Source organism: Tamandua tetradactyla, chromosome 3, assembly GCF_023851605.1.
Source record: "Tamandua tetradactyla isolate mTamTet1 chromosome 3, mTamTet1.pri, whole genome shotgun sequence".
In the NCBI taxonomy this organism is placed as follows: Eukaryota; Metazoa; Chordata; class Mammalia; order Pilosa; family Myrmecophagidae; genus Tamandua; species Tamandua tetradactyla.
This window is the reverse complement of record NC_135329.1, coordinates 195179778-195457614: the sequence shown is the minus strand read 5'-3', so window position 1 is coordinate 195457614 and position 277837 is coordinate 195179778. Positions and strand designations below refer to the sequence as shown.

Here is a 277837-nt window from a genome sequence, read left to right as displayed (position 1 = left end):
AACAACCAGTGGGTCAAGGAAGAAATTACAAGAGAAATCAGTACATATCTTGAGGCAAATGAAAATGAGAACACAATGTATCAAAACTTATGGAATACAGGAAAGGTGGTACTGAGAGGGAAATTTATTATCCTAAATGCCTAAATTATAAAAGAAGAAAGAGCAGAAATTGAGGAATTAACTGTTCACCTGAAGGAACTAGAGAAACAGCAAACAAACAGAAGGAAAGGAATAATGATGATTAGACTAGAAATAAATGAAATTGAGAATATGAACACAGTAGTGGGAATCAACAAAATGAGAGGATGGTTCTTTGAGAAACTTCATAAAATCAATGGACTTTTAGCTATGCTGACAAAAAAAAAGAGAGAGGGGGTCTGCAAATAAAGTCAGAAATGGGAGAGGGGTTATAACTACTGAAATAAAGGAGATATTGAGAGGTTATCATGAGCCAGCTATATTCTAGAAAATTAGACAGCTGAGACGAAATGCACAACTTCTTAGAAAAGCATCAGGAAACAACATTGACTTGAGAAGAAATAGGTTACCTCAAGAACCAATCACAAGTTAAGAGATCAAATCAGTCATCAAAAACCTCCCAAAAAGAGAAAGATCAAAGGTGATGGTGGAGTTATACAGAGAAGGAAGGGTTTAACATATGAATATGATTGCTGAATCATTATATTGATATTTCTTTTAGTCTTCAGTATCTCAGAGCAGCTATTAGGAAAAACCTAAAACTGTGGAATTGTAACCCATACCAACCTTTGAAATCTGTTGCAATGTGCTTTGAAATTTACTGCTTTTTTTGTATATGTTATTTTTCACAAAAAGGAAAAAAAAGTCAATTGTGATGATACATGCACAGCTGTATTATGATATTGTGAATTATTGACTGTACATGGTGGATAATTACATGTATGTGAATATATAATATATGTCATTAAATAATTTTTTTAAAGATCAAAGGAGAAGGTGGAGTTATATAAGAGAAGATAGGATTTAACAAATGAATATGACTCCTGAATAATTGTATTGATATTTCTTTCAGTCTCCAGTGTTTTGGAGCAGCCAGAAGGAAAAACTTAAAATTGTGAACTGTATAACCCACACCAAACTCTGAAATCTGTTCTATAACTAATTTCTGGGGTGTGCTTTGAAATTTATCACTTTTTTGTATATATATATATATATATATATATATATATATATATATATATATGTTGTTCTTTATAATAAGAAAAGAAAGAGAACTGAAAAAAAACAGTTTCACCTTACAATATTGAATCAGGATTGAAAGAATATGGCTTTTTTGCAAAAAAAAAAAATTTCAAACCAGCACGAGTCAGTTTTCTTGCATGCAGAGCTGACCACATTGTTCTGCTAAAACTTCTCCACACTGTCTTGGGCATGAATGCCTCAGCACAGCACTGAAGTCCCAGTCGCGCTCTAGCACAGCAGCCCTCTCCTCTGTCCCCAGCTCTAACCAGCAGAATGACTCGAACCCTTCTCAGAGACTTAAAGCAGCACCTTGAGCCGCAGGAAGCCTACGGGAGGATTCTCCCGAGACAGGAAGCATCCACAGCCTCTCAGGAGGCAGACCCAGATGGAGGCATTGGGCAGTGTGATGTTTGACGTTTCTCCAGCCACCAGCTCTGTGGCAGCCATGGGAAGGCACCTCACAGACCGCCAAGCCCATGGAGTATAACTCACCAAGGGCCCAGAGGCTGCACTCTGAAATCCAGCACCATCGTTACAACAAAACCACCCTTCCCACGAGCTAGACCCAGCCCATGACTGAGAATGGCAGGGGAGCTAAGGCAGGTCCACTCCCAGGCTGGCAGCCAGCTTTGGCTCTAAAGTTCTCCAACAACCTTGCCAAACCTTCCTGCGCCTGCACAGCAGCCTTGGACACTTCCAGCCAACCTTCCTTCCCGCTCTCCTTCACTCAGGGGCAGACGTGCCTCACACTGGGACAGCCCTCCCAGACCTTCCCACCTCTCTCCCCATGTTCTGTCATGCAGGCATTTACCCCAATAAAATCCTTGTGTGTTGGGGGATGTGAGGGTAGTTCAGTGGTAGAATTCTCACTTGCCATGAGAGAGATCTGGGTTCGATTTCCAGCCCATGCACTTCCTAAACAAACAAACAAAAAATTCAACAAATGGTGCTACAATAGCAGAATACTCACATGGAATAAGAATGAAATGTGACCTCACCATACAGCATACGAAAAAAAAAAAGCCTTTCGTGTTTTAATCTGCCTTGGTGTCTGCTTCTCCAAAGATCCAGATTAGCATAGCTCTCAAGAAACGAGAGACAATAGTTGTGTATGTGAAATCTGGGACATCACTGGGCCTGCCTCAGTCTTTTGCTCCTCAAACATTCCTGGAGAGCTGCCTGCACACCTAGCACTATGTTGGGTGTGGGGAGTCCCGTGGCAGTGCTCCCTGGAGGGGCAACTGGGAGAAAGGAGCTGTGAGTCAGGTCAGAGTCCGTCAGTGCAACCAGCACCTTGGATACTGCCCAGAACTCTACACGGCTCTGCCTCAAACTCGCAAGAGGGAAGAAAGAGGACCATCCCATACACCGCATCCCTACTTCAAACGACTGAACCCGGGGAACATCTAGCTAATTTGATTGGCGGGACTCAATATGGGTAAGGCAGAAGGATTAAAACCGTAACTTCCAGTGTAACCCAAATGTAAAATCAAGCTTCATGATTGAAGCAGTTGATTTGTAACCAGACTTCATTGCAAAAACCTATGACGTCACTGAAAATCAGGCACGCTTGTCAAAATTTTAAAAATTAAAAAAAAAAAGTCAACTTAGACTTTTAATGAAAATGAATCCTGTGGGATGAGAAAATTTTGTTAACCATCAAAGTCACCTAGCCGTGGCCCTAGCGAGGATTCTCGTGCTTCTACTTGACTGAGGATTAAGATGCTGACGGCGTGCTTATTAAATGAAGGCACTGAAATAGCGCACCGAGCTCACGCTGCAAAGCTCGGCTCTGCGGTTCGCTTTGAGTATCGTCTCACGAAGACCCTGGAGCCGATGGGCTTCGGTAATCAGGCTAATCTGCCTTTTCATTATGATCTGTGGGATGTGACAAAAAGGAATTTCAACATGAAAATAACTTGGGTCAGGTGAGTGACAGCAGAAGAGCTTCTTTATCCCCCCAAGAAAACCAAGGGGTCTGAAAGTTGTTAAATCTCCAGATCTGTCACCAGGTGGTTGAACACCCACAAAGATCTTTTACAAAATCAGACCTGTAGGAAAACTAAAAGAGAAAAATGTGGGGTTTAGGCCAACCGCATCAAGCAGGCTTGTGTTGCAGCGCAGTTGGCTTAACCAGATGTCTGGAAACAGAAGGAATTTTTAAAGGTCCTCATCTAGCTGGGGGATTATAGCTAACAGAGCCAGCTCCAGGCAAACTGCGAACAGGGCAGCGCTGCTCTCTGCAGCAACCTTGCCTTCCCTTTCCATGTCCTGAAATGCCCTGCACTGCCCCCTCTCTCACAACATTTCCATTCCAGGACCTCATAGGAGAGGGGAAGAGAGGCAGCTTGTTAAATGCTCCATTTGGCCACGCCCACCCCCACCACCACACACTCACCGCAGGGGGAATTTGCTGATAAAGCTCTAAGAATAGAGATGTTTGACCTTGAGCTTGTTCCCCGTCCTGCACCATCATCGCTCTCTAATACCTCCAAACGTTTAATATAGGTCTGCTCAGTCTGTGCTTTGTCACTGGTGCATTGGGAGGATGAAGTAAGAGTGGTGGTTTCCAGCAGAGAGGAAGGCAGGTGAGTTAGAGGTGGAGGCAGTTCCAGGAGATAGCATGAAGATGAGAACAGTGAAGACAAAGGCACAGGCAGATGGAGGCTGTAGGCAAGAACTGATCTATTAGAAGGTGACTCTTGCCAAGGGAGAAGGCAGATGCCTTGGTAACACACACACCTAGTTCTGCACGTGCATTTAATCTTGGATGCGATAGTGGAAACCACTCAGGCGAGGGCTGGCTTAAGGTAATGTAGGCTTGCTGGAGGATGCAACTTCCTCACCTTTTGGATTGTACATTCCAAAATTGCCTGGCTTTCCCTGATAACCCCGATATAGTTAAATCCAAAACTCAAAAATTAAGACAACCTGCTGTCAGAGAAAGGTCTTCAAAGAATTTTCATCTTGAAATAGAAAGTGCCCTGAAAACAATCACAGCCTTGAACAGGGAGCCAAGGTTCAGAGAGGTTAATGGCCTCGTCCAAGGTCACACAGGACAGAAGAGGCTCCAGAAGCCATGTCTCTACCCACAGAGTACTAGGTTCTTTCCACTAGACGCTCACTTGAGGATGTGACCTTGACTGTCTTCTGAAAAGAAACGAAATGCCTCACTTTTCACATTTGCAATATTCCAAGGGTAGAACTTCTGTAGGGCAAGAAAATCTTGCTTAATATTTTTTTTAACCAAATTTCCCACAGGCGTTTGTTCTGGCCCTTTCTCTCGTTCTCCCACCTCCATACTTGATTGAAGCCTCTGGATTTATTTAGTCGTGGTTGGAGTGAAGAGAGAGGGGAGGGGACGGTGTGAAAGCATCTCTGATCAGCATAAGATGGCTGGCTGCTAAATCCTTACCAAGAATTGAAGCTTCTGCTGCCGCACTGCTTTTCAGTCAAATTACAGGGGGTGAGGCTTTGGATGATTAGGTCTGTGATGAAACTGGTTATAGAGGCTATTTCAGAACCACAGTGGTTCCCACTTAAATCTGAACACGATGCCCTGCCAAAAATACTCTATCTAAAACTATCTCAACTTGTTACGGTCTCCTGCACATGTCAATACACTCTCCTTCGCAAAGGTAATCAATAACTAAAAGGGGGAGGGGGAGCAAATCTTGGTGAGAAAATATATTTGTTGTATAAAATACTGCTTCTGTTCTGCAACCTTCAGTTGTATTTGTTTGGTCTTAATTAGCCAGGCTTCTTTACATGTAGAAGTTGTCCTCTGAGCTATTTTTGTTCTCTGTGTTTTACTTTTGAAATAGGATTTTTTTTTCATTTCAAAACATGCCCACGATGCTATCGTAAACAATCCGAGCTCATACCACATAAAATTGGAGTTGAGATTTGATGATAATCTGATTTAGCTTGACTCATCGGAGAAAATCAAACCAGTTCTTTGAGTTCTAAATGCTCATTTGCGGGTTTAAGAGATCCCGAGTAACCCGGAAATTGGTCATTTTGACCGTACAGCAGCCACCCAAAGCCATGTATGGTGGCTGTAGGCACCCCGCCCACATTATTAGTTAATGGACACTAACTATTACTAACGAGAGTCTATGCAGAATTTTTCAGAACAAACCTCCCTTGTTGATCACAACAACCAAAACAAAAGAAAATAGCTGGAAAAGTATTTGCAAGCCCCCTTCAGGGAATGGTGAGAGTAGGGAGAAATCAAACTTCCCCAAGTTGAATTCTTGATATTCTCACAAGCAGTGTGGACAACCAAAGCTATAGGCTGAGCCCCCAGTCTTGGGGTTTGTTCACATGAAACTTAACCCCACAAAGGATAGGTCAAGTCTACTTAAAATTTAGGCCTAAGAGTCACCCCCAAGAGAACCTCGTATGTTGCTCAGATGTGGCCACTCTCTCCAGCCAACATGATGAGCAGTCTCACCACCCTCCCCCTCTCTGCATGGGACATGACTCCCAGGGGTGTGGACCTTCCTGGCAACGTGGGACAAAGATCCTGGAATGTGCTGAGACTCAGCATCAAAGGACTGAGAAAAACCCTAGAATGAGCTGAGAATTAACATCAAGGGATTGAGAGAACCTTCTTGACCAAAGGGGGAAGAGTGAAATGAGACTAAGTGTCAATGGCTGAGAGATTCCAAACAGAGTCAAGAAGTTATCCTGGAGGTTATTCTTACGCATTAAGTAGATATCACCTTGTTGTTCAAGATGTAGTGGTTGAGGCTGGAGGGAATTGCCTGAAAATGTAGAGCTGTGTTCCAGTAGCCACGTTTCTTGATGATGATTGAACAATGATATAGCTTTCACAATGAGACTCTATGAATGTGAAAACCTTATGTCTGATGCTACTTTTAGCTACTATATCAACAGAAGAGTAGAACATATGGAATAAAAATAAATAATAGGGGGAACAAATGTTAAAATAAATTCAGTTTGAAATAGTGGTAAATGAAAGCGAGGGGTAAGGGGTATGGTACATATAGTTTTTTTTTTTCTAGTATCATTTTATTTCTTTTTCTGTTGTTTTTTTATTTCTTTTTCTAAATCGATGCAAATGTACTAAGAAATGATGAATATGCAATTATGTGATGATATTAAGAATTACTGATTGTATATATAGAATGGAATGATATCTAAATGTTTTGTGTAACTTTTTATTAATAAAAATTAATAAATAATTAATAAAAAAGTTAAAGAAAAAAGTAATCATTTGCTATGTCAAAAAAAAAAAAAGAAAGGAAATAGCTGGATTGAGTGGTGTTTCCCTCCATTGTAATATCAATATGTTTTTTAAAATTTACCATATAAGGAAAACCAAGAGAGATATCTAGAAAGCAGACCGGAACTCTTTCTATAAGATTTGGAACAATGGTTTTCTCCCCCTGTGGATTCCCCTGCCCCTTCACCACCATTACCCACGGAGAGAGGAATAGATTCAAAGACAACCGCGTAGGTACTTACTTTTGGCAAGTGGGATTACTCTTTCCACATTACCTGTTAATAACCCCTTAATGAGCTCTATTTCCTGCCAAGAATTCACTGCAGGTTGAGTCTAATAGGGAGTGTAAGAAATCACAAGTTCATGTCTTTAATGCCATGTCAACCCCATCCTGTGGGGGATGTATTGGCATCTAAGGGAGGGGCTGTGATAACTATTTCCCTCTCCAACGGCAACATGAATTGCTGGAAACAGCAAAAGCTCTACAAGTATGAAATAAGCTAATAAATGCGGACATGCTGGTAAATGATAAGGTAGGATATAATGTTAGGTGTCATTGCTACTATGGTAAATGTCAGTGCAAAAATTCTAAATATTCCTTTATGATGAACAAGACATTCACTTACAAGAGAACTAAAAAGAGATCCAAGGACTTTTGCTAACTCCATCCTCTACTTGCTTGCAGTTCTTTCTGGGAAAGGCTTTGGGTTGCAGAAAACCCGTTTTTTTCCTTTGGACTTTCCCAGTGGGCTGAATGTGATCATTTGCAGGGCTCTTCCTCGCACTGAAGGGAGCCCAGGAGTAGAGGTACGGTTGCATTGTCAGCCATTTAGATTAAAGAGGAAAATCCCCCGACTTCTTATATGTCATCAGCAAGGTGTGAACGTGCCAGTGAGTTGCTGGTAAATGTTTAAAAACAAACAGTTTGCTCGGAAAATACGCATACATACATTTATTATCAATTTTACAGACAGCATTCAATTTACAAATAATAATAAATTATACAATACCCTTCGTTATAAATCCCACACAGCCAGTGGATTCTCACAGAATGCTTTTGTTGATTTTTGCCAAATTTTTGTATCTGTAGTTCACCTACGGTTGCCATTGATAAGCCATTTGACATTAATGCCAGTTGACGTTTTTCTCTACATTAACAAGTAAAAAGAAAATAAAATTACAAAGATGGATATCAGAACTTCACTTGTTCATCAGTGACATGACTGGCTTCCTGCTGAGCCTGATCATCTCTTCAGATGCTGAAAGAATAGCCTCAGTAGTTTATGCAATTCACAACGTGATGCCTACAGATGCAAGGTACTTTGCTTTATATATATTATTAACATTTTCCCCATCACTTTCTTAAATCTAGACAATCAACAAAATAACAGATCAAGCCCTTATTCATAGTATTTGCAGATTTTCATTGTATAAATACTTCCACTGTGGTCAATTCCAAGCTACCAGTGTGACATTATGGAACGCAGAGCTGGCACGAAATCTCCAGGAGCATGCTATGATGTAGTATTTTCACCATACCAATAAAATAGCAGATACAATAGTAGAAGGTAGCCAAGTAATTAGGGAGTAATGAGCTTTGAGTATTCCCTTTTTAATATAACTCATTTAATTGTAAGTTTACATCATTTAATTTTTAATAATGGCTGTAATTAATAACTGGCTTGCAAAATTCCTGAAAATTTGGCCATGAGCTCTCACAAGCTGATACAACCAGTTCCAGCACACCACTGAGTGTGCCCCAAAACACATGTGTGGGAGCAGGGTATTTTTGACGGTCTGAGCACGTGAGATGCTCAGGCACATGGGTTTTAGGTCCCAGAGAAGTTGCCTTCCCTTGGCATTTCAATTACTTGAAATAACCACTCCATGAAAGTGGTTATTTCATAGAGAAACCCATCTGAGCTCCTGGCCACACTTACGGGACATTTTTGAAGGTTCCTCCTAAAAGTTGATGTTAATCCTCATGTGTGATCTTTCTAGCCCAACAATGATACCTAAACGTCCATTTTATCTTGTTTTGAATAACTTCCATTTGAGGGGTGGGATTCCTGAGCTTGCCACAGCCTTCTCCAAAGCATACTCTGAGCCTGTCATCTGATCACCTTGGTTTCACCCCAGGAGGTGGCCGTCAGGTAGCTGCCCAGAGAGAGGCTGGAGGAGCCTGAATAATTCCATGATAATCTTATGGGGGAGACCTGATCTATGAAAAGAAGGGAAGACAATGAAGATTCCTAGACCACATTTGAGTGCTGAGTGTGGACTCATTACAAGAGCTTTCCTGCCTGAAACAGGGGCAAAGATGTCACATGGAATGGTGCCCAGTTCCTGAACTTAGAGTTTGACAGACTCTCACTACAACCCCTTTGTCTCCATGGTTTAGGAGAAAAGCAAACATCGAAATTGCTAAAAAGTCAGGTGTTTTTGTGGTGGATTTAGAAAATGGCACAACTTTTTCCTAATGCCCAAGTCAGCTTTTGGGTCAGGTTCATGCACAAATTGGAGGCATCTTCCTGTTGGTATTTTCTACAACTTCAAAATCTTTGCAACACTTTAACACCCAATGAGAAGGAAGCAGTAATCATCATGGGAAGTTTACTAAGCGTAAGTTTCTGGACCTGGAGAAATCAGGGTTAAAATCACTGTTTCCCTGCTTATTAGCTGTGTAACCTTGGGCAAGTTGCTTAACATCTCTGAGCCTCAGTTTCCTCACTAGTAACAAGGGGACAAAAATTTTACTTACATTTAAAGATTATCTGAGAATTAACTGATTTACGTATATAAAGCAATTTAGCATGTAATAAATATCCAATATATTAGCTTTTAAAAGCCATATACTAAGAGTAGAAAAGAAAAAGGCAAAAACATCATTTTACTTCTGTTTCTGAGGCACATTGGAAAAAATGAACATGATATATCTCTGCTTCTCCCATCAAGAGAGAGTCCATTTCTCCATCTCTCGAATATGCACTCGACATGTGTGCTGGTTTGAAAGGATGTGTGTCCCCTAGAAAAGCCATGTTTTAATTTAAATCCCATTTCATAAAGGTAGAATAATCCCTATTCAATACTGTATGTTTGAAACTGTAAGCAGATCATCTCCCTGGAGATGTGATTCATTCAAGAGTGGTTGTTAACCATTTGGGTGGGTCTTGAGAAGTTTCTGGAGTCCTATAAAAGAGGAAACATTTTGGAGGAAAGGAGATTCTGAGAGAGCAGAGAATGGCATAGCCACAAGAAGCAGAGAGTCCACCAGCCAGCGACCTTTGGAGATGAAGAAGGAAAATGGCTCCCGGGGAGCTTCATGAAACAGGAAGCCAGGAGAAGCTAGCAGATGACGCTGTGTCTGCCATGTGCCCTTCCAGAAGAGAGAGGAACTCTGACCATGTTTACCATGTGCCTTTCCAGATGAGAGAGAAACTGTGACTGTGTTTGCCATGTGCCTTCTCACTTGAGAGAGAAACCGTGAACTTCATCAGCCTTCTTGAACCAAGGTATCTTTCCCTGGATGCCTTTGATTGGACATTTCTATAGACTTGTTGTAATTGGGGCATTTTCTCAGCCTTAGAACTTTTAACTAGTAACTTATTAAATTCCCCTTCTTAAAAGCTATTCTGTGGTATATTGCATTCCAGCAGCTCGCAAACTAGAACAGCATGTAACTGGTTTTGGCCAATGGGTATTAGCACTGCTGAGTCCTTACACGAGTACTTGATAAGTACTGCTCCTCGTACAGGTGGGGACCCTTCTGCCATCGTGGGAACTGCCCATGGATAATGAGACAGGTCATCGCTGTCCCGTTGCCATTACTCTGACTGCCAAAGTGTGAGTGAGACCACCCGAGCCCCGGAGCTGACCCACAGAATCATAAACAAATAAAACAGTGGTTAAGCCACTAAATCTGAAGATTGCTTGTTATGTAGCAAGCTCCAACTGATGTAGCTCTGATTACATTTATGTGAAAATACTCAGGAATTTAAACAAGATCTAGGGGTTATGGAGATAAAATACTCCTGGACTCAATTGCTCCCAATCTTTTAAATGAGAAGCATAAGTCACAGAAAAAGATATCACATTCAGTTCAGTACAACAGTTGTCAATATGTCAAGATAGTGTCAATAATGAACAATTTTTTTAATGTTCCTTTAATATCGTTACCAGGTTGTTCATACCATTTCTTAAAATTAAATTTAAAAGGAGTGATTTAAAACTGTTAAGCCAGCATCTGCCTGAGTAGAAACTCCAGGAGACAGGAACAAAAGGTAAGTGTCCTCCCGAATCTGAGAGAGAGAGCCAGCCTGGCCAGATCCCTTCTGTTACCTTGAACAACCCCCATATCAAAGTCAGGATGCGTGGGTTTACCCAGAGTTATCAACATTATCATTTCAATTAAACATATGGCTGAGGAATCTAATGAAGAACGCTTGAGTGATGGCCACGGAATCAATAGTCTTTCTGGACTTATCGATTTAGCGTTCTCTGTGCAGCAGAATTGATTTATGTCCTCAGATTTATTTTGATAACTCAATGATAACTCCACTATCCCTAAATTAATGTCATCTTTTCTTCAGCCAAAATTTCTTCCAGGCAAGGGAAAAAACTCCTACATCAAGCCAAACTGATTTTGCTAAGTAATTCCGTAGCTAACAGGATGTCATAAATCAAAGAGAGCGGTGTACTACGATAATTGTAAATCATTCGTGGCATGGAGAAGTACAACGGCATTTATTTGTCAGTACCGTGGTTGCAACGTGCAGGGCCTCTTCCCTGTCAAAATGAATAGCTTCCACTATAAACCCTATTGTCTAACGTGCAATTTCCTAAGTGCGGTACGTTTATTTTAATGACATTAATTTCCCTCTCCCACATCTTGAGTTTCCAGGATAGGTGAGATGGGTAGGTCCCATTTCCTAATGAGCATGAATTTATTAAATGAGATAAACCACTGCCTTTATGCAAGGAATATTCCTCTCATGAATACCCGTGTGAGATGATTAGTTAATGCCATGTAAATGGATATATTTGCAAATGCTTTGTGGGAAGAAAAAGAGTATTTTCCACCAGACTGATAACTACAAAAGTAAAACAGAAAATTTTCAAATAAAGGGGATCAGAATAGGGTAGGCCAGTCAGTCACCAAGCCTGCTTGTCTCCGAAATCCACCCCATCCTCTCTCCACCCAGCCACCGCCCCATCTTGGAAAGCAGGGAGCTTTGGGGTTTGCTTGTTTTTATTTTTATCAGAATCCACCCTCTGCACAGGCCTCACTCCAGTCTAGAGGTGGCCCCCAAAACCTGCCCCTCTTCATGACCACACTAACCCTTGCATCCCTTCCTAGGTCCTCAGCTCCCACCCTGGTGCTCAGTGTGAGGGTAGGAGAATTTGCTCCCAAGTTACAGGTCCAGGGATTTGTCTGCCTGTGGCTTCACTTGCCTGGAGTTGGCTCATTGGTCTGCTGGGACCGCCTCCTCGCTTCCCCTACCCCCATTTTAGCTCTTTCCAATTCATTTCCTATATTACAGCTAGAGGGATTTTTTTTTCAAAAATGCAAACTCAGTCCTGAGATCCTTGCTTAACGCCCTTCCCATGGTTCTCAGATTAAGAAGAATAAATTACTAACGTGGCCCACAAGGCCCAGCGCACTCAGGTCCCCGGCAGCCTCTCCCACCCACCCCTCCCTTCCCCTGCCCCCCTCTTGCTGCAGGCCCAAGCCCCACCCATTCTCTGGTCCCTCTGTCTCCAGCAGGCCTTCCCCCTCTCTCTGCCAAGCTAACCCCCACCCCTCTAGGGGTCTGGGTTCAGCTACGATTTCCCTCTGGAGCTGTTCCCGGAGCTCCCAAACAGGTGAGGTCCTAGACAAACTTCCTTCAACCACCTGCACTTCTTCTTTGCAGCCCTTTGTGATTTGTCTGACTGCTTAGTTTCTGTCGTGGCTGGCCAAGCTGCTATGATAAATATCACACAGTCGCTTGACTCACACTTTGGAGGTTAGAAATCCTGAATCCAGGCATGGGTAAAGCTGTGCTTTCTCCCAGAGTCGGTAGTGTCCTGGTGATGAGGTCCTCCACCGTGTCGAGCTGTCCTTAGTCTCCTCCATGTGGTTTTTTCTGAACCTGGCTTTTTTTTTAACATGGGCAGGCACCAGGAATCGAACCCGGGTCTCCAGCATGGCAGGCAAGAACTCTGCCTGCTGAGCCACCATGGCCCGCCGAGAAGCCTGCCTTTTTATAGGTCCTCTGGTAACATGGATTAAGGCCAATCCCAATTCCTTTGACCGTAATTAAGAGTTCCTATTCACCACTGTTGAGCTGGGTTGCAGTAGCCTTGATTCTTGAAGACAATTGTATAGCGATATAGCTTTTACAATGTGACTGTGTGGTTGTGAAAACCTTGTGTCTGATGCTCCCTATATCCGGGTAGGGACAGATGAGTAAAAAATATGGATAAAAAACAAATAAATAATAGGAGGGATAAGGGCTAAAAAATTGTGTAATTGAAATACTAGTGGTCAATGAGAGAGAGGGGGTTGGGATATGGGATGTATGGGTTTTTCTTTTTTCTTTTTATTTCTTTTTCTGGAGTGATGCAAATGTTCTAAAAGTGATCATGGTGATGAATATCCAACTCTGTGATGGTATTGATGATATCCTACTCATCAGTGGACCACACTAACTGATGCTACATCCTTCAAAGTCCTAGCTATAAATAAGTTCATACCCAGAAGAACATGGATTGTGATTGAGGTTGGGGCACAGGATTAAGATTCAGAACGTGTTTTTGTAGGGGTTTTGAAGGCAGAAACGACCACAGTCTCTGCCTTCGTTAGACTGCAGCTCATTGAGGATGGAGACAAGATTCACTTGCCACTCACACTCTGGTGCTCAGTCCACCTTGACTGAGATGGGACAGACCAGCAGGGGGTGGGAACAGGCCCTAGGACACGGTGGGTGCAAAGGGGCTGAGCAGTTACACGCCTTGGTGAGCTCCAACCTCACCAGAGACCCTGCCTGAGCCCTGAAACCCACCTCCAGGCGCTGAGAGGGAGGTGGGGCCAGACCAACAGTCCTGCAAATGGCTTAGAGCTGGTACCGCCGGCCCACTCACCTGGTCAATTAAACCTTTTATTTTAAAAGAATTTCAGACCAACAGACAAGTTGAAGAGCTTACAAATGAACTCCTCCAAGCTTTCGCCTGGATTCACCATTATCATTTAGCCACGTTTGTCTTCTCTCTCAATGTGTGTGTGTGCTCGTGTGTACAATATCATACACATTCTTTTCCTCTTTTACTGAACCAACCGAGACAAGGTGCAGACATTGTGACCTTCATCCCCAAACCCTTCAGCACGCAGCTCCCACCTACAAGGACATCTTCTTCCATAACCACCGCACAATGATCAAATACAGGAAAATCGATCATTGATGCAAGGCTGTTATCTAACATACGATCCATATTCAAATTTCACCAAATTAACTAGTGTTTTTAAATATCTGAAACAATTTCCAATTTTGGAATGGCTAAAAAATAGTCCAGCCAACTGGACAGAAGCTTGTCTCAAAAGTCTTCTAGAGGTGGTGAATTATTAAAGTCCGTAAACCCCCAAACTGGAAAAGCTTTCACGTACAGTAAAATCCCTGGGCTTTCTCTGACCAGAAGCAAACAAAATCCAAACATAATGCCAGGATCAATTCGGCCTCTCGAGAATCCTCCAGAGACCACTCCCTTGGACTTTAAGAACTTTAAATCAGATCAAATCCATCTCTGAGGCATGGCCAGGTAGGGTCCACGGCACGACACCAGCTCATTCCCAAACGTAGGGCCACCCCTCCTGACCCCACGAAACTGGGATACGAAAGTCAGGTTAATAAGGGCAGGGACAGGGGCTGACCGTGGGGCAGACACAGCCAGGGGGCACCTGGCTAATTAAATGGCCCACGGGAGGCAGTTCATGCACAAAAGAGCCATTTACACAATTTATGATCACCGAGGGGTCCTGAATTAGTTATAACTTCCTAAGGAAAAGATCTTGAAATTCTCACAAACAGTACAGTGAAGATGGCTGCTCAGCGCTCACCAGAGGTCGCGGGGGACAAGAAGCTATTAGTCTGTATTAAGGACGAGCGGACGCCATGATAATGGGGTGCTAGGATATAATACAAATGCGGACAGCCTGACCTTGACGGCTATTCACTTCTGGGCACTTCATCTCAAAAGGAAATAGAGGAGGCCACAGGAGGGCCAGGGGATGACTAGAGCGGTCGGTGAGGGCTCAGAACCTCTAAATGAGAAAACGTTTAATTATATAGTCAGCTAATTAGAAAGGAGAAAATGCACAGAGGTGTGTGCATGGAAAGAAAAGGATTTGGAGGCAATTGAGTGAGGTCCCAAAGGTTCTGAATTAGACAGTTTAAAAGCATCCCAGAGTTTGCTTTTGTAAGAGAATTTTCAATCAATCATCAAATTTTTTTTTGAGGAAATAAAAGGCTGGACCAGGCTGAGTAGTTCACCTCACCTAAATAAACATGGGCTTGTGTGGAACTGAGAAAAGTTATTAGCTGGTATGAGCTGGGTTTTATCCAGTCAATGGGATAGAGGTAGAATCCTGACTCAGGTTATTTAGGAGTGTGTGAGAAATCACCACCTGCAAGCAAGGGGTGATAAAATCCAATGCAAGGTTCGGCAAACTATGGCCCACAGGCCAAATCGGCCCATCGCCTGATTTTCTACTGCCTCAAAGTAACAATGGTTTTCACATTTTTAAATGGTTGGGGGGAAAAAAATCAAAAGAAGATAATATTTCATGAATTTCATTGAAATTTCATTCAAATTTCGGTATCTGTGATGTTTGATTGGCACGAGGCCACACCCTTCATTTCTGTGTTGCTTGTGGTTGCTTTCGCACAACAGCAGAACTGAGCCATTGCAACAGAAAAGTCTAAAATATTTATTCCCTGGCCCTCTGCAGAGAAAGTTTGCCGACCTAGGCTCAAATGTGTCTGAGGGTTCAACATTCTCAGTGTGACAAAGGCCACAGGATGCTGTGATGCCCAGAGTCTGGTCTGCAGCTGAGAATCACTGGAGCCTCTTGCCAGGTTCAAAGAGTGAAAGTAAAGAGACCAAAGGGAATCAGAGCTCTAGCCAAGAGGCTCACACAGCACTGCAGACCCAAACCTGAGCTGAACAACCCACGCTGGACTCCTTTAGAGAGCCCCTAACAGTGTAGAATCAGCATGCTCAAAATGCTTGGTTTGCAGAGGCATTTGGTCAGCACTCCACGTCAATGGCTGGCTGTGTAGCAGTCAGTGGTTTCCATATTTGCCAGCAAGTAAAATGCCAGGGGTATAAGAATCATTTCGATTTTACTCATTTCAATTTTGGGGGGAAAAATACATGTGAATTGTAAGGAAAAACATTATTTTATCCATATAAATACATTATACATCATCATGAATCCATTTAAAAAGAGCAGGTTTTTAGTATGTATTACTAGCAAACAGAAGTTAAAAAAAAAACTGGTGTCTGTGAATAAGGGTTGCAGTGACAACACATTTAAATCTGTAACAGAAAGGAGATTACCCAAACTCTCTGTTCATCTATGCAGTTTCTACTTTTTTATTTTTGAAAGGAGGATATAAAACTTTCACTTTTGTTAAGATGTGTGTTGCCATGATCTGCCACTAGGGGGTAGCATGACCCATTATTTTACCTCTCAGCTTTCCACGTACCCTTAATACCAATGTTTTGGACTCAAAGGGAAAGTTTCCAATATACAATTTGGGAGAAAGTGGAAAAGATATCCCACGAGCAGACAAAGAAAGTAAGTCTCTCTAATTAAGCACAAATAATTCAATCGGAGTTTATCAGTTCCAACCGGAAGAATGTAAAGCATCGAGGTGATTTGATGTCTGACAGCCTTCCCCCCAGAAAAGCTTGGACCACTTACAAGGCTGAGAGGCCACAGATGGGCTCGTGGAGGGAGGGGCAGGAAAGAAATCAGGGATATACAGTGCCAGCAGCCAAAGATCTGAGAGATGCCCAATCTAAGTCAGAAACCAAAAGACATAAAACCACAGAGCCAAGAGGATTCAGGGGAGTCCTGGGGTCTCTGGGGTCAGTCAGAGCTGTAGGCAAAGCCAGGTCAAGATTCCAGGATTATAAACAGCAGCAAGCAGACACCCCAAATAGCTCAGTGGGTCACATATGCAGAATCTCAAAAATGTGACTTTGTCCCATTCCAAAATAAGACTAGGAGTGGCAGAAGGGGGATTAAAGTTCCATCCTGTTCAAACTTTCCAAATCATAAAACCTTGAATGCCTTGGGGCAATTAATCCAGAAATCATTTCAGTTGGCTTCTGATATCTGCCTCTGGTGTGAGGCTGGGAAACACTGGAAATCCAGGGCTTTCCCAAATCTTGTAATTGGGCATGAAGGACAGTTTCTCATGTGCATGAGTCCCTGACCATCGCTTTACTGCAGTTGTGACTAAAATCATCTCTGCACAGCACCCACAAAAAAGTCTGCACTGTGCTTTGGGCATAACACAATTTTTTTCAATGAATTGCTTCATTTAATTCCCATAAAAGACCTAAAGGGTAGATATCATGCCCATTTCACAGATGATGAAACAGATTCAGAGAGTTTAGGCAGCCTACCCACTATCACAACAGTGAATGGTGGTGCCAAGACTTCAAACTGGAAACTCTTCTAACTCTTAAATTACCTGTTTTCGCTATTATTTTCTGCCTCCAACTAGGAGCATTTCTACAACGGCCAGGAGGTGTGAAAGAAGGCAAGCTATAAAGGGGAGCCAGAAGCCTGCTGAGAAAATGATCTGGAATAAAGGGAGGGGAAGGAAAAGTGCAGATTGGCAAGAATTCAGAGGGCAGAAGGAAAGGAGAAGATGGGCAATGAACTCAAGGTGAGGGGTGCCTGCTGCATTTAGTGGCCAAAAAGGTCTGAGAGAGGCTGTGCTTGGCCAAAGAATGAAACCAAGGAAAGCTCTTGGTACCTAGTGGGAGCTCAATAAACAGTTAGGGAAGAAGTGCAGGAAGAAGGCAGATTTCTCAATGGACCTGATGGCAAAGGACTGTAGTGGGGGGTAGAGGCTGAGCAGAAACAAAGAAACCGAGAGCATCCAAACTAGATTCTTCTCCCGAGCTGCACAAAGCAGTTCTTTGTCTAATTACCCGAGTGAGCGTGAGTCGTTGCCCTGAAAAGTTTCCAGCTGGAGGAGAAGAGCAGTTTTGTTTCTGCTGTTGGGTTGAAGGAGGGGCTCCGGGCAATGCTAGAGGACAGGCCCCGAAACGCCTGTAATATGAGGATGGACAGAGCCCTCTGTCCTGCATGCCGGGAGGGAGCAGAGACGTGAGATGCTGGCTGCCTGCGGTTCCATGTCAGCCCAGAGATGACGAGAACAGCCTGGGATTTACTGCTTTTCCCATCCTCCTGACACAGTATTTACTACAGTGAGAGAGAGAGAAGGAGACACACTTCTGTGGCAGGAAGAAGATCCAACTGAAAGACAGATGAAAAAAGAAAGGAATAAATGTGAGAGAAGTTTCCGCTGGAGAGCTAGCCTGGTGAGAAATCTTGCAGTGTCCTCTGGAGAGGATCCTGCCTGCACAGTACGCCATGCCCTGCTGGTCCACAGTCTTCAAATTTCAGCCAAGAGGGGAGCAGTCCCAGGGGATGTGGTGACCCTGCGACAAGTGCTCAGGGGGAGATCTTCACCATCTAATCGTAGCTGGGGGACCTGGTCCTGAGGACCGTGGGTTTTGTCTACCCGGGATGCTTTACACACCATCTCCTTCTGAATCTTAAGGAACTCATCTCTGACCCCATGTGGCCTCCTTGACCTGTCAAACATGGGACACTGCAGGTGAGGGCCCTGGCTCAGAGCCCCCTTTTAGAGGCCCCCATATCCCACCATCTGCAGGGAAGGGACCAGGAATGACCTGAGCAGGGCCGGTTGCGGTCTTGCCGAGGCCTGATATGTGGATATTGAGTCCAAAGTTTCCCTTCTATGGAGGCTTCTAGACTGAAAGGATGGGAAACTGGCACTGCTGCTAATTGTCTTGTTGGCTGTCCAAGAATGAAGCCAGAGAGAAGATGAGCTAAAAACACAGGAGACAAACTCCTGAAAAAATCATTTATGTTCCTGGATCCAGACCTACCTGAAGCCAGATCAATTCTCAGGCTTCCCAGTCAGATATGTGAGTCAGTAAATGCCCCTTTATTTCAACCTAATTTGGATTTGGTGTCAGCAGTCAAAACCAATCTGCACTAACTTACTGCCCTCCCCCAGCCATGTCCCACTTCCCACTTCTGTCCTTGCTGACACTACTGCTCACCCTTCTCCCATTTCTACAGAGCTAATCCTATAGGCCTCTATGTCCTACCTCAAATGCACCCTCCTCCAGGAAGCCTTTCCTGATGTCCCCCTGTGCCAATCCACCTCTCCCATTCCAACAGCCCCTGATACTTTATCTGTAGTATTCTGTGGCCACCAGGCTCACATTCAGTCATGAGGAACAGAAAACCGGCTTACAGCAGCTTAGACAAATAGGGATTTCTTTTTCTCACATAACCAGAAGTCCCAATGAAGGCAGCTTCCAGATTCGATTTGAAGGCCTGACTATATCAGAAACAGCATCTCTATAGAGCCTTTGCCTCAAGCTTGTTGCCTCGTGGTTGCAAGATGGCTGCCACACATCCAGGCATCATACTTGCTTTCCTGGCAAGAAGAAGGGGAAAAGAAACAGGGCCAGTTGCTTCTGCTCTTTTGTTAGCCAATCAAAAACTTTCCAGCAGTCTTCTACTTCTAATTCAACCACTTCTAGTTGCAATGGAGGCTTGGAAATGAATATTTAACTCTCCCAGCCTCTATGCTGAATAGGAAGGGAGGAAAGGTTGAGAATGTCTGTTAGGTCAACCTAGAAACAGTGCCTGGCCCTGCTCTCTTAAAGCCCTGGTCACAGAAGTATTTTTTTGTATATCTGTTTTTACCTCACAGAAATATTTTTATTAGATTTTACATGCTAAACCCCGAATTCCATCTGGGAAGGGACTGAGTCCCCCAGTCACTGTCCCATTCATGGGGCCTGGCACATAACACTTAGATAAATATGTGCTCAATGACTGTGTGTTCGGCTGCTTGTCAGGCTCCTGGGGCCTCCTAGCAGGCTGAGCAGATGCTTGGCTACAGTCTTTTAATTAAATGTGCATCGTTCTTTGATCTCTGATGGCTCTTGTTTGAAATTCATTTGGATGGAGTGGAAAGATACCAGGTATGTGTATTCATGTGCCTTGTCTAATCATCAGAAAAGGTTAAACCATTTCTACTCCAGGTCTCCTGTGATTAAGAAAGGTTTCACTGGCAAGTGTGTGTATTTGGCACCTCAAAGGCAAGCCATTGTGAGAAATAAGAATAAGCTTTCTCCCTAACTATCCCCTTGATATAGTTAGAATGAAAGTGACAGTGACATTGCCAATGACCCAGATGTTGGAGAAACCTTGGATTAAACCACAGAGGCTCTTGCCTCCAAATCCTATAATATTGCATTAGCACAGGCTCAACCTGCAGAACTGGATTTAAATCCAGCACTTGAACGCTCACCCTACCTCAGCCCCTAATGGCACTTTGTCCTCAGAGTGTTGAAAATAATGATAATTCAGCTGCCGTGGAAAGTGGCTCTGTGAGCATTTTTTTGCATTAGAAAAGCTCTTAATAAAGCAAAAGTGCTTTGAGTGCAGAAGTCCCTTCCTTGACATTCCTCCTGCCTAGGTAATGAATGGCATGTTACAGTTTGAAACTTCAGGGGCCCACTGGGATAAAAGAACTGGAGACAGCCAAGCTGCCTCCTTCTGAGCACAGCACAGCACGGGGATGTTGACAAATGTTTAGATATGAGACCCAGAACATCGTACAAGGAATGAGTCAAGGCAGGGAGTGAGTGGCCACATCTTTATGGCCCAAGCCCTCTCCCCCACCTTCACTCACACACATCAATAAAATAACAATGAAGATGATGGTGGCACTTGGGATCTATTGAGCACCCACTGTGTGCTAGGAGCATTGCACATATTATCTCATTCAGTCCTCTCAACCCCCCCACCAAGGGGCGTGGTACTATTAAAACCTCCATTTTACAGATGAGAGAACTGAGGCTCAAAGAATTGAAGTCTTTCACCCAGACCACAGAGCTTGTGAGGGGAGAGCCCGGACTCAAATCCATGTCTCTTGGCATTGAAATCTAGACTCTGAACCACCCATAAAGCCCACCTGCTGCTTGGACCACCTAAACGTTAGTGTAGGGTGGTGGGTCTCAGCCAGAGGCTGTAGGACAAAACCACCTGCGGCGCTTTGGGGACCCCACCCCAAACCAATTAAACCTGAATCTCGGGCTGGGGCCAGTGTATCTGGATTTTTGTTTTGTTTTTAAGCTCCCAGCTACACTTCAGGGAATGTGGTGAATGCATCCTTCTTTTTTGTTGTTGTTGTTGTTGTTTGCACGGGCAGGCACAGGAAATCGAACCCAGGTCTCCGGCACAACAGGTGAGAACTCTGCTACTGAGCCACCGCGGTCTACCCTTTTTTTCTTTTTTGAATGCATCCTTCTTTGAGTCAGACCACCCCAAGTCGAGTCCCAGCTCCATGCCTCACTAGCTGTTTGACCTGAGGATGTAGAGTCCATCTGCCCTGCCAACCCCACAAAGCAAACAAGCCAATGGATGCAAACACACTAGGTAAATACTAAAGGACCCTGTACTGCATGGCAGTGAAACGTTCCGAGGCTCTGGGCAGCAAGGCCCAATGCTGGCTGCTCACAGAAGTGAGTCATGATCCTGAGATTGGTCACTTGAGCCACTGATTTGTCTATTCATTCCACAAGCATTTACTAAGCCCTTAGTGTCTGCAGGGCTGCCGGCCTGAGGGGGAGTAAGATACAGAGCTAACGGTGCCCTTGCAGACACCCTCCATTCAGAGGGATTATCTTGCACTTCCCTGTCCTCAATCCACCTATGATCTAACAGAGGAGAGAGGCTGACATGAAAAAAATAATCACCATGTCTATATCGAATGCCAAAGGAATGGTACAGACCAGAGAGGACTTCAAGAGTTCAAAGAAGGGAGAGATCCCCAAGGTCAAGAGGTTTCGTGCAAAAAAGAGGAACTTGATCACTTCTAGGCATATACCCCAAAGAATTAAAAGCAAGGACTCAAGCAGATACTTGCACACCACATCCATAGCAGCATTATTGACAATGGCCAAAAGATGGAAGCAGCCCAACTGTCTATTGACAGAAAACTAGTTAAACAAAATATGATATGTACATACAGTGGAATATTATTTGGCCATAAGAAAGAATGCAGTTCTGCAACAGGCTCCCACAAAGAGGAACCTAGAAAACATTATGCTAAGTGAAATCAGCCAGACACAAGGGGACAGATATTGTATGGTTCCACTTGTATGAAATTTCTAGAATAAGCAAATCCATAGAGAGAGAGAAAGTAGATTAGGGGTTACCAGGGCCTGGGATGTGGGCAGGGGAAGGAGTCATTGTGTGGTGGGTAGGGAGTTTCTGTTGGCATGATGAAAACGTGTTGGAAATGGATGGTGGTAATGGTAGCACCACGCTGCAAATGTAATGAACACCGCTCAACTGTCCACTTAAAAATGGTTTACATGGCCAAAATAAAATAATCCCCCACATCTGTGGCCTCTAATAAAAAGCACACAGTACCCTGAAGTCAGGGCAGCCCTCCCACTGGCCGATGGGACCAATACACAGCAGCCCACCCAGCACATAGCCGGGCCTGGGGTCTGTGGCCCAGCACCCAAGGGCAGAAGGGTGCTGGTGGTGGAGAGGAAGAGCCAGTCCAAAGGCTAAGCATCCTTGGTGGGTGGGGGCAGCCATGCAGCACGCGTCCTCGTCCTATCCAAACATCCTCGCAGACATCAAGAGCCCTTTCCTCACCTGGAAAACCAGGAAATGGCACCTTTCTCACACCATCACTGGTAGAACAACTGTCACAACAAGCACGGGCTCCAATGCCATCAATGACGCTGTCCCCATGGACCAGACACGATGCTCCACGCTCCACCCCATCATCACCTCAGGAAGCCTCCAAGCAGGATGGACGTGCCCTGTGGCTACCGTAACAAAGTGCCACAAACTGGGTGGCACTTAAGGCAACAGGAATATATCCTCTCACCATCTGGTGGACTTGAGGTCCAAGGGTTTCTGCAGGGCTGTGTCCCCTCTGAAGGCTAGAGGAGAGGATCGTTCCTCGCATTTTCCAGCTCCTGGTGGCCCCTTGGCTTGGGCTGCCTTGCTCCAGCCCCTGCCTCCATCTCTATGTGTCCTTCTCCTCTTCTCTGTGTCCCCTTCTCTTCTATCTCTTATGAAGACACTTGGCATTGGATTTAGGGCCCACCCCAATCACCCAAGCTGATCTCATCTTGAGATCCTTAACTTAATTACATCTGAAAATACTCTTTTTCTAAATAAGGTCATACAGCTCCTGGGGATTGAGACATGAACATATCTTTTTGCGGGGGGGAGGCCAGCATCTGACCCATGACAGGCATCGTTATTATAACCCATTTTCCAGAGAAGGAAACTGATTCTCAGAGAGTTTGAGACATTTCTCAAAGCCACAATTGATAGTACAGATGACTCAAGCCCAGATGTGTCTGATTCCAAAGTCCATGCACTAAACCAGGACACCATCTGACAAGTTTGTGACCTGGAGTCTACAGACCTCCAAAGGGTCAGGAGATAGAATTCAGGGGTCTGTGATCTTAGACGGAAAAATAAAATTACATCTTTACTCAGTGGCATGCCAGAGGCAGGGGTGGAGGACAGTAGGAAACTTCCATCTCTACAGGGATATATTTTATTGCTGACACTTTTAAATATAGTTGGTGCACGGTAATAATAAAAGCAAGATCAACTTCAATTTTTTTTTTATTGTTTTAATATCGGCTACAATGTATCCCTTTTTGCTTGCACTAACCTCTAACTAAAATGTAGCATTTCCTTCAACTGTGGATGTAGGCACACCCCACAAAGCATTAACCATACCTGTGACATTGTCACCAATAGAAACCTCCGATATTTCATCTCACATCACAACTGTTGCAGATATCTCAGGATGTAATTTATAGTCATTGCTGCTTCAGAATTATGGTGATTATAAGACTGATCCTAGAACTTGTTATTTAATGGGCCAATATAGAAGATTAGCTATTACTCTGTTCGCAGATTTGCATGTTTTGTTTTGTTGGGGTTTTTTTTAGTGTTTAGATAGCCATATTTCAATATGATTGATTTCCTCTGTAATCCTATGAATTATGTAAGACCCAGGCTCCACCACTGATAAACAAAGAAGATGAAGAACCACCTGCTGCAGCTGTCATAGGTGAAAGTGCTGTATAAGTGCTGGAAATAGAATAATCTCTGAGCTATTTTCCTTTACATGCTTGTGCCTTCTTTCCCCAAATAAATTATCAGCTCCTGGAGAGCCTGGACGGACTCATATAGTTCTTTGTTTCTTCTACAGGCCCTTAGAGTAGTTACTCAACCACTGTTTGTTGATTGGCTGACTGATAAAAATCTTTTGAGCTTCAGGGGTCAAAGCCCAGTATCACACTCAGTGAGGAACAATGTAGCAGGAGGGGGAAAGGTATTGAGATCAAACCTCACATAGAATTGACAAACCCTGGGGATATGGTGCTTGAACTTGCTTCTTTGAAACTAAATATAGCTGTAGGAAAAAAGGTCCATTGGAATTTTCCATTAAGGCTGATAGGGTCAGGCAAAATGCCCAAGTGTCATGGGAACTGAAGCTGCCTCCAAGCTCGGAAAATACTCCCAGACAAGATGGCATCATTTTTGTATGCACTGGAAGGCTTGTGAGATGTCAGATAGCTGGGCTACTAGCATCTTGCAAAGAGCCCCATTCTACACAGAACATTGTACATCTATCAGTTCTGGCACTAGGGAGCTTATGTGGGTTCTGGGACCCTCAGCTGTACTTGATATCAAGAGACCTTGGTGGTTTCAACTATCTTTGCTGTATAATAAACACTCAGAACTTATGGCATAAAACAACCACATTTAGTTGTGCTCACAGATTCCTTGGGAGGGGTGGTGGGGAGGGGGCATTCAGTAGGAAGGCACAGGGGAGTAGCTCTTCCGTGTTCCACCATGTCTGGAGCCTTCTGTGGAAAGATGCAAATGGCTTCCATGTTGGCTTCCCCACCCCATGTCTGAGACGGGCTGGGAGGGCTGAAGGACCACCTCAGGTAGGGCTGGCCACCACAGCACCTGCACATGGCCCCTCCATACGGCTTGGGTTTCTCACAGCATGGAGGTTGGGTTCTGACGGGGGGCTTTCCAAGAAGGGGTCTTGAAGGGCCAGCATTGTGAGAGAACCAGGCAGAAGCTGCATAGCCTCAAAGTAGTCACACACGTGCCTCGATTCAGCAGGAAAGGACACAGATCCCACCCTTGACAGGAGGAGGGCCTCATTTTACAAGGGCCATGCTGACCAATATGCAGGGTTGCTCCCAAGCTTAGAAATAATATGTAAATCTGAAAGTGGCCCTGACATGAGCTGGTCTCTGATCTGGATGGGAGAAGAGGGGGTAGTGAGTAGCTCCAGAAAACCCATCACAGTCATCTGACAGGAGTTGTCCCATCCTGCCCTGAGAGGGACACCAACAACCTGCCTCCAGAAATCCCTTCTCAAATGAAAAGATCCCTCTCGTCGTCGTCGTGGTCCCTGACAACCCCTTCTTACTTGCCATTCCTTCCACACATCCCTTCACTTCCAAATTACCCTCCGGCAGAAAACCTCTCCCACAAAGCGAGCTCTGCGTGCTGGTGTGTCTTGTTGTTCCTCTATTAAGACCCCTCATCCACAAGCACTCTGTTTCTTAAAACTTACCCTCAGCTGTCATGACATAAGAGAACTTGGCAAAACAGATGGAGCACTGAGGTTTCTGCCTGGGGCAGTATATGCTATCATCTTGGCACAGGCATCTTGAACTGTTTTATTTCCCAGCCAAGTTCTAGCAGCTGAAAAGTTTGAAGGAGTGAGCAAGATCATGGGAGAGTAGAGAAAGCTTTCCCTTCCCCACCCCCCACTCCACCCACCCTACCCACCCCCCCTCCACCAGCGAATGGAACCACTGTCTCCTCAGTCAAGTGATTGGAGAAAGCTAGAGAGCTAGTCCACAAAATCAGCAGGAAAGGAGGAAGCTCAATGCTTTCTAAAGAAAGTGAACATAGAAAGAAAGAAGGGATGTGCTACCCAGGACTTAGAAAAGGGCATTTCAGAGAGGGAATGGCATGCACGGATGGGGAGACAGGAGTAGGACAGGCTTGTGTAATAGAGGGTCTGGGTTTGAGAGTTGTAAGGGACATTTACTATTTCTTCTAACCAGAAAGCACCCCACACTCTTTGGAGAAAGAGCTCCTCCCTCATTCCAACCACACTGTGGTTCTTTTGTCTCTCCAGGATGGTGTGTGACCTATCAAAGCCCAAATGACTGATCCCTTTGACATCAATGTTTGGTCCAGGGATCGGCCAATGATTTGGGCCAGGCCAGTCAGAGCCTTGGCTCAGGAATATTTCCAGCTGGGTCCACTTTTCCCTCTGCTCTCCAGGGGAGAGGCAGGAGAGAGGGCATCAGGGGTTAAGAGCCCAAGCTCTTAAGACAGAATGACACCAAATCCCAGCCCTCCGTCCTCACTGGCATTGTGAACTTGGGAAGTCTCCATTTCCTCATCTCTAAAATGGGGCTAATGTTACCCACCTAGTAGGTTTGTGCTGAGAACTGAATGAGATAATCCATATCACATGCTTAGAATTGTGTCCAGCACTTACTAAGAGCTCAATAAGATGGGTGTGATTTCAAAGACAACAACCCCATGCTGCTTATTCCATGCCACCAATCAGTGTCAAACAGTCCTCAAAAGAGGCAGGGATGAGAGTGAATTGAGGACCAATAGCTCAAACTACAACCCAGCCTTCCCACGGCTTGGTTAGGTGAGTCAATAAACTCTCCCATTTTCAATTAAAGCTAGTTTAGTGGGTTCAATAGTGTCCTCCCAAAATGCATGTCCCCTGAAACCTCCTATTTCGAAATAGGGTCTTTGACGATATCATTAAGATAAGGACTGAGATGAGATCACACCGGATTAGAGTGGGCCCTAAATCCAGTGAGAATGTCTTTATAAGAGATAATGACCCACAGAGCAATGTCAGGATGGAGGCCAAGATGGGAGTGATGTGCCTAGAAGCCAAGGAGTGCCATGGATTGACAGCAGCCACCAGAAGTGAGGAGAGCAGTGTGGGACTGCTTCTCTCTCAGAGCTTCCAGAAGAAACCACTCTTATTTGCACCTTGATTTCGAACTTGTGGCTTCCCAAGGAAGCTTGTGACTTCCTTGATTTCGAACTTGTGGCTTCCCAAGTGAGATCATTCATTTCTCTTGTTTTAAGTCACCCCGTGTGCAGTACTTGGTTACAGCAGACTTAGGAAACTAAAACTGGTAGTTTGAGTTTGATTTCTGTCACTGGAACCAGAAAAATGCTTCAGTTGTTATAAAAAAGGGAGATGGGGTTGCAAAATATTTCAAAATACATTTGTGGCGTTGACATTTCCTTAATTACATAATCACTTCATCGAAACTATGCTAAAGTTTTGTGACCATTTCTTTTCTGTTGTTCCTTTCCCCTTGGGTCACTTTCTAAACCCCTGAGAATGAAAATCAAGCCATTCTCACCTGCCATGCTGGAATCCCAGGTTCAATTCCCAGTGCCTGCCCATGCAAAAAAAAAAAAAAAAGTCAAGCCAGACAGAGGGCCCAGCCTCTCCAGAACAGCAACTAGTTCTATCCCTCTAACACATATTATCGACAGTCCTTTCCAACATGAGGAAGTTAGACTGGGCATAGCCCAAACTCCCCTAAAGACTGGGAGAAAGATTAAAGGTGATAGTAGAGTTATACAGAGAAGGTAGGTTTAACAAATGAGTGTGAATGCCGAATCATGATATTTCTTTTGGTCTCCAGTATCTTAGAGCTGCTAGAAGTAAAAACCTAAAATTGAGGAATCATAACCCATACCAAACAACTGAAATCTGTTCTACAGCTAATTCTGATGTGCTTTGAAATTTATTGTTTTTCTGTATATATATTTTTCACAAAAAAATAAAAATAAAAATAAATAATTGTGTTTTGTAGGATATTGGCTTAAAGATTGATTACAGGACCTTTTTTGGTAATCTAAATATGTAAACTACACAGGAAGTGTTTCTGTTAAGGAAAAAGAGAGTACTTTTTCCCCTAAAGTAAAATAACTGATTGTAGCAGAATGAGAAACAGGAATGTGTAGGACAAAAATGGATGGATATAGAAAGTTGCAAAAGTCTTATTAGTTGTGGTTAACATTGGCTAAGATTTTATAGTTTTCGAAGATTTTTAATAGTTTTCTTATCAGATGTACCTTCATGCAAAACAAGAATTTGTTTTACATTCTTTAAAATGACAATGTTTTCTTGGATTATTTGTTTGCTCTTAGTGAGAAGCTATAAAAGGCTTTAACCACCTGAGTAACCTGCCTAGATGACAGAGATTCCATGTCTTATCAGATCAATATCCTTATTGATATGTATGTTGGCCATCTCCTTGTTTTAGACAATGCCTTCTCACTTTCAAAAAAAAATTATGTCTTTTTAAAAATCATGTTAACTCCTCTACTTACTTTCAGAACAACAACAACAAAAAAAATGTCAAGCCAGAGACTCCAAGAAGGAGGAGGGGTCTGTGTCACAGATACAGAGAAGAGGATGAAGCAGCCCATCTGCTTCAGGGGCCCAAACCCTAAGACCTTTCGGCACCTCCTGATCCCCACTCCCCAAATCCACGAGAGCCCGGGGTGCTGGGCCAGAACCCAGGTTTGGTATCCCAAATGGTAAGTGCAATCAGAGAGGCAGGATTCTGGGGAGAGACCAAAGTGAAAAGTCAGCAAAAATGGGAGAAGAATGCCCATGCTCATCAGTAACCAATAACTTACCACTCTGAGAGAATAAAAGTCATAAACAAAAATGAGAAGGAAAGGTTGTAATCATCTCTGGCTGATTGTGATTCTATACCTGGAAAATCAAACAGAATTGAGTTAAAAAAAAATTTTTTTTAACATTCAGATCAATCGGAGAATTCAATAAGGTGGCTATCTATAAAAATTTATATATGAAAATCAATAGCTTCCTACCTACACACAACAAATCTAAAAATACAATGAAAGAAAGAAATCCCATTTGAAAAGCAGCAACCAAAAATTAAAAAAAAAAAAAGAAAGCAGAAAACAAAACACTAAGGATAAACCTAATAAGACATGCTGAAACTTTATGAAGATAACTTTAAAATTCTACTGAGGGTCTTACATAACGGTTTAGAAAGCCAGGCAAATGATAAGGCAGAGTAGGAAAATACACATATGGAGCCAGAGGATGGAGATCAGAGAAACTGGATAAAAGAGAACTGTGACGTCAGAGATGGGAAGGTAGAGCCTGGAAATCTTCTTGGGCCAATAAAGTGGGGCTGCAGGTGCTTTCCCACGGTGCCCGAGGCTCTGGGAGGGGTGAGGAGTTGCTGAGAGGCTGACCTGGACACCCGTCACCCAGCTGCCTCTCCTCCCCGGGACATGGTGCGCTCCGGGCCCCCAAGGTTTAGGGGCTGACCTGGAGCCCAAGCAAGCCAGCAAACGTGGGCACTGGGCCGCGAAGGCGTTGCTCTTATCACAACCAGCACCCTATCTCAGGGAAGGAAAATAAGACCATCCCAGCTCACAGAGCATCTTCACTTTCGCATGTCCATACCCTTCTGATGACCTCCTGAGAGGGAGGGAAAATGAGGCCTATATCCCTGTGCCCAGTTCCCTGAAGTTCAATTTGGATAAACTAATGCCCAGGTCACACGTGGCTCATTCGGGGGCAGATGCTTTCATGACTTTTTTTTTTTATGACTTTCAACCACATGCACACTGCTTGAATATCAAATCGTTTTAAAAGACAATAGTGTGTATCTTTTTTTCTCCACAACTTGATAAATAACATATCTGCTTGATTTTCAATATGAACGATACTGAGATAAACAGGAGTAGGGAATGATTGCGGGTGGGGTGGAGGGGTAGTGGCAGATCTCCCAACCTGATTCTATCCAGTTGCCTGAAAATCCCTGCTTTAGCTCATTTCTTTGGGTTAAAGGTATTGAAGACCCCCTTTAAGATGCAAATATTATCTAGGAAGGTTGACACCAAAACCATGTCTTTCATTCACCCCACAGCCCAGAGCAACTTATCAGTCATGACTCTGTCTTTGTGCTACTCATTGAGCACTAACTCGGGACATGTCTGGAGGAGACACTGAACCGGGTGGCATTAAGGGGGCCTATGTTTTGGCCTCAGTATTTCCACCAGCAAAACGAGGAGGGTTAGATTGGATTGTCCATAAAACCCTGAGGTCCAATGCCCTCCTCCCACCCACCCCCCTTCTCTCCATGGGTGAACCATCTAATAAACACATTGTGGGAATTCTGCACAATCCTTCCCCTGCCCCATCAAGGTTTGGCATTTTAATCCAAATTTCTTTGTTGCATTAGGCAGCTGTTTAAGGCCTTTTACTCATTTGACAGTTGGATCTTTTTGAAGTTCTCATTTAAAATAATTTGATATTCAAGCAGTATGTGTGTGGCTGAAAGTCATAAAATCATTCATTTGAAAGACTTCTCCTTTTCTCTGGGATACCAATTGAAGTATGCAGCAGTTCCCCAGAGTAAAGCTCACCGCCCGGAAAGGCCTTTTTCAGCAATGCTTTGCTACCATCACTAAATTGAGTTATTCCGACAGCCTTTGATGCTCTGTCATTTTTTTTCCCCTAAGTGTGCTTATGAAAGCTGAACAGCAACATAATTTAATTCTTCCAGATTTCCTTTTTAATCACCAGGGTGGGTCTGGTGGGGTTCAGAGAGTTGACCCCATTTTCTCAAGTTGAAGTTGATTTAGGTCAAATAATTCTTGGAATTTGAATTAGGTACTTTTCTCTTTAGCATGAACTTCAAGCCTCATTTTCCCACAACTGGGAACATCTGTGTTACTCTGAATCAGAGCTGATTTGTGGCAACCAAATGTGAGCAAAGAAAGTATTCAGGACTCACTGAACCCTATCAAGCAGAATTCTTCATGACAATCGGAATCAGTGTTGAGGTACAATTGTGTTAGGTGTCTGAATCCCTTTTACAAAAGGAAAATGAGACAATTACCAAGGACTAAGACTGTAATCAAAATAACACAACCATTTTACTGTTGAATAAGAACTCTTTCTGTAATCACCACAGCATATTATTATGGAATAAAAAATATTACCATGAGGGGATTCTACTGAAAATTGTGTCATGGAAGGTCGAGGGCCTCCTTCCCTGCCCGTCTTCTCAGAGTCTGACTATTTTTTTCAATAACTAGAGAACAAATATATCTATTAAACCATAACAAAGCATCCCATTTACATCAACAAGGTTATTTCTCCATACGGGTATTGAGTTTGATTATATAAATGGTTTGCCAATTACCTTTAGTAATAAAAAAGAGCTAACTTAGGCTCCCTTGATGGAAAAGGATTCCTGAAAAGTCAACTGAAAGGAGAAAGCATGGAGGTAAGACCTAGGACCTAGAGCAAAGCATTTTTTGGTGATATCTACCTGCAGTTCCACCCTCAGCGGCCTGCAAATGCATAACTTCATTTATTTGGCCGTCTGGGTGCCCAGTGAATTAAACTTCATGCCTGTGTAGCTCTCCTCTCCTAGGTACTCCCTCTTATCCTCCCAGCTTAGAACACAGGGAGGCAGGGAAGGGCTGAGGGTGTGTCTTAGTTTGCCAAGCTGTGATAACAAATGCCACCCAATGGGTTGGCTTAACAGCAGGAATTTATTGGCTCATGCTTTGGAAGGCTAGAAGTCCAAAACCAAGGCATTAGAAAGGCCATGGCTTCTCCCCAAAGTCTGTAGTGTTTTGGTGCTGCCTGGCCACAATCCATGGGGCTCCCTGGCTTGCATCTCTGCCTCCTGTTCCGTGGCAATGTCCTTGATCTCCCCCTGTGGCTTTCTCTGACTCATTACACCCGAATTTCTGCTATTTAAAGAAGGACTCCAGTAACGCAGATTAAGACCCACCATGATTCTATTGGGCCACACCTTTGACTGATAATATATCTTCAAATGGTTCTTTTTACAAATGAGTTCACACCTACAGTAATGCAAGTCAGGATTAAGAACACATATTTGTTAGGGTTCATAATTCAGTCTACCACAGGGTGGATCCCCAGATCTGATACCAATGAGGGTGTTAGTTTCAAGGAAATTTCAGGATTCACGCTGAATCAGGATGTTTTGAGAGCTTCTCTCTCCTGGTCAAATCAACAGGAACATCCCCAGGAGGAGAGAGAGAGAGAGAAGACAGAGAAACCCTTATATCAATTCAGTGTATGCTTCTCAGAGCCAACTGTGTGTCCAGCACTGCGTCTGGCTTTTTGGGAATTCCCAGCCAAGGATTAAGGCATGAAATGGCACAGGTCACAGTCAGGACAAGTTAGGCCCTCGATATTTATTGAATGAAGAATTGGGTGAAGAAAATGGCTGTGTGAATGGAAAGAATGAACAGTGAGACACTGAGCTCATAGTAATTGCAAGCACAAAAAATGTTTAAGTTGATAACTGGTTGAGTAGAGAAATGAAGAAAAGAAATCGAACTATGGCCCCAAAGGTTTTGAACCTTGGGACCAGTATACTGGTGTTTCTGTTTTGCTAATGCTGCCAGAATGCTATATACCGGAAATAGGTTGACTTTTTCAATGGGGATTTATTAAGTTACAAATGTGCAGTTCTAAGGCCATAAAAATTCCAGACTACAGTGTCAGCAAGAGAATACCTTCACCGAAGAAAGGCCAAAGGCAAAAGGCACATGGTAACATCTATTGGTCCTTTTCTCCCAGCTTCTGGTTTCAATGGCTGTCTCTAAAATGTCTCTGGGTGTTTCTTTCTCTCTTAACTTCTCCAAGGGCATTTTCTATCTCTGTCTCCAATCATCTCAGGCTCTGAGTTCTGTGTCCTCTCATAAAGGACTCCAGTAAAGGATTAAGACCCACCTTGAATTGGGTAGGTCACAACTCCATAAAAAATACCTAATCAAAAGGTCCCACCCACAATGTATCTGCACCCTCAACAATGGATTAAAAGAATGTCTTTTTGGGGGTCCATAACAGATGCAAATGAGCACAAATGGGAATATCACAGATGCAATGAGGGATTTGGGGGAAAGAAGTCAACGCTGATTTAATTTAAAGTAACAGCAGGCCGTTCTAGAGAGATATGTAGCCTACCTTTCCAACATCAGGAACAGTCCAGAGCTGGCCCGAACTGCCTTAGGATGGTATGGGGATTGAATTATTTACCCCAACATAGACATGTTCTTAATCTTAATCTGCATTCCTGTGGGTGTGAACCCATCTTAAATAGGATCTCTTAAAAATGTTCTTTTTAGTTAAGGTGTGATCCAACTCCATATTAGTGGAGTTCTTATAAAGAGGAAAAAAACAGAGTCAGAAGGAAAAGGCCACACAGAAGGAAGCCAGAAGTCAGGGGAAACCAGAAGAGTCATTGAAAGGAGAGGACATCGTCATGTGATGGGGGTGGGGGTAGGGGTAGACAGAGATACAAGCCAAAAAACCCTAAGGATTGCCAGCAGCTAGCATCAGAAGACTAGACCTCCAGAAGAAAGCAACCTTACTGGTATCTTGACTTTGGACTTCTTCTAGCCTCAGAACCATGAGCCAATATATGCTTGCTATTTAGGCCAACTATGGTGTGGTATTTGACATAGCAGCCTGGCAAACTAAGACAGATGGATCCCCAAGGCAGCTGCAAGGGGAGGATTCTGGAAGTCTAAGGCATAGAATTACCTATATGATCCATTAATTGATGGCTTATGATATTCATATCTTCCTTACACAGACCCCAAATTCACCTCTCTACCTGGTCATTTCTAGAACTTTACATTTCAAACTTTTTCAATCCATTTGCCCAGGTTCCTAAAAAACCCTGTTCTTCAGGTCTTTCAGCCTTCAACCAATATTTGACCAGTCTCCCCCTTCTGTGCGAATAACTGACAGTCATTCTCTTGCTGTCCTGAGACTTGGCAGATGCACTTTCTTTCTCATTTAAGAGGCATGCAGGAAAGTCATCTGGCATTCAGAAAAGGAAGCCATGTGTTCAGGCTTAACAAACTGTATCTGAAATGATCAATTTTTCACAATTTCACTTTCCAGTGTGGTGTGACTCCTCTGATGCCCTGTACTGATAATCAGAGCCTGTCTGCTTCCTGTGGGAACCTTCTCCCCAGCAGTAGATAGGACAGGATAGGAGGGAGGGACCTTCAGTCTCCCACTGCCCCACTGGCTCATCTCCACCCACCAGCAGAAGGGCTACTGAAGCCCCCTCACCTGAACATAAATGCACCCAAACCTATCATCAGTCTGGAGAGATCTGTGCTGCCAGTTCTTTTAGACAAGATACCTGGTCTACTGCTTCCCAGACTCTATCATTCATGTCCCACCTTCACCATCTTTGCCTACTTCTTTGTCCACTTATATATGCCATTTTCTTAAAGTTTTTGTTTAAATCAACTCACTATTTTACTTGTTTTTTTTTCAACTGTCACTACTTTAAAAAGAAAACCAGCCTTATTGCCACGTAAATATAAGGTAATCACAAAATAAGTACATAAAATAAATAATTATACAGTGTAAAACACTATGATTACATTCTTGCTAGCTCTGAAACGAAGCCCTACATGCTGTTGGAACAGCAAGTGCTAAGAGAGCTTGTTAAAGACATATTAGCACCAAGCTACCATCACCCTAATAGCCCTAAACACTTCGATCCCACTATGTGTCAGACACATTTCTCATGACAGCCCCAAGAGGCAGGTATGAATATCATCCCCTTGAGAAAAATGGAAACTGGGGCACAGAGAGATGAAGTAACTTGGCCAAAGTCGCTTAGCGGAGAAATGGTGAAGCCAGGATTCAAACCCATGCAATTTGACTTAAAAGAGAATCCTTCTCATAATATTAACTAATGATGCTCACACAACACCTAAAATCCCCGGGTTTTAGAAAGCAGCCTGAGCCAGCTGGGGTTCACACATTCACAGTCAGGATTAGTATTCACTAGATCGTGACCTTGGTAAAAATAAACCCTGCTCTCAAGGTCAAGTTGAAATATTAATTTGTTACTTACCTTCAACATGTATTTCTCTAACAAAACGCTCTTCATTTAAGTTTCCAGGTGAACTGTGCCTGTTGCTTCTTTTTCAAATATTGTGGTCATCTTAGAAGGAATGGGCACATTTCAGGAAATTTGAACTTTGAACACTCAGTTTTCAGCTTTACCACCTTCAGCTTTAACACCTCAATTTTCAGCTTTATCACCTTCAGTTTCAGACCTGGGCCTCAAATTCCCTTGAAGAAGGACAGCCCAGCTTGGCCCCTGTAATTCCATCAGCTAAAACATGAGATGAGGAAGGTAGAAAAAAAAAGGAGAATCTCGGCCTCCCCACGCCTGAGACCCGATTAAAGAGAAAGCAGCAAGTCCAATCATTTTGGAATTATCGACTGAAGTGGTGCGTTCGGTAATTGCTAAAGCCGGGGTTGGCGACTTAATACACTTGTGTTTGGATTAGTTAATAGTTCAATTCCAAGCGGTTATGATTGCAATTCCCAGGACCGCTGGTTTCGCTCTAATTTGCAGCTCAGGACTGTCTGTGAAGTTGCCATTTACAGTCAATTTCCTCAAAGAGAGAGGGAGAAGAAAATGAGAAGAGGGGATATTTGAATAGCAAGTGCTTACAATGGCCTGTGCTAGTCCCAGACAATCCCGGTGAAGTTGACAATAGACCTTGAGGCGACTCGGTGAAGGACACGGTGGGCATGCGAGACCACGTGCACCCCTTTGGAGTGGCACTTTTGTTCTTTAGAAGCTAGAAGGTCATGCTGGGGGGAAACGCATATATATCCTTCATCCCTCTGTTCCCACCGCCGCCCCTGCCTTCCTCCCTCATTCCCTGGAGCTCAGGGTCCTGCCCACCATCTGGCTTGTCTCTCTGCCTCTCCTGTCCAAACCCCTCAAATAATTCTCCTTGATCAGGTCCCTCTGTAAGGGACGGGCCAGCATTGGTTTCTGGCAGAGCCTTGCCGGTCCAAAGTAGAGCTGTTTATAGGAGCTGTGTATTTAGCTTCTGTGCGATCTGCTTATAAAAGGGCAAAGTCCTTGCTGAGGCCAAAGCCAGGCCACTCCCTGATTGGGCCGTATTTACAAAATGTGACCAGAAACAGGCTAAAATAAGAAAGAAGTCAGCCAAAGAGGAGGATTTGGGATCATCTAGTGGCGGCCATGGAGCTCAGAGGGGAGAAAGCTCCTTTTTCCTAACTTTGGTGTCCAGCACTGCAGAGCCAGCCCTCTACCTACCACCTTGCCCGTTAGTAAACCATAACTGTCTTAAATGAGATAGGGTGGCATTCTCTTGCCCTTTCCCTAGCTAAAATGATCGAAGGCTTTGGCGAAGTGGGAAAGAGACTGCAGGAGCTTGTAAGGGAGCAGGAGTGTTGCTCTAAGAAAGGCTCAGTATTAGATGGAGAAAGAAGCTTGTCTTGTAGATGTTTCACTCTGGGATAGCTGGAGAGGACCAGCCCAGTCGCAGAGGCAGGTTTTTTGAGAAGTTAATGGGGCTTCAGGTTCAGGGTCCCTACAAGCCCTGGGGTGGGATGGGTGCCTGGTAAGGGACTCACATGGTGGGTGGTTTTGTAGAATTTGCAAATGTAAAAGGTTATTGTATTATTTTTCCTAAAGAAGGATCTCAAGATAGTATAAACTTCAGATCCCACAAAATCCGGATCTTCTCCTGCCCAAGCCCAGGACCATGTCCATCAGCCCCTCCTCCTACCTGCACAACCGGAAGCCATCTAAGCCAACCAAGCCCTCCTGTCCTTCCCTCTTGCAGCAGCTGACACTGGTTGGCCAGCGCACTTTCACAGAAACCAGAAGGTGGTGGAGGGAGGAGTGGAGCTTAGGGAGAGGAGAGAGCCAGAGAGGAGGAGGAAGGAGCTGGAAAGAAGGGGCTTCTTGAAACGCTTCTCCCAGCCCTACCCTCTTCCTGGGAACTGGTGAGGAACAAGGTAGAGAACTCCTTCCCATATCCACTGGATTCTGAATGTAGCTGAGACAGCATAGGGTAATGGTTACAGGAGTGGAACCAGTGCCTGGGGTCATTATGGGCTCCACCACTTTCTGGCTGGGTGATTTGGGGCAAGTTACTCCATCTCTCTCTGTGCCACAGTCCCCTCTTTGGTCAAATAATACAAATGGCTACCTCATTGGATTCTGAGGAGTAAATGAATTCACGCATGTAAAATTCTTAGAACAGTATTGGGCACATAGAAAATGCTAGGTAGTGAATTTCCTACTCTTGCAAATATTGAACACGCACATGAAGTTACTATAAGTAACACCAAGACCACTGTATTCATTGTCACTCCATGCACCTTGCAAATGGTGGCACTACCTTCCTAAACTATCCAGAGACCAGTTCCCCTTGCCTACTGTGTACTTACTACACCAACAATAGACACTCAGCCCAGACAGGCCCAGACTCCCTTCCAGCAGCTTCCCCACTTCCTCTCACACAAACTGTCCTGTCCAGCTGGTGACTCCTTCTCCCTCCCCTAATCAAGCCATGCTCCTCTCAGCCTCCCTCAGATGCCTTTCTCCCTCCTCTCTAAATTCAGGTCTCTGAGTTCTTATGACACTTTGGGTTATTTCCTTCTCTGTTCATACTTCCATTTAATGACCGTGCCCTGGCTCAGTAAATAAAGAAAGCATCCCTTTGTATTCTGTGCTAATTATCATCTGAGTTTCTGCCAAAGAATGAGAAGATAATAAGGGAACTGGCACAGTGGGGTTTGTTGCACATGTCCTCTCATTCATTCATTCAAACAATTGTCATCAGACACCACCATGTGCTTAGATTCCATGAGGGATACAGAGCTACAGAGCAGTGAGCATCACAGTCACCTGGGGGTCTTGTTAACATGCAGGTTACTGGCCCCAGTTCCAAGAGATCCTGATTCACTAGGTCACGGAGGTGGGGGAGGGAGGGTGGAAAAGACCCCAGATAGGCAGATGTTGCCGGTTGAAGACCACATCTTGAGTAACACTACCACAGGAGACAGCTCCCACCCAGTGACTCATTCTCAGTGATTAATTAATGCTTAGGTCATCTCCCAAGTACCATTCACTCACTCATCCTGCATTCCTGCCTGCTCAGGGCCTTTGCACAAGCTGTTTCCTCTGAGTTACTCCTCAATCCCACCCCATAGCTCCACCCCTGATGAGGACATCCTCATCAGAAAGTACCCCGCACATACACAGCAGGTACTCAATAAATAAGCTAATCCATTAACTAAATCCTTCAGCAAATATTTAGTGAGGACCTCTATCCCAGACAGTGTTCTGGGCTTTGGGGTTGCAACAGTAGACAAAAGTGACAAATGCCCCTGTTCTTAAACATACATGCTCACGGGGGGCAGCTGACAATAAACACCTGCATACAATAAATAGTTTAAAATGTGGTAAGGTGTGAAGTGCCATGGAAAGAAGAGAGCAGAGTAAGGTGAGCAGGAAGCTTGGAGGGGGTAGCTGGGTTCTGGGTTGCAAATTGAAAGAGAATGGTCAGGACAGGCCTCATGGGGAAGGTGACATTTGAGACTCAGGAGTTGAGGAAGTTCCCTATAGATATCCTTGGAAGGAGCTTTCGGGTCAGGGAAGCTGCCAGCATCGAGCCCCTAAAGCAGCGCTGCAACTACTGGCTATGAACGAGGTGGTGCAGCCCTCCAGGATGACATGTGAGCCAGGTGGAGTGCAGGTGTGGTGGGCAGCGGAGGAGAGCAGGAGATGAGCTCAGTGAGGCACCGTGGGGGCCATCAGGTAGTACCTCCTTGGCCATTGCAGAGACCCCAGCTTTCATCTCGAGTGAAAGGGGAGTCATTAGAGAGTTCTGTGAAAACAAGTGATTGTGAGATGATCTGCATTTTAAAAGGATTCTTCTAGCTACTATGTTAAGAATAAACTGCAGGGGCCCAGGGTAGAAGCAGGGAAAGCAAGTGGAAGGCCGTGGCAGGTGGCAAGGTCAAAGATAATGTGGGGCAGACCAGGAAAGTAGCAGTAACAGAGAGAGAAAGAGAGAGAGAGAGAGAGAGAGAGAGAGAGAGAGAGAGAGAGAGAGAGAGAGAGAGTGTGTGTGTGTTTGTGAGCAAAGTGTCAGATTCTGGGTCTATTTTGAAGTCTGAGCCCACAGGACTTTCCAATGGATGTTGATTCAATCATGTATTAAACTCCTACTATATGCCAGGCATTAACTATGAACTACTCCTGAGCTGGCTTTGCCAGAAAAATGTCAGCCTGCCTTTGAAGGGTGCCAGCTATTCCTAAGACAGATTGCACCACTGGGCTTTTCTCCCCCTCAGCGTCCTACAATTTAGTTTTCAAACATCGCCTCTTCAGATCAGCGCCAATATAGTCTGCTGGCACCTGGGAAATTTGTTGTTATTTTTATTATTATCCGCCCAGCATCACTGCATGGTATCTACATTAAGAAAATAGATGATCCAAGTCCCCCATAAATCCTTCATTCTCCTGCTTTATTTCCCTGTCCATCACCTCCTCATTTATTCTTAATATTCAGATCCATGCATTCAAGGCCAGGTCAACCCTCTGGAGTGTTTCCGCTTTCCGACTCGCGCATCTGCCCCTCCTCCTGGGGCTCGCACAGCCCGAGGATGGGAAATTGAGTCATCTGTCTTCTGTAACCATACGGATAAGATGTAGTCGTTACCCATCGCCGCATTGTTGTGCTCTGAAAGCTAATTAAGACAATTAGCTATTAAATACCAAAAACAATTACACTAATTGAAATAAAGCATATGCAGTTTACACCCTTGCAGAGACGCAAAAGAAAATTAACACGTGGCTAGATGGTGGTACTACAGACGTTCTGGTTCCAAAATAAATCAGGATATATGGAAGCTGAAGACAGCAGTGTCTTAACACCCAAACCATTTACCACCACGAAGCGTTTCTCAAAAGCATTTGGCTGGATTTTCAAAGGTTTTGTCTATACTGAAAAAAAAAGTGTATTCCTGCCCAAATGTTTCTTTCAGGCTATAAAACAGCAGAATCGTGCTGTTATCCTGCCTCTGACTCAACTCCGTGGAGGGATGCAACATCCAAAGGCACTTGGGGGAAAAAAAACAGCCTTCTCGGGGAACGGCTGAAGAATATCACGTCAACCAGATGCTCTGTAGGGTGGAAAGGAGGTTTCGGATGGTTGTAGGTTGTGGCAGGCAGTCTCAGACTGCAGGTATAAATTCCAAACACGTGCGGATTCCAAATACGGAGACCTGGTGGAGGGAGACCAGGGGAAGCTTTATAAGGAGTATGTGTTTATCTGGAAATTTTTGGAATTTTAAGTCTCATTTGCTTAATCCAAAAATGGAATTTAGCAGAGAAGGTTACCAATTAAAGAACGAACTGTGGGGAACAGGGCCTCAGGGGCTCTGAGGGACTTAGCCCACAAAAGGGTCTTTCTCTGTCTGTCTCTTGCCTCTGTCCAGCTCTGTGTTGGCCACACTGTGGCTGCAGCCAGCCCCTCTCCGTGTGACAGGGAGCATGGATGCCAGCAGGGCTAATTAAACAACCCTCGTGGAGGAAGAAAATTCCTTCTTTCCAAGGTCCATGGATCTTCTTGTCTGTACATGCCTGCCCTGGGGACCAGTCCCCCGAGCAGGGAAGATGAAACAGGGTGAGGGACCCGCTCTGTACCCCCCTGGCTCATCTCTCCCCACTCATGTCAACCCACAGTCAACAGAGAAGAACGGTTAGGGAAGCCTGGCTCAAGAGCTAAACCAGCAGCTGCACTCGAGGCGCCAAAGAAAGAACCCGAATTTGACAGAGAGAGAGTGGGGAAGACGTTTATGCATAAAGAGGCGTAAACATTCAAAAGGCTTCCCGTCTATTGTAGAGTCACCAACTTGCCCTTTTTCTACTGAATATTCAAAAACTGGTTATAATCAGCCAAGATACCATTCCCCCAGATCTGCCTCACTCACAGCCTGAAATTGGCTCATGTAAAACTGGGTAGCAAGGAGTTATAGAGCAGAAATATCCTTAGAAAGAGCTCCTTCCTCCCCTTATAACTGGTCTGAAACATTATCCATCTTTTGACCGACATTTATTTTCTGGGCAAGGGAGGGGATAGGGAGGGCAGGGAAGGGTGAGGGTCACCCAGTATCTAAACCCACTTCTAATGATTGGGAAATTCCCCAGCTCACAAGCATAACAGCTTGCTGGGGAGGTGGAGGGAAGAAGTTCTAATTGCCAACATTTGCTGATGTCTGTGGTGTAAATTCTCCCACTGTGGTTGATCTCAAGCTATCAATGTAACATCTCTAGACGTGGAATTGGGAACAGAATGTTTCCACCGTACAGGTGCCACACGCATAAATACCCTCGAGAGCACAGATAAAATAACAAAGGTAAAAGAATTAGGAAGTCACGAATTTTGAGTAATATTTAATACCTTTGTTTTTTTGTATTTCATTGTGAGTTTATAAAATTTATTTTTAATTAAGCTTTTTGTTTTGAGATACCTGTAGATTCACACAGAGAGATCCACATACCCTTTGCCAAGTTTCCCCAAGGGTAACATCTTGCAAAACTATAGGACAATTTCACAACAAAGATATTGATATTGAACAGTCAAGATATAGAACATTTCCATGACAACAATGAAATGTTGCCCTTTTATAGCCACACCCACTTCTCTTCCACCCCTTAACCCCTGAAACCACTAAACTGTCCTCCATTTCTATGATTTTGTCATATCAAGAATGTGATATAAATGAAATCAGATAATGTGTAAATTTTGGAATTGGCTTTTTCACTCAACATAATTCTCTGGAGATTTACCCAGGTTGTGTGCATCAAAAGTTCCTTCCTTCTTATTGCTCAGGGATATTCCAGTTTGTTTTACCATTCACCCATTGAAGGATATCTGGGATCTTTCCAGTTTGGGGCTATTATGAATAAAGCTATTATAAACATTTGTGTACAGATTGTTACATGAGCATAAATCTTCATTTCTCTGGAATAAATGCCCAGGGGTCCACTTGCTAGGTCATGTGATAGCTGCATGCTCAGGCTTTTAAGAAACTGCCAAACTATTTTCCAGAGTGTCTGTAGATGGTATTGTATTTTTAATTTGTGCCCACATATTTATTTCTAATATATAAAAATGTGATTGAATTTTGCATGCTTATCTTGTATGCTGTGATCTTTTTGAACTCACTTATTTTAGAAGTTTGTCTAATATAGATTTCTTGGAGTTTTCTGCATAAACAGTCATGTCATCAGCAAAGGGAAAAGTTTATTTCTTCATTTCTGATCTGTATGCCTTTTATTTCCTTCCCTTGCCCCATCGCACTTGTTAGAACTTCCAGCAGTGTGTTGAATAAGAGTGATGAGAGAGGACATCTTTGCCTTGTTCCCAGTCTTACAGGGAAATACTCAGTCTTTCACCATTTAATTATAATGTTAGCTGTAGATATTTTGAAGATGGTATTCTTCAAGTTAAGGAAATTTCCCTCTATTTCTATTTTTCTGAGAGTTTTGAATCGTGGATTGATGTTGAATTTTGTTATGTGTTTTTTCCGTATTGATTGATATGACCATGTGATTTTTTTTTTCTTTTTACACTATTAATATCATGAACTACACTGATTGATTTTCAAATCTTGAATCAACTTCACATCTCTGGAACAAAACCAACTTGGTCATGATATACAAGTCTTTTTATATGTCGTTGAATTATACTTTCTAATATTTTGCCAAATGTTTTTGCGTCTATATTCATGAGGGATATTGATCTGCAGCTTTCATATGTATGTATGTATTTATTTAGTGTTTTCTTTGTCTGGTCTTAGTATCAGGATAATACAAAACTTCAAGCAGGGTAATAATAGCATCACTAAGGAAATTAGGAAGTGTTTCCTCCTTTTCTAGTTTCTGAAAGAGATTGTGTAGAATTGGTGTTAATTCTTCTTAAATTGTTTAGAATTCTCCAGTGAAACCATCTGGACCCAGAAATTTCTTGTTTGGGAGTTTTTAAATTAAGAATTCCGTTTCCTTATAGAGCTATTCAAATGATCTATTTATATTGAGAGAGTTGTGATAGTTTGATTTTTGAGAAATAGTTCATTTCATCCAAGTTGTCAAATTTATGTGCATAGACTCCTTCATAGTATTCCCTTATTATCTTTTTGATGTCTGCAGTGTCTGTCCTATTACTAATATTGATAATTTGTGTCTTCTTTTTTTTTCTTTCAGCCTTGCTAGAGAGAGGTCTGTCAATTTTATTGATATTTTCATAGTGCCAAATATTTCATTAATTTTTCTCCACTTTTTATGTTTTGAATTTTATTGATTTTGGCTCTTTATTATTTCCTTCCTTCCGCTTGCTTCGGATTTATTTTGCTCGTCCTTTTCTAGGTCCTTAGGTGGGAGCTTCAACTATTGATTTGAGACTTTTCCTCTTTTCTAATGTATGCATTTAGTGCTATAAATTTCTCTCTCATCACTGCTTTAGCTGTATCCCCAAAATTTTGATATGCTGCATTTTCATTTTCATTCAGTTCAACATATATATTTTCTCCCTGGGACTTCCTTTTTTTTTATTAATTAAAAAAAAATAACTAATAACATTTAGAAATCATTCCATTCTACATATACAATCAGTAATTCTTAATATCATCACATAGATGTATGATCATCATTTCTTAGTACATTTGCATCGATTTAGAAAAAGAAATAGCAAGACAACAGAAAAAGAAATAAAATGATAATATAGAGAAAAAATAAAAATACAAAATACAAAAAATATATATATAAAAAAACAGAACAAACAAACAAAAAAAAAACTATAGCTCAGATGGAGCTTCATTCAGTGTTTTAACATAATTACATTGCAATTAGGTAGTATTGTGCTGTCCATTTTTGAGTTTTTGTATCTAGTCCTGTTGCACAGTCTGTATCCCTTCAGCTCCAATTACCCGTTATCTTACCCTATTTCTAACTCCTGATGGTCTCTGTTACCAATGACATATTCCAAGATTATTCTCGAATGTCGGTTCACATCAGTGGGACCATACAGTATTTGTCCTTTAGTTTTTGGCTAGTCTCACTCAGCATAATGTTCTCTAGGTCCATCCATGTTATTACATGCTGCATAAGTTTATTCTGTCTTAAAGCTGCATAATATTCCATCATATGTATATACCACAGTTTGTTTAGCCACTCGTCTGTTGATGGACATTTTGGCTGTTTCCATCTCTTTGCAATTGTAAATAATGCTGCTATAAACATTGGTGTGTAAATGTCCGTTTGTGTCTTTGCCCTTAAGTCCTTTGAGTAGATACCTAGCAATGGTATTGCTGGGTCATATGGCAATTCTATATTCAGCTTTTTGAGGAACCGCCAAACTGCCTTCCACAGTGGTTGCACCATTTGACATTCCCACCAACAGTGGATAAGTGTGCCTCTTTCTCCACATCCTCTCCAGCACTTGTCATTTTTTGTTTTGTTGATAATGGCCATTCTGGTGGATGTGAGATGATATCTCATTGTGGTTTTGATTTGCATTTCTCTAATGGCCAGGGACATTGAGCATCTCTTCATGTGCCTTTTGGCCATTTGTATTTCCTCTTCTGATAGATGTCTGTTCAAGTCTTTTTCCCATTTTGTAATTGGGTTGGCTGCCTTTTTGTTGTTGAGTTGAACAATCTCTTTATAAATTCTGGATACTAGACCTTTATCTGATATGTCGTTTCCAAATATTGTCTCCCACTGTGTAGGCTGTCTTTCTACTTTCTTGATGAAGTTCTTTGATGCACAAAAGTGTTTAATTTTGAGGAGCTCCCATTTTTTTATTTCTTTCTTCAGTGCTCTTGCTTTAGGTTTAAGGTCCATAAAACCGCCTCCGATTGTAAGATTCATAAGATATCTCCCTACATTTTCCTCTAACTGTTTTATGGTCTTAGACCTAATGTTTAGATCTTTGATCCATTTTGAGTTAACTTTTGTATAGGGTGTGAGATACTGGTCCTCTTTCATTCTTTTGCATATGGATATCCAGTTCTCTAGGCACCATTTATTGAAGAGACTGTGCTGTCCCAGGTGAATTGGCTTGACTGCCTTATCAAAGATCAAATGTCCATAGATGAAAGGGCCTATATCTAAGCACTTTATTCGATTCCATTGGTTGATATATCTATCTTTATGCCAATACCATGCTGTTTTGACCACTGTGGCTTCATAATATGCCTTAAAGTCTGGCAGCGTGAGACCTCCAGCTTCGTTTTCTTTCCTCAAGATACTTTTAGCAATTCGGGGCACCCTGCCCTTCCAGATAAATTTGCTTATTGGTTTTTCTATTTCTGAAAAATAAGTTGTTGGGATTTTGATTGGTATTGCATTGAATCTGTAAATCAATTTAGGTAGGATTGACATCTTAACTATATTTAGTCTTCCAATCCATGAACACGGTATGCCCTTCCATCTATTTAGGTCTTCTGTGATTTCTTTTAACAGTTTCTTGTAGTTTTCTTTGTATACGTCTTTTGTCTCTTAAGTTAAATTTATTCCTAAGTATTTTATTCTTTTAGTTGCAATTGTAAATGGAATTCGTTTCTTGATTTCCCCCTCAGCTTGTTCATTGCTAGTGTATAGAAACACTACCGATTTTTGAACGTTGATCTTGTAACCTGCTACTTTGCTGTACTCATTTATTAGCTCTAGTAGTTTTGTTGTGGATTTTTCCGGGTTTTCGACATACAGTATCATATCGTCTGCAAACAGTGATAGTTTTACTTCTTCCTTTCCAATTTTGATGCCTTGTATTTCTTTTTCTTGTCTAATTGCTCTGGCTAGGACCTCCAACATGATGTTGAATAATAGTGGTGATAATGGACATCCTTGTCTTGTTCCTGATCTTAGGGGAAAAGTTTTCAATTTTTCCCCATTGAGGATAATATTAGCTGTGGGTTTTTCATATATTCCCTCTATCATTTTAAGGAAGTTCCCTTGTATTCCTATCCTTTGAAGTGTTTTCAACAGGAAAGGATGTTGAATTTTGTCAAATGCCTTCTCTGCATCAATTGAGATGATCATGTGATTTTTCTGCTTTGATCCGTTGATATGGTGTATTACATTAATTGATTTTCTTATGTTGAACCATCCTTGCATACCTGGGATGAATCCTACTTGGTCATGATGTATAATTCTTTTAATGTGTTGCTGGATTCGATTTGCTAGAATTTTGTTGAAGATTTTTGCATCTATATTCATTAGAGAGATTGGTCTGTAGTTTTCTTTTTTTGTAATATCTTTGCCTGGTTTTGATATGAGGGTGATGTTGGCTTCATAGAATGAGTTAGGTAGCTTTCCCTCCACTTTGATTTTTTTGAAGAGTTTGAGCAGAGTTGGTACTAATTCTTTCTAGAATGTTTGGTAGAATTCACATGTGAAGCCGTCTGGTCCTGGACTTTTCTTTTTGGGAAGCTTTTGAATGACTGATTCAATTTCTTTACTTGTGATTGGTTTGTTGAGGTCATCTATTTCATCTTGAGTCAAAGTTGGTTGTTCATGCCTTTCTAGGAACTTGTCCATTTCATCCACATTGTTGTATTTATTAGCATAGAGTTGTTCATAGTATCCTGTTATTACCTCCTTTATTTCTGTGAGGTCAGTGGTTATGTCTCCTCTTCCATTTCTGATCTTATTTATTTGCGTCCTCTCTCTTCTTCTTTTTGTCAATCTTGCTAAGGGCCCATCAATCTTGTTGATTTTCTCATAGAACCAACTTCTGGTCTTATTGATTTTCTCTATTGTTTTCATGTTCTCAATTTCATTTATTTCTGCTCTAATCTTTGTTATTTCTTTCCTTTTGCTTGCTTTGGGGTTAGTTTGCTGTTCTTTCTCCAGTTCTTCCAAGTGGACAGTTAATTCCCAAATTTTTGCCCTTTCTTCTTTTCTGATATAGGCATTTAGGGCAATAAATTTCCCTCTTAGCACTGCCTTTGCTGCGTCCCATAGGTTTTGATATGTTGTGTTTTCATTTTCATTCACCTCAAGATATTTACTAATTTCTCTTATAATTTCTTCCTTGACCCACTGGTTGTTTAAGAGTGTGTTGTTGAGCCTCCACATATTTGTGAGTTTTCTGGCACTCTACCTATTATTGATTTCCAACTTCATTCCTTTATGATCTGAGAAAGTGTTGTGTATGATTTCAATCTTTTTAAATTTGTTGAGACTTGCTTTGTGACCCAGCATATGGTCTATCTTTGAGAATGATCCATGAGCACTTGAGAAAAAGGTGTATCCTGCTATTGTGGGGTGTAATGTCCTATAAATGTCTGTTAAGTCTAGCTCATTTATTGTAATATTCAAATTCTCTGTTTCTTTATTGATCCTCTGTCTAGATGTTCTGTCCATTGATGAGAGTGGGGAATTGAAGTCTCCAACTATTATGGTAGATGTGTCTATTTCCCTTTTCAGTAATTGCAGTGTATTCCTCACGTATTTCGGGGCATTCTGATTTGGTGCGTAAATATTTACGATTGTTATGTCTTCTTGTTTAATTGTTCCTTTTATTAGTAGATAGTATCCTTCTTTGTCTCTTTTAACTGTTTTACATTTGAAATCTAATTTGTTGGATATTAGTATAGCTACTCCTGCTCTTTTCTGTTTGTTATTTGCATGAAATAACTTTTCCCAACCTTTCACTTTCAACCTATGTTTATCTTTGGGTCTAAGATGTGTTTCCTGTAGACAGCATATAGAAGGATCCTGTTTTTTAATCCATTCTGCCAGTCTATGTCTTTTGATTGGGGGATTCAGTCCATTAACATTTAGTGTTATTATTGTTTGGGTAATACTTTCCTCTACCATTTTGCCTTTTGTATTATATATATCATATCTGATTTTCCTTCTTTCTACACTCTTCTCCATACCTCTCTCTTCTGTCTTTCGTATCTGACTCTAGTGCTCCCTTTAGTATTTCTTGCAGAGCTGGTCTCTTGGTCACAAATTCTCTCAGTGACTTTTTATCTGAGAATGTTTTAATTTCTCCCTCATTTTTGAAGGACAATTTTGCTGGATATAGGAGTCTTGGTTGGCAGTTTTTCTCTTTTAGTAATTTAAATATATCATCCCACTGTCTTCTAGCTTCCATGGTTTCTGCTGAGAAATCTACACATAGTCTTATTGGGTTTCCCTTGTATGTGATGGATTGTTTTTCTCTTGCTGCTTTCAAGATCCTCTCTTTCTCTTTGACCTCTGACATTCTAACTTAAGTATCTTGGAGAACGCCTATTTGGATCTATTCTCTTTATATCCAAGGGGTGTGCTGCACTTCTTGGATCTGTAATTTTAGGTCTTTCATAAGAGTTGGAAAATTTTCAGGAATAATTTCTTCCATTAGTTTTTCTCCTCCTTTTCCCTTCTCTTCTCCTTCTGGGACACCCACAACATGTATATTTGTGCGCTTCATATTATCATTCAATTCCCTGAGCCCCTACTCAAATTTTTCCATTCTTTTCCCTATAATTTCTGTTTCTTTTTGGATTTCAGATGTTCCATCCTCCAGTTCACTAATTCTAACCTCTGTCTCTTGAAATCTGCCATTGTAGGTTTCCACTGTTTTTTTCATCTCTTCTACTGTATCTTTCATTCCCATAAGTTCTGTGATTTGTTTTTTCAGACTTTCGATTTCTTCCTTTTTTTTCATCCCATGCCTTCTTCATGTCCTCCCTCAATTTATTGATTTGGTTTTTTTTTTTTTGAGAGAGGGAGGAAAGGAAGGAAAGACAGAGAAGGAAGGAAGGATGGAAGGAAGGAAGGGAGGAAGAAAGGGAAACATTTTTAAACATTTTCTTGTTTTATTATATTTTGTTTGTTTGTTTGTTTTTTACATGGGCTGGGGCCGGGAATCGAACCGGGGTCCTCCGGCACGGCAGGCAAGCACTCTTGCCCGCTGAGCCACCGCGGCCCGCCTATTGATTTGGTTTTTGAAGAGGTTTTCCATTTCTGTTCATATATTCAGAATTAGTTGTCTCAGCTCCTGTATCTCATTTGAGCTATTGGTTTGTTCCTTTGACTGGGCCATATCTTCAATTTTCCTGGTGTGATTTGTTATTTTTTGCTGGCGTCTGGGCATTTAATCAGATTTCCCTAAGTGTGGGACCCAGCAGGTTGAAAGACTTTCCTGTGAAGTCTCTGGGCTCTGTTTTTCTTATCCTGCCCAGTATGTGGTGCTTGTCTGTCTGCAGGTCCCACCAGCAAAAGATGTTGTGGCTCCTTTAACTTTGGAAGACTCTCACTGCTGGGTGTGTGATGGAGACAGAGGAAAGGTTGTAGGTTGGTTTTAATGGCTTCAAATTGTGAAGTCCTTGGATCTGAATTCCTTGAGAGAGGGATTTCACCTGAGTTGTGTTTCACCCCTCCCGCGGGGAAGGTTCAGGTGATAGAGAGCCCTGAAAGCAGCCTGTTTCTGCATTCGGGGCAGTTGCAACCTGTGTAATCCCAGCGCTGAGCCCAGAGGCAACCAAGCCTCCGTAGAAACAGCCGCAGAAGGCTCTGTTTTGCCCCCTTTCCTCTTTTTCAGTTAGCCCAATAGGCAACTTCCACCTTGATCAGTTTCGCCTGAGCTGAGGGCCTATTTTTAGTAGTCAGAAGTTGTTCATTAATGCCACTATTGGTGTTAGGTTGGACTCAGTCTCTACTACTGTTGGAGACTCTTTCCTTTCCCTCCAGGAAGCTGCCTGTGGGGGAGGGGCGCCGGCCGCCACGGCTTGGGGAACTGCTGATCCGAGGCTCCCAGCCGACCCGGGAAGCCGTGTGTGTGGGAGGGGCACCGGTCGCCGGCCGCCGTGGCTTGGGGAACCGCTGATCTGAGGCTCCCAGCCGGCCCGGGAAGCCGCGTGTGTGGGAGGGGTGCTGGTCGCTGGCCGCCGCAGCTTGGGGAACCGCCGATCTGAGGCTCCCAGCCCGCCTGGGAAGCCGCGTGTGTGGAAGGGGCTCCGGTCGCCGGCTGCCGTGGCTTGGGGAACTCGCCTCTCTGAGTCTCTTAGCCGGACCAGGAAGGAGGGAGGGAGGGGCGCCGGCCGCCAGCCGCCGCGGCCCTGGGAAGCGCACGCCACTCGGGGACCTCACCGCAGTGGACTCTCGTAGCCTGTCCAGCCATTCCAGACTGGGGTACACTGTGTGTCTGGTCTCTGTCGTGGCTCCGGGAGCTGTTCTGTACTGTTTCTAGTTATTTAGTAGTTGTTCTGGAGGAGGAACTAAGACGCGCGCACCTTACTAAGCTGCCATCTTCTCCGGAAGTCCAAAATAATCTCGGGACTTCCTTTTTGACTCATGGACTAGTTAGAAGGGTATCAATTAGTTTCCAAGTATTTGGAGATCTTCCTGTTATCTGGCTGCTGTTGATTTATAGTTTGATTCCATTGTGTTTGGAGAAGACACTCTGTGTGATTTCAATTATTTTTAGTTTTTTGAAGTTTGTTTCATAGCCCAGGATATGGTGTATCTATATGTTTCAGGGGTTCTTGAAAAGATTGTGTATTCTGTTGTTGTTGTGTTAGTGATTTATTAATGTCAGTCAGATCTTATGGGTTGAAGTTGTTGAGTTCTTACCGATTTTCTATCAGTTGCTGGGAGAGAACATATTGTAAGTTCTTAAATTAAGATGCCACATTAAAGTGCTGCCTTGATATGTTTATCGGAGCTTCAAAATGCCCCAAAGTTGGAGCCTCAAAGGGCCCCAAAGGTCTGTGTGTTGCGCTTCTCTCATTAGATATGATGCCACCCAGAGGGAAAGACACCCCACCCCTGACAGTTTTCCAGCAAGACCAGCTGTACTCCACCTGGTCCTAAACCTAATGGGTTTTGTTCCCTGCCAGCCTACAAAATTACTCAAACAAGTCAATCACATCTTTCCACAGGAACCAAGGAATACTCCACCCGCTTGTCCTTACAAAGCCTGCCTCCCCACAGTCTCTGCTGGTCCACCCTGCTCCTAAGTGCAACCCCCATGCAGATCCTGCAATGGTGTGCACCATCCTCCTTCCCTGGGCCATGAACGTACGAGACTGTTAAACCACTGCCATCTCATCTGTTCAGTGTCATGTGTCACATGTTCAGTTCTCTCATACTATTTAGGCAGGGATCTCTCTTTCACTAATGGGGTGAATAGGAGGTGATCAGAACAGAGAGGTATTGAAGTCTCTAGCTATAATTGTGGTTCTTCTTTTTCCTCTTTCAATTCTATTAGTTTTTGCTTTACCTATTTTGAAGCTCTGTTGTTTGGTGCATACACATTTATGATTGTTATGTCTTCTTCATGGAGAGCCATGAGTCTCCATTAGGCCTCCTCTGATACTACAGGGGGGAGAAGGAGAAGTGCCTCATGACTACTAGTGGGGGTGGGAGTCCGAGCACCCCACATGGGCTCCAGTGACACCACAAGGAAGGAGGTAGAGCTTGTAACCAGCCATGGGGTGGAAGTACAGGCTCTCTCCTTGGCCTTTCATGACACCACCCAGCAGGGGTGTTGGGGCAACTCATTAAACTCTTGCAAGGTTAGAAGTGGAGGCTCCCTGCTCAGCCTTTGTCAGCCTCAGTGAGGGTGGAGTCACAGTTTTTTTCTGTGGGGTTTAGCTGAAATAGAGCAATTTTTGTCAGAAAGTTTGCTATCTTTCCTATTGTGCTTTTCCTAGTGTTTCAGCTAGAGAGAGAAAGCCCGTAGGGGGCTTTTTTTGCCTGTATCCACTGGCATTTCCAGATAGTCCTCTTCTTCAGCTGCAAATATAGGAAACATGAGGCAAAAAGAAAAGCCAGGTAACACATCACTGTGCTGTTCCTCAGGCCCCAAGTTCCCTAGCCAGTTGGCCTTCTTCTCTTTTCCTTTCAGAATCTTCTTCTGATTCTTTTATATATAATGTCCAGGGGTTTTAGCTGTACTTCAGGGAGAAGAAAGAATAGTGGTCTACTACAACTTACTTTTTAGTAATGGCCATGTTTAACAACCAGCTCACAAAGTTCCTGAAATTTTTACAGTTGGCTCTCACAAGCTGACTCCAGCATACCACTGTTGTGGGACTCTGAGAGAGTCAGAGGCTGCTCCCACCACAGAAGCTAAAGGTGCCACCTGCAGTCTTTCCAGACTTCCCTGCATTTCCAGCACAGGTATACGACCTAAGTTCAGCCCAGGCCCATGCACCCGAGACCTTCAAGCAGGCATTAGGGATGCTGGGGAGGACAGCAGAGGATCCTTTGGGGCCATTCCAGGGACAACAGCAGTAGCAATACCGGGGTAGCAATACCAGGGGCCCAAGTGGAGGCAGCGTCCCCCCAGACTTTTTTCTACAGCATGTTCTTGACCATGGTTCTGGCCACATCTCTCCCGAGTTGGGTTCTCTTCTCATTCCAGCGATTCTGTGGGTGGCCTTTCAACAGCTCTGTTTCTACTTAACTGAGCCAGAGCTGGTAGCTTCTGTTGGATGCAAAGCACTCTGGTATACGTTCCCGCTGGCTCTCAGCCACAAAACCTTCTAGGTCAGCCTTGAACACAGCCTGTCCTTACTCTTCCTCGGGGGAACTGATTTGAGGAGTAGCTTAACAGCAAACAGAATGGTAGAACTCAATAGAGAAGGACTTGCTGAGGGGCTGCTAGGAGCCCAAAGCCCTTGCCACTTAACCTACTTTCTTAGCTGCCAAATACCCTGCTCAGCAGTTCTGATCCCCAGTGCAGTGAATGTGCTGTTGATCATAGTTTCTCCTGCGAGAGAAGCCATTGGCACTAGGTGGAATATACTAACCAGCCTGACTATCTCAATGATGCTAAAATGTTACTTTCCCTTCTCCACTTCCCACTCAACCCTCCTCTCTCCTGAATCACTAGAGTCACTAGATAGAGGAAAGTTTTTCATGTCCTTGAGGGTGGATTTGTGCACAGAAAAGCCACTCGGACGTTATGCTTGGGTTTTGAAAATTAGTACATGATCTGTCAAATTTATAGATTTAGAAATGTATGGCTTTTCTTTAAGCTCTTAAAATCGGCTTATAAGCCTTTTTATCCTATTTCTGAGTTAAGCAAATATTAAGTCACATTGAGAGGGATTTTGATTACTGTTCGATCCCATTGATACACTTAATTAATTAACATTTTAAACTATAGTTGTAATTTTAACGTAAACTATATTTATAAATATAAATGGTATTCAATTCTTTTAAAGTGCTTCATTTGACTGCCAAACTGTCCCACATCATAAAGTGATTCTTATAGCTTTAATAAATTAAGCATACAAAAAAAGTGAACTTTAAATTCTCTTAAATGTCCAATACTAAATGTAAATGTTAAATGATTTCAACTTAAAATCACAAATCTCAATGAATTATTCAAGAGCAAACATTATTCTAGACAGCCCAAATTCTCTGTAAAATTACATGTACATAAATGATCATATATGCACAAATTCCTCAATTTGAAAATATTAAAACTACAGTTGCGAATCCCTTAAATACTTGTGTGCTTCATGTAAAATTTCCTTGGGGCTATAAAATGTCTACCAATATGAGAGATAATTTCCTTATTCACTAAGTGAGGTTGCCAATCAACCAGAGATTTTGGATGAATGCTGACTGGATCCTAGCTGGTAATTCCATGGGACTGCCAAGCCCTATTTTCCCCTCTAACTTATTGTTTTAAAGATATAAGAGGCCAAGCAGCCCAGTCCCTTAAATAAGACTGATTGAAGGACAGATTTTCAAGTCAGTCAACTCTGTAACCCCCTACAAGGGGCTACACCTGATTTTGCATTTATTTGATCCTTAAGGTATATAGTTATGTTCTAGTTTGCCAGCTGCCAGAATGCAACACACCTGAGATGGACTGGCTTTTAATAAAAGGGGCTTTGTTTCGTTAGTTCTTCAGAGGAAAGGCACTAACTTTTAACTGAGGTTCTTTCTTATGTGGGAAGGCACAGGGTGATCTCTGCTGGCCTTCTCTCCAGGCCTCTGGGTTCCAACAACTTGCCCCAGGGTGACTTCTTTCTGCATCTCCAAAGGCCTGGGCTGAGCTACGAGTGCTGAGATAAGGTATGCCGAGCTGTGCTATGTTGCGCTCTCTCATTTAAGCACCAGCCAATAAAGTCAAACATCATTCATTGCAGCAGGCACGCCTCCTAGCCGACTGCAGATGTAATCAGCAACAGATGAGGTTCACATACCATTGACTCATGTCCACAGCAACAGAACTAGGTGCCTTCACCTGGCCAAATTGACAACTGAATCTAACTACCACAAGCTACATTTCTGCATATAACTCTAAAGAATCCTGTATTCTTTTAATATGCTTCTTCTCTCCTAGGACCACATAATTCATGTGGATATAAAATTATATCTGATTAGTAAATATACACAGTGGAATATTATTCAGCCATAAAAGAGAATAAAGTGCCAATACATGCTACAACATGAATGAAACTTGAAAACATTTTGCTAAGTGAAAGAAGCCAAACACAAAAGAGTTATAGTATGATTCCACTTATATAAAATACCCAGAATAAGCAAATTCATAGATAGAAAATAGACTAGAGGTCACCAGGGGTTATGGGAATGAAGAATGGGAAGTAAATTGTTATGGGTACAGAGGATCTGTTTGGGGCGATGAAAAAGTTTTGAAAATGGATAGTGATGATGTTAGCACAACACTGCAAACGTCACGAATGCCCTGCATTGTACACTTTAAAATAGTTACCATGATACATATTATTATTATACACAATAAAATTTTAAAAACAACCTCATTGGAGACTAGATAGTAATGGGGTTGACAGCTCTGTGAATGTAACAGTTGTCACTGAACTGTTAACTTTAAAATGGCTAATTTTTATGTTGCATGAATTTCACCTCGATAAAATAAAATAAAAAAAAAAAAACCGGGAGAGGAAAAAATACATGACCAATTGAATCCTGGTGATCTCGCCCAGCTTTGTCTGAGAATTCAGTCAGGACTCCCAAAGTCATCCTCCAAGGTCATGTCTCAGCCCCACCCCCTCACCCTACCACACTCCTTACTGTCCCCGAGTTCCTGACTCCCCAGGGAAGGGAAACTTCCCCAGGATCTGTCAAATGAAACAGTTCCTAGGTCTAAAGTTTGTTTGGGGGTTACCATGGAACCATGGCCCCCAGCTTCCCACCTGCCCCCAACCCCTGGGCAGGCACCATAGCCTTCTGGTCACCTAAAGAGCAAGGTTCCTGCAGGAGGCTCTGGAGCCAAACTCCCAGTGATCTCACAGAAGGTTGAGATGACCTAGCCAAAGCCACCAGCCAGTGCCTGAGCTGAGGTGAGAACCCAAGATCCCAATATCCCAACTCCCCATTCCATGCTCTGGCCATAAAGCTGTCCACGATAGCGAAATCAGCAGGGCAAGGAATGAGCTCACACATCGTGGACCCAACCAGCAAGCCCCAATGTTAGAATGTGCTGAACTAGTAAGCAGAATAGAAGAAGGCGTAGTCCCTACCCTCAGGCTTCTTTCTAACAAATATGCCTAATGTGTGTTCCTATTTCCATAGTTAAAGAGAAGCAATAGTTAGAAATAACTTTCAACTCTAGTGGGAATGGGGAAAAATAATCATCCATGGAAAAGAGCGCATTGGTATGGGACAATGGTCTTAAACCCCGACTTCATATCAGAATCTCCTGGGGTCAAGTTAGGAATCCCTGGCTTAAAACAATTACTTCCAAAATTTCATTCCTTTCCATATCATTGCCACCCTTTTCACCACATACACCTCCTAACCATATAGTTATGAAGTTAATGTTTTTTTCTCCAGATCAACTCAAGTATTTTTAAGTTTTATATTTACTCTAGCCATATCCTCTACAACATTATCTGTGAAATCGTGAGGCTGATGCATTATTATGTTTTTCCTACTGCACATAAAATACATAACTGGGGACAGTTAAGATATGCAAAGGCCATCAAGAATCATCTGACACCCCACCACTCTGGGAATCACTGCCTGTGCCGTGATATCAGAGACACTTTCCCCAGTTCTGGGCTCTTTCCGGTAGCTTTGAAGATTGTCTTTGTACTTGTTGACATGACCTGGTTATTAAAAGATGTTTGCAGTATCTGCCACTCGCCTGGGAAAATTCCACTTATGTCCAAAGGCTGATAACCTAACCTTACAGTCTTGGCCACACAGTCTGGGCCGAATGTCCCTGAAGGAGAAACCCTTGCCTGAAAGTGTCCTTCCTAACCCCCGGCCATCCACCTCCTCTTCTCCCAAACCCGTGAAAATCACCGGATTGCCCTTTTACCCTAGAGGATTAGAGCTACCACTTTCCCTTGTATGATAACCTGTTCTAATTCAGAGAACACACAGTTCAGCAGCTCATTGTTCTCCTCGGGAGGGAGAAAGGGAGCCCCAGACCAGCATACAGCACGCACCCCTAACCACGGTGCCACTGGCAACTGGGCTCCAAGCGGGTATGACCTGAAGCTCACTCCACAGCAACCCAAAAATTCTCCTGCCCAAGGATAGAAGAATTCCAGTTAGGGAGGAGAAGTAAAACCACACTTTGACTTACACTGACACTAATCAAACATTGAAAGAAGAGCCATTATGAGAGCAGCTTAGGAGGCATAAAAATCTCCTGAGAGTTTCTGAAAGTATGATCCAGAGACCACCACATCAGAGCTTGTTCAAAAGCAGATTCCTTCCTTCCTACGTGGGACATGACATCCAGGGGTGAAAGTCTCCCTGGCGGCATGGAAGATGACTCCCAGGGATGAGCCTGGCCCTAGCACCATGGGATCAACAAGTCTTCCTGAGCAAAAGCGGGAAAAGAATTGTAAGAAATAAGGTATCAGTGGTTGAGAGTTCAAATAGAGAAGAGAGGCTACTCTAGAAGCTGCTCTTATGCAAGCTTCAGCTAGACGTTGCTATTTACCATGGTTTGCCAAACCCCAACCAAAACCATTCCTGCCAACGCTTAAGAACACTTAGGGCTCTATCTGAGATTCTGCAAAGGTTCCATGCACTATAATTACCTTCCAGAAACCAAAAATGGGTTCCTAGCCAGATAAGTCTTGAAACCTAGAGGGGCCAGCATCTCCAGAACATCAATTAGTTCCATTCCCCTATCCCATGTTATTGACAGCCCTTTCCAACATGAAAAAGTTAGAATGGGCATAGAGTCAAATACCCCTAAAAATCGTAAGAAGGATCAAAGAAGAAAGAGGAGTTATAACAGAGAAAATGGGGTTTAACAAATGAGTATGACTGCTGAATCATTATATTGATGTTTCTTTTAGCAGTGTCTTGGAGCAGCTAGAAGGAAAAACCTAAAATTGTGGAACTGTAACCCATACCAAACTCTGAAATCTGTTCTATTACTAATTGTTGCTATGTGCTTTGAAATTCATTGCTTTTTTGTATATATGTTATATTTCACATTTTTTTTTAAAAAAAAGCAGATTCCTCAGCCCCAGCAAAGACCAACTAAATCAGAAGCTCGGAGTGAAATTCGGAAATTGGCAAGTTTATCAAGATCCTCAGGTAACTCTGATATAGAGTGTCCCCAGAACACATTCCGATGTATTTCATTGTGATTTAAACGACCTCCTGGGCTATTGGGTCTTTGGAAACGCTCTTGCAAGTGCCCAGTATTTGATCGGTCCTCCAAAAATCAGAATGAAAAAGATGCTTCTCCCTCCATCATTAGCAGTTGAAAGAGTCCCTGAATGAGCAATTGGGTCCCAGGACAGCTGAGATGGAACACAGGGCCTGCCTGCTGGCTGGAGCCCCAGAGCCATCTCTCAGCCAGGGCTGGATCCCCACCCCACCAACCCCACCCCACCACCCACCACCCCACCACCCACCACCACACCCCATCATCCCCCATCCCAGGCTTGTCTTGTCTCCCACAGCCCTGGAACCTCTGCCAGCCCTTTCATGCTCCCACCTGCCAGCATCGATCCCTCCAGCTAATTAAGAAAGAAGCCCACGTGCCCCTTTGGGTTTGATAGACAAAGAAAGTGACACCTGTAATTAGAACTAACATGAGCACCAAAACATTATCAGAATTCTGTACATCCTTTAAAAGATCTACCAGTGTCATCCTTGGTCTTCTCTGGATCCTAAAAGGGCTTCTTTCGGTTTCCTAGGACTGCCAAAACCAGGCCACCACAAACTAGGGTGGCTTAAACAAAAGGAATTTATTCTCTCATAGATCTGGAAACCAGAGGTCTGAAATTCAGGTGTCAGCAGGGTTGGTTCCTTTTAGAGTCTCCAAAGGAGAGTCTGTTTCATCTGATCAGACAATCCTTGGCCTTCCTTGGCTTGTAAACACATCGCTACAATCTCCGTCTCTGGCTTCACATGGGACTCTCCGTGCTGCGTGTGTCTGTGTCCCCGTACACTTTTCAGGACACCAGTGATTGGATTTAGGGCCCTCCCTAAACCAACAGGATCTTGTCTTAACTTGATTACATCTGCAAAATGGGATCTATTCCCAAAGAAGATCCCATTCCCAGGTACCGGGAGTTAGGAGTTGAAAATACCTCTTTGGGGGACACAATTTAATACACACCACTGGCTTTTGGTCCTTCCTTACCTTGTCACCTGTTCTTGCACCCCTGTGACCGGGTACTGTGGGGGGCATTAGGGATACATACAAGGCTCAGGCTGGGTTCTGGCTCACTTGCAGCTTCAAGCAGAGACTGGTAAGTACAAGGTACAGGTGTGCAGTGGGAGAGGCATGGCAGGTATGCCGAAGCATGCCAAAGAACCTACAATTGATACACACCCTCCTCAGTGCTTCATCTCCCCAGTTATATCATTCCAAGAACTCTGACCCTTTGCTCATGGCCCCTGCTCTCGGTCCCTCACCTCCTGTGGTCCTAGCAGCCCTGTCCATGGGACAATGTGCACCAAGGGGTCCCCTGCCCTTCCTACATCCCCAGATCCAGGTGTGGCTCGTCCACACCCAGAGAACATCCCATGGCTGTCTGCTAAGTCAGCACTTGATAAAGCATTGTTCAATAAAAAACACTTCCAACTAAATTAAAAATAATCCCAGCAGAGGTCTCAAATATTAAATCTTCTTTCCAGAACATAAATCATACAAATATTGACGTTTGCTCTTTGCACAAGTGGTGAGTCATGCAACTGATCAAGTTCTCTCCCAGACAATTATATAATCTATTTATCTAGAAACCAAATTCCTCACTTCGGGTTTCCTTAGTTGCCACATTTGGATTCAATTAACCGTTTGTTGCTTGCCCAGAGCCTGTCGTATTGCTGTTTTCAGCTATAGCTTCACCGCCAAGCGTATGGGCAGTGGCTGAAAGTGCCCTTGAATTCTGTCTGGCCTTTCCTTTGCCACCTGGAATTCCCTTTGAGAGATCTAAGTAACACCAGGCCTGATCATTATTTAACAGTCACCTGATACGATACAAGATGTCACACAGGCTTCCAAGCTGGACACATGACTCCCAGGTCCTGTGCCCTAAGGAAAGGGCACAGGGAGTCCACATGGGCCATCTAAGAGTTTTGACAGCAAGAAGCTTTCACAAGTAGAGTAAGCTGAGCCCTCAGCTTGGAACAAGGAAATGACAGCCACTTTCTTTACTCAAAGTAAAAGAAGGAGCCAGGACACATCTTGGACTTGACCAAGGATAATGCAAGCTTTGGGCAGCTGCCACAATCTAACTCAGAAAGCCATGCCAGGGGGAGGAGGACGGCGAGGGGAGAGCGGTGGTGATCCCACTGGCCTCCTTATCGGGACAGTCTGCACCTCCATGTCCGTGCCAACTCCCGGAGCTGTTTCTGGTCTAACGAGGATGCCAACAGGGACTGGTGCTCAAAATACCGTGGCTTTTATCCCCTTTTTTGTCACCTGTCCAGTCATCCTCCTGAGCCGTGCCACCAGGGATAGGCAGGGGTCCTCTCCCTTGACCCCCCCTGCACCTGGGAGAAGCCCTCAGTCAAGCTGCCCAGGCCTCAGGATAAGATTGGAAAGTCAGAGGAAACCCAGGACTCAGAGCGCTTCAGGACCAGCTCCCAGTGCCCCCAAAAGACACGATCCCTGATGGACCTTCTACAGGTTTGCCACCTGTCTCGCCATCCCTTGTCTCGTCTCCTGCATAACTGACCTGGCCTCCAACATCACTCTTTCCCCTCCTGTTACCCATCTCGGGTAACTTTTGGGTTGCTGTAGCCTCTGTGGCCCTCCCAGACCCTCCACGGACTTCCACCGTGGATGAGGAAGAGTCTCCTGTAACTAAGGCCCCGCTCTGAGGGTGTCCGCCAAACTTGCCTCCGGTAGCTGGTAAACTGCAGCTGCTCTTCCCTGGGGGTGAAGGAGGAAGGAGAGGTGGGGCACAGAGGCCTTTATATCTCTAAGGCTCCTTCCACATGGGGTACCACTTTCACTAGCCAGAGGTGACCCATGGTTCTGCCTTTCACCGAAGCTTTATCACGTATTGTTCTAATGAAGGCCTGGCCTCAAAGGCCTAGTTTTACCAGAGGCCACCCTGACCCACCAACCAGGACCAGGGCTCGCCCAAAGTCCCCACCCTCTTGTTTTCCATTTTCCAGCAGAGGAACACCCAGAGATCTCGGCTACTTGCCAAGCAGAGATGACCGGCACAACGTGTGGCCCCTGAGAATGAGGCCCGCCTGGCTCAGGCTGCTGTTCCCCTTCAGGGGCTCTCTGGGAAGTGCCGGCTGGAAGCAAACCTGAGCAGTTTCCTGTGGGGTCCGAGGACCCCCAGACCAAACAGAGGTGCCTGCCCACATGGACCCGAACGGGGAGGGGTAGACAAGCAACCTGATCTAGGGCTCTGGAAGGGGTGGGGCGGGGGGGGCTCTGGTTCAACACGTGCAAAGCCACTCAGCCAAGCGGCCTGTAGGCCCCGCCATCTCCATGTTTGGAACCTGCTCTGCACACGCCTGTTATAGGGTTTTGCATTTTGACCTTCTTATATGTTCCTTGGCAAGGTTTTATTGAAATTCCACCTACTCTTGGCCAGTGTAAGGGAAAAGGGATTTTGTCCTCACACAGGCCTGAGGAGGGGTCAGAAGCCCCTGTGGCACCAGAGACCAAGGGAGCCGAGGCTGATGGGAACAAAATGTTTGAAGCTGGATAATCCGGGACAGCTGGAAGGGCTCATCTCTACCTTACGCGCGCAACGAGCAGCCTCACGCTGGTCTGCCCTTCCCTCCCGACCAGGGTCAGAACACCTCGGAGGAAAAGGGGAAAGAGAAGGAAGGAACAGGGCCAGCTCCGAGGACATGGCTAGCACGGAGCCACAGGTATCCCCGGGGCTGGGTGCTTGTTGCCCAGGGCTGCAGAACTCACAGACCCAGCCTCACCCCACAAGCAGGAACTAAGGCGCTTGAAGGGGTCTCTGACCACAGCCGGTCCACCAGGTGGCAGTGCTACCCCTGCCCAGTAGGGACACAGCCTGCAGTGTGTCACAGCCGTCACCAGGGGGCACCACAGAGGCAACCAGCACCATCAAGCAGTAGGTTACCTAGCAACCGTGACGCAAGGAGCTCCTGTTTCCACCCTCCTCAAGGCCTCCCAGGTTATTTCTAGCAAAACAGAGGCTGTGGCACAAGGAGTGGCCTCAGGAATCCCAGAGCTGCCTCTCTTAAGCCAGGAGGATCTAAAATGGTCCAGGCACCCCAAACCCAGCACCACCCTGGCGTCTAGAGGATTGGGCTGTGATCCCTGCTCCTCTGATGAGGGAAAGGAGAGCAGTATTTTCCATGCCTCTCTGTACCCCACCCTCCCCCACCCACCCACCCACCACCCCCGCCCCAGCCAGTGGAGATGTTCCTGTTTTCCCCAGTGGCCAAAGCAAAGCAACCTCCTCCCTCTCCCCTCCCCAGTCTTCCACTCTTCTAATCGGGGCTGAAATAACAGGCAGTGACCTTGAGCAAGACCTTGAGTCTCCTGCTCATCTCTCCTTGAGGGGATGATGATAAGGCCCAGCTCTGACCTTCTGTCTCTGAGTCTCTCCCCCTCCCCCAAGGACGCTGCCCTTGCCTCGAACCTCTCCCTGGTTGTGATGACCCTGAAAATGGAATTCTTCCAATTCCAAATGGATAAGGGTGGCCAGAGAAACCAGAGACCAACCAAGAAAGTGAGGCAGACACAAGACAAGAAGTGTGGCTGTAATGAGCTCGAAGCCTGCGCTGTCTGGTCCGGGAGGGGGCTGGGGTGAGACGCGCTCAGCGTCCAGCTGCGAGTCAGGGAGGCCGCGCCAGCTGAGGCGTCCATAGTGGTTCCAGGCACATCTCTGGGTCGTGAGGAGCCACTGGCCCTGGACTGGGCTCTGACTGGGGCCCAAGTGTCAGAGGACTACGGGGTCAGGGTCTGTAAGGGGTGGTGTCGTGAGGATCACACAGGCATGTGCAGCTCATTGTACTCATCCTGGCCATCCTCGTCAAAGTTTGGTTCAGCATCTTCCGAATCCAGCTGCCGGAGGGAGCGGACGTTGGGAGGGGAAGAGAAGGGAGCTGGGCCCCCCCATGCTCCAACTTCCTTGCTGCTCCCAGGCCTCTCCAGGCCTCACTGCAGGGACCGTGGCCCCAGGTTTAATTTCCCTCTGGCCCAAACCCCCAAGTCTCCCCATAAGCCCCTGAGAACGACGATAGCAGCTACCAGGTGTGAAATGCTTTCCCAGGGGCACTTCTAGTGCTCACGGTACCTTTGGGCACCACGTTTAAGTGAATAAACTGCAAAAAGATGTCCCTTCATTAGCTGACGAAAGCGCTGCTCAAGAAGGACTTCAATACCACCCCACCCCCTTCTGTCTCAGGGCTGGGTGTCTGCAGCAGCCCTGAGTTCATTTTATACCAAACCACCATGCTGAGCACTTCCCTGGGTGAGGAATTAGTCCTCACCAAAATCCTACAGGGAGGAATCTATCCACTCCATTAGACAGATGAGAAAAAGATTCCAGAAGGTTAGGGAAATCGCCCAAGGTCATGCAACTAGCAGAGATGCAAACTCAGGCCTCTGTCATTCCAACACCCGCCCACCCACCCTAATGGGGCTGTCCCAAACCTCACCGCCTGCAGCTCCCTGTCCTGGAAGAGCCGGGGCAGAAGGCAACGCCGCAGAGGCACCGTGAGCAGCAGCAGGAAGGGAAAGGCCAGTGAGGCTGCCGTGGACTTGACCACCCAGAGCAGGGCGATGCAGCCCAGCTGGATGCAGGTGAACAGGTGCATCCGCCAAGTCTTCACCTGGGGGAATGAGCATCGGGCTTAGCACAGCCCTGGCCTGCTCCCACCCCACATCTCTGGGGATTTGGCTCCCCATGCTCCAATCCAAACTTCATCTTCATCCTGTCCTTCTCTGGTCCAGGGAGCCCCCTCATCCATCTCCCTCTCTCCCCACCTCCCACCCCCTGGCGCACCTTGGTCACATAGGGCTGCTCAGGGTGGTGCTTCGCCGGCATGAGGATGAGGAGGAGGCGCTGGGACAGCTGGATCCCAGACAGTGACGTGACCCCCATGTACAGGAAGATCCCAAAGAGCACAGCTAGTGGGATCCGGCGCAGCACTGCGCCCATGACGATGGACAGGCCTGGAAGAGGGCAGCTCGTGACGACGGACAGGTCTCACGTGGAGGGCCCAGTGACCCCTCAGCGTGACCCCAGCTTAGGCCTCACCCCCATCAACACAACAAGACAGAGCAGGGTAGAGACCCAGGAAGGAGCTGGGGAAAGAAGGGCTCATGGAGGGTCAGAAAGTAAGTTTGGGGTTCAGGGCAGAGACCGTACAGGACACCCCTGGAGGTTCAAAAGCACCTGGCTCAAGCCTGGGATATGGGGGGGTGGGGAGGGCCATCCGGGGGAGAAGGCAGGTCTGCGGGGCCTCCAAAGGGGGGCTCACCCACGAGGCTGGCTATGAGCACCCCGGTGACCCGCTGCTCCCGCACCTCCTGGATCTGGGGCTTGTCGCCCGGGGCAATGGCCGTGCGCATGACGGTCAGCGCATTGACGTGGGTGACCGAGCGGACAGTGGCCGCCGTGAGCCAGGGCAGCCCGAACAGCCCGCACAGCCCACCCAGGGAGCCGATGAGAAGCAGGTCGAGGTGGAAGCCGGAGCCCTTGAGCAGCCGCCGCGCCTTCTGGCTGACGATGAGCCTGGGGTGGGGGGGAGGCCGCGGGTGGGGGAGGGGCCGTGGGGCCAGGCCGGAGGCGGGCATGGGCACGCGACTCAGGGACAGGGACGGCGGGTGGAAGGCATGCAGAGAGCTTTCCCTGGGTCCCGCCAGCTTCCTCTTCCATCTTCTCAAATGTGAGATACAAGTTCTCACATTGAAGCAAATCTGAGCCAAATTCGCCTAAGTAGTGAATGTTTAAAACACCATGAAAGCTAGATGCCAGAGAGCACCGGGTTGGAGTGACTTAAGCCAAACGAGACACGTGTGCGCGTCGCTGGATGACAGAAGTGGCTGTTGCGGAGTTTGGGCTGCGAAGTGCCGCCGTGCAAATGGTGGCGGCGGCATCCGACGAGGTGCCACAGGCTCACCGCGCCCCACGCCCGCGCTGCTCCCACCCCTCCCTGTCCCTCGCGGCTTCCAGGTACTCACCCCCTTCCTCAAGGTCTGCCCCGAACCCACCCCCCCCACCCCGGCCCCCCGGAAACCAAGCCTAGCAGCGCGCCCGCGCCCCGCCCTCTCACGCGGTGATCTGCGTCTCCATGAAGATGAGGATGAGAACCAGAAGGGCGGGGGCAGCCGCTGCCACCATCATCCAGGGCGGGAAGGGACGCGCACTGCCGAGCGGCGGGACGAACCACGTGCGCTTGTGGGGGGACGTCACGGAGAGCCCCGTGGGCACTGTCAGCTTCTGCACGAGGGAGGGACGGCGGGGCTCAGGGCACGGCCTGCCCAGGTCAGGGGCCCCAAAGACACCAGCCAGCTGCTGCTCCCACCAAGCCGGGTGGCTGGGGCATTTGGGTATGAACTGGTTTGGGGGAAATGAGTTTTGCATCCAGCATAGTGTGAACTGGAACAGCTTCCCCTTGAGCCCCGGGGGGGCCAGGAGACCTGCTGTGGGGGGACTTGCCCTGCGCACTCAGCCCTCCACCTTCTCCACAGGATCCTTTACAGGCCGATGGACTACTGGAGCAGCCCCCTCGATGGGACCACCTGCAAACTCCCAGGACACAGGAGTCCCGACCACACAGCGTGGCCAGGTCCCGATGGTGACCCAGCAGCACTGGAGACGTGTTGGGACCTCCGCCTTGAGGCCCCAGGGTGAGAGCCAGTGGCAGGGGCTGGGGGGCCGGGGCCTCCGCACCTGAGTGTAGGTGTCTGTGATAGAGTAATCCACCAGGACCATCACCAGAATGGAGATGGGGATGCCAAAATCCCCAATGACCCGGCGAGCCTGGAGAGGGGCCAATCAGGGCAGAAAGGAGGAGAGGAGGGTGAGGAAGCCAAAGGGCCAAAGGCCCCCAACCCACCCCTGCACACCCCACCGGGCGCCAGCCCCACCTGGGAGGGCCCTCCCCTCTGGAGAAAGCTTCCTTAAGAGAAGACATCCTGGGGGGGAGGCCACGAGGGGGTACAGGGGCTGGGACCCTGGATGAAGTAGGGAGGGGGGCAGCCCTCTTGGAAGCAGAGCCTGGCGGTGACCGAGAGCATCGCGGGGGACACGGAGAGGGGCCCGCAGGCGCCCGGCCGCGGTCACGCACCTTCCCGCCCAGGAAGCGGCTGTTCCTGAACTTGCGCAGGAAGAAGGCGATGAGGAAGGTGCCGAGCATGAGGATGACGGAGAGCAGCGCCGTGTTGGGCTGGTTCCTCGGGCTGGGGGGACCCTCGGTGGGGGGCAGGGTGCTCCCATTCAGGTCCAGACCAGCCTCCGACGCCCCTTCCAGGGCCCCCCCAGGGGGGTAGAAGGGCAGCAGCGGATGCTCAGTGAACACCTGTGCAGGTAACACTGATTTCACCACCACCCATGCACCTGTGAGGGAGAGGGCTGTCCCCTCCCACACCTGGACAGGCAGCAGTGATGCACACGCACACCCAGCTCCTTCATACATACGCATGCACACAGCCCTGACAAAAGGTGACCCGAGGCCCCCTGGCATGGGCAGTGCCTCTGCTCCGTCACTCACCTGTGCAGGGGCATCCTAACTCCTACACCTCCAGCCAGATGCCTGACCCCTCCACCCTGGGTTTGACTTCCCTCCCTTCAGTTCAGTACTAGCCTCAGGGTGCCCAGAAGCTGACACCCAACAGACCTCTCTGTCCCCCCCCATGCTATCCAGCCCACCCCCAGCCCACTGCCCAGCGCCCCATCTCTGCCCATCCCCAAGACCCCTCGGGACCTCACCTGGTAGAGCTTGTGGAAAGTCTCGTAGATGAAAATGAGAGAGATGAGGAAGGCGAAGATCTCCTGGGTGAACGGCGTGATGTAGCGGACAAGGAAGCTGCCTTCAGCGGCCACCAGGGCAATTACAAAGGCCACCAGCCAGAGGCCGACCCACACCCGGCCAGTGAGGTACTCCAGGTCCTGGGCTCGGCAGAACTGGAAGCAGGGAGGGCGGCTCACCCATGGCGCTCTGCCCTGGCACCCATGCCCCCTCGGGACTGGCAGGGGGTGAAGGCCAAGGGACGGAAAGGAGAGGCTGCAAGGACCCATGGCCTGGGCCAGCGCAGGGTCAGCAGGGCAGGTCCAGCGGGGCAGGGCTGTCACCTTGAAGAAGGCTTCTTCAAAGACGAGCAGGGGCCCTGAGAAGCCGACGACCAGCAGCGGCTGGGCTCCCAGCAGCGAGAAGAGGACGCCCAGCACGGCCGTGGACACGATGAGCTCAGACACACCCATCAGCCCCTCAGTCTTCTCTCCTGAGCAGGAAGCAGTCAGCAGGTGCCCCTCCCCGGCTGTCCCCACCTGCTCCCTCTTCCTCATCTACTGTCTCCTAAGGGGGGACCCCCAGAGTGATGGATAGCCCCCCTTACCACGTCCATCCCTCCCACCCCCTTCCACCCTCCCACTCCCTGCTTTATATAAAACCCCCCAGATGTGGGCTCTGGAACCCCCTCTCCCTGCAGCACCTTCAGGCCACCACTGTCGCCCAGCATTCCCTGAAGGTGATCACTGGGTCGCCAGGTGACACTGGGCCCTCTCCTCTCCCCTACTTTCCTTCCCCTCCCCCTCACCTAACAGCCCCTACACCTCCAAAGGTGATCACAGGTGTCCCCAGAGTGACCTGGGACCCCTCCCTCACCTAGCAGCCCCCCGAAGGTGATGGCAGGGCTGAGGGCGGCGAAGTAGATGAAGAGCACGGCTGCCACGCACTGGGAGTGCAGGGCGTCCCTCAGGTCGCTGGGGTAGTGGGGGTACCGGCGCTTCACGTCCCGGACAAGCCCCCCAAACACCGAGCCGGTCCGCAGCAGGGGATCATCTTCTGGGGCCACCTCGGAGCCCCCCAACTCTACAGACAGCTCTGCGGAAAGAAAGAGCTGCTGGAACACAGGCCACCCTGGAGTCCCAGACGGACAGCCTGGGACACAGCGGAGAGACTCAGGGTGGGAGGTTCAAACACCAGGACGAAGGACTCGGGGTGCGAGTCAGGACGGAGAGGGGCTTACAGCCTCAGAGGTGAGTGGAGACCCCGGGGGGAGGGGTCTGACCTTTCCCAGGGGCCACGTAGCCCCCCTGAGTGGCCATCTCCACTTTGGTCTGCTCCCGCTCCCGCCGCTTCCGCAGCAGCTCGCGCTGGAAGGCAGCCACGGAGCGCAGCAGGTCGCGGCCCTCCACCTCGGACGGCGGGATCACGATGCTGCCATCCAGAAACTCGCTGATGGCGCTCAGCAGGTCCTGCCGGTCGTCGGCCTGGTAGGCGGCCTCATGAAACAGCTGGGGCAAGGGGAGGACGAGAGGCTGAGGGCTGGGCAGGGGTGGCCGGGGCCTCGGGGAGGAGGACTTCAGGGAGGAGGTGTTGGGCCATTTCAGAGCTAGAAGCAGGGTGGACACTGGTCTGGTCCAGGGACACTGATTGTCAAAATAGGGACATGCATCCCTGCTGGCTGGGAGTCTCCCAGGAGCCCCCAGGTCTCTTACAATACAGCAGCTAAAGGGGCAACACATGGCATAGCTGAGGTCCCCAGAACACTCGGGTTGGACAGTGCTCACACCCTACTGGCTGATAAAGATTTTCAACATCACTCCCAGCCGGAGGGTCCTCCTGCCCGAGCCCAGGAGCCACAGAACGCCCGGCCCATCCAGGCCTCCCTTGCGGGTCTCACGTCAGAGCCCACGCGTCATGGCCTGGGCTTCTCCCCCTGCCTCCTCCGCAACCCCCACCCAGGGCTCCCTTTACTCCCCCAGCCACAGCTCCCCACACACATCCCCAAAGAGCACTGGTTCCACCCAGGAGGGGCCTCTATCACCCCTGATTCCGGGGACACCACTGTGGGCAGCCAGAGGGGAGAGAGCAAGCAGGGGCCAGGGGATAGGCCCAGAGGCTTGAGGGCACCTTGTCAGACATAAGGGTAGCGATGGAGCGCCCGAGCTCATGATAGTCGCTGCTCGTGTGGCTGGGCCCCAGCATCACGAAGAGGAAGCGGACGGGTACGGGGACTTCCAGCACAGATTCCAACAGCACAGCCTCACTCAGCCGCACAAAGGCTGCAGCCGGCTGCTCCAAGAAGGGCACACAGCCTGGGAAGAGAGCAAGGCACAGGGTGCTGGGCAAAGGGGAGCGGTCAAGGTGCGCCCTGGAGGGAATGTCTGGGGCCATCAGGTATGGTTGAGCAGGTTGCACACTGCAAAATAAAAACCCTAATCTAAAGGGCCCCTGTTTGCTTAGAGATTTGTATATTTCTTACGACTTACCAACAGATGGAAATTAAGAGTCTTAAGGAAGAGGTGCCTTTTTCTAATTCTCACAAGGGTGCTCTGAGGATCAGGAAATTGGGCAGAAAGCAGACAGGGGATTGGGGAAGAAAGGACTGGGGTCAAAACGGGTGGTGATAAAGAGCAGGTGTGAGCTGAGGGCCTTGTTGAGGAGGGAAGAGGCAGCCTCTGAGCCACCTGGGGAGACACATGGCCCACAGGCCTTCCCGCCCAACCCCCCCACCCTCCTCACCCACAAGCACAACAGTGGCCTCGGCATCTTCAGGGATCTTCTCCAGCAGCTTCAGGCTTTTCCCCCGGTGACCATCTCCCCCAGGCATGTGGAGGGGCTTCTGAGGACGCAGAACTGGAATAGGGCTGGGACCCAGACCGGAGGCCATGGCAGGCCCTCCCGTCTCTTGTTCCAGCCCTGGACTCAGCCCTCCAACCCCTGGATCTAGGCCAGGCTGTCTCCCTCCCCAGCCAGGGCAGGGACCATGGAGGAGGCAGCCTAGCATCAGGGGAGGGGGCCGGCCCAAGATCTGGGCCCCTCCTCTCAGCGCCCTCCAACCCCCTGCTGCGACCAGCCTCAGCCTCGCCTGCTGGGTCAGTGGCTCCCCTGGGTCAGTGGGAACCCACGGCACCCCACCAAAACCGCTGCTCCTCCAGGACAGGGACCCCTCATGCAGGTCTCCTCTCCCCTGCCCATGTGCCCAGCCCAGTGCTGGGCTTCCAGCCTTCCTGACCCACTCAACAAAGTGGTCAGCAACCTCCACTGAAACCAGAAGCTCTGGTGTCCCCCAGCCCAGGTCAGAGCAAGGCGACTGACCTCCTTGGCATCAGGGTCATGAGGCCAGAGTGGGGCTGGCTCCCCAAGGTCATCGGCCATGGGAGGGACCGCACCGTCAGGGCCGTGGCTGGGGGTAGGGTGATGATTCCCCAGGACAGAGTTCACACTGGAGCTTGACGGGTTTCGGGGGAAGAAACCACTGTCCTTGTCATCATTGGGGTGGCTGGAGAGGCGGGGGGAAAGGTGGGTCAGGAGGCAAGTCCCGTAGTGGGCTAAGATCAGGAGGAGGTGAGAGATGAAGACTCATGCATGGACGAGCTTGTTGGTAGTTGGTGCCGGGCAAAGACAAGAGGGGGGCGGGCTCTCCATCACTTGATGGGCTGCCTGGGCTCCTGGAATAACAGCTGGGCCAGACGAACGGCTCCTGGCTGCAGCCAATACCTGTGTTTCAGCAGCAGGGTGCGCAGGACGCTGGCCCTGTCCTCGGGCCGGATCTGGTCAGACACGATCATGGTCTCCACCACAAGGTGTGCAATGCCTGGCAGGGTGGTTTGCTCCAGGTCCAGGAGGGCAGCTCCTGGGGGCACACGGCCAGGGCAGGGGCGCCCCATCAGGGGAGGAGCACGCTCGCGTCAGAGAGAAAGAACCACCCCCATGCTGCCTTGCTCCGCATGGGGTGGGCAAATTCACTGGGTGGGCAGAGGGCCCAGTGCCCCAGGCGGCTGCCCCCTCCCCCACCACTGCCACCCAGCCAGAGAGAGGACAAGGGCGAGGAGCATGGGCCCCTCATCAGCCAGAAAGGGGGTGGGGGCGTCTATTCATCCGCTGCCCGTGGACCGAACCCCAACTCTGCGCCAACTACAGCGCCAGGCACCAGCGGCCCGGCCCGGCCCCTCAGAGCTGATGCACCACACAAAGGACACAACATCCCCAAAAGGGCGGCCTGTGGGGACCCCTACCGTGGGCAATGGTCCTCCTAAGCTCCAGAAGGCTCCGGAAGGACAGCGAGGCCACATGGGGCTTCCCCCAGCGCTCTGTCTCTTCCTCCACATCCTCCTCGAACTTGATCCAGCGGGCCGTCTCCCGCCAGTGGGGCTCCTGGCTGCGGTCCAGCATCAGCTCGTTGAGCTCCACAAACACCTGGGGAGGGCGCCGAGTGGGAGGGCATGGGGACCGGCGCCGCAGGGCCCGGGGAGGGGGAGGGCAAAGAAAGGCTCCAGGCAGAGAGGTGAGAGGAAGCCCCCGGCCCAGCCCCTCAGCCCCGGCACCTCGTGAGGCCGCCGATCCGGCGTCTTCTTTTTCTTCTTCCTGCGCAGGATGGGGGCCAGGCCTCCGGGGCTGCCCCTCCCGCCCTGGGTCCGAGACGGCTTCTTTACCAGGTGCCGCCGCACCCCAGGGTTGTCCTCCAGCCGGTGACCTATGGACAAGGTCGGCTTGGCGGTCCCAGGGGCCGGAGCCCAGTCCACCTGGCTGGTAGGGCCATGTAGCCCGATGTGGCCATTTCACAGATAAGGACACTCAGGCCCAGAGAGGGAAAAGGACCAGCCCAGAGTCACAGAGGGACTCGCTGGCCCAGCCTCAATAAAAAGGCAGGACCCCCACCTCCACCCCCACCCCAACTCTGTCCACAGCCCCAGCGGGACCTCCAGTTCCTGCCGTGGCCACTGCCCTCCACACTGGGACCCAGGCCTGACCCCAGGTCCCCAGTCCCTGAGCACCCCTTATCCCCCACCCTGAGCCTCATTCCCTCTCTGCACCCACGTCTCTACCCCATCAGTACACAACTGGGCACGCTTAGGTAGAGCTCCTCTCCCCACTCCCCACCTGCCCCCACCCAGCTGACAGCTGGGGGACAGGCCAGCAGCCCAGCTACTCACAAGCTGGTCCCCGTGCCAGGGGGCTCAGCTGGCCCCGGATGGACTCCCACAGGTCATAATCCTCAAAGTCCAGCACAAACATCTCTAAGTCCTCTGAGGCTACCAAGTCGTGAGGGCTGGGGACGGGCGGCCTCCTGGGACCCTGGCCCGTGGTGTCCCTGGGCCTGGGTCTCAGTGCCCCGTTGGGCTCTGTCACCTCCTCCAGTGGGCTCGTCATTCCCCCAATGGCCAAGGCCTCAGCCTCTGCTCCTTCCTAAGAGCCCTGGCTTTCAGGGGGGTGGGAGCCTGATGCAAATGGCCAAGTGGGCCCTGTCCACCCACAGCTGGAAGTGGCAAGGCCTCCTGACCCCAACTCCCCACATCCCCAAGCCTGGCTCCTGCTGCTTCCAGCCCCCACCCTGGCTCTGTAAACACGCCCTCCTCCTGGCTCCCCCACCCTGACACCACCACTGCCATCGGATTGTCCCTGTCCCTGTCCTCAGGCCCTGGCAACTTTCCATGACATATTGAGCTCAAAGCTCCCTCACCCGCACCCCTCCCCCTGCCCGTCCCCACCACCTACACACTGTGGTTCCGATGGGGGTGGAGGGCGGGGTCTGTGATGCCCCTGGCCTGGGCACTGAGCCCCGTGGGTGATGACAGGTGGGACAGAAGCCAGGGCACTGATAAGATGGAAGGAATGTGCCGAGATCACAGCCAGCCCCAGTCGAGGGTGGTGGGACTGGGTAAGGGGGACTCTGAAGCAGGCCAGGGGGGCCTCCAAGAAGCAGGGGCCTGGCAGAGGGGCTCAGACCCAGGAGGCTGCTTTGAAAGGGATGTAGAGAGCTGGGGCATTTGTCCTGAGAAGTATAGGGGATGTGGGCATTATAAAGATGTCTTCAAACATCACATGGGAAAAGGGGCAGCCTGAATCAGGAGGTGACTCAGAGGACAGATTCAGGACCAAAGAGCAGAGGTGTCACAACGGGAAATTTCAGCTCTGGCAACCAGACAGGTGGCTTGGGAAGTGGTGACCTCCCTGTCACTGGCCACATTCCAGCAGACAGAGATGCTACAGAGGGGACTTGGCACTGGGCAGGGGAGAATACACAGACCCTCTCTGAGGTTCCTCGCTAACTGGGAGCCGGCCCCAGGCTCTCACTCACTCTTCATGTCATCCAGGTCCGCAGAACCCAGCATCTGGGCCTCTGCCTCGTCGGTGGGCACCTGCTGCTCTGGGCCCCCAGGGTTGCCCAGGGCACTGCCCGGGCACAGCCGCTCCCGCAGGTCATAACTGGCTGAAGGGCTCCAGGGCCGGCTCTTCTCCCCGGTGACTCGGGAGACCCGAGCTCGGGGGCTGGGGGAGCTGAGGAGGCAACAGGGCAGCCTTGAACTTCACAGGGCAACATGGCAGAGAAAGGCCAGCTTAGCGCAGTGGGCAAGACCTGGAGCCTCCTTGAGCTTCCTTTCCCCACCCCCAGCTTAGGGTAAGAGACAGAGGACCCTCCTGGGCAGAAAGAGGCTTACCTCCACCCTTCTCTCCCCACCCTGCTGGCACCTTCCTCCACCGTCATCCCCACCCTCCTCTCCACTCTCACACCTTCTCTCCTGAGAACTCTATCCCTCTTGCCTCTGCTTCTCTCTTTTTCTTCCTTCTCATTCTCTCCTCCTTAAAATCATTTGCACAGAGAAGTCTCCTTGTCTCCTCCGCCCCCCTCTCCTCCTCTCTTCTTCTCCGGGGTCAGAGCTGGGGGTGGCGATGTGGCCAGTACCTGGCGGAGCGCTGGGGGCTCTTGTCGGAGCACAGGTCCCCCACGGGCAGGGGCTTGGTGGGGGCAGCCCTGCCCCTGAGGCCTGGACTGTCATCCTCATCACTTCCAATGGAGAACTGTGGACACACAGGATGCCCCCTGCACCCCTGCCCCGACTTAACCACCCAGGCCCCAGCACCCCCATTCAGCTTCTCCCATCTCCTCCACACACCCCACCCCGCTACTGCTTCCTCCTCCCTGTACCCCTCCCTAGCCAGCTGCCCCTCCTCCAAAGTGCAGATCACTACCTTTGCTTTCTGGGGAGACCCTGAGGGCAGGGGCTCCATGGATTCTGTTTCAGATTCTCCTTCCTCCTCCTCATCTTCTTCTTCCTCCTCCTCCTCCATTCCAGCTCCCCCCTCCTCCTGGATGGGAGGGGTCCCCTCCGAGGGGGGAGCAGAGGTTTTCTCCTTCTTCCTCTTCCTCCGGGCGTGGCGGGCGGAGGTGGGGGGCAGTCGCCGCAGCTTGTGGGGTGGAGGCAGGCGCGCCGAGAGCGGGTGGTGGGTGTGATGGGAGGTGTGCCGGTGAACTGGGGTGCAGGAGAGCCCATTGAGGCCCCACAGCACCATAGGCCCTCACCGCCCTGGGGCACCTTCTTCTAGCTCAAGGCCTCATACAAGGGCACCCTAGGTCTGAGCCAGGTCCCCCCCACCTGTATCCATGCTACTGTCAGTGGTGAGGCCTGGTAGAGTGGGGGGCTAGGGGTTATGGGGAGGAAATGTCATAGACGGGTGCACTGGGGGGGAAAGGGAGACATGATACAGCAAGGAAGGGAGAGGCCAAGGAGGAAAGAGAAGAGGGCAGGGCCAGAGGTGGGACAGAGCCAAGAGGGGACAATGAAGGTCACTGAGGGAGGCCTCAGGCCCATCTCCCTACGTCTCCCCTGCATATGGGGCCCCAGCTCCCCCAGCAGGTGGACAGGTGATGGGAGAGACAGGATGGCTTAACACAACATGGTGGCCCCGCACAGAGTTCAGCACAGTGTCCAGCACGGGATGGCACCGGGTGACCCAGCCGGGTGACGAGCACGGTGATGGTGGTGATGAAGGTGATGGTGGTGAGGGCCGGCCACACCAAGGGTCCCCAGGCTACCCACACTCAAAGTCCCGCTCGCTGTAGCTGCGGCTGGGCTTCTCAGGGTCCCAGGCCGGGGGCTTGCTGATGAGGTCCCCAAACCTGCTCACTGCCAAGGTCTTGCCCAAGTCATCGTCCTCCTCCTCCATGTCTGGACCTAGAGGGGGCTCCACCAAGGGCACCCGGACCTGCAGGCCCAGGTAGCCTCTCCTCAGGACCCCTGCCCGGGAATGCCCCACACCTGCCCCAACTGGAGGCCCTGGTTGGGGGGTGGGGGAGGCTGGCAGCCTCCATCCTCAAGAGTGCCCCAGGCCTGGGTCAAGGTCCCAGAAACCACCCTCTCCAGGACCCCAGTGCTTAGAAGGAGTGGGGGTAACAGATCTGAAAAATACCAAAGGCCCCCTCTTTCTCCATATCCCCTAGCCCCGGTCTCCCTCTCTGGATCGGGGCTCCCAGGGTGGGCAAGAGGATGCCCCTTCCCTCCTTGGGGTTCCTCCCCCTCCACTTCCTCCTCCCCCGCGCGTCAGTCACCTGGGGTAGGGGGGAGGCGCCCCCGGGCGGCGGGATCACTCCGTTGGCCATGGCCGGGGAGGCGGCTGGGGAAGGCTCTCTCGCGCTCACCAGGGGACCCGTGACCCGGGTGAGAAGAAGGGGGCGCTGCGGGGGCCTAGTGGGGAGCCCTGGGGGGGAGGGCGGGGTCAGGAGCCTCGCGCTGCCCCTCCTCCTCCGCCTCCCCACGCCCGAGATCCCCCACCCAACCCGCCCGAGCGCCCCACCCCGCTGCGTCCGGGGTACCTCCGGGCTCCTGAGCCTGCGGGGCCCCAGCCGGCCGCCGCACCCCATCTCCCTCCCGCGCTCGCTCCGGGGCGCGGCCACCGGGGCCCCTGTTCGCCCTGACGCCGCGCGAGCCGGGCTGGTCGGGCGGACGCAGGCGCCGGAGCCCGCAACCCGCGGCTCCACCTCCTCGCGCTCGGCTCCTCTGCTCCGCCGCCGCCGGGCCGCACAATGGGAGCGGGCGGGCGGTGACTCACCCCGCCCCGGCCAGCGCGGCCCCCACGCGCGGGCCCCCGCAGGACCCCACCTGCCCCCTCTCCGCGTGCCCCATGCGTGGCTGGGCCAGGTGCACGGCCCCAAGCTCCTACAATCCCCCAGATTCACCCCTCACCTTGCTTTTAGCCTCCCCACCCCTCAAGAGCCCTGAAAACTCCTTTGCAGACTCAAGTTCCCCCCACCCTCCCCTCCCCAAACCGTGGGAACTGAGCTCACCCACAGACTTAGCAGCACCCTCTCAAATCCCTGTCAGTCCCAGTGTAGCCCGATGTCCCTCAAAGATCTGGCTTCCACCCAGCCCCACCCAGCATTTGACCTTGACAAATCACCTTCTCTCGTTAGCCTCAGTTTCCCCATCCATAGCCAGAGGGGCCTGGAATAGGTGTGTTCTAAAGTTCGATACAGCTCTAGGATTCCATGTTTCCTTTTCCACATTTCCTCTCTCCCATCCCCACCCTCTGAGGTCCTATCCTCTTTTCCAAGGGCAAAAGTCTTTTGATGAAGCAGCTGAACCCCAATTTAACCTTCAGGAGTTTCCCCAAAACTAGGCACCTAGCACGATGCCATACCCAAAACAGTTCCTAGATAAACGTCTGTTGAAATCACAGGCAGTCCTTGGATCCTTAAGACAAATATGAGAGGATGTGGAGAGAGAACTGGGCATGGAGCTGATGGCCAGCAGAAGGTGGAACTAGCCAGACTCAGGAGGGGAAACAAAGACCAGGGAATCAGCAAGGACATCGAGATTCAGGGAGGCTTGTTAACCCACCATGGTCACAGCGCAAGCAGGCTGCTGGCAGATTTGGACATGGAGGGTCACCTTCAGAGCCACGGCCATTCAACTGCTTTTCCACGGAAAGAAATGGGCTCAGCTTTCCAGTCTCATAGGGCTGGAGAGGGTGAGATGAAATAACAGCAAGGGGTCTTACTCTGCTGTGGTATATGTGGCACCTGTGAAGTGGGCTCTCCAATTTGGAATGTGGGAGCCATCCCATCTTGGTGGGTCCTTCACTTGCTTAGAGATGCCCCAAGGCCTTGGAACCTTTCCCTGCTGGGCACATTCTGATGTTCTCTGGTCTGCAGTCTACCCCCTTGGTCCTGCTCATGGACCCAGCCCCTCTCTTATAGCCTGGAAAGTCGCAAAGCAGCCACTTAAAGACTAACCTCAAATTAGATGGCTATATTGGGATGCCATAAAGGAAAAATGGGGCTCATCCATCTGAGGCCCCTCCCCGCCCCACAGAAGATGCTGGGCACACAGGCCCCATCTTCCTGGACTTTCATCCTCCTCCCAGTCTTGGCGAATCCCCCCAACTTCTGTCCCCTACCCCTCTAGGATGATGGAATAAAATCTCCCCTAAAAGAGCCTTTAGCAACCCATGATCATCTCTCATTTCAGGGTGGGGAGAAGAGGCTGCTGACACCCACCAGTTGTTTCGTACCAACTCATCCTATTCAACGTAATGTATGATTTCATTATTCCCACTCAACTCTCCTGGCATCCTGGAGACTTTTCTATTGTGTTCTCCTCCCTCCAGCACACGTGTACTTATCAGGGCCCTGCAATGTGTTTCCGGATGGAGTCTTCATTCCTGTGATGAAATAATGCTCATTTCATGCACACGCACCCAGGGCGTGAGTATAAGAGAAAGTGCATGTGTGTGTTCAGCTGTCCTGTCAGCTCCCAGCTCAGAGCCTTTAAGATGTTCAGATAGTGACAGGAAAGGTGATGGCAAAGGCAAAGGCCAGTGACAGACAAGCTCAAAGCAGTATCCACCTCCTCACTCTCCTCCACAGTCCAGTCGAACTTACTCACCTACCCTGCATGCTGAGGCCCCAGGAAGGGCTACCCAAATTTAGGGTAATGTAGTTATCGTTCATCATCATAATGATCACACCTCCAAGCCCGATCTTTTAAGTCCAGGGAAGCTGGAGTCATCACACCACAACACCTAGATTTGGAGGAATCTCTGGATTCTTCATGAATGGGTCAGGAACCCTGTGGGTGGGTTTCTCTCACAACCATTTACTGGAAACATTGTCTCAGGGTCAAACATCTTGGGAACTGTGACTAATGTAGCAGATATTTGTCATCTGTGGCCACACAGGCCTTTGAAAACCCCGTCTAAGTTCTGGTAAGGTCCCCCATTATGAGTCCTGTCTTTCCAGGGTAGAAGCCAGAAAACATATGCCCAGATTCCCTTGCAGCTAGGGACATGTGCCCTGGGTTCCACCAGTCAGAACCCTGCACAAGACCTCAGTTCAGAATTCTCACCTTCTGTGAGCATGGTGGGGGAGGCCTGTGCCCCTTCTAGGTGTGGTGGGAGCAGAGTGTTCATGTCCAGTGATGGCCGTGTTTCTGCAAAAAGCTCCCATCATGTGGCTGGTCATTATTCCTAGCTTTCATCATCCCCCAAAGACTACCCAGTAGTCATTGTTTACTTTTATAACTTCTTTTCCGACTTAAAGCAGCTGTCTTTTGCAACTAGAAATTCTGACCGATAGAATCATGGAAGTGGGCTCGGAGTCCCATCATGGTCAGGGTGGCGATGTCAGGAGCTGGCAGAAAGGATGTGAGAAAATGACCCTCTTGCGAACAGGCCTGGGTGGCCCCTATGTCTCTTATTATCACTATGTCATTCCTCACCATCTCCATCCTTTAATCGTAATGATAACAAACAATGATAACTTCATTACCCTAAATTTGGGTAGCCCTTTTCAATTTATAGACCACTTTCATATGCATATTCCCATTGGCTCCTCACAACAGTTCTCTGAGCTACAGCATCTTAATCCCATTGAGAGGTGTGCTGGGGGGAAAGGATGTATGCACCCTAGAAAAGCCATGTTTCAATCAAAATCCCATTTTGTAGAGGCAGAATAATCCCTATTCAGTACTGTATGTAATTAGATCATCTCCCTGGAGATGTAACCCAATCAAGAGTGGTTGTTAAACTGGATTAGGGGAGATGTATCTCCACCCATTTGGGTGGGTCTTGATTGGTTGACTGGAGTCCTATAAAACAGGAAACATTTTGGAGAATGAAGGAGATTCAGAGAGGGCAGAGGAGAACGACATAGCCACGAGGAGCAGAGAGCCCACAAGCCAGCGACCTTTGGAGATGAAGAAGGAAAACGCCTCCCGGGGAGTTTCATGAAACCAGAAGCTAGGAGAGAAAGCTAGCAGATGACACCGTATTCGCCATGTGCCCTTCCAGATGAGAGAGAAGCCCTGACTGTGTTCATCATGTGCCCTTCCACTTGAGAGAGAGAAACCCTGAACTTCATCGGCCTTCTTGAACCAAGGTATCTTTCCCTGGATGCCTTTGATTGGACATCTCTATAGACTCGTTGTAATTGGGACATTTTCTCGGCCTTAGAACTGTAAACTAGCAACTTATTAAATCCCCCTTTTTAAAAGTCATTCTGTTTCTGGTATATTGCATTTCGACAGCTAGCAAACTAGAACAACAGGTAAGAAAAAAATGAGGCTCTGAAAGTTTAACTGACTCACCCAAGGTCCACAACTCATAGGCAGCAGAGCAAAGACTTAAACCTATGGGCGTGTGGCTTCGTGTCTAATCTTTGTCCCTCTCCCTGAGGTCTCTATGTCCTCCCACAGCTGGTGAACCTTCCACGCCATGCACACAAACTGAAATATGCCACTAAGCGCCCAGTTGGGTATTTTGAGAAGGCTTCATCTTTGCTGTTAGAGGCATTACAGAGAAGCAGTGAACACGAGACTTCTAGAGCAGAGCAGCCTGAGGTTTCAGCTGAACTTTGCAACTTGATAATTGCATGACCTTTGAGCAAGTGATTTACACTCACTGGGTCTCAGAACCCCCTTCTGAGGTTGTTGAGGGGATGTGCTAAGTCATCTGTGTAAAGCACAACAACGTCTGGCACATCGGAAGTGCTCAATAAATATTAACTATTTCAATACTATGACAAATCATCTCAGAGACACAAGGCTCCAAAGCCCTCAGACAGCTTACAATACAGGAAAAAAAAAAAAAAAGATAAAATGAATGCATGAAATAGATGTAAGCTGATTTTACATTTACGAAGTTAATAAGTGTAAGAGCCAAATTGAATTGGGTCAATTGAAAGAATTGGGCCTTCTTTCAAACTCAAAAGAAGACAGAGACATCCAGAATGACTTTTATCTCTACCAGGATAAGTTCTGACATTCCTTGGCCAATGGACCAGTCTTTATATTTATAACCCTAACTTTGCAGGATGGAGAGTTTTTGGAAGATGATAGGGTATGGATTCAGGTAACTCCAGGTGGTCGCTTAGACTGGTCTACAACTTCCTATTGCCAAGGGTACCTCCTCCCTGTGCCCCGTGAACAAAGCACCCAATGTCATTTGTTGTTGACTGGCCTTGTGATAAGACCTTACTTCTTATGAGACGTAACAAGGCATTGAGAAAGAGTCCAGGCATTGGAGTTAGAAATGCTATATATAAAATAGCCATTCCATTCTCGGTACAGAATGGGCGCTCAATAAATGTCATTCTTATTTACTGTCATTATTCTGAGGTGGTTTATCCCATTATAATCCACATGTCCCTTGGTAAATTTGGACTTGGCTTTGAAGCAAATCCAGTCTCAGGACTGCACCACCCATTCCTAAAAGTTCTCTCACCCCTGCAGAGTCCACATTTCAGCCCCAAACTTACTGATTTTATTTGTGATTAGGGTATCATTTTGAGATATGAATCTATGTCCTTTCACCCTCCTCCCCCGTCCCCACTGGAGCAAATAGCCTGCTTTGAATTTTGTTGTTTGGGGGCTACTGGTAGGAGAGAAAGCAGAAATAGCCTGCAAGTCTTTTTGCCTGTTGCTCACGCAGAGCCAAAGCCTTAGGAAACCTCAGGAGGCATGTGAAGGAGGAAAAAGAAAGAGCTAACAGGAGTAGACACTGTGTCTTGGCCAGAAACCCAGTAGGAGGCAAAGGAACAGACTCTTTGCCCACCCCAATCAGCAAAGTGGAAGGAAGGGGCCCAGGCTGGAGTAGAGGGAAAAGGGTAAGTTCAGTGAGTCCTGATGACCCATGGGATGGGGGCTTGAAATAAAAGTTAGGTTGTTTTGAAAATGTAAACTTATATTTGATGCATACCCAAGGGTATAAACTGAGACTCACGCATTTACCCTATATTTTATGCCAGGTGCTGGATATACATTGTTTAAAAAAAAAAAATGGGCCCTGCCCTTGGACAGCATACAGTCTACAATGAACAAGCAATCACATAAAAATATAATTACACCAAGTGGCAAGTGTCATAAGGAGAAAGCACTGTTGCAGAAAATATTTGGGTGGCAGGGTTAGGGACATCCTCTGTTAAGGAGGTGACCATAAAACAAAGACCTGAAGGATATGGAAGAATCAACGAAGCAATGAAGGGTGGACTGGGGAAGTGGGGAAGTGAGCCTTCAGGGCAGGAGAGCACACAAAGGCCCCATGGTAGAGAAGAATGAACTCTGTATATGTATTTGAGTGATGAGCATCTGGATGGTTTTTACTGCTAGGATGTGGTATCCCTGGAAGTTGGTGCTGGAAAAGGACAGCTATAAAAAACACACTGGAGGGTGTGATGTTAGGCATCATTGAAGATCTAAGATGCCCTACAGTTTAGGGAAGGGTGATGCATTCTGTAGTCAGAGGGCCTGAGTTCGAGATCCAGCATCCACTTGGTAAGAATTAGTCGCCTTACTTAACCTGAGCATCAGATTCCTATCCTGTAAAATGGAGATTACAACTTTTCCTTCAGAGTTGTTGTCTTAAGTTTATTAAGTTTTTGTCTTATGATTAGTACAAAAACTGGTTTGAAGTACGTGTCCAAAAATGGTAATTGTGATGGTCTTCTCCCATTGTTCTTACCCACCCTTCATGATCCAGCTCCGATGAGCCTTTCTTCACTCTCCTTCTGGACTGTAAGCTCCTGGAAAGCAGGGAGTATGCCTGACTCAGCCTTCTCACATAGGACCTAGCACTTTTTAAGAGCTCAGTAAATGTCTGTGGAATGGGAGGCAAGTGCACAAGTAATTATAGTAACTAATATTCTGAAGAATGTTTTTGTGGAGGACAGAGAAGTCACTGAGTCCAAAATGATCAGATGACAAAAGATGGGCCAAGAAACAACATGCCTTGGCTTGCTTGGGTCCCCAGCAGTCTCTGAGGTTTCCTTTAGTGCAGCTGGGAAAACATCCACTCATAAACACCTGAGCTGAGCAGGGAAGTCATGTTTCTGTGAATGCCATCTGACGCGGGCTCTACCTCTTCGGACTGCGAAGAGCATTCAGAGGCAGCAAAGGCAGGCAACATTTAACCAGTACTTATTTAATGTCTTGTTGCTCGCAGAGCATTTCCATATCCATTATTGCCCTGAGTCTCTTAACAATTTTGTGAACGAGGTAAGTTATTAATTAGTCTCATCCCTATGCTGTTGCTGAGGGAGCCAGGGATTGGCAGGGAATGTTACTTGCCCATGGTTAAATAGTGAGCCGCAAATATGAAGGCATGCTCCTAGGTCTTTGGAATCTAAATCCATGTGCCTTCTCCTATACCACACTCACACTACACTGACTCCTAAGTAGACAGATGCAAAATATTGCAGGCACTTGGAGACAGGCAGAGCAGGACAGAACCGTGGATGAATTCCCAACTGGAGCTAACCAATTGGTCCAGGTCTTCTCATAAGTGACAGTAACATCTTGACCAAGGCCAGAAGAATATCAACCCTCTCTCCACGGGAAAAGACACATCAGCAGAGATGAACCCGTTCCAATCGAGAAAGAGAGGCAAGTCCTCCATACTGGCCTTCTCTGCTTCCAAAGTCTTAGGAATCAATATTCATAATACTCAGTTTGGCCATTAAGCCCCAAGGCTTGATATCATTTTTAAAATATAATGTTTGAATAGATAATGCATTCACAGGGCTCACAAAAATTGTTTAATAAAGAGTAAAGAAACTTCAATACCTTCCCTGTCCCCCTCCTGCCTTGTTCTACTGCTATCAACCAATTTGTTTATCCCACTAGATTTAAACAATTATATTTTATATAAATTTAAAAATATATGTTTTTATATACATATTTTTTACAGAAATTGAAGCATAATTGTGCTGGTTTGAAAGGATGTATGTACCCTAGAAAAGCCATGTTTTAATCAAAATCCCATTTCATAAAAGTAGTATAATCCCTATTCAATACCGTATGTTTAAAACTGTAATCAGATCATCTCCTTGGAGATATGATTTAATCAAGAGTGGTTGTTAAACTGGATTAGATGGCATGTCTCCACCCATTTGGGTGGGTCTTGATAAGTTTCTGGAGTCCTATAAAAGAGGAAACATTTTGGAGAATGAAGGAGATTAAGAGAGAGCAGAGACTGCTGCAGCACCACGAAGCAGAGTCCATTAGCCAGCAACCTTTGGAAATGAAGAAGGAAAACGCCTCCCAGGGAGCTTCATGAAACAGAAGACAGGAAGAGAAAACTAGCAGATGACACCATGTTTGCCATGTGCCCTTCCAGCTGAGAGAGAAACTGTGACTGTATTCGCCATGTGCCTTCTCACTTCAGAAGGAAACCCTGAACTTCAACAGCCTTCTTGAACAAAGGTATCTTTCCCCGGATGCCTTTGATTGGACAGTTCTATAGACTTGTTTTAATTGAGATATTTTCTCAGCCTTAGAACTGTAAACTAGCAACTTATTAAATTCCCCTTTTTAAAAGCCATTGTTTCTGGTATATTGCATTCTGGCAGCTAGCAAACTAGAACAATAATGTTGTCATGTAGTTTTGAGAGGGAGGAACCCTTTCTCCCTGCTACTCTCTGGTAAACGAGGCTGTGCCTTGGGTCTCTATGTCCTTCAGGCCAGCAAGCCCCAGACTGGACAGACACCAGTCAATCAATATGCACTTGTTGAAGGGGAAAGGCTACTGTGGGTGGGCAAATCCATCCCTGGGAATTGTCCAAGGTGTGTGCAGGGCAAGTTCCTGGATGACTGACAAGTGCGCACAAGGACCAGCGTGAAAAGCAGTCACGTTGGCTCAAAGTCAGGCAGGGTCTGAGAAGAAGGTGCATCCTAGGCCTCATCTGAGGAGATGCAAAGCTAAAGGGTCACACAGCTCCAGGAAAAGAAATGGCCTGATGCTCAACCATGTCCTCAGCAGGCAATACCAGCACTGTCTTCAAGGGCACTGAAGCACAAGGGTACAGAGGCCTTCGTTGCCTCTGCAACATCTGCATGCATGTAAAGTGGCTTTGGGCCAGAAGCTGGAAAGGCCTTTCTCAGGACCAGGGCTGGCTCTTGTTTGTGGATGTTGCAAAATAAGATACAGGGTCTTTTTTTTCTTTTTAGAGTGTATGCACTTTGCCAAGAAAGTGGACTGATATTTGGGAGAATTTTTAATTTTCTTCATTAAAAATTCAGGCCAGCTCTGAGCACAACAGAAGGAGGTGAACTTACTTTTCTGAGCATCTGCAGTCCTTTCTGGGCCTCTCTACTCTTCTGCAGGTGGGTCACCAAGAGACCACCACACCAGCCAGCATTTCCCACCCGGCAAGTTCCAAGATACACATCATTTCCTCCCCCTTTTCCCACCAGACCAAAAACTGATCTTTGGCATAAACCTATTAAAAAAATTTTTTTTTAGTATTTTTATTGACAAAACAACATACAAACACAAACATTCTTAACATACAAACATTTCATACATGGTGTACAATCAATGGCTCACAAAATCATCACACAGTAGTATATTCATCATCACAATCATTTTTTAGAACATTTGCATCACTCCAGAAAAGGAAAAAGAAAAAAGAAAAACTCATACATACCATATCCCTTACCCCTCCCTCTCATTGACCACTAGTATTTCCATCTACCCAATATATTTCAGCTTTTGTTCCCCCTATTATTTGACATCAACCTATTTTTATGGAGTTGTATGGTTTAAATAATTAACCCCTTCTGGGGGACATGTATACGTATGATTGTACATGCACTGAAATCTCTCAAAGGGTACACAAAAAGTGGGGTAACAATGTTTGACTCTAATGAAGGAACTACAGAGTATATCCTTCAATAAGGCTGGAATTTTTTTTAGTGTGTTATTAATTTTCAAATGAATTTTAAAACAAAGGATTTTAAATTACCCTTTTAAATGTTTAATATATTAACCCCAAGAATTTAGCGATGTAGTAGGCTGGTGAGCCCAGAGCAACTCTGCCCAAAATTTTTCTAGGCAAAACACACCAACCCGTGACACAGCCCCATCCCTGCAGTCCTAAGGGCAGTTAATCCATAAACAGGTCGATTTTAGGCCTGGTGGCCTGACACAAAAAGTACGCTGAATTCATCTCACCGCCTAGCTCAGGAATAGATCCAAGAAGAGAATGTCTGGGCTGGCTGGCCATGATGCTGCAGAAGCTGGGAGGCTGATGGGGTACAAACCCCAGTGAGGAGGAAGTAGGAGGATATATCTAGAGGCAAATAAGGAAGACAAGGGGCAAAGGAGGGGACAGGATCTATTATGCACAAAAGGGCGGAGACCTCAGAGAGGGGAGGAGGAAAGAGAGAAATCACCTTTGGACCTAAGAGAGAGGAGAAACCCTGTCCCTGGGGCATCAGCACCAGTTTCCAGGTCTGGGTCATGTCATCATACTTAAATCTCCTTTCTTGAGCTAATTGGCTCTGTATTTTGTGATTAAAGGAGTGTGGAAAACACTTGTGAAGTGTGATGAGATAAGATAAAACAAGCAATGCACAGAAAATAGTAAGTACACAATAAGTCAAAGCTATATTATTAGTGTTTTAATTCCTTTTTCAAGGCACCAACTTCCCCAGCCTCACACATCTTTTGCAAAATCACCTTACAATCTGGGAACTGTTCTGCCATATGTGGACCATGACTTGGCCTGGCCTCTCATCATTATTAAGAGGTGTTCCTCTACAAATCTTTGAGAGATCTTTAAACCTGGACACAACCACCCCCTACCCCAACCCTGGTCCAAAGATGGTAACTGCCTTCATGAGGGTAGTTTTGAGTGTCCTCCCCTGATAAACCCTCCAAAGGACTCTGTGGTCCCCACACATTCATGTGATGCTTTGGGGTATGTTCTGTGCCCTATTAACCTCTGTCAAGTGAAGGAATAAATAAATGGATTCATTCAATATACATATGAACAAATGAATATGCAAAGAACTCCTTTCAGGATAGGAACATTGTTAATCCACATGGAGGTCAGAAAATGTAGACGGCAAGATAAGAGGGGACCCTAACTAACCTCACAGAGTTCTGCCACTGAGCCTAGCAGGTTATCTCCCTCCTTGGCATCAGATGGCCTTCAGGCTGCAGACTGAGCTTTTGGTCCTCCACGAGTAGGGCCTGAGGTCGAGTGACTCCTCCAGTGGTGCCGGCTGAGCACTGATTCTTCCCCACACTATTTCATCCATCTTCTTGGGCCCAAGGTTTACAGAAGGGCTGACTGAGCCAGGGTGGAACTGGGCCTCAGGAGAATTGAAGTCTTCCCCTCCTCCCACAATCCCCTGATGACCCACCTTGGATGTTCCTCAAATAAAACTTTACAGTGAGGCCTAACCAGATGTTCTAGTTTGCTAGCTGCCGGAATGCAATATACTAGAAACGGAATGGCTTTTAAAAAGGGGAATTTAATAAGTTGCTAGTTTACATACTAAGGCTGGAACACTGTCCAAATTAAAGCAAGGATATAGAAATATCCAATCTAAGGCATCCAGGGAAAGATACCTTGGTTCAAGAGGCCGATGATGTTCAGCATTTCTCTCTCAGCTGGTAAGCATGGAGGGTCTGCAAGCTTTCTCTCCAGGCCTCTTGTTTCAGGAAGCTCCCCAGGAGGCATTTTCCTTCTTCATTTCCAAAGGTCACTGGCTGGTGGATTCTGTGGTTCTCTCGTCATTCTCAAAAGGAAATCTCTCCAAAATGTCTCCTCTTTTATAGGATTTCAGTAAATTAAGCAAGACCCATATAAAATGGGTGTAGATACATCCCCATCTAATCAAGTTTAATACCCACAATCAATTGAGTCACATCTCTGTAGAGATAACCTAATCAAATCTCCAATCTATACTGTTGAATAGGGATGAGAAGAAATCATTGCTCCCACAAGATTGATTACAATTAAAACATGGCTTTTCTAGGGCACATAAATCCTTTCAAACCAGCACACCCGAGTTATCAGAAACTGTCTCTCCCCTAAGAACCATAGGGGAGTAACCCACAGACCACAGTAAAAGAGCAACCCCTCTGATTCTCAGTCCATACCTTCCTTTCCCCCCATGTTAACCTTTCCATTAGTAAAAGATGGGAATTCCAGAGTCACGGCAGGTATGCAAAAATGCACCCTTTACATTTTTGGTTTCTCTATAATTCAAACTGATCCTTGTAATGAGCCCCCTTTTCTGACCAACAGAATAGTTAACCTTGTAACATTCAAGTAAACTTGGCCCAGTTCAGTGCTTTTAAATTGTATCACCTCAAGTTACATTTGGCCACATCCCCATCCAGGAGCCTGGGCACATCCCACTCTGCTGTGTGGAGTGCTGGGCCTCTTATAGTGTTACCCTCCGACCCCACCATCCCACCCCCGGGGTACACTCACCAGCATGCTCCCAGCTAACTTCTGTGCCCCACGAGGGGCCCACAGGATCCTCTGGACACCACCCTCCTCCAGTCGAGGGAAACCAGAGGGACTGTCACCAGCCCTGTCCTGCCTGATCCTTCCAAATTGTCATTCTGAGGCCCTCCATCTACCCTTGGGGCATAGGGTACATCTGACAGGTCACTGTCCTCAGTAATTCCAAACAGGGAGCAAGGCACAGGTCTCTTCCACCCTGAAAGCCCTCCAATATCAAGAGGAATTGCTCCTACACTGCTAACACTCTACTCTAAAAACCCTCTTCCCTCTCCCCAGTCAGGGTTCTTTATCTATTCATGGCCTCTTTCAAATCTCTTCTTAAAGCTTAGCCTATGCACTCAAAACTCAAGATTTGGTGTTTATGTTTTCTACCCTGGACTATCTTAAAGCAATGGAAACTCTCCAAGTCAGCTGGGAGTATTGAAAATTAATACTTCAACTAATATCTCACTACACCCTGGGTAAAAGAGAAACTTCAAATATAGTCCATCTGGGCCTGCCTGTTCTGGACAAGTCTAAGAGCACACAGAGCAGGTGCCCCGACCTGGGCAAGGTGAGCAATTACAGGGAGACCCACCCACCAAAGGGAAGAGGGAGGCATGCCCAATGTTTTGTTCAGAGCCCAAGTTTTAAGGTTCCACCAGCCTGAATTCAAATCCAGTCTCTTCCATTTACTAGCTCTCTGACCTTGAGCAGGTCATTTAGCTAACGCCTTTCAGCCTCATTTTCCTCACCTGTAAGGAAATTCCCCCTCACCAGACTCCTGTGAGAGATTTCAGAGTCGAGAGGTCATCCTGGAGGTTATTCTTACACATTAAACAGATACCACATTTTTAGTTAAGGCATAACAGAGAGGCTGGAGGGAACTGCCTGAAGGTGCAGAGCTGTGTTCCAGTAGCCATGTTTCTTGAAGAAGATTGCATGATGATATAGCTTTCGGGTGTGACTGTGTGATTGTGAAAACCTTGTGTCTGATGCTTCTTTTATCTACCTTATGGACAGATGAGTAAAACATATGGATTAAAAATAAGTAATAGGGGGAACAAATGTTAAAAGAAATTTAGATTGAAATGCTAGTGATCAAAGGAAGGGAGGGGTAAGGGGTATGGTATGTATGAATTTTTTTCTGTTTTCTTATTTCTTCTTCTGAATTGATGCAAATGTTCTAAGAAATGATCATGATGATCAATGTTTATATAACTATGTGATAAAAAAAAGAATGTTCATATTGTATGTTGATTGGTTTTATTAATAAAAATTAAAAAAAAGAAAAGAAAAGGAGAGGAGTATCCTTTAGATCCCTTAACCTCAAACTCCAGGGGTATCTGCCTTCTGCCTTCAGGCACAACTGGCTCTAAGAGCTCCGAAGACATGACCAGGACTTGGTCCTACTCTCTCTGCCTTCCGCTCTCCAAATATCTTCACTCGTAGGAAGATTCGCTCACAACTAGTAACCCCAGTGGCGGAAAACTGCCTTTCTTGGTTTCCTCCATAGTCCAGCTCCACCTCAATCCTCTCCCCTCTCGGATTCAGCTCCCACTGCCAATGGCTTGAGATCCACATTATTTCCCAACTGAAACTCAAGAGAGTGAGAATCTGACTGGTTAAGTTGTCTGGCAGCGATTTTCATGGTAGGCCACACCATGGGCCGGCACTTAAGGACTGAATCATCCTACTCTGATCCATCAGCTGTGGCCAGAGTGGGGTGGAGATGAAGTCTCAAAGTATAAAACAAGGCTGTGTGAGACTGCCCATTAGGGAAAATCTATGGGCAGGTGATTTCTGTTGGAAGAGGTTACGGGACTAGCAGGCCCCACTGATTAACACCTGTGCCATCTGAAACAGAAACAACTTTATTGACACCTGAGAAAAAGTGCAGGCCCATTCCACTGAGCACATAGCCCTCTGCCTCAAGCTAGAGTATCTGGAGGCCAGACCATTTCTCTCCTCCTTCCCTTGAACTGTTGGGCATCTGAGGCCTCAGTGGCCAGGGCCCAAAGGTCAAAGCAGTCTGCATCCAGCATCTTCAAGCCAGACCCAGAGACAAGGAGAGAGAAGCTCTACGGCCAGGCAGGCAGTGCCTAAAGCCAGTCGGGGTTGAGGGTAGAAGCCTCACCGGACAGGATCTGGAGCCTCATGCATCACAGTTCGGAGTCTGATGGAAAACATTTCCTCCCAGGGCTCTCGGATCCAGGCCAGCAGTGCTGTCAGCTGCTCTGGACACACCACACGGAGTATCCAAAAACTCTCCAGCCGAGACACCTGCCAGGCCAAACAGTTAGTGAGGTGAGACTCACACGAGGGCCCCAGTGTAGGGACATGGGAGATCTCACAGGAGGAAACATCGCCCTTCTTGGCTCATCTCCTCAACCCTGCCCCAAGCCTGTTTTGCTTCTAGTAAAAGATCCCAACTCTGAGCTTAGCACACAAAATCCCATCAACATTGACCGAAGGCCTCCAAGGGCTTTTGCATTTACTATCTTGTTTGTTTCCTCTTCCCTGTCTTATAGAATGTAAGTTCTGGAGTCAAACTGCTTGGGTTCAGTTCCTAGCTCTACCACTTCTGACCTGGGCGAGCTGGTTCATGTCCCACTTTCTCATCTGTAAAATGGGACTATTAACAGTACCTACCTCATGTGGTGATTGTGAAGATCAAATATCTGACACACAGTGAGGACTCAATCAGACTCAAACTTAAAGGAGCTCAGACAGCTGGTAAAGGGCTGGGCTCAAAGTCCAGGGCTTATATACTATCTACAGCCCCCTTTCTTCAATGTGCTGCAGGTCAAACCCAGGGAGGCCTGTATCCCTTAGTTCCCTTCACTCCAATTTTCTTGGTGTTCCCTACACCATGACAGTTCATCTCTAAGCTCCACACTGGCCCCAATGTCCAGCCTTCCTAGACTTGCCATGCTGACCACCATCTCCGCCCCATCCCTATCCCTATCCCCCATCCAGATCTCACACACAGACACATGCGTGTGCACACGTACCTCATCATAGAAGACCAGCTGCAAGGCCTCCGGAACTGTGCGGTACAGCAGCACCAAGCTCAGGCTGCTGAGAGGCTGCTGTCGCCGAACACACACAGAAGGGCCTGGACCCGTGGGAGGGGCCGTCTCAGAGGTTTCACCAGGTGTTGATGAAAGAGAGGGCTCAACCTGGGACCCTACAAGGTCCTCATCTAACAGGTACAGGGTGGAAAGAGTCAGCAGCAGGGACACAGGGCAAGTAGAGGAACCTGGAGGGAAGGAGGCAGGGTGAGGCCCAGAAAAGAAGGCCATAGAGGACCCCTGGGGACCAGCATCCCAGTGCTGCTCAGAAGAAGAGGGAACCAAACCGAGATGAGTAACAAAGTAGTCTGTGTCCCCTGGGAGCCATAGCCCACCTTTCCCCCAAATCCAGGGATGTCCAAAACCTCTGAGCTCTAAAACAAAGGGATCCTGCCCCACCAACAACCCCTCTTAGAAAGAAGGATCCAAGCTCGTCTTCTCTGGTGGGATGAGGTAGAGCAGACCCAGCTATTTCCAAGAAAGCCTGAACCTCAAAGCAAAGATCTTTGGGCAACTGAGGATCCAGGGCACCTCTTGGCATTTGGGTCTGTCTGTGAGCAGGAGAATGTCCAAGGGCTACTGAAAACTGCTATGACCACACTGTAGAGGCACTGGGGGGCTGGGCTGGGGACTGGGACAAGATGGTGCACAGGGAACAAGGGGCACTTCTGTAACTCAAAGGCCTCACCTTCAACCAGGAATACCTGAAGGTAGAAGAACTGGGGAGCCTCCAAGGAAGAATCTTTTTCCAACAATGGCCTGGGAGAAAGTGGCAGATGCAAAAAGGCATGGTTAGCAAGGAGTAGGAAATACTGCAGGGTGGGAAGAAGGGGGGCAGGAGAGACAGCCCCAGGGCTGAGGTGGGAGGAGATACCAGGGCCTATGGGAAGGTCTGAGCTTGAGGACAGGGGGCAGGGCCTGCTCAGTGGAAGGCCACAACCAGCACTCTGCAGACAGAGGACCTGAGCTCTTTTGACCTTTATCCACTCACCAGAGCCGGTGCTGTGGGGTCACCTCCTCCTCTGTGGCACTGATACAGCTCCTCCAGGTAGGGGGCAGAGACTGCAAGACCTCTAGACAGAGCCAGCCAGGAAGGGGGAACCCTCAGAAGACGGACCTCCTCTATCCCAACCTCCCTAACCCCAATATGTTCCCATTTTCCAAATTTCCAGTTGTCAGGTATTATCCAAGGAATACAAATCCCATTACCTGCTGGGCACCACCAGACACAGGGAGCTCAGCCCTATGGCCCCACTGCCCTCACCCTGCCCTCCTCTCTCACCAAGGAGCTCCTCTAAGAAGGCCCGGCAGTGCTTGGCATCTCGGGGCAGTAGAACACAGCTGCCCCCTGCAGCTGCCCACTCCAGCCACAGGCTTTGTCCTGCCAGGCCCAGCTCAATGCCACTCAGATCCTGCAGGGGAATGACCAGGGTCAGCTGAAGCCAGCTAGCCGGAGGTCCACTGTGGAGAGAGCAAGGGGGCAGAGGGAAGAAAAAGAGTGAGGATGGAGGGAGGCAGGGAGACCCTGACTCTGGCCTGACCATGCCCCCGGCTCACTTACCAGATCTCCCCGGTCACCTTCAACAAATAAAGCCTGTGGTCAGACAGAACCACGAGAGACTGAAATTCCCCAGAGTGGCCTGCCAGCACCAGTGGTACCTAAGGGGAAGAGAAAAGTGATGAAAAACAAGAAACCAGAATGAGGGAGGCACTGCTGGACTGAAAGCCAAGTGACCTGTGACAGCACCTTTAGCCTGACCCTCCTGCTACTAACTCATCACAGTCTGCCAAGTTTGCTGCAAGCCCCACATTCTCCCCCTCTGCCACCACTCTTCATCACACAGTCCCTACCTTTGCTCAGACACTGAGGTTTCTCATCTGCATCAACCATCAGCCTCTTAGCTGTTTTTCCCTACCTATCATCTTACCCCTTCCAGACCACTCTCCACACTGCCAGACTGTTCTAAAACACAAAACCAATTGCGAGTTTCCTGCTTCAAATCCTTCAATGGCTCCCCACTGCACCTAAACAAAATCCAAACCCCTTAGGAGATACATGAGGTTATTCCTGAATGGGCCACTGCCTGCCTCGTTATACTTCTCTCTGGACACGTGCTTCCCCCTCCACCCCCCAATATTCTGGCCTTCCCTATTCACAACTTCTGCCCACCAGCCTCACCTGCTCGTGCCTCCATCACTTGCTACTTCCTTTACCTACCTCCTTTTCCTCCCTACTTTTTAACTCATCTTTTCATGACTTGGCTCAAACATCCCCTTCCCAAGAAGGCTTCCGAGGCCCACTTGGGCTGAATAAAAGGCCCCTCTTGGATGTCAGTTTTATCACAGCACTTTGCAGAATCATTGTCAGTTCCTTACACCAGAGCATGAGCTCAAGGGCCAGACTGATTTACACTAGAACCCTAGTGTCTAGTACATAACAGATGTTCAACAAAGAGGGTCTCATAGCATCTTCTACTTATACCAACAATAGGAAGTCCCAGTTACTGACTGCCAGGTGCCACATTAGGCAGTTTATAGATAATAGCATTCACCCCTACCACACTTTGTAAGGTAGATGCCATCATCTCCACTGTAGAAGGGCTACAACTGAGATTCAAATATGAAAGAAGACATCCACAGCACACATTAGGTAACTGCTGGAGTTGAAATCTAAAGCCAGCTCTGGGGGTACCAGGGCACTAACTATGACTCGATTTCCTGCAGTGGAAATAAGTGAGCATCCCGGTTGGTGGGGCAAAGGGCAGGGCTAGGGGGCACAGACCTTGATACAGCACTGGAACTCTTCCTGGGCATCAGCGAACACTTCGACATCCAAGAAGAGCCGCAGTCGGTGGTCTACAGAGCGCAGGCCATGGCGATCCGGGGCTAGGGGCAAGTAGAGGCCAGCAGCCTGTCCCCTGTAGGCCTTACCTCCATCTCCACCCACAGTAGGGCCCTGCCCTCCCCAAACGCTGCCCCTTCTCATCTGGCCTATATATACTCACGGGGACTAAGGCTCCAACTGCTGTGGTCTTGGGAGAGTAGTATCTGAGATGGGGCCTTGTCAGCCCTGCTGTGGAGGTCAGTGCAGCCAGGAGAGTCATGGACAGGGCTGGGGGACTGAGATGGAGCTTGGGGTTGCTCTCCCTGTCTCTGCTCCCCACTGGAAGGTCCCCCACGCAAAACCACGAGAACCACGTGATCACTACCACAGTTTGGGCACACAGCAGGAGATTCTGGAGGGGGAAATGGATACAGTCTTTGTGAGATCCCAAACACAGCACAACTCCTCACCATGCTTACAACATTACCCACCCACTCTCAGAGCTCACCTGGGCCCACATCTCCAGCTTCATATGCTGCCCAACTCACCAAGTACTGCTGCTGACCCTACCCCACCCACCCACCAGTGAAGGATAACAAACCTGGACCCAGGACCCACAGCCTCCTCCAAATATACCCCATCTCCTAATTTCATGCCCTGTCAAAGACAGCAAACTCAACCAGGCCTGCTCTGCTCCCCTCCCACAGCCTTGCACTGAACAAGTACTTCAGTATTCTATCAGCTATATCTAAAAGACCAGAAATTAACAGATTAGGAAAGGCAGGGAAGACTCTGGTGCCAGATTTGGGTCCATTTCCAGGCTCCATTATTTAACAGCTGAATAACCTTGGATAAGTCACCTAAGCCTTCTGTGCCTGGTTCCTCATCTGTAAAATGGGGATGGTAGCAGTGCCAACTCATGGGGTTGTCGGAAGGAATGCATGGAATTGGGTCAAGAGTCTAGGGCATGGAAACAGGAATGAAAGGGGAAGCATTCTTTGAACAGCTATACTTGGCTGGGCCTGGGCTAGATTGCCAGTGTTATCTCACAACATCCCCATCAAAATACTCTACATCCCATTTGGCAAATAAGGAAGGCAAAGATCAAGTAAACTTACTACACTCTGCCCAAGATCATGTCGCTGGGGGTAATGAGAGTAGCTACCAGTTAGGGACGGCTTTTGCCTTAGGCCAGGCACCATGCCTGGGGTCTCACTGTCACATTTAAATCCCCAAACAGCACCATAAGTAAAGTTCATTCTCTTCTTTGTTTTGATTAGGAAACCGAGGCTCAAATAAAAGCAGAAGGTACCACACAGTGATGGTAATTAATAATGAAAACAAAAGGGACTCCAGGGGGCCACAGTAATGCCAAGGACCACAGACAGCATCCAGAACAGGGGGTGGGGGCTGCTGCAATTGCATAAGTTGTTCCGCTGGGACAGGTTCGGGGTGGGGGATGGAGCAGGGCTCCAATTTCTGAATAAAATGTAAACCCCTGCTCCAGTTGCTGCCAAGCAAAGTGGCTCATAAAAAGCATGCATTTCAACACAGATGCTATCTAGGAAATGTCTTTGTACTTAAGACTTAAAAACATTGCTTTCTGATTCATCTACAATGGAAAAATCTCTTGCTTTAAAGAATAGAATTTGAAGAGATGCCACAAGACACTATTCAATATCAAGCAGCTTACAAGGTCAGTTAAGGAAGGACAAACCAATCTAACTTCCAAAACAGATTACTCCACAGCCAAACATGCTCAGAGAGGCAAATATTACAGTCAGATACTGCTGGGAGGGCTCAATCGATTTTGTGTAGTTTCTGAAATATTAGCACAAAAAAAGGTTTCAAGTTATGAAAAAACAATGTGTTTGTTTAAGTAGGGTTACAGAGATTGTATCTCCTGCCTTTTAAAGTGGGGGGGAACCCACACAGGAGATAATTCATTGCCTGTTTTTTCTTTCTCTTTTTCTTCCTTTTCTTCCTCCCTTCCTCCCTTCTGTCTTTTTTTGGTAACTGTAGCAAGCATTTTATTTTTCCTAAAGTGGCCTTCAGGGAGATAAGGTGCTCCCCACTACTTTAAACCTTTCCTTCCTGGAGTTCCTCCTCAAAACTGCTTTCTCTGAAACGGCAGAATTGTGGATTCTATGTAGAAAGGTCAAGGTCCAGGCTTGTACCTGTCTTTTGGAACAGAGGCCTCCAGCTGTCCTCGCTGTCCAGTCCCAATCTGGGCTCCTCAGGCTTGAACTCATGGCCACAACGTAAACACTGGAGTCTGCTCCCCAGCAGGACCCCCACTTCCCCAAGCTGACGCTGGGCTGTGGCAATGGCTGGAGTCAACACAGCAAGCAATTCCTGAACCAAGGTGGCCGGAAGGCAGCTTTTGAGTAGCTGGGTCCCAGACGGATCCCCCTCGCAGGCTCCCCAGCCCTCAGGTTCTCAGCTCATAGGTCTGGGCACCACTCCCTCTGGCTCTTCCAATCCTCCCAAACAGCCTCCTGGGCCCCCACCTGGATAGCTGTGTGGGCATCAGGCTCCAGCACCACATAGCGACGCAACTTCCGGTCAGGGCAAATGTAGGAGAAGCGCAGAACAAGGACAGGGGCCCAGGGAGGTGGATCTGAGCCCTGCACAAGAGAGAGAGCATGGGAGAAAGAGGGGAAGTGGTAGGAACCAGAGGTATGAGGATAATACTAAGAGCATGGGGGAAAACAACAGCTCTGGACCCCATTAAAATGTTTTTGCTGACATTCAAGCAAGCACAGAACATCCTCTGCTTACCCAGGCCTCCCAAGCAGACCTGGGACCACACCTTCATACCTCATAGTCCCCCTCCTCAACCCCAAGAGAAATACCCAATCCACTGCCTGGTCCACAAGAGGCTCCAACAAACGGCCCAGCCCCTCTCCCAGAACCCCCACTTACACTGGGCACTGTTTCTCTCTGGGTTTGGGTTTCAGACTCTATCTCAGCTGCCTCCAAACTCTGAAGCTCAAGACGTTCCAGGGTTTGAGCTGCCTGGAGTTCCACCTCACACAGATGGCTAGCAGTGACTCTGAGAAAACGTTCTCTGCCCCGCACACCCTCTGGCCCCTCCAGGGGGCACACCAACATGGGGCGGCAGAGCTCCGCTGTGGAGAGACCAAGAGAGGAACCGTGCAGAAGGAAAGGCATCCAGAGACTCTGCTCCTCCATGGGGTGGTCCTCCACCCCAGGCCCCTAAGTTTGGGCTTGCTTACCTCTTCCAAGGCAAGCTAATATCACTTGCCCCACACACCCCCATCAATCCCATAGCTTCTCCATGGTCAGAAAGAAGGCCACAGAACACTCACCTTCCACTCTGTTCTGCTCTCCTTTCTCCTCTTCCCCTATTTCTTCCTTCTCTTTGTCCTGTTCCCCCCTCTCCTCTTTCTCCTGTGGCTCTGGCTCCACGCTGACTTCCTCTGACATTTCCTGGGGTGACTCTTCAGGGTCACGGGCTTCCTTCTTTGGGGATGGAGAATCAGGCAGAGTCTCTGGGCCTAGGGAGTGGTGGGGCTGTGTTCTAAGGTCAGAGGTCTTGGAAGTGGCCAGAAGGGGGCTCCCAGAGGTCTCCAAGTGACTCCTGTACTGCAGCCAGTCACAGCCAAACCGTTCACGGAAACTGTTCATGAGCTCAAGTTCCTGATGCTGCTGCACAAACTGTTCTGTGTGGAAGGAGGAGTGCACAGCTTGGTAAGCCTGCACTCCCTACACACACACACCCAGAAGACCCCAGTCTCCTGCGATGGGTGCTCCTTGGCAGGAAGTAAAGGGGTGTGTATGGAGGGACTCAAGAGAAGCTAAAGGTTTCCTCCCAGCAGCACGTCCCCAAAAGTACAATCTATGTAACACATGCAATTCAGAACTATGCACTATCATACAATGTTCTGGGAGATTCAAAATGCACAGTAGCATATTTAAGGTCCTGAGCAGCCCTGTTAAAGAAACCTGTTTAACCTTGTTTTACCCAGTATTTCCTAAACTTATCTGGCCATGAAATCCTTTTATTATATGATCTTTTGACACTCCCCAAATTAATATTCCTTGAAATACACTTTGGAAAATTCTTCCCAGGGGTAGTTTCTTCCCCTTTCCTTCAACTAAAAAGAAAAACTAAGAGACTCCCCTCTACCACTCTCTGCCTCACCAAAAAAAAAAAAAATCATCCTAACATACCTTCACAGAAACCAAGAGATGAGAGAGAGTGCTGGGGTTGGGGGAAGGAGGTAAGTGGAACAGGGGCTGACTTACCAGCTGGGGATGGGTCCAGAGTTCGGGGCTCTGGGTCAGTATCACTGGGTTCAGAGATGCTTGCCCGCCTCACACGGATTCGGCTGTGAGGCTAGGTAGAAGGATAAAACTCGACAAAAGCCAGAGTCCCTGACCCTCCTTCTATGGCCACCCATCCAACCTAACAAAAAATCCCAGCCACAAGCAGGAATTCTATTGCCAGTTCAGCAAGAACCCAGAGGAAGGAGACCCAAGGCCAGGCATAAGATGGCCTGGGGCACCACTCACCTTAATCCTGCGAAGTGGGGGCTGGGCCACAATGCCCCCCGAAGAGTGGCTATCACTGAAGTCAGGGCCACCTGAGGTTTCTGTGGTACTCCCAACTGGCCAGGACAGAGGTGGGGTGAAGGGACCAGGTCCTGAGGATGTGGAGGTCTAGACGGAACAACGGGAAGAATGAGTTTAGACCCAGGGAAGTGCCTCCACCCTGTCCATGCTAGTGAAGAGATGGTACCCTACCTTCCAACTAACCAGACACCCAACAACCCCCATTTCCTCAGTGAGCATCGTCCCTTCAGGTCTTCCCAAAGCAGTCTTTGCCATCCCAACCCCATCATCCCTACCACACTAACCTGAAAATCAGTAAGTGACAAGAGCTCTCCATCAAGAAGGAACTGAGCAAATATAAAAGAGCAGCAGGAAAGTGTTAGTGGTGGAGACCCATCTCCTGGGTGCGTTCCAAGATGGGGGTGGTGGAGGCCCCCAAGTACTCTAAGGGCCACCATGCAGCATGGGGTATTTACAATGAATAGCAGGGATCCAGATCCTTGACCCCCTCATTGAGGGATGAGGAAGGGTGAGAAGCAAGAGGGTGCAGGGGTGGGGGTGGGACTGGGCAAAACAGGGGGCAGCAGAGTGGACACACTAAAAAGACCACTCACCCCGGGAACAGCCTCCCTGGCACGGGGTGACAAGTATTGGGCGGTGGCTGCTCGGTGTGCCGGGTGGAACCACAAAGGGTTTCCCTCCAGGTAGAGCTAAGGGACAGGAAGGAGAGAATGAGGTGAGCCCCAGGCCCTCCCTGTGTGAAGAGGGGCCACTAACCAAGTGGGTGTGGGAAGAACACAGGAGAGAGCACAAAGATGGCTCCCAGGTCCTTGAAGTTCCCAGATGTCACCTTGTGGAGCTCAGCCAGCAGCCAGAGAGGTGACAACTCCCTGTGTCCTTCCAGCAGGTTATAGGCCACATCCAGGTGCCTTAGTTTCCTCAGCTGCTCCACGCCTGGAGTGGTGGTGACAAGGAAGGAAGACATGTGTGAGTGTGAGGATGCTAGTGGGTGCAGCGTGATGCGCCTGCTAGGGAAGTATGCAGTAGACAGACGTGCCTGAGCACCTTATCTCTCCCTTTTAGCCCCAAGAGGCTCCAGGGGCACACGATACCCCCAGGGCCACCTCTTCTAATCATGGCTCTCGCACGGCCGACTTTCCCCCAAGCCCGCCCCATGCCTCTCACCATGGAGGCTCCGGAGCTCATTGCCTCGCAGAATCAGGGTCCCCAGAGCCACGCCTGAGGGTTCCATTCTCGGCACCAAACGCAGGCGGTTATAGGAGATGTCCAGATGGCAGAGCTCAGACAAGTCCTGGGGGGTCCAGGAGGAAGAAGAGGGAGAGGGCAACAGCAGATGTGGGGATGGGGAAAGGGTTCATTCATCATCACAGAAGCTACTGAGCCAGGCACTGAGCTGAAGCATCTGACCTGAGTGACACTAGGTACTCTTCACAATCTTTTCACTACTCCACAAGTGGGTACTCCTATGACTTGTACCTTTCAGATGAGGAAACTAAGAGGTTAAGTAATTTGGCCCAGGTCACACAGGTATTAGAAGTTGAGATCTGAACTTTAGTCTGTCTTGTATTCAAACCTGAGCACCCAGACAGTATTACCCACAGGGTGAGGCTCCACCAGGTGGCAAGAGTTAGGGAGAGAGGAAACTGGGCTCCAGAAGAGAGTTTAGACCCTTGCTCAAGGGCCCAGGCTGGGCCAGCCCAAGCCACACTGCTCCGACTCACAGTGAGGAAGGCCTCGCAGTCCTGCACTCGATTGTGGCTCAGGTTCAAGAAGCGCAGCACTGACAAGAGATGCTGAGGAAGTGAGAGGAGGAGGCAGAGAGTTGGTCTTGGCTGTGATGATACTCCCAGTCAGTCAGCCAGTTCTCCTCACTGAAAGCCCATTCCTATCCTCCCTCATCCCTCCAGGAACCCCCAAACCCACATTCACCAGGGAATTGTCCAAGGCAGTCAAGGAGTTGTAGCTAAAGTTGGCAGAATGAAGAGCCAGCCAGGGGAGGGCAGAGCAGAGATCACCACCACAGGCTGAGAGGAGCTCCTGAATGGACAGACAGTGCTTCATTACCTCCATCCTCACCTCCTTCCCAGGTCAGGGCTAAGTTCTACCACCAATAGATGGCAGAGCTCATTTTTTATTTCCTGGGTGACGGCTGGAGATGCAGATGTAAAGGAAGCCCAGGTCTCTGTCCTGAAGGTGTTCAGTGCAGAGGAGTAGGAAGGAACACTGGAATATTTAATACAAAGGGGTAGGTGTGGCCCTAAATATAGGGATGGTGCAGAGTGCAGTGGGAACACAACAGAGGGAGAGAGAACATCATCTATAGTGAGGCAGGGAAGTCTGCAAAGAAGGGGGACATCAGATCTTTGTTCTCTGTATCTCTCGGGACAAGACATCTGAGCCCACCCCTTACCCTCCTCACCTCTAATGCCTGGATGCTCCTGCTGCAAATCAGGGTCTCTAGCTGGGAGTAGATGCCACGGAGGCCATGCAGACAGTGGAGGGGAACACCTCGGAGCTGGGGCAAGGGAGAGAAGGGAGGAAGAAGGCAGAACTTCACAGAAAACAAAGGCCTCATCCCCATCTCCAGATGGTGGGGAAGAGGGAGAAAACAACAAAGCCCAACTGTAGTTCAGGGAAGCGTTAAGGGGAAAGAAAGTAGATACCCCATTATAGCAGAGTCATCCCCAAATGGCTGCCTCAAGCTGGATTTTCTGCACCAACATCTCAAATCCCCCATACCTCCAGCTGTCGAAGGGACTTGAAGGGGAAAATCTTGATGGGTCCTGGGAGACCAGTACCAGGGACATGTACAAGCTAAAAGAAAAAGCACTCAAATCACTGAGACACAGCAGATCTCTCCTTCCTGTGCATCCCTTACTTAGAACAACCACCCATAGCTCTGACATTATCTAATCTTGCCCCTGCAGACTTCTTGTACCTAAACCCTACCTCCAGCCCCTGCTTCCACCATTTCTTGGGTCCTTCTGTACATCCTGCCCAAACCCAACCCCAGAACCTTGAGTGAAAGTGTTTTCTGCAGCACATCGAAGAGAAACTGAAGCTGGAGGATGACTGGGGAGTCAGCGGGGTGGGAGGGCAGAGCCACGAAGCCTGTCTGGCCAGGGGCCCATGGCCCCAAGTACAACTCAAACACATGGTTCAGCTGCTGCAGTGTGGCAGTCCACAGGCTCAGAGTGCTACAGCCAGACAAGATCACGTCCCCTAGGGGAAGTGGGGCAGAAAGGAAGGAGGACATAGTGATTCTTGATCATGGGATATGATCTGGGGCCATGAACTCATCCTAGCCCCAGCCAGCTTTTCCAACACCTTGTGACTCCAAGATAAACCCACTCCAATACATACCATAGATCTTCCGCTAGAGAATCAATCACCTCCCCTGCTCAAAAATTTTCAATGGCTACCCCCATTTTCAAAAAAAAGTTCTAACTCATCTGCCTGATAAATGAGACTGCTTCACAACTGCTTCAGACTGACTTTTCCAAACTTTCTTTCAACTCCTCCCCAACATGAACTTTCTGCTAAAGAGAGCCAGGTCTACTCACAGTGCTGGAAATACAATCAACTTGTTCACAACTCCCCCATCTTCTGATATATACCTTTCATCTCTGCCCAGCTCAAGACCCACCTCCTCCCAGGAAGCCTTCTGAATACCTGATAATGCTGACCTTTTGGACTACAATCACTTATTTTACACAAAAGTTGATAGGGTATTGTATATTTCTTTTTCTGATTACAAAAGTAATCATGACATGGTGGATTATTTTTTAACATTAAAAAAAAAGACTAGACGTCAAAGATATTGCAAAATAGCAGAGAAGTCCCATATACCCTTCATCCAGTTTCCCCCAATAGTTACATCTTACATAACCATATCACAATATCAAAACCAGGAAATTGACATTGGTACAATGTGTGTATGTGCACAATTCTATGCCATTTTATCACCACAATCAAGATGCAGATCTATGTCGCCACAAAGATCTCTCCTGCTATCTACTCATAGTCACACACTTTCCCCACTATCATCCCTAAGCCTTGGAGCCATGTCAGATTTTTTGCTAAATAAAATAAAAAATCCTAAACCTCACAAGAAGGATTTTTTTACATACTAGAGACTCAGAATAGATACAGACATGGAACAAGTGCTCTTCCAACTCTCAAAGAGCTTCCCACTTTAGAAGAGGAGATAAGATGTGCATAGTTATATAATACAAACCAGAAAGTAACACTGCCTCAAAGAGGGGTTCCACAGAGACGATCATCTATGGAGTGCAGCCTGATGGAAGGCAGTTTACATTAAGTGAATACTATATACTAGAAATCTTGAGACATTACCTCATTTAAACCTCACCAGAATCTCTGAAAGAGAAGCATGATTACCCTGTCTTATAGATAGGAAAACTGAGGCTCAAAAAACTTAGAGGAATCTTAAGATTACATAACTGGTAGGAACTTGATACTTCTGTCTAACCTCAAAGCCCAGGCTTGTTCTACCCTAACTAATGCCAATCACGCGCTGAACAACTACCCTGGGGCCACTGTGTTCAGGCTTTGAGAGCAGAAATTGTAATAACTAACACTTTGGAGTACCTATCATATATGCAAACACTGTAGTAAATATACTAAAATCCATTCCCACAACCATCTTTGAGGTAAGTACAATCATTATGCTATTTTGCTAACGAGGAAAACTGAGGCACAGAAACACAACAAGACCAAGTTGAAAGAGTCGGGATTCCAACCCAAATGGATGTGATTCCAAATTTTGTACTCTTAACTCTACTAGACTTAATAGCTAGTCACACAGGAATGATTATGACCAGTCCCCAGTCCCTAACGGCTTAAGGTCAATAATGATCACTTCTTACTGAACGTATCAAAGAAAGAACGAAGAAAGCCTTGGAGTTTGGCCTCGAAGGATGGCTAAGTTTACACTTCAAAGACAAAGGACACCGTAGGCAACGGAAACCAGAGCAAACAAACTCCAGCGAAATAATTAATTCTGACACTCAGATCTTCGCGACCTTTATGGGGGCGTGCCTCCGTAAGACAAGGTACACGCCATCTCACCCCAGCCCCGGCTGAACCGGAAGTCCACTCACCGGACTCCCGCAACAACCCGGCGAGTTTCCACACTAGGGAGTCCCGCGGGGCCGTCGTCATGGCCACGAGATGCTGGGGGTGGAGCCTGGAGAAAGAGGAAGCGGAAGGGCCTCAGGTGGGTAGTATTGCCAAAAACCCCGAGGGTCCGGGCAAAACTGAGAACTCGTGACGAGAAAAAGGAAAGAAAGGGAGAGGAAGGGCGTCCTCCCGGGTGCCGGTTCTAGGACATAAGACCTATCCAGCCAGACTGACCCTCCCATACAGCCCTCCTACCAGTTCTGCAACCCGGCGCCTTTCTATGACTGACAGGAAGTCCCGCCCCGGAAGAAGGCGTACCACCACAGCCGGAAGCCACGCCCTAAGCCGTGTAAACGTGACAGACGTGGACGGTGACGGTGGGGTGCGTCTGTAAAGTAGGTTGTTGTGGGCTGGAGTCCTGTTTCGGTGCTTGGCCTCCGCCGCTCTCGGCCGGCCTTTGGAATCCCTCCTTCTTCGGGATACCATCTCCTTTCGCCCCTCTGGGCCTCTAAGGAAAACCTGACACCGCATCCTAGGCGGTGAAGCGAAGTTAAAAGAAATAGAATTTGCGGTTAATGAGGAAGAGAAACCTCCTAAGCCAGTATTCGTTTCTCAGAGGAGAGCGTGTCCGCCATAGGAAGTTTTTCAGTTTCTGTGTGAAAGAGTTGAGGCGAGTGGGGGTGCCATTTCTGGGGCCCATTTGCCTCTTCCTTAGTCTCCCTCCAAACCAGTTTTTCCCTCAGCAATATCAGATTCTCATACTAGTGGTTGGTAACACACCATGGGTACATAGTCCTTTATTTCTACAGTTAACGTCTCATAAGACCCGCATCACAAGTTGTTATTATCCTGGGTTTGAAAATGAGAAAACAGGTTCATACAGTTCAGGTTACTTGGGAAGGTCGTTCAACTGGTAACCGATACAGACGAGACTGCCCGTTTTTGGTCCCTAGTACCTTTTGTTGCTTTCACCATGCTTCCCGTCAAATACTGCCGTGAACTACCAACTAGGTTGAGTTAAAAAAAAAATGCCTTTTAACAGAATTTCTGATTTTCAAAAAAGGTGCTTTTCTACAGAGGAAAATCAAAGCAATCGTCAGCCACTGGAGAGTAAAAGTAGGGTCATATTCCCAAATCTGGAGGATCTTATTTTCTAAAAAAAAAAATGTGAAACAGTAATGAATGCTCTGAAATCACACAATTTAGCATTTACAGCATATTATATGTGATCTGGCCAAAGTCCTAAATGGTGATTCAATGAAATAAGTGGAAGCACTTCATGTACAGCAAAGCAGTATACAAATGCAAAGTAGGGGCTTAATATGTTTTTGTGGAATTACTAAATTCAAAATCCTGATGATTGCCTGACCCTGAATATCAATCATCTGAAATTAAAGAGGGAGCTTCTTCTATACCATAACTGCCAACTCGGCAGCTGTTGGGCAAGAGCCAAGTTCTGAAGTTCCTGACGTTGCAGTGCTTTGAAATCTGTTTCAAGAGTGTCTGCCCAGCCGCAGAGTTTTCCTGAAACTAACTCCACTCATATAGGTGTGCCCCTGTAGCGAGGTTTGTTCAACATCCCTTAGCTTCCCAGGAGTGTGGAAGTGTGACAAAGGGAGAAGAAAAGAAAGCTGAACTAAGTTGGGAAAGAACTGATCAGCTGAGAAACAACAGACTAAGCAACTCTCCTTTCCTGCCCCCTTGTGAGGCCCACTAGCCTTTACAACACAGAGGCCTTGGCAGCCTTCCAAGGAATACCACAGGCCCCACCCCTCCGGCCCTCCACAGAAGCACACAAGTATCTGGCCTAAATCAGTTTCAGTATATTTCTGTAAATTGCTACCATAAGAACCTTAACTAGAATGCAAACTTTAAAAATTAGTCTGAAAGGAAATAATATATTCCAGTCACAATAGCAGGGCAAAAAAGAAGGATTTAACAAGAACATTCCTAGAACATTTATAGAAATATGCAAAATCTAGGTGAGGAAAACCAGAGAACTTAAAGGATATAAAAATGGCATAAATAAATGAGAAGATGTCATGTCTTGAATGGGAAGATTCAATATTGTAATGATGTTAATTTCATACATTTCAATCAAAATCTCAATGGGAAGATTTTTGGAGCTCAACAAGTTGATTCTAAAATTCATCTGTAAGATTAGACACCCCACACTAGATCAAAGGTGATGGTGGAGTTATACAAACAAGATAGGATTTAACAAATGAATATGAATGCTGAAGCATTAAATTGATATCTCTTTTAGTCTCCAGTATTTTAGAGCAACTGGAAGTAAAAACCTAAAATTGTGAAATTGTGACCCATGTCAAACTCTGAAATATATTCTATAACTAATTGTGGTGCTGTGCTTTGAAATTTATAGCTATTTTGTATATATGTTATTTTTCACAAAAAAAAAGGAAAAGGGATACAGACTGTGCAACAGGACTGGATACAAAAACTCAGAAATGGACAGCACAATACTACCTAACTATAATACAATTATGTTAAAACACTGAATGAAGCTGCATGTGAGAATGATAGAGGGAGGAGGGCTGGGGACATAAATGAAATCAGAAAGAAAGACAGATGTTAAAGATTGAGACGGTATAATCTAGGAATGCCTAAAGTGTATAATAATAGTGAAATGTACAATGTACAAATTTTAAAAATGGTTTTGCATGAGGAAGAACAAAGGAATGTCATTATTACAGGGTGCTGAAAATAGATGGTAATTAATATTTTAAAATGTCACCTTATGTGTAAAAAAACAAAGAAGGAAAAAAAGTCAATTGTGATGATTAAAAAAAGCATTTAAGCCCTCTAGCCTCCTGTATTCTGGAGTAGCTAGAAGGAAATGTATGAGAGGATTGTATGGTTGCCCATGACAAACTTTGGAATCTGTCCTATTAACTACTTGTTGAAAAGTGCTTTGAAAACTATTGCTTTTTTATTTCTTTGCTTTGTATATATGTTATACTATACAATGAAAAAGTTAAAAATCAAAAAAGAAGGAAAAAATGTCTAGACACATAAACACAACCAAGAAATCGTGAGCGAAAAAAAAAGAGAACAAGAGATGCTGATAGGAACCTACTTTCCCATATAGCAAATGTTCCGTTGAGCCAGATTAACCAAAACAGCACAATACTGGCAAAGAAATAGACAGATATTAATAAGTCGATGAAACACAATACAGAAACACCACAACTACCTGAGATTATTTTTTTTTTACTATGATAAAACTGGCTTGAAATGAATGAGGTAAATAGTGAGTTATTCAATAGTTTTGGGCAACTGGCTGCTTATTTGGAAAAAAACTTTCTTCCCTCAGACCATGCACCTTAAATTCTAGTAACTAAGCTTTTTTTTTTTACTAAATATAGTAATATAAATATATATATTTATATAAATATAAACATATTTTTATATATTTATGTAAATATGAACACTGACATTTGAAGTTCAAATTCACTTATCAAATAATAATTATTATTAAAAGAGCATACTGTAACTGAACAACAAACATAGTGGATTCTTTTGCTGTATATGTGCAACTGACCAATTCTTGAGACACTGGAGTTTCTAAGTGAGAAACTGAGTTTCTTTTTCTCAGGGAGCAAGAGAAGAGGTGGCCTATGGGCCCAAAATCTATCTCCAGGAGTTTAGAGGGTTCAATGGATTCTAACAAGGGGAGTTGAGGTTATTATAATTTCAAATAGCAAGTTCTAAGCAGAAGATAACAGCAGACTGTTATCATTTCAATAGGATAATGTTAGGGGAAAGGAGAGGAAGCAGAGTTATTTCAGTACTAAAGGTATAAGCCTTTAGAAGGGAGACAGGTATCTTTTCAACAGCAGAGTCTAGTCAGTACAATTTACAAATGTAAGGGGCTGGAACAAGTTAATGGCTGACTTCAAATTCTTCACTAGCATTAGTGCCTTTGCCCTCCAAGTTACTTGAAGAAAATGACCAGGTAAAGGGAGTAACAGCTCTTACAATCACAAAGGCACAAGGTAAGGGCTTTTACTATCATTTCAGATATTAGGGCAGCTGAATTATGGTTTAGGGATTTCAGGTATTCCCCTCTATCTATTCCAATGTACCAGAAAGCAAAAAGGAATATTTATATAGTAATTCAATTATCAAAATCATCCCTTAAATCCTAATTTCTTAGTTACAATGCTATGTCATTTCAAAATTTATCTTTAGAAAGTAACAATGTATATGACCTGCTACTGCATAATTTTGTATTACGATGAATGAAATTGTTTTTCTCAAAGAAATAGTGTTTTGTTACTGGGCAAAAGCCATGGATTCTTTTGCCTGATGTGCTCTATAATCAATTCCTGAGATGGTGGGTTTCAAAGAGAGAAAGTTTATTACCAGGCGTGTAGTAGGAGAGCAGATGGCCTATCAGCTCAAAAATCTGTCTAAACAAACTGCAGTAATTCTGATAGTTTTATTAGAGAAAAAGATGGGCAGGGTTTAGGGTAATGAGCACAGTGGCCCCAGATGATGCAGTTATGATTAATTAGAGGTGATATATACCTGATTTCTTGGTTACGATATCATGCTCTTAATTTACAAACCTTTTTTTGAGTTTTATTCCCCAGGAATAACATTCTATATACAATCAGAAATAATGTGCAGCTTGCTATCCAAGCACATGACTAAGACTTCCCAATCCAGTAGTAGATCTAATACTGGAAAAATACAACTCATCTTCCTTGGGCTTCACTCCCACATTATGGTGTGAAGAGAGATGTGGGTTGCAAGCCTCTCCACTAGAAGCTTCCCTGCTACCCCTAAGTTCTCTGGGGCAGCCTCTGCAGAATGGTTATGATAAAAGGAGGCAGGAAAGGTATGTTGGTTGCTAGCTATAATGAGTTGAATGGTGACCTCAAAAAAAAGATAAATGCAGGCCGATGTATTTAAATTAAGGATCTCAAAATGAGATCATCCTGGATTACCCAGGTGAGCCCCAAATAAACATCCTTATAAGAGACAGAAGAGGAGACTTGAGACATGCATAGAGGAAAAGACCATGTGAAGACTGAGGCAGAGGTTGGAGGGCAGACACAAGCTAAGGAATGCCTAGGATTACCAGCAGCCATCAGAAGCTAGGAGAGAGATATGAAATTGAGTCTCCCTCAGAGGCCCTAGAAGGAACCAACACAGAATACCTTGATTTTGGACTCTGGCCTCCAAAACTGAGAGAATAAATTTCTTCTTGGCGGCAGAAGCCACTAAGATTGTGGTAATTTGTTATGGGAGCCCTGGGAAATTACCATACTAGTTTAGACAGCAGGGATAGAAAAAAGGGAGAAAGAGGTATCTTCATGCAAGATAACAAAGTCATCTACAGAAAAAAACAGATTTCAGAGTTTTCTTCCAAAGCCCTGGAGCATGTGAGCCTCCAGGCTGCTGCCCATGAGTGAACAGGACATGAGCCATTGTGTTGGGTCTGGATCTCTGCTCTGATGCTGCAATATGCTGCAGCAGGTCAGATGAGTGCGACCTAAGGATCCAACAGAATGAAAATTTCACACTTGAAGTTGAGTTAGAAGGGATGAAATTAAATACTTTACTTGTTTCATAAACTAGGTGTCTGGCAGCACGGAGCTGGCAAGCAGACAGGTGGAAGAGGAATGAAGAAATATGAATTACCTCCAAAAATAGAATTTTTGTCCAAAAGTTTGTCCTAGAGAACAGTCAGTCGTGTGCCTGACCCAGGATTGAGTGGCCAGCGGCAGTTCGTTCTACATGTGCTACCATACATTATGTCTCGGCTCTGCTGCTAGACCTGCCAAAATATTGACCCAGGAACTGGCCCAGTCACCAGAGTCAAACAGATGGGACATATCAACAGCATTGGAGGCGGTCTGGCTTGAGAGCTCTGTGTTAGGCTGTGACCAAGCAAGCCTCTCAGAGTCTGGCTCCCAGTTCAGACTGGGGAGTCTGAACATGAGGCACAGGATGCCGGCAGTCGGGTGGGGGGCAATGGTTAGTAAGCAGAAGAGAGAGAAGCCAAGCGCAAAGGGAAATCAGAGCACCTGAGACCTGAAAATGGTCAACTGGAAAGGAAGCAACAAAATGACCATATTCCAGTCACCCAGCAGCAGCCTTGGTTGCCTAGCCTGAGAGGACTTTACTGTGCAAAATAAACTGAGCGGTTCCCTGAGGGAACCTGAGAGTACCTTTAATTACTTTCATTGTCTATTGGGAATCCCATGGAATCACCTGAGAAGGGGCCAATCAAGAAGGGGCTATAAGAAAGACCGGAACAATGTGCTTAATTCAGCACGTAGAGAGGAAAAGAAAGAAAGATGTAGACTACATTCTCCATTTAAGTTGGTCTGAAAAGAAAGGAAACTTTGATAGGAAGAGTGGATGGAGGCAGCCATGGAGAAAAGAAGCAAACAGACAGAATCTGGGAGAGGAAGGGAAAAGACACCATTTCTGGCCAGAAAACACGGAAGACCTGTTGGCAAAGTCACTTAGGTGATGTGTCTTCCATCTCAATCCTCTCTGCACGGAGAGCTGGAGACAAGAGGGAGATGGTCCACAGCAAGGGAAAAGCTGCAAATGCAACAGCAATCAAACCTGCAAAGGGAAACATGGATCAATGAGAAAAGGAAACAATAGAAAACTGAGATCACAAGGGTCAGGGTAACCAGGACTGGGAAAAGGGGAGTCTAGAGGCTGTTTTGGAATCTCAGAACCTCTGTAGACTCCCCAAGTCTTTAATTCTTCTGTTCACTCAACGAGTACTTAGTGAGCCCTGACTATGTGTCAGATCCTGGAACCTGTGCCAGAATCTGGGTAAATAAAGGGGAACAAGGCGGGTCTCTTATTCTCAAGAATTTCACAGTGTTCTGGGAGAGACAGACACCAACAATCACATTGCAACATTGCATGCATTTCCTATTGCTGCCATAAAAAATTACAAGGGGCTTAAAACAACACATACACTTACTAGCTTACGGTTCCAGAGGTCAGAAGTCCAATATAAGTTTTACGGGTGTCAAAAGGCAAATTGGAGTCAAATCATCATTTATGGCATTTTGTTTGGGACACAAAAAATTGCTGCAATGAGGGAGCCAAATCACTGCCAAAAGTGAAAACAGCTTTGGGCTTTAACAGTTGGCAAGAGGTTTTTGAATATAAACCTAAAACATAAAGAAGGATATAGTTTATAAAACTATAAGCATAAAGAAGGATATTAGCTTGAGTCCAATTGATTGGATGAGGTTTGTCCATCTTATAGGGGCAGGTTTCGGACAAGTGGGGCTTATCCTAAAGGACAAGGACAATTGGTACGTAAGAAAACAGTGGAAAATAGAATGTAAGCTTTATGTCAATGTCAAATTTCTTGAATTTGATAATTACATTTAAGGTAAATATGTAAGTGAATATCCTTACTCATGGGAATCTATATGGAAATATTAAGTGTTCAAGGAGTATGATGTGTGCAATCTGCTATTATCAAATAGATAAGTAGGCAGACAGATAGGTAGTTAGATAGATAGACAGATATGACAAAAGTGGCAAAATGTTAAAATTGGTGAATTTGGGTATCTAGAGGATTAAAGGTATGTTGGCTTTCTCTGTATGGGGATTATATTATTTCTGCAACGGTCTTGTAAATGTGAAATTATTTCAAAATAAAAAGTTTACAAATTCTCAGATACAAAAGGATTTCATATTAATCTAAAAAAAATTCTACTAAAGAACATGGAAATTAAAATCATGACCATGAAATAACAAAACCCCTCAACAGATGAGCTGATAAGCAGAAGGGACACAGTTAAAGTGCATATGTGTGACCCAGAGGATTTCGGCAAATATATTTTCCAGCACACAGCATGAAACAAGATAGGGAAAGTATTTTTTAAAAAAGCCGAACATACAGGGAATTGATCTAAAAGTTTCAGTATCACCTACTATTAGTTCTGAAGGAGGAAATAGAAAGAACATGAGCGCATATATAAATTCAAATAAACAACAACAGCAAAATTTCCCAGAATGGAAGAAAACCATGAATCTTCAGTTCAAAAGGGCCCAACAAATGCCAAGTAGCATCTGATTTTAAGACTAACATGTAAGCCTATTCCCAATGCCCTTTTTGGGAGAAGATCCTGGAAACTTCCAATGAGGAAGAGAAAGTAGATGAACTACAAAAGTAGGAGACATACTGACATTAAATCTCCCATTGGAAAACAGTGCAAGAAGAGAAGGGAAACATTTTTTCAAAGTTCAAAGGAAAAACCTCCTTGAATCTAGAACTATATAAAAGTTCAACTATCATTCAAGTGTGAGATTGAAAAGACTTTTTCAGGTTTCAGAAAATGTTATCACCTACAAATCTCCTCTGAAATAAATAATAAAGAGAATACACCAGCACAAAGAAAAATTAGCCCAAAAGAAAGGTGAAAGAATCAAAAAGGAATGGCAAGCAAAGACTTCAGTAAATTTGTTCAAAGAAAGAATGAGATGAAATAGGAAAAAAAAAGGAAATATTAAAATTACAAGAAATCTCAGAGATTAATAGTAAGATTTCCACCTCTAGAACTGTCCAAGGGATAGGGTGCCTCCTCATCATGGATTTGAATAGGTTCATCTCCTCAGCAGGCATATCTGAATGCGGTAGAGGTGATGTGGCATAGTGGTGTGTACCCAGACTCTGGAACCAGATTCCCAGAATCCAAAAGTCCTGACTCCACCACTTACTAGAAATGTGCCTTTAGGTAACTTACTTAATCTCTCTGTGCCCTCATGCGTGCAATAGGTATAATATTAGTGTGTACCTCACAGAGTTGGTATGAGGATTACATGTAGTAAGTGCTATCTAAATGTTTGTTATATAATAACAAAATTAATTTTAAAACCATGTTTCCTGGGGGAAAAAAGTGTGATTGCTAAAAAAAAATGAATAACTGGAAAATAAAGCCAAAGAAAGTTCTTAGAATATAAAGAAGAAGTTGTAGAACAATATATGCAGTAGGATACCATAAGTGGAAGAGAAAGACAATTTCTACAAGAAATATATACGTATGTAAACTCATAGAAATCTGTCTGGAATGATACATACCATTGAGGAGGGGACTGAAATTGAGAGTTATGGTCAAAGGGAGCCTCAGCTTATCTTTAATGTTTGAATCTTTTCTGTGAGAATGTATTTGCTGCTTATGAAGTTAAAAACAAATAGCACTTTTGAAAATCGAAATTTAAAAAACCAAGTGCCTAGGAAGCAGTGAGGAAGGAGCCGCTAACTTTGCGTTCTGGGAGTCAAGAAAAGAGTCACAGAAGAGAAGCCGTCAGAAGTGGATCTTAAAGAAGGTGTTGTCCAGGAAAAGAAAGAGAAAGAAGGCATAGCAGCTTATATTTTGAGGAATGACCAGACTTTCTGTCAACAGTGGCGGTGGGGAGTGGGTGGTGGGTAGAGAAAGAAAGGGAGGAAGGGGTATCAGGTAAAGCTGCAAGGATAGATTTAGGGTTGATTATAAGGGGTTTTGATACCACATGATGGAGGTTGAACTTCATGTACATGAAATTTCAAACACCTGAGGGACATGAGCCTATCAGAGGATCCCTTTTGCAGTCAAATGGAGGATGGACCCAAGGTGGTTATGGAGGCTGCTGAATTGACCAATTGAGAATGAGTCCTCAAATGACCAAGTAGTGTCTGTGGAGATACAGAGAAAGGGCCAGTTGCTTGTTCAGGCTGAGAGCTGCCTTTCAGTATCCACCCAACTTGTGTGTGATTACTGATCCCGGCTTTAGGGGTACCTTCTTCTTTTGTCTTTGGCCCTTGTGCTTGCAGGCTCTGACCTCTGGGGTAGAACATATTCTGGGCTAAGTCAGCAACTCATTCTGTTCCCCAGGTCACCTTTCTGGGAGGGGCGCATGACCTAATGGGGCCAGTCAGTCTGTCCAAACCTATTCTGGAGGGCGGGCCACAGTGGCTCAGCAGGCAGAGTTCTTGCCTGCCATGCTGAAAACCCGGGTTTGTTTCCAGGCGCCTCCCCATGCAAACAAACAAACAAAAAAAACTATTCTGGAACTTTCATAAGCTTACTCCCTCCTGCTGGATCAAGTGGTGTGATGATGGGTGCCTGGAGCTGCCCACGACCACCATGCGCCCCAGTTGAAGTCGACCCAGGCGAAGCAGAGCCTGTAGATAAATCCCAGCAGAATCTTTTGAGCCCAGACTCAAGTTATAGCTTAGCTAGCTGTGTCCATGGACCGGTCAGGAGCCAGTGATTTTTTTTTTGGTGGTGTTGGTGATGGGGTGGGGGTGGGGTTCTAAGCCAATTTGACTGGCTTAATTCGGCTCCAAATAAAGAGCATTCACAGAGTGCCCTTAACGAATAGCAGTGCGGACAGGGGCAGTCTCCGAAATCCACTGCACCGGGTCTCCTGGCAAGTACTGAGAATAAAGAGAAAGACATCCTTAGTCACTGTCCGTCCCCCTCTTGGTCCTAGGATAGGGTCCGGATGAAGGTGTTGGGAAAGACTCGGGACTGGGAGCAGGCAGGATCCCCCCTGCAGCTCAGTGACAGCCTTCCTGTAGCAGTGACTCCTACTCCTGTAGGAGTATGTATGGGAGCTGCTCTGGTGGGTTCCAGTGGGCTCCGGTGGGGCAGGATTAGCTCAGGCAGGGGATGGGTGTTCTTGTACGTGTGATAGAATGGTGTTCTCTCCCCTCCCACATCCCCTTCCTAAGGCAAGCGCTTCCCCATCCACCACCTAGTCACGCTGGGCCCCCGGAAGGGAGCCATCGACAAGTCAGCAAGTCTGTTAGCATATACACACTGGATTTGGGCAGCCAACACCACAAAATGGGCTCAAAGTTTCAGTCTGAGAGACTCAAACATCCCCAATGCCCCGCCCCTGCCACACACACGCCCATAACCCACCACCCTCTGTCCTTAAGAGACCAGCTGGAACCAGTTGGCTGAGAGCCAGGGCCCGGGGTTGGAGCAGAAGGATAAAAACTGAAGGGATAATTAGGAGAATGTAAAAGGAAGGGAGGAAGACCAGAGAAAAGGGGTTCCCTGGTGCCCAGTGAGAGTAGAGAGAGGATGGACAGAGAGGAAATACAATGGGAAAATAAAATAACAGTTTTGCACCCGCTCCTGGACTGTTAGCATAAACATAATCATGAAGAAGTAAATTTTATTTTCTGGCAGTAGGCTCTGCCTTTCCATCCTTCCAACAATGAGGACTGAGTTAAGGGGTCACATAAGGATACACATGAAGCATCAAGGGGCCAAATATCCCGAGAATGAGAATCCCAAATGAGGCCTCACAGAGGCTACATCAAGGGTCAGTTATGAGTTCGAAGGCCTTGGCTCCAGTAATCTGATTTTAATACAATGCCACCTCTCTGCCCTTTTCGATATCTTTCTGCTCCTGCCCACTCATCCATCTTTTCCTTACTTCCCACCCAAGTTCCCAAGAGATCCTAAAATCTGAACAGCTCTGAACATTTTCCTCAGTGGGGCACCAAAAGCCTCAATCTCTGGCCAGTCTACAAATCAACCAACCTTGAGCAAAGCACCTATGAGCTTGGCAGAGAACAGCAAGAATGGAGGACTGTGGCCACCTCTGATGGAGGCACTGTAAGCGCAGTAGTCTCGTGTGAAAGGGGCAGGCAATCTCCCAGGCATATTGGGTTCGGCTTGCATGAGGGCCAGTTTCTGTCTCATGAGTGGCCGTCCAGGGAGCCTGGAGCACCTTTGTGTAGATTCAAACACTGCAGTGTCCCCACGGATATGCATCCATTCACAGCTCTTGAACACCTGATCTCTGAGGTCAAGTGAGGCCAAGTGACCTAAGAGCCCACAAAGCCAGGCTCCTGGGGCCCAGACCTCCCCCACACCATATCAGAGAGGCTAGAGAATGCAAGCCAAGTCATATGCACTATGCTGTTTATTGTCACATGTTACTCATGGGATGGGGATGGGGAAGCCCTCAGGTGGAGAAGTGGAAGGCGGGGAAAACTGGGAACCATCCATTCTCTGAGCTCTGCCGTTTTTCTGGAGTGGCCTCCCAGCTGATGGTGAGAATGTGGCCACCAGCCATAAAAGGAAATGGGACTCCCTTAGATACAAGCACAGTGTTGGGTGAGAAGATTGGGCACCATCTCATACTTGAATGAGTAACCTCCATCAGAGGTGGTACGGACATGTAGGGGCCTCATGGTCCCTGGGAGGGCAGCACAGCAGGGCTGAGCCCCTGGCACCAAAGAAAGGGGCTGAGCAGGGGTGGTGGTGGCCAAAGGGGCTGGCAAGGGCAGGTCTGATGCAGTGGGCAACCCACAGCCGCCATGACAGTAGTGGAAGACGAAGCTCGGCGGGTGCACGATCCACCGGTCCCAGCCTAGCTCTTGGAAGGAGATGTTGAGTGCTGCTCTGTGGCAGTTGGCGTGGGCAGCAGGTTCCTCTGGTGGCCTCTGCAGCAGGCGCAGTGCAGCAGGAGACCAAGGCCAGGGCAGCGGGGGAGTCGAGCGCCGAGCCCTCTCTCCCGCACTGGGTGGTTTGGCCCTTGTGTGGGCCACAAGGAAGGGCGTGGCCTCGGGCCGTGCCGAGCAGGAGCAGAGAGGACAGCGTAGCAGTAGTACCAGGACGGGGTGGGTTAGCAAAGAGAGAGCCGAGGAGGCCATGTGCAGCACGGCCCAGCGAGACGGGGCTGGGCCCAATGACATGGGCACGGCCATGGGCCCCTCAGATGACAGTGCCAGCAGGCCAAGCAGGGGCCCTGAGCTATTGGAGGCTGCTAGGCCCTGCCTGTCCAGCCCCGTGTGGAACCACAGCTGGGCTGAAGTCACCTGACGGCTGCGGGTGTGCTGGGATGGCCGGAACACGTATGTGAAGAGGCCCTCTTCAGCCTGCTGGGCCAGTTCTCCTGCCGCCGGCTCGTGCTCACAGGTGGCACCTAAGAGAAACGGAAAGAGAGGGAGACGGCAGCGTGACTGGCGGGGCCTGGGACCCCCTCCTCAACAGACATGGGGACTCTAAAAAGCCTTGAGGGAAATTTCATAGGCTACCCATTTTTCATTTCATCATTAAAGGATTTACAAAACATGAGATATCACCAACCTTCTTTTTGACGTGGATTTACCAATTAATATTCCCATCAGCAAAGTGTAAGACGCCCTGCTACTGTCTATTTCCACCAGCGCTTAGAATTGTTAGACTTAAATTTTTGTCTAGCTGATAGTGTGAAATGGTACCCCAAACAGTATGTACATGGGCATTTATTATATTACTCTTTATGTCTTTTTGCATGTCAGAAACATTGCACGATGCATTCTTTTAAAATAATCTCATTTTTAAAAAAGGCATGTTAACACCAAAAACAGGAGAAAGGATGTAACTCAGATAGAGGGCAGTCCTTTCCCAGGAAGATGGGCTGCCATCTTTACCCTGACATGTTTGTAGATTATATCAGACACTTAGTCAGTCGAATGGGCTGGCATGCAGGGCTATACTGTTACCTGGATTTTCTCATTTAAACCTCCCAATAATCTGTCCATTTTGCAGAGAAGGAAACTGGGGCTTAGAGAGATGAACTGACATTCAACTGCTAAATGACCAGGCTGGGATTCTTCTGCCTGAATCCAAAGTCACACTTTCAACCACTTGGCTGCAAGGTGGCTGACATGCAGGGAGGCAGAGAAGTCCTCTCCAAGAGAAAGGTGGGCCAGCTTATAAGAAAGCCCACCAGAGAAGGACTTCTTAAGGATAATCAGTGGAACATGGAGAAGTACATAAGGAGGTGAGATGGAAATTTCAGGGAAAGTAGGCTTGTTTCTTTCCCCTGCATCCCTGACATCTTTTCAAGTCTCAGCTATCTGGGGCTGAAGAAACAGAGTTGGGGGCAGGCAGCAGAAGCACAGGTAGGAGGGAAAGGTGGCATGAGGGAGCCCAACCTCAAAATCTGTCTCTGGAGATCTTTGGTCTCCCACACACACATCTCTTAAATGCCTCATTTATGCCAGACTCTCTAGATAAATCACCTATCTCATTTAATTTGAGAAGTAGGCTCTTGGTCATTTTATAGACGAGGCAAACACCCATGGGGGCCCATGCTGTACCACACCGCTTCTCAAAGTCACCCTGCCAGATGCCCACCCTGGTTACCTGTGGCCGGGAAAAGGATGGCCCGGGAGACATCCTCATCCTCTTGCTCCAAGCCCCTGCGCATGAAGCCCCCTGGGGCATGTCTTCGGGGCAGCCGCCTGACTCCAGGATCCCTACTTTCCCCGGTCACCGCTGGGGGACCCAGGGCATCCAGGAATAAGGCCCTCACCTTGGCCAGGATCAGCTCCCGGTCGGCCTCCAGCCCATGGCAGCCGTGGCTGCCCTGTGGGGCCAGTAGCAAGAGGAGTAGCAGTGGCAGCGGGGGCACCATGGCTCGCCTGGCCCCTGCCAGCCACAAACCCACACCGTGCCCTGTGCCCCTTCTGTCAGGGTCTGCCCAGAGCCTCCCCACTCTCCCTTCCCCATCCCACCACCCGCCCTCTTCTACCCTTCTCACCCATCTTCCCTAGCCCTTCCCACGCCCAGCAGTCCAGCCGAGTTGCCCCTGCCCATGGCATTGAGACCTCCTATCTCTGACGTAGACGTCTGTGGCCCTGAGCCTTATCTCCCACTCCCGCCAGGAATGTGGGGGAGGGGTGGGGAGGGTTTTCACCCCAAGTGACCTGATCCACACATACAACCCCTTTCCCCTGTGTGTGTGTGCGCCACACACACACACACACACACACACACACACACACACACTGTCAGTGTCACATCCCAGCATCCAGCACAGAGGTGACACCAGGTGGAACAGGAGCAGGAAGAAACAGGGATCCGCTGGTGTTATTTGTCCTGAAAGTGTAATTTGTCAGGGATACAGAACGCCAGGCCCTCACACCTTCTGGGGCCCCTTTCCACCAAGCAGCTGCTAGTCAGCCATGGGGGGAAGGGCTGGGGCCAGGGCTAGAGCTGGGGCTGGGGCAGGGGGCAGGTGGTCCTGCCTGCTCTATACTTAGCCTGGAGGAGCCAGCCTGGGCTCTTGTCCTCCAGCTGTGTCATCAGAGAATATTTTTGGGATTGGCAGCTGCAGGCGTCTCTGCCACTCAGGCCCCAAGCCAGGCTGGCGGTTGGGGACCTGGCGGCTGGAGGTGGGAGGGAGGAGGGGGGATAGGCCCAGGCTGTGGGAGGGGGCTGGGAAGAGAGGCTCCAGGGAGCGGGAAGCCAGGCCGCGGGGCAGAGGAGGCTGTGAGGGCCCCTCTCTGGAAAGGCAAACAGAAACGATTGCCCCCCACCACCCTCGAGCTCTGGGCTCAGGCCTGGGAATCTCCGCAGCAAGGTTGCAACTCCGGCCGAGGGTAAGGAGGCGAGCCGGGAGCGGGCGGCCAGGGGAGAGCGCCGCTCCGGTCCCCGAGCCCCGGGCCCAGGCGCGCCCCGCCTCCCAGGCTCCCGCTGCCACTCCTGGGCCTGGTACGTCCGCAGGCCGCGCTCGCCGCCCGCCGGTGCCCCTGCGCCGTCGCGATGAAGGCGGGCTCCGGGGATCAGGGAAGCCCCCCGTGCTTCCTGCGCTTCCCGCGGCCCGTGCGGGTGGTAAGTGGCGCCGAAGCCGAGCTCAAGTGCGTGGTCCTGGGGGAGCCGCCGCCCGTGGTCGTGTGGGAGAAGGGTGGGCAGCAGCTGGAGGCCTCGGAGCGCCTGAGCTTCCCGGCGGACGGCGCCGAGCACTGGCTGCTGCTGAGCGCCGCGCTGCCCACCGACGCGGGGGTCTACGTGTGCCGCGCCCGCAACGCGTTGGGTGAGGCCTACGCGGCGGCCGCCGTCACCGTGCTGGAGCCGCCGGCCCCGGAGCCCGAGCCCCAGCACGCCGAGTGCCCGCTGCCGCCGCCCGGAACCGGCGAGGGCGCCCCGGTGTTCCTGACCGGGCCCGGGTCCCAGTGGGTGCTGCGGGGGGCGGAGGTGGTGTTGACGTGCCAGGTGGGGGGCCTTCCCGAGCCCACGTTGTACTGGGAGAAGGACGGGATGCCCCTGGACGAAGTGTGGGACAGCAGCCACTTCGCGCTCGTGCCGGGCCGCGCCGAGGGTGGCCCGGGTGTGAGTCTGGCGCTGCGCATCCTGGCGGCGCGGCTGCCCGACTCGGGCGTCTACGTGTGCCACGCCCGCAACCCGCACGGCCACGCGCAGGCCGGCGCGCTGCTGCAGGTGCACCAGCCCCCCGAGAGCCCTCCCGAGGACCCCGACGAGGCCCCGGAGCCCGTGGTCGAGCCGCTCAAGTGCGCGCCCAAGACCTTCTGGGTAAACGAGGGCAAGCACGCCAAGTTCCGCTGCTACGTGATGGGCAAGCCCGAGCCCGAGATCGAGTGGCACTGGGAGGGCCGCCCGCTGCTCCCCGACCGCCGCCGCCTCATGTACCGAGACCGCGACGGCGGCTTCGTGCTCAAGGTGCTGTACTGCCAGGCCAAGGACCGCGGGCTCTACGTCTGCGCCGCACGGAACTCGGCGGGCCAGACTCTCAGCGCGGTGCAGCTGCACGTCAAAGGTACAGGTGGCGCCCCCCGGGCCGTTTCCGGGCGCACGGGAGGGGCCTCTCGTGTCCTCCGAGGCGGTCCTTACTCGAGTCCGGCTCTGTGCCCAGAGCAGTCCCCAAAAGCTCAGTCCTGAGTGGGACGGAGAGGGAGGGAATATTAGGATACCACGCTCCACACCCCCCACCCCAGGAGATTGGGGGGTTACTAGGTATGGAAGGAACCCAGGAACTTCTTAGCAAACTCCCCAAGGGATTCTGAGGGACGTGGTGAAAAATCACCCTTTGATAAATGGCTCTAAGTGGTTGAAGTACAAACCTAGAGGACCCGACCAACTCTTCTACCTTCTTTCTAATCCAGTGGTTTTCAACCTTTGACTTTTTTACTCCCCTTCTTCCAATTGAAATGCAATATGGAGCCCAGTATATAAAATAGATAAAAGGACCACCTTCCGGGTGTAAATTTGTAAGTCCAAACTTATAACATACTTAGAAAACTAATCTGTGAGGACAAGGGTGATGTTTTATCCAATACAAACATTTTAAATGGAGGCGGCTCTCCTAATGCCTCTAATCTCTGCTTCCTGCGGGGAAGGGCTGGCTGCAAAGCATCATGTAGACAAGCTCCTGATACCCGCTAAAAGGTAAACTTGAGGGAGGAAAAATGCCCTGCAATTTTTTTACTATTCTTTAAACCGTTCCCCAGGTTTAAAACAAGAGGAAATCGACGGAGAGTAAAGTTATATTTCAATATTTAATCACCAACAATATCTAACAAATGCTTACTCTGCTTATAAACAGAAAATTCAGAAAAGAAACACCCAACACTCACATTGGGAGCTAAAGCTCTCCATATAGGATTTTATCGTTACTCACCAGATTATGCCTTCACTAGTTAGAGCCCACATTTTACCTCCCTGGCACAGCCTTAATTGCACAGACTTCCCAGGCCAGGGGCTGAACCATAACTCTGTCCAGAGAGAAAAGCCCAGCAGGGAAGCACAAGGGGCTTCCTGCTTTCTGGAGTTGCACAAGAATGTGCTTCTCCAGCAGCCCAGGTTAACCCATTGTCTCCCTGGCCATGTTTTCTTTCTTTTTTAAAATAGTTTTGAAAACGGTCGAAATACTTTTAAAAATGAAATTTAACTCAGGCCCTTAATGGAATTTGTGAGATACCTTGGAGCAGCCCTAGGGGACAGTTTGAAAACCACCGATCTGACCCCACCCCTTCCCTCCCTTTCTCCATTTTACAAACAAGGCAACTGAGGTCCGGGGACTATCAAACTGGACTTGCCCAAAGTGGTGTGCCAGGGTCAGACGAGAATATCAGCCTTCTGACTTCCTGTCTGGTGGTTTCTCTGTGATCCCTAAGGCCTCCCGGTTCTGGGAAAAGAGCCAACGGCAGGAGCTAAGGCGCGTCTGGGCAGCCGGTGAGGCGGGAGGCCGCCTCTTCGCGGTCCCACCTCGCCAAAGCCCTCTCTTGTCTGGCCCCTCTCCGCAGAGCCCCGCCTCCGCTTCACGAGACCCCTGCAGGATGTGGAGGGCCGGGAGCGTGGGATTGTCGTGCTGGAGTGTAAAGTACCCAACTCCCGCATCCCCACGGCCTGGTTCCGCGAGGACCAGCGCCTGCTGCCCTGCCGCAAGTATGAGCAGATCGAGGAGGGGGCCGTCCGGCGCCTCATCATCCACCGGCTCAAGGCGGATGACGACGGCGTCTACCTGTGCGAGATGCGCGGCCGGGTGCGCACCGTGGCCAACGTGACGGTCAAAGGTCGGCTGGCCGGCACGCGGAGGCCCAGGCGGAGGCCGGTGGGTGCCGGGGTCCCGGGCTGATGGGTTCCCGTCCGCATCTCAGGGCCCATCCTGAAGCGGCTGCCCCGGAAGCTCGACGTCCTGGAGGGAGAGAACGCTGTGCTGCTGGTGGAGACGCGAGAGGCCGGGGTCCAGGGGCACTGGAGCCGCGATGGAGAGGACCTGCCCGCCATCTGCCAGAGCAGCTCCGGCCACATGCACGCCCTGGTCCTTCCAGGGGTCACCCGAGAGGATGCTGGCGAGGTCACCTTTAGTCTGGGCAACTCCCGTACCACCACTGTGCTCCGAGTCAAATGTGAGGCCCCCGGGAGGGAAGGTGACCAGATGCCTGAGCCTGGGTCAGGACAGTGGATGAAGGTGGAAGGCTGTGGGAGGCCCAAGCAGGGCTCGAAATGTCAACCCTACCTTTGTCCCAGGCGTCAAGCACAATCCCCCAGGGCCCCCCGTATTGGTGGAGATGTTCAAGGGCCACAAGAATACAGTTCTACTGACCTGGAAGCCTCCGGAGCCAGTTCCCGAGACCCCCTTCATCTACCGGCTGGAGCGGCAGGAGGTGGGCTCAGAAGACTGGATCCAGTGCTTCAGCATCGAGAAAGCAGGGGCCGTGGAGGTGCCAGGCGACTGCGTGCCGTCCGAGGGAGACTACCGCTTCCGTGTCTGCACTGTCAGCGAGCACGGCCGGAGCCCCCACGTGGTCTTCCACGGTTCTGCCCACCTCGGTGAGGCGGTCCCACCAGACCCTGCCCATCAGCACCCCCCTCATCACCTCCTCTCCCCTCCCCGACCTCAGCTCTTGCCTTCTGCTGCCTCTTCTGGGGCTGACGGCTGCACTGTACCTCCATCCAGTGCCCACAGCTCGCCTGGTGGCTGGTCTGGAGGACGTGCAGGTGTACGATGGGGAAGATGCCATCTTCTCCCTGGACCTCTCCACCATCATCCAGGGCACCTGGTTTCTCAATGGCGAGGAACTCAAGAGTGATAAACCAGAGGGCCAGGTGGAACCCGGAGCCCTGAGCTATCGGATCCAGCAGAAGGGCCTACAGCACAGGCTGGTCCTCCAAGCAGTCAGGCATCAGGATAGTGGGGCCCTGGTCGGCTTCAGCTGCCCTGGCGTGCAGGACTCGGCTGCCCTCACCATCCAAGGTCAGTGCAGGTGGGGGACAGGGTGGGCAGAGAGATGCGAGACCCAGGTCCTGGTGGCAAATTGAGGCAGGTGCTGTCCCCATTTCTTGCATCCAGGGTAGGAGAGTAAGGGGCATCCATTGTGGGCACAGACTGTGGGCCCAGCAGTCCAAAAGGCCTGTTTCAGCCCAAGAGAAACAGACTAGGAAGCTTATTATGATCTTCATCAGCATCATCTCCAAATTCTCTGGAGCACTTCATGGTTTTCAGAACGCAGTCACCTCTGTCATCTCTTGTGAGAACCACGGGCCCTGCCACTTGTCCCTGATTGCTTCCCACCCCACTGTTTAAAGGTAACACTGACATAGCCACTTCCTAGGGACCACGCACAGTTCTGATCACTTTACATATATTAATTAGCATGATTCTCTCAACAGCCCTGTAAGATAGCTTCTGTTGTCATCCGCACTTTACAGATGGAGAAACCAAGGCACAGGGAGGTTAAGTGACTTATTGCCTGTCAGTATGGGGAGAAGAGGGAATGAGGCATCCCTGAGGGAGAGGGTTGGGGTAGGGGACTGAAAGTTCAGGGGACCCGCTCCTGTCTGCCTCCTTCCCATCACTGGAATTTGTAAGAAGCCACGGTCTCCAGGTGGTTAGCTTCCGGCATCACAGATAGAGAGCCAGGTGGGAAATAACCAGAGACCCGAGCAGCACTCCCTAAGTGTGACCTGGGACCACCAACATCAGAATCACCAGGGCAGGGTGGGGTGGGGTGGGGAGAGGGTTGGGGAGTGCTTTTAATGCCAATTCCCTGGCCCCTCCAAGTTTGAGAGCCTAGGACTATATTCTTAGCAGGCTCCCTGGGAATTCTTATGCACACTAAAACTACTGCTTCCGATAATTGGTTTGTGCACCCAAATCCAATTTTAAAAACCCCAACAGTGCAACAGGACTGATTGTAAAAATACAGAAATGGATAGCACAATACTACCTAATTGTAGCAAACAATGTTAGTATACTGAATGAAGCTGCATGTGAGAATGATAGAGGGAGGAGGGCTGGGGACACAAATGAAGCCAGAAGAAAAGATAGACGATAAAGACTGAGATGGTATGATCTAGGAATGCCTAGAGTGTATAATGATAGTGACTAAATGTACAAATTTAAAAATATTTTTGCATGAGGAAGAACAAATGAATGTCAATACTGCAGGGTTTTGAAAATAGATGGGCATTCATATTTTAAAACTTTAACGTATGTGTGAAACTAAAGCAAAAAAATGTTCATTTGGTACAAAAAATAATAATAAAAAGTAAAAATCCCAACAATGATCCCTGTGCTGACAGCAGCTGTCTGGCCTGAGAACACACATTGGAGGAAGTCGGGGGGGTGGGGGTGATGCTTCTCCGAGGTGGTCACGCTGAGGGTGCTAAAGGTGACTGCGCTTCTCCCCAATGCAGAGAGCCCGGTGCACATCCTAAGCCCCCAGGACAAGGTGTCAGCAACCTTCACGACCTCGGAGCGGGTGGTGCTGACCTGTGAGCTCTCGCGGAGGCATTTCCCAGCAAGCTGGTACAAGGACGGGCAGAAGGTGACAGAGAGTAAGTCTCTGGTGGTGACCGCGGATGGGTGCAAACACCACCTGATCCTGCCTGCGGCCGAAGTCCAGGACAGCGGCGAGTTCGAGTGCAGATTGGAAGGGATCTCAGCCTTCTTCGGCATCACTGTCCGAGGTCAGGAGCCATGCCAGCCCAGGCTCCTTCAGCTGAGGCTGACAGGCCCTGCAAGCAGGCCACGCAGACCTGCCCCTGGCCGGCCTCTTGGGTGGGGCTGGAGGCATGCCTTACAAAGAAGTGGGCCAGGGATATGCTTGTGGGTCCCTCTGTTCTTGCTTCTTAACTCTCCCATCACCAGCACCCTCCAGCTCACTTGCCCCATGCTTCCCCTCTGCTCAGGGTGGGGCAGGGGAGGGGAGAGGGAGTTCACATTGACTGAGCACCCACTCTCAGCCAAGGATCCTGCTGGGCACTTGGAACATATACTGTTTCATTTGATCCTCACAATTAGATGAGGGGCAGTATCTCCAGTTCCCAGGTGAAGAAGCTGAGGCTCGAGAAGGCCACGTGGCTTCCCCATTTGTACACACTCTGTTAACACTATAGCTGGGATTCACACCCAGGACTGCTTATCCTACTACCCCATGCAGTTTTTCACCCAAGACAGAGTTGAACAGAAGCGTCAAGCGCAGTGGTCCAGTGGTTCATTGAAGCCACTTTGTGGTCTCGTTGTTTCAGAAGTACTATGGAAGCTTGTTACAAATGCATATGCCCAGGCCCCCAGACCTACAGGTCCAGAATATCCAGGGTGGAGCCTATAGGGCCACTCTTAACAAATGCTGACTCTCTGGGTGAGCAGCTTTGGGAACTGCCAATCCAACTCATCTTCTCACTTTAAGTGGAAATCCCGTTTGAGCACCATTGCCTGGAGGTCTGCTAGCCCCTGCCTTGACTGGGAACTGACCATGTAGGGATCAACTGCCTCACGTTGCCCTAAGTCATTGTCTTCCACCTCCTGCCCACCCTCACACTGGTGTGTGAGGCTAGCTTTAAAAGAAGCAGCAAGCATGGCCTGGATGTGGCTGGTGAGAGTGACTTTAGCCTAGACAAATGACGGTGGCTTCTACTGTGCAAACTCCCTCCCCTCCTTCCCTGATCCCACCCAGTCACCTCTGATCCTCTGGGGTCCCACTGAGCACTCACCATATGACCTCCTGTCATGCCTCAGTATTCCATGGGGGCTGCAGAGGGAGAGGCCATTGCCCCTAAGCCCCACACGGAATGGCTTTAACACACACACACACGCACGCAAACACACACAGTGTCCTCCCATGAGGAGACATGTGTATCTGGGCAAGCAGCCAGCTTGGATTCATGTCTCCCATGTAGAGTGTCTGTGTGACCCCATTTCTGGCCCCTTCCAGATCCTCCAGTACACATCCTGGCCCCCCAGGAGCATGTGTTTGTTCATGCCATAACCTCCGAGTGTGTCATGCTGTCTTGCAAGTTGGACCGAGAGGAAGCCCCTGTGCACTGGTACAAGGATAGCCAGGAAGTGGAGGAGGGTGGCTCCGTGTTGCTGGAGAGTGACGGGCCCCATCGCCGCCTGGTGCTGCCCGCAGCCCAGCCCCTAGACGGGGGTGAATTCCAGTGTGTCGCTGGAGAGGAGCGTGCCTGCTTCACCGTCACCATCACAGGTGGGGTCCGGACAGGCCCACAGCAGCTGGACCAGGGAAGGTGCCCCTACCCCAGCAGCTGCTATACTCTCTCCTGGGATGCATTACCCAGCCCCTTCTCCCCTCCTTCTTGCCAACTGGAGCCCTGCCTCCTCCCTAACCCATGGCCTGCACCCTGAGGCTCAGTCACCCTCAGGAGATATATTGTCATAAAATCCACTGGTCCCAGCTGTCATAGGGGAAGCTCTGCCTTCTCTGTTCTCCTGAATGCCCTGCCAAGGGGTAGTTCTACCACAGGCAGGGTCCTGGCAGGGGCCCCAGGTACTCAGGGGGACAGAAGATCTCAGAGGGCCTGAGTGCCTGGGTGTGCCCTGAAAGGACCCTAGCTCCATCTGGGGAGCCAGCCCTCTCTCCCAGTTCCACCCTTCACACCAGCCCTGCCCCAACCCAGAGAACGTGGAGTGTTTCCCACCAAGGCTCCGACCGTGGTCCCCACCGTGCCGCCGCATGGCTAGTGTGCCTTGGTGATCGTGGTTGTATCCCTCTGGCCTTGGCAGCCTGGGATGCTGGGGTTGGGGTCACTAGCTATGAGGGACTGTCTGAGCTGCTCTCAGGGCAGTACGTCTTCCCTGGCATGTGGCCCAGTTTCCAGGAGCAGGGGACAGGCCCAGATCCACAAGGGGAGGGCAGGAGGGCACATCGGCCCAGCCTTTCAGTGGTAGGGGAACCAGCGTGGAGGCCCAGCCCCTCAGGCCCAACGGCAGTTCTTCCCGTCCCCCAGACGTCTCTTCGTGGATCGTGTACCCCAGTGACAAGGTATACGTGGGAGCTGTGCGCCTGGAGCGCGTGGTGCTGACCTGCGAGCTCTGCCGGCCCTGGGCCGAGGTGCGCTGGACCAAGGACGGCAAAGAAGTGGCAGAGAGCCCAGCGCTGCTGCTACAGAAGGAGGACACCGTCCGCCGCCTGGTGCTGCCTGCCGTCCAGCTGGAGGACTCGGGCGAGTACTTGTGTGAGATCGATGATGAGTCGGCCTCCTTCACCGTCACCGTCACAGGTGGGGGCCCACCCCAGCTCCCCAGCACTGCCACAGCTCAGTCCTGAGCCCTGGGGGAGCTGGCCACGTGCCCCTGAGCTGGCACACTGGTGAGAAGGGAGGTGGGGCGGAGGGTGCATGCACCTGGGACCCCTGCCCAAAAGAGCTGGGGGCCCTACCCAAGTCTGCAGGCTCCTCCCCAACACCCAAAGCCAGGGACAGCTACCCTCCACCGGCTCACTGACCAGCACTTGTTCTGGGCCAGGGGCTGGGGACAAGTGGTGACTAAAGCAGACCTGGTCCCTGCCCTCATAGAGCTTACAGTCTAGCTGGGGAGGCAGCTGTCAACCAGGGGTCGCAAACAGGCAGTCCCAAGGGCCCCAGCCAGCCCCCAGATGTGTTTTGTTTGGCCCACAGAATCTTATCAAAGTCAGGAAAGTTCAAATAACAATCCGGATCTATCCATCCTCTTGAAAAAGCCGAAGACCCGGCGACTCTGGTCTCGTTTTCCCCCATGGCGACGAACAGCTGGTGCTGAGTAGCAGCCGCCCCCAGAGCCCGGGGCCCACAATTCCTCTATCCCTGCCCCACAACCCACCACCCCTTTCCACCTCGTCCCAGCCCACTTCAGCCACTGACCTTACTTACCTGGCCCTGGCGGGCATTTAAGTTTGCGACCCCTGTGTTAAACCAATAAACACACAAATCAGTGTTTGACAACACCTCGTGATAAGTGCTGTGGAGCAAGAGAGCAGAGGGCTTGAGAGGACAGGGGGACTTGAGACGGCAGAACAAGAGAGGATGGGGGGACCTCAGAGAAAGTCACCACTGCACGCACAACAGCTGGCCCTGGCCGCAGCAGCTGGGCCCCTTCCCTCCTGGCGCACGGGCCTGGCAGGAAAGTAAGACAAATTAAGGGTCTCAGAGGGGGGATGTTGAGAATTGTGGTAGGGTGTATGGGAACCCAAAGCTGGGGGCTGCTGACTCTGTTGGGCTGCAGGAAGAGCCTTCAAAGCAGATACTTGGAATACTGGCATGAGCTGGCCAAGTTGGGGTTTGGGGTTGGGCAGAAAGTGGGGTGAAAATGTTCAAGGCAGGCAAAGCGCAGGATGACCTGTGGAAGTGAAAGTGGTTCGGCTCTGGAAACTTGAGGGCTGCGGCCAGCGGCAACAATCCCAGCATGGGTTTGTGTGTGTGTTGGGTGTTGGGGGTGAAGGGGTGTCATAGGGCCAGACAGCTCTGGGTGGCCAAGAAGAACCTGCTGCTGGCCAGGTCCTGTTGCCCTCTCCCCTACCCTGCCCTAAAAGGGATGCCCCCACACCAGGCAGAGCTGCTTAGGGACTTCCCACTGCCTGCACCCCAGACCTGCAACCTATCCCACGCAAGCTCCCTCCAAAAAGGTCTCTGCACATGTTCTTGCCTCTACTCAGGCGCCTTGGCCCTCTCCTGCTCCCGGCCCCGGCCAGACACAATGGCCAAAGCCGCACTTATGCCAGCCACAGTCAGGCTCCTATTTGCAGACTCTTCACGGGGCAATTAACACCCTGGCGGTGGGGAAGAAACACCACCACTGGCTCTGGGCCAGGGAGGATCAAGTCGGACGTCCAGCTGAGGTCCTGGGGCGGTGCGGAGTACCCCAGCCCAAACGCTGCACCTGCCCTCATCCTCCGGCCCCCGGTACCTCCACTCACCCCTGAGGCAGCTACGCTGTGCAATCTCAGCATTGCTGGGCCCCAGAAAACCAGCCTGGATCCTCCAGACTCTTCAAACTAACTCCAGTAGGGGAGACAGGTTGCGCGCGCGCGGGCGCGGGGCGAGAGGCCCCTGGAGGCGGAGGGCTGAAGGCTGAGCATGCGCCCGCGTGCACGTCTATGCGCGCGCCTGCGAACACCGGGACCCGGCACCTCGCAGTTCCACGGCCCGGCCACAAGGGGGCCGCACGCTAACGGAGCAGTAAATCTCCGAGACTGAAGTCTGGGAAATTCCCTGGTGCGTGGGAACGTGGGCAGGCGCAGGCTCGGCGCCTTGTCACTCCAATGTTGCCACGCCTTCCTTTCTGAAGAGGGCGGGGCCCCGGAGTCAGAGTGTAGCTGTCCTGGGGAACTCTCGGACATCTCTCAAGCGCAGATGCAGAAAGCATGACTGAGCCCTTAGCACCTGAAAAATCTACCCCTCCCCTTAACAGACGGGATTTCTCCCTCCTTCCCTAGAGGAAGTGTAACCCGCTCTAATCTTAAGGAAGTTGATCAATCACCCTGAGTCTCAATTTCCTCAACTGGAAAATAGGGATAAACAGCACCTACCGTCTATGACTGCTGTGAGGATTAAATGAGTTAGTATATGCAAGGTGCTTAGGATGGTGCCTGGAACTCCAAGGAGCTGTGTTCAAGTGTCTGCCCTTAAAGTTCTGCAATTCCACATCCCCCAAAATCTCTCAAAATCAAAAGGTTTGTTGTAAGTTTCATATTCAAAATCATTCCAGTAAAATTTGAGCTTAGCTGCTTGAAGCAATTTCTACTCTTTAACTATCCTGCTTAGGAGGAATATATATATATGTTACACTGTCCAAATGTTAATGTGATTGACTCTAGTAGGGGCTAAGGGTGGATAAATACACCACTTCCAGAATCGGAAACATTATGCATTGTGGAATACATCTGGCCCTGAGATTTCAGACAATGATAGGGGCCTCATTACTCTATTATTATTATAACTATCACAGGAACTCGGTGCTGCCAAATGGCCCTGAGGACGTGGAGGGTAAGTTTGTGACAGCCTGTGGTTGTGGTTGCACCCTCCCTGCAGAGCCCCCGGTGCGGATCATATACCCCCGGGACGAGGTGACCTTGATCGCGGTGAGCTTGGAGTGCGTAGTCCTGATGTGTGAGCTGTCGCGGGAGGATGCCCCTGTGTGCTGGTACAAGGATGGGCTGGAGGTGGAGGAGAGTGAGGCCCTGGTGCTGGAGAGTGAGGGGTCATGTCGCCGCCTGGTGCTGCCCGCTGCCCAGCCCGAGGACGGGGGCGAGTTCGTGTGCGATGCGGGAGATGACTCGGCCTTCTTCACCGTCACCATCACAAGTGAGTTGTACCTCTGCAGAGATAGAAAGGTAGGACTTATAGGGACAGACCCTCAGATCCCACCCCCACCCCCACTTCCCCATCAACTCTGCCAGCTACTTGTTCCCCAGAGTCTCCCCCTTTTCTAGCTTCCTCCCACACACAGCCGTCCCTATCTCTAGCTCCCACCACCCCTAATCCTCAGCCATCAGGGAGCTTTGGCTTGTCCAGATCAGGGTGGGATAGTGACCAGAAGCCTAGTGGGAGGGAGCCCAGCAATTAGGAGCATTCATTCATTCTTATGGTATAAAAATATTTATTGAGCAACTACTAGGTGCTAGGCACTTGTCTAGATGATGAGAACACAGCAGTGCACCAATAAGACAAAACCTCCTGTCTTTTTTAAAAAATATTTTTATTGATAAATTTTCACACACATACATACATACATGGTGTACAATCAATGGCTCACAATATAATCACGTGTGTTCATGATCATTTCTTTAAACATTTGCATCACTCCAGAAAAAACTCATACATACCATACCCCTTGATCGTGATGAGCTTGATAAATTTTTTTGAAAAAGAAAAAAGCTTCGTTGGAGTACCTTGCACCTGATAAGCCCCCGTGGACTGTGCTGGTACCCCTTTCATTGACCACTAGTGTTTCCATCTACGCAATTTATTTTATCCTTTCTCCCCCCTATTATTTATTTATTTTTATCCATATTTTTTTACTCATCTATCCATACCCTGGATAAGAGGACAGACACAAAGTTTTCACAATCCCGCAGTCACATCGTAAAAGTTATATCTTTATACAATCGTCGTCAAGAATCTAGGCTACTGGTACACAGTGCAACAATTTCAGGTACTTCCCTCCAGACACTCCAATATACCATAAACTAAAAAGGGATATCTATATAATGCATAAGAATAACCTCCATAATAACCTCTCAACTCTGTTTGAAATCTCTCAGCCACTGAAACTTTATTTTGCCTCATTTCTCTCTTTCCCATTTTGGTCAAGAAGGCTTTTCTCAATCCCTTGATGCCGGCCCGGGATTTCTGTCCCATGTTGCCGGGGAGATTTAGACCCCTGGGAGTCATGTCCCATGCAGTGGAGAGGGCAGTGAGTTCACCTGCGGAGTTGGCTTAGATAGACAGCAACAAAAGAAGTTCTCTGGGAGTGACTCTTGAGCCTAATTTTAAGTAGGCTTAGCCTTTGCAAAAACCTCCTGCCTTGATGGAGAGTACCTTATGACAAAAAAAAAAAAAAACTAGACAGACAAAAAAAAAGTAAAGTAAGTGGCTGGTTAGATGGTGACAGGCATCGGAGGAAAAGCAGGGAAAGGGGGGTGGAGGGTGGGAGGGATGTGCATTGGGGTCAAACCGATCAGGGCATGAGTCTGTGTGACCTTGGGCAAGTCACTCCCTTCTAAAGAGGGGTCAGGGTCCTCACCTGTAAAGTGAAGCCAACAGCCCCACGTGTCTGAGGAGGGGCCAGGGGCAACCAGAAAAGGGGCTGCAGAGTGCTTCGGTGGAGTACCTTGCACTTGATAGGCCCCCATGGACTGTGCTGGTATCACTCTCAAGGGCGAGTGGGTGCAGAACTGAGCATCGGGTGGGCAATGCAGGGAGAGGCCTGCAGGCCGAGCTCATGTGCCCCTCCTTCTGCCGCCTGCCAGCCCCGCCAGAGAGGATTGTCCACCCCGCAGCCCGCTCCCTGGACCTGCAGTTCCGGGCCCCAGAGCGTGTGGAACTGCGCTGCGAGGTGGCCCCGGCTGGGACTCGGGTGCGCTGGTTCAAAGACGGGCTGGAAGTGGAGGCATCGGACACCCTGCAGCTGGGTGCTGAAGGGCCCACCCGCACCCTGACCTTACCCCATGCCCTCCCCGAGGACACCGGGGAGTACATGTGCGAGACTCGTGACGAGGCCGTTACCTTCAATGTCAGCGTGGCCGGTGGGTGCTCCCAGTTAGCCCAGGTCAGGGAGGCAGGGCCCAGCCTGGGCTGACACCCTCCTCTCTTTGTCCAGAGCCCCCAGTGCGGTTCCTTGCCCCAGAAGCAGTCCCCAGCCCGCTCTGTGTGGCCCCTGGGGAGCCGGTGGTGCTGTGCTGTGAACTGTCCCGGGCAGGTGCCCCCGTGCTCTGGAGCCACAACGGGAGGCCCGTGCGGGAGGGCGAAGGCCTGGAGCTCCAGGCTGAAGGCCCCCGCCGCGTCCTCTGCATCTGGGCAGCAAATGCAGCCCACGCAGGCCTCTACACCTGCCAGTCCGGGGCGGCCCCAGGAGCCCCCAGCCTCAGCTTCACCGTCCAGGTGGCTGGTGAGTATAGTCTGGGCAGAAAGCCTGAGAATAGCGCCCTAAGCCCGTGGGTTTTCCCCGCTTTTCTAGCCCCCTTGGCCATCCCCTGTCCCACCTCTCTCAGTATCTTTCAGCATCTTGCCTCCCTCTGCCTTCCTCGAAACCCTATATCCTGTCCCCATGCAGTGACCCCAGCTCTGACCCCACAGAACCCCCTGTGCGAGTGGTGGCCCCCGAGGCAGCCCAGACGAGGGTCCGCAGCACCCCAGGCGGGGACCTGGAGCTGGTGGTGCACCTCTCCGGGCCAGGGGGCCCTGTGCGCTGGTACAAGGATGGGGAGCGACTGGCGAGCCAGGGGCGGGTGCAGCTGGAGCAGGCGGGGGAAAGGCAGGTACTGCGGGTTCGGGGCACCCGGAGCAGGGACGCTGGGGAGTACCTATGCGACGCACCCCAGGACAGCCGCATCTTCCTCGTCAACATAGAAGGTAACAGTGCACCCCTCACAGCCTTTGGGCCCTGGTACCCGTGAGGACCACCTCTCCCCCCACCATTCTGGTCTAAGCTACCCCCCTCCACTTCCTACTTCTGACTGCACCCAATATGTTGCTCAGATAAAGGCCAAGGGCTCCCTACTTAGGACCCCTCAAATAGATGTCATATGCCGGGGGTTAAAAGTAGGGGCTCTGGAGTGTGCCCACCCAGGTTCAAATCTGGCTTCTGCTACCCGGTAGATGTGTGACATTGGGCAATTGCTTAACCTCTCTGAGCCCCACCTCTGAAACGGGGAAATGGTCTTAAGGGCTGCTGTGACAATTAAGTGCTATAAATGGGGCCCACGGTAAATGATCTGTTATTATTAGGGAGTCAGAGAGGTAGGGCACCAGGATGGAGAGGAATTGGCTAGGAGTGGTAGAGAGCTGGCACCTTGTCCTTTATCCCCATGGCACACAGTAGGTCCTTGGGAAATTTTAAGTGACTGAGAAGTGAGGGCATGTGCCCAGTGAGGGGATGAAGAGGACAGAGGCAGATAGACCGAGCCCAGCTCAAGGCCTGACCCCGTCCCCCAGAACCACCACCAGCAAAGCTGGTCTCAGAGCTGACTCCGCTAACCGTCCACGAGGGTGATGATGCCACGTTCCGGTGTGAGGTCTCCCCACCAGGCGCCGACGTCACCTGGCTGCGCAACGGGGCCGTTGTCACTCCGGGGTCCCAGGTGGAGATTGTCCAGAATGGTTCAAGCCACTCGCTGACCGTGCGCGGCTGCCAGCTCCAGGATGCAGGGACCGTGACTGCACGGGCAGGGGGCACGGCCACAAGTGCCCGGCTCCATGTTCGAGGTTTGGTTCTGATGAGGATGCAATGCTCTGTTCCCCCTACCTGTCCTTGCAGCCCTGGCCCCGGCAACCCTGCCCTTCGACTCAGGGACAGACCAGTGAGATGGGGAGAGGGACAGCCTCCAGTCCCCACTGAGCCCCATTGCCTCCTCCCCTCTTCCTCCCCAGAGGCTGAGCTCTTGTTCCTGCGGCGACTGCAGGATGTACGGGTAGAGGAAGGCCAGCACGTGTGCCTGGAAGTGGAGACAGGCCGAGTGGGCACAGCCGGGGCTGTGCACTGGGTGCGAGGTGGGGAGCCCCTACCCCAAGACTCTCGTCTGTCCATGGCCCAAGATGGCCACATCTACCGCCTCTTCATCCACGGCGTCATCCTGGCTGACCAGGGCACCTACGGCTGTGAGAGCCGCCATGACCGCACCTTGGCCAGGCTCAGCGTGAGGCGTGAGTGCCCCGTCACCTCCTAACACTACGCCTGCTCAGGGCCCCTCAGACTCCCGCCAAAGTGCCCCTACCAAGGAAAGTCAGCCCTGGCAGTCCTGGCCCATGAGTGTAGCCTAAAACAGCCTGCCCAAAGCAAAACTTTTCTAATGTTTTCTACTTTACTTTAAGAGTCCATTTGGATTGTGTATTCCATTTCATATTTCTAGGTTGGCTTTGTTAACAACAGAAATATTATACCCTAGAAAGGCTTGCCATGTTTATTCTATGCCTTCAGGCATGCATGCCCATTTGAAACACAGGGATAGCCTGCAAATAGCAACTCCCACCTCCCAAGCTGGAACCCCCTATTAGCTGTGTGACCTCATGCAAGTTACTTAGCTTCTCTGAGCCAACTCTTCGTACCTGAAACCTGGGGCTAGTCCCTACCTCAAGGGTCTTTGGGAACATTAAATGAGATAACAGATGAAAAATGCCCACATTGAGCCTGGTAAATGGCTGTGGTTGGTGATATGTATGTGCCCTTTATTTCATTCATTTAATCCCCAGAATAAACTCAAGTTTCAATACCACTCACCTCGTACAGTGGGGAAGCTAAGGCCCAGAGAGGTCAAGCAGTTTACCAGAGGTCACACAGCAATAGAATATGTGGCAGAGCTAAGGTCCAATCCTGCTGTATCTGACTGCAAATTCTGCGCTCTTCCCAGTGCCCCTCTTCCCAGATTCCCTAATCCCTAACCACACTTTACCCCATCCCTGCGTCCTCTCCTAACCCTAATATGCTCCTGCCCCCATATCCAAATCTAGTCTGCTGTGCTTCCTTCTTCCTGCATTCTGGTTCTGAACTTCTTCTGGCAGGGCCTTATGTTGGGTGTTGGAGGGAGGCAGGTAGGGCCAAGGGGTGAGTGAAACCCCACAGCCCCCCACCTGGAACTGGAGTCTTCACCTCCCTCTCTCCCCTCCTCTCCCCACCTCCCTGCACCAGCGAGGCAGCTGCGGGCACTGCGGCCTCTGGAGGATGTGACCGTCAATGAGGGGGGCAGCGCCACCTTCCAGCTGGAGCTATCCCAGGACAGCGTGGTTGGGGAGTGGGCCCGGGGTGGAGTCCGGCTGCAGCCAGGGCCCAAATGCCACATTCAGACAGAGGGCCACACCCACCGCCTGGTACTCAGTGGCCTGGGCAGGGCCGACGCCGGCTGTGTCTCCTTCACTGCTGATTCCCTGCGCTGTGCAGCCAGACTCACTGTGAGAGGTGCGGCCTCTGGGATCACCACTTGCCTGCTGATGCACAGGGTTCTGCAAACCATCCTGGGTGTGACCCTACTGATCCCACTGACCATGCCTGTCTTAGTGTGGCCCTCACTGACCTGCATGCCAGAGTGTGTCACACCCATGCCCCTTTGGCCCATAGGGTCTCCTGTGACGGCCCTGCCTGCAGGTGGGGCCTCTGACCACTTGGGTCACTGTGAGCCACTGGCTGTACCTGCCTAAGGGTGACTCCACTAGCAACTCTGCTTCTGTGTCCTCCATTTTTGCTTTCAGCCCCAGCGTGTTCCTTACTGACCCTGCCTGCCCTAGGGGCCCCCCCTCCCCAATCACCGCTTGCTCTCTGAACCCACTGTGTCTCCCTCCCCCAGGCCAGTATTTCCTAATGACCACTACAGCCAAGTATGTTTCCCACTGACCCTGCCTGCCAGGTGACACTGTCTTCCTATAGGTGACCCAACTGGCATCCCTAACCCCAGTATATCCCCCACTGACCACATTAAAGTGTGACCCCCTCAGCCGGCCACTCCTGCCCATTAACCCCTCTGGCCCCACTGTGTCCCATACTGACAGCCTCCCCTAGACCAGCTGGCCCAGCATATCCTTCATGGGCCAGTGTCTCCACTGCTCACCTTGTCTAAATGCGTCCACCGATGACCTCATGTGCCCAAGTATGTCCTCCTTGTCTCTGTGAGTTGAGTCCCATCCTGCCCTCACCTCTGCCTCCTGTGTTCTGCCCCCTCTCTCCCATTCCCAGAGGCCCCAGTGACCATTGTGCGGGGGCCACAGGACCTAGAGGTGACAGAGGGAGACACAGCTACGTTTGACTGTGAGCTTTCCCAGGCCTTGGCTGATGTCACCTGGGAGAAGGTCAGAATCCAGCCCCAGCCCAGCCCACCTTGTTTAACAGCACTGAAATCCCCCAATAGAAAGAACATTCCATTCTCACTGAGCCCGTGTGTCTAGGGCTGTGCTCAGACTCACCTCACATTTACTCCTCCGATCCTTACAACACCCCTATGAGGTAGGTCTTGTTATCACCATGCTATCTGTGAGGAAACTGAGGCTCAGTGAGATGAAGTTACTCTCCCAGATGCACAGAAAAGGGGCGGCGCCTATATTTGATGGTACATGGCTCTGGGCTTCCCATGCCCGTGGCACCTCTTTTGGGCCCCAATGTCCCCAAAAGAGTAACATGCCCAGCGCCTCCTGGCGCTGCCCCAGCCTGGGCCACAAGACCAGGGAGGCCAGCATAAACGCGCCTCGAGCCCGCTTAGCACCAACAGAGGACGCCTCTCAGGGCCGCGTCCGCGTCGCATAGCCGAGCTCGCCCTCTACCCTCAATTCCCGCCCCTAGGACGGGCGCGCACTCGCCCCCGGCCCCCACGTCCGGCTCCAGGCACTCGGCACGCGTCGCCTTCTCCAGCTTCGGCACTGCGACCCATCGGACGCCGGGACCTACAGCTGCGTGGTGAGGACGGCCCGCGCGGGACCCGTCCGCCTGACCGTGCGCGGTGGGTCTGGTACTGCGTGAGGGCGTGAGGGTTGCGGAGCGGATACTGCCCCGCCGGGACCCCGAGTGCTTCTAGGGCGAGGGGCGGGGACGGGGCGTGGTCGAGCTCCGCCCCTCCCCACCCCGGCTCCGCCCCAGAGCGCGCAGTGGCAGTCCTCTCCGAGCTCCGGTCGGTTAGCGTGCGGGAAGGCGAAGGCGCCACATTCCAGTGCACGGTGTCGGAGGCCGAGACCACGGGGAGCTGGCAGCTCGGAGGCCGTCCGCTGAGGCCGGGAGGCCGCATCCGCATCCGACAGGAAGGTCTGGCCGCCTCTCTATCCTCTCCAGCTCCCGGCTGTCCCGCCCGCCTCAGGCAGATCCCGCCCTACTGGGAATAGCCCCGCCTCCGGCTCGAAAGGGTCCCGCCCCTCAACCCAAGGAGACTAACCTCCGGGTCTTTCCCTGCCCCCCTGCTCTGAGCCCTGGGTGCCGGGCAGCTCCTCTCCCCTCTCGCCATTTCTGTTCCGCCCATCCCAGTGACACTCGACGCGTCTGAACAGACCCTTGGACCAGCTCCGGCCCCGCCCTCTTCCCCCAGCCCTCCCCCGAGGCGGCTCCGGCTTCGCTAGCATCCACCTCCGCTTCACTCCCAGGGAAGAAACACGTTCTGGTGCTGAGCGAGCTGCGCGCCGAGGACGCGGGTGAAGTCCGCTTCCAGGCGGGACCCGCCCAGTCCGTGGCTCAGCTGGAGGTGGAGGGTAAGCAACTGGGGCGGAGGCGGCCGGGGGGTGGGCATCGTCTTCCGCTCGGGACTGGCGGCCTGGTGACTGCTCCTAAGAGCTCTGTCTCCCTCCCCTCCCCTCGAGGGGCTCTCCTGGGGCAGGTCGCCAAGGGCCACGCGTTTCCAGGAGCGGAGGTGCGAAGGGGGAGACTTTGCTGGTGTTATAGATTTACGAGGCGTGGCCTAGAGGGCTGAGACCGGGAATGGAGGATGCAGGAAGGGAAGATGTGCCTCTCCTCCCGGGGGTCCTGCGAGTCCCCATTAACTTAATCCCCGCCCTCTACCCCCAGCCCTGCCTCTCCAGATGTGCCGCCGGCCCCCTCGCGAGAAGACAGTTCTGGTGGGTCGCCGGGCGGTGCTGGAGGTGACTGTGTCCCGCTCGGGGGGCCACGTGTGCTGGCTGCGGGAGGGGGTCGAGCTGTGCCCGGGAGACAAGTATGAGCTGCGCAGCCACGGCCCCACCCACAGCCTGGTTATCCATGACGTGCGACCCGAGGACCAGGGCACCTACTGTTGCCAGGCCGGCCAGGACTGCGCCCACACACGGCTGCTGGTGGAGGGTGAGTCAAGATGACTGGGCAGAGGTCAGAGGGGCCTACCGGCTGGGCAAGAAAGAGGGGACGCCAGTGGGCTAAGGCACACCTAGGGGAGGTTGCCAGAACTTGGAATTGCAGGTCTGTAATGGGATGTGTTCGGGGGAGGATAGAGAGAAGGGAGCCCCGTGTATAGATCAGCCATACCCACCTTTCTATGCCCTTTCCTGTCCTGGCTTTTCTCATCCTCTCCTGCTGCAACCATGTTTCTTCCTCTTGAAACCCCATTTGTACTGTGGTTCCTCTGCTTCCCACCTATCGCCTTGGTCTGTGCCCCCTGCCAGCCCCTCAGTTCCTTCCTGCTCTCTGCCCTGCTAGATCCCATTTATCTTCAGTGAGTTCAACACAAGCAGAGGGCTCCTGAGCTAGTCCCACTTCTTTCCTCTTCCCCGCAGAAAATGCCCTACCCTCCACCCCACACCCTTGTATTCCCTTCAGATGCTGTGCCTTGCCTACTGCTAACCTGACCCCCACTTTGCAGCCCCCCACAGACAGTCCTCACAGAAGCCCAGAAAGGGTGGGGCAGAGGGTGAGGATCCAGCTCTCCCTATATGGGTGCCCGGATTCAGCCAGGGGAGAGAAAGGTGGTACCCATTCTCTCCCCAGCCCCACGTGGAGTTATTCCTCTGCAGGTAGCTAGGAAGACCGAACCAGGCCAGGCGGGTGTCCTCGGACAGCTTGGAAGGCACATGCTCTTACCCAGGTGGGGGTGGGAGGGTAGGGAAACCAGAGGTGTCAGGAGATAATAAACATGGTACAGCTCCTTTCCCTGCCTGTGTGATTTGAAAAACAGACCTTTCCCAGTGTGTCACCAAGGATCAAGGGCTGCCATGGAAGTGCCAGCCATGGGAGACCACTATTGTCAGAGGCCATGCAGTTTGGCACATTTATAAAAGATGTAAAAGAGGGTGGGGTGGAGGGGAACAGAAGCATGAGGTGTCCAGGGTGACATGACAGACACCAGACATGCATCGTGCACTTAAAACCCCCTCCCTCCAACCCTCCTCCCCAACCCAGTCCAGAGCAGCACCCCCCACCCCTACCCCTACCTCCTGCCACTGCCCTCTGGAGCTGGTGGCTTTGCAGAAGACAAGGGACCTAGGTGAGAGGTGCTGTAGGTTGCCCCGTGGATGAGAACAAGAACCCTTAAATGGAGAGTCTACTTGAGAGAGGGAGAGATGGAGGGGAAGGCAGGCCCCCTCCACTTAGTCATGCAGGAGAGTGAGCCATGGACCCCAGCAGTGGGAGAGGAGGCAGGTCAACCTTGGAGAATCAGAAATCTAAGGCAAGGGTCCCAGTGGATCCTCCAAGCCCAAGCCACCCCTCCACAGGCAACACACTCACAACCCTGAGCACACCCCAATGGGGTTCATACCCCGTGTCCCTTGGGAGCTTATGAGGGGGCTTTCCCCTCAGGTCAGGCTTAGCCTGGGCCTCTCCAGAGTGGGGAGAGGGACAGCCAAGGACCACAGGGCCAGGAGAGCCAGGCAGTGGCCCAGGAGGCCTCTCCAAGCTGGCAGAGCTGGTGACCACAGAGTCTAGGCAGGTGGGGAGCAGCTATACTGCTTATACACGCACTGGGGGGCCTGAGCAGGCTGTCAGTGGTCCCCGGGACCCATACTCATAGTCCGTGTCTGTGGGCGAGGTCATGAAGGAGCTTAGTGAGCTCCCTGTCTGCCGGTCCCGGAAACTCTGGATGTAGCTCTGTGGAGGAACAAACAGGTGTGAGAGTCCCAGTACACACTACTGCCTTTTTGAAAGCCTCTTTGGACAGAACTCCTCTCCTTGTACCTCCACTAACCTGAGACTCACCCCTGATAGCCATAGACCCAGGGCCTCACCACCCAGTAGTCCACAGCCCTGGGACCCTACCCCATACCATTGCCCACTTATAATTCATACACAGAAACCCCTTCGCTAATCCCAGAGCTGGACCTATCAGGTTCCTGGTACAGGGTTATGATGGGTGGACAAACACTAGGCCTGACCAGTCCTAGTCTGACTGACCAGTCCCTGGGGAAGACCCCATCTTGCTTGGACAGAGTCCCCACATGCCATCTTTCCCTTTCCAGCTGGAAGGGTTCGGGGCACTCACTGGGGAGAGGATGTCTCCGTCGAAGCGTTTGATGGGCACTGGCCTGCGCCGATAAGCAGGGTCGGGGGGACCAGGCCTTGCAGGAGCCCTAGAGCCTCGAGAGGGAGCCCGAGGGGGTCTCTTCTTCCGCCGCTTTTCTTTGCGCTCTTCTTGCTGCCGAATTCTCATCAGCTGCACACGGCGTCGCTGCCGGCTGATGACCACTGTGAGCAGAGGGGCAGAGAAAGGGTCTCATAGGCCCGTGTGCCTCATCTCCCCTAAGCCTCGCTCTCACCCCACTGTAGGGGCTCCAGCCTTCTAGATTCCCCATTGACTGTGGCTCCTCCTCATCTCTACTTCTTTTCCTGATCTCCCACCTCCTAGTTGAGACTCCCATGGTTCCTTAGGTAACCTTCTAAGGGAGTTACCCCCACCCGCAACAACAGTCACTTCTCAACTGGACAACTACACCTTCAGCAGCCCAAAATGAGCATCCAAAGCACTAAATTAGATTGTATCCTTCCCTGCTTTGAGCCCTCCAATGAGGTCTCATTGTCTTTCTAATAAAATCCAGAGGCCTCATTGTGGCCCAGACTATTGCCCACCTCTTGTCCCTCATGCTCCACACTCCAGTCGCACTCCTTCACCAGCAAAGCTCATTCCTTTCTTGGGGTCCTGACTCATCCTGTTCCTTCCTTTCTAGCTCTGCATGGCCAGTCCTCAGCCTTCAGGTCTCTGCTTAAATGTCACCTCTTTCAAGTGGCCTTTCCCTACCACTCTATCAATAATAGCCTCCATAGGATCACTCTTTTATATTTCATAGTATCTCTTCCAAAGGATTCCACTAACTGGAACTGCCATGTTTGTCCACATGTCAGTTGTCTGTCCCTCCCCAGCCCTCCCTCCTGCCCTAAATGTAAATGTATAAGGGCCGGGGGCTTGTCTCTGCTATAGCCTTAGTACCTGGAATGGAGTTGGCACACAGCCGATGTTCCATACGTCATTGTGGAATAAATGACATTTTGGTGTTATCCTCCCAGACCCTGAGCAAGTCAGTTCTTGAGCCCCACTGAGGCCTCTGTGACTGCTGGGAGGCCTCTGTCCCCCAACCCCAATAGCTTAGGGCCCCCCACCCATCCCTGCCCACCCTGGCCTTTGTCCTCTCACCTTCTGTGTGGGAGTCCCCCTCGGCTGTCACCCGCCACTGCACCAGAACACCCATCAGGCTGAGTAGGGGCCAGAGTGCCAGCAGGGCCCAGCTTCGCCAGCAGAGGGGAGGTACGGGGGCAGCCCGGAGCCGCTCCACTGCATAGCGTCCCAACAGCAGCAGCTCAGCAAAGTAATCGGCGGCAGTGGCGATGAGTGCAGCACCAGTCACAGCAGTGGCCAGGGTGGTGAGTGGGCGGGGCCAGCGCAGCGTGAGCAGGGCACAGAGCAGGCCGCCCCCCAACAGCAGCCCCAGGGGGCCCCACACGGAGCCTGGCTGGTAGTAGGGTGCAGAGGCCAGGAGGGCAGCGGCGGCCAGCAGCAGACCGAGCAGCAGCCCCACCAGGAAGAGGCCCACACTGCGCACCAGCATGGCCACTAGCCCGCAGAGCAGCCCGATGCCCAGTGCGATGCCCGCGCTCGCCCCAGCACTCAGCTGTGTCTCCAGCACCCGTTCCCGGTAGCACAGCAGGAAGATGACCACCGAGCCAAACAGCAACCCAGTGAGGAAGAGCACTGCCTTGAAGCAGCGATAACCTGCAGGGGAACAGGGCCAGTGAGGGACAGAGTGAGGTCACCCACTGGAGGGGGGAGGTCAGAGGGGTGAGGAAAGTGGGATCACAGGAAAACCAGAGACAAGGACATGAAGATCAGAGAATCAGGGGTCATTGAAGTCACATGGGCATCAGGGATGGGGCCAGTGAGTCATTGTAGGTCAGAGAGATAGTCACAGAGTCACTGGGAAAACAGGGAGAGTCACTGAGATAAGACTGTTGGGGTTTTTAGGGTCAGAATTGTCAGCAATACATGACTAGAATCAACAGTGAATCACTGATAGGATCTTTGGGATCCCAGGGGCCAGAGAAGTAAGTCGTGGGGTCATGAGAGGATCAACAACAGTCACTGGGATTTGGGGTGAGGGAGTGTTTAGAGAGATGAAATATTTGAAAATCAGAAGGAAAAAACCCCAGAGATACGGGCATCATAGGGGGTCTTTGAGGAGTTACAGAGGGTTTTGTAGATGATGACATCAATGGAAAGTTACAAAGAGAGCAAGAAGCAGGGTTACGGGAGGGAGAGGTATTCTAGAAGATCAGGTCTTTGCAGGTTGGGAGGTTGATAGAGGTGGAGTTATGGGAGTATTAAAGGGAAGAACACTGGGGAGAGGGTAAAATGGGATTGCTGGAGATCAGGGTGGGGGAGGAGTGGTCAGAAATGGGGTCGTAGGGATCAGAGATTTATGAATAACCAGGGATTAGAGATAGGAGGAAAAAAGAGAGTCATAAGGATGGAGGGTAATGAATAATTGGAGGCAGGCAGTTGGAGGTCACTAGCGCTCACAAGGGGTTATAGGGAGTAAAAGAGGACTATTGGGGGCATGGTTGTGGAGTTTCAGGAAAATAGAAGTTATAGGGCTAATGGGATACCTGGAAGGGTGAGAGATATAGATCCTGAGCAGTTAGGAAGATGAAAGTCAGAGATGGGGTGTTGAAGGGGTCAGGTAGAACCAAGGAGAAAGGTCATAAAGAGGAGATCTGGTTCCAGAAATGAGGGGAAGCATCAAAATCTAAGGTCAGAGAGGAATAGGGAATAGATGAAGGTTCAGAGTCCTTCATCTGAAGGACCAGAGTCTAGAAATGAGGGCATCCGAGGTGGGTGGGAATATGAGGCTGCACTGAGCACCAAACAGGAAGTGCATATGAACAATGGAGTGAGTGAAGTGGATGCCCAGGACATGTCCTAGAACCTTGGATGGTGGGCACATTCTTCTGCTCACTCTGCAGTTGTTCAGCTGCAGGGTTTGGGGATAGAAGGGGAAGGACCATCTGGCTCCCATCCCTGCCTGCCCAGCCATTCAGGGTGATGGTGTGCAGGCTGCAGAGTGCAAATCTAGTTACCTTTTGCCTAGCCTGAAACACAAAGCTCCGCTTCCTTTGTCCTCACTACTTCCAGCCCCCAGCCCATCAAGCTGACTCCTCTCTCTAAAGTCCTGTAACTCTTGCTGTAGAGCCATTAGAGACTTAATCCCAGGCTGCCATTAGTCCATAAGGCACTTCTGTGCAAAATAGAAAGAGGTGTGCCTTCCTCTAAGCCAAACAGCCCTATACCAAGGCCCAAAGTTTGGCAAGTGGAGCATGGGCTGGATTTCATCTCCACTTGTCTATTCAACTGAACTTCCTTGTGCTATACACATCCTGTACAACTCTTCATAATAGCACCGATTACTGGAGCCTGCCTTATAGGCAGTCTCCATGTGTATGACTACCATCCAGCCCCCATCCAGCCCACTCTAATATTTATCACAGGTGTAAATGTTTCAGGGGTCTCCTCCCCATTAGATAAAAAGCGCTGTGGTAAGTGGCCATATTTATTCACCCCACAAAAGTGTTTTTAGTGCCTACCTCTCACAGTGACCACAACACTACCATCTTCACTACAATAGCTACTCTTTCTTGATTAGCCTCTGAATTTTCACAAAAACCTTATGTGAAAGAAATATTATTATTCCCACTGTAAAGATGAGAAAGTGGGTTCCGACAGATTATAATGTGCCCAAGACATCACAATTAGGAAGGTGCAGGAGGGCCAGGTTCAGACTCAATGCCTAATTTAAAAACCTATGTTATTTAGAATTTAGAAACAAGTGGGGGGGGGTGTGAAAGAGAGACATAGTTATTCATTGGGGGAAGGGGTTCTGAAGAACATTTGGGTTGTCCCATAAAAAGAACTCAGGGAAGCAGTGAGGAGCCAAGGTGAGGAATGAGATGGGGATCTCACCAAAGAAGCAGTAGACGACTCCAAACAGACAGCACATGATGCAGATGAGGGCCGGCAGCGCCTGATACCTGCGCTCCAGGGGCTGCTCACAGGGTGCACCCCAGAAAGCCTCATCTGGCTCGGGGGGCAGCAGCTGGAATTGCAGCGTCGCCACAGTGCCCGGCATAGTGCTGGAAAGGGAAGGGAGTCACTCCCCCAGGTCAGCCTGACAGAGAGGAAGTTGGGGTCAAGGAGGAGTCGTGGGTCCCCACGGGGATGGGGGTGGGTGGGTGTGGGAGTGGAAGAACTAGGCAAGGACAGTAAACAAAGGAGGGGCGTCCATATCATGCAGCTCTGGAAGCATCCCTGGAGACAAAGGGGAGAAGAAGTGCCTGGCTAGAGGTGGCTGGGATGAAGAAGTTAAAAGGGGGACGGGGTGTGGGAGAGATGAGGGCAGTGTGCTGCTGGCCAGGCAGAGGCAGCGGGAGACTCGTATGTGGGCGGCCAAGTCTGGGACTGTTCAAGATTTACCTGGGCTGGAGGCGACCTGAGCTTCTGAGCTGGAGAGACCGTGCTGGGTATGGATGGTCCGGGGACGCTGAGAGCCAAAGGACCCAACTGACTGGGGTCCGTGAAGAGTCCGCGAAACAAGGAAGAGGACTGCTGGGCCGAAGGGACTTGTCTCTGCACGGCGGCGTCGCTGCTCCGCCTTCGACACCGGCTGGCGCTCCAGTCCCGAGGCGTCCGGGAACTCGGGGGTGGGTCTGGGGAAGGGAAAAAGGCAGGAGCAGGGGCTGAGGCCGCCCCGGAGCCGCGGCCCCATGCCCTGAGCCCGCCCGCGGCCTTTGGTGCTGATGGACAGCTCCGGCCTCTGCTCCTGACGTCACTCAGGGCGCACCATCCAGACAGGGGCGGGTTGCTTTGACGTCACCAGGGACGCACCAATCACGCAGAGGGGAGACGGTGGACTCCGCCCCCGACGTCTCCCACCCTCGTACTGAGGAGGGGGCACTTCCGGGGGTCCTTCCCCTTTAACCTCTCCTCCTCCCTTCCTGGTAGCTGGAGCCTGAGACTCCACCCCGGGGGCGGGGCCCGCGCAGTGACACGTCGGACAGCTGCAGCCGCGGCTGAGGCTCGGGAGCCGAGGACAGGGTCTCCTCGCTGGGCACCGAGCGGCAGCTGGATAAAGAGCGGAACGCGGCTCTCAGCGGGTCCGGCTCGGGTGCCGGGCTCTGTTTGGCGGGGAGGGAGCGGGCCCGCCCGCTTGGCACGGGCCCTCTGGATCCGCCCCCTCCCCGGTCCCGCCCCCTCGGAGCCTCCCTCGGCTGCTCTGGGGCTGCGCCCGGGCCGGGGCCCGTGGTCCTGGCGCCATGCGGGCATCGCTGCTGCTGTCGGTGCTGCGGCCTGCGGGGCCCGTGGCTGTGGGCATCTCTCTGGGCTTCACTCTCAGCCTGCTCAGCGTCACCTGGGTGGAGGAGCCGTGCGGCCCAGGGCCGCCCCAGCCCGGAGACTCTGAGCTGCCGCCGCGCGGCAACACCAATGCGGCGCGCCGACCCAACTCGGTGCAGCCGGGCACCGAGCGTGAGAGGCCCGGGGCCGGCGTGGGAGAGAACTGGGAGCCGCGTGTCCTGCCCTACCGGCCCGCGCAGCCCGGCCAGGCAGCCAAAAAGGCCGTCAGGTAGGGGTCTGCCCCGCTCCGCCCCCTAGGCACGGGCCGGGGCGTGAGCGCCGAGAAGGCTGCCGCGGGCCGAGTCAGGCTCCGGAAGGAAGGGGCTGGCCGGCCAGGAAGTCTTTGGGCCCCGATAGCTTCCGATGGCCCGGCTTCCCTGAGAGCCCTGAGGCTGGTCTGGGGCCGGTCTGAGGCCCTGCCTGAGCTGGGCTGAACTTGCTGGTCTCTGTCCTAAACAGGCTCGATCCAATGATCTTCCAAAGATTCTCTAGCTCCCTGGCTGGACCGTTGAGATGGGAAATTTGACTGGTATATAGAGAGGGAGTATAGAGGAGGGAAAGATAAAGGAGAGGACTAGGATTTACCTGCATCTCTTCTTCCTGAGTGGGCTACAAGGGCCACCTCGAGGTGAGGTGGTATGTATTCCATTAAATGATGAGTTTAAATAATTTCTCCTAAGTAACATTGGGTTCAAATTCCAATCCTGCAAACTTACTTTTCTGCATTCCCACAGGTAAGTTAGTTAGCAGAACCCTTGAGCCCCATAACTGCTGCTCCTCCAAACACAATCAGTACATTCCCATGCCATATATCCCTTTTTATCATCTGTGCGATGCATTGGTGGTTTGGTTTAAGGACATTTTAATCTAGAGTGCCTACCATGTGCCAAGCTTGGCAAGGTGCTTTAAATAGATAAGACCGTTCCATTTTACAGATGAGGCTACTGAGGCTCAGGTGGGTTAAATAACTTGCCTTAGGACAAATAGCTACTAAATAGTGAACCCAGGAATCAAACCGACATTGTAACCGTCATATAGCATGAATATTGCCATCTCCCGAATGCAAAGCACTATGTAGGTAAGGCCGATATTTCACTTATATCCTCATGGCCTGTGGGAGAGTGATGTTATTCTTAATCTATTCCTAGGTAAGGAAACAGGCCCAGAGAGGACATGTGTGCTGCCCCGCCCCCCTCTGCCCTGTCGTCTTTTTGATAACCTTATGCTGTCTCTTCCCCCAGGACCCGCTACATCAGCACGGAGCTGGGCATCAGGCAGAGACTGCTTGTGGCGGTGCTGACCTCCCAGGCCACGCTGCCCACTCTGGGCGTGGCCGTAAACCGCACCCTGGGGCACCGGCTGGAGCATGTAGTGTTCCTGACAGGTGCACGGGGCCGCCGGGCACCGCCGGGCATGGCGGTGGTGACCCTGGGCGAGGAGCGGCCCATCGGGCAGCTACACCTGGCGCTGCGCCACCTGCTGGAGCAGCATGGCGACGACTTTGACTGGTTCTTCCTAGTGCCCGACACCACCTACACCGAGGCCCACGGCCTGGCACGCCTAGCCGGCCGCCTCAGCCTGGCTGCCGCTGCCCACCTCTACCTGGGCCGGCCCCAGGACTTCATCAGTGGGGAGCCTGCTCCTGGCCGCTACTGCCACGGCGGCTTTGGGGTGCTGCTGTCGCGTACACTACTTCAGCAGCTGCGCCCCCACCTGGAAGGTTGCCGCAATGACATCGTCAGTGCACATCCTGACGAGTGGCTGGGACGCTGCATCCTCGACGCCACTGGGGTGGGCTGCACTGGCGACCATGAGGTGGGAAGATAATCCACCCCATTAGGGATTTCTGTCTGAGCTTGTACACTTCCTCTTAAGAGCCAAGGGAGAGACAGGCCTGGGTTTCCGTGACTTTGATAAATTTCCTATTCCTGTGACTTTAGTAAATTATTGCATCTCCTGAGCTTCAGTATCCTCATCCATACTAGTGGAAATAATTACTACTCGGGGTTGATGTAGGGATCAGAGAAAATAAGAAAGTCTGGTACATAATAGATGTGAGTGTCAACTATTACTATTTTGTTTGAACCTGTGGACAGCTCTGTGAAACAGGACAGGAGTAGGCATGCCCATCTCACAGATGAGCTAGCAGAGGTTTGTCCACAGTCACTTGAAGTCACAACTGGTTAAGGTGGACTGGAACCCAGAGGACTCTGAATCCGAGTCCTCAGAAGGTCACAGATGGAAAGATAAGACCCTCACTATGAGGTAAGGGGGAGGAATGTCCCACCGTTCTTCCCGCTATGCACCCCTTTCCTCTCCCCAGGGAGTACACTACAGCTTTCTGGAGCTGAGTCCTGGAGAGGAGCCCGTGCAAGAAGGCGACCCTCGTTTTCGCAGCGCCCTGACAGCTCACCCTGTGCGTGACCCTGTGCACATGTACCAACTGCACAAGGCTTTTGCCCGAGCCGAGCTGGAACGCACCTACCAGGAGATTCAGGAGTTGCAGGTATGGTCTGGGCTGGGGGCTTGGGGGAGGGGTTGTGGCTGGGCTAGGAGGGCTCAGACCCCAAGGAGATAAAAAGCTGGCACCAGAATCACTGATAAAGCTGCTTCCCAGCTTTGTTTCCACCTTCCTCTGAGGAGCCCCTTCAGAAATCCCCCTTAAACTCTTAGGCTGCCTCCATCTGGGGGATGGAGAAGGGTGGGGGTGGGGGGGCCTGGTTGGGGCAGAAGTCAGCAGGGGACTAGAGCCCCATCCTGAGTAGTGCCAGCTGTGTGCTGGCCCCCATGGTCACTGCCCTGCTTAAGGCTGGTCTCTCCGACCCAGTGGGAGATCCAGAACACCAGCCGTCTGGCAGCCGATGGGGAGCGGGCAGCTGCCTGGCCTGTGGGCATTCCAGCCCCATCCCGCCCAGCTTCCCGCTTTGAGGTGCTGCGCTGGGACTACTTCACGGAGCAACACACTTTCTCCTGTGCTGATGGCTCACCCCGCTGTCCCCTGCAAGGGGCTGACCGGGCTGATGTGGCTGACATTCTGGGGACAGCCCTAGAGGAGCTCAACCGCCGCTACCATCCGGCCCTGCGGCTCCAGAAGCAGCAGCTGGTTAATGGCTACCGACGCTTTGATCCCGCCCGGGGTATGGAGTACACACTGGACTTGCAGCTGGAGGTGCTCACCCCACAGGGCGGCCGCCACCCCCTCACCCACCGGGTGCAGCTGCTCCGACCACTGAGTCGCGTGGAGATCCTGCCCGTGCCCTATGTCACGGAGGCCTCACGCCTCACTGTGCTGCTGCCTCTGGCTGCAAATGAGCGTGACCTGGCCCCTGGCTTCCTGGAGGCCTTTGCCACTGCAGCCCTGGAGCCCGGTGATGCTGCAGCAGCCCTGACCCTGCTGCTACTGTATGAGCCACGCCAAGCCCAGCGTGCAGCCCACTCTGATGTCTTCGCACCTGTCAAAGCCCACGTGGCAGAGCTGGAGCGGCGTTTCCCTGGTGCCCGGGTACCCTGGCTCAGCGTGCAGACGGCCACACCCTCGCCACTGCGCCTCATGGACCTGCTCTCCAAGAAGCACCCCCTGGACACACTGTTCCTGCTGGCCGGGCCAGACACAGTGCTCACACCTGACTTCCTCAACCGTTGCCGCATGCATGCCATCTCCGGCTGGCAGGCCTTCTTTCCCATGCACTTCCAGGCCTTCCACCCAGCTGTGGCCCCACCACAGGGCCCTGGGCCACCAGAGCTGGGCCGAGACACAGGCCGCTTTGATCGCCAGGCGGCCAGTGAGGCCTGCTTCTACAACTCTGACTACGTGGCTGCCCGTGGGCGGCTGGCAGTAGCCTCAGAGCAGGAGGAGGAGCTGCTGGAGAGCCTGGACACCTATGAGCTATTCCTGCGCTTCTCAGGCCTGCACGTGCTACGGGCTGTGGAGCCCTCGCTGCTGCAGCGTTACCGGGCCCCGACATGCAGCGCACGGCTCAGCGAGGACCTGTACCACCGTTGCCGCCAGAGCGCGCTCGAGGGCCTCGGCTCCCGTACCCAGCTAGCCATGCTGCTCTTCGAGCAGGAGCAGGGCAACAGCACCTGACCCTGCCCTATGCCCCTGGCCCCTGGGCCCTGGCGTGGCCGCAGACCTCCCGGCTCCTCTCCAACAACCAGAAACCACCTGCCAGCCTCGCCGGGCAGGGCTGGCCACAGTCTCAGGCCCCAGGGTGGCCCACTGGCATGCCTCACTCTGGCTTAGTGGGCTCCAGGGCTCAGGACAAGTCCTGGGGGAGGTACCCTCGGGGCCATCCCCTTCCTGCCTCCAACCCTGTCTCCCTGACCTCTTGACGCTGCTGATTCAGGCTGTGGCCTCCGTGTATTTATGCAATGCAGTCTGCTTGACGCCAGCCAGCCTCCTGGAGTTGGGTCCTGGGGGCTGGGCTGTAGATGAGTTGTTGGGAAGGGAGGAGCTTAGAGAGGAGGGTGGGGGTGTCTCCCAGCTTCTTCTGAACCCCTGATACAGCTCCCTCTTTTAATAAACTGGCTGAGTGTAGAGTAGTGATTCTGAGTGGTAGACTGTGGGTAGGGATGAGGGTGAGGATGGAAGTTCCCTTGTCCCTGCTGGGGCCTGGTTTTCCTTTTTCCAGGGACCCAGCCCCAAGCATGTGCTTGGTCACACAAACATGCACACAGAGAATTCTTTATGCCTCTTTATTCCCGATTTTTATTTTATAAAACCAGACTGGAGTGAGAGAGGCCTGAGAACACCCCCTTCCCCATCCCCCAAGCTCAGCCAGGGTCCGAAAGGTCATCTGCCTGTTCCCTGTGAAGCAAGTGCTAGGGTGGGGTGGGGAGGGTGCAGGGGGAACTGGGAGCTGGGCCAGGCCTGCTGGGCCCCCTACTCCCCCTGCCAAGAGGGGAGTGGGCCCGGAGAGGGGCAGGAAGCAGGGCAAGCTCAGGTCTCCAGAGTCCTGGGGCTCACCCTCTCCTGCAGGACTCTAGCTGGGACCCTGGCTGTCTCTGAATAGCCCACCCCTGTCACCCCACCCAGCTTTCTACATCTGTTCCCCCACCCCCACCCCATCCTTCCCTAAATATATACAAATGTACAGAAGCTTCCACCCCTACTGGGTGGGTTCCTTCTTCCACCTCCCTCTCTCCTTTCTGCCTATCCTTTCCATGGTACCTGAGGCCTAGTCTCCAGCCTTCCTGGACACCAGCCTGGGGGTGAGAGTGCAGACAAGAAAGACCCTTGTGCAAAGCAGCTGGCACCAGAGTAGGAACCGAGTCCCCACCACCTCCTCTCCTTTCCCTCAACCTTGGGCTGCCCCCAGGTCTTCTGTCCCAGGAGATGTTGGGGGTCGGGAGAGGGATCCCAGACCCTTGGGTCCTTTCAGACACAGCACCATCCTAGCACGCAAAGTCTTCGAAGAGGCCTCCTGGGGGGCCGTGGGGGTGGTGGTGGTTGGGGAGCAGGCTGCCGGCCCCCCCACCCTCAGCACGGCCTCGGCTTGGGCAGGGACTCTGCAAAGTGGAGAGGGAGCAGAAGCACGGAGAACTCAAAAGGTGCTCCCAGTCTCACGCTGGACCAGCCTTTCTGTGTGCTCTGGGACAGAGGCTCTGGGGAAGCCCAGGGGCCACATCCACATGCTAGTTCAGAGATAACAGGTTGGGGGGTATGTCTGTTCCTGGGGAGAGGGTGCTGGCCGCGGACTGCAGGGTCCATCCTCACCTGCTCCTTCAGCTCCTGCAGCCCTAAAGTGGAGATGCCTCCAGTGGTGGTCCTCAGGGGGGTCTTGGGACGACGCCATACACGCTTCAGTCTGTCCCAGGACACCTTGAGGGAATGACAGTGGGCTCAGGAAATTTGGAAGAGAAGAGAGGCCTTAGCAGGTCCACCGCATAACATTATAGGACCGGCCACCCCAGCAAACCCTGTACTAGTTCTCTCCCATCCTCTTGCCTTTTCCCTGACTCCTCAGAACCCTCAGGCCTTGGCAAGGTGCTGGCCTCCCTGCCAGTAGGGAGACCCTGGCAAAGAACCCTGAGTTTGACTTCCCAGCCGTCCAGCTGAGACCTGGAAAGGGCTGCAGTGTACCCCCCTCACCCCCACAGCATTCCCCACAGCATTCCCCACAGCCCTCCCTCCTACCCTCCACTCCTGGGCCAAGTGGTCCCCCAGGCCTCCCATCTCTTGCCTCATAAATGTAGTCGAGGATCTCCAGCAGCGTGAGGATGCTAGCACCGATGAACAGCCCCATCTGTCCCCCAAGGTCTCCTGCGGAGCAGGAGAGCAGGGTCAGAGAGATCAGGCTGGGTGGGCCCACCCCCATGGAAGCTGGGGGCAGGGGCTCCCTCTCACCCAGCAGGGCCGACAGGCCATAGGCTGCTCGCTGCTCCGTGGCTTCTGAGGTCAGGGCTTCAAAAAAGACGTCTAGGACCAGGAAGTTCTCCCTGTGGAGACGGGAAGCAGGGCACCTGTGTGGGACCCCCCTTCCGAGGAGGCGGCCGGTGGGGGCACTCTGGTTTCAACAGATCCTGAAGCCGGTGACTAAGCCTCAGACCCCCCAAAGGCTGTGAGGGGAGGCAGCCCCGGCATATATGTTGGCTTCATATTTTGAGAACTAGCAGAGGGTCAGGGAGAGCAAAATAACATTTCTGGGATTCCCTCTGCCTCCTCCCTAAAGCAGCAGACACTGTTCACTTTGCCTCACCTTATGCCTCTTTGAAAGTGACTCCCTATTGCCCAACAGTCCAATCCAAACTTCCTCTTCCGGACTTTCAAGGCTGCCCATGATCTGCTCCGCTGTCCCTTCTTATCCAAACTTTCCTTGCACCTTGCACCCAGAGCACTTCACAGGTCCTCTAAGCAGGACGCCTTCTGTCCTTCTACCTTTCACAGATCCAACCCTGGGGTCCTTAGGGGCCCAGCTCATGCCTCCCTTGCTTCCCTTACCCCAGCACCATGAATCCCCTCTGGTGCCTGAGAAAAAGTACTACACCCTCAGACATGGGTTCATTCATGCATGGTATCCTGGGTTTTGTATTGTTATCATTCTGACACCCAGGGGATGCTCCAGGCTCAGCGCAGAGAGGAGGGGAGATGCCAGCAGCACGGGCTGCAGTTTCACAGACACAGGGCGCAGCCCCATCTGCCTCTGCCTATATGCACTTGCTCGCTCCTCTCCATCCCATCCCTGCTCCCTCCCTCAACACTTAGTTCCCTCCTCGGGCATTTAACAGCTCCCAGATTGCTGGGTTGGGGGGGGGGGGGGCGGGGCTGGTGAGAAAGGCACATAGAGGATTCTAAAATAATGGAGTAAATGCAGTGACAAGGTGCTGGGGAGCTCAAGGGAAGGCCTGTGGACCAAGAAGGACCTCCCTGAAGGTAGAGGCGCAGGGTGTGTTTTAAAGGATGGGCAGGGGTCAGTTAGAGGAAAAGAGCATGAAAGGCATTTGTGCCAGAAATCTCATAAACAGAGGGGCAGCGCTCCCGAGGTTTCCACCGTGCACCAGGCCTTCTGAAGGTGGTCTCTACCTCACATGTGTGTGCACACACTCACACACACTTGCACACGCATACCGTATGTAGGTCTCGTTGCGGTTGTACTTCCTCGCCAGGTACCGCGCTGAGCCCCTGTTGGGGATCCTGACCATGGAGATTTCTTTCCCATAGCGGGTCAGGTTGCAGGGGGTAGGGCAGAAGCATGGGCCCTCGGAGCCCCCACCCAGGGAGTCTGCAACACAGAGGCACCAACTGCAGTGGGGGGAGGGGCCAGTCCAGAGGCCCACTAGCTGCAGGGAGGAGGCACAGGGTCGCCCTGAGGCAGGCACGTCCACACCACACCGAGGGCCTCTACTGGGCAGCCCTGTCACTACCTGAAGGAGGCTGGCTGGGGGCCCCTTTCTGGACCAGCTTCAGACTCCCAAGAAAATAGATGTAGGCAGAACTCCTCAGCACCCACCCTCCCCAGGGCTTTTCCCTCTGCCCCCCGCCCCTTCATCCTCCTGGGGTTAGGAGGTCCTCAGGGCTCAAAAGGAGGGCAGAACCCATCCACCTGAGCTAATCAATCACAAGAGGCCTCAGACACACAAGGAGGTATAGATGGATGGATGGATGGATGGATGGATGGATGGATGGATGGATGGATGGATGGATGGATGGATGGATGGACGGACGGACGGACGGACGGACGGACGGACGGACGAACAAATGGACAGCCAGTGTGTGCACATTTGCTGTGCTGGGTTGTCTGCTCCTTCGAATCCACTCTCCACTCTCCTCCACTGTGCTTGGTGCTCCAGGAGACTGATTTCTGCCAAATTATCGCCCCAGCCCATTTACCCTCTGGCTTTGGGTTGGGTCTGGCAGCTGGAGGCCCTGGCAGGATCAGAGCTGGAGGGGAGAGATGCCAGGGTGTTTCCTCCCCAGCCTCCTCACTGCTGGGCTGTAGGTTGGCAGAGGCTGTGTACTCCTCTCTCATGGCCACTGCTCCTGTCCCTCAGTCCTATTGGCCAGCCACCGATCTCTCCCTGGCCTTCTGATTTTGCCTGTTCTGCAGAATCTTACCATCCCTCATGGCTCCATTATTCCTGCTCACACATCTGTTCCTTCATTAAATGCTCTTCAATCACTTCTTTGACTGATGCATTTGGTGTGTGGGACAGAGAAGGTCTGGGTATATGATGCTACTGCCCCAGGGTCTCAAACTCCATCCTCACTACTCCATCTCCTTAGGATTACTGCAACGGCCCCTCCTATCCATTCTCCACATCTAATCAGAGTGGTCCTCCTAAAATGCAAATCAGATGGCATCTCACCCTGCCTTAAGCTTTTGTTGGCTTCCCCAAAGCCTCCTCTGCCCTCTTTTCTCCCTCCCCATTCTTTGTCTTCCAGCCACACTGACCTTTGAGTGTCTCAGACACATCATGCTCTCTCTGGCCATAAGGTCTTTAGCACGCACTGTTCCCACTGCCTAGAACATGGCTCCTTTTTCACCTGGCTGACGTCCATACCCTGCAGATCTCAGCTAATGTGTCATGTCCTCCAGGAATCCTCCCACCCTCCCAGGTGTGGGCTGCATGCCCTTCCCTGGGGACTTGTGACATACCTGAGCTTCCCCATCCAAGCATTTAGGACGCTGTGCTGGGATGCCTGTCCATGGCCCTGCAAGGGCAGGGTCCTTACTCCCACTCTTAGCACCCAGCACAGGCTGTAAACATCTGTGGAGTGAATGGATGGGTGAATGGATGGATGGACAGAAGGGCGGATTGATGGCAGATCAAGTAAGGCTGATGGACAGGTGGGGTTTTCCCCACCCACACTGATATCCAGCAATGCAGTTTCCCTGAGACCAAGAGAGAAGTGGCTTTACTTCCCCCGAGAAGGCAAGCTCTTTCGCTGAAGCAGGACGAGAAGCCCAGCTCTTCACTCCCTGTCCTGGGTTCACTGCCCCACCTCTGCCACTTACCCAAGTGTCCATACATGCAGGGGCCCAGGTCCTCAACCCCCTGACCTATGTGATAAGGCTCAACCCCCAGACGGAACCCTCTGGAGGGAGAATGGGGTGAGAGGAGCCAGGGTGTGAAGAGAAGGGCAGACAGAGAGATGAAGAGGAGGGTGATGGAGAGGCAGAGGAGGGAGAAAGCAGAACGGACCCAGGGTGTGGTCGGCACACTCGATGTAGATATTTGGTGGGCAGATGGTCTCATTGCCTGAAAAGAGAAAAGATTATTCCTAAAGTCATGGTCCCTTCCCCTTTTTCCAGCCACACAGCCATATGTGGGCACACACACTCATGCGCACACAAGCAGACACACACAAGTGCACAAATGTGCATGTTTGCACAAATACATGCACAGATGAGCTTATCCACACCCGTGCAGATAAGCCGGGAAAGTGTACGTGTGCATTATGCATGCAACACATGCCCATTTGCGTGCATGTGTTCAAAAACATATACATGACCCCACTCATGCACAAGCACAGCTATGCACATATGTATATTAAATAGGCATTTATAAAATACATGCATAAATATATACACAAGCACACCTGTGCATAAATGCATATTAACATGCACACAAAAAAGAGCTTATAGGCCTTCCATGTGCACATGTGAAAGCACACATAAAATTCCAAACACATCTACACACCCACTCACATGGGTATAGACATGCACACATGTGCTCATAAACATGCAGCTGTCTATGCACATGAGCAGTGCTCTCCCCTAGAGGATCTGGAGCCCAGCCGGCAGCACGGAGGGCTGGCTGGGGGGGTGAGGTACCCACCTGGCATGTGCACCATACGGCAGCGGCAGCGCTGAAGCACAGCCTCCTTTTCACAGCGCAGCCGGCAGGCAGACACGCTGTAAGCCGAGTAACCTTGAAGCTCAGGTTCCCAGAGCTCACTCTCTGCCCGACAGTTGCCCCAGGGCTGGGGCAGATAAGTCAGCTGCAGAGGCAGGGCATAATGGGGTCATGTCCAGGAGTCCCGCCCGGCCCTCCAGCACTCACGGACCCAGCAAACTCCATGGATGGGCTGGCAGGTGCAAGCTTCTGGAGGGCAGGTCTGGTCAGCATCCTCGCTGAGCCCAAAGGCCTGGCCCTGACCCAAGGGCACAGTGGGAAATGCTCACCCGCTGTTCCTGGCAGGACACAAAGGTCTGGAAGCCTGGGGACACGCCAAAGCCCAGCTGGTGGATATAGGGAGGCTCCTCCTGGCTGTGGATCTGTACCCGGATGCCGGCCTCAAATGACGTCTCATCTGCACAGGGGACACGGATACCTATAGAAACCCCACCAGCCAGAGGACCTGGCCTGAACCCCCCAGGCTGGCCCCTGTCCTTGCCCGCCTGCATACTTGTCTCCCTCCAGATGGGCAGGTACTCCTCCTGCTGAATGTCCAGCATGATCTCCAGGCCGCTGCCCATGCCCCCTGCCCGGCTGGGGAGCGGGCTCTGTGCATCCGCATTGAAGGTGTAACACTTCCCGTAGCGAGTATAGACCTGATGGGGGGCAAAGGTGAGGGAGAAGAGTAGGGAGATGAGAGGAGGGGCTAAGGCCTCCCCATCCCACCTGCGATACCCAGGGGCCCCCGCCAGTCCCACCTGGACTCCCCATCCCACATCCCAGCAACCACCGGAGACCCCAGCCTCTCCCCTGAACTCCATCTTTTCTGCCAGCATCCAACCTAACATATCAATAACAGAATTCCTGATATCTCCCAAATCCTGTACCCCCTCACCAGTCTCCTCTGAGTCAAGGGTCATGCTATCTACCCAGTTTCTCAAGCCAGAGTCCTTGAAATCCGCCTCTCCCTGACCCCCACCACCAACCCAACAACAGCTAGCTCCAGGCAGTTCTATTTCTGAAGTCTATTTATAATCCATCTACTTTCTCTTCACCTCCAGCCTCCACTTCACCATCATCTCCCACCTGGACCACGGGGCTGGCCTCCTACCTGGTCTCTCTTTTTTTCACTCTTGCCCCTTCCCCCAGCCCATTCTCCACACATTAGCCAGAGGGCTCCTTCTAAAGGGCTTAGATCCAATTGAATCAAGTCATTTGCTTACCTAAAGCCCAACAATGGCTTCCCATTTCCCAGAAAGTAAATTCAAACTTCTTAACACTCACTAGAATCAAAAAGTCAGATAATAGGCAAAAGGAAAAAAAAAAAAAAGTCAGATAATAACAAGTGCTGGAGACCATGAGAAGAAATAGAAACCCTCAAACACTGCTGGTGGGAATGTAAAAAGGTGCTGGCAGGTGCCCAAAATTTTAACTATAAAGTTACCATATGATCCAGTGATTCCATTCTTAGGCAAACACCAAAGAGAAACAACGGCGCATGTCCACCCAAAGACTTGTACACTTGTGTTCATAGCAGCATTATTCGTAACAGCCAAAAGGTGGAGACCACCCGCATGTCCTTCAACAGATGAATGGATAAGTAAAGTGTGATATACCCATACAATTCAGCCATCAAGAGGAATGAAGTGCTGATTCAAGCTGCAACTTGGATGAACCTTGAAAACATGAGCCTGGGTGAAAGAGTCCACTCACATGAAAGTTCAGACGCCGGAACTCTATAGAAGCAAAGTGGATTAGTGGTTGCTTAGAGCTGGGGTGATAAAGAAGTGAGAGCTAAAAAGTACAGTCTTTCTTGCAGTGATCAAAATGTTCTAAAACTGACCGTGGGGATGGCTGCATATCACAACACAGTGAAAAAGTCCAACTCCTTTCCTGGCTCGAAAGTCCACACATGTGGCTCTTGCCTACCTCTCCCCCACCCCCACCCCATCTCTGTGACAAATTCTAATGTGAGCCCCTTTCCTCCCTGGGAACTTTGATCACGCTGATCTTTCTCCTGGAATGCATCCTCCCTTCCACCTAGCATGACTAGATGCTAGTCTTCCAAGCCTCAGTTTAACGTCACTTCTTCAGACACATATTGATGCGCGTCCACGTGTTCACTTCACAGTTCACCTTCCAGCTATCACCAGGATTACTCAAAATCTTTATCGACACCTGAGATTATCTCGTTCATTCGTCTCCTTCTTCACTGTGCATCTTCCTAGATGCACTAGAGTGTATGCTGCACAGAAGCCAGGAGCCTCTCTGGTGTCCCCCACACCCGGCCCAGTGCCTGACACAAGGAACACTTTAAGAAGCAGTCACTGCTGCGCTGGATGAAGCTTGCCCAACTCCATGGACACCAGATGGCGCTGACACCCCAGAGATGGACGCTGCAGCTCCAGGCTTGGGAATTTCGCTGGGGTGGGGTGAGGTCGAGGGAGAGGGGAATGTCAGCCCCACCCTACAGAGACAAGAGTTCCCAGGTCAAATCTATCATCTGCAGCACTGTTCCTGGGAGGCAATGGGGTCAGTGCATTCAATCACTCTCTCGCTTCCCCTCCCCTCTCCTTGGGAACATTTCACACTGGTGAAAGCTGGGAGACATGGCCTTGGAGCAGGATTGAACGGAAGATATCCTAAATGCCTATCTTCAGAGCGAGAGTGTAGAAGGGAGTTCTAAGAACAACAGGTGGAGAGGGCTGGTTGGGGGCAGAGCTAAGTCACCCATCTCCTGCTGGGTTAAATGCCCTGCTTCAGTGCTTCCCGGGAATAGGCAACCTGACCCACCGCTCACATACAGCTCTCCTATCACCCAGTTATCCTACCCAGATTCCTAAATCAAAAACATGTGCATGGCAAGCACCTTGGCTTTTACAAAATACAGCACGACAATATCTACTGCTTGCTCCATTTCATTTATTCAACCTGGTATCATGTAGGTTTGGTTACTATTCCAAGGAAACCAAAGCTCAGAGAGGTAAAGTGACTTGCCCAGGGTCACACAGCTAGGAAAAGTTGGAACTCATCTAGATGCAAAGCTCGAGCTATTCCCACCACCATTGCTGGCAGCCCCCCCACACACACACACACACCTCCCCTCCAGCCAACCCCACTCCATGACTCAGCTCCTGCCTAACGTTCATCCTGATGAAACGAGACAGGGGTGTGGTACAATGTCTGTCCCCCTTCTTTTCTCCTAGTCCTCCTGCCCTTCCACTCCATCCTGCTACACCTTTCTCACTCTTTCTTCTCCATTATCTGCTGCCTCTCATATCTCACCTGTCCCTGCACCTTCACCAGATGCTGGATTCCAATCCCTGACCTGGTCCCAATCACCCCTGCCCTACTCCCAGCCCATCATGGCCCTGCTGGAGAGAATGCACTGACCACCCTTCCACCTCTGCCACAGCAGCACACGCAGCCAGTAAGGCTGTGTCCATCTGAGGGGTGGGACTGGGCATGCTAAAGGTCTAACATCAAAGTGAATCCCTAAAACCATCCTGGGAGGTTGGTATTATCTCCCCATACTACAGATCAGGATATTGAGTCACATATAGGCTGATATGTCAAGATCAGTTCTTCTCAAACAGGAGTTGCTCCTGGGGTTCTCAACGAGAGGCGCAGATTCTGCTTTAGTAGGGGTGTGTGTGTGGGGGGGGGGTTCTACATTTCTAACAACCTGCTGGTCTGTGGACATCACTTTGAGTAGAAGGACCCTAGATGAAGGGCAAAAGTCCAGTGCAACAGCCTGATTCTAGACCTGTGCTTTGTGACATGTCACTAGGAGGAAGGAGACCCCTGAGCTGGGCTGGGTGCAGATACGTGGATCCTCAGGGATGTGGGAAAGGCAGGTGGTGGGACACATAAGTATTTGCCAGAAATCTCAAAGCACCCACCCTCTTCCTAACCAAGGCGAAGAAGATGCTGGAATCAGATCTTGCTGGTGCGAGTTTTGAGTATAGGCTCCAGTTGAGCAACTAAACTAGGCACCAGCCCACGCTGGAGAGCCAGATTGTGAGCTGCTCACTAGTGCCCTCCGGTGTCCAGCTCCACTTTGATGGCATGGTTTCTCCGCAGCTCAACCCCACCCCTGGGGCTGGGAGCTCCCTGAGGCCAGGAGCCCCGTTTTACCATCTTGCATCCCCAGAGCCCTGCACAATTTGCAGAAGGAGGGATAAGGTGGGTGAAAGGAGTTCAAAGCGAGCACTACCCAATACCCTCACTCAGTACCAGGTGCTGTGCTCAGTGCTTTCCACATATTTTCTCCTTTTTTTGTGTCTCCCAAGAAAACCACATGAGGTAGGTAAGTCACTTTCACTTAATGACGAGGTAACTGAAGCTCAGAGATGGTAAGTGACTTCCTGAAAGGCACACAGCAAGTAAATGACAGCTGAGATTCAGACAGGACTGAGCCCAATGCCGAAGTCCATGCTCCTTCCAAGACCACTGTATAGAGTGGGTGCTTATGAAATACCTAGTTTTCAGGAAATGAATGGCTCTGGTAGGCTTCTGGCCCTGAGTGGGGCTGGGGTAGCCACCCCACCTGACACCTCCAACACACGCACATAGGCACCTACACACAGACACCTGACACCTGGGGAGTCCTTGGCTCTGCGAGAGCTGAAGGCATTACCTAGCACCCCCACCCCCCGCCCCCTTTAAGGTTGTTGTGGAGAGTGAGAATGACCAAGGGTAATAAGGGCTGAGGGCTACTCTGCAGGGAGTAGAGACCAGACAGGCAGGGCCGGGCACCTGCACAGCCCGGGTCAGGCCCGACTGCTGGGCAGACCGCAGCGTTGCCCCGGAGACGGCCCCTGGGCCAGGCAGGCAGCACCGGGTGGAGCGTCAGCTCCTAAGTGGCAGAACTCTGGTGGCGGCACAGCCCACAGCCTCTTCCATGGAGACGGCACGGCCACTCAGCCACAAGGTCCCGCTGGCTGTCCACTGCTCTTTCCCGACGGACTGGCTGGGAGGAATTGAGTGCAGGCAGGAGTTGAGAGTCCAGGGCCCAGCCTGGAAAGGGACAGGTCCCAGGCCAGGGAGAGTGCTCTGATGGGTAGAGGAGTCATCTCTGGATCACCCATCACCAGCCTTCAGCCTCTGGGTCCTGTCCCCCAGCTCAGACCCCCACCTCCTCCTTTGGTCCCCCAGCCCTCTTCTGTGCCCTCCCTTACTCAGTGCCTTTGCTCCCAGGGCTACCCTCCTAGCCCTAGCCTAAATGCATGGCCAAACAGAGCCCCTCTGGGTCTAGGCTGGGCAGCTTCGAGACAGAAGCATGCCTGTGCTGCCACGGGCCCTCAATCCTTCCTCTGGGCAGCCTCTGTCTGCCCCTCTCTGACCACCTCCGCAGGCTGCCCCTTTCCACGTCAGCATGGACCCAGCCTGTCTGCCTGTCTCCCCAGACTCTGTTCCTTGATCCAAAGATGTTTCTCAAGACCCTTTCTATCCTTCTGGCCTATCTTTCCACTGGCATCTGATTGATTATGCATCCAGTCCGTTTCTCTGTCTTTGCCCCCTGTCAGTCTGTCTATCCCCTTGGCCTCTGTCTTTCTCTCCCATTGGCCTGACTGCCCCCTGGCCTTTCTGCCTCTGTGCCCTCTGTATCTCTGTCCCCTTTGCTTTGTTCTCTGTGCATCCCTTCATCTGTGTCCAATCTCTGTCCCTTGCCTCCTCCCACCCCACCCCCTTTCCAGGCTGTCTGAGATAGTGATCAGGGGTTGGGAGAGGTCTGTCCAGAGCCTGCGTCTCCGAGCTGGTGGCTTTTCTCTATCTACAGCTCCTATTTGGGAAAGCTCTCCCTGACTGGCTTGCCTGCTTTCTCCCTAAGCCCCTCCCCATCCCCTCATCCTCCCTGCAGTCCTGGAGCCCACGGGGGTTAACTGGCAATTAGCAGGGCCAGGGCTCAGAGCATGCGGGGAGAGGGGCCAGGCTTCCAGAAGATAAGAACCAGGCAGGAGCAGCCGAGGCTGGACTAATCCCAGAGCTAATCTGCGGCCTGGGCTTTATCTCGGGCGCCTTCTGGGCATCCTGCCTCTGCCAAGACCCTGGCACTTCCCCCATCCTACCTTTCCATGGCAGACCCCTCCCTCCAAATTCCAATAGCTCATCCGTAATGTGGCCCACCCCCTTGTTTCTCACTTAGGCTGCCTGGAATGAACTCCCCTTAACAGGCAAGGACAGTGGAAGAGGGTGCATCTCCATTGGCCCTGGATTGTGACTAGCACCCCCGGGGTTGGACAGCTCCTGGGGCCCGGCTTTACTCAGGGGTGGTCCCATGTCCAGGTTCAAAACCTCCAGGGTCAGAGGAAGGAAAGTGACACCAACTCCAAACACCTGGAATGTTGGTGCTGGTCAGAGCTTCAAACTCACTCTGTCCAATCCCTCACTGTGCAAAAGCCTAGGTACATATCCAAGATCACACAGAGAATTGGAGCAAATTCAGAACTAGAACTGGCCTCCTCCCCACAGACCCCAGGCAGCCTCCACCAACCTTGGTCACTCCTTCATTGGAGCCAGTTGACAGTGTCTCAGCTCCAGCTCCACCATGCCCCTGTGACTTTGATTAGTAAAGGTTTTTTTTTTTTTAAACATTTCTGGGCCTCAATTTCCCCATCTGTCAAGTGGGGGGAGAGAAATTCTTGCCCAACTTATTTCACAGGGTGGTTGTAAGTCTCAAAAGAAAGAAAGTATGTGACATGCCTTTGCAAAGTGGAGTCACAGACAGAGGTCTCCTTGTAATAAGGTGTTGCAGAGTCCAATTACAAGGACCAAGCTGGAGGCTGGCCGCTGATGTGGTGCTGGAAAGGGATACAGACAAGCACCATGATGTGGGGAGCGCATCTTTTGGGGCCTGACAGCACAGGGTTCAAATATTGGCTCTGCCACTAAACAACCTTGGACAGATGACTTTGGATCTGGGATTTAACCTCTCTGGGCCTTGGTTTTCTCATCTGTAAAGGGGGACTGATAATTCCTTCCTTCTAAGGTAGGTAGTGAAGATTAGAGATAAATTTGGCATAGTACCTCATAGGCATGCAAGAGAGGGGGCAGCCTGTTTGGGGACTGGAGCTTCCTGCCCAGGCGATGCCACTTTGTGAGGCATCATGCACCGTTTAAAGCAATTTGGGGGAGACTGCTTCTGAGAGGACAAGAGCCCTGGCAGAATGGAATCCTGAGGCTCTGGGCCAGGGCTTTCCTACCAGATGGGAAGCAGCACAGAGGGTGCTGGGCCTGCAGCCCCACCTGCCTGACATCCTGGCCCTTCTGCTCTTACTGCCTGTGGGATATGGGTTCAGTTACTTAGCCTTTCTGACCCTCCATTCTCCATCTGCAAAATGGGAATGATATGTACCCTTTAGAGGTGTTTGGAGGAAAGAGATAAGGTACATAAATGATAGCAAATGCTCACATTGATTTAGTGCTTCCTCTATGTCAGCACGGACCTACGTGCTTTATATAAACTAACTCACTAATCCTCAAAAAAAGCCTTAGATTGTAGGTCCTCTGATTGTCTCCATTTGCAGACAAGATAATGGAGGCATGGCAAGGGTAAGGAGGCTGACCAGGGTCATACAAAGGGCAGAGCAGGGGACCAGCCAGTCTAGCACCAGAGCCTGTACTCGTGGCCACAGTGGGAGACACACCTGGCATAGCATCTCCAGATGGCAGATCCTCAAGAAATGGTGTGTGCTCACACGACACCTATTTGTCCAACACTGTTCTTTGAGGATGTACTATGTGTTAGACACTGTGCTTGGGGCTGGGGAAGCATCAGTGAACAAAACAGATACAGCGCCTGCCCTCCGGTGGGAGTGTGCTGTCTGGCAGCAGAGGCATTTATTCATGCAAAGTGCCTACTGAGCAAGCACCTACACTATTCCCAGGCATGTTAAGTGCCAACCCTCACGCACACGCGTGTGCTCTGATGCAACACCAGGTCTTCTGACAGCGGGTCAGGGCTTCCATTTGGATTGGAGGGTCAGGGAAAGCTCTGAGCAAGCTGACTTGCCACCCAGGTAGGGCATCAGAGCATGCCACAACCAGGACCGAGGAAGTGAGGTCTGCTCCTAGCAGGGTGGGCAGCTAGGGGCACAGGGTGCCCCCACGCCCCTACCCTATGGTCAACATAGCCCCATGAGGAGGAAGCTGCCCTGAAAAACAACTGTGGGGCTGTGGGGGTGGGGGCTGTGTGAATGTGTGGGGCAGAGAAATAAGAGGCAGGCTGAGGCTCTGAGACTCCAGGCCAAGGCCAGAGCTGGAGCTGGATGCAGGGAAGGCTTGGGACTGTTGAAGAATGTGGGGGCTGCAGGACTGTAGAGCCCAGGGGCAAAAAGATTGTGGGGGAGGGGGGCGGGGGTGCGAGACCCAGGTAAACAGCCAAACCTCTTCCAGGCTCAGAGGCTTAGGCCTTACACCGCAGGAAGTCAGCCTTCCAGGCAGAAGTATTTTACATTTGTAAGTCAGTCCTTTCCTGACATTCCCGCCCCTCGTGCAAAGTTATTAGTCAAGAGTTTTGCTTACAGCGCGCAGCGCCCACCCACCGCCAGGCTGGAATTCAGGAGACAAGGCTTGAGAAGGTGGCGGTGGGGACGATGGGTGAGTGTGTGCCCGCGGGGAATCCCGGCGCCGCCCACTCTGCCCCCCCCATCGCCCTCCCACGCGCGCACGCACTCCCTTGGCAGCCCAGGCCAGCCCGCCCGCACCCAGAGGGCCGCACCCGGCGACTCGCGCCTCTCCCCGCCTCCCTCCTCCCTCCCGCGGGGCAGGCATCCATCAAGGCGCCCAAGCGCCCTCCCTGCCGTCTCCTCCGGGCTCCTCGGCGCTCCTCCCTGGGCTTGCCTCATTTGCATTCCCCAGGCTCCCGGCTCCTCGGCAAAGTGACCTCCGCACACAGCAGCGCCAGAGGCTTCCACCGCGCGGGGAGACACCGCCTTCTGCCGTGGCCGGGAAAGGGGGCGAGGGGAGCGGGAGCCGGCCAGTCGCGCGGGGGGCCCCAGGAGAGAGGGGCACAGCCGGGGATGGCCGGCCGGCCTGGGGAGCAGCCGGACATCCCGAAATTTGAACCCGTCACCTCCGATCTTGGGCAAGGCGGGAGGGAGTCGTGGAGGTCAGCACGAGGCTGGGGCAGCAGCGGCGCAGAAATGGAATCCCAGCTTGGAGTCTGGAGCTTCCCAACATCCCGTTTCTCTCTCTGACATCCCCAGGGCGAAGGGGACCGTTTTTCTACCCGGCAGTTACCAGGGGGTCCCCAGCCCTCGGGGAAGGGTGGGGGGCTGCCCAGCCCTGGCCCTCCCGGCTGCCCCTGCCCGCGGAGCTGCCTCCCTTCCCCCCGTTTGGTATTTACACCTTTCACACATTTGTAAGCTATTATCCTGTCCACGCTTAGTCACCGCTGAGCCAAGCGCCACGGATTTAGCTCCTTTAATCTTTCCTCCTAAATCAATCCTCCATTTCCCCTTAATCATCCGGTGGCTCCTCTCTGAACTCTTTTGCTGCCTCGGCTGCAGCAGCCTCTGCCTAGCTCTCTGGAACTGCTCCCTCTCCAACCCAAAATGGGTGTCCCAAGGGCGTGAAAATCTGGGGGGTGGGCTGGATTTCCCACGCTGCTGGCCCCCAGTTTGGGCACCAAGATAGGAACTGCAGACACGGGCCTTCACCTTCTTGGGAAACACACAGCGCCTCGAACCTCCCTGCCTCCACCCTCCCGGGTCTCTGTCCCCCTGCCCTCCCACACCCATTCATCTAAATGGTCACCCTAGCTCCGAACATCCTAAACCTCCAGTATGAGTTGCCAAAAGCCCAGGCAGGCCTCATTGCCCCAGACTTCTTGTCCACCATCCAGCTGTCCCCAGAGCTGCCCAAAGGAGGTGGGGGGCGGGCAAGGGTCTGGAAGGGCAAGGGAAACACCCATCGAGAACTCACCATCCCAAAGCTGCCTTCTCAGCCCCTCCCCCAGGGCAGCTGTCCTCTCTTGCACCCACTCAGCCCCACCCCATGCCACATTCATTCCCCCACTCCTGCCCCCCGCCCCCCATCCTGGGACTGGCTGAGGCCAGGAGAGGGGAGCAGATTCCTCCCAAGAAGCTGAAGGGCAGAGGTGGGGGTCCAGAAAGAGAGAGGATGGGAGGGGAACGTGGGGGCCATTTCTTCAAATGCTAATCAGCATCTTCCGGCAGTGCCAGGAGAAGCTGAGCTGATAATGAGCCCAGCTCCGGGCTGATTCCTGATTAATGAAGAGGCCACAGGGCTGCTGAGTGGGGCCGGCTGGGGCACTCCTGGCCCACCCCGCTGCCCTTGCAGACCAGCCCCCTGGGACCACAAGAGCCCCTACCCTTCCCAGGCCAACCTCCACCCCTTCACCAACACCGCTGCCTAGTTGGAAGCAGCCAGACTGAGAGTGCCCCCTCCAGGAGAGCCTGAGGGGCTGCAGCCAGTGGTGGGGCAGGAGGTATACTGCTGAATTCTGCCCATCACAAAGCAAGCCGGGCTTTGTGAGTTGTAGACGGCCCTCAAAGATTTGTTTTGTTTTAATTAGGAACAGTTTTATTAAAATAATCAAGATTTAGGGCTTCTCTTGACAAATTGGAAAACCTGCCAATATTGGGCATCCCACATCATGGGGCTCCCTTCTAGGATGAGTGATCCCCAGTTTCCAAAAGACCCCATCTTTCTCTACTATGTGTTCTCACTGATTTGACCTGCCTGGTTTCTGAAGGCAGCGTCAACCGTGAGCTAGGTGCTGAGCTAAATGCTCTCAAGGTCCACCCTTCTGAAGATGGGGACAAGATGGGACAGGGGACTGGATGTTGTTAAGCTCATCTGGTAGATAGGGGGTGTGGACCAACCCCAGTGGTAAGCCCCACCCTCCCAGAGAGTGCTAAGGGGAGAAGGGGTGTCCTCAGACCCTCTCCCCCAATGGCAAAGATATGGAATTGGAAGGACGGTGAAGCAGTCCTTCCCAGGACAAAGAGGGCATAAGACATCTAATGTGGCCTGCCCACACCATGGAAGAGAAGCAGTTTAGGGGGAAGCCTGGCTGGAAGGAAGGGAACAGTGAGGAACCCCAGATTAGAGACTTGGGGGTGCCAAAAGCAATACAGAGCTAGCGTGCTGCTCCCCTTGCCTCTGATCTAGCCTGGGTGGGGGCTGGGGTGGGGCTGGGAAAGGCGGGAGAATGGCAGGGAGGGGGACTGCCCAGCTGGAAGAGGCCTGGTCTAATTGTGCCTGATTAGTAGAGAGGAAGAGAACAGGGAGAGTGATTAATAGTCACGGCAGTCACCAGCGTGTGGGGAAGGGGGGTTGGGAGGGGGAGGGAAGCATGTGAGCAGAGAGGGGATGGAGGCAATGAGGTGCCCACGCGTCCCGGGTCCCCTGCCCTGCCAGGGGCTGCGTCAGCCCCTGAGGATCCCACAGTGAGGACCTGGGTCCTGCCTTGCTTCAGGCATTCACCACCACCCCCATGCCTCGATTTCCCAGCCCGTGAAATGGAAAAGACGAAGGTCATGTTCTACACCTGGGAAGAAGGGTGTCTCTGCTCACCTGGCGTTTGCAGACACCCCAACTTCCCCCTCTTGCACCAGCCTCTGAGGCACAGGCCCTCTGCTCAGCTCAACCTGGGGCTGAGATCTCAGCCCAGAGAACAGAAGAGCCCGCTTCCGATCACAGCCTGCAGCCACCACCTTATACCTTTTGGTTGCAGTTATAATTTCTCGCCCTGCCCTACCCAAGCAACCTGAACCATCTAGAGCTGTGCTGTCCAATACAGCAGCCACTAGCCACATGTGGCTATTTAAATTAAAATTTCACATTCTCAGTCATACGAATCACATCTCACAGGCTCAACGGCCACGTGTGACTAGCAATCTCCATTTTTGGACAGCGCAGCTACAGAGTCTATCCATTGTCACGGAATGTTCTCGTAGATAGCACTGATCTAGGGAGTGTGTGCGCACACGCCTGCACAGGCACACACATGCATGCGTCTTCAGGAGGGTCAGGCAGAAGGGGACCACGCTAGGGGGACACAGGAGGATGCGGGCCTGAGAGTCAACAGGGTGGGGACCAGTGATGGCAAGTAGCTAGGCTGCAAAACAGGAGGGGATGATGAGTACGGTCAAGTTCACTGTAGCCGGGGGTGGAGGCAGCGTCATTTTTTACAATAGCTACCTGTGTGCCAGGCAGGCTGCAAAGCCCTTCATAGCCATCTTCCTTAACCTCACAGCAGCCCTCATTGGTGGGGTTCTAATGTCCTATTTAATGGATACGGAGGCTGATGCTCACAGAAGTGTTTGGAGTTTCCCAAGGCCACCCAGCCTAAAGGCTAGGGCCAAGGTTCCAATCCAGATGGTCTGGCTCCAAAGCCCCTCACCCCCCTGACCACTCGCTGCACAATCTCCAGCTGAGAGGCGATGCCGGATCATAGAGTCCCTTTGCGTTTTACAGCTAAAGAAATTAATCCGAGGGAGAAAGAGGGATTCTTTCCCTTCTAGTAAGGGGCAGGCTGAGAGTAAGCCGCAATTGCAAAGTCTAGATGGGGCTCCAAACAATGAGGTGGGGGTGTGGATGGAGGTGGGAATTGGGGAGGGAGAGCATGGTGTGGTGTTGGGGTTGGAGATACAGTGTGAGTGGTCAGTATGAGACTGGAGGGGGAAAGGGAAAAAGTAAAGATGAGGAAAAGGTGGGGTGAGGTGGGTGGAGAGGGAGAGAGAATTCCCCACATCCAGGAGCCCTCCCCTCTGGTTCTCCTCTCTTCTCTGCTCCTCACCAAACCTCACCCAGCCTGCCTCATCCCTTAAGCCACCCAGCCCTCTTCAGCCCAGAGTGGCCTCTCTCTCTGAACTCGGGCTCTTACTATCCATGCACCTCCTTTGGCAATAAATCCTGGAGCCCTTTGACACTGCTTGCAAGGCTGGTTAACTCTTTGCATGCTTGGCTGAGCTTGTGAGTGTCCCTGTTCTCGCTCCACCATGAGACTGGAGGCTGCTTGAGGACAGGGACTGGGGACTCAGGTTTTCCCTTCTTTCTTCCCTCCCACAGCACCTAACAAGGAACCTGGTATGTAGTAGGCACTCCAGCCTTCGTGTGGATTGATTGACTGACTGACTGGTTGGGAGTAAATGAGGGGCTATCAGGGAGCGTGGAGCTGAGAGCGACTGCAGTGGTAGCAGAAGCAAGAGCAGCAGCTTGGGGGACTGGGGGAGGGCACATTACCCAGAGTAAAAATAGGCTGGAAAATGTGACATTTATTAACGTGGATTCTGGAGGAAAGGTCACAGCCGAGTGGGGAGTGGGAAGGAGGAAACAAGGAAAGCAACAGAAAACACAGAGCAGCCCCTTACCCAAAGCCTGTCATGGTCGCTGGCTCTCTCACCGCCCAGGTGCTGGCAGGTTCCCCACAACCGATTCATGTCCCCAGGTCCACACTGCAGAACCCCAGACCTCATCCTAGATTCCATGTTCCCACCACAGAGTCTATTAGGGACCTCATGTCCTCATCGGAGATCCCATGTCTTCGTCTCCACACCCCTTCTCCAACCTTACACCCATCACACACCCCGTTATCCCCACCATTGTGGGTCACGGGCCCCCAGCCCAGCCTAATGATTCCAGACCCCAATACATGTGCAGGAGGCTCAGCCCTAGGACACCAGCTCCGAGGAGAGGAGGAGAGTTACCCTCCGTAGACCAGGAAGAGGATGTGGGCGGAAAGGTAGGAGGATTAGGCTGGATCAGGGACACTTGGGACTGCAATTCGTATCTCCCAATCCTGCTTTGCCACTCCCACCTACACATCCTACTGCAGCCCAGGGCAGAGACCAACAAACTCCCACCATCCTCTGCTCTTGGAATACCAAAGGACCCATGGGAAACCCACCCTCCCCCCTCCCAGCCATCCCCCAGAGTTCAGAGGGACTCAGCAGCTTTGGTCAGGGGAATCCCTGATCCCATATCCTCCAGGAAACCCCTGCGTCCCTCGCCTGATTTCCTCACCCCCCTCCTGCATCCCTTCCTTTCCTTCCCGCCCACAGAGGTTTCATCACCCTTCCCCTTTCCTCTGCCCACGGCCCGGCCTGCGACACCAACTCCCACTCAGGGACACAAAGGCCCCATTGATTTCTGCCCCATCAGCACCTGCTGAGACTGGGCTGCCCCACCCCCACCCCCGGAGGGTGAGGACATAGGACAGAGGCGCCCCGTGGATCCCAAAGGCCATATTCACACTCACACCCCACCTCCTCGGGGACTCGCTCAGCCCTGGTTTGGGGGACCAGTGGTTTTTTTCCTAGGAGACGGGGTGTGCACAAGACAACAGGCCAGCATGCCCTGCCTCTTCTCCCAGCACAGTCCTCTCCCTCCTGTCCTTTCCTTCGTTTCTGCCCAACTTCCCCAGCCCAATGGCAGGAGAGCCCTGCGGCCATAGGCACGGTGCGCGGAGGAACCTCACTGGGACATGTTTCCTGGTGATACCGAGGCCTCGAGGGAGCAAGGACCCGGGTGAGGAGCTGGGCAGGGAGGAGGGGGAGTCCCCCATCTCTGGGGGTGCCGCTGGAGGCTGCACCCCAAGGTGGGCTTTGTGTCACTTTCACATCGGCTTATGCACTGGGCAGTGGTAACAAGGATGCAGACACACACACACAAGCTGTGGTGGGAGGAAACTGTGGCCAGGGACAGGCGACTCAAGCATTATGAATAATAGATGTCCTGTGACTGTGGGTGAATGGGATGCTGACAGATAGACAGACAGCATACAAGACACATACACACACACCCCCACACCCCTGGGCCCGTGGTTGCGGCCGGTGTGCAGCACAGAGCAGCCCTGGCTGAACCTCCATACCTGGGGCAGAGCACGTGTGTTTGTGCTCACACACGTGTGAGAGATGGAGCCAGCAGTCCCTGCACAGGGATGAGGTGTCACGAGAGGGTATGGCACACATGGCGTGACCCTGTCCTCGGCAGCTATGGAAGAGCTGGGTTGGGAGCTTGGAGAGAGTAGCTCTCTAGGTGCGTGGCTTGTGGGTGTGTAGATGTGCACGTGAGTGTAGTGACAGGGACGCTGAGTGTGTGTGAGAGACGGAGTGTGCAAGAAACGGTGACCCAAGAAGTCAGCATGTGTGCATGTGCCTGCTGGGCAGCAGTGAGGGTGAGTTATGCACATAAGAGTGAATGAGTGATTCTTAGTGTAAGAGGCAGAGGCTGGCAAGGGAGCAGCAAGAACTGGAGACAGGGAGGGCCTGGAAAGCGGGAGACGCTGGAGGGACAGCATGAAAGAGGGATGTGTGAGGGAGCCTGTGAAAGGGGTGTGTGTGAGAAAGACAGAGAGACTGAAGGGACAGTGGCACCGAGTGTACATGAGGATCTTCTCTGGCCAGCCTGCCGGTCGGGCCAGCTCTCGGCGAGGTGGCCCCGAGTCCTTCCCTGGCTGGAGCTCCCCAAACAGCCCCTCCCCATCACCCTCTGCTTGGTGGGGAGAGGGAGGCAGGAGCCACAGCAGTAAAGGGGAGCAAGGGGAAAGGTGGGGGCCAGTCGGTCTGGCCTTGGCATGGCGCATCCCTTTCCCGCAAGCTGCCCAGCTTCAGGACGCCCCAGCCCCCAGCCCTGGGCACTGCACCACCAGCAGCAGGACCGAGAAAAGGAGCAGCATCCGCGTGGGGTAAGCCCCTATGAGTGCCCACAGCTCCATGGCTGGGAAGCCAAAGGGAAACACCAGAGGGGAAGACAGGAGGCCAGCCCCTGGCGGCAGGAGGAAGGGAAGCCCTGATGAGGATGCCCGATGTGCCACTCCCCCCACCACCTCCCGCCTTCCCCACTGGCCTCTGGCTACCCTGGGCCAGGCGGGCCAGCTGGCAGGACTCACCACGGAGAAGTTGCTAGCGGAGCAGTGATGCCCACTGAAGTTGCAGCTCTTGAGCATGTCGGCAAGCTGGTGGCCAGTGCGGTTGAGGATGTCCACCATGTCGGGCTCTGGGTAGCGCAGGCCGGCGGCGCGGTGCCCGTCCCGGTCCTTGGGGGGCAGCCCCGTCAGATTGGCCAGGTGGAAGATGTCAGCGTCGCTGAGCGCCGAGTGCCGGAAGCGGTTGATGTTGCAGAGGGTGACAGCCGGGAAGCCGGCGACTGGAGCATGGGCAGCGGGGTCCACTGTCACCAGGTGAGGCCGGGTGAGGTAGCCCCGGGCCAGGCCAGCCGCCTGGTACAGGAAGGCAGCCAGTGAGGTGAGCAAGGCCAGTGCCCACAGGGTTCTGCGCAGTCCCCGGGGGCCTGGACCACAGGCCCGGCCCAGCCCATGCAGAGTGCTGGTGCTGGCAAAGGTGGCCAGGTCCCGGGGCGCCGCTGCCCCCCGCACAGCCCCCAGGAGACTCTGCTCATCCCCTGCCTCCTTCTCCTTGGGTTTCGCATCCTCCTCAGCAAATTTGATTTTGCACACAATCTCGATCGGCATCTGTCCCCCGCTGCTGGGACTGGCCAGAGCCTCCCTGCCCCTGTCCCTCCCTGGCCGGCAGCCCCGGTGCCCTCTGGAGTGGCGGCGGTGGCAGCGGCTGCTCTTCTAAACTCAGGGCAAGCAGGAGGAGGATGGGGACAGGGTGGGGGCCCGAGGTGGGGGAGTCACTCCCACTCCCAGCAGCTCCGCAGCCCTGGTGCTGCCTCTGCCGCTGCTGTCTCTGCCGCCGCTTGTCTCTCTCCTCGATCGTCTCCTTGTGGCTTCCCTTATCAGCACCAGCACAGCTGTCAGCCCCTGCGTGTGTCCCTGCGAGCGAGCGAGTGAGCGAGGGAGCGAGCGCTGCTCGGCCACGCCGCGCAGCCCCAGCCGCTCCGCTCAGCATGTGCTCCGGAGCCCACCCCATGCTTAATAATTCAGGACGTGTCAACAGCGTTTCACCGGGCGGCACGGGCGGCAGGAGCCAGGGGCGGGGCTGGCCCCAGCCTGGGACAGGGATCCTTGGTCCCTGCCTGAGACCTCATCGGGCTGCCCCACCCCCACCCCCAAACTCTTGCTACACTCTAGCCACTCCTGGGGTAGCTGGGTGGCCCCACTTCCAGGCCACCCAGGGAAGGGTGCTGCCCCCAGAGTCCCCAGCGCACTCTTGACCACTTTTCTGGACCACACCCTGTGAAGGGCCAGCCAGTTCCTTTCCCCAACCTCGTGGCCTCCCTGACTCCGGACTGCAGCCACCAGCGGACCCCACTCTCCCCACTCACAGCAGCTTCCAGAAACTCCTTGGGAGAGCCACTTGTTTGAATGAGGGAGGGGAGGGGGGAGGAGGGCAGGCAAGACAGATTAGGGGACAACTGATTCCATCAAGATTCTCAGCTTCCCTAGAGTTTTGCTCCCAACTTCCACCCCCACCACACCCTGGTCCCCTCTGAGAGGCTGGCTGCCCTCTCCCCGACTTTGCCCTCAACCCCTATTTCAGTCACCCACGCATCAGGAACAGAGGGCATTCTCCTGGCACGTCCATGGCCAATTTGCTTCCCCAAATGATTCCCAAATCCCTTGCCACCGTCAAGCTGGGGAGGATGTTGGGTGGACAGGCCAGGGAACAGAGAGGCAATACGATGGATGTGGGGGTCCCCACACATGGGGGAGTAAGAGAGGGTGTGGAATGGAGGGAGAGAAAGAGCCCAAATGGGGTTATGGGAGAGAGAAGGAAGATGAGTCAGGCTTTAACGGGAGGGAGTGCTAGCCTAAAGAAACAGATATGGGAGAATGGGGGTGCCAGTCCCAAGGGACCTAAGGTGACTGCTGTCTTTTTTTTGTGGAAGGGGAGACAGCCTGTGGAGACCCTGTGGGCTGGCCAGGAGGAGATGCACCCACGCTCAAGGGCGGGGGGTGGCAAGAGTGAGCAGCTTGTGCTCTGGGGGAGTGGGAGGGACCACGAGCCCTCACGGGAGAGGAAGCAGTTGTCCCACGGAGGAAAAGGGGGGCTGATTAATCGGGGCGCTAATGAGCAGCAGGGAGAGGAAGCTCGGAGGGGCGGGGGAGGCGGCTCCATCGATCCAAGCCGCGGAACCAGCAGCTGAAAAAAAAGTGAGAAGGGAATCGATCTGAGGGAAACGGCAGCTGCTGGGGATTAGAGCCCGAGGTCCAGGCACCGCTGCCCAGTGGCCACCCCTCCCCTGCGTCAGGCCTGTCCCCAGGCCGGCCAGCCGCAGCCCCTGCCTGCGGAGGAGGGGCCGGGGATAGCTCCCAGGGGAAGCCACAAGGCCAGGTCAGGCCCCGTCTGGGGTTACCCCAGCAGGGCACCCACCTACAGGGCCAGCCTGGTCCAGGCTTGGCACCCTGCCTGGGTTCTCCTGAGCCTCTCGGCAGAGTGGCTGCCCCATGGGACGCAGAGCTGGGCTGGCTTTCCCAAAGTCTCTGGCTGAGCCTTGGTCAGCTGGCTCCCCAAACTGGGAAGATAAGGCCCCATGGGGTCATCACGGCCTCTGGCTGGGGCACAGCATCCCAGAGGGGATGGTGGGGCTGACACTGGAAGCAGCTTCTGAGTTAACACTGAGTGTCCAAGTGAGCACACAGCCCTGAGCTCTCTGCCCCATGTCCGGGCAGCCCCTGCCCATACTCTCACCTCTCCAGTGGACTCCCAGACCCCTCTGGCGCTCCCCCATCACCATCCTCCCCATCCTCTCTGTCATCCCCATCCTCTCTCTCTCTTCCCCTTTCTCCCAGTATTGATTTTTTTTTTTACTGTTTTTTTTTAAGGTGATTTAATTGCTTTTTTAAGGTTACTTCAGTCTGGGGCTCTGCCAAGAAAGGTGGGAGCTGCCCCCGAGCTCTCCTCAGCACTCACTGCTGCCCTGGAGTCCACACATGCCCCTGAATTTCCCTGCCAGCCATTGAGATCTCAGGGTCATACCCTCCCCCACATACCGGCCTCTTTCAGGAGCCCAAATCACACCCCATTTTCTCCCAAGAGGATGGCAGGAAGCCTTCAGCTTCTGCAAGGAAAGAAGTCGAGTTGTAAGCCTGCAAGACGGGAGCCAGGGAGGGGGTGGAAGGGGCGTGAGGGGAGCTCCAGGCCGCTGGGGAAGTGGAGCAGCAGCTAGCTGCCCGCACGCCCACCGTGGCCCCACAGCCAGCTGCCTCCAATTGTCTCCAGGTCCCCATCACCCAGTCTCCCAGAAACCCCGGAATCTAGGTGGGGACCCCCACCTCCATCCTTCCTGCCCCGTGGCTTGGCCTTTCCCCCCACTTCTCTTCAGTCTCTTCTGCCCCCCCACCCGTCTCTCCGCACCCCTTTTGCCTCTGCCCCCAGTCCCCTCCCCCTCCCCTCCCCGCTTCCCTGCCTGCCCCCCTCTCTGCCCGGCTGCAGTTGGGTGATAATCTCCCTCATTTAGCCTCCCGGCTGCTTCCCCGGCTCATTGCCCAGCTGGTCCCTGGGGCCCGGCCCAGCTTCTTCCCCACCCCCAACCCTGCGCCCAGCTCCCCCATCCCCTCCCTGCTTCCCCAACCCGCTCCCAGGGGACCAGCTGCCCCTTGCAGTGAAGCATCAGAGTTGAGTGTGGCTGGCCAGGAGCAGAGCTGGGTGTGAACAGAGGGGAGCCGGGGGCCCTTAGAGACCCCTGGGGCTGAGAGTGCGGGAGGCGGGGTGGGGGGCGTTCACTTCCCGCAGTCAGGGTTCCCCGGCTCTCTAATTGTCCCCATTTCCCAGATCATGTCACAGTCCAATTTTCCACCCTCCACCCTCACCCCCACCCCAGGGGATGAGCCGGCTTCCTGACAGGGAGAAAGGGAACAGTGGCTGGATGAGAGGCAGAGGTTGGAGTGGCATCTGCACAGCTCAGCTAAGCAGGGCATGGGTAAGGGGGCAGATGGCGAGGAGGGTGAAGAGAGCGGACAGTATGGCTGTGGCTCAGGGCACCTGGAAAAGTGTCTAGAGGTTTCATTTGGGCAAAATGCTCCAAAGGGAGACTCAGAGACCTCCTAGGTCCCAGCTTGGGGGGTCCAAGGGAACCTCCGAGGCCCTTCTTGCATCCTGGCTCTCTGGGGCTTTGCCTCTTCTTCCAGCACAGAGAGCCCCCGGCAAGCTGAGCTGCATCCGCCCCTCCTCATGATTTGAGGGCCCAGACTCCCTGCCCCGCGGCTCCTTCAGAAACAATATGATCCCCAAACTCCTAGACAGCATTTTCCCATAGAGACAGTCCCCAGCCTCCCCTGCTCCCCGGGGACACCCCCTTGACACCCTCCCCAGCACAGACACCTGTGCCAGGCTAGGTCCTGGTGCGGACAAGGGGATGAGCCAGTGTGGGACAGACGTGGGTGGAAAGGGACCAGGATGGGGGGGCCGAGGCCGGGGCTGGGCCAGGCCTGGCTGGTGAGCGAGCGGCGGTGACAAACGGGCTGTGCGGGGGCCGAGGGGCGGGGGGCGGACGGCGGCTGATTTATCTGGGTTATTTATGCCGCGGACGAGGCAGGAGAAGCGGTTAATGAGAGTCCCAGCGAGGGGGGTGGGGGTGGGGGGCAGCCCGGACGTGATCTGAGGCAACTGAAAACGGTTAGCGTCCCACTGCCAGGCCCTCCCCCCATTGCCCCTCAGCGCTCGGCACCCCTCAGCCCATCCTCTGAGGGCAAGCCCGGTCCAGCACCCTCTCCTGGGGCTTGTACCAACCTCCACCCCCCCTCCCCACTCAGGGTCTCCGGCACTGAAGGGAGCCAGGCCCAAAGCCAGGGGTGTCCAAAGGAACTGGGGAGGGGGCCAGAAAAAGGAGGGTCGGGAAGAAAGAAAAAATATGAAAAATCCTGGCTGAACAGAAACTGACAAAGTCAGCGGGGCCTGGAGAGGCCAGATTTTGAGAGGCAGCGGCGGAGGGTGGGGATGGGAAGGTGCCAGCGTGGGAGTGGGTGGGCAGCTCGCGAGCTCGGAGCTGAGGCTGGAGAGAGGGCAGAGGGCACTGGGTGTAGATGTGGTGCCGGCCGGGAGGCACGATGGGGGCCTGAGTGGCAGGGACAGGCTGGGGGTGGGCGGGTGGTCAGGGAGCAGAGAGAACCAGGGTGGGGGGAAGGAGTGGGGAGCGGATCCAGAGGAGGAGGGGAGAGGGCTTTGCAGCAGTGAAAGCTGCTGGGAGTAGATAAGGCAGCGCGGCAGCGGGAGGGATTAAAGCTCGGAGGGCCCGGGGAGGGGGTGCGGCGTGGGACACAGGGTGGGGAAGGACGGGGAGGAGGAGGCTGAGGGCAGGACACCAGGGCCAAGGAAACGAGTGGCAAAAATGAGGACGGCTTTAAGGTCCGAGAGGCGGTCGTCGACTGGGAGAGAAAGGGATTCCCGGTCCTCTGTGCCGGGGAGGCCTTGTTGTGCGGAGGGGTTCTTTTCTGTCATGGGTGGGGTCCCCAACCCCGTGAGGTCTGGGAGCAGGGCTGAGTCAAGGGGTGCGTGGCTGCAGGCAGGGTAGTGGGTGCTGGGTGGGGAGCGACGGGAGGTGCGGTCCGGAACGACTGCACGGAGGGCTAAACAGACAGAGGGACCCAGCGCCTCCTTGAGGTGGCTGGCGGGACACAGGCGAGTCAAAGAGAACAGTCCGGGGTGCGCAGCCAGCCTGCCCAGGCTGTGGCAAGGACTGGGGGTTCAGAGGGGTTCTCTGCAGGGAGGGCAGATGGCTCCCTCCGGGGCAGGCCTCGGATCTGGGCACCTCTCCCCACCCCCTGCCCTCAGGCGCTCCAAGCCTCCCCCCTACCAGAAGGGTGTGCTTGGGGCGGGGCCCTGCTCCTTCCAGTCGGAGCCAGGGGTGCTCGAGAGGTGGCCGTGGTGGCGGTGGGGAGCCAGGAGGGGAAGGATGGGGAGGAGGGGTGGGGGGAGGGGAGCGGAGGTGGCAGGCGGGGCAGAGTAATTGCGTGTTTGTCAGTTCCCCTGTCTCTCCGCACGCGAGGGAGCGTGTGTGTTGGTGGGTGTAGCTGTGCCTTGAGGCGTGTGTCTGTTGGCAGAGGTGTCAGTCTGTCTGTCTCAGGGGTCTGGGTTCTCCTCAGTGCCCGCCCTTCTCCCTTTGTGTTTTGGGGGAGGGCGGCCCTGGGCACACCCAGCTGTGCTCCATGCTGATGCGGCAGATGTGGCAGGGCCCCAGCTGTGCCTGCTTCCCAGAGAGGGGGAAGGGGCTGCAATCTGCTCCCCCAGAAATGGCTGCTAATTGCCTGGGGGAAGGGGGCAAATGGGGTGGTCCCGGGAACCCCTGGGCAGCCCTGCCAAGGGGCAGGAGGCAGAAGAGACCCCTGTTCCAGCCCCGCGTGTCCTGGCCAGCCTCCCCCCACCTGCGTCCTTGGCTCCCCCCTCGGTTCCTGAAGCCCATCCAAATTTCTCTCCACACTGTGTCCCCGTCCCTAGCTCTCCTCCCTGTCGCCCCATCCAGCTTGGTGCCAGGGACCCACCCCCTCCCCGGCCCCCAGCTCGCTCCCCCTCACTGATTTTACAGAATAATCTTTTTATGGAAACTGAAAAAAGCGCTAATGGCAGGAACGCACCCCTCCCCCGCATCCCTCCCCCTGCTCATCCCCCACTTCCCACCCCAGTTCCCTCTGGTTTCTCCCTCCTCAACTCTTCCCTGGGGCCAGCGCACTCCTACCCCGACCCGGCCAGCGAAGGTTGGGTGTAGAATCCCGAGGTGGAGAGGGGGGCTCCCAGCTCTCTCCCCTCCAGAAGCTGGACTCTTTCCACATCATGGGCCCTGACCTGTCCTATCAAGGACGGATGCGACCCTAGGCCCCTCCCAAGGCAGTCAACAGCTGGAGAGGAGCGGGGCATAACCACCGCTCTCAAAACACCCTGCCCCCCCCCACCCCCGCAAAGCACAACAGTGATTCCCCTGAAGGGTGGGGCACGTTACAAAGCGCTTCAGTAGTTACCCCTCACCTCCAACTGTGACCCTTTCCCTTTCCAGTGCTCACCCCCACCATGTCCCCACCCCCCACTGGGCCTGGGAGGGGGGTCCCGGGGGCCAGGGCCTGACACAGACTTATTGGATTTCACGGTGTTTTGCTGAGAAAATAATTAAATTATCATATTTATGATGGAGCTGCCATGGCCTCTGCCAAGCACTCAGAACAGAAGGGTCAGGACTGGGGGGAGCGGGGGGGGGGGGGAGCCCCAGACCACGGCCGGCAGCACCCCCAGTCCCATCCTCGTCTGCAAGCCCCCTTCCCAGCCCCAGCAAAGACTAGGCTGGAGGAAGGACAGGAGGAGGGCAAGGAAAGGGGCTAGGTGAGGTGGAGGGGAGAACTGCCAAAACCCAGGTCACTTCCCACGCGCTCCCAGCAGCCTGCACGGCCTTAGGGGGGCTGGCCAGGCCCCACTTCGCCTTCTTCCTAATTGCCAGGCTGCGAAGCTATGAAATCCTGGGCCCTGTCCCAACCCCGGGTGCTGAGGCCCGGCACCCTGCCGCTGCCACCCTTGCCTGCTGCCAGGACCCCCTCCTCTCTCCCACCCACACCCTGCCCCCCCATTCTCTTCGGGTAATTAGATTCCTCTCAATTAGCAGATTACGATCATTACCAGCTCATCTGGCAACCAAGCTCCGCACCCACAGCTGGGGAAAGGGCGGGGGGGGGTGGTGGGGGGGGTGCACCAGGAGGGGCACATGGGGGTCACGGGCAAACATGAGAGAGGGGTGGGTTTCTTTGGTGTTTCTGGAATGTGGACAGGAGGGCTGAGACGTCCCCAAGGACCCTCCCAGAACAGCACCCCCCTGTGCTTCTGGGGAGAGTGGCACCAGCTCGTGCGGCCCTGCCTTCCAGGGGAGTGGGAGACAGACACAGGACCTCCGGCAGGAGGAGAAATCCACGCCCCGCCAGGAGCCAGGCTGGGAGCAGATGGAATTGGCAAAGCGGAAAACAGGGCAGGGCTCGGCGGCCCATGAGGGGAGCAGGCTGCCGGTGATCCAGCCTCGGCCTGGGGGTCCCACTTCCTGGGCCCGCGGTGTGCACCCCCTGCTCCCGTTGAAATCTCCCACCCTTCCCTTTGGAATCCTTGCACATGGGAGCCTAAGCCAGGCCCAGTGAGGAGAACAGGGAGGAGGGCAAGCAGGCAGCAGTGTAAGGACAGGGACGAAGGCAGGGGCCGGGGAGCCTGGGAGCCTTTCCTCCAGAGCAGCCAAAGGCTGAGGCAGTGGGAGGGGGAGATTTACCAGGGTTCCAGATTCATTATTCATGAGCCCGCAGCAACGACTCCAATTTAAATGCTAATGTGGGGGGGCCTGACTCAGCTGCTCCCCCCTTCCGCCCCCACCCCCGGCCCGGCCCAGGCACAAGCGGGAGTCAGCGCTGGCTCCAAGGTTCACCAGGGTTTATTAGGGAGCCGGGAGGGAGACCACGACAACCCACATTGCTCCGGGCCTTGGAAGGCCCTGCCAGGCCTCCTACCATCCCTGTTGGACAGCCAGGCAGGAGACCCCAGGGGCGCAGGTAGGAGCTGGAGGTCCTTCCTGGGAGCCCCTCTCAGAGGATGATCTGGTTGGTAAAGCTGCGGCTCAGCTCCTTATGTGGCAGGACAATGGAGTTCAGGATGAGAACCTCGGCAGGGATTCGGACACGGCAGCCTGCAGCAGGTCAAGGGGAGATGAGGGAACCAGGGCGGGGGGAACCATGGGAGGGGAGGCGAGGGCCAGGGAATTGGGGTCCCTGCCACATGGGAGGGATCGTGCCTCCCCACTCCCCATCTGTGGCCTCAGGCCCCCAGGGACTCACACAGGCCCTGGCACACAGCAGGCATTCAGTAAATGTTTGCTAAATGAACAAACACACACGCTCTCTCTGTCTCTCTCTCTTTGGAGCAAATGCTCCCCACGGAGTCCTGGCCAGCCCCTGTGGAGGTTTCTTCCGACCTCACAGCCCAGAACCCCCGGGGGGCTGTACCCAGAATGGTGATAGCGGGCAGCAGCTTCCCGTCCTTGAAGAGGCTCTCGCTGTCCATGTGGGCTCGGGGGTCATTGGGGTTGGGGTCATTGGGGGTACCCTCCACGCGGGCCCAGCGCCCCACGCTGCTCCCCCAGCCCACAATGCTGTGCAGCACACACGTGTGCTCCTGCCAAAGAGAAGGGTGCAGGGTGAGTGGGGGTGGGAGAGAGTGAGAAGGGGCCAGACGCAGAGATCACATGGTCCACCTCCTGCGCTCTGGTGGGGATCCCTAGGCCCCTGCTCAGCCTCCTGGGGCACCACCCCCTGTGGCAGGTGCCCAGGCACCTACCTACCTGCAACGTGGCTCCATGGAGGACGATGCTCTCTCGGAGCCGCACACCCTCGCCAACTGTCACCCCCTCCCCGATGGAGACATTGGGGCCCAGCTGTGGAGAGGAGCACACACCATGGGCCCTGGGCGTCTTGGGAGATCCCCATATCCAATCCCTAACCCCCGCCACAGGACAGATAAGGGGAAAGGGACTGCTAGAGATCACCCCACAGGCTGTGACAGAGCAGAGAAACCAGCACCCCAAAGTCAGGTGTCCACCCACCCCATTCGGGCAGCCACCCTCACTCTCCCTGGGACTGGGCCCACCACTCACCACAGCGGTTGTGGCCACCTTAGCTGCTGGGTGGATGTAAACATTCCCTAGAAGCAGAAGAAACAGGTTGGGGACAAATGCCCCAAACTGTACCGGAGCAGGAAGAGCGGGGCCTGAGACTTCAACTCAGGGATCAAGGGAGGAGCCACAGTTCAGGGGGCAGAGAGCATACCTCGAATCCGTGGACCCTCTGAGTTGTGCTTGGCCAGCCGTTCTGGATGAGTGAACTGGTACTGGCTCAGATAGAGGCGGGAGGCATAGAGTGCTGAGCTAGGGGCCACACAATGGGGAAGGGGCTCAGGGCCAGCAGGCACCTGTGCACATCAGAACCCCCCTCCTTACACTTACACACACACACACACACACACACACACACACACACAATGCATACCCTGCAGACTTGATCTGGCTCCAGAAACCATCCGTGAGGTGCACATAGATCTGGCCCTGCCCCGCCAGGGCTGAGAAGACATCCTGCTCCAATCGGATGGTACCTGCCCCTGGCCAGAGGCCTGGAGAGTCCTCTCTGGGGGAGAGGAAGGAATGCTGACAAGGGGCTGACAACACCTGACCGAGGATTTGGAGGGATTCCTGCCCCTTCTCTAAGTCCCTCTCAGGAGCTGGTCAGGTCCTGTCCCAAGGGATGTTCACATCCCAGGAACCAATCCCGCAGCCCTCACGCACACCATCTCCTCACCCCTCCACTGCCAGCTGCGGTATCACAGGGCAACCCCGGGGTCTCACCTCCTTCCCATCCCTGCCCTATGTCCAGAAAGAGGTGGACCAGACCTGGGTTCCCACTGTCACATTCTCCTCCCCATCCTCTCCTAAACCCTCCACAATCACCCTCCCCATCACTGGATGGAATGAAACACAGACAGACTCACCCCAGAGCAAGGCAGCTGGTGAGGGCAGAGAAAGTCACAGAAAGAGAAGGAGAGAGAAATGGTAGAGATGCCAACCCAGCAGAAATAGAGACAGAGAGGCCAGGGGAGAAAGAAGCAGAGATAAGGGTGGGAGTGAGACGCTGGCCATGAGTGGATGAGGCATGAGATGGGGTAAAAGGTGGGGGACCCACAGAAGGGAACAGGTCCCAGACCTAGAGCGGAGACCCTGGGATCGTGGGGAACAGAGCTCTGGGACACTACATTCCTAAAGGGGAGCCGTGGCTTGAGAGGACACGTGTGTCCATGTCTGCACCCGAGTCAGTGTGCACCCAAGTGTGCGGGTTGCCGTCTGTTCTGGAACATGTCCCTGGGACACTCAGAGCTTGAGCGAAATGGACCAGAAGGGAAGTGGGTAGGCAGTGACGGAGAAGGAACTGGGATGGATAAGGAAGAGGGACAGAATGAGGTTAGAAGGGGAGGGACAGGGGAGTCTCAGGTTGGAGATGACAAGTGGAAATGGGAGGAGGAAAGTGAGCAGGTGGAGATGGAACCTGCAGAGACTGGAGGCATGGGGAGAACGGGGCGGGGGGAGGACTTGGGGTACAGGGCCATGAGGCCCGCCTCACAGTTGCCCATCCTGCTGATTGCGCTGGAAGACGTCCCGAAGGGGCTTCAGGGCTTCTGGGGAGAAGAGGTAGATGCCACAGTTGATGATGTCACTGACAAATGTGCTGGGTTTCTCCACATAGTGCAGGACCTGAGGACACAGCCAGGTGGCTTCAGGAGAGGAGGGAAAGGACCATGGTCGCCATTCCTCAGGGCCTCTGAATTCCATGCCGCCCTGTCCCTCCTCCCTGCTACAGGGTGATCTTCCTAAAAGGTGCCGCACAGTTGGCTTTTGCCGGCCTTGAAACCCTGTGCTGACCGCCCTTCACCATCATCATCACGTCTCCACTATGTGCCCTTCCCCCTCTCGATCTTCCCTGCCTCCCAGTGCTCCCAGAACTCAACTCCATGCCACCGCATGCTCTTCCCCCTGCCTGGAAGGTGCTTTCCCATCACTTCATCTGCAAAACGCATCTTGCAAAGCTTGGTGGCCACTGCCACTCCCTCCGTGTGTCCTCACTTGCTTGCCCCAGAGCTAGCCATTCAGGCCAGGCCCCCTGCCCTCTGAACCCAGGATAGGTGGCACTTGAGTACTGCAATGGTTGGTTTATTATTCGGTCTCTTCCACTAGCCTGAGGGTTCTTGAGAATAGAGATTCTTTTCTGGATCCATTTCTCTTATACCTAGCTGGTGCCCAACACAAAATTTAAAATTACATTATGTATGTATCTATGTATATAAACGTATGTGTGTGTGCATTTGTGCAGCTATGTTTTATACTGACATACAAATAAATAAAAGGGGTGTGTGAGAGCCAGGTTCAGAGGCAAGGAGGGTCTCAAGTGGGGTCAGGGGACATCTACCTTGCCAATTATGACCCCACGTCCATAATTTTGGGGGCACTCTGCTATTTCCTGCCTGGTACCTTTGCATACAGTATTCCCTCTGCCCCCCAGTAAGGTTGGGTTGGGTCCCCCTCTTGTGTTCCCACGGCATTCTGTGCACGTGTCCATCAGAGCACCACAGGCATGAAATTCAGTTACCCCTTCTCCCCCATCGACCTCTCTGAGGCACCTGTACCTAAAAGAATGGAACAGATGATCAGCTGAGGGTGGCCTGCCCATTTGAGCAGACCAAGGGCCCCTTTTGGGGACTATTCCATAACCTTCCAGTAGCGTCTACAGACAGAGGGGCAGGGGAGATGATGATACAGCATAGACACCCACCCAGCCCCTGCTCTGCTCTCACCTCGTGCGTCTGTGGATTCTCAACAATGCAACCATAGTTGAGGGATTGCGTCCTGTTAGCCTGCGAGACAGACGCATCCAAGTCAGTGACCCACCTGCTCCAGGGCAGCACACGGCTGTTTTCTCTTTCTTTCCCTCCTCTATGGCACCTGGCACGCAGCCCTGCCACTGACAGGCTTTCAGCGAGGGTGAGAACTGACAGCTGCTCCCCCCACTCTACCTCAGAGCAGCCAAAGGGCTCAGGGTCTCTGCTGACACCTCCATTACTGCCGGGCTGCCCGGCACATCTCCCTTACTATGCAATGCTTGTAGCCACGCCAACTCCCCAGGCTGCCCCTCCGTCTCTGATACCCAACCTCCGGAGTCTCTGGATAAGCCCACTATATCTGTAGCCCTCCCAGCCCCCTCCCAGCCCTCCCAGGCCCCTTACCGTGGTACCAAGCAGTAAGTAAGGGTGAGGCTGGCATCTGTAGGCTTCCAACATAGCATTCAGTGGGAAGTCAGAGCAGACATCAGCATTGAGCACGAAGAAGGCCTCAGGGCCCCCCGCCAGGATCTGGTCCCGGAAGTGGTAGAGACCACCTCCTGTACCCAGGGGGGCAAATTCCTGCAGGTACCTGTCCCCCAGGGACCCCAGAGCCATCTCAGTAAGATCAGAGGAGACAGATACCATAAGCCTAGGTATCTGATATCCCTCCACCCACTCCCCTGATCCTAGGATTTACTCCTCCTGCCCAACCCCCATGGGGAAATGTAATATATTCAGAAATTTAGAGATGCCCAAATAAGAGTCTTCCTACTGTGTGAGGGTGACTCAACCCGTTCCCAAGCCCTCAGAGGCCTAGCTAGGGCATCCCCTCTCCCCCTTAGGTGGAGGTATGCACAAACACCTGACCGGAAGGTTAAACTCCTGCTGGGCAGCTTCCAGGAACCGGGTAAGGGGCTCATCAGGTTGGTAGAAGCCAATGAGAAGAATCTCCTGCATCCCAGGCACCTGAAGACAAGGGAAGATGTTGGGAAAATCCCTGGCTTTGGTCCAGATGTCTGGACACCACAGTTTTAGTCTCAGCTTTGGGGGCTCGTGGCATTCACTTGACCCTCCAGCCAGTTTTCTCCACTGGACAATGTGGAAGTTAGAGGAAGCCTCAGCCCCCAGCCTTTTCATCTTTCTTAATTCCCTCTCTTCTTCCCCATCCAAATAGGGGCTCATGCTAGGACAGATTTTGCCTACCAAGCTGTATTCAAGGATAGTCCATTCATTTGTTTTCAATTTTTATTATATGTCAATCTGAATTTGAGATCAGCATGACATAAGGGCTACCATTTACCAGCATCACCTCTAAGCTTTTCTACCCGACACAGTAGGTCTAATCACCCTCATTTTACAGATAAAGAAACTAAGGCTCCGAATGGATGAGAAATTTGCTCAAGGCCTCTCTGCAGGTATCTGGCAAAGCTGGGATTCTAGCCATGCCTGTTCCCAAATCAAAAGCAATAAAGAAATGCACTCCACAGTGAGCAAGGGTACAAGTTCTGTGCTTTGCAATCTGTAAGGTTCCCCAAGCTATGGCTTTAGATTCCCTGGAGTTAAAGCCTAGTGGGAAGAGACCATGGCGGGGAACGGGATTAACGGAGAGTGAAGGAAATGAGCAGTTGGTGAGATGGCAGGGGAAGCCTATTGGGTTACCTGGGCGCAGGCCTCAATGTGGTGCTGGATCATAGGGACCCCCGCCACGGGAAACAATGGTTTGGGTACCTCAAAAGACAAAGGCCTGAAGCGAGTCCCTGGGACAGAAGAGAGAAACTTTCAGCCTCCTACCTCCCTCTGCCCCCACCACACGAACCACTCAAGCCTACCCCCAACCCCAGTCACCCCCCTGGCTCCTCACCCTTTTGGGGGCCTCCAATCAGGATCACAGCCTTGAGCATGATGGTGATGGCTACCTAAACCTCAAATCCCAACAGAGAAACCAGGCTCAGACTTCACACCCTAACCCAGGGACCCCACTCACACCCTTAGCAAGCACCAAACCCCAATATCACAACACTAAGCACTTGCCTAGGATGGCCAACCCAAAGTTGAATACAGTCCCTCCCTGAACACAACACCTCAGAAATCCCACACATTTCAAATCCCAACCCAGATTCCAGCGAGGCCTCCAAACCTCACAGAGATTTCTCCCAAATTTTGAAACTCACACTTCACAATTGAATCCCAACAGACTTCCCCTTAGCCACGAACAAATTCAGCAAACTCAGAAACGCTGCACAGGCCACCTTCTCAAATCCAAAACCTCAGAAAACTGAACCCCAAACCCAATAATGCCCATATCTCTGAATTCCCTGAATTCCAACAGCAAGCCCCAAATACTGAACCTAAAATCCTGACTACACCTCAGATATATGACTTCAGTTCGAAGAGCGAGTCCCAAGTACTGAAGTAACATCCATCTGCATCTGATGAACCCCACATTCTAACAGAAACCCTCTATATGCTAAACCATGAATCCCAAAACTGACCTCCTAGCCATGTACACCAAATCAAAAGGCGAATTTCCTTATCATTCCAAACACTGGACCTACCAATTCCCCAAGTCTCAGTGTTGACGACTCGTGCTGAGCCTCTGTACTAGGAAGGCTGGTTACTGACCCTCTGAACCCCAAAACTGAAGGTTCAATAAACCCTAACTCCGCGTGGCCGGGGCTGTGGAACCAACGCTGGCGAAGACGAGCGGAAAGTCGGCCAGGAGCCTCCCTCCCTCTACACCTGTCCCCTACACCTTTTGTCACCCCTCCACCAGCTCCCTTTACCACTAGCTCCCTTTACTCCAGTTCTGCCGTCCGCTACAGGTCCTTCCGCGCACGTGTCTTCTCGCAAATCGCGAGAACTTCTTCGCAGGGTCTGCCGGGAATTGTAGTTCTTTAGATTTCCCTCCACCGGCCCTGCCCCTTTTAACTGAGAAGAGAGATGTGGCGCCTTATGGAAGAACGCGGGAGCATGGCCAAGGGATCGAGGAAGCGGATCTAGATGAGGAGAGGGGTGGGACCTGAGAAGCAGAGGCTGGGATTTAAGATTAAAAGCCGGAACTCTCCTGGAATGGGCCCGGGAGCAGCAGGCAAAAAGGAGAACTAGATTATAGGGAGAAGCGGGGCTGGAGGTGAAAGGGAGTGTGGCCATCCTTGGAAGGGGGCGGGGCCAGAGTTTACACAGCCGCAAGAGGGTAAAATTTGAGGGATACAAAAGAAGAGAAGGCAGAGTCATTAGACTCCACTTTCTGTCCCTCTGGGAAACCTAGGACAGCCCCACTGGGAGAGAAAGCCGATATCGGGTTTACTAACTGGTTAAGGAAACAATGGACTAGGCACTATGCCACATTCCTCTGACCCCGGCATTCCGTGACCTTGGTGTGTTTCTGGAATAAGTGTGGGCGCGGATGCGGGGCCGGGGGAGAGGGAAGGGCGACCCCAAAGGACAGAACAAACACGTAGGGTCAGAGAAAGCAGCTTTATTAAGTAAGACGGAGGACGGGCGTCGGTCCCACCGAGCCCCTGGCTTGGAGCCCGGGAGAAGGGTCTGATGGTCCCCTTCAGGCCACGTCCAAGCGAGCGAAGCGCTGGTCCATGCCCAGGCTGTTCTCCACGTACACCTTGTACTTGCCGCTGTCCTCGGGCGCGGCCCGGGGAGTGGTCAGCGCCGTGGTGGTGCTGCCAATCTCGAAGAACACCCTGGTGGGGGGGTGGGGGTGGCGAGCAGGTCAGTTTCGCGTGCACTGGGCGAGGCTGATTTAGCCAGCTCTGTTCCTGGCCTCCCAGTGCCCCGCCAGTGCCCCACTCCCGCCTGGTTTCAGGATACCCGTCCCGCCTAGACTCCGGCCCTCGCCACAGGTCCCCGCCCTCGCCTGTCGTCTTCCTCGATGTCCTCCCCGTCCTTGGTCCAGCCCACGTCGGGCGCAGGCTCGCCCATGATCTCCGCGGTCAGCGTCACCGTGGTGCCTGTGCGCGCCTTCGTGTTGTCCGGTCCGTTCTGAAGCTTCGCGGGACTAGAGGTGGGGCGAGGGGCGGGGGGAGAGGGGGGACGGGAGCCAGTGAGGGACCTGGAGGCGCGGCTGGGCAGAGGGCGCAACCTACGCAGCCAAAAGTCCGACCCCAAATAGGAGACACTCGTCTCCCTGGGGCTTGGTCTGCTCAACTGTTAAACGGGACTAATAATCCCTGCGCCTCCTACTTCACAAGATTGAAGAGAGAATCAAAGGAGATTCTGCCCGGAATCAAGGTTCACACATCTCGCCAGGCCCTGGGTAGTGGAAATTGCTCTGGCTTGGGAGGCGGAAGACTAGAGTCAGATGGTCTGCCCAGGGCTCTCTAAGTGATCTTGGGACCCAGGTGTCTAGTGATCGAAGCCCACAGGGGACTTTGCAGCCTGGGTGGGGCCAGATCCCGAGCTAGGGAAGGACGGAGGCAGCCGGCTGTGCCCACGGCTGGGCTGGCCACGATCCTGTCCGGACTCGGCTAGGCCCAGCAGTAAAAGCGCGCGGCTGCAGCGAGCCGCGGGTGCCGGTAAGGCGGTGCTGCTTGGCGCTGTGGCGCTGCGCCCAGGGAGCGCGTACCTTCTACCAGGATGCGCGCCGAGTCGGAGCACTGGCCAAAGGGGGTGGTGACGTTAATGCTGTACTGGCCCAGGTCGGCCAGCTCGCCGTCGCTCACCACCAGTGCCACTACGTCAGGGTCTTCAAAGACGTAGCGGTACTTGGGCCGGTCGCGCAGCTCCTTGCAGTCCTTGCTCCAGCGGATGAACGGGTCGGGGAAAGCCGAAATGCGGCAAGTCAGCTTGGCCGCGCTTCCCTCGATCAGCACCACATTCTGCAGCGGTTCCAGAACCCGCGGTGGCCCCTTCTCGCGCAGCTCCTTCCGGGACCTATACGCGGCCCAGGTCAGGGTCTAGAGCTCTCATGACGCGGCTCCAGCCTGCCGGTAGCTCTGTGCGCCCGGACACCGGTCCCTGCCGGCACCCTTGGCCCACCAGACCCCTGAACGTGGGGTGGAGTGGGGCTGATCTCGAAATGTTATCCTGCTAACATGTCGGGGCCACGCTTTCACAACTCAGTTACCACCGCCCCACCCCAGGAACAATACCCCAGGGTCCATATCACTGCGTCTCACTCCACTTGTCCCCCCAACCCCCACTCGGGTCAATGCAACAGGAATGAGGCTTCTGCAACTCCAGCCCCCTTCTTCCCAAAGGCTCCAGGGCGCCCCCTCACCTGTGGCCCCGGTAAGACGCCTGGATGCGAATGGCCGCACTCTGGACCTGGGGGTCGTTGATATCCAGGGTACAACACGGGTGCGGGGGCGCAGCCGCCGTTTTTTTTGGTGGGATCTGCTTTGGACATCTGGGGAACAACCAGCATACATGAGGCTCCAGGTGGAGACAGGAGTGCCAACCTTCGGCCCTTTTCTTGCCTGATCAGAACATCCTGGGGGATGGGGGATGGGGGGAGTGTCCGAGGCTGGTCTGAGGATTGGGACTCACCGTGGAGGGGGCGATTTCGGGGTTTGAGTCCACCGCACGTAACCCTTCCGGATGCACAGTAGGGGTGCCGGCAGGTGCTTAGCCCTGGGCCCCGGTTTTATACATCGCTCCTCTCCTTGCCTTGTTTGGCGTGGTGGCCCCAAGCGTTCCGGAACCCCAGCCCCCGCCCCCTGACCCAAGAGGTATCCTTATTTAGCTGAAGACACTTGGGATGCTGGCTCAGCTACTGTGACTGACCCAGGGAGTCAGAAAACCGAGCGGCTCTGGGGTGTATTTCACATCAGCGCCTGACAGCTGGACAGCTGGATGCGGCCCCATCCCCTCCCAGGGGTTTCTGTCCATCTGACTCTTGGGAGGACCAGCCCCAGCCCCTACAGACAGGAGCTCCGGCTTAGCTTTGGCTGGGGCAGTTGTACGCTCAGGCCAATCCCCTCACGTCGTTGGGTGCACCTAACAGGCAGGCAGCATGCCCTCTCCGGAAAACCATTGGTGAAGGGGATACCAGTGTTTATCCAGGTGCCACTAAATGAAGCCAGAGTAGCTACGGACTTCACAGTCCTTGCAACCAATTACGGGAAGGCCACGTGGCTGTCAGGGCCAATCCAAAAGGCCTCGCACGGCTCTCCCCCTCCCAGCCAAGAGTTGTCATTTCCAGACTGTGCCCCCTGGTGGTCAACTGAGTTAAACTGAGAGGGGACAGAGGATTTTTGAGATCAGCACTGCCACCTGCCATTTCCCCATCTCCCCTCACAACAACCTCCACCCCTTGCTGTAATATGGAGGGGTATGGCTGGGCTGCTTTGCCCCTGGATGTTATCACCTGCTCCTGCTGACTTCCCAACTCAAGGTCCACCCAAGCCCTGGTTTGGATGCATAGGTTATCACACCCCCAAGGGGAAAGGGGTTCAGTGAAACCTGTGGGGCTTGCCTGGAGACCTGTCTGTCCAGGCCTGGGTACCTGTTGAGAACGTTGTTTCTATTCATTGTAACTGCCTGCCCAGGTTGGAGCATTGTCACCTTTTGATCTGAGCAATTTTGACACAGCTCTGCTGACATAAATTACCTTTGCTCCTCCGGGTTTGGAACAAGCAGTTCACATGCCATTTCCAATGGTGATGGGAAGGGAGCTCAAGATCAGAGGATGGACAGGAGAGGAATTTTACCATTTATCAAGATATGAGTTCAGGCAACTCATTTTTATGTGAAAACACTTACAGTGAGTAGGGGATTGGAGATTCTCACAGGCAAACTGTATATCTTCATTGCTAAACTGACAGGTGGGCAAGGCATCCCTCTGGTCCCTTCCAGCTGGCTTTAACATCCTGTTATTTTATTATGTTGGGGCTTGCCCCTTCCCTGGAGTCCTGAGAAGCCAGGGAGACTGGACTGGGCTGGGCAAGGGGTTGCCTGAACTGGACCCAAGGGGCCCTCAACCTCAATCAGCAACACACCAGCACCAGCTCTCTCTGCTTGTGGCTGTAGGGTTTGCCCCTTTCCCTTTGCTAAGCACAGAGTTTTCAAGGTGGTGGTGGTGGGGGGGGGCAGTTCCTCTGAGCACAGGGGGGCCTGAACCCTCCCCCCAGCCCCTGCCCCTACTCAGGGCAGGGCAGCTCAATTCAAAGACCCAGTGGCCATTCTGTGATGCCACGGGGGAGTAGCTGAAATCAGGATGCCCTCGTACCCAAAAGACCCCCTGACTTGCCGTGGGGACAGAGAAGCTCCAGGCTGCTAGATCCCTCATCCCTAGGAAAATATTGGCATATGACCCCCCCTTATGGTGGACACACGGACCAGAACACTCACAGCTGCCCTTTGCAGCTGGTGCTGGGGGGAGAATAAGGGGGCTCTGATGGTGCTCTAACAGAACGCTTGGGGCTCAGGCCTGGCCTCATTCTTCCTGAAGCTCTCCACCCCACCTGCTGTCACAAATGACCATGATGAGCCTCACTCTGCTCCAGGGTTCAGGACCAGAGCTGACCTGTCTCCCGGGCAGGGTAAAGGAGGCTGAGCCAGGACTGGGTTTAGGGCTGGTCCATTCTGGAGCCCAGCATCCCCTAAACTGTGATGGGGGGACATGTGAGAAGTGGTGGGACTATCAGAGCCTGGTTGGAAGATAAGGGGTAGTGGTCCTGCCAGGATTCCAGAAACTGCAAGAGATGTATGGCAACGGGTCTTCAGCTTTTACCCATCCAGAGAAGGCTGAGATGCCTCTGTCTCAGGACCCACTGCCTCCCTCCATAAGCCATCTCTCCCCACAGACCACACAGAGGTCCTGCTGCTTGCTGTTTTTATTTTCCTTGTGACAGAAAGACAGACAGCTGCATAGGCAGCTGAATGGCTGGGGGAATAGTCAGGACAACACGGGCAATAGGGATTAGATGGAGGGGAAAACTTCTTTAGTCAATAAATAAATAAATATGAGTGGGAAGATGGACAATGGCCATGAAGGGGGCAGTGGGGACATCCTTGGGCCTTCACTGAGTGCCCTTGACCCAGAGGTGAATCCACTGGGACAGGAGGAGAGCAGAGGCTCGAGTGACCGCTCACCTCCAGCCTCCAGCCCTGCAGACTTCTCCTACCAGCTTGCAGGCAGCTCGCCTGCCCAATCCCACCTACGTCTCCCCTCTTCTCCTTCTCCCTACTTCACTGCCCTCTCTGACATCCTGGTTCTGGCTCCCAGGCACTGTCTCTTTGTCCTGTCCCTGCTGCACCAACACCCACTCCCAGATCACTGCCCTGACTCTCTGGGCTCCACTTCCTCCTCTCCAGCCACTCATACCTTCCTTGGTTCTCTTCTGAGATGCACCATTCTACCCACCCCCAGGGTCTTCGTAGAGTCTCCCCTCCCCATCCCTCCACTTCTTTTCCTCTTCACTTCTCCATTCCCTTCTTGCCCCTCTTCCTGTTTCTACTCCTGCCCAGCCAGGCCAAGGGGTCTCTAGCTCTGGCCGGGGGGTGGCCTCAGGCAGGAGCCCCGCGGCCGCTGTCCCCGCAGGTCCGCGGGTCCGTGAGGTAATAGCCTGGCCGGATGTTGCTGCTGGTGGTGCCCAAAGCCCCGGGCCCACCCGGCTCAGTGCGGGCCCTGGAATGTCCCGCGGCGTCAGCGGGAACCCCGAGTCGAAGCCCGAGGCTGGGCTGTGTGGTCTGGGCCGCTAGGGGCTGCCGGGGTAGGCGCGGAGCAGCACCTTGTGGCGGGTGGCGGCCTCCGCCCGGCGGCGCCTCTGCTCGCCCAGGAACTCCTTGAGCCGGTTGGTGGTGAAAGTGAGCGTCTGGCGGCGCAGCTTCATCAGGTAAGCGTCCTGCAGCCACGGGTGGGCCAGGCAGTCCTGCAGGGAGGGCCGGCTCCTGCCAGGCCCAGCCGGGACAGTGAGGCCTCCCACAGGCCCGCACCCCACTCCCAGACTCACCCTCAAGTGAGTGACCTTGGGCAACTCCAAGACTCGGTTTCCCCATCTCTGGAATGGGGGCGGTGGTTCTGCCTATCTCATGGGGCTGCTGTGGGCAAATGGAGGCCATCCAGCCAGCCACGGAGAGTGGCGAGGGGCAACAGGGAGGGGGGTATCTTTGGCACAGGTTGGGTCGGGCAGTCTGGGGCCAGGGGCAAGTACTCTGGGGTGGGGATGTGGGTTTGGCAGGTGTGGGGTCCACTCACCAGGGATGCACTGAGAGGACTTTTCGCAAGAAGAGGGTAGCACTCTGGGAGGTATTGGGGTACAGCTGGAAGGCATCAAAGCGGCCCCCCACAATCCGAGCTTCTGTTTCCTGGGGCTCTAGCTCATAGAATGGGGAGCGTCCGCTGAGCCTGTTGTGAGAGATAGTTCAGTTGACACATGTGGACTGGGAGGGGTGTGGGGTGGGGCTCAATGCCCAGGCCTGGGGGGAATTTAGTGTGTGGGTTCTGAGGGCCCCAGTACCCAGGGGTGGTATCCCTGGATGCCTGGGGAGACCTGAGACCTGTGTATGTGTGTGCACGCATGTGTGCACGTGTTAGGGAAGTGCGGGTGTTGGGGTAGGCAGAAGGTGAATCTGACGCCCATGGCATGGGAGGAGAGGGCTGGGCAGGGGGCCTGGGGGCACTCACATGATGTAGGTGAGCACTCCTGCTCCCCAGATGTCCGTGGCCGAGCCGATGGGATCCCCCTTAACCATCTCAGGAGCTGATGGGAAACAGAGGCCAGGCTGACCCAGCTTCTTGGTGGCAGAAGAGCAGGGAGAGGCAGGGGGAGGCCCCTGAGGGCTAGTGGAACACAGCAAGGCCCAGGTTGCCAGGCTCTGGGTACAGCCAGGGCAGCAGGCAGGACAGCAGTAGGGGTAGCCCTGGGGCAGTGGTGGGAGAGATGGGAGAGTCCAACCCAGGCACTGAAAGGTGGGGGTCCCCAGAACTCCAGAGGAGCTGAGAACTGTGGTCACTAGCTCCAGTGGATCAGCTCTGAGGTAGGACGCCCGTTGGCAGAGTATGGCCAATGCCAAGACCTAGAGCCTTGGAGATCAGCCTGCCTACTTCTAGTCCCAGGCCTGCCCCTTCCTAGCCACAGGACATTGAGCAATTTACTAACTGTCTCTGGCTCCACGCTTCCTCATCTGTAAAGCATGGCCTGTTGAATAGCTCTAAGGGAGAACGACAGTGAACATAAAGCCCTGGGCACTCAGCAGGCGGCTAAATGGTGGCTCTTTCCTTAATTATATAAAATAATAATGGATTCTCCCGTCTTTCCAAATTCATCAAGTCCCAGCTCTACCGCTTATAATTGTCTAATGTTGGACAACACACTGAACCTCCTGGTGGCACTGCTGCTTCCCCTGCAAAAGGGGTCAATCTTATGCCAATGTCCAGGGCCACTGTAAAGATCAAATTCTGAAAATCCATGTGATGGACTTTGATCACTGCTGGGAATACAGTGAGCACTCAAAACGTGGCTGAATGACACCCCGTCCTAGGCACAACTGGGGGTGGAGAGGGGTGAGCCCTAGCTGCTGGCAGCACCCCAAGCCCCCACTGTGGCTGGCAGCCTGGCCCCTCACCCATGAACTCCAGTGTGCCCGTGCGGTGGCCGAGGGGCCGCAGGGCCTGCGGGTTGTAGGGCTGGGCGCTGCCGAAGTCCACGATCTTGAGGGCGTTATCGGGTGCCAGCAGCAGGTTGTCCGGCTTGATGTCTAGGTGCAGCACATGGCGGCTGTGGAGGTAGTCCAGGCCTTGGAGCAGCTGCACCACATAGGTGGCCACGTCGTCCTCGGAATACCGGAACCTGCAAGGGGTGGAGGTGGGGAAGCAGGTGGTGTCCCAGCCCTGCCCCACCGGTCCTGCCCCCCCCTCCCTGGGGGACGGCCAGGCTACCTGTCGCTGAGGCCACACAGGAGCTCCCGGTTGCCGCAGCTCTCCGCGATGAGCACGAGGTAACGCGGGGTGATGTAGGCCTCGTGCAGAGCCATGAGCCGCTCGTGATGCAGCGTCCGCAGCACTTCGTACTCCTGCAGGACCCGCAGCTTGCCCTCGGCCGCATAGGGCACGATCTTGGCCACGAACGTGCGGCCCGTGGCGTTCTCCCGGCACGCTCGCACCACCCCAAAGCGGCCCCTATGTGTTGGGGAGGACAACACAGGCTCAGAGGAGAGGGGGGACACCTCTCGGTGGGGGTGGCCCCCAGGGGAAGCAAGGAGCTCCTCTTTTGTGCTCTGGACTGGAAATCTAGAAACCTAGGTTTGAATCTCATCTCTGCCATTCACTGGCTCTACTTTAGGCAAGTCCCATGACATCTTTAACCTCAGTTTCCCCCTCTGTCAATAGGTGAAGGTACTAATGCCAAGTCTTGCTCTCAGAGCTGCTGTGAGTAGTAAATGAAACCAACCTCACACCCACTAGAATGGCATTATTAAAAAAAACAAAAAAAAGTGCTGACGAGGATGCGGTGGGAAAGGGACCTTAGTACATTGTTGGCAGGAATGTGAAGTGGTGCAGCCTCTGTGGAAAACAGTGTGGATATTTCTCAAAAAGTTAAACATAAACTTGTCATATGACCCAGCAATCCCACTTCTTGTTATATACCCCAAAAGAATTAAAAACGGGCACTTGAACAGATATTTGTGCACCCATGTTCCTTGCAGCATTATTCGCAATAGTCAACAGGTAGAAACAACTCAAGTGTCCTTCAACAGATGAGTGCCTGAACAAAATGTGGTCTAGCCATGCAATAGAACATAATTCAGGCATAAAAATGAATGAAGTTCTGCTACACGCTACAACCTTGAAGACATCATGTGGAGTAAAATAAGCCAGATCCAAAGGACAGATAATGTATGATCTCACTTAACTAGAATATGCAAATTCATAGAGATAGAAAGTAGAGTACAGGTTGCCAGGGGTGGGGAGAGGAAGGAATGGGGAGTTAATGCATAGTGGGTTCAGGATTTCCATTTGGGGTGATGAACAAGTTTTAGTAATGGGTGGTGAAGTAGCAGTCACAACATTGTGACTGTGATGAATCCCACTGAATTGAAAGTTTGGAAGTGGCTGCGATGGGAAACTCTATGTTGCATATGTTTCCACAATTAAGGAGAGAAAGATACGCACAGAGACACACACACAAGAAAAGACACTGGCAACTAAATGCAATATGGATCCTGGACCAGATCTTACAATGGAGGGAAAATGTCCAAAAGGACATTACTGAGACAACTGAAAGAAATGGAATAGAGACTCCAAGCTTTATGTCAGTGTTAGATTGCTTGAAGTTGATAACTGTACTGAATGAGGTTACATAAGTGAATATCCTTGTTCTTAGAAAAAGTACATAGTTAAGTGTTCAAGGAGTATGGTGTGTGCAACCTACCCTCAAGTGTTTATAAAATAGATGGATGGACAGATAGATACATAGATGATACAACAACAGTGGCAAAATGTTAAAAGTTGCTAAATCTGGGAATATGGCTAGGGCTTTCTGTACTGGTTTTTGTTATTTCTTAACTGTCCTATAAGTTCAAAATAATAAGTGAAATTAAAAATTTGGTGGAGACCAGATGGCTACAGGGTCTGGTAGAGTTGCCTGGTGCAGAAGAAATTGCTCACTAGTGTTCTAAGGATTCCCCCATGCCTGGCCAGGGCAGTCTGGCCTCTCTGAATCCAAAACTGTCCCCAGTGCTGCTACATCCTACCCCACACACTCTGCCCCCTCCCCTTCCCAAGCCCAGCTTGCCTGGCCTTCTCCTCCAGGAAGGTGTAGGGTTTCTGAGGGGGACCCTGTCGAAGCGTGGTGCCCTCTGGCCCAGGTGAGCTGGGGGGGCCACCCCCAGGGGAGCTGGTCACCTCCTTGGCGGGACTGAGGCTTCGCACAGTCACCTTTGTGGGTTCAGGAGGGGGTTCAGGGGCTGGGGGCTCAGGGGCTGGTGGTGCAGACACAAAGGAAGTCACCATATACAGGGGAGTACAGGAAGATGCTGGCTTAGCCTCATGAGGGGCAGAGACTGGGGTTGGGGTCCCAGCATCAGGGATGGAAGACTTGGGCTCACTTGGGGGGACCTGGGAATTGGGTGGGGTGGGTTCTGCTTGCTGTACAGCTAACAGGCCCCTGTGCTTTCGGGGGGGTGTCTGGGGAGGTGGACCCACAGCCTTGAGTGAGGACAAGGCCTGGCTGGGAAGTGCTGGGGGGGAGGAGGGGCTGACAGTGGCTGACTGTGGGGCTGGGGAAGCAGGAGCTGGGGGTGGGGCCAGTGAGGTAGGAGAGTCAGGAGGCGGGGCCCTGGCTGGCCCTGAGGTAACAGGGACATCTTGGATAGCAGCAGACAGCAGAGCTGAGGGATCTAAGTGGAGAGAAAGAAAATCTTTATCATGGCACCCAGTGGGGGGCGGGAGGGGGGACGAGGCAAAAGAGTGGTACTCCAAGGAAGGGGAAGATCTTTTTCTTCTCTTGGCACCCGCTCCCAATCCCACTGACCTTGAATGCCCCTGATGATGACCTTCTCAGAAGGGTTGCTGAAGGGTCCCTGCCCAGCACGGTTGGCACAGGCCACACGGAACCTCATGGTCACTCCGACTGGCAGGTGGGTCACGTTATAGTAACAGTCAGGGATGGCTGCGCTCACGGGGTGCCAGGCAGACTCCCCTGCAGGCAGCATGGGGGAGGGGTTGAGGCCCCAGGAGGGGTGGCTCCAGCTCTCAGCGCTATCCGTGAGGAATCCGGGGCAGGCTCCTCTGCCCTGTGAGAGCACTGGCCTTCCCTGTCCAATGCCATCACCATCTCCCGCCCCCTGCTCATCGGGCCTCACCCTCCACCCGTCGCTCCAGCGTGTATGTGCAAGGTGCCCGGCTGTCTCCAGGCTTCCACAGCACCAACGCCGTGTCCTGATATGTCTGGGGTACCTCAGGAGGAGCAAGCTTCCCTGGGACACCTGGCAAGAGGAGGAGAGTCCCAGTGGGCACTTATGCCCCCAGCTTAGGGTCCATTACCCTTCCCCCACCCCACTAAGGCCCTTCCCCGAGCTCACGGGCCACAGCCACGGTACAGGAGCTGGTGATGCTGCCGAGGGCATTGGTGGCTGAGCACTCATACAGCCCTGCATGCCGTTTGCCCACCCGGGGGATGCTCAGCAGCTGCCGTCCGTCTTTGCAGGACACAATGACCACCGAGGGCTCTGACCTCAGGGACCGCTTGTCTGGAGGGTAGAGAGGAGCGGGGGGTGGGTTCTGAGTGAGGCAGCACTTGTGGGTCCTTGTCTAGGCCACATCCCCAGAGCATCCCTGAGCCCTGCCCACCCCGTCCCTAGGGCCTGAGGCCACTTGCTCACACCAGCCCCCCACCCTGCGTCTCTGTCTGGGAGTGACCATGGATGCTCCGAGCTCTTTACCTTTCATCCAGGAGATGTGGGGTGCAGGGCAGGCTGCTGGCAGGCAGAGCAGCGTGGCTGCCTCCCCCTCCAGCAGCACCTGGTCCTTGAGCTTGATGTGGAAGACAGGGGGGAAGTCTGGTGGGAGAGCAGGAAGGCCATTGGTCTGTGGGACCCCGGGCCATTCACTGCTGAGCTGGGGGGAAGACACATGCAGGCCCGGCACTGCTGGCAGGGAGCAGAGGGGCAGGCAGCCTCTTCCCAGTGGGATGTGGGAAGTAGAACCCCACTCCATGCAGAGTGTTTTATCTGGGGCCAGCCTCGCTTTCCCAAGGTCTGCACTGTGGGTGGCTCCCTGTTCCTTCCCTTGACTATGGAAGGTACTTGGTACGCACGTTGCATGTTTATAAGTTGCTTAGAGCAGGGCTGGGCGCCACATGAGTGCTCTATGAGCATTTGTGAAATAAAATAAAAACAAATAAGTATTTGAAAAATGATCGTGGTTAAGATCTTGCAAGGCCCGTTCCCTCTGGGGCAAGTGCAAGGAGCGAGCAGAGCCAGTGGCCTGAACTGAAACAGGACTGAACGTGGACTGGGCCCATGGTATCCAGTCTCAAAAGACCCGAAGTCATAGTAGACTCTGCAGACCCCAGAAGTGCATCAGCCTCCCTGCCTCTTTCCCATCTGGAATCAGGGGGAGAGAAGATCTTTTCCATGTACCTTGAGGATAACTAAATAGGGAGAGCTTCTGAAGGGGCAAGAGGCAGTAACTGTGTGACCTTGAACAAGTCATTTACCCTCTCAGAAACTCCATTTCTGGTCTTTAAAGGAGGGAGACAATAATACCTTGCTCAAAGGGTTGTTGGGAGAATTAAAAGAAGGATGTAAAGTGCTTAGCATGTGTCTGGTATATAATAAGTGCTTGTAAATGTTAGTCTCTATCGTGATTATTATTCGTCTCATTTATAGGCCATCTCGCCAACATGCCAGGAGAGAAGCCAGGCACAGAGCCCCAGAGAAAGGGGCCACTTCAGCAAGATAGAAGCTGCTGTCACAGCTGGCTGGTGAATGTGCCCCTGCTGGGGCTGAGGACAGGGTCAAGGTCTCTGCTTCAATGTGGCAAGCCAGTGGCTCCCTAGTCCCATGAGGATTTGTGTTCATGTTCCTGGGAACGACCCTCCAGAAAAATCTGCATCTGGTGTCAGTGCTGGGGATGAGCTGGGCAAGAGAGAAAGGTACAGCAGGAGTGGACCATCGGGACAGCAGCCCAGTCCCCCTTTGCACCGTACCCCAGCATCTCCCAAAGACCAGGCCCCACACTGAAGCCCCAACAACATAACGTGGACATAGCTTTTTCAATAGCACCTCCAGACTAGGTGAGGGTACTGAGTTGTGGGGAAAGAGAGAGTTAAGGAAGAGAGGTAAAAGATGACCCCAGACCAGCTCTGCCAGATCCCTCCTTCCACCATTTCCCTGGGGCCAACACTAGTTGGTAAAGTGGAGGTGGGACAGCTTTCTTCCTTTGGGGAATAGGGAGAGGATGAGGTAAGGGGACATGCTTTGGCGGGATATCAGCTGCACAAGCAAAATGGAGCCGGGGGAGGGGTCCCAGGTGGGAAGGGATCAGCTGTCCACAGGCTTCTACCCTGGCTTCTCTCTCTCTTTCCCCATAATTCCCCACCCCTCCCTCTCCAGCTGACCTTCCCTGCCCCCTTTTCACTGACTACGCCCCCCACTCCTCTCTGCCTCTAGTGGGAGGTCCCAGGTCTCCCAGCCAAACCTGGACACTGCCCCCTCAAGCCCAGCTGCAGTGAGGCTGGAACCATTCTGAGGAGTTTTACCAGGAATCTGGGGAGCTTAGACCTGGTGACCTCTAAATACCCCTCACACACCTGGCTTGGTGGGCCTGGCCCTTGCTAGCTGGGGGACTAGAGTCAGTCTTGGTGGAGAATGCCTCCTTCCCTGCTGCCCCAGACCAGGGAAGGCCACAAGTTGCCCCCACTCCTGCAGAGAGCCCTCTTGGCTGCTTTTCCGTGCAGAAGAGCCTCTGTTGGGAGAGGTGATGTCTGCCAGGGGTGGGGGGCAGGGGGTTGGGGCTGCGGAAAAATGGAGAATTGGAGGCACAGTCCAGTGTGCGGGCCACCTGCCTGGAGAAGGGGGGTGCATGTCTTTGGGTGCACATCCAAGAGCACACACGATTCAGGGGGTGCTGTGGGGACAGGGGAGAGGTATCCTGAGCTCCTTCTAAACCACCTGTAGTTACAGAGGCCATCTAGGCTCTTCCAGCAGGGAGGAAACTAGCCAAGGAAAGGTCATGGAAGGTCACACAGCCCAACTCTCTGGCTGCTCCACTTAACTAACTCTGCAACTTGGACGGGCCAGCTAGCATCTGTTTCTATGCGTGTAAAATGGGGAGGGCGATAATCAGTCCTAAACCATGTAGGAGGGCCGGATGGAGAGCACTCGTAAATGCTTAATACAACACTTGGCATCGCTAAAGAAATAGCCGTAGCTGCTACTGTTGTTTTCACCTGACTCCAGGCCTCTTCCATGGCTGCCCAGGCTCCTCGAGGTGGCTCATCTCCCCTCCTGGCCAGATACTTCTCACCTCCCTCCTCCTGTGTGTGTGTGGGGGGGGGGGGGGGCAATGGGAAGGGGCAGGGAGTGGGAGGTACTCTCCCTGCCGGCTCTTATTACCTGATTCGCTGCGCACGTACTGGTGACCTAAGTTCTCCTGGACACTGGCAGAGAGGTTTGGCTGTGACAAGCCCTTGTCCTTACGCAGTCGAGAGAGGCCCCAGCGGAGCCGTCTTCGGCTTTCCCCAGGAGCTGCAAAGGCCCAGGCCCCTGAGCACTTGCCCAGCCAGGATCAGAAAGCTTCCCCCTCCCTGCAGTCCCCCGTACAGAGAAGGGTGAGGAATAGAAAAGAACAGCTAGCCGGCCTACCCTGCTCCCATCATCTCCACCCCCCTGCCTCCCACTCCTTCAGCGGCAGTCCAGCACCTGGGCAACCTTTTTCTGATGCATGTCCCCAGCCCTCTCCTCTCTCTAGCGCACCCCAGCCACTTCCTCAACCTGCACTCGTCATCCCAGGCCTGCAACCCGACCACACTCAAACTTCACCTGCAGCCCTGCCCCTGCTCACCCGAGGAGCCCGACGTGGCGCTGGTCTCGGAGCCCAGGGACTCTGCCGAAGGGGTGGTGGCGCCGGCCTGTGCCGCCAGCTGGTTTTGCGGGAGACCCATGCGCCGCAGACTCTCGCCCTCCGACGTGGCCCTGCGCAGCCGTCCAAACAGCGGCGTGCTGCGGCCCGACGCGCCCCCCGAGTCCTCGCTGCTGCCGCTGCGCTGCAGCCGGCTGGACAGCCGCTCCAGCGTGGAGCTGAGCCGCCGGCGCACCGCGAGCACCGGGGAGCCCCGCGCGGAGCTGCCACCCTCCGAGCTCTCCCCGTCCCCGCCGCGGGCCTCCCAGGCCGGGTGGCGCTGAGCTGGCGGGGTCCGCCGCAGCCGTTGGGATAGCGACAGCGATAGGCGGCGGACGAAGCCCGGCTCCCCGGCCGCCCTGAGGTCCTGCACCGAGCGCGAGCGCTCCTGCCGTCGCACCAGCTCAAGCGGCGTCCCCGCCGGGCTGGGCCGGTATATGCCGTCCTCCTCCTCGGCCCCGCGGAAGGGGCCGCGCTCCTCTGAGCGCGAGCGGCTCAGCAGCCGCAGCCCCCGCGACAGGGGTGACTCGCGGCTGCGCTTGAACTTGGCCTCAAACACGGCCTCCGACTCCAGGTTCTCGATGCTGCTGTTGAGGTTGCTGCCTGGCCTGGGGGGGACCGTGGGAACCCGGATTTTCTCGGCCAAACGTGGGGGAGCCCCAGCTAAAGGCGCGCGCTTCTCGGGGACCCCAGGAGGGGGCGAGGCCACCCTGGCGAACACAGCTGCGTGGGGCGTGGGTTCTGGCGGAGGCGCAGTGGGACCCTGCGGGGCGCCCTGAGCGTGGGCCGACAGATGGAGCGAGTGAATTATCTGGGCATAGGGCGTAAGGGGTGGCGCGAGGGTCTGCAGAGTCCTGGGGGGCTGGGTAAGCTTGGGAGCTCGGACTGTTTCCGGCGTGGGTTCTGGGGCCTTCTCTTGGGCCGGCGGCAGTGCCGAGGACTGCGGGGTGTCACTGGGTGTGGTGGAGGGAGGTTCCACAGACTTGGGGACGCTGGGCTTGGGGATGTTGGGCTGCGCGGGGCTGGACGGCTGAGCCTCGCTGAGGGCAGACAGGGAGGGAGACTCCTGCAGCCTGCGAGCTCCAAGCCTGGCCACGGGAATCTCGAGGGGCGCCCCCGCGCGGCGGTGCCTGCCCCGGGGCTCCGCCTCACCTTGTGAGAAGCTGCTGCTCTTCTGCAGGCCCCGAGTCTCGGGCGGGGGCTGGTGGCGGGGCGCTGCCTCGCTGGAGGCAGCCCGCGCCAGCCGGGGGTCCCGAGCCCGGCCCCCCAGGCTCTCCAGCAGGGGGCCCCTGAGACCGCTGACTTTGCCATCCTCAGGGCCTCCCCGCAGCAGCCGCTGGCGCAGCGCCTGCAGCCTCTGTGCGTACTCACCCTCGCCCAGGCCTCCCCGGGCCAGACGGGTGGCGCCCGGGCTGGGGCTCCTACGCTGCGGCAGCTCGACAGAGGCCGCCTTGTACAGGCCCCGGCCCGGCTCCCGCGGTCCGGCCCGGGGCAGGGCGCTCTCAGCTGAGCTGCCCCTCCGGAGCTCACCCCGTCGGGGGCTGGGGGGCTCCTGGCCTGGGGAGGGGAGGGCCTGAGCGCTGGCGGCCTCCTGGTCCTGAGAGGGGGCCCTTCCCAGCTCCTGCCAGTCCATGGGAGTGGCAGCCCCGGCCTCGGGCGTCCCCAGGGCCTCATCCTCAGTGGGAATGTCTGTAAGGGACACTCGGGAGCCAGAGAACTCGGGCTGCAGCGGGCGGGGCACTGAGGGCAGCTCCTCCAGCTCTTCCTCTTCAGAGTCCGAGGAGGACGAGAGCCCCCCACTGGGAGGTGGGCGCCGGGGCACGGCCACCCACACCCGCTCTGGGGGGGCCCGCAGCAGCTCAGGGATGGGGCGCAGCACCAGGTGGCACTTGTAGCTGATCTGGGAGCGCTGGAGACAGGGCACCGGAGTCAGGTTTACTTGCCCTCAGGGTAGAACTGGCCCACCAAGGCCCACCCCAGCTCAGTCCCAGCCCTGGGGGAGAGGCCCACGGCAGGCAAAGGGCGAGGGCACAGGAGAAGCCAGAAATTAAGAGAATAAAAGCGGGAAGCTGGATAACAGGAGATGAGAACACATGACAGAAAAAGGCAGGATGAGGGAGAGAGCTGGAGGAAAAGAAGGTGAAAGGGGTAGAGGCAGGCCCCAGCCCAACTCACCTGCCACCTCCGCCGGGAGAGGAAGAGTTTCAGGTGATCAGTGCTCACCTCTGCACCCTTTGCCTCTGTCTGCAAACCCAGGAAAAGGGCATGAGGGAACGCCTTCTGCCAACCAAGACCTCCTGGTATGGCAATGAACAAGTCCACGGGAAGGGAACAGTGGGCCATGGGAGGGGGGCAGTGGGCCCTGAGTCTGGGCTCCTAGGGGCCCCCTTCCCTTTGAGTCTGTCCTGACAGCTCAACAGCCAAGGTGCCCACAGGTGGACAAATCCCGTGAACTCGAGTGGAGGGCACAAAATCAGTGTTCCCCAGGCCCCGGCTCCCCAGCTCAGTCTGTCTCCATGCAGGGCCAGCACCCTGGATAGCTGGAGCTTTGGTGGTCCGGACAGATGCTTTCCTCTGCCACCCACCCAGGCTCTCCTTCCAGAGCTGGTTTCTGGTTTGAGAAGGAGACCTACTCCAAGGACTAATACCGGAATAACGGTGCTTAATGGACAGTTTATTCAGTTGCTTTCTGAGCTCATTTACTGAATTCGTCCTCTGTGCCTAACCCTGTGCCCTGAGATTCTGGGGTGTGGAAATGAATGAGTGGGAACCTGCTCACAAGGAGCCCAAAACCTAGAGGCTGAGTCAGCCAGGCCACCTACCAACCTCAATGCCATGAACCCAGTGCAGGCTGGGGGTGGCCTCAAGAGCCAGGGAGAACCCCACTGAGAGCCCCCCAGGCCAGAATGTGGGGCAGGACTCTCGTCCAGATCCTGCACCTTAGAGTCCATGACACCCCAACTCAAGCACCAATTTGAGCTTCAATTTCCTTATAAAAAAATGGGAATAATAACGCCTGCTTTTGCAGAGCTGCTATAAGGCTAAGAGATCACAGGTATATAAGATGCCCAAGATGGTGATGCATACAGTGGGTACTCAACTGAGGGGGATGCTAATAACATGCCCTCTCCTTCTAGCTCCTGAACCACCTACTTTGTGGGACTAGACTCACTTTGAACCAAGGATGTTCTAGGGTCTCCTCTACAGTAGGCCTCCTGTAAAAGAATGAGAATTAAGAAGGGGCCAGAGAGATTTCTCATTCATTCATTCATTCATTCAGTAAATGAGTGAGAAAGTAGCACTCCTGAGGAGTTGGAGGAGTGAATGTGTAAGGGCAGAGAAGGGGAGTGAAGGGTGGGGACACTGCCCAACTCGACAGCCAAGGTGCCCACAGGTGGACAAATCCTCTGAACTCGAGTGGAGGGCACAAAATCAGTGGCTCCCCGGGCCCCGGCTCCCCAGCTCAGTCTGTGTCCATGCAGGGCCAGCACCCCGGACAGCTGGAGCTTTGGTGGTCTGGACAGATGCTTTCCTCTGCCACCCACCCGGGCTCTCCTTTCAGAGCTGGTTTCCAGCTTGAGAAGGAGACCTACTGCAGGGGGTCCTGGTACTCACAGCCGGTCCTGCACCAACACTTTGATGAGGAAGCCCCGGGCCTCCCTGCTCAGGCTCAGGAATGTCGTCTCCTCAAAGGCCACGTTGTAGTTCCGGATGTTCATCAACGTCGTCCGATCATTTTCCCCAACAAACGGGGAGATTCCTGTCAGGCTACAGAGCCAGAGAGGGTTGTGGTGAGACGATGACAGGAAAATGGGGTGGAGAGGCCCGAGGTGGCGATATGGCTGGGGATGGATGGAGGCCCAGGGCTGGGGGATTGTAGAGGCTGGGGGACTCTGGGAAGAGGGGAGGCAGGGCAAGAAGCCAAGACATTTAGCCTCTTCCCTGTCCTGCCCCCACCCCACTGCCCTGTATGGGCTGGGAGGTAGTTCTGCCCTTAGACCTGGCCAGCCACTTCCCCTGCCCCAGGTCCATGCTTTAAGGTGACCTGCTCTGTCCCTTGTCCAGCCGTGGCCTCTCCATGAGGTGAGGAGTCCAGGGGCCGGGGTATGTGCCCCCTCCCTTTCTAGACCACGTTCTGGACTTTGTAATTCCCTGCATATGCCTCTGTCTATCCAACCTCCCAGGCACGCTGTCAATATGCCCACCCCAGGGCCCAAGAGTGGCAGTTATTGAGGGGTGGGGGGGAGGACAGAGCTTGGACATGCAGTCTGGGGTGCCACAGTCATGCACAGGGGGCCCATGCAGGCAGGAAGGAGTGGAGGTGGTAGTAGAAGAGAACAGGACAGACAGCAGGACCCCCTCTTGCACTCTTGCCCCATTCCCTGCAAATGTTAGAGATGGGCCATGAAGAGACTGGGGTCCTGAGTGCAGAGAGGTCCTTACCAGAGGAAGGCAACAACGCCCACGGGCCTGTGGGGGAAAGGAGAGTGGGTGGGTAAGAGGACAGCCCGCCTCCCACTGGAAGCAAACGGTTCTCTGCCACCACCAAGCTGAGTGAGGAGTGGCCAGGTGAGCACAGGGAGAACTCTGGCCCCAGAGGTCCAGACATACCTGGAGGAGTCAAAGCGGGTCTGGGGGGGCCATCAGGCCATACCTGCTTCACTGGGGGTGGGTGTGGGTGGTGAAGGCCTGTCCCCCTCCCCAAAGGGCCCATCATCCAGGGACATAAAGGGCTGAGGCTCTGGATTGTCAGAGCAGCCCCAGATCAATGGGGCTGGGTAGTAACACGGGCAGGATGAGTCCCCATGAGAGATGCTCCCCACCAGCTATCAGAGAGGAAGGAATCTGGGCAGAGTGCCTAGGGCAGTGACCCTGGCCCACCCAAGTGGCCCAGCATGCCAGCATCACCAGATGTCCGTGACCCCAGACACGGGGGTCTGGTTGACAATCTCGGGTGCCACGAACTCAGGCGTGCCATACTGGCAGTACTGGGGCTCTCCCGGAGTCAGCTCCTGGGCATTCCCGAAGTCGCAGATCCGCACCTGCTCTTCACCGTCTGCACCGTCCCACACCAGCAGGTTTTCAGGCTGCAGGACACACGGCAGGGCACGGGCGCTGAGCGAGGTGGGGAGGATGCCCTGCTGCCTGGCTCCCATGAGGGATGCCCACTCCCCACCCCCCCACACCTGTACCTCACCTTGACATCCAGGTGCAGCACATGGCTCTGGTGCAGGTAGTATATTCCCTCTAGCACCTGCCGCATGTAAGTCCGGATCTAGGGGAAAAGGGAGCCCAGAGTCCATGGGATGGATGGAGTGTTGTAACTGATTGCCCTCAGAGATGTGACGAGAGGCCAGGCCTTGTCTGGGGAATGGCTCTCAGAAGGCTGATGAAAGGCACTGAAACAAGTTTGGGATTGCTGAGATGCAGGGCCACCCTGCACAGCTGTGCAGGTTGGGTGCACCACAATTCTAGGGGAGAACTATTTACATTACCATAAGTGGAACTGTGCAGTGTATGGCAGGTTGCAGTGAGACCAATAGACTCTAGGCAGGGGTTCCTTCTGGGAGAAATGTCTGGGGAATAATTACTTAGGAAGACTGGGAAATAACAGTTAAGGACTTAAGTGGGTCTGCTGCGGTTTACAGAGGACAGTGGAAACCCCAAAAGACGAAGTTCTAGTCTGATGGGGGCAGTGGAGGCGGTGGGGGTGGAGCTCTGCTGCCTGCCTAACAGTGCTCTCCACCACATCCCCGGCCTCATTATGGACACAAATGGCATCCCAGGACCCACCCGTGGGTTCTCAGAGCTAAGGTAGGTGAAGGCTGAGGCCCAACAACCCTGTTCCCTGCCACCCACTGCCCTCACCTCAGACTCACACACGGTGGGTTTCCTGGCCATTCGCTCCAGCAGCTCCTCTGTGCAGCTACGCCCCAGATCAAGGAGAACAGTGACCAGTGCTGACCGCCTGGCCCACCCCTGGGCAAGGCCCTCCACCTCCAGAGCTCAAGGCGGCTCCTGGCTCAGTCCCCTTTAAACACGTGTGATACCAGACAGTCTGTTGTCACCCTCCCAGTCATCAGGGTGCATCGATGGGACAAGCCAGCTCGAACTCTCACTTGCTGTGGCATCTCAGGCAAGTCACTGAACCTCTCTGAGCCTGGGTTCCCTCAGGTATAGAATGCGGATAGCATCTCCTCTCCTGCTCACCTCACGAGGTATTGATAAGCATTAAATTATAGCAGAATTTTGCTGACAGTAATGAAACTCCTTAACTCTGTTTGAGAATGACCCAGAAGGTGCATGACACATAATAATTCATCATTCTGCTGAGGTTTGTGTTCCAGCAGGGCAGATTTGGAGGGGAGATGGCAGGACATGGTCGCCCTGTCAGGGGTGAGATGAGCCAACCATCCACACTCTCCCCAGCGCCTTTACCCCAGCGTCTCTTTGCTAGCTTTCATGAAAGGATAAAATCGTTTATGAAAACAGGATCCCCAATAAAACCAAATATTGACGCTTAAGGAGAGACTTCAAATGCTGAAATACACTGTTCTGCGTTTGTGCTAAAAATCATTTGCCATTCGTTAGCCTTGTGACTTTCAGCTAGTTACTAGCCTTCTCCATACCTTGGTTTCATCGTCTGCATAAAATGGGGATACTAAAATTCCATGAGATAGATGGACATGAGGATTCAGTGACTTTATACTTGTAAAACTCTTAGACCATTTCCAGGCACACAGAAGTGCTTTTAAGTGAAAGTGGACTAAAAAATGTCTTTCACAGATGTCTCCAGGCTTATCCCTCACAATCGCCAATGGGACCACTCTGTAAACTGCAAACCATGTTGCCAATTGGCTATGACAAGGACTGGTAATTCTGGCACACGTTCCCTTCAGTTCCCGCCTGTGCCAGGATACAGCTCGGTGACAATGACCAGTCCCCGGCGCCTCTCAAAGGCCTCATGGAAGTAGACAATGCAGTCGTGCTGGAGCCGGGCCAGCAGCTGGGCCTCCCGCCGGGCTGATGCCTTTGGCTTGGCCTGGCTGGGGATGAACTTGGCCGCAAACTCCAGACCCGAGCTGCGCTCCACCACACGCCGCAGGTAGGAGAAGGCACCCCTGGGTTATGGGGAGGGAGACCAGCTCAGCCAAATCTGCAGCTGGACTTTCCAGTCCCTCCTGCCCAGACTCTGGGGAGGCTCCATCCCCAGAAACCGCACATCCCCTCCTCGCCCCACACCTGCCGATCTCCTGGTGGATGTCATAGAAGTCGCTAAGCCTCCTGCCTCGCTGCTCCTCGTCTTCCCTGACCCCCTCAACCTCCATAGCTGTCTGAGCTGGGGAAGAGACGTCTTGGGGTTAGGTGAGGGAGGCAAGAAAGGGACGAGGGCAGAGACTGAGACAGGCAGGGACAGATGGAGGAGGTGGAAGAGGAACAGAATACTAGGGGTCTGAAGTTGGGGTGCTGGGGGCTGGAGGATGCAGTGGCTGCGGAGTGAAGGACCAAGCAAGTGTTTCCTGGGTTGGGGCTTAAGTTAGGTTCCTGGGGGTGGGTGCACTGCCCTTCTCCCCTGGAACCCCAGCCCACCTGCAAGCACAGTCAGCTCTGCTTTGCAGGAGACTTCGCCTGCCAGGTTCCGGGCAGTGCAGGTGTAGACTCCGCCATCCTGGGCCCCCGTGCTGAGCACCACCAGGGAGCACTCATTCTCCTCATACACAAAGCTCACGTGGCTGCTCTCCGTCAGCAGCACCTCATCCTGCAGAGTCGGGTGTCACCTCCAGCCCCAGCCTGGCCTCATTTCCACGTAGGTTCAGGCACTTTTCTACTCCATGCACCACCCTCACCTCCCAGGGGCTGGCATCACCTCTACCCTGGGGGCTGTGCTCTCCCAGGACCCAGAATCAGCTCCATTGTTACCTCCCACTAATAGTCCTGCACCACCCAATTAGTCCCTCGGTTCCTCAATCCCCCACCAGAGTCACCCAGCATCCATGGGTCCCAGTGCCTCTCCCTAATCCCTCATCTGCAGCAGGTCCTTTTCTCTGCCCAGGCTCTCCTCCTCCTGAGGCCTCCAGGACCCCTCCCTCCCATACCCCCAGGAAATCATCCCCCCCAGGCTCCTGGTCAGCCCAGTCCAGGACTCAGACTGCTGCATCTGTTCCCTGCTGACCTTGTACCACATGATGTCCGGCACTGGTTTCCCCTCCACCACCACAGCAAAGCGAGCCGTCTCCCCAGCTCCCACTTCCACGTCCTCCATGATGGACTCAAACCGTGGGGCCTCTGAAACACACAGGGCCAGGAGTGGAGGGGTCAGGACACTGGCCCCATCCCCGAGCAACTGGTTCAGTCCAACACCAAACTCCTCCTACCCTCCCCGGGGCTCTCAAACTCAGCCCCCTCTTGGAACTCTAGGTTTTCTGGACCAAGCGCTCTGCCTATAAATCCAAACGTGATGTTCTCCAAATCTCCAAAAGCGTTAAGTCAGAGAGGGCCGGCTTGCTTTGTTTGGTTTGTCCCTCAGTGTTCATTTGCCAGCTTTAAAATTAGATGTTCACACACAAAAGAAATTTGGATTTCCTGCCTCTCTGGAAAATTCAGGACTCGCCGTCCTGAGCCCACTTCTCTGGCTGCATTAAATGGGCAGGCAGCGAGTGGCTCAACGCTGCCCCCTGTGGGTGACTGCCCTTCTTCACACCCAGGGGCCTCCATCCTTACTTTACCTGTACTTGGCCCCTGCAAGCGGCTCAGTCTGCAATCCCAAATTAAGTTAATGGATGGAGTTGTCTCTGTCTTAAATGTTTTTCTCTCTGAATCTTACTTAAATGTTTAGGGGGCCTTGCACCATCTGTGAGATGGCAAGATGAACAAATGGGCAACCCTCAAACATTAACTAAATAGTCTAGAAACTATTCTCAGCTGAGTCCCCCCCCACGAGGCTGATTTTATTCCCCACGCACATCATGAGGTGGAATTATTTCCTGGAAGAACAACTTCAAATTCTCATGGTGGAATTTAATACATAATCCAATGTACTTTGCTCAGGAGCCTGTTGCCCCATGCCTGAGCATGTTTTAGGGAGTCTGCTGTAAAGAAGGGGGAATGATCAGACCCTCAGGGAACAGCGAGGGGGAGGGCATGGGGGGCACCCTGGGAGTGGGAAAGACACCACATGGGGTAGATGTGGAGGTAAGAGGCCATTCCACTTGCCCTGCCTCGGTGGTGGGTAGGAGGGGAGGGGCCAGGGATACAAGCCCCAGCCCTGCTGGAGCACTGGCCAACAGGGAGGCAGTCTCCTTCTTGGGGCCAGGGTCTCCCCAGACCCCCGGGCTCCTTCTATATCTAGGAAGAAGGATGGGCCCTGCAGATGGAAAGTCAAGGCAACTGGGCAGGAAGCACCGAGACATGCCTTATCTAGTCAAGAGGATGAAGGGGGCAAGGGGCAGCTGGGAAGGGGGAAGACAGGTAAGAGGGAGACCGGGAGCCCTGACGATCTGTGCACGCCCCCCTATCCTGCGGTCCCCACAGCAGGGCTGCGAGGACTACCCCCATCTCATCCTCAAACACAGCCTATGGCTGCTTCTCTTCAACTTTAAAAAGACCCCTCTCCCCTCTAGGAATACGCTCCCCAGTCTGCTGGGGGTGTCTAGGAAGGTCAAAGCACTGGAAGGCTTGAGTGAGCGCCAACAGTTTTTTGGTTTTATTTTGTTTTGTTTAAAGCACCAGAAACTGGACTTTTACCCATAATAAGATTGCCTGTGCTCGCTGAAATGTCACCTTCTTTGCTTTGGGTTGAAACTGTGTCTACTCCACAGGGAACACTGTTTAGATCATGCTGATCTGAAGCTCTGATGGACAGTTACATATGTCTAGAGTTATTAACAAACTGGAAAACAGAGCAATTATTCCTTAGAGTGTGCTGTGGCTTGGAGACCACATCTTTTAAATTACAGAGGAGAAAGGCTGGGGAGCTTCTTTCTGCAAAAGGGCAGTCAGGATCTGCTGGCAGTCTGGGGATGACATGCCCTCACCTGGGCTTTTCTTTTCCTTTTAATCTCCTGGTCGCCCTACTACACCAGAGATACCGTTCCCTATTGCGTTTACTACAGGAGCTAAGAGCACCACTAGCTTTGGAGCCAGGCACCTGGGCTTGAATCCCAGCTCTTGTACTTATTAACTTGTGTGACCTTGGGCCAGTTACTTAGCCCTCTCTGAGCCTCAATTTCCTCATCTGTAAAATGAGGTGATACCTGACCATCTCCCAGGGCTGATGTAAATGTTAAAGGTAATACATGCGAAGACAGTGCTTAGCAGAGCCTGGCACATGCCACCTGCTCAATAAATATCTTTTTATTATTAATACTCCTGGCATTTTTATGGCTGCTAGATGGATAAGCCTGGGAAAGAGGACAGGGCTGTGGGCCTCGGAGGAGAGGGAGGAGGCCACGCTCTCACCCACCTGCCAGCTCCAGGGTGACGGAGCAGGCCTGCGTGCCGTGGCGGTTGCGGGCCGTGCAGGTGAGGGGCCCCAGGTCCCGGCGGCTCACCCGGCAGATCCGAAGACTGTACTGATCGTCATCCGGCTGGCTCAGCTCGTACACGCCTGCCCGTGCCTCGAGGAGGGCCCCACGGCGGCTAAGGGACACGTGAGAGGGAAGTCACCCAGGGAACCAGCCAGAGCTGGGCTGCCTCACGTGGCAAGGAGGGTGGGCTGGGGGGGTCCCCACCTCCTCCAGACGACCTGGGCCTCCACGTGGTTGAAGGTGACGGTGACGCTGGCAGGCTGCCCCTCCACCACATACACCACGTCCGGCCTGTCCAGCACAGCGGGAGCCTCCTCCAGTGGGGGACCTGGGAGGGGGAAAAACTCAGGCTTTGCGCTGGGCTAGTCGCCAGGGCATTAACTTCCCCCTGCTCTACTCACCTTCCTAATCACTATGCCAGCTCTATTTTCACAGAAGAGGACCCTGAGGCTCAGAGAGGCTTAGCAATTTGTCTAGGGAGCACAGCCAGCAAGGGGCAGAGATGGGATTGGATCCCTGGCTTGTCTGCAGAGCGTCACCTTTGCCCATTGGGCCACGTAGCTTGCCCAGGAGCAGAAAGGAAACACACCAACGGGCTGTGGTCCCTCCCAGCCACCCTGTTCCTGCCACGGTTACATGTCCAGACTAGATTAGTCCTGGACCAGCATGCAGGAGGCAGACACTGGGGCCCCGGCCCCACGGGGACCCCAGGCTCACCGCGCTCCAGCAGCTGCACGGGCTCTGAGGCAGGCGAGGGTTTGCTGCTGTTCTTGGCCGTGGTGCTGAGGACACGGAAGATGTGCTGGGCCCCCTTCCGCAGCCCCGAGGCCGCCCACCCGGGCTCCCGCAGGCCCGTGGCCAGCACCGTCCACTGGTCTGAGCCCAGCATCTGGTGCTGCACCGTGTATGTCAGGGAGTCGGGGTCTGCTGGAGGGAAGCAGCAGCTAGTAACGCTGATGATGCTGGGACGCCCCCACCCCCCTTCGGCTAGCTCGGGACTCTGGAACTCGTCAGCCTGCTCTGAAGACCTACCTCAGTTTCTTCTGTTGCTCCCTGCCTGCCCCCACTGCCCTTCCCCAACCACCAGTCTGGCCATACTTAGAGCCAACAAGGTACCAAGCGTGGAGCCCGGTTACAGGTGTAGACGTGACTTTAGTTCCAATGTCTCACTACCTGTGGCAGGGAAACTGAGCGGGAAGATACCCTGGACGAGGGACGGAGAGGGCGACTTCAGGATCACGTCCCAGACTCCCAGTCCCTCAGGGAGCTGAGAAGAGAAGGGGATTGGGGTGTGTGTGTGTGGGGGGGTGCACTCCATGTCTCCTCCCCAAACTCGGCCTCAGGGGAGAGAAGCCAGGACATAGCTACCTCCTGTTGTGCTCTCCTAACACTCCTTCCATTTCTCCCGGGTCCACTCCCTTCCTGAAACCTGCTTTCCTGGTTCCCTTGGTGCCCGCTGCCTGACACTGCCCTGTTCACACTCCCAGCTGCACCCACCGACGGCCATGTCCAGACTCCTGGGGGGGTTCCAGGCGAGCACAATCATCCTCCCAGTCACAGCCACCACCTGTGGGGCACCGTCTGGAGGGCCTGGAACCACATCTGAAAGCCACATGTCTGCTGAGTCCTTTAGAACCCAGCAGCCATGCAGGATCTCCAAGGCTCTGGGCAGTAGCCTGGGGACCAGGGCCCAGCCACAGGGGCAGGGGGAAGGCCACATCACTCCCAGTAGACCGCTGTCCATTGGTGGAGCTAATGTGGAGCTGGGATGGTAACCCCTCCCTCACCCGACTTCCTGGGGCCACGCCCCACCCCCCTAGCTGGGTGGTGCAGAGTCTCACCTGTGACATAGAGGTGGGCGTAGCAGGCAGCTTTGCCCAGTTTATTGGCGATGACGCTCTTGTAGACACCAGCATGCTGGGGCCCCACGGCAGGGAACACCAAGCGATGTACATCCCTGTCTGGTGAGGGAGGGACAGGGACAGTGGGCCTGAGCTAGGAGGATACTTGGAGGGGGTGGGCTCTTGCCACTCCAGGGCTGGCCACTCACCCTTGTCTGCTGCAGGGAGGAGGCAAGGGGGAAAGGGTGGGGCAGACACCAATGTATCCATTGGACGGCAAAACCTGGGCCCAGGCTCTCCAGGACAGAGACTTCTATGTCTACACCTGCAGGCCTGGCCCCTCTTGCAGCTCCCCCTGCCCATCCCCCCAGAGACTTCTTGCCCAGAGACCCAGCATCTTCCTCCCACATTGGTTCACTTTCTGATCCTGTCATCTCCCCACCTCTGGGGGTCACAACCTCCATGCTAAAGTTCTGACACAGCTTTGTTCCTAAGGCCCTCCCTTGCTCCCCTCTTCTCCAGCCGCACTGCCACTGCCCATGCCATCTCAGGCCCAGAACCCCGTGAAAGCTCTCCACCAGTGCAGTCCACACTTTGCCAACGGCAGATCTGGAAACTGCCAACAGCACCTATTACAGACAGGGTGGCATCCGAAGCCGTCAGCTCCAACTCCCTTCCAGCCACGTCTCCTGCTGTCCCCTACAGTTTGACCCTAACAAACCACCAGGTCCCCTGAAGGCTTTGCTCACAAAATTCCTCCCTTCTGGAACATTCTCCTCTCACTTAAACCCTTTCCCTTTCAAAACACAGTTGGAGTAAACACCAGCCCTGGGAAGCCTCAGCCCTCTGGCCTGCACCTTCCCTGGGCACCGTCTTTTGCTGCTTTGGTGGTCCTTCCTCTCTACCAGGACATGTCATGGCTCTGAATTGGCTTGCAAGCTCTTTAAGGACAGGGCTTGACTCTGTTCAGATCTGCTCGTTCCACCAGGCCCAACAATCTGACACCTTACATGCAGCAAGTGCCAAATAAGTTTTATCATAAATTAAAATAAGAGCCATTTGCTCTTCAGCTCCTGCTATGTGCCCAGGCTATGGCAGGTACTTGATGTGCATCACTTTTCTAATCCTTACAACAACCCTGCAAAATTATCCCCATTTTACCAATGAGGTCAGAGACCTTAACTGACTTGTCCAAGGTCACATAGCTAACAAACAATGAAGCCACGGCTTGAACTTGGTTGCATCTGATTCCAAAGCTCTTCCTCTACACCGTGCTCCCTGAATGACGATAAAAGGCTGCCTCTGCCGGGAACATGAAAGGGAGGAGAACTGCGTTGTCCTCCTTCACGTCAGGGCTGTCCCCAGACACCCCTCCCTCCTCTGCAGTTATCTCGGCATGGAACAGTCACCCATACATTTATCTCTCCTGACACTATTTAAAAAGGAAGAGACGCCAAGGGCTGCCACTGGCCCCAGATAGAGAAGCAGCGACGCCAGCTCAGACCCTGAGTGACACCCACCCAGAGCCTCAGAGCAGATCGGGAGATGGGGAGGCCTGAGCAAAGACACCCACGGGTGGGGGGCGGGGTAGGTGCTGGGGAGAAGGAGGTGCAGAGGGAAGGGGGCAGGGCCCTGGCGGTGGCACTGGAGATGGGAGATGGGGGGAGGAGAGCGGGGCAGGGGCGGTGGAAAACATCCAGGTCAGGATGTGGGTGGTGGAGACACATGGTCCCTGCGCTTCTCTAGCCTCAGTTTCCCCATCTGTACAAGAGGATAAGTACCTGCCTCCCAGGCTTCCCAGGGTCAGCTCTTAATAAAGGCAAGCTTCTGTCACACTACAGCCTCACAAGGAACCACCATGGGGTCACCGGTGTGGGCGTTGTCTTACGGGGGGAGGTAAAACCCTCTCATGCAAGACTCAGAATCCTCTAAGAACAGAGTGAGATACTCTCATGAGGACACAACCCAGGCTGAGAGGACATGGTCCCAAACTTGCTCTTCCTGAGCTTTCCCCCAGCTTCTTCACATGATACACGCTGTCAACCCTGGCCCAAGCGGTTTCACTGCCAGCCGCTGCCAGGCTGGCCTTTCTACTGACACTCCCCCAGCGCCGCTTTACCAACAATGGTGACAATGGTTGGCAGCAACTACAAAAGCAATAAAAATAAGATGTAACATTTATCGAGCTCTTGCTACTCGCCAGGCCCTGCCATAAGTGCTTTATATGTATTGACTGGTTCCATTCGCCTAACAACCTTATTATAGGTGAAGAAACAGAGGTTCAGAGAGGCTCTGTCACTTGTCCACTGCCCCACTGCTTGTCGGTGGCAGGCCATACTGCCTTATGTCCAGTAAGTGCTGACAGGGCCGCCAAAGGCCAGAGCGGTGGCTGGACTCTGCTCTGCTCTGCCCTCTGCAGATGGGGGCCGTGTAGGCTCAATGAGGGAGCCCTGGCCAGGCGAGGAGAGGAAGCCCAGGGGGTGCCTAAGTGAGGCTGGGAAGACAGGGGAGAGGGCACAGGAGGGCAGCGCAGGGACACTCCCCAGGGACCCCTCCTGGGCACGTACACTGCGTCATGCGCCGGTCATCACTGCTCTGGATACGATGGCCGTTGTGGAACCAGCTGATGGTGGGGTAGGGCAGGCCAGCCACCTGGCACTCCAGCATGGCCTCCTTGGCCAGTCCCACCTCCAGGTCCTGCAGTGGCCGCAGGAAGTCAGGCATGGACAGCCGCTCCAGCTCTCCCTGCTCCGGCTCCTCGGGGATGGAGGGCATCTTCTCCAGCTTCGAGCTGCAAGAACCACAGCGCTGCCCAGAGGCCTAGGGCTGTGGCTGCCACCATGAGGCTAGGGCACTGCAGAGGCAGCCCCCGACCCGGCCATGCCCAAGGCGGTACCTGGGGCCCGAGGTGGCTGTCCGAGGCTCCTCCACGTACAGCTGGGCTGAGCAGTGGGCCTGGCCATGGGTGTTGGCAGCACTGACCGCGTAAAGCCCCTCGTCCTCGCTGCCCACATGGGTTATGTGCAACGAGTGCAGACCCCCATCCTGCTGCAGCCGCACGTTCTCGCTCTCCTCCACGGGCTGGCCTGAGGAAGGGAGGGCGGGGAATGGGGAGTAGCCCATATATGAGCAAAGGGGTGTGGGTGCTACCCTCGGGGCTTGACCGCAGGGTGGAGAGGGCCATACCAAAGTGAGTCCAGGTAACAGATGGGGGTGGGGTGCCACTGATCTTGCAGTCGAAGCGGGCTGCCCGGCCCTCTAGCACTTCCATGTCCTCCAGCAGTCGCGTGAACAGGGGCGTCAGTGACGGCCGCACGGTCAGCCGGGCACTGCAGGTCAGTTCATCTGGGGGGCAGGGTCAGCACTGGAGGGTGGAAGCAGGAGCCCCAGGCACCCAAACCCATAGATCCTGCCCGAAGCTGGGCCAGGAGCCGGAGCCTGGGCTGAACCCAGCAAAGGCCCTGGGCCCTGCCAACGAAGCAGTGGGCCAAGATCCAAAGACAGGGCCTTGGCAGGAGAGTGGAGGTCAGCAAGCATGGGCAGAGGCTGCCAACGTGCGCTGGGGAGATGGTGGGGGACCCCAGGCCTGGGTCCAGATGCCCCCTCCCCATCTCCCCATCTCCCCTACCCCCCGCCCCCAGGACAAACCACAGCATAGTTTCAAGAGCGGCTCCTAGAAGGCAAATCCACTCGCTTCCCCCAGGCCCCCCTCCAACTCGCCTCTTCTGGGCCATGCCCTGTGTCACGATCCCTCCTACCTGCCCCAAACCCACAGCAAATGTTTCTTTGTCCTATTCTATCATCCTGCAAAGAATCTTCTAGAGAAATAATAGCTCCTTAGGCTGGCCTGATGCTTTACTGCTTACAAAGCCCTTCCAGCCTTCCCTTATGTGCTCCCAATGAGGCAAGTGTCATCACCTCCACTCTCCCACCCGGGAAAGATGACGAGGTCAGAGATGTAATTAATAATAGTAATGGCTGACGTTTATTAGGGGCCCTCTTTGCCAGGTGCTGCGCTATGTTCTTTACACACACCATCTCATTAATCCTACTAATCACCCTACAAGGTAGGTATTATTATCATGATCCCCCTTTTTATAGATGAATAAAAAACTGAGAGATGAAACGACGCATCCAAAGTCACAAGGCTGTCGGGTGGCCAGGTAAGAGTTTGAATCCAAGTTCAAGTCTGTTTCCTACTTCTCAGCGGACTTGTTTCCTAGTAGTAACAACGGCTAACACTTCCATTGTACCTGGTACCACTTAAAGCACTGGCTGTGAATTAATTTTTCCTTCATGCCATCCTGAGAAGCAGGCATTCGGCCCCCCACCTCTCGCCCCACTGCATTTCCCCCTTTCCAGAGCCTCTTATTCTGTACCAGCTCTTTTGCTTCCAGCACCCCCTCCACCCCCAGCTCACAGCAGCCCTGGGGCCTGAGCAGGCAGTTACCTTTGGCTGTGCTGAGCTTGCAGGTGTAGACGCCACTGTCGTCCTCGTGCACAGAGGTGAGCAGCAGCTTGCATTTCCGGCCATCGAAATGCATCTTGCATTTGAGCAGCGCAGGCTGCAGCAGGCGGCCGCGGCACAGCCAGTCCACCTCCACATCAGCAGGACCCGCCACCAGGCACTCAAACAGTGCCATCTCCCCGGCCCCCACGTCCACGTCCTGCAGGGGGGCCAGCACGGCCAGGGACCGGCTTTCAGGGTGTGCTGGGGGTGGGAGGGGAAAAGCGGCCATGGGGGCACGCCAGAGCAGAGACACATGGGGCAAGGGAGACACACACACGCACACATAGATAGACAGACAGACACAGAGAGAGAGTTGCGTTTTGTTCCCCTGGAGACAGGGAAAACCTGCCCACCCAGCCAGGACAGCAAGGAATTCCCAGGCCTGGCTTCAAGATGACCACCCAAGCTGGGTTGGGGAGCAGGATCTCTTGGGAGGCAAGAGGGAACTAAGGGAGGGAAAATCGAAGAGGGCCCCATGGTTGCAGAGACGGCGGCGGCGGGAAAAAAAATCACAGCACACCAGCTGGGTACAAACTGGACTTTATTTGAACTAAGAAATAGGTATTTCCAAATATCCCCTTGACCCAATACTGACCCCCCCACTTCCCCGGTGCCAAGCCTGGACACCTCCCTCACTCCCAGGCAGCCCATTCCCAGCCCTGACGACAAACAAAAGAGGGAGCCCAAAATGGGCCCCTAAACCTGCCCGGGGCCTGTCTGCTTGCAGCCTGGAGGGTGCAGGGCCAGGGCCGGGGGGCCTCTGGCTCTCAGTCTCTCATGGAATAGAAAGTGTTGTGCCATTTGAAACTCATCTCTGGAATGCTTAGTGCCCCGCCCCTGCCCCTCCCCAGAAGCCCCTGGCAACAGCCCCTGCCCCCTGGGCCCCTCCAGCCTGCGATGCCGTGCCTGGACCCCTCTGTCTCATATCCCATACCCACTATAAGGCATCTTTCCCTGACTGTCACAGACACACAGACAGACAAATGGATACACAGACAGTGGCCTGTAGCAGCAGTAGCACTTGCGCTTGCTCAGTTCTCCTCTGGGGAGGTGAGACTGGGGGAGAGATTTTCTCTTGTGGCCACCCCTCCCCGGCACTCAGTCCATTGGGGGCCTCCCAGCTGGCCATTAGGGAAGGAGGGCCCACAGGGGCCCAGGGGCTATCCCAGGGTGCTGCGGGAGTGGAGGGAGTGGGCAGGGGATGGGAGGCTGGGACAGGTTCCGGGCCGGCTGGCCGGCTGGGTCTGTGGGCAGGAGGCAGTGAAACACAGCGAGGTCCGAGAGGTGCCTGAGACAGGGGCGCGGCTCGGAGGGTAGCGGGGGGAGCGCAGGCGGCTCCCTGAGCTCACTCGCCTGTGTACAGACAAAAACCTCAGTCAGCAAGCGGCAGGTTAGTGCAGCGCACGCACACACAGGCACGCGGACCTGGCTAGGGCCCCACCGAGTGGAGAGCTGCCTCCAACGCTGCCGGGGCCACTGCCACTCTCAGGCCCCCAAGCTCGGCCCTGGGTCAAGGGGTGGGAGCCTGCCAGAGGCCAAAGACCCTGGGCAAACAGGGAGGAGCCATTCTCAGGCATCGGGAGCATCCCCAAAGCCTGGAGGGTGTCAGAAAGAATCCAAAGGGACAGAAGCACTGAGATACAGGTTAACACACAGAAGCGAGGCAGAGCCAAACCCTGGAGGGGGAAGAGCAGGCCCGGGCCTGGGGGCTGGGGATCAGGGCTAAAGGAATCTAGAGACCAAGGAGGGGTCAACCATAGGAATAGGAGCACGGGCAGAGTAACTGAGGCAGATGGTTTTAGGTGGGGCCCAGCAGAGGAGACCATGACAGTTAGGGATTAGGCTCCAACAGGTTCCTGGGCATGTCTCAGGAGATTTCCAGAGCCGGCCACTGTCAGGCTGGAAGGGATTGAGCATTACAGGTGGCAAGGCTGGACTATGGCTGAGGGTGGACCTGAGCAGGGTATCAGCCCTGAGCTGCTCACAGGGATGGCAGAGGAGGAAGGCAAAGCAAATGGCCATCTCTTGGGGAGAAAAATACAGTAGCCCCTGGAAGGCAGCACGGCTAGCTGCCTGAGAGGCCCCTTATGTCCCCTACTCCTGGGGCCTGGCCCTCTCCACATTTCATGGCTTGCCCACCCTGGCACCCCTGAGATGCTCTATGCCCAAGTTGTCCCAAGGGGCCCTCCGAACGGGTCCAGTCACCAGACTCTCCCCACTGCCACCCCCCATCCACAAAAGTGCAGCAATGGGTGAGGAGAGGACAAGAGGAGGGGGGAATGGGTGTGAGGAGGGGCCTGTGCAACTATGGGGCTGGGGGAAGAGCTGGATGACACGTGGAAAGAGGACGGCCAGTGGCAGGAAGCAGGGTCTCTGGCTGATGTCCAGGGTATGCGTGACCGAGCACAGGGAAGGCAGTATTGCGTTACTGTAAGGCGAGCACTGAAAAATTTGCTGTGTGGCCCTGGGCAAATCACTTCTCTTCTCTGGGCCTTGGCCGACTCAATGCCAACATAAGGAGCTACACTTAGGGACCCCTAAGCCTTTCTGCTCTGGCATCCTGTAACTGAGGTTGGGTGAGAGTTGGTATGGGGGCAGGGACCAGAAGGGAGGGGGAATGTAGAGAGTGGAAGGTACTCACCTCGGACCTCCAGGCGGGCCTCACACTGCCGAGCACCATACTCATTGACTGCTTTGCAAGTGTAGAAGCCAGCATCACCCCGCTCGGCCGCCAGGATCCGCAGGCGGCACAGCCCACCCTCTGCCTCCTCTGCAAAGCGCCGCTGGTCTGGGCGGACAGGCTGCCGATTTCTCAGCCTGTCAGAAGGGCAAGCACTCAGTCCTGGGGCCCAGGACCCTGCCCGACACACAGGCAGGGACCAGGAGCTGTGGAACCCAGCCAGCCTCCCCTCCCCCCATGCCTTTCACCTGCTTCCTGAATCTGTCCCACTCTGACCATGGGCACCCCCGAGTTCCAGGGCTGGGTTTCCATCCTGGCTCTGCCATCCCACCCCTCCAGAAACTTCCAGACCACCTCTGCCCACCTGGACCTCTGGCTTTTCAGAACCCCAGTGCACCTGCAGTGCCATGCTATTTTAACCTTAGCAGCTCTCTCATCTCCTCATGTCTGATTTTCATTTGTTTGTGACAGCTTTCACATTCCCCAAAAAGGGTATAAAATAACTTAACGATGCTAAAGAAATCACTCCAAACACCAATCAATTAAAAATGAAAAACAGAATCCAAACCAATAAAAAATACATAAGTTGAGTAACTGCTGTTCCAGACACCTGGGAGGCAGGGGGAGGGAGGGGCTTCTCCAGAAGTTCATCCCAGGTGAAAGGAAATAAGAGCAGAAGCGGGGGTCCTGAATGAGCCTTGAATGCCAGGGCAGGGACAGAGGCATGTAGGGGGCGTGGCTCTGCTGGGTCTGGGCGTGGCCCCTCAGCCCCGATTGGGGGCAAGTTCACAAAGGGGCCCAGGCAGGTGGTAGCAAGTGGATGGTACTCACCAGGAGACCACGGGCTTGGGTTCCCCCTGAACTCGGATGCTCATGGTGACATCTTGGCCTTCTCTAACTGACTGGTCCATAAGTGAGACCTGAAGGGGTCCAGAAAGTGTCAGAGGAGACAGTCAGGGCACAGCCTCTGGTTCCTGGGGGTGGAGAGATTGGGGGCAGAGAGATTGGGGACGAGGCCTCTTCCACACCTAGTTTGACTGAGGCCAGTTCTGCATAAAAGAGTTCATGGGGTTAAAGCCCCGGGGTTGCTGCACCACACAAGGGAACAGGGGTATCTAGGGGGGCTGGAAACTTGCTTCAGGGGTCTGACCTTGAAGGTTGGAGGTGCCTTGGAGCTGGTGTCAGAAGGACGGCGGTTCTGGCTGGGACTGAGCTTCATGGTGGGGGTTCGGGACCAGATCTCCCCAGGTTCCGGGAACTCCTCAGGGGGGCTCAGGTACTCCTCATCGGAGGTGATGGGACTGCTGAAAGGGGAGGTGGACCCACCTGGGGGAGAGACAAAGGAGAGACTGTGGCATAGAGAGAGATGCCAGGGCTGGAAGGGGGCAGAGACAATGGACTGACCACCCTGGGGGACAGGGGCCTGAAGACCTGCAATGCCCCACTGAGCCCAGCCCGGCCGTAGCTTCACCTCCCAAGGATCCCGCTCACGTGCTGTGTGACCTTAGCCCAGGTTTGTCCTCGGCCACAGACTCCCCAACTCCCTCGTGAGCCCCCTGGCTGGGGAAACCATAGGGAATGGTCTGGGTCAAAGGGAATTCAGACAGCAGGGGGTCTGCTCCTGGGCCTTACAAGAGACCAGGAATGCCACCGGAGTAGGGAACCCACATTCCTGGCACAGAGGAGGGGACCAAACTATAAGCTGCAGCCTCCCAATGCAGGTGGTTCCCTCTCCAGGACTCCAGAGTGGCACAACCAGGACACCCGTTTCTTGAGTGAGCTGGGCCTGGTACAGGCCAGCCCATCCTGACCTCAGTGCCAGGGCCAATGAGGCGGCACAGTCCAGCGTGCCCTCCCCCTCTCCCTTCTCAGCTTCCTGTCCCAGATACCCTAGGGGCACCTGTTGGCCCCAGCCCTAATGCACGAACCCCCAAATGCTCCAGGGATGTGAAAGCAGAGTTTGAGTCATCCACAGAGAAGGGCGGCTCAGCCTGGGGAAGAGGAGGGGGGCACAGGCATCTGCCCGTGGGAAGGGGTGTCCCCAGGGCCCTAATACCCTCCCCTGCAACTGGCCAGGGGCCCAGTCTCTCTGACCTGGCTCCTATCCGACTGCCAAATACAGACATGAATCCGCCACAGCCCCCAGCCCCTCCTCCTGGTTCCCCCACCCCAAGCCCTGCGGCTCAGCCCCCGGGCAGGGCTGCACCCCAACTCACCCCGACTCTGCACACGGATCCCAGCCTGTGCCTGTCCTGAAGGCTCTGCCCTGGCACCAGGCCCTTCTGCTCCTTGTCCACTGCCCACCCCGTCCTGGCTCCCCAGGGAGAGGGCACCCAGCCTGCCCAGCCCCACTGGCTCACACGGCTGACCCTGCCGAGGCTCTGCACCAAGAGGAGCCCTGAGAAGGGGGAAGGAGGAGGTGGGGGCCGGCCGGCAGCGAGGCTGGGTGGCAGGCGGGCAGGCCGCTGGCTGGGAAGGTGGTGCCTGTTGCGACCACAGGCGGCCTGGGCCCTGGAGGGGAGGGGGAGGAGAGGGGAGGGGCAGAGCACAGGCTGGCTGTATTTAGCCACCCTGCTCATTCCCAAGCCGCTGGATCCGCTGGATCTGCCTTTTCTCTCCTTACAGCTGCTGGACCCTGACAGGAGCAAATCCCCCTCTGTGGCGCCTCAACTCAAAGGTGCAGGGGCCTCGGTCCCCAGGGGAAGAGGGGGGTGGCACTGCAGAGGCATCCAAGCTGCCTTCCCTGACCTCTCAGATTCAATATGTCACACTCAGGGAGGCCCAATGGCAAATGGCCCCTGGGATGCCCCTTCCCTGACCAAACCACTAATACTCCCAATCTGAGGTAACCTGAGAACGAGCTGAGGACCCTTCAGTTCTAGCGGGCCAGGCCACACCCTGTTTGCTCTGGAGCTGAGAATGAGAGGACTGTCAGGACCTTTGACTCCTTCCCAGAGATGCTCCCTCCACCTAGGGGGCCCCAGAACCCCACCTTTGCCTCCCCATGCCTGCCACGGCCAACTGGACCCAGCAGCTGACCCTTAACACTGGGCCTGCACCCAATGCTCCTACAGGCTCCTGCCAGGGCCAAGTGCTGGCAATTGGCAACCAGGGTCCATAATGGGGGGATAGGATAGGAGGGGCTTCCCCCAAACAACCCCTTGCAATTAGCACCCATTTGTATCTGGATTGGGTAAGGGGCTTGGAAATAAAGCAAGAGAGAAGGGGAGCGGTGGGGAGAGGTCACGTGTGCGCTCCTCCCTTCTCCTGTCTCTCCCACCCCCAGCCAGGGCCACATTCCCAAGCTGTGACCTGTGTTTCCCAGCACTGCCAGTGAAGGAGGACAGGAGGGGGCCGGGCAGAAGGAGGGGGGCCCACCACTCAGACTGACTGTCTTGGCGTGGGGGGTGGGGAAGCAAGTCAGAAGGGCACTCGGTGAGACACTGAGGACACCACGGCCTCTGGAGGCGGATGCCTCTCTCCCCTGCTCCAGGGTCACCTCCAGGCTGGGCAGTCCTAGAAGGCTCACGGGCTCAGGTGGTGGGCACAGAACGAAATCAAAGCAGGACAGGCCGGCTCGCGGGGAGCCTCAGGAATCCCTGGTGGTGGCCGGAGGAACAGCACCCTAGGTCATCCAGCCCTCAAGAGGGCCAGTCCTCAAGTCCTCAAGCCCCTCAGAGCTGGGGGACTAGGCAGGAGCCTCAGGCTCCAGAGGGGCAGAACTAGGCCTTTGCAGAGACAACGCAGTGGCCTTTGCCCCTCTGAACCCCCAAACTGCATGGCCAAGGAGGCTGACCGAGGATGCAGCCACAGGCTCCGGTGCTCCCCAGGTCACCCTTCACTCTCCCATCAACAAAACCATTTTTGCAGTGGGCCACTGATACCCTTGCCCTGCTCCAGGCCAGAGCTCAGTGTAGAAAGCATAGTAACACGTGCCAGGGAGGGGATGCAGGTGCCCCCCTAAACCTATCATGCACAGATTTGCAACCAGCTCTCAACTGACCTCCACATGAGCCCTGTCCCTTCACATTCACACCCCCAGCCCCACAAGCTACAGACGAGCCTGCCTTTTCAACACCGCTCCTAGGTCAAATTCACTTAATAAAAAATACTGGTGTTGGGGAGCCCACACGCCAGGGAACCCCCTTCTCAGATGAGTGCATCCAGCTCAGTACAGTTCCTAATGTCCCTGATGTGTCCTCCTGACAAACAGAGCTGCAGCCACCAGTGTCTACTGCAGGAAACTCGCAAGGCACCGAACACCAGGTTCAGGTTCTCAGGATGCTCCTTGAACTACCTCCATTAAGATCACCTGGGAGCGTTATTTAAAATACAAATTCCTTAGCCTTACTCCCACCTTCGGAATTAGATTTCCTGAAAGGAGGGCCAGGAAATTGCCTCTTTAGAAAGCTCCCTGGGAGGATTCTTAGGCCCCACGGTGAATCCTCATCGGATGAAGACAACCCTGAGAGGTGAGTCCCATTTCACCTGCCCCAGATCACTCTGCCATTACACCTCGGAGCAAGGCTATGAACCTTGGAGGTCTGGCCCCCCAGCCCATTTCTCACTGCCCCGTGTGGCCTCCCATCTTGAGCAAGCCCCCCCACCTCTCTTTGGCAGTGGTTTGCAAATTGTAGCATATATCAGAACCACCCGTAACCAGACTGCTGCACTCCACTCTCAGAGTTTCTGATTCAGTAGGTCTGGGGTGGGGAAGGGGAGGCGGGATGCCTAGTCATCTGTAGCTCTAACACATTCCCCAGGTGACGGTGATGGCTGGGAGACTACACTTTAGGGCCCACTGCTCCACTGGCCCAATCTTCACTCTTAGGCAGTATCTCATCACCCTTTGCAGCTGTCTCCCCAGCCTCTATGTGAGGCTTGTTACAAAGCTTGGAAAGTCAAAGGGTTCTCCAGTCGGCCACCACCACCTCCCCAACAGTCCAGGAGTCAAGGTTTAGCTACAAGGGCCAAGGAACAGGGAAACACGGTCATGTCCTTAGGGGCTTTCTGGCTGGTAGGAAAGACCAGCCAGATACAGGAAGGACCATCAGAGCAGGCAGGAATGCTAAATCCTTAGAAGAGGAGAGATAAGGACCACCAGAGTTCAGAGAGCAGGAGATTACTTGTGGCTCCAGGAAGAAGAGGGAACTTGAGTGAAGAAGTGGCACTGGTAAGGGACTTAGGGATTGATTTAGAAAGGACAAGTGGAAAAGCATTCCAGGCAGAGTAACTGTAAGAGTAAATGATCAGAGGCCATAAAAACCATGTGTGTGTGTGTGTGTGTGTGTGCGCACGCGTGCATGCTCACGCACACAAGGCACGCACACATGCATGCACAGATTTGTAGCTTGCTCCGCCCAGTTACAGAACTGGGTGAAGAAGTAAAAAGAGGGGCATAGCAATGCTAGCATAGGCACCTCCCACTGCCTCAGCTGCCACCCTGGGGTCACCCTCAGCTCTCTGGCCCCTCTGGCCCTATCAGTCCAGAGGATGGAGGCTAGCTGAAGGGGTATGGCTTTTTCTCAAAATGCAACGGGCAGCTCTTCAAGTGAAGGGAGCACTTGGAAGCATGTACTTGGAACCTGGCAGCCAGCACTTGCCCTGCTCGTGCACTGCTGCTTCTCTAAAGGCAATTTCTTAAAGGTTTGCTACAATCATTTCACCAGAGAGGTGAGGGGCAAAGAGGACACACACTGGCCAGAGGATGGGAATTTCCACAGGGTACTGTCATGAGATGGGAGTTCCTTTAAATGTACAAGGAACTAGAGAGACTTTCACCTGACCTGCTTGACCTGGCCATGGAGGTGTTTAATTTATCTGGTGTAATTACACTGGGGAGCTCCATGGCAGACAAAGCGTCTGCACCCACAGTAAATAAGGTCTCCATTCTTCTGAAAGGTGAGTAATCAAGCTCCGTTCTGAGGTCACAGCCCAGGGAAACGATGCATGAAGACAGACCTGCTTGGGGTGGGCGGGTAGGGCTGGGCTGTGGTCAGGGACCCACGCCGCCTGTTCAGACATTGTCCACACCCCACAAAAGGGTTGGTGCCATTGGCTGCCAAGGCACCCTTCCCACTGTGGTTGCAAGATAGAACCCCTAACCATGCAGCAGGTGGCACCAGGACCAGGGCAGAAGAGGGGGCACATGCTGGGACCATGACTTCCTTCCTTTCCTTTGCATTCACTAGCACCAATAAACAGCCTCTTGGTGACAGTGTTGGTCACCTCGGTGGGACCAGAACAAGCTTTGATAAGCCATATTTTCCAGCCCAAATTTCCTTAGCTAAAATAGAGGCCAATCCTCACAAATATTATGGAGTAGGTAGTCCAGGACTTAGGATGATCTTCACTTTACAGATAAGAAAACTGGCCAGCTGAGGCAAAGTGACCAGGTCAAAGGCTCAGCTAGAAAATGCTGGAACTTTGGGCTCAAGTATCTAAGACCAGTACTTGAGAGGAGGGCTGAAGGCAGCAGGAGGCAGGGCAGAGAGCAGACAACATTCTACCTGCCCCTTCCGCCTGACCACAGCCGTGGTGAGAGTGAGCTGAGTGAGCCCCTGCCAGGCAGGAAAAGAAACAAATCAGGATGGCAGGGCAGGAGATCCCCCAACCTGACCCACACACAGAGGGGCTGAGGAGTATGTCAGCAGCACCAGGTGAGCTCAGGAGCGCCATGCTACCTGAACCCTGACCTCTTCAGAGAAGCAGGAAAGGGGACAGCAATGTGCAGTGTTGGATGACCCAGAGCCAAGGCTCCAGCCTTCAGTTGGCCCTGTGGTCCTAGAGCCGAGCACCCTGACAGGGCAGCTACCAGCCATTTGAAACTACTTAAGCGGACACCCATTAAAATGAAATGAAGGGTGGTGTGACCATGGCCCAGCGGCAGATTTCTCGCCTGCCATGCCGGAGACCTGGGTTCAATTCCTGGTGCCTGCCTATGCAAAAAAAAAAAAAAAAAAAAAGAAAGAAGAAGAAAAAAATGAAACGAAATGGATGCACCAATCAGATTTCAGGAGCCTCATGTGCTTAGCTGGCTGCCACACTGGACACTGCACACAGAGAACATTTCCCTTATCATGGAAAGACAGATCAGTGCTACTCTGGATTTTCCAAGTCCCAGGTTCCTCACGGGGCTGGGTAGAATGTGACAGCCTGATCCACACAGGGCCAGGTACACAGAAAGCAGGAAGCAGACGGATATCCTGTCGTTTGCTCTGCCAGCTACACTAAGTTGCCTTGTCTCATGTGTGGTTATTTCTACCACTGAAACCACATGCGGTTTATGACATTCCTGGGCAGATTGTAGATGCTCAATAAAGGCTGCTGGCTGTGTGCTAGCTCTGTGTCTCTTCCCTCTCTATGTTTCAGTTTTTCCATCTGTAAAATGGGAATATTCTCACCCATCACAGGTCCCTCACAGGGATGTATATAGTATGACGTACCTCAAGTAAGGGAAGGGATGTGAATGGGCTTAGAAAAAGTACATGGCACTCTCCGAACAGAAGAAAGTGTTTAGAGAGATGGAGCATCTGGCACTCAGTTGACACTCAATAAATGCTTGTGTGATGGATGTAGGCAGCAGCCAAGTAGACTTCATTTAAGCTCATAAGCCCCAACCCAACGGCACCAGCACACACACACACACATCCTTTGGGAGAGCAGCTGTGTCAGTGGAGTCACTGGGTGGGGTGGAGTGGGGTGCCCAACTGAGGGCTGGAGTGGGGCTGCAGGAGCTGATGAGACCCACTCTGCCTACACAGCTCACATCCCCAAAACTCCCCAGTGCCCCTGACCCTGGTTATTGTGGTACCCGACCAGGAAGTGAGAACTGTGGGCTCTCCAAAGCAGGCCCTGTTGGGGTGAGCACCCAGCCCTTGCTATCAAGGCATTGGCAGGGTGGGGAGCAAGAAAGGGGAGGCAGCTCTGCTCAGGCTGCTTCCACCAGACACCGCACATCCTCTCCCTCGCCCTGCCCCCACCCCACCCACCCTACCCACATTGCCAGACACCCTTTCCTAGTACCACCCCCCCCACTCCCTAGCCAGGCCTGGGACCCCCTCCCTTGCCAAATGCCAGTGCCACCCACTGGTTCCGCCCACCCCCTCTGCACTCCGGGTCCACTGGCCCCCATCCAGCTCTGGCCCAAACAGTGCCTTGTAGGGTAAGAAAGCCAGCTTCCTCCACCTAGGGCCCAGGCAGAGCCTGGATCCACACACCCGCCCCCCAGGCCTGGGGCCCTCGAACTGGCCTGCCTGCTGGGGGGATGCTGGGGGCTGCCGGGGCTGCGCTGTTGCCATAATGCCAGGAGAGAACATGGAGCTGGGGAATACGGAGGGGCTTGGGATTGGGGCTTTACAAGGACAGAAGCAGAGTCCCCAAGGAACACAAGAAAGCAGAGAAGGAAAAGGGGGACTTCTCAGAGCCTCGTGGACACTTGAGCTCGTGTGTACCCCTTAATAATGCTAATAACTAGCATTTGTCTACCGCTTTACAGCTCACAAAGCTCTTTCGCACATTCACTCTCACCCTTGAGGATGTTGTAATTATCTCTGGTTTACAAATGAGGGAACTAGCACAGGGAGATTCTGCAAAGTGAACAGAGACTCCTCTCTGCTGCCCCGCCCCCCTCCCCATCAAGTGCTGACAGCTGCCTTGCCCCAAGCCTCCTTCCCAACCTTAAAAGGCTCCCAAATGGCCCTGAGCCAGATTTGGGGCAGCCACCCCACACCCCTCCAGCTCACCCCTTGCCAAATCCCAGCCCAAGTCAGGTATCGACCCGAGTCCTGGAACAAGGCCTGGACCCCCTATGGGGAGCTGGGAGCTGAGTCAGAACCCAGATCCCAGAGGTGATGGAAGGACGGAAGCATGTGGTGGAGGGATGGATGTGATTCAGCGGGGTGGGGGTGAGGAGAAAGAGAGAGCCTAAAACACGGGTGCCTGGAGAGTGACATAAGCTAAGAGAGATGAATACTTGCCATTCCTCAAAGCCACCTGGGTGCAACCAAGGCCTGGGACCCACACAGACCCCACAGCAGCTCCCTAACTGCGAAGGTGAGCTTTGTCATCCTGCAGGGCTTAGTGAAAGAGAGGGACAAGGACAGCCTGTGCCGTTCTCCCCTCCTCCTGCTGGTCTAAATCCCAACCTCCTTCAGGGCCCAGGGAAAGGCTCAGCTTCTCCAAGAATGCTTGCTCCCCTGAGGTCTCTCCATCCCGGCATCCCAGAGCGCTGGTAGACTGTTCTAGGCATGGGATTAAATCTGCCCTGCACTGTCCTCTGATCTTAGATTTGGTCATCCAGCTGTAACATCCTTGAGGGATGAGTCGAAGGTTTTCCTTCCATAATCCTCTCCCCCCACCCCACCTCCCCCCATGCCACCGCCCAGGATCCAGCATGCTGTCAGGTCCAGCCACCTGAATGAGCTGAACAAGCCATGCCCGCTGATACAGGGCCAGCTTGCCTGAATCAGAAAGAAACTGGGCCTAAACCCAAAGGAAGTTGTCCGACACCAAGTAAGGGCTTTCACAAAAATAGAAAACAAGGCAGCCTCAGCAACTGCCATCTCCCTAGACTGGCTCTCAGCTGTGCCCTCTTTAGGGCTTGGGGTTCAACAGAAGGAGTGGGGGCTGGCTTGGGGTGCTTGAGAGCATCTCTTCTTACTGGCTGGGCCTGTCCTACAGAGGAAATGACCTCAGAAGGCTCCTGGTGTGTCTGAAGCCTTCGGAGCTGGGAGGCTCTTTTTCCCTAGAGACTCAGGGACAATCTGCTTTCCCTACAGGACCCTATTCTGGGAAATGCCTTGAGAGGATGGTGTTCAGAAGATGTCTAAGATAAATTTCACTGACTTCACGAATTAGCCAGCCTGGTGCCTGCTTTGGGAATTTAAAGTGCTTTCACCAGAGCAGCCAATGTGCGGACTGTGCACATGGGTTGCAAGCTGATCTCTAGGCTGGGAGTGGGGAGGCATCCTAGGGGAGTGGGGGAGGTGTGGCCTCAGAACCACCTGGGAAGGGTCACTGTTCACCCTGACCCAGCCCCGGGCTCAATGGACTCCCTACCAGGTCTCACAGCCAGTGCAGCGACACAGGTGGCCTGGCCTAGCTCGTTGGTGGCGGTGGCCGTGTAGTTCCCAGCATCAGCCGCCCGGGCTTCCCTGAGCAGCAGAGTGTGCCGCTCGCCTTCAGCCCGGATGAGAAGGCGGCCATCACTTCGCAGCACTGACCCATCCTTCTGCCAGGTCACTGTGGGAAGGGAAGAGGAGAACCAGCTCACCATGGCCCACAGGGGCCCTTTGGGGACGATCTTCCCTCTCCCAGCCCACCGCACAGGAGCCCAGTCCGCTCCTCTCCTGACCCTGGGGAATTTTAAGGAATGTCCCGCACTCACAGACACCCAGGCCCACCCTTCTCTCTCTCAAGAGATTCTAAGAGATCTCCCTAACACACCCAGGAGTCAGGATAAGCTTCCCTTCTCCCCTGCCCCTCCTGCAGAGGATTCTGGGGGAAACAAGGAAGGATAAATCTCCCCCTCCCTGCCTCACATGCCCCCCCAAACCTGTCCTCAGCCCACGCTCACCTTGGGGTGGGGGGTTGGCGGTGACGATGCACTTGAGCAGCACATCCACCCCTGGTGCCACCACCACCTTCTGCAGTGGGATCTCAAACACGGGGGCCTCCAGGGGCTCTTCTCCAGCGGACACATAGGAGTCATCGGAAGACTCTGTGGAGCCACGGGTGCTCGGATTAGGGAGCACAGCCTTCGTGTGGGGATGACCCAGGGAGAGCCCCACAGCCTGGGTCCCAAACTCAGAGAGAGGGACTTCTGGAGGGCGAGGGTTGGGGAAAGAAGGGGTCTCTCTCTTGGATGTTCTGACACAGGGAAGAAAGGGAGATAGGACAGGGGTCCTGCAACAGGACTGACAGCTGCGACCCCACCATGGCTTGGCTTCTCTTCAACTTCATCCACATCAGAATGTCCGATTTTGGAGGAAGGCAAGGAGTGGGCAGCACACGTCTTTTCATAAACCTGTCATTCTCTGTGGTACACCAGGCCCTGTGCAAGGCCCTGTGCAAGGTCACGAGAGTTTACATGCTTCCAAAGCTTAAAGTCTAGCTGAGAGAAAAAGAGGGCAGGCTGACAGCAACCCAAGATGTAAGCAATAATAGCGGCGTCACAGGACAATAGCGGCGTCACAGGAAAGGTGAACTGTAAAATTAGTTAAGTGGGTGAGATGCCACCAGATTCAAAAGAGGGAGCGGCGGGTGGGTCCTGCAGCAGTTGGAGAGGTCTTCTGAAGACAGGCCTTGATTTTTTCGTTCACCAAACAGTAACACTGTCCCTACTGCACTGCACCTACTGGGATGGGCCCAGGGATTCAATAGCAAGGAAGACGTGGCCCCTGCTCATCCAATGCGTGTAAACACAGATATCATGCCATGCTACTGTCGCAATCTCTCGTGTTGTCAATTCTGACAATCCATAAACTAAAGGGTAGCGTAGGCAGTAAATAGAGCAATGAGAACTCAGTTTTGCAGCTTTCTAGCTATATAACCTTGGACAAATTAGATAACCCTCAGAACCTGTTCTGTTATTTGTAAGGTGGAACTCATAAAACCCAACACCTTATAGAGTTGGCATACAGATCAAAAAGAGCTAACATCCCCAAGGGCCTAGTTAACAAAAGGCCTGGTATATGGCTGGGTGTATGCAACAACGGTTGCTAGCAGATGATGGACAGGGGCCTAATCATCTCTAAAGATTCTGAAGGGCTACAATGAAAGAGATGCTGACAGGGTCTGGCAGAGGTGGGGGGTGGGGCAGTGGATAGAGGCCTCCAGCCTTAGGAAGCAGCTGGGAGTGGAAGTGTGTCAGGAATGGCTTCTCTGCTTCTCCCCACAAGACAGGTCCCAAGTTGAAAGTTGAGGATGAGCAGGAGTTCACAGGGGGCAGGCGCATTTGGGCATCACACGGGAAGGTTGGGAGACCACACGCAGGCTGGCATGTGCAGGGGCCATGGTCAGCTCTGCAGTGCAGGGACATAAGGACGGGAGACAGGAGGCTGGATGGGGAGGCTGGGTCAGATCTTAGCAGCCTGAGATGGGCCAAGGGATGACACAGCAAGGGGGAGGAAATCACAGGGTGGAGTTGGCTGGCCCAAAGGTAGCCTGTAGCGGATGTGACAAACGGTGTTCTGAGACTGACCACCAGTAAATTTTTGCCTGTGGAGGGGTAGGAGTGTGGAGGTGTGCCTACAAGTTCCCACCAGTGCCTACTTGCACACTTGAATTTTGGTCAACAGCCAAGCAGGCCACAGGACCCAAGGAATCTAGTGCAGGCACCTGGGCCCCAGACTTTGCTCACACCTCATTCCCACCCAGTCTTCATCAAAACACACTCACACTCTGCCTCACCAGCAGGCAGGTTCTAGCACAATCCTCCACTCACACTTGAGCCTGCGTTCACCCTTTCCTGGGCAAACTGTACCCTCAAAACTGCCACCAGAAACCCCCAGCAAGGCAGAAGCCCTGACCGCGCAGTCTTGGCCTCTCCAATCCCCTGACCGACTCTACCCCACCGCCAAGTCCTGGTACCTTCTCGGCTCACCCTGCGTCCTTACCTAGTTCAGGCGAGGTGGGCCGGACCCGGCGACCTTTGCCCTGGCTGCGTGTCCCTCGGCGGTCCCAGGCTCCCCAGGGACCATCCTCCTCCAACCCTCTGCGCAGCCTCTTCTCGGCCTCAGGCCCCGCCCTGTTCCTCTCCAAGGTCTGGGGCACTGCAGTGTCATCTTGGCCCGGCGTGGCCCAGGGCAGGAAACGCACAGCCTGCGTCGGGGGCTCTCGCTTCCGACTCAAAGGGACTTTCGTCCTGGTCTCGGGGAGATCCGCGGCGTGGGGCGGCACCGGGCTCCGGCACTCCTGAATGGCTCTGCCCCGGGTCAGCGGGAACTGGTCCCGGCGCCTAACCTCCTGCTGCGGGCCTTCCCCCGGCTCCGTCCTGCCCGCCGGCCCGCGGCTGCGGGGTCTCCCTGCCTCATCCCCAGGCCTCCCCGCAACGCTCGGAGGAGGCGTCTGGGCGACGGCGGGGCTCTCGGCCCGCGGGGTCTTGGGGGTAGAGGACCGAGAGAAGAGCGGGGGCTCGCCGGGCTCGCGGGGGGACGGGGCGCGGTGCAGCGTGGCGCGGAGGGACTCGTGTGAGCGCACCAGCTCCTCCCGCGACGTGGAGCGGCGGATGCGGCCCAGCTCCTGCGCGAAGCGCAGCTCGAGATCAGAGGCCGGACTGCGCTGCCGCGTGCGCTCGTCCAACGAGGCCGCCTTCTGTTGGAACAGGCGGCGCCGCTCCGCCACGCTGCCGGGCTGCGCCCGCAGCTCCTCCTGCGAGGCCCCGGGCGTGCCCCACGCCGCGCCGCCCTCAGACTTGGGCTGCTCCAACGAGCGGGCCTTGCGCAGGGGCACCCAGGGCCGCAGAGGCGCCGGCGGCGAGTCGCTGCGCTCCAGGCTGCGCCTTCGCTCCTCGAAGAACTGCAGCTTGTCCAGAATGCGGGAGCTGGCGCGCACCAGCCTCGGCGAGCGGCCCAGCGCGGACAGACGGCCCGAGGCCTCGCTCAGTGGCGTCTGGGGCCGGGACTCCGCCGTGCCCGCCAGCGAAGGCCCAGGCGACTTGGACTTTTTCCCTCGCTTCTCTTCCGCGGTGGTGTCCTCGGGCAACACAGACTCCTGAGTGCGCCGGTGGGGTGATGTGGAGGTGGCTGGGGGCTGGGTGCTGGGACCCGGCGGGGGCCGCTTCCCCACCCGAGGGGAAGGCGGGGGGAGCAGCGCGGACTTGGAAGGAGGTGGTAGGGCCGGGCGACGCGGGGCTTCGCTAGCCGGCTGCGGCTGAAGGTCAGGTTCGGCCCTGTGCAATCCGCTCTGAGGGACGCTGCTGCAGAACCAAGATGGAGAGGGGTAGAAGATTTAGGGAGTCCCTTCTCCTCGATCCTCAGCTCAGGACAGGAACTGGGCGGTGGGGCATGCTCGGCAGGCTTGGGGGTGACATGGTCCAGACCCTCCTACCTCCCCCAAGAGGAGGGCACAGCCAGAGCAGGTGCTGGGGGGAGAGAGGCTGCCCGCTCTGGTGCCAGAAGATTGGGCTAGAGGCTGGGTCCAGGTACAGACTCAGCCTCGAGGGCTCTGGCCAGCATCTCTCCCCAGCCCCAGAAGCCAGGAAACAGCAGAAACAGAACTGAGCATGAGGGAGAGAAAAGAATGAGGCGTTGGCCCCAAAAGATGAAATGGTGAGGGAAGAAGGGAGGGTTGGGTGGGGAGGGGCCCTTTCGGAAATGCAGCTTCCCACTTATTCCTGCCCCTAGCTGGCCATGACACCCCTGCCCACTGGAGCAGGACACACCCCTTCACTGAGGCCCCTAGAACACCAACTTCCTCCTCCATCAGGCCAAGCCCCATCTCCGTGATTGCCTGGCACTTCTAAGAACCTCTGAACCCATCCCTCACACCATCAACAGCTGATACATCATAGCAGGTGGCAACTGAAAGCAGAAGGCTAGGAGACTCAGGTTCCAGCCCCCGTGATCAACCTACCAAAGGGAAGGGTAGCTTGGGTCCTTGGAAACCCCCCTGAGAAGCACAGAGTGCTCAGAAGTAGCTACTGATTGGACCTCAATAGGGTGTGGAAGGGGGGAAGAAAAAAGAGCTGGTCAGGCCTGGGTACCTGTCTCACCTAGAGGGCTCTGGTGCCTCAGTTTCCCCATCTAGGCCCTTGGGGGCTCATCAAAGAGAAGTATGAAAAAGGAATTTGGGCACTATTAGCATCATACCTGGCACATTAGAGGCAGTTCAATTAAAACTTGTGAAATGGCTCATTGAATACTTGCCGTGTGCCAGACATGTACTAAGTGCTTATAATGCATGGCATCATTTAATCCTCTCCACAAGCCTTTGAGAAAGGAATTGTTACTACCCCCATTTACAGATGAAGAAACTGAGCCTTAAAGAAGTGACACAGCTAGGAAATGCTTGGAGCTAGAATGAAAACCTAGGGAGCCTGACTCTTGAGTCCTTGTTCCCTGGTTTCTGTGGGCACCGAAGGGAGGAGGAATAGTAGGGTGCCATCCATGGGCAAAAGTTTTAGGGATGCCTGAGTATAAGGATGGTCAGCCACCTAGATCACAGACCCCCACCTCTGACTGGCTGGGGGCAGAGAGGGTGGCAATACTGAGTGCCCTGAGGGAGCAGAATCTGAGCCAATACCTCTGGGAGGCAGAATCTACTCTGGGGGTGGGGCAGCAAAGTCCCAAAACGATGGCCTCTGGGCACTGGGTGAGGCCTGGAGAGAAATTGAGGACAGTAGGGGAGGCCTCTGCCAGCAGCTCCAAGCTCCAGGCCAGCCTCTGTACCACAGACATTACTAAGGAAATGGGTTCCTCCGAAGTTGCCATAGCAACTCCAGGCTCTGGCTGGGACCCGGTAAAGAAAGGCAGGGAAGGAAAAGGCAAGTCCAGGGCACAGGGGCACCTGGTTAGTGGCATCAAAATAAAGCAAGGGATCCTGCCCCAGCTCCTACCCCTGCCCCTGTCCCGGACCTCTCACCTGCCCACTCCTAGCCACTCTAACCATGCTCAAAACAGCCTCCCCCCACCAGGCCCCCTCTTTCTCCTCCATGATGGTACCTCCCCCCCACACCCATCTCCATCACAAATCAAGCCCCCTATCAGCTCCCCAAATGCCCCCCAGTACCTGTCATCAGCCACTCCCCTCTTCTGCGATAACACACCCTCCTGTTTCTAGCTGCCAGCCCCCAGATCTCCAAAAATGGCTCCAGTGCCTCACGCCAACACCTCCCTCTGCTCCTTACCGCCCCCCCCGCCAGGACAATCCTCCACTCCACCCTGGAGCATTTCCCACAAGGTCCTCCCTTCACTTGCCCTCTGTCTCCGTCACTCCAGCCCTCTACCTCCACCCAAGTCCCAGGTCCCCATGCCTTCCTACCCCCAGCCCCCTGCCTCCCGCGTACCCCACAGTCTCGTCCTGCTTTCCCAGGCCCCTTGCCCCATCTGTCCCCTGACCACCTCACTCTCTTCTCTCTCCTGGTTGCCTCTTGCTTGCAACCTTCCTCTCTCCTGCTCTCCCGGGAGCTGCTGTGCAGAAAGGTTCCGTTCCTCCCAGAAAAAGGCCCACATGGGAACAGGAATGTGCAGAGATGAAAAGACAGCAGCTGCTGAGACAGCAGGCACGGAGGGGGCCCCCCAAGGGGCGGAGGGATCCTGGGGACAACTGGAGCCTGAATGGGCGAGGCAGGAGAGGGCCCCTGGGAAACTGGAGATCTTGGAGGAGCCAAGGAATGGACAGAGGGGTCCACGAGACAGTGCAGATGGCATGGTGAGCCAGGACAGGTGGGAGCAGGAGGATGTGGGCGGTGATGGGAGAGGAGGCGGATGGAGCCGTGTGGGAGCAGGAAGCAGGGTGGGGAGTGGAAGCGGTGGGAGTGGAAGCGGTGGGGGGGGGATGGAGGAGTGCTCGGAGGGATGCATGGTGGTAGACTGGGGAGTGCAGGGGGGATGGGCGGTGGAGGCCTGGAGCGGTGAGGGGCAGAGCAGGACAGCGGGGTGGAGTCGGGGTGAGGTGAGACAGTGCAGGCCCATATCAGGCTGTTACTTACACGTGGATCGAGAGCGCCCGTCCTCTGTACAGACTGAACGCGCTGCCGTACAGGTCACTGGCCACCGAAAGGCTATCCTCTGACCCCCAGCTTGCGCCCACCAGATTAGCTCGAGATGCCCGCACCAGCGGCTCCACCCCCAGGTGCCGTGGCCCGGCCCCGGTTGCCTGTGCTTGCCTTGGGCTGCCCGGGAGGCGGTGGGCGCCACCCCCGCTGCCCGCTTCCTGCTCCAGGACCGTCTGCCCGCTGCCCCACCAGCTCACTTGCTCCTCAGAGGTGCCTGTCACGGAGGTCGGGGGTGTGTCCAGGGAAGTGCCCACCAGGGTGTCGGAGCCCCCTAGAGAAAGCAGCACCGTGAGGCCGTGGCACCTCCTGTGGGAAGCCCACCTGCCTGTTCTCTGAGCACCCCAGATAGCTCACCCGTGGGGGTGCTGAAGGCCCCATCATCCCGAAGCTCCAGGCGCTGGGTCCCCTGCACGTCGCTGATGTCATCCTCACCCGTCTCTGAGTCTGGAGAAGAAGGGGTCTGTGTGGGCAGGGCTCTCCTCCCTCCGCCTCCAACTTTCCTCTAGCGGCCTCTGCCTCGCCCCCTCAGCAGCCTCCATCTTGCCGCTGGTGGGGCTTCCAGCACCCCATCTTTCTCTCCTCCTTTGCTCTGCTCCGCCCATCCTGGGCTGCTCAGGGTAACCCCTCCCACGCCACGGCCCTGGCTCCATCTCTGAGCCCCTGGCGACTGACCCCTGCCTCCTGGGAGCACCCGAGGCCAGCATCCACTCTCCCAGCCACTTAATGATCACCAGGGTCTTAGCCCCTCTACCTCTTCCCCTTCTCAGTGATAGAGCTTGAGTCCCTATGCAGCCCCCCCCCACCCCAGACAACAAGGTCCTAGATTCCAAGGCTCAAAATTCTGGGTTTCAATACTCCAGGAACAAAGGGGGGGATCACCTCAGAGTCGTACTTTCAGGGCACGCCACCAACCACAGGGCCAGCCCGTCCTCCACCCCAGACCAGCGGGAGCGAATCAGGGAACGGCTGAGGCAGGGTGAGGAGAGGCCAGGGCCAGGCAGGGGAGAGGGGGGCGTGGAGGGTGAGGGCAGGAGCCAGTTTCCTACCGTAACTTTGCTTTCTGCAGGAGCGGAAAACTTCGCTTCCATAGGAGCAGCAGGAGAGAGACATGGACAGACTGTTATCAGAGCGTTTGTGGGGTGGGGCAGGGTGGGCAGGCAGGACAGAGAGGGCACGAGGGTGCCCAGTGCCCAGAGATGCACTGTGGGGAAAGGGGTGGAGGGAGGGAGACGCCTAGATGGGCAAAGTATCTGTCATTCTCTAGTGGCCTGGGGGCTCCCACTGGGAGCCTTACTGGTTATTTCAGCTGCCCCACTGATTCAGATACCCGTGGTACTTACTGGGGCTTGCGCATGTCCACAAGCTGTGCTCTCCCTGGCCACGTATGCACAAGTACACACGCACTTGCATACACACACACACACACCCCTGCTTGTGCTCAGTCCAGCCACAGACCCCAGGCCTCTCATTAGGGTTTCAGCCCCTATTATCAGATTTGCATTATGCTTTGACCCCTTACAAACCAACCCTATCTGCCAGTCACCTCTACTGCTGAATGGTCCTCAAAAACGCCCAGCGGTTAGGCTAGTTTTCTGGGCATATTTTCAGCTTTCCCAGATTCTGTCAAGTTCTGTGCCTCAGTTTCCTTATGGGTACCATGGCAACAGGGGCCATGGACTGGTTGCCAAAGGAAGGCAGTGAGCTCCCCCATCGTCCGCCCAACTTGGCCCCATGGAAGGGGAACAGTGAGTCCAGGCCCACAGTGGGGAGTATAGTGCCCCTCCCACCCCTGGATCCCCACTGCTAGGTCCTCCCTCAGCTGTAGGCCCCGGGGACTTTCTTGGGTAAGTGGGAGGTGAAGGTGGGCCTGTGTCAGGGCTGTCTCATGGGCCATCTTCAGGGCCTTGAGGCCTCCTGGAGGGCCATGGACCAAGCGGAGGACAGAATGGGCATGGGCTAGGGCAGGGACGGCCACGGTCCACGCACCATGGGTGAGTCGGCCAAAGGCCCGGCGGGAGTGGCCGGTTTTCTGAAAGAGAAAAGCCAGAGTGAGTTATTGAGGGGGAGGCTCAGCCCTAGCGGCCCTGTACCTCCCATCCAAACCTGCGAGGTCAAGTAGAAATCAGGGGGTGGACAGACCCAGAGCGGCGAACTTCCCTGTGAGGACCATCTCCCTTCCCACTCAGCCATCCCGGCAGAGCTCAAGGCTACCCAGAGAAGAAGGAAGGAGAGGACAGCAGAGCTGCGGGTCAAACGCTGGGGCTCTGAGGCTTGGACCTGATGCCGGGAGGGCTGGGACCCACAACAGCGGAGACACAGAGGATAAGATAGGAGTCGAGGAAGTCAGGCCGAGGTGGAGGAAGAGATGGGGGAGGGGTACTTAGCATGACTGGGAGATGTAGGGAGAGGATGCAGATTCCTGCTGCGGGGAGGGCAGACACCTGGGAGAGGTGTCGGGAGGGCGGGAGAGGTGTGATGGGGGCGCAGAGGGCAAGATCCCCCAAAGGGTCGGAGCTTCACAAATACGGAAGGAGGCCCGGGGCTGCGGCGGACAGGGCAGGGCTTGGGGAATTCACGGAGCTCAGCTCGGATCCGTGTGCGTTGCTTTCGGGAGCTCCGGGTGATGGAAGGCTCCAGAGTGGGGGGCTGGGGAAAGCCGGGCGGGGGGCTGGGGGCTGGGGCCGGGATTGGACAGAGGCGAGGGAAGACGAAATGGCAACCGAGCAACTGGACGCCGCACGCCAAAGGCTGCGGCGGGGGCCTCCCGCGGTGGTCGCGGGGACTGCGGGCTGTGGGGGGGTCTGCCCTTCAGCGTGGGCAGGGGCCTGGGCGCTCAGGACGCAGGTCGGGGAGTCCCCGGGGCGCACCCGGCCGGCCGCCCTCCGCGAGGCTCGGGTGGGGCAGGCGCGGCTCCCAGCGCCCCCTCCCCCGGGCCCGGCCGCGGCGACCCGCCCTCCCTCCGGGGCGCCCGGCCCTCCCTGCCCCTCCCGGCGCCGCCCGCCCCCGGAGCCCTCACCTGGAAACGCTTCTTCACCCACAGCTTCTTCATGGCGGGGGAGGGGGCCGGGCCGGCGGCCGGGCGAGGAGGGGACGGGCGGGGGCGGGGCGGAGTCGGAGGCGGGGCCGGGGGCGAGCTGGGGAGCGGGCGGGAGCCGCGCGGGTGGCGGAAGGAGCCTCCGGGCCTCGGGAGCCCGGGCGGGGGTAAGGTGGCGGTGGCGCCCAAATCCCGCCTCTCCCCCGGCTACCCCCCCCCACTTGGTGCCCCTTCCTTCCCCTGCGCCCCCTGGGGTGGCGCTCACCTGCCTCCCGGCCTGACCACCACTCACCTGCCCACGGTGAGAGCCCCGCACCCCCCCATCCCTGGGCCCGTGGGGAAACTGAGGCACAGAAAAGGGTACAGGGGACTTTAACTGGGATCACTGGCTCCTTGGCAACCCAGCATGGCCTCCTAGCCACCCCTACCCCCTCCCACGGGGCCCCTCCAGAGGGTGAGCATCATCTGCACTTGCTCACTCCACACACGCCCACACGCACCCTGTGCCAGGCACCACCCAATCGCCACAGCCCCAACACACTGCTGGGCACGGAGGGTGTCGGAGGTGGGGGCACCTAGTCAGACATGCCACCAGGTTATTCGCAGGTGTGGGGGGCTCCTTGCTAACCCAGACCCAGACCGTGAAACCCCCCCAGGCTCCTTGGGATAGCCAGAGAGGGCCCTAGAGTTCATTGATAGTGGTTATTCTGTCCCTGTCCCTCAGCATACAAACACACACACACACACACACACACACACACACACACACACACACCTGTGCTGAGGTGCCCAGAAGTACTCCTGTTATTCACAGGTGAGCACATTCACCAAACATTTTTGTGCGTACATACAATTCTACACCCCAGCCCCAAACAAATCATTAAACATCTGTTTCTTTGGCATTTAAGTGCCAATCACTGTACAAATGATACTTCATTCATAACCACCCTGTGACCTTGAAACCTTTATGAGCATCCCCCTGCCCATTTAACTGACAAAGCAACTGAGGCTCAGAGAAGTCTTATCACAGCCAGTCACATGGTTCTGCAGGCTTATAGCCTACAAATTCAAATTCCCTCCTATGTGCCCATGTAGCGCCTGGTTTCTGAGCTGTGACTACTAAATAATTATTAGTAACTCCGATTGCATGCTTACTATGTCCCCAGCATTGTGCTAAGCTTTGGATATGAATACAATCATTTAATCCTCACAACAAGAGGGAGACTTGTTTACTTACCAAGGCCACAAAGACAGTAATTGAGGAGTCAGGATTCTAACCCCAGTCCTTTAACTGGGTTATTTGGGCACTGTGCCCCAAAGTCACACTTGCTGATTGGTCAGTGGGCCCCTGACTTTCTTCCTTTAAACCTGGGTCTAACATAAATGCAGGTGTAGACCCAGGTACTTGGTTCGGCCTGCAGCATATTTTGGGTGCGGCAGGTGTGTTCCAGTTTCCTGACCACAGCGCCTTGCTCATTTACAGCTCCTACATGGCCCCTGAAGTCATTTGAGTTGTGACCCCTATATTTTACAGTCGAAGGTCATGTCTTGAACATTCTGCAGGTGGTCCCTTCTCCCAGACCCCCAGAGGCAAATGTGGCATGTTCAGACACATACATAAAGACATGCACTGCGGGGCGCACAGTGTGTCTACACCAGTTCTAGCCAGAGGACCCTGGACACCTACAGGTGCTTTCCCTACCCACCCCCAAACACACCCACTCACAGATGGGGTAGCCGAGTGGGGAGAGGTGAGGGGGTAACTTGAGCCCCTGTTCCCCAGGAGAATCCGAGGGGCTGGCACATTCCGTAGCAAAAATAACCAATGGGCAGTGGGTGTGAGTGACGGGACAGCTGGGCCGAGGAGGGGCCTGTGGGATTCTGTGTTCCTGTCCTGGGCCTGTTTCTCCCTGGGACATGCTGTCAGGGTGGGCCTCCCCGCGCTGGCCCTGGACTGCCCCCCCACCCTTTCCCCATGACTGGGCAGCTGTATCCCCTGCCACTTCCCCAAACCCAGTCTTCGAATTTCTGCACAGCAAACATTTCCTCTTCCCCAGAGAAAACCCAGGCCATCGCTGCCTTGCCTGATGTCTCACATGGACCCTCCTCTGAGCCAGATACACCTTTTCTCCCCTTCTTCACCTTTGCCTCCTCTCTTCCCACTCAATTCAGTTTCTCCCTTCCTTCCCTTTGCTTACCCTGCTCTGTATTTCTGAAATGCTATTTAATTTTATTCATTTATTATGTTTAGGACATATTGTCTGTCTCTTCTCATTTGAATGTAATCTCCAGGAGGGCAGGGATTTTGGTCTGTTTTATTTTCCATAGATGTATCCCAGGCATCTAGGACACAGGCTGGAACACAGTAGACACTCAGTAAGGATGGGGTTGGGGTGGGGTTTGCAGAGATGGGGTTGGAGAGGATGAGGGGACTGGGGGTAGGGGGAGTAAATTGTCCTGGAAGAGCTCCAGCCGGCCAGCCCTCTTTCATTCTCTATCCTGACTCAGACCCCTTCCAGGAAACAACTGGGGAAGTGGGCTTGGGGTGACCATCTCCCTATTCCATTCAGGATCTTCCTGAAAGAGCCTGGCCTGCTTTAGGAAAGGATCTCTCCCGCGTGGGCTCTGGCTGACTTGCGGCCTCTCCCCTTCCTCCCAGGCCTCCTCAAGGCTCCTGCTCTGACCCCTCTTCCTACCCCTGCTGGGTCTTAGCCTGCTGGTTACTGGACCGAATGGATGATGACATTTCCTATACCCGTTCCCAACTCCATAGTAGTTTCCTCCTGGCTTTTCATCCAGACATTCCAAATACCAAATTCTGCCTGAAAAAGATGATGAGTGTAGACTATTTGTCAGGATCTGATGTATTCCCCACCCCACCCCCACCCCTTGCCTACCCTAACTTTCTCTCCCTACCTCTAACCTCTCCATGCCAAGCCTTCAAGTCCCCAGGAATGGTTCACTACCATTTGTTGACCTTTAGCTCCTCAACACTACCATTTGTTGACCCCAGAGTCTTCCAGACCTTGACTGTGAAACCTCCAACCAACAGACCTGGTGAGCATCAACGCACCCTTCCTCTTGGCCGTTCCCATTCCTCCTAACCCCAGTCCTTTGATGCAGGTCTCTCTGGTCACACATTTCACAGGCTTTGAGAGTGGCTCCTGCCCTGGTCACTTGATTTGCACAGGCTTCTTGGCCAGTACAGGTGGGAACTAGATGTCTTGAAAGAGAAGGATGCCTGACCATCTTGGAGAGTGGACCAGAAAATGTTTAGGGGATTTTTACAGAGGAAAAATGGTTATGGCAATATATCCTTGACATAATCTTACCACGCTTGTCTTTTCACCCCAAAGGCAACATGGCCCCAGACCCAGAGACCTGGTTTTCAGTGCTGGCTGTGCCACGTCACTAGCCATCACATCAGGTACATTGGGTACATTTCTACTCAGAATTTTCTTATGTGTATAATGGTCATAATAATCCTCTAGGGCTTAGAAGATTAAATGATTCAATGAGATGAGGTAAAAGAAAGGGCTTTGTACATGTTAAAAATTCTACAGGTATCCTGCATTTCCACTATCTTCACTTTCTTTGTTTTCTACTCTTTACTCATTTCTGTGTCATCCACCATCCCCTGTTTCCCATCTTCCACACTCTCCAGCCTGCAACCCACTCATCTCCTTAGTGCCTCAACCTCCCAGAGCCATGCCAATATCCCTCCATCCTTAAGCTAGCATCCCAGGCCTCAGTAGTGCCAGGGACCTTAGCATCACCCGTCTTGCCGAGCCAGATGGCAATCCCAGCCAGGAAGCTGCCTCCTTCCCTCTGCAGCCAGGTCCTTGCTTGGCTGCTGGCTTCCTCAAGTACCTTGAAGTCCTCCACTGTTGAGTTCCATAAGTGAGTCTAAGAATTTCCAAGCTGCTTCCCCAGCTGCCCTGAGTCAGGAACTGTCACCAGGCAGAGGCTGGGGGTCTGGGGGCAGGGTTTGGACACAAAGATGGAGAGGGAGCCAGGCCCACCGGTCAGTCCCCAGGATTATCAAAGCAAAGCCCCTCTTCACCCAAATCCTGGGGGAGGCATGTGGTAGTAAAGTACATGGTCCTTTGCTCTCTACTACCTTCTATCTGTACAAAAGGGACATCATTTAATCCCTCTGGGTCTCAGTTTCCCCAGGGATCCCCAGGGGATATATCCAATCTTAGTAAATTATAGCACATTGCCACATTGTAGCAATTCATAGATGGTACCTATTCATTTTATTATAAATGACTACTAATAATTATTTTCAACTAATAATAATAAGGCTGATTTGGGGATAAAGATTTTACTCATATGAAAAATTTCTAAATGTGGCTTGCTACGGCCTGACTGCTTTTCCCACTCACAGATGGCCCCAATTGCAGGCATCCTCTTTTAAGGTGAATGTCAAAAGTCCCCAAAGTGCCAGCCCCACAGCATTGAGGGCGCTTTTTTCACCCTAAGCCACTCAGGCCTCCACTTCCACCTCAGCTGCCTGGCCTGGAGACTGTTTTCCCAGGCCTCTCTCTAGGTATGCCCAGCCGCCGAGATTACAGAGGGGAAAGAAGCCGCCCTTCATTCCTTTCCCCTCGTTGGGGGGCTGGGGCAGGCCAGGATGCATACATCCTCGGAAGGCCAGGCCTGAGCCAGCTCAGATAGCAGCTCTGCCCCTCACATTGGACAGCTCTCCCTCTGACTCCTTCCTCCAAAATTTCTTGAGTAATAGTAGCCAGAGGACTGAATTCTCAATTCTTGGATGGCTATAACTAGCTATGTATCTTTGGTCTCCTACCTTTTGGGCCACAGTTTCTTAACCCGAAAAAGGAAGTGTTTGGAGCAGCAGTTCTCTGTGGTCCTTTCCAACTTTAAACAAACATTCTAAGCATCACTGTCCTCTCCGCCCTTCGTAATCTCTCTCTTCCTCATTCATATTCTCATCAATGTCTTGCTCTTAGATTTAGTCTCTGTGATCAGCCCCCTTTGCCCCTGAGAGGTCCAGACCTAAGATATCCAAGAAATCTACTCCTTCCCCAGCCCAGAGCTCTGCCAGGACCCTCTCTCCAACCCCTAGGCTAAAAGAGCCCCTGCCTAGCCTGGTACTAGGCCAGCCATGAGCAGACAACCAGAAGTCAGCCTTGCCCCTCCCTGACTCTCTCTGGCCCAGGCCTGGTCCACAGGGATCATAAGGAACTATTCTCTGGAGATTCTAGGAGGGTGGGCAAGGCGGGGCTGGGGGAGAGAGAGAGGAGATGCTGACAGAGGGAGGCTGAGCCCAGCTAAATCTCCTGACCCAGCTGTACCCTGGAGCTTTCTTTCCTCTCCAGCTGCTTTTTTTCCAGGCCCCAAGGACCTATCCCAAAATGACAGGGGCCCAAGTGCCAGCCCTGAGCATCCCTTACTAGGCCTTCCAGATGACCATTCCAGAATCTCAAGAGACTTGGCCCGTGGGCTTTCCACACCAACCCCACATTCGCATCTGCATGTACATGGCTGAGCCCCCTCCTCGGCCTATATGCACAAACGTGCACAAGCACATACACACACACACACATGCTTACACCCACCTCCATACATACCCATGGAGCCTGAACCCTAGCTCCGCCTCCTGATGCATCCTGTTCATAACCTTCCACCCACCAGTCTCTTTCACCCAGCCTAGGGATGACCACACCAAACTGGCCATAGTACTGACCACGATGAGGTTTTACTTTTCCCCTCAACATCCCAGCCTGGACCTGGGGAGCTGTGCCCCCTCCCTCAGACATGCACACAGCAGTAAGAAGCAAGTCAGGGGTCTCAACTTTAAATTGCTGGAGCTGAAGATGACACATTTCCCCAGGAAGTCTCTATAGGGGAATTAGAAGAGCTTCCATTAAAGAATTCCCAGAATGGCCTGAGTGGAAATCAGATTTTGCTTACTAAGGGGTGACCCTCGACCTCTGACCGTCCTATGGGGAGCCTCTCTACCTTGACACCCCTTTCTCTGCATTTTCCCCTTGATCTGCACTTTGATGTCAGAGCTGCTGAGAAGCCAGGGGACCTGGGAAGAAGGCATGTGGAATGCACCGGTGCCTCCCCCACGTGGCCTGGGCAGCCATCCTCTACTCTGCGCACCCCACCCCGGCCAGGCCCGGCCCCCACCTCCGCATTACCTCCGACCTCCAGCACTGTAAGAACAGCCTCACAGGAGGCCTGGCCCCGCTGGTTCTGGGCCTTGCAGCTGTACACGCCGGCGTCCTGCACCCCGCAGCTCCGCAACCACAGGCAGCTGGAGTCGGGGGCCGGTGGGGGCAGGAGCTGCCCATCGCGAAACCAGCTGAGGCTGGGCTCCGGCGTCCCGCTCACCACCACCCGCAGCCGCACGTCCCTGCCCGCGAACACCGCCGCGTTCTTCAGCGGCCGCAGAAAGACCGGCGCCCCGGGCGCGGCTGGCGGGGTCCCTCCGCCGGCCCCCACCTTGGCCCTCTTCGGGGGCACCCCGGGGCTGGGGGGTGCCCTCGTGCCCACGTCCTCGCCTCGCGTGCCCCGGGCTTTCTGCATGGTCTCTGCAAGCGGGGCTGGGAAGGAGGGGGCGCTGGAACCTGGCGTCCACGGGGCACCCGGGGAGGTGATGCCCTGAGAGGTGAGTCCTGGGGGGCCGGCGCCCTGCCTTCCTGCTGCCCGCCCGCCTTCGGCCTGTGCCACCCAGAAGGTCACCGGGGCGGGCGGCCGCCGGTTGCGCCTCGGGGGCTATTTTTAGGCCCCCCGGCTCGGGTTGCGAGAGAGCTGTGGAGGGAGGGGGCAGCCGAGGAGGGGACTTGGCCTTCCCTCTGCTTCTTCCCTCCCTCCAGGAGCCCCCATTGCCTTCCCTGATTTAAAGGGCCCCTGGGGACTTCTTCCAGGCCCCCTCCCCCACTGGTGCGCTGCACCCCCCCTCCACCAGGTTGGGGAATCTGGTTAGCCCTGGGCCCAATCCCATCTCCCATCCCCCCTCCTCTCAGGTCCTGGATTCCCAGCCTCGTTGGGCTGAGGGACAGGAAGAGGAAATGGTGAACAAGGGTGAGGTGTGAGAGGCAGGTGGGGGGCAGGCCCCAGAGGAGGTGAGCAGATGGGAGAAGAGAGACCAGGTGCCCCCGCCCCTGCACCTCCATGGTAAGCACTAAGACTAGGAGTTCGGAGTTTGGGTGGATTCAGGCTCTCAGCTGGTCTTGCCCTTAATGCTGGGTGACCCCTTAACCTTGCTCAACCTCCGTGACCTCATCTGGAAAAATGAGTAGGAGGGACATTCCAGGCAGAAGGAGCAGCTGGAACAAAGTCCGAGCATGATAGGAGTAAATGGTGTCTGGGAAGCAGAGATTGGAGGGATGGAATCGCGGTGAGGGGGTGGGGAGTGGAGGCAGGGAGGTAGGGCCTGGCCCCAAGGGTTTTGCTTGTTCAGATGGCTGTCTTGAGGAGTAGGGCCCCTGGACTGAGGCTGCAGGAGAATTACATAGTCAAAGACATGTTTTGGAAGGTTTCCTCTGGCAGCCGCAGTGCGGTGGGTGGGCTGGAGATGGAAGCCTGTTAGAGCCATGGTTCTCCAAGCGTGGCGCCTGCTAGAAGGATGGATTCCCAGGCCCTGCCTCCAGGAACGCTGGTTGGGCTGGGGGTGGGGGGCCAGCAGAGGTCCAAGAATCTGAACATTTAAAAAGCCACCCAGGTGGCTCTGATGCATCTGAAGATTGAACTTTGAGAAGCATCAAATTAGGACATTATTGCTTTGACGAGTCCAGTGAGGTCTTGGTGATGGAGTGCTTCCATATCCTGACTTCCGGGGTGGCCACACAAATCTATACCTGGGATAACATTGCATAGAACTAAATGTACACACCCACACCCACACACACAATGTACACACACACACACATAGCTCTGATGAGTGCTCTTAAAACTGGTGCCGGCTGAATAAGGTCAGTGGACTGTATCAATATCCATGTTCTGGTTGTGACACTGACCTGTAGTTACATGAGATGTTCCCATCGGGGGAAACCGGATGAAGGCTGCACGGGATCTCCTTACTTCTTATAACTGCCTGTGAATCTACAGTTATCCCAGAATGAAAAATTAACAACAACAAAAAGCCCAGGTGACAGACCCAGGTCTGACCTTGAGCCCTGAGGGCTGAAGCCCGGAGCCATGAGATGAGAAGAGCTAAAAAGAACCAAAGGGAGAGCCATGCGAGTCCTTGGAGATGGAGAAGGGTACTCTCAATCTTGCCTGCTCGCCCTCCATCCTCGGTCTCAGAACCTGGATTAAGAGCATGTGTGCGCGTGTGTGTGTGTGTGTGTGTGTGTGGAGAGGGTACAGAAGAGACTATTTAAACACTGAATTATGTTCATAGGGATTCAGAGCCTTGGGGAATGAATTGAATTTTTTTTTTTTTAGTTTGCAGGTGTTAAAGCTCATTCTTTGTGATGTGCAGTTCTCTGGGTTTTGACAAATACATAGCACCAAGCATCCACTACCCCAGTACCATACAAAGCAGTTCCATCACCCTAAATATTCACCTGCACGATTGCTTGGTAGTCAGTCACGCCCCCTCCACTAACCCCTGGCAACCACTGATAACGGATTGAATTCTAACAGGTAAAAAATGCAGAAGCTATTGCAAGCAGATGGAAGATCAAGAGCAAAGGAATAGAGACTGCTTTTTAAAACTGATAACCCAAAGCCAGCTAGCACCAAGCCCTAACAATTTGCCTGGAATGGAGTCGGTGCTTTGTAAATGTTGGCTGGTTGGTCGATTGAATAAATGAACCGTATGGTCTGGGGCACCTCGCTTGATACCCAAGCCTCAGTTTCTCCATCCAGGGCTTATTCATTCAACAAACATTTTTGAGTGGCTACTGTGTGCCAGGCACACTTCTTGGGACCAGAGATAAAGAAGGGCATAAAACAGAGAAAACTCCTACACCTTCTTGCTTATATTCTGGAAGAGAGACTAGCAATACATATAAATAAATAAGGAAATTATAACGATCGTTAGAAGGTAGGAAATATTATGGAGAGAAATTAAGTGGGGTAAGGGTGATGGGGGTGCGATGAGCAATTCTTCTTTTAAATAGGGAGGTTGGTGTGGGCTTTAGGGGCAGCATTTAAGGCAACTTGGAGGGTGTGAGGAAGCAAACCATGCAGACCTCCGAGGAGGACGGCTTCAGGCAGAGGTGGGCATGAACCAGGAGAAGACCCAGGAGGCCAGCATGGCTGGGGGAGTGAGATGAGGTCAGGCAGATAGCAGGGGGCAGGTCACCCAGCATCTTGTAGGCCAGAGTGTTTTTATTCCGAGTGAAACTAGAAATCATCTCAGAGGCTTTTGAGCAGAGGAGTTACACGATTGGGCTTACATTGTTGTGATGGCATTAAATTATTATATTAAATATTAAAATGAGTATTAACTATTTAAAAGGGCCTGGCACAGAGCCTGGAACATGGCTTGTGTGTCTCCTGTGTCCACATGTCCACAGAGGGGGCGTTCATTGATGTAAGACATGGGGCCTGGGCAGGGAGGGCACAGCCCGTGTGGGTCACTGGCGCCCTCTCCCGGAGGAGCCCTTACCAGCTAGGGCAGCTAGAAGCCGGTGGACCCTGGCCAGGCCTGCCGCCTAGGGCAGCTGGCAGCAAGGCGCTGTCTGTCCCTCAGCCTGGGCCCCACAGTGCCCCGCGGCCTGGCGCCGGGCTGGGGTTGTGTGCTGCCAGGCTGCCCTGCCTTGTGATCACAAGCCTATGGTGTCATGGAAAGAGATCTGGGCTCCGGAGGCCAAGGAGCCTGCAGCCGGATCCTTCTCGGCCACGACACGCTGTGTGACCTTCGCAGGTCACCCCACCTCTCTGAGCCGTGGGGAGTTTCCTCCAAGTCATATTGATGTACCATGTGCCTGGCACGTGATAAAAGCCCAGTAAATGTTTTGTTGAATCAGGGAAAGAAGTGGGGGCCATCAGCCTGTCCTTGTGAATATTAAATTTAGAGAAAAGTAAATAAAAGTGCCTGATGAGTATTCATTCACACACACAAGTTATTTAAATATTTAAACATTTAATGAGCACCTACTGGGTGCCAGGCACCAAAGTTATAGTAGTGAACAAAACAGATAAAAACCCCTGCTCTTGGGTAGCTGATGTTTTTAGGTGTCAAGCGGTCATTGATGTATGTGCATATGTGTCCTGGGCAAGCTTGAAGTTAAAGGAAATAGAATGGGAAGAAAGAGGGAGGAATGGTCTTAAGGGGCAGGGTTGGGGTGGGGGGTAGCCAGAGTGGACAGACAGGTAGGGAAGTACCTAGAGAGCCCTCAGTTCTAGGTTTGGAAACACTTCTGACTCCCCATGGAGTCTGAGGTGGTCTCCTCCTGGTCTCTTAGGGCCAGCGGGAAGCCAACCAGCCCTCTGTGAGCTCCCTTGTCTTCTGATGTTCAAAGTCTTCAAAGAAGAGCCACCAGATTGCCCCATGGAGCTGGGAGAGATTTTGCTATGGAGGTGATGAGGGTATGTGGGAGGGATGCAGTGATGGTCGGGTTGTATGTGTCTGACCACGTGAGACTCAGATCTTCTTTGGTTTGTCTTCGTCCATCCTCTGGGGTAGCCACATCCATCTCCCCTGCCCCAGGTTCCCAGGTTCCTCAGAGACAGACAAAGCAGGGGCTTAGACCAGAATTTCTGGTCCCAAGAAGGCTCTGCTCAGAGAGTCCTTTCCACACCCCAGGGGTCACCAGATGGTCCGGGCCTTTGGTCTTCTCTAGGCACAGTGGGTGGTTGCTACAGGAGCCAGATGTGCGCTGGAGAAGGAGTTTTCTGACTTTCAGAGCTGTCCTAGTGAGTTCTCTGACCACAGAGCCATTCAACAGAGCATCAGGACTTGTCAAGGACACTGGGGCATGGCCCCATTACCAGGAGGTCTTTACACTCCCTCCAACCTCATAGTGACTCGTTATACCTAAGCTTTTTCTGTTTGTGAAGGGTGGGGCTGCCTCCCAAACCTTCCCTGAACTGTGTGTCCCTTTATCCTTTGTGGGGGAGAGGAGTGCCCATAACTCAGGGGAAAGGAGAAAGCATGAAGAGGCTCCAGAAATCACTCACAGATACACACACCACCTCAGGCGTGCATCATGGCTCAGATCCCAGGTCCAGGATAAGAGGGGATGGAAAAAGCCTCTTCCCCAGACCCCCTCTATACAGTGGGAAGATCCTGGAAATGCTGCTTCCCATTTCATTTCTTGTGAGGGCTGATGAAGTTCTTTACATGTGACTGGGACCATCGCAGCACAGGGCAGGGGGAGTGGGTGGGGAGAAGGAGAAATGACAGGAGCCAGCTGGCAGAGGGTGGGGACCTGGGGTGTAGTCCTCAGCTCCCCCAGGGAAGAGGTGAAGAGCATTTCGGAGAAGGGGTCCAACTTAGAGGGAAGGAGGTACACAGCCCATAGAGGGAGGGGTAACTTGTGAGTAAGAACCGCAGAAAAGTAAGGGGAGAGAGACAGAGACACCAGGCAGAGGTCGGGCTTTTGAAGTTTCTAGAAAAGTCAGTCGGGAATGTCAGTCCAGGGACCTTAAGACTAAAACCCCATTAGATTTTTTTCCTCTACAGACTGAGTTTATGGTCTTTGGGATTTCTATCATCTTCCCATCTCTTTTAGGAGTATAATTCCTTAGATCTGTGAGGAGCAGCTAAGGTGGACATGCTTCCTGCAAACTTCTTAAATTTTTGATCCACCTGGAATTTATTTTTTGGAAGGAGTAAAAGAAAACCAGCCTTCGCCCCTACCCTCCAGTTGTCCCTAAACTGTATATTGAATTTGTGTCCCCACCGATTTAAAATGCCTTCTTTGACATACTAAAGTTCCATGTGTATTTGGTTTTTTTCTAAACACCTGTTTCATCCCAATAATGTTTAGACATTTCCTCTTCTTTAACAAATCCGTTTTAGTTGTCATAGCTTTATAATAGAATGTATAATATATATAATAATTTTATGAATATATAATCAATGTTTTCTTCCAAGCTATCCTAATTTTTTTCATGTGTCCTACATCCCCCTCTCATCTTGGGCAAACTTCAGTATTGTGTTTACAAATTACCCCCCAAATTTCCCATTAGTGTATTAACTGAGACTGTATTGAAATTATAGATTAATGTAGGAAAAACAGACATATTTGAAGTACTGAAACTTCTTATCCAAGAACAAGATAGCTCTTTCCATTTTTCCTAATATTGCTGTTTTTCCTGAATTAGCCCATGTTCCAAAAAGGCACTCAAGGCATGTTTAATGGAAAGAGGCTGGAAGTTTCTCTGGGGAAGGGGTCGGGGGACCTCTACTTCAGAGCCAGGCTGTGGGAAGTGACAGGTCCCGGGTCCTGTTGATCAGAAGCTGGGGTGGGGGCAGGAGGGGGGTGGTCCAAGAATTTGGGCCTAACAGGAAGTATTTGTGGTTTCCCAACAGCGCCACCTTCCCCCCACGCCACCTGCACAGCAAGCTGGAGGCTGTGGGAGGGCAAGAGTGTGAGAGGCCGTAGGGACAGCCGGGCAGGAGGCAGTCCACGCTTCCTCTTGAGTGGCGGCGTGACAGGGCCCTGGGGCCGCCAGAGACCGGGCAGTCAAGACAGCAGGGGGCGTGCTAGGTTTGTGCTTCACTTTATTGTTCAGTCCAGAGCCTGGCCGCGGGGGGAGGGGCTGGCACGGGGAGGTGGGCACCCCTTCCACCTTCCTGAGACCGCCCTCTGCCTCTCTCCTCTCCTCTCCAGCATCTCGCCCACGCTCTCTCCTTCTGAATTTCCTGCTCCCACATCCGGCACCTTCGGGGGTTCCCTCTTGCAGCCCCTGCTATCTAAGCCCACCCTGGGCGAGGGTGGGAAGGGGGAAGGGAAAGTAAGGGACCATGGGGGGCAGTTCAAGCCCCCCCCATCTCCACAGGGGTGCCCCTGGTTACTTGCCCGGCTTCCAGAGGAAGCGGCCCCCCTTTCTCTGTGACCCAGGCTGGGGAGTGGTGCGGGTACAGGGGCTCATTCCTGATCCTGGGGTGTCCCAATGTCGTGCTCTGGGGCCCGGAGGCGGAGGGGCAGGCCACCCCCTCCAGCCTTGGCTCCCTCCTGCAGGCTGAGGATGCTGGAAAAGGGCCATGCTGAGGGGTGGGCAGGGAGGGTACCCAGGAGACTTCCAACATCCAGGACTCGGGCAGCTGGGCAGCTGGGGCACCCCTGGGGGTGGGCAGGGATGGGCCACGTCCCCTGGGGGGGCCCTGGTGGGAGTCAGTGAGGGGGCCCAAGGCTGTGAGGGGAGGCCGCGGTGGGGGTGGTGCCCAGGGACAGAAGGAGGCAGTGACGGAGGGCAGCGGCCAGGATGATCTCTGACGGCAGAAGGGCCTCTGGCTTTAGAGCACCTCGTGTTGCTGCTGTGTGGCCTCGCTGACGACCTGGGGAGAAGAGAAGCCCAGTCCAGCCCCAGGGCCCCCAGCTGCACGCCGGTCCCCCCACACACACACCTCAGGGCAGCAGGCCGCCCGCCCCCCAGCCACATGGACACATCCCGGCGGCCCCTCACCTCCCCATCCCGGGTCTCGATGGTCTTGATCATCACCGTCTTCTTGGTGTGGACCTCGGAACCCCTTTGCTCAGGGCTCGTCTCTGTAACGCAGGCATCTGGATGGGTCAGCCTGACCGAGTCCCGCCCGGCCCAGCTCTGCCCTCCCAGTCCTGGGTTAGGCGAGGGGCTGTGAGTCCATCCCTGGTCACATTGGGCAGCGCCCAGTAAGCCTCCCACCCCTCCCAAATGGACTTTGTCACCTGTCATTGGCTCCACAGATCCCAGGCCAGTCTCACTGTTGAGATGGGCTCAGGAAGCAACAGCTTTTCTCTAGGTGCCGGCTGGTTCAGGAGGGCAGGGGACCCCTGAGGCCTGGCTGCCTGGCACGGACACTGCTCACATCTCCTTCCTGCCTTGCCATCTCTGGGCTCCAGGGCAGCACTGCCTGAATTTCAACCTTCGGGCTGCCCTCCTCCCAGACAGCGTGGGACCCCAAAGCCCAGCCTCAGGATACCCTGTCCGAGAATCTTATAGTACCAGCCTCAAGACTCAGAATGAGCAATGTGATGTGTCAATGAAAGAGAGATAGAGCAGGCATATGTCATTGATTCTCTGTGCCGGTGACCAGACATTTGCCCCTCTGTGCCTCAGTTTCCTCATCTGTGAAATGGTAACAGGGATATCCGGCCTATCGAGGCCGCAGGGCTGCTGATTTGAAAAGCACGAAGCAGTTTCAAACGCTAGACTCACACTTTGTGTCTCTATAAACTACTAACTGAAAAGAGTGGCTCTGAAATCTTATAGGGAGGGTCAAATTTACATCCTTGGCACCATGCAAGTTTGATGTTTGTGAATCTCCTTAGCGAGCAACCAGCCCTTGATGGACGTTGTGACCAGTGAAGTGCAGCGTGTGTTTTGTCCTGATGGAAATGAACATTGAAGATATGAAAGGCTTGATCTAGGAACAGCGAAGCTGCCAAGGACTCCGACTCGCCTTTCCTAATGTATCATTATAGCATGTTTTTCTGCTCTCTGAGGTTGGAAAGCCATTCTATCGGCATATTACTAATGTCAGAAGTGGCAGAGTGCCCTAAGAGCTCGTTCTTTTAATTGTTTGGCTTTGCAAAGGTTTGGCTTCATTTCTGACACGTGCATCCAACATCTTGCTCCATCAAACTGGAAGTGTTCAACAAGCAGCCCAGGGGGCTTGGCAGCATGCCAAACAGACCATGGGCAGGGGGACCCTCTGCTTGGGGAGTGTGATTCTAGATGCTCCTACTGCCAGGCACCCCAGGACACCCTAGTGCCTTTGGAGTCTGGGATGCACCACAGGGGCTATTTCATGAGGCCCCAGTACCCCCAGAAGGTGCAGGGGACATGGCAAATGAAATAAAATAAAATTCTCTTTGTCAGAAGTTACTCCATCTGCCTCTACCTAAACTCCCTCAAGCCCTGGGGAGCCCCCATTTTCTTTCCCAGACTCCACCCTGTCTTCGCCCCCCACCCCCGGCCCCCAGTTCTATCCCTCCCTCCTGGTTAGCCTTGGGCGGTGCCCCTGATGGACTCCTGCCCCTGCCGCTCCAGCAACTCACCTCGGAAGTTGAGTGCAGAGAAGGTCTGGATGGGGAGGTTGATCCTGAAAGGAGAGCGACCAAGCCCAGTTAAGGTTAGGGACCCTTCCATGTCTCCCTGTGGTCACCCCTCAGGGCTCTTCCCATCCCAGGAACTGTCCCTTCTGGAAGGATCACCCATTCCAACTGTGGCCACCTGGCATGACATGGAGACCCTGAACCCCACTGCACTTTCCTTCTCAGTCCTGGCATTGCAGAGTGTGTCAGTAGCAGCTGTGGGGAGCCTCCATTGTGCGCCCAGCCTTCAGCCAGGCTGGGAACTGGTGGCCCATGTGAGGGCAAGTTCTAGGAGCTGACACCCCCGTTTTTATGCCAAGCACTGTGAAAATGCAGCACAACTTTAGCTACCTAAGAGGCCATCATATGTGATATTATTCTATGAAATCTGGAGTCTCTTTTTATGTTTAAGCATGCCTGCCGCTTTTTTTTTTAACTTTAGCTATAATAATTTTTATGAGTGTCAGTGGGCCCCATTTTTTAAAATAATTGGCCTGCTTTAAATCGAGGTTAAAATTTACGTACAGTGAAATGCACAGCTCTTCGGTATACAAGCCAATGAGTTTTGGTCAATGTCTACATCCCTGTAACTACTACTCCAGTCGAGAAATAGAACATTTCCATCACCCCAGAAAGTTCCCTCATGCCTGCTTCCAGGCAGATGTTGTTTTCTGGGTTTGGAGGTGGGTTGCTCTGAGCCTGTCATTCTGTGTCTTTTCCCATGAGCGTGTGCACGTGTGTGTGTGCGTGTGCCCTCAGTGGCTGTGTCCCTTTGCCCTCTCTCTCAGCCTATCCATCTACAAGCCTGCCTGCCGCTCTCCCTCTATTTGTCTCCATCTGCCCCCTCCCTTCTCCCTTTCCTTCCTCATTATTTCCTACTCTGCTCTCATCTCCCCCTTGACTGGCAGTAATATTTTATTACTGGTTGCTGAATATAGTTTTATGCTGGTGGTTCTTAATTTTGAAGATGGATGAGGGAATACTTATAGTTCTCTTTTTATACAAGCTCTTAATTAAATCACTTTTTTTACCCAGGTGGCCCTGGTTAATTCTCTGCAATTAACGGAATGGTGGCCTCTTGTAGAAAAGTGTTTCCAGGTCTTGTTGACGTGATCTGGGGGCAGGGAGACCCCCTCCCCACCCCCAAGCACCTCCCCAGGGCCCACCCCCAGCGCCTGGCTCGCTCCTCACCGGCTCTCTTCGCCCTCCAGCAGCTTCCGGTAGGTGGCGATCTCCACGTCCAGGGCCATCTTGACGTTGAGCAGGTCCTGGTACTCGCGCAGGTGGCGGGCCATCTCGTCCTTAAGGTGCCGGATCTCCTCCTCCAGGCGCGCGATGCTGTCCTGGTATCCGCTGGCCTCGCTGGCAAAGCGGTCCTCCAGCTCCCGCATCTGCCGCATCAGGGAATCGTTCTGCAGGGGACAAACGGAAAGCCCAGGTCACAGAGAGGCTGTCAGTGGGGTGGGCAGGAGGGGCCCTGGATGGAAAAGAAACACAGCCCCGGGACACTGTGAGGTAGTCAGGTCCAGGTGCTGTCACTTTTCTTAGACTGGGAACCCCAGGCCCTAATGAAGTCTTGGGTGGAAATTCAGAGAATTAAACAGATAAAAGGGGCTGGCGGGGGGCCGGGGGGGGCATCTGTGTTCAGTCTCCCCTCCCCCCTACAGGGAACCCTCTGATTCCTTAGAGCCCAACTTGGAATCTACTCATCTCCTCTGAGCCTTGTAGTTGCAGATTTGTAGTCTGGACAGAAGCCCAGAGAAGGTACTGGATCGTCTGAAGATCACAGAGTGAGGGGATGAGCTGCAGCCAGGAAGGGGCTGGGGCGGCCAGGTGGGCGGAGAACTTACAGTGCCCTTGAGGGCATCAATCTCGCAGGTGTAGGACTGGATCTGGTGCCGGTACTCCATCATCTCCTGCTTGGCCTGGCGCAGCGCGTCGTTGTTCTTGTTGGCCGCCTGGGTTAGGTCGGACACCTAGGGGCAGAGAGAGGGGCCCTGAGAGTGGAGGATGCAGGATGCAGGGAGGGGAGGGGAGCATGGAGACTCCAGGCCCTCTCTGCTCCCCACAGACGGAGTCACAGGCAGCATCTCCCAACCACGATGGAGAGAGGCGGAGGTACCCGAGTCCCTGGGACAGGATGCCCACCTTCGACTTGTACCACTCCTCGGCTTCAGAGATGTTCTTAGCCGCGATGGTCTCGTACTGAGCCCGGATGTCCCTGAGGGCAGCAGTGAGGTCTGGCTTGGACATGTCCATCTCCACCTGGACCTGCTGTTCCTGAAGCTGGGCTTGCAGCTCCCGGATTTCCTACAGGGTGCAGCTAGGGGTCAGTCTCCTACCAGGCCCACTCAGTACCCTCACACCTGCCAGTCTCAGAGCCTGGCACCACCCCCACTTTCCGTCTGCAGTTGCCATGGCCCAAGGACCTGGAACCAAGGGGCTGAGGGCATACCTCTTCATGCACTTTCTTAAGGAACGCGATCTCCTCGTTGAGAGACTCGATTCTGCGTTCCAGGTCAATGCGAGCTAGAGTGGCTGCATCCACGTCCTGGGGTAGGCCGAACAAGAGGGACAGGGTCACTGTCCACCCAGGCAGGGCGGAGGGGTACAGGGGCCATGCAGGGAGAGACAGAAGGGAGAAGCCTGTGGGGACAGGTGGTATGAAGAGGGCTCACGGCTCGGAAGGCAGCCAAATTGTTCTCTGCTTCTTCTTTCTGCTGGATTTCCTCCTGGAGCCTGGCCAGGACAGACAGACAAAAGGACAGTTAGTGGGGACTAAAGTAGACTGGCTGGGGACTACCCGGGGAGTGGGGTCAGGACAGAGGGAGGAGGCCTGGCTGCTGGGTAGAGACAGAGGCCCAGAAAAGGAGTGGCAGAGGTCCCGTCCCACCCAGGGAGGGAGAGGGGAGGGGCCCAGTCTCTACTCTGGGACCACACCCTTGAAGTCTCTATGCCTCCCCACCAGTCTGTGACTTCCCTGGGGTTAGGAACTGTGCCCATTCTATCCACCTAGGTTCCTGGTTCCCAGCCCTAGCATGGCCCATGTAGGTGCTCAGTAAGTGTTTGTGACCTGGGAAGAGGAGGAGGATACCATCCGTTGGGCTCTAGTCTTGCTGCCCTTTTTGTCCCGGGAGCCTGGCTGAGCCTACCTCTCCATTTCTGCTAGCCACCCACCCACCTTCCCCTCCTTCTCCTGCTTATTCCATCCACTTCAGGAGATGGCACAGCCTCAGCCAGGTCCAGGAGCCAAGCTCCCCCATCCAGCTCCCTCCCTAGGGCCTCACACACAGGAGTGAGAGCCACTGCTGGGGTTTCCCAACCCTGCCACCTCCCACAGTAGCCGCTGCCTCTCTCAACCTGCCCCAGAGCTTCCTTTCTCCTTTCAGCTTCCCTTCTCCCTCTGCACCCACCTGCCTTCCTGACCTCCATTAACATCACCCCCAACACCTCAACAAGCTTTTGAAAGTGCCCATTCACAGGGCGCAGGAGCTCACAAGGTCTCCCACTCCCACTCCACAATCTCCCCAAGAAAAGTCCTCCTCCTCGCAGGGTGGAAGCACAAGGGAGAGCCACGGGGGCCAACTCCCCTCGGGGGACACGGGTGGGCGACCTTTCACTACCCAGGGCCGGCGAGGGTGCCTGGCTCCCGGGAGAAGGCGGGCGCTGAGAGCTGGGCCCCACCCTCCCGGCCCGGCCTCCCCGAGCCCTGCCGCCGGGGGGCGCCGTCCCTCACTTCGCCTTGAGCCGCTGCAGGTCGTCGAGCAGGTTGTCGCGCTCGACGTCGACGCGGGCGCGCTGGTTGGTGAGCACCTCCACCTGGCGCCGCAGCTCGCGCAGCTCCTCCTCGTAGAGCTCGGCGACGCGCGTGGGCTCGCGGCCCTTGAGCCGGTTCACCTCGGCGGCGAGCGCCGCGTTCTGCTGCTCCAGGAAGCGCACCTTCTCGATGTAGTTGGCGAAGCGGTCGTTGAGCTCCTGCAGCTCCACCTTCTCGTTGGTGCGCGTGGCCAGGAACTCCTGGTTCACGGCGTCAGCCAGCGAGAAGTCCAGCAGCTCGCCCGCGCCGTAGGAGGAGGGCGCGCGGGCCGTCCCCAGCCGGCTGGCCCGCAGCGACCCCAGCCCGCCGGCCCCGCCCGATGTGCGCGACACCTGGTACACGCGGGACGTCATCGAGCTCGAGGAGCCCTTGGTGCCGAAGCCCGCGCGCGGGAACACCGGCGAACTCAGCGGGGACCCGAGCTGGAAGCTGGGGGCCCCGCCGAAGGTGCGGCGGTAGGAGGACACGCGCTGGCTGGACGAGTAGGCCTGGCTCATGGTGGCGGCGCGGGCGAGGCTGGGCGGGCGCACGAGGAGGCGGCGGGCGGGCGGCCGGCTGGAGAGTGGAGGCGGCGAGGGTAGACGGGGGCCCCCAGCCGTCCGCACTATTTGTATCCCTCCTGACATCAGCCCCCGCCGCCCCTCCTCTGACAGCTGCAGGATCCCGCTGTCCTGCCAGGAAAGGGCGGCCCGCTGGCCCGTGGGGGCGGGGAGGCCTGCGCCCCTGCGCTGGCGGGTGGGGGACCTGGGGGAGGGAGGGACTAACCCACCCAGGGGGGCAGAAGGGGTAGAGGCCTGCCAGTCAACGCCTCACGGGGGACACTATGTCTGGAACCCCCAGAACGATCCCTTTCAGCCCTTGCAATAAAGGCTCTGAATTTCTCTTTAGTTTGAGGGCCCCTTTTTTATTCCAAGGAGAAACTTCTGGACATTTCTGTAAGGACAAGGCCTGTTCCCAAGAATGGCCTCAAGTTGCATTACTTCGAAAGACTGTGGAAATTGCCGAGGTTTGGGAGAGGCCAGGCCACCAGCAGCCAGGCCTAGCGGCCAGGGGTCTCTAGGTAGGCAGGGAGGGCGAGTTGGCACCTGGCTGGCAGAGAGCCCGCTCACCCAGAGCCAGGCAAGCACCTTGGCCCTGTCTGCTCACAGATGTCCACTGGCACCTGACTTCTAGCTCTGAGGCTCAGTTTCCCTCTGACCTGGGACAGGTTCTGCTCAAAGCCTTCTTTGCCACCACCACCCCACCTCCAAGGGTGAGGGCAGAGGCTCAGGTTTATAAACAACAGGGTGATTTCCAGGTAGAGAGTCTAGTGTCCTTTCAGTTTCCGTTTGCTGTGTACGCACTCACCTCAGCACCATGAGCTTTGCTGGCCCCTGCCTTCTTGTGCCCAGCCCCACCCCCTCTCTGGTTCATCCCCCTACTCACGGGACCCACGCCCACACACACCAGGGGTTTGTGTTTTGTCAGGAACCGCATGTCAACGCAGCCATCTCCCTGGCAGTAGCAGCTGCCAACCCGAAATACCAGTGCTGGTATTTATAGAGGAGAATGCATCGGCCTGGGAAGGGAGTACACAGGGGAGGAACACCAGGGGGGAATTGGGGAGTGGGGAGAGCGGGTCCCTGAGGAGGCCAAGCCTCAGAATAGTGGAGCGAGGGCTGGGGGTGACAAGGCCCTATCACCTCCCACCCTCTTAATGCTCCCCAGCTGGGCTAGAGCCCCATGGGGTGCCCGCCCATCTCTTCGCAATCCCCCTCCTGAGTATAAGGCATTCGCTGACCCCCAGGGACGTCCACATTTCATGAACCTTGGACATGTCTCTGCACCTCCACCTGGCACCCTACGGGTCTGACACTTTGTAATGAAGACCCGGGAAATAGAGCACTGGATTAGGAGCCCATTGCTGGTCCTACCCCAGCTCTGCTCTCACCAGCAGGAGTAATTACTGGCAGGCAAGTCCTTCACTTTCTGAGCCTCAGTGTCCTCATCTATAAAATGGGAATGGGTCAGCCTTGCTCTGCCTACCCCTTATAGGGATTGGAAGACGTTTGGGTGATAATAATGCAAATAATATAGTAATAATACCTTAATGTATGAAGCACCCACTGTGTGCCACTGATCTAAAGACTTCACACCCATGATGCCCAGTTCTCCAACAATCCTATGTGTAGGAGCTGGTATCATGCTCACATTATAGCTGAGGAAGCTGGGACAGTCTGACCCCAGAGCCTGTGCCTGGGTGAGTGTAAATAGGCTGGGTGAACTAGAAGCATTGTGACTGCCATCTTTTCAAAGCCCTTTCGCATTACATGTCTAATTTTTATCCGTAAGACCAGCTTATGAGGTGGGTGAGGAGTTCCAGATATTCTTATCCAGACTTCCAGCTCAACGCAAGCTGTTGTGTTCTGGCTATTTTTGTGTCTCATCTCCCAAACTAGATCTTATGCTCCTGGAGGATTTGGGAGGCAGTGTGGATCCCCGGCAGCCCTATCATTGTCGTTCAAAGCAGCCTGAAAGCTTTCTCTCCCACCCCTTATTTTGGTAACAAATGCTGTGCCCCCACCCACGGAAGTGGCCACGTGACTCAGATCCAGGCCAGTTTTAGTCCCTCATCCCCCTGACTGCAGTGATTGGCTCAAGGGATGAGTCTGGACCTGGCAGGGCCAATCAGAGACCTTCCTTGGAATTCGGAGCTGAAACTGACCTTACTAAACTGGGGCCGCCATGTTTCCTGCCCCTTGGGGAAGCCTTTCTGTGGTAGGAGGAAGGAGAGGTCAACACACGAGAAGCAGCAGACACCTGGAGAGGAGGAGGATTCCAGGGCATGAAGTCCTCAGTTTCAGGAGCTGTGTTCTTGCAACTCTTTCCTGGATTCTGTGTGCTTCCACAGTGACCTTCCTGGCTTTGGGGCCAATAAACAACTCCCTCCCCCCCTTTTTTTTTTACTTAAGGTACTTTGTATTATTTCTGTCACTTACAACCAAAAGAATCCTGGCCAATCTGGAAGATTATCCACCTATTTTCCTGAGGATGGGACATTTTTTTGGCCTCTCTTTGTGAACAGTCCCCAGCCCACATAAGGAAATAGTGAAATGAGGGAGAAAACCAGTAAATAAATGACGCCATCTATTCTCTAGTCAAAATCAACCTTTACCAGACTTGGCTCCAAACCACTTGGGGCTGTTTCCAAAAGTCAGTTCCACCCCTGAAGATTGGCTGCCAAGGAGGGCAGAGAAACACACCGCCATTCAGCCCCCCCCACCACCTCCCCCAAGCTTGGAAGGCAGGTGAGAGAGGAGCACCCCAAAACAGATTCTGGGCTGCACCTTTGGAAGAGGAGCTCGGCCTTCCAAGAGGGCTACTTAGGATTGGGCACCCACTCAACAGAAGTAATTTGTCTGGCTGGGTAATGTACATGGTACAAATTCTAGAGATACAAAAAGGTACAAAAAATGGAAAGTAAATCTCCCTCCTATTCTGACCCCAGCCATCCCAAACCCTCTTCAGACACCAGATTTTATGCCGTTGTCATTTTTAGCTTCATGTGTGGGTTTTTTTTTTGGGGGGGGTATCTCTTTTTTTTTCCTTACACTTTTTATACTGGTCTGAATCAAAATTTTTTTCAATCATATATCTTGAAGACTGTTCCATTTTAGTACAATGCCAGCTGAGTCATTCTTCTTTCTCAGTATCTTCATTTGTATTTCACTGAATGGATTTGCCATAATATATTTGGCCCATCTCTTATTAATGGATGTCTTTGTTGTTTACAATCTTGTGCTCTTATTAACTCTGCTGCTGTCAACATCCTTGGGATACACTTTTAAATGATTACATTTTGGTTAGTTTGAAAAAAAAATTTTTTTTTAAACAGAACAGTCACAGTTTTTACAGTCATACCTCATACTTTAGCCAATTGGTATCAGAAATGAGAAGGTCTACCAAGATGGACCATTTCTTTCAGTGTTTGTCAGGGAAAAAAGGGACAATTTATAAATGTGTATATGTGGCCTGTGACTGTTCACAGTAAATTTTGTGGAATGAGTTAAGGGAGTCAGTTCCTCTCTCTGTTTGAAATCTTCCCAGACATTTGCCTTATTCACAGGTTATAGAGGGGGGCCAGACCCATGCCCCTGCCACCTCCCAACCAGGGCTCCCATCTCCTCTACTGCAACTCCACCAAGCACTTTTCCAGCTTGAATTTCTCCAGTGCCTGGGAACTCACTGTCTCAAGACAGTCGTTCCAACTCAGAGCAGCTACTGATTACCACACATGCCTCCATTGTAGAACAGTGAACGGCTCTGCTATTAGAAAATGTTTCTTTATCTTTGAAGCTCTGGGTGATGCATCTCTACTGAGCCACTTTCTCTAACCTGGGGGCCAAACAAAGCACAGGGAACCCCCCTTTGAAAGGCCTACCCTTCAAATATTAGGTAACAGTGTCCATGTCTTTTGGAGACTTCACTTGTTTCTGCATTCCCAAGGTCTCCCCCTTCTCTGAACTATTGAGCCAGGAAAACCCTAATTCACTGTGGCCTCCAAGGCCCCCCTCCCCAGGACTGGTCCTGGCCACCGCCAATCTCAGCTCGCTCGCCTCACCTGGCTTCAGCCATTCTGTCCTCTTCTCTGTGGTGACGCTGCCAAGCTCTCTCCTGCCTCCAGTCCTTTGCATTTCTGAAGGTCTTGTGAACAAGACCTGATGCTTGGGCAGCCCCCCAAACCTCACGGAGAGCTCTGGAAGACAAGGACCCTGGCTACCTGGTGGATCCCCCAAAATTCCATGGATGGCAGGGGGCAGATGGCTAGGGTGGGATGCTGGTCTGGACAGCATAGGACATTTGGGTGGAGGAAAAAGTCGAGATGCCAAAAAGATGAGAATGGGGAGCAGCTTTTCAACCTTGCACATATATCTTGGAGACTGTTCCATTTTAATACCATGTCAACTGAGTCATTCTTCTCGGTATCTTCATTTGTATTTCACTGTACTGATTTGCTATAATATACAACAAATATATATGGGAGAGCCTCACTTAGTCCAGGTCTACCCCAGATATGAGGTGGGGGGGACAATGCTGAAGCCTCCTGGAGCTGTGCCCCTCCCTCCACTGGCTGACACCCACCCCCAGTGTTCCCCTTAGCCCCTTTCTCCAAGGTCCATCTCTTCCTCGTTCTGTTTGCCAGTGGAGAACTTTGCCCGGGCTGGGCTGGGGCTGCCTGGGCTGGGGCAGGAGGCAGCCGTTGCCTGAGAGTTCACACCTTGCCGCAAGTATGGCAGATGTGAACTCTGGGAGCCTGGGCTCTGGACATGAGCTTTGGTTCTTGGGGTGGGGGTGGGAGGTAGGAAGCGCAAGCATAGGGGGGTGGGGGTGGGAGGTAGGAAGCGCAAGCATAGGGGGGTGGGGGTGGAGGTGGGGATGGTGTCAATCAATGCTAATTAGGATCCGGTTGCTTCTCCTGACCGGGTCTCCAGCCAACCATCTGTGTGATCTGGGCAATTCCAGTTTCCTCTCTGGCCTTGTGGTAACCCACATGGGAAAGAGGGGTTCGAGCCGGCTCATCTCTTCTGATGCCCTGAGTCTCTGGGCTCCGAGGGTGGAAATGGTAGCATCCCAGAGTCCCGTCCCTCCCCCGGTGTCTGGTGCCTCCCCACTGAAGCGCTTCCAGAGCCTCCCCCCAACGGCCCCCTCCCAAATTGCTCCTCCCTCTCCCTGCCCCCTTCCCCTACTTGCACCCATTCCAACATCCACCTTTGCCTTGGCTGTAGCAGCTGCTTAACCTCCACAGGGCTCGGAGGAGCCGGGAGTGACTGTAAAAGGGAAGGAATGTCCAGAGGCAATTGTTTCTCCCTGATACAGCCGGGAGGGGTGGGGTGGGGGAGGTTAGAGAGTTGGGGGGCCCAGCCCCAACCGCAGGCGTCAGGATTCTCCCTGAAACTCATCTCTCTCCTACTGCGCCAACCCCTCCCTCCCCTGCCCCAGCCTCAGCCAGCAACCCGCCCCTCTGCATCTGCTGCCCTCCATGCCAGATTGGTTCAGGCTTTAGGACCAGATTCTGCCTCTCCCTGCCCCCCAGGCCCCTTCTTGGACCCTCTTCCTTCGCAGTCACTCCCATCCCAGTCCTCATACACCCTCCTCTGCCTCCTCCTACCACCCCACACCTCTGGCCCAGCTCCATCTCGGGGACGGGACGGCCCCACGGCCCAGCTCCGGCCCCCTCCTGCCCCACACTCCTTTTACAGACTTGGTGTGCTATGGGTTTTCTGCCAAAGTAGGAGAAGTCTGAGGCTAATCTCACCTCCACTCCAGCCCCCAACTTCTCCAACCAAATAGGACTTCTGCCCCCCTTCTCCCCCCTGGGAGGCTAGGAGGAGGCAGCTGAGCACTGAGCACCAAGGGGGAGGAGCTAGTGAATGATGGAGACAAAATTGCTCTGTGGGCTCCTAGCTTCAGGTCTATCCTGTAAGAAATGGGGGGGGGGGGGAGTGGGGACATAGGTGGGGGAGGGGGCTTTGGTAGCACTAAGGGAAGGTCCCAGGGGAGTAGCATGTGCTGGGGGTCGGGAGGTCCACCTGCTAGGCCAGCTCTGGGAGGAGCTGTGTGTCACTGGGCTGCTCACTTCCCCTCTCTGGGTCTCGGCGTCTCCTGGCTTAAAATGAAATACCCTTATATGCATACAGTGGAATGTTACTGGACTCTAAAAAGGAATGAAGTTGTGATGTATGTGACCACATGGATGAACCCAGAAGGCATCACACTGAGCGAAATAGGCCAGACACAAAAGGACAAATATAGTACAAGCTCATTTATGAAAGAATTAGAATATGTGAATTCACTGAGTTGAGAAGAGGAATGCAGGCTCACCGGGGGCCGACGGGGGGTAGGCCATGGAAGTTGCTGCTTCGTTTCTGTCTGGGGCGGTGGTGGCGGCACAACGGAGGATGTACTTGACACGGTAAACTGCATATCAAACAGTAGATAAAATGGGAAATTTCAGATTGTATGTATGTTATCAGAATAAAAATTAAATAAAAGATCGATAGAACCGTACAACACAGAGTGGACCCTGATGTAAACTATGAACTATAGTTAATGGTACAATTATAATAATATTGTTCCATCAGTTTTAAAAAGGATACCATATTAATGTGAAGTGTTAATAATAGGGAATACTCTTTGGGGTGGTGGTATGGGAACTTTGTATTTTCTCCATAATTTTTCTGTAAATCTACAACCGCCCTAATTTAAAAAAAAAAAGAAGAAAAATGAAACACCCTCAGATATCCCCCCTTAGTCCAACCCTGAGGAGAGAAGTGAGGGTCATTCTCTCTTGAATCAAAGTTCAGTTTCTCCCTGGGCAAGCCCTGTGGCAGCCTCTGTGCTCACCCCAGATTCCCACCATCCCCCACAACAGGACTCAGAGGTTGGTGTGCCCCCCAGAGGAGATCCAGTCCCCCACTTGTTGATGGGGCGTTGAAATCAACTTCCTCCCTACCCCTGCACCCTTCCCACTGCCGGCCCCTTCCCGCTCCTCTTCCCCCTCAAGTTATGACCTCAGATTCTGCCTCACTGTCTGAGCAGTGACTTCCTTTCCAGCTAAACAAAGGCAGACCCCCTCCCCACAGGCTATTGCTCCCGCACCCAGGCCTGGCCAGTCACAGAGTCTCAGTTGTCCCCACTGCTTCCCTCCCCTCCCTGCTCTGGCCCTCTACCCACAATTCCCAGCAATCCGCAGGGGATACCTCTGAACTTACCCTCCCCTGTCCCTGCTCTCCAAATCCACCCAGTCCTGAGCCATTTCCAGAAGAGACAGGGACAGCCTCCCCCTACCACACATGTACACTCCATCCAGCCCCGGGGTGGAGAGGGTACTGGTTTTGAGAGCAGAAGCAGGGAAGGGGTGTTTGAGAACCTGGGGGCAGGTGGAGTGTCAGGGTGAGGTAGGGCCTTGGACAGGCTAGGATGGGGCACTTGGCAGCCCCTCCAAGGAAGGCGATTTCCCAGGCTCGTTCACACCGGTCTCAGCCTCTCATGGCCTAACTCTGATCCCTCCTGCTGAAATGTAAGCCCATCTTCCTCTCCTAGACCTTAACCTAGATGGAGAAAAGTGGCTTCCTCCTTTCCCTGGAATTCTCTGCTAGGATCGTAGTGTTGCCACCCAGTCCTCTCTTCTCCCTGATTCATCCCCATTCCTTCCTTCTTTCCTCATAGGCTTTTTTGGTTTCAGTTCCTCCAGTTTGGTTGTATCTTGGCTGTCCTGGGCCCTCTCCAGGTTTCCTACGTCCCTCTGAGGTTGTGGAGCACTTTAAACAGGGCCTGAGCAGGCTAGCAATGACCTCACAGGGCCACTATGCACCGTTGCTATTTATAGCTGTATAGGCTCATCCTCTGTCCTTCAGCCAGCTGAGTCACATTGAAATAGGGGTCCACTGAGACCCCAGGGCCGTCTCTATTCTTCTGACCACAGGGCACCACAGCCTCCTGATCTGCTCTTGCCGCTGGGTGGGATGCTTCATTCACTGAACCGTCTAAATACACAATCAAAGTGAGTCTCGGGTTGCAGAGATCTCCCATTCTTGGGCCCGAAATTGGTGTTTTAGAGCCGCAGGTCCTTCATCCTTCTACCCTCTCACACCTATCCAGATAGCCATCCAATGACCTACACTCCATTTGACTCCACAGAGGTATAGGCAAGGGAAGGAACTTTGGGAGCTGTTGCTGGAGCATTGCCTGCGTCCAAATCCTGAATCTACCATTCTTGGGTAAGTTGCTTAATCTCCCTGAGTCTCAGTCTCTACATCTATAAAATGAGGATAAGAACAGGAAAGCGTTGTTGGGAAGATTAAATGAGAAACTATCTGTGAAGTACTTAGCACAGTGCCTGGCACACAAAGAATATTCAGTAAATGCTATCCATTACTAATATTTTATCTCCATCTGACCCATAAAGAAACTTATTGAGGGAGGTTCAGGGACGCACTAGAGGTCAGCAGTTGTGGGGCAAGATTCAGCAACAGGACAGACTAACTCCAAAGCTCTCACTCTTCCCACCAGCCATGGTGCCTCTAATAATAATATAGATACTACTTATTAAACACCTACTGTATGCCAGGCATACTGGACACCTGCCATATAAAATCACTCTATCTCCAATCCTAACAATACTGTGAAATAAACATTATTATCTCCATTTTATAGTTGTGGATACTAGACTAAGAGAGGTTGAGTAAGTACCCTAAGGTTGCACAGCAAGAAAAAGCAGAGCCCTGATTAGAACCCTAGTTGGTGGCCCCTAGGAAGCCCTGCTCATTTCTTGGTATGGTCCCTAAGGCCCATTTACTTGGCCCTATCTGGAGCTTTCCACTGAAAAGTCCCTTGTCCAGTCATCCCTTGTCCACTCTGGGCTTGGAGGGGGAAAGGTTGTCAGGGAGTCAGGTCCCATGGGCAGAGAATTCTGGTCTTCCTCCTTCAGGAGCTGGGGGGTCACTGGAGATTTCCCATCAGGAGAATGAAGAGGCCATTGGGGACTACCCTGCCTTATGCTACCTGCAGGCCTGCTGGAGAGGCTCCCCCAAGTCCACCCCGGCTCCAGACTGCCCCCAACTGGCCTGGGAGCCAGCCAGGGAACAGTCACATCCCTGTCCTGGACAGGCTGGAGGGCCCGGGCTGGGGCTGGACTTGATCTTTCAACCTCAGGGTTCAAAAGGAACTCTTGGGGGCTCCCACCGCTCCAGCCCCCGAGCCCAAAAGTCATTAAGGGACACCCAAGATGTTGTCCCCTGACCAATGCAAGGCCTCAAGAGCTACAATTTGCTGAAAACAGCACTGTAGGAGTTTTTCCTCCCCAGCCAATCATCCGAAAGAGCCCTCCTGCGGTCCCCTCCCCATGCATCTCAAAGAGATGAGCCAGGCTCGTCCTCTGCCCTCCCCCAGGCTCCCCAAGCACCCTGGAGACTGGAATAGACCACTGGCCACCTGCCCTTGGAGCTGGGAGGGGCCCCAGCAGGCGCTGCCACTCAGGTTGGGGGAAGGGTTGGAAAGAGAGGAGGGGGCAGGCTGTGTGTGCGGTGTACGTGTGTGCGCTTGCGTGTGCATGTGTGCGGTGTGTGTGTGTGCTTGCGTGTGCATGCACACTCTGGGACTGTGGAAGGCTGCTTCCAGGCCCTATGCCATTTCCAGCTGCTCTTCGGTGAAGTACAGAGCCCAGAATCCCCCATTTCCCAGCAAGGATAAGGTTTGGAGCTCCAGATACCCTCAGCTCAGGCTGAGTCTCTGCTCCCAACTCCTTCCCCCTTTCAGCCTCTGCCCTCTCTCCACCGATTTGTCCTCCTCTCTGGGTCTCTGCCCCCCACAGCTCACCCTCTCTGTCTCTGGGGCTCTGCCTCCACCAGTTCCCCCCACCCCCTCCCTGGCTCCTTCTAAATGAGGCTGCCCTTGCTTAGTGACCCCACATTCCAGCCTCACTGGGGTCAGGAGGGCTTCCTGCCTGGTGTGGGTTCCCTGCCCCCACCCCCAGCTCCCAGGCGGCCTCTCCCAGCCTTCCAGCTGCTGGCCCTCCACGGCTCCCTTCTCAGACACCTCCCCCAGCCCCAGGCCTGATTTAGCTTCTTTAATCTTCCCTGTAATGCAATCCGGACGCTTCCTGAGCACACGCTGCCCCTCCCAAACTGCCTGGCTGTGGAGGGGGCCTGGGGCAGGGTAGCCTCAGCTCTTCCCTGGGATGGACCTGGGACCTTCCTCCCATCCCGTCCGGCCCCTCTGCTGCACCTTTTTCTTTATCCCACCCCCGGGAGGCCCCCGAGGAGCTCTGGCTGTTCAGGCCTCGCAGTCTGGGCTCCGCGTGCCCAGGGCCTGAGCCAGTCCCAATTCCTCGCCTTGTGCTTGTTTGTGCGGTGCCCCCTGCCTCCACAGTGCTTGTCTGCCCGTGGAACCCCTACCCTCTGTCTCTGATCTCCCAAATCCTTCCGTTCTCAGGGCCCAGACAACAGACACGCGCCAGTGTCCTGAGCGCAATGACGTGGTTTCTGGGATCCCTGTCTGGGTCCCTGATCCCCAGCTCTGCCTCTTCCGTGCTGTGTGACCTTAGGCAAGCTGCTCCCCTCTCTGAGTCCCCATGTCCTCCTCCTTAAGTGGGAATCATGATGGTGCCTCCTCACAGCGTTGCCATGAGGATTAATTGAGTTACTTTATGTAAAGTGCTTAGAACAGTTCTTGGTACATAGCAAGTGCCATTTAAGTGTTAAATAAAATGATCTTTTCCTGCCTTGTGTTGCAATGACTTTATTTCTTCCAAGTTAAGACACATTGTGAGACACTCCATGTATTTAATAAGATGATTTCAGAAATAAAAAGAGAAATATTACTTATAAAATGTGCAAATTGTAAGCTATCTCCCCATTTCAAATATGTGTAAATTGTTCAATAACAATATTTGTATAGCATGTGTGTCAACCCCCTTCTATTCAGAGAGTCCCTTTCCAGCTGTCTGTGCCCAGGATGGTGCTTTTATTGTTCATGGTTGGAGCCCAAAGGCTTAGGTTTAAGCTGGGGTTTATTTAGCAGAGCAACCTTACCTAAATTCTTTGGCTCCTCTAAGCCTTGTTTTATTTTCTTGAGCAGCCACAATAACACACAACAACTGTAGTGAATGCTAAACGAGAATATATATTTTATATATATGTATGTATGTATGTATGTATGTATGTATGTATGACGTTTAGCACCACATCAGATATTCAATGCACGATAGCTATCGTTATTGTGATGATTTAAGAACGTTTGTTGAATTTAATCTGGGCTCTCGTAAAATGTGGGAGTGGAGAGGTGGTATTTTGTGGTTGAAGTGCCCTCCAGCGGCCCTAAGGGGAAACTGCAGGCTCCTGGATCCGCTTGGAGAGGGCCCTTTCTTAGCTGGTCCAGAAGTAATTCTTCCACCCCCATCTGCGTGCCAGGCTTATCCAATCCTCCTGGAATTCTTCACATTATCTTTCCTTTTACAGTAGCCCTAAGAGCTTTTTAAAAGGCACTGATTAGGATAAGAGACTAGGGGGCCGGGCTTTAGCCTGGGAAGGCTGCTGCCTGGACATACAGTATCTCTAAACCTCATGGACTCAGGCCCCTGCGGTGGGAAGACGATGGCGGAAGGCTCTCCTCACTTCAGTTCTCCTCAGGCCCGCACATTGTGGGATTTGGCCTTTGAGAGACTCCCCTTGAGACCCCCTCTTGCTGCCCACACCCAAAACTCGAGCAGAGAACAAGTTTAGCCCACACTCCAAGAATCTGCTTTGACGGATGTGTCATTTGTTCACTCACGCGTTCCTTTTCTCCTTCACCCATTTGCCACCCCGTCAATGTTTATTGACATTTGCGGGCACAAAGCCTCACGTCCCAGTGCTGGGGTTAAAAAGATCAATACAACACAGACAGAGACATAGCCACCGAGGAGTGGTTCACAATGTCCCAGACACCACATGCAGAGTTAATCCTCGCGTCTGAGTGTTTACAGCTTCTCTGCGTGGCTGAGGGGGAGGACACAGGCCACAGAAACGGACATCATTCATATCCATGCTACCTGATTTCCCTCCATGAAATGTGTTCTCAGTGGACGCTTTCCCTGGCCAGGTTTCCGGGCTGCTGCCTAACAAATAATTCTGGTCTGACATCGTCCTGCTGGGAGACACTCTGGGAAATCCTCCTCCATCACAAACATGGACCAAACTCTCATCTCCACCTACGTGTGGGTCCCTGAATCAAGGAAGGGGATGTGTTTTGAACCCACCCTTGCAAAAGATGGACGGGTAAGGATTCTGCTTACCCAATATTTACTTAGTAGCTAATCCCAGCTCATGGGCTACCTCCAGCTTCCCTGTCATCCAGGATTGTGACAAAGGAGCCTTATACTCCAGAGGCATCGCAGGAGAGGGTGGCTGGGGATGCCCAGGGCTGCCTTTCTGGAGGATGGCAAGAGAAGGACGGGGAGGCAGAGCTGAAAGAATATCTTGTTGTTGATGCACACATTGTCCTGGGACTCTGTGGCCCCTTGAGTTGCTGTCCTCTCTCCTTCCCTTTATGACCAAATTTCTCAAACATCCTCCCAAGCCCTTCAGTTCTCCCTTGCTATCCCTAGTTCTCACAGTTCCTCAGAATTCTTCCCACTTGCAGTAGCACAGGCTCGCTTCTGTCCTGCGGCTGTTGCATGTGCAGTTCCCCCCCTCCCCCCGCTAAGCCTGACCCCCTTCCCAAATGGTAGTTCCTAGAAAGAAACATTCCCTGACCTCCCCCCACGCCACTAGGGCCCCTGTTATACGCCCTGGTAGTTCCTGGCTCCCCTCCTCTGTAGGATTGACTACAGTTTGTACTCAGTACTTACTTGTATGGTTGATTAGTGCCCATCTCTCTCACTAGGCTGTAAACTCCCCTGGAGGCAGGGATGGCCTGTTTTACTTCTAGAACAAAGCCTGGCACATAGTAAGTGCTCAATAAATACTAATGGAATGAATGAGTGAATGAATAATATCATTTCCCCTGGGAAAGTCCTTTCTTGACCCTACCCCACCTATGTGTTGCTTCTCCCTTTCTTCTTGAAATGCTGCTCTCACCCTTGTTTTCCTGCTCCACTTTAGCTGATCTTCCTTTGCTGGCTGCACATCTTCCCCCAGACCCCGACTGCGTGGGACCCAGCTCTCTCCTCCGGAGGGTGCTACCCAAACTTGGCTTCAGATAGTTCATCTGCCAGGTAAGCCCCAAATCTCTTGGCCTTTTGCTCTGACCTCCCAAATGAAGCTCAGCCCAACTCAGACCTATTTCAGCATCTTTTCTCTCATCCCCAATCCCTTCAGCTCTCACCCCAGATCTCCAAGGCTACCTCCTCCCGTTCCTGACTCAGTCTTCTCAACTGCTAGGCCAGTGATGTCCAGCAGAGAATATCATGGGTGCTATATATGGAATTTTAAATGTTTTAATAGCCTCACTCAAAAGAGGTGAAAGAAACAGGTGAAATTAATTTTTTTTTTTTTTTTTTTTACAAAATACAACCAAATAGAATGTATTTATTTGGAAATGATTCTGTCAAAAAACATAATACGGAAATATTTGATCTGGCAAAAAAGTTAAATTAACAAATTATTAGGAACATTTAGTTTTGTAGAATAACCGTTCTTTATAGATAATTGGGAAAAAAAGAGGATTCTATCTTTTTGGCAAACAAAACCTAATGGGCATTTTTTTTCCCGGAGTGAGAAGAAAAGGAACATGGTATAGTTTTAAAGTTACAGTGCATTGTATGATTGTCACAGTATTACCACTGTCCTTTAGTATTTAAAAAGCTGCTGAATGCTTATTTTTGTTCAGTATGTTCTAAATGTTCTTATATACAGGGAGATTATTTTCTAACCATCTGCCTAATTTTTAATCCTCTGAACCTAGTTGATTACTTTTATGCCCGCAGCCCTCCTCCCTTTATCATTCTCTAATTCAGCTTCATTCAGTGTTTTAACATAATTGTATTACAGTTAGGTAGTGTTGTGCTGTCCATTTCTGAGTTTTTATATTCAGTCCTGTTGCACAATCTGTATCCCTTCAGCTCCAGTTACCCAATATCTTACGAAATTGATTTTAATAATACATTTATCTAATCTAATATGTCCAAAATAGAATCATTTCAACATGTAATCAGTATAAAAATTCTGGGGACATTTCGCTTATTTTTTTGTAATCCTATGAGTGCATTATTTTATGTCTCAATTTGGACCAGCCACATTTCAAGTGCTTGCAAGCCACATGTGGCTAGTGGCTAATTTATTGGATGGTGCCGTTCCAGAGCCTTTACTGGCTACTTGGCATACAGACTGCCACCGCATGTTATTACTCATCTCATCCTCATGTGTCCCATCTCTCCAGGAAGATGAGAAATCCCCTGGGGGCAGAGCCCTCAGTTTTATTCATCCCTCTGTCTCCTATGGCACATTAAAACTATGCCCTACACTCAGGAGTCCTCAAAGTGTATTTTTTGATGGGAGTGAGCGATGGGGTTGGGTTTGGGGGTTTAGTTATGACAAAAGTGGTGTTTTGTAGATTGCTTTTATAGAAGCACCCTGCTGCAATATTAGCAGAAACAAACAGCCCTGGCTGTTAGCAGAGACAGAGGCCTTGGGGTAGATGGGGCCCCCTGAATGGGGGCGGGGTGGGGGTGGGGAGGAGAAATCCTGCTGGACCATTTCTCTTGCTTATGAGCCACTCATGCCCATGGCGTGCTCCTCCGAGCTGTCCCTTGGGACCTCAGTTAGAGCCCTCATCAAGGTGCATTCTAAAAAAGATGTAGCTCTAGCAACTCACCACCAGGCCAGGAGCAACTCCGGGGCAGAAAAATAGCTATTCATGTTGACAAGAGCCTGGCCCACAGGAGATGTTCAAAATGTGTTTGTTGAATGAATCAATGAAAGGATGTCAGGAGCGGGAAAGCCTCTCATTCATGTACTTACCCCAAAACTCTTAACTGAGCACTTGCTGTGTGTCAGGCACTGTGCTAGACCTTTCCGATTTGGCAGCAAACAAGACAGAACTGTGCTGTGCTCTGGCAGAACTGACCTTTTGGTAGAGGAAACAAGTAAGTACTCACACAAATAAAATAATTAGCGCACTGAGGTAGACAGGAAGGAAACAAAGGGCTGAGACAGAGAATGAGTGAGGAGTTCTCCAAGTGAGGAAGGATGCCCACAGCTGTGACCTCCTCAAATACAGAACCCCAGCCCACCCCGCAGCCCCAACCCCCACCCGCGCACACAGGACCGCCTTGGCTACCACGTTCGGAGCTGGAGGTTCGGGTGCTGTGAAGATGCCGCTGTTCCAAATGGCACTGATGATGTCAAAATGGAGTCTCCGGGACGTGGAGCCCCCTGAGGACCCTGAGAGCGGGGATAGAGGGGCCAAGGCAGGGGCTGGGGCTGTTAAAACCAGGCACCTGGTCCCAGCTGTGCCCACTCTGCCAGCGACAGACTTGGCCTGTGGAGGGGGTGGGCAGGACCCTCTGTGCTCAGTCTCTCTGTCATGTCCATCCCCAGCAGCTGCCTCTCTGGCTGCCACGAGGTAACCCCGGCCTGTCTCTTGTCCTTTCTTGGTGGGTGTGTCCAAGCCGGCTGGGCATGGATACCTCTCCCCAAGCGAGCAAGCCCTGCACTGTCTTAGGCAGCGTGGGGGGATAGAAGTGAAGGAGGCACGGTCCCTGCTCTCAAGCTACTAATGAATCAGACCTTGAGCGAGTGACTTAACAGGATGATGCTCCCCATCCATTACTTGGACCAAATTTGGAGAAGCAGTGGCTAAGCATTGATTTAGAAATTCTAATTCGGTGCACCAACTTTTCTCAAGTTGCCCAACAAACCTGGCCATGAGCTCAAGGGCAGCTCAGCAGTTGCACGACTCTTTTTGCAGTTGATGAGAATCTATTTCTCAGAACGGTCTAAGGATAGCAAAATTACTTGCAACAGGAGTTAAAAATTGCAGATCCCGGACTTCAGCCCAAATTTCCAAATGAGAATGGTCAGTTTTGGGGTGCATTGATTTGCACTTCAAAAAGCATTACAGGGGCGGGCCGCGGTGGCTCAGCGGGCAAGAGTGCTTGCCTGCGGTGCCGGAGGACCCCGGTTCGATTCCCGGCCCCAGCCCATGTAAAAAACAAACAAACAAACAAAATATAATAAAACAAGAAAATGTTTAAAAATGTTTCCCTTTCTTCCATCCTTCCTTCCTTCTCTGTCTTTCCTTCCTTTCCTCCCTCTCTCTTAAAAAAAAAAAAAAAAAAAAAAAAAAAAAAAAAAAAAAGCATTCCAGGTGATTCTCAATTTAAGCACTGCCCTGAACTTTAAACACCCAGCATAGCTGCCAAGCTCTGGTAACAAGGGTGGGTCAGGTTCTCTGATCTAGATGGGCGTTGGCTTCTGATATTTTTATTACTGATGAAAAGCCATGATTCACAGGCTGCTGACAGCCAGCTGTCGGCCAGAAAGGAGTCAGAGGCCGCTTGAGAACAGAATTCCCTATCTTTTCGACCCATCTATAAAATGCTTACCTGAGCAGACACTGTTTAAAGGCCATTAAAATACCAGACACAGCATAACCCAGTCCCTGGTACTTTATAGACATATTTACTCAAACCCCAGTGCTTTCAAAGAGTAAATAAAAGAGAAGCAAGATGAGCAAGTGCCCCTAGAAATACGAACTGAAAGTAAACATCCCTCATCACTAAAATAAACAGGACAAATCCAGTGAGGATTAAATGACCTCTAGCCGGACAGGCTTAGAGCCAGAAATGCCCCATCCTGGCTCCTGGAGGAAAAAGAGGTGCAGGGCTGCTCCAGGAGAGTCCTTCCCTGGGGAGGACCAGGCCTGGAAGGGCAGGCATTACCCCAGTGCCTTGGGAGACCTCCCTGGCAGCCTGCCACAGGACCCGAAAAACCCCATCATTAAAGATTGGGCAATATGTTCTAAAAGACCTCTGATAAAACGCAGTTTTTCTGAGGCTTTACAATCCCAGATTACTATTATTTGTCCATTAGTCATTAATTTAGTAAATATTTATTGAGCACCAGTTGAGTACCAGGCCCTGGGCCAGTTACTGAAAATGCATGAGGCATAGATCTGCCCTCGAGAGGCTCACAATTTAATACGAGAGATATGATAGCTAGCATTTCTTTCTTAGCTACTATTTGACAAACTCAGTCCAGAGCACTCTATATGCAATATCCTCATTTAAGACTTAGAACTGTATGAGCTTAAGTGTTATCTTTCCTGTTTACAGGTGAGCAAAATGAGGCTCCAAGTCATTGGTGTGGTGGTAAATGTTTAATAACTGGCTCCCTGGGGAAAACAAAACAAAGAAGCAAAATGGGCCCTGATTTGTAGTGTTTGTTCATCTCCTTAGTGTAAATACCCACAGGTGGGTTTCAAGCTCTCAGTCTGACTTCCGCTGAAGGCTGAGTTGGAAAAGGATGGGCGTGGGAGCTGGTGCCAGCATTCCACACCAAATACTGTCCCCAGCTAACAAATGGAGGAATCAGGACTGGAACTCAGGTGTGTCTGATTCCCAAGCCCTCCTTCACAACCACTTTGTTATACTGTCAGTGACTATACTACATCATTGGCATTCAAGAGGCAAACATCTTAAGACCTCGGTGAAGTGCCAGTTTTACAATTCTCCATGAAACTTCCAAAGTTAATAACCAGCAGCTTCCTACATCTCTTTGTTTCCATCACAAACAGGGGCAGTTGTTTTTCTTTTGAGGACCATTGTTAAAGCCTGCTGTTTTGAAATAATTATTGACAGGAGTTTGCAAAAATAATCCAGAGAGGTCCTGTGCACTCTTCACCCAGTTCCCTCCAATGATTTCATC

General features: G+C 52.7%; 11 protein-coding genes and 2 long non-coding RNA genes across 35 annotated transcripts; 3 read left to right on the top strand and 10 right to left on the bottom strand.

Annotated features, from left to right (window-relative positions):
* Positions 1-61686: 61686 nt before the first annotated feature.
* Positions 61687-75077, bottom strand: SLC4A3 (solute carrier family 4 member 3). Of its 2 annotated transcripts, XM_077155255.1 has the most exons (23): positions 74988-75077; positions 74724-74872; positions 74215-74380; positions 73367-73647; positions 73080-73195; positions 72474-72673; positions 70720-70868; positions 70411-70591; positions 69893-70028; positions 69491-69674; positions 68915-69014; positions 68303-68487; positions 67458-67683; positions 67052-67270; positions 66520-66668; positions 66157-66351; positions 65516-65746; positions 65119-65208; positions 64499-64665; positions 63704-63957; positions 63226-63395; positions 62879-63052; positions 61687-62282 (listed from the first exon to the last, which is right to left on the bottom strand). In XM_077155255.1, exons 2-23 carry the CDS (start codon positions 74772-74774, stop codon positions 62205-62207), a joined length of 3702 nt encoding a protein of 1233 aa, XP_077011370.1. In that variant the 5' UTR covers positions 74775-74872; positions 74988-75077; the 3' UTR covers positions 61687-62204. The 2 variants fall into 2 exon arrangements, with proteins under 2 accessions (XP_077011370.1, XP_077011371.1); XM_077155256.1 differs by lacking the exons at positions 72474-72673; positions 73080-73195; positions 73367-73647; ... (1 more) ...; positions 74724-74872; positions 74988-75077 and adding an exon at positions 71329-72465 and having other exon boundaries at positions 61689-62282.
* LOC143678146 (uncharacterized) lies at positions 74733-78660 on the top strand. Its single transcript, XR_013173091.1, has 3 exons — positions 74733-74832; positions 76642-76877; positions 78270-78660. It is a non-coding gene; the product is annotated as an uncharacterized LOC143678146 (long non-coding RNA).
* A 10099-nt stretch (positions 78661-88759) lies between these two features.
* On the bottom strand, positions 88760-102847 carry STK11IP (serine/threonine kinase 11 interacting protein). Of its 5 annotated transcripts, none has more exons than XM_077155250.1 (25): positions 102801-102847; positions 102527-102612; positions 100420-100625; positions 100143-100217; positions 99823-99918; positions 99327-99440; positions 99125-99196; positions 98568-98694; positions 98233-98336; positions 97997-98092; positions 97688-97729; positions 97344-97490; positions 97077-97167; positions 96137-96490; positions 95730-95935; positions 95315-95431; positions 94982-95159; positions 92986-93216; positions 92763-92866; positions 91542-91639; positions 91263-91441; positions 90972-91053; positions 90669-90739; positions 89921-90168; positions 88760-89189 (listed from the first exon to the last, which is right to left on the bottom strand). In XM_077155250.1, exons 2-25 carry the CDS (start codon positions 102585-102587, stop codon positions 89040-89042), a joined length of 3249 nt encoding a protein of 1082 aa, XP_077011365.1. In that variant the 5' UTR covers positions 102588-102612; positions 102801-102847; the 3' UTR covers positions 88760-89039. The 5 variants fall into 5 exon arrangements, with proteins under 5 accessions (XP_077011365.1, XP_077011366.1, XP_077011367.1 ...); XM_077155251.1 differs by having other exon boundaries at positions 99333-99440; XM_077155252.1 differs by having other exon boundaries at positions 100353-100600; positions 102801-102828.
* An 11617-nt stretch (positions 102848-114464) lies between these two features.
* On the bottom strand, positions 114465-117283 carry INHA (inhibin subunit alpha). The gene is made up of 2 exons (XM_077155249.1): positions 116696-117283; positions 114465-115487 (listed from the first exon to the last, which is right to left on the bottom strand). Exons 1-2 carry the CDS (start codon positions 116964-116966, stop codon positions 114655-114657), a joined length of 1104 nt encoding a protein of 367 aa, XP_077011364.1. The 5' UTR covers positions 116967-117283; the 3' UTR covers positions 114465-114654.
* Positions 117284-118088: 805 nt separating this feature from the next.
* OBSL1 (obscurin like cytoskeletal adaptor 1) lies at positions 118089-138319 on the top strand. 2 transcript variants are annotated; one of them, XM_077155243.1, is made up of 21 exons: positions 118089-119108; positions 120595-120864; positions 120949-121200; positions 121322-121624; positions 121752-122048; positions 123491-123763; positions 125011-125283; positions 126044-126316; positions 129101-129373; positions 131041-131316; positions 131391-131678; positions 131867-132142; positions 132725-132994; positions 133160-133432; positions 134415-134681; positions 135453-135565; positions 136053-136209; positions 136347-136508; positions 136841-136945; positions 137259-137528; positions 138194-138319. In XM_077155243.1, exons 1-21 carry the CDS (start codon positions 118097-118099, stop codon positions 138199-138201), a joined length of 5691 nt encoding a protein of 1896 aa, XP_077011358.1. In that variant the 5' UTR covers positions 118089-118096; the 3' UTR covers positions 138202-138319. The 2 variants fall into 2 exon arrangements, with proteins under 2 accessions (XP_077011358.1, XP_077011357.1); XM_077155242.1 differs by lacking the exons at positions 129101-129373; positions 131041-131316; positions 131391-131678; ... (8 more) ...; positions 137259-137528; positions 138194-138319 and adding an exon at positions 126713-127977.
* LOC143678141 (uncharacterized) lies at positions 128889-135992 on the bottom strand. The gene is made up of 3 exons (XR_013173090.1): positions 135680-135992; positions 135328-135487; positions 128889-129386 (listed from the first exon to the last, which is right to left on the bottom strand). It is a non-coding gene; the product is annotated as an uncharacterized LOC143678141 (long non-coding RNA).
* A 62-nt stretch (positions 138320-138381) lies between the features above and the next one.
* Positions 138382-144240, bottom strand: TMEM198 (transmembrane protein 198). Of its 2 annotated transcripts, none has more exons than XM_077155248.1 (5): positions 144130-144203; positions 143620-143789; positions 140803-141378; positions 139657-139859; positions 138382-139265 (listed from the first exon to the last, which is right to left on the bottom strand). In XM_077155248.1, exons 2-5 carry the CDS (start codon positions 143783-143785, stop codon positions 139128-139130), a joined length of 1083 nt encoding a protein of 360 aa, XP_077011363.1. In that variant the 5' UTR covers positions 143786-143789; positions 144130-144203; the 3' UTR covers positions 138382-139127. The 2 variants fall into 2 exon arrangements, with proteins under 2 accessions (XP_077011363.1, XP_077011362.1); XM_077155247.1 differs by having other exon boundaries at positions 138383-139265; positions 143620-143824; positions 144130-144240.
* A 403-nt stretch (positions 144241-144643) lies between these two features.
* On the top strand, positions 144644-149589 carry CHPF (chondroitin polymerizing factor). Its single transcript, XM_077155244.1, has 4 exons — positions 144644-145276; positions 146289-146862; positions 147371-147553; positions 147875-149589. The coding sequence occupies exons 1-4, from the start codon at positions 144969-144971 to the stop codon at positions 149132-149134; spliced, it is 2325 nt and encodes a 774-aa protein (XP_077011359.1). The 5' UTR covers positions 144644-144968; the 3' UTR covers positions 149135-149589.
* Positions 149590-150128: 539 nt separating this feature from the next.
* On the bottom strand, positions 150129-171844 carry ASIC4 (acid sensing ion channel subunit family member 4). Of its 2 annotated transcripts, XM_077155246.1 has the most exons (10): positions 171248-171829; positions 155897-156041; positions 155673-155800; positions 155326-155488; positions 154690-154746; positions 152615-152768; positions 151394-151485; positions 151230-151309; positions 150764-150868; positions 150129-150555 (listed from the first exon to the last, which is right to left on the bottom strand). In XM_077155246.1, the coding sequence occupies exons 1-10, from the start codon at positions 171827-171829 to the stop codon at positions 150442-150444; spliced, it is 1620 nt and encodes a 539-aa protein (XP_077011361.1). In that variant the 3' UTR covers positions 150129-150441. The 2 variants fall into 2 exon arrangements, with proteins under 2 accessions (XP_077011361.1, XP_077011360.1); XM_077155245.1 differs by lacking the exon at positions 154690-154746 and having other exon boundaries at positions 171248-171844.
* A 7790-nt stretch (positions 171845-179634) lies between these two features.
* Positions 179635-186480, bottom strand: GMPPA (GDP-mannose pyrophosphorylase A). Of its 7 annotated transcripts, none has more exons than XM_077155239.1 (13): positions 186128-186472; positions 185497-185557; positions 185295-185392; positions 184503-184601; positions 184038-184224; positions 183609-183668; positions 182381-182511; positions 181259-181393; positions 181040-181137; positions 180868-180914; positions 180556-180648; positions 180221-180389; positions 179635-179904 (listed from the first exon to the last, which is right to left on the bottom strand). In XM_077155239.1, the coding sequence occupies exons 4-13, from the start codon at positions 184553-184555 to the stop codon at positions 179804-179806; spliced, it is 1074 nt and encodes a 357-aa protein (XP_077011354.1). In that variant the 5' UTR covers positions 184556-184601; positions 185295-185392; positions 185497-185557; positions 186128-186472; the 3' UTR covers positions 179635-179803. The 7 variants fall into 7 exon arrangements, with proteins under 7 accessions (XP_077011354.1, XP_077011350.1, XP_077011352.1 ...); XM_077155235.1 differs by having other exon boundaries at positions 184498-184601; positions 186191-186472; XM_077155237.1 differs by lacking the exon at positions 185295-185392 and having other exon boundaries at positions 184498-184601; positions 186419-186442.
* A 617-nt stretch (positions 186481-187097) lies between these two features.
* Positions 187098-190241, bottom strand: SPEGNB (SPEG neighbor). The gene is made up of 5 exons (XM_077151797.1): positions 190201-190241; positions 188869-188997; positions 188211-188522; positions 187507-187647; positions 187098-187333 (listed from the first exon to the last, which is right to left on the bottom strand). Exons 1-5 carry the CDS (start codon positions 190239-190241, stop codon positions 187195-187197), a joined length of 762 nt encoding a protein of 253 aa, XP_077007912.1. The 3' UTR covers positions 187098-187194.
* Positions 190242-191255: 1014 nt separating this feature from the next.
* SPEG (striated muscle enriched protein kinase) lies at positions 191256-247025 on the bottom strand. Of its 9 annotated transcripts, none has more exons than XM_077155226.1 (43): positions 240447-240519; positions 239417-239459; positions 238477-238506; positions 237785-237874; positions 237365-237701; positions 233331-234631; positions 231290-231433; positions 230773-230955; positions 221864-222039; positions 221545-221633; positions 220675-220850; positions 217974-218234; positions 216710-216868; positions 216420-216609; positions 216091-216314; positions 213524-213643; positions 213180-213284; positions 212400-212606; positions 211887-212010; positions 211619-211794; positions 209330-209442; positions 208747-208915; positions 208399-208495; positions 208077-208277; positions 207025-207082; positions 206354-206431; positions 206065-206243; positions 205600-205626; positions 204772-204924; positions 204329-204371; positions 203332-203400; positions 201100-203065; positions 200652-200783; positions 197976-198092; positions 197616-197783; positions 197397-197519; positions 197066-197233; positions 196328-196931; positions 194473-194712; positions 194160-194383; positions 193219-193294; positions 192790-192939; positions 191258-192482 (listed from the first exon to the last, which is right to left on the bottom strand). In XM_077155226.1, the coding sequence occupies exons 1-43, from the start codon at positions 240477-240479 to the stop codon at positions 192290-192292; spliced, it is 9516 nt and encodes a 3171-aa protein (XP_077011341.1). In that variant the 5' UTR covers positions 240480-240519; the 3' UTR covers positions 191258-192289. The 9 variants fall into 9 exon arrangements, with proteins under 9 accessions (XP_077011349.1, XP_077011340.1, XP_077011341.1 ...); XM_077155227.1 differs by having other exon boundaries at positions 238771-239459; positions 240447-240482; XM_077155234.1 differs by lacking the exons at positions 239417-239459; positions 240447-240519 and adding an exon at positions 246638-247025 and having other exon boundaries at positions 191256-192482.
* A 6080-nt stretch (positions 247026-253105) lies between these two features.
* DES (desmin) lies at positions 253106-259994 on the bottom strand. The gene is made up of 9 exons (XM_077155224.1): positions 259374-259994; positions 258316-258376; positions 258093-258188; positions 257786-257947; positions 257488-257613; positions 256829-257049; positions 255602-255645; positions 254028-254110; positions 253106-253899 (listed from the first exon to the last, which is right to left on the bottom strand). The coding sequence occupies exons 1-9, from the start codon at positions 259949-259951 to the stop codon at positions 253858-253860; spliced, it is 1413 nt and encodes a 470-aa protein (XP_077011339.1). The 5' UTR covers positions 259952-259994; the 3' UTR covers positions 253106-253857.
* Positions 259995-277837: the final 17843 nt, after the last annotated feature.

Excerpts from the sequence above, each read along its gene's own strand:
- GMPPA (XM_077155235.1), bottom strand. The coding sequence starts at position 185,536 with ATGCTCAAGGCTGTGATCCTGATTGGAGGCCCCCAAAAGG. Across the intron at positions 182,512-183,608 it reads AGAATCCACAGACGCACGAG|GTCCTGCACTATGTGGAGAA; the intron begins GTGAGAGCAGAG and ends CTGTGTCCTCAG. Across the intron at positions 181,138-181,258 it reads AGCCAGATCAAGTCTGCAGG|CTCAGCACTCTATGCCTCCC; the intron begins GTATGCATTGTG and ends TGTGGCCCCTAG.
- OBSL1 (XM_077155243.1), top strand. The coding sequence starts at position 118,097 with ATGAAGGCGGGCTCCGGGGATCAGGGAAGCCCCCCGTGCTTCCTGCGC. Across the intron at positions 122,049-123,490 it reads GGCTGCCCTCACCATCCAAG|AGAGCCCGGTGCACATCCTA; the intron begins GTCAGTGCAGGT and ends TCCCCAATGCAG. Across the intron at positions 131,679-131,866 it reads CTTCACCGTCCAGGTGGCTG|AACCCCCTGTGCGAGTGGTG; the intron begins GTGAGTATAGTC and ends CTGACCCCACAG.
- TMEM198 (XM_077155247.1), bottom strand. The coding sequence starts at position 143,785 with ATGCCGGGCACTGTGGCGACGCTGCAATTCCAGCTGCTGCCCCCCGAG. Across the intron at positions 141,379-143,619 it reads AGTCGTCTACTGCTTCTTTG|GTTATCGCTGCTTCAAGGCA; the intron begins GTGAGATCCCCA and ends GTTCCCCTGCAG. Across the intron at positions 139,860-140,802 it reads GGGGGACTCCCACACAGAAG|TGGTCATCAGCCGGCAGCGA; the intron begins GTGAGAGGACAA and ends CTCTGCTCACAG.
- DES (XM_077155224.1), bottom strand. The coding sequence starts at position 259,951 with ATGAGCCAGGCCTACTCGTCCAGCCAGCGCGTGTCCTCCTACCGCCGC. Across the intron at positions 254,111-255,601 it reads CTCTGCACTCAACTTCCGAG|AGACGAGCCCTGAGCAAAGG; the intron begins GTGAGTTGCTGG and ends CCTGCGTTACAG. Across the intron at positions 253,900-254,027 it reads TCGAGACCCGGGATGGGGAG|GTCGTCAGCGAGGCCACACA; the intron begins GTGAGGGGCCGC and ends TCTTCTCCCCAG.
- ASIC4 (XM_077155246.1), bottom strand. The coding sequence starts at position 171,829 with ATGCCGATCGAGATTGTGTGCAAAATCAAATTTGCTGAGGAGGATGCG. Across the intron at positions 154,747-155,325 it reads CCGTATGGTGCACATGCCAG|GCAATGAGACCATCTGCCCA; the intron begins GTGGGTACCTCA and ends TTCTCTTTTCAG. Across the intron at positions 152,769-154,689 it reads GTGTGCCGACCACACCCTGG|ACTCCCTGGGTGGGGGCTCC; the intron begins GTCCGTTCTGCT and ends TCTGTGTTGCAG.
- SLC4A3 (XM_077155255.1), bottom strand. The coding sequence starts at position 74,774 with ATGGCCAACGGAGTGATCCCGCCGCCCGGGGGCGCCTCCCCCCTACCC. Across the intron at positions 72,674-73,079 it reads AGCCCCCAGCGCTCCGCCAG|CTCCCCCAGCCCCCGAGCTC; the intron begins GTACTGGCCACA and ends TTGCCTCCTCAG. Across the intron at positions 65,747-66,156 it reads CTTTCCACAAGCTCTACCAG|GTGTTCACTGAGCATCCGCT; the intron begins GTGAGGTCCCGA and ends TTACCTGCACAG.
- CHPF (XM_077155244.1), top strand. The coding sequence starts at position 144,969 with ATGCGGGCATCGCTGCTGCTGTCGGTGCTGCGGCCTGCGGGGCCCGTG. Across the intron at positions 146,863-147,370 it reads GCTGCACTGGCGACCATGAG|GGAGTACACTACAGCTTTCT; the intron begins GTGGGAAGATAA and ends TCCTCTCCCCAG. Across the intron at positions 147,554-147,874 it reads AGGAGATTCAGGAGTTGCAG|TGGGAGATCCAGAACACCAG; the intron begins GTATGGTCTGGG and ends TCTCCGACCCAG.
- INHA (XM_077155249.1), bottom strand. The coding sequence starts at position 116,966 with ATGGTGCCCCCGCTGCCACTGCTACTCCTCTTGCTACTGGCCCCACAG. Across the intron at positions 115,488-116,695 it reads CATCCTTTTCCCGGCCACAG|GTGCCACCTGTGAGCACGAG; the intron begins GTAACCAGGGTG and ends CGTTTCTCTTAG.
- SPEG (XM_077155234.1), bottom strand. The coding sequence starts at position 247,025 with ATGCAGAAAGCCCGGGGCACGCGAGGCGAGGACGTGGGCACGAGGGCA. Across the intron at positions 213,644-216,090 it reads TGACCGGCGCATGACGCAGT|ACAGGGATGTACATCGCTTG; the intron begins GTACGTGCCCAG and ends CTCCCTCACCAG. Across the intron at positions 204,372-204,771 it reads GTGTTGGTGCAGGACCGGCT|GAGGCCTACTGTAGAGGAGA; the intron begins GTGAGTACCAGG and ends ATTCTTTTACAG.
- STK11IP (XM_077155250.1), bottom strand. The coding sequence starts at position 102,587 with ATGACGACGGCCCCGCGGGACTCCCTAGTGTGGAAACTCGCCGGGTTG. Across the intron at positions 92,867-92,985 it reads CAGTTGGAGCCTTAGTCCCC|CCCCGGATCGCCATGGCCTG; the intron begins GTGAGTATATAT and ends ACTTGCCCCTAG. Across the intron at positions 91,054-91,262 it reads CTTCTTAGAGGAGCTCCTTG|AGGTCTTGCAGTCTCTGCCC; the intron begins GTGAGAGAGGAG and ends GGCTCTGTCTAG.
- SPEGNB (XM_077151797.1), bottom strand. The coding sequence starts at position 190,241 with ATGGCATGTGAACTGCTTGTTCCAAACCCGGAGGAGCAAAG. Across the intron at positions 187,648-188,210 it reads CGCATCCTGGTAGAAGGTAC|TCCCGCGAAGCTTCAGAACG; the intron begins GCGCTCCCTGGG and ends CCCCACCTCTAG. Across the intron at positions 187,334-187,506 it reads GACATCGAGGAAGACGACAG|GGTGTTCTTCGAGATTGGCA; the intron begins GCGAGGGCGGGG and ends CCCCCCCACCAG.